This window comes from Phocoena phocoena, chromosome 2, assembly GCF_963924675.1.
Source record: "Phocoena phocoena chromosome 2, mPhoPho1.1, whole genome shotgun sequence".
Classification (NCBI taxonomy): Eukaryota; Metazoa; Chordata; class Mammalia; order Artiodactyla; family Phocoenidae; genus Phocoena; species Phocoena phocoena.
In genome coordinates this window covers 78796389-79084746 of record NC_089220.1, presented here as the reverse complement: position 1 = coordinate 79084746, position 288358 = coordinate 78796389, and the positions used below count along the sequence as shown (strand labels likewise).

General features: G+C 36.4%; 1 protein-coding gene and 2 pseudogenes across 2 annotated transcripts; all 3 read left to right on the top strand.

Moving 5' to 3' along the window:
- Window positions 1-58415: 58415 nt before the first annotated feature.
- Window positions 58416-58973, top strand: LOC136119347 (MARCKS-related protein-like; annotated as a pseudogene).
- Window positions 58974-101283: 42310 nt separating this feature from the next.
- Window positions 101284-273410, top strand: DPH6 (diphthamine biosynthesis 6). 2 transcript variants are annotated; one of them, XM_065870908.1, is made up of 9 exons: window positions 101284-101306; window positions 104512-104606; window positions 116917-117110; window positions 207492-207565; window positions 212195-212313; window positions 234567-234628; window positions 261369-261463; window positions 272086-272173; window positions 273357-273410. In XM_065870908.1, exons 1-9 carry the CDS (start codon window positions 101284-101286, stop codon window positions 273408-273410), a joined length of 804 nt encoding a protein of 267 aa, XP_065726980.1. The 2 variants fall into 2 exon arrangements, with proteins under 2 accessions (XP_065726980.1, XP_065726981.1); XM_065870909.1 differs by lacking the exons at window positions 207492-207565; window positions 212195-212313; window positions 234567-234628; ... (1 more) ...; window positions 272086-272173; window positions 273357-273410 and adding an exon at window positions 132108-132272.
- LOC136117910 (small ribosomal subunit protein uS2 pseudogene) lies at window positions 151834-152691 on the top strand (annotated as a pseudogene).
- Window positions 273411-288358: the final 14948 nt, after the last annotated feature.

Here is a 288358-nt window from a genome sequence, read left to right as displayed (position 1 = left end):
GATATACTAAAGTAGAAAGGATGTGAATTCCAGGTAGAATATAATAAAGATTTATAAGGTTTTTGCAAAACCCTTGCCCTTTACAAATATTAAGAGCTGAATTTACCTACTCTTCAGCCTAAGAGAAAATGGCACCTGAAGAGCCTCAGGAATTAACAGTTTTAAACTCTGGTTGAACCCCAGGTGCTAGCTCTACCACAGCACTATCTTTCTTTAATAGAAAGTTATAAGTTTCCAGAATTCACAGGAGTCTGGCTGGCTTCCATCCAGGACAAGAGTGTAGAGGAGAGGTAATCAATATGCCCTAGCCTATCCTGCAAGGTTTATTTTAAAGATTACCTTGAGTTATGGTAAGGTCTTTGTGAAATACATCATCCTTACAGAGTAAAGCAGATCCATGGAGGTGTCCTAGATGGGTCTTCAGGGAACCACAGCAAAATGTCAAAAAGCCCTCGAAATCTCTGTTTTTATTTTATGAGGAGCAGAGGATCGATAGTAGTGATTGGTAGAGCCCAGTTGATGAAAAGGTCCATAACTTGGGAGGATGCTTCCAGCTGTGATTGGCAGAGGGACCAGGTTGCAGCTTAGAGCCAAGAATTAAAGTTGCATAAGCAGCATGAACTAAATCCAAATGCTGGGTAATCTAGAAATAGCCTTGTCAGAAAAGCCATGCTAGAGAGAATAACAGAAATCAATTTTGGTTGCAAGCGAAGCCTTGTTTAAAATTTCAGCTTGCTAGATACTAACAACTATGAGACATTCTTCGATTCAAGAAAATTGGAGGTAAATGTTTTGGGATACGACTGTGTGATTGACATAGCTGAGTTCCAGGAGAGAATTGTGTTGTCTTTATAATGAGGCTTGGAAAAGCTTCACATACTGCTATACCATAATAGTAGTTTTATTATCACTGTAAATATTACTAGTAGGTGAAATAAAGATCTTTATGAAAGTCTTCATAAATTAAAGTGCTTACATTTGTAAATAGTTGCTATCAGTTTACTTCAATATTAATTCATTTGCTCAGAATTAGTAGAGTCCTCTTTTTCAATCGATCAGAGTTTGTGATAGATGAGAGTAAATTCTGTGACAACTGGAAAGCTTAAGTAACATAGCAATTGTAATAGGACTGCTTTTGGTAGTGATGAGAGAAGCAGATGAAAGCTATTGGCAGTCCATTTAGCCTGTGAACCTGATGAAATAAAATACACATAAAGGTAGTTTGACTAAAGTCGCTCCTCATAAGCTCTGGATTCTGAGGGAAATTTCTTGGCTCTGTTGTTTTTACTCATTACATCTCCTTCCTGCCTTCAATGCTTATGCTTATCACTCAACTTGTAAACCTTTGCCTTGGTCCTGCCATTCCTTCTAAATACGGGACCAATTCATAACCAATCTGCCTTAATTTCTTCTTCTTCACCTTCAGTGTAACCACTTAACTCCATTGCAATCTGGCCTTTATCCCCATAATTCCACTGCAAAAAAATTTCTCCAAGCTTATCAATAGTTTCTTCTACATCATACTCTTTCAAATTCTGTATGACATTTAATGTTTTGATCACCCACCTCCCTTTAAAAACATTGGTTCTCATCTAACCACTATAACTGCTCTTTCTCTGTTCCTCATTTAATAGTTCTAGAGGTCTCCCTTCCCTCCCCATCCCCCAGCTGTCATTCAAGTTTTAGTCTTTGACCCTATACTAACTGCCCTCTGCTTTCTCCACAGAGTTCTTGAGGCTTCAACCACCATTTTTGTCTTCCAAATGTTACATGCCAGGTAACACTTCTCATGTATCTCTGCTAATTAATCTTCAAAACCTATTGTTTTGTTCATGTTGCTCTCCATTTTGAGAGTAACAAAGATGCCTGGATTCTGAGACCCAATCTCCACGCTTGACATCTTCCATGAGACATATCCAGGCCAATTCTATTTCAATAATAATACTGCCTTAATGAAACTTTTCTACCTCTTTTCTATGTCACACAATCTACTTTCTGTTGCCTTTTATTATCTAGTCTATCTAGATCATCAGTCTCAAAAGATAACATACTGTATGATTCCATTCATATGGTATTTCCAAAAAGACAAACCTATAGTTATAGTAAACAGATCAGTGGCTGCTAAAGGAAGGGGAGGATGTGACTATAAAGGGATAGCACAGAGGGCTTTTGGTGGTGATGGTCCTGTTCTGTTTCCTAATAGTAGTGGTTGTTACATAAATCTATCTGTATGTTAAAATTCACAGAACTTCATATCGAAAAAAGTCAATTTTACTGTATGATCATTTGAAAAATAAAACTTAAAAAAGACTTAGGGATATGAGTAACTTTTCATTTCTTTTTCATTTTGAAAACTTCAGAATAGAAAAGCTATGAAAAGAGTAGAGCTGGTCTGTGGATAAAGCTTTCAAAAATCAGATTAATCTTCTGGGTTATGCATGCCTCCATGATGAGAGCATGGACACATGTGGATTAGCCATAAATATGAAAAGGAAGCACGAAGTAAATTAAGGTTTTACACTGTCACTCAGCCAATGTAGCAAATAAGCAAAGGCTAGGCATCCCAAAATATCTTCTCATGGATTGCAGCTATGAGTGAACATGACAGTAAAAAGCTAAGGTCTAAGACATAGGCACAAAGTATTAACTGTCAGGGTGATTGATAGAACTTAGAAGGCATCCAGGTCATAATTCTTTCCCTTAACCCTAGGTCATTAATAACTAGTAAAGGGTCCAATTTCATCTAGATTCCATAGCTTCTCTGTGTTTTCATTTCCTATCTTGATGGAAACAATTACATTTTTACACAACCGAAGAACAAATATGACCTGTTTCACAATTTATGCAGCTGACCTGCATGTATTTTTGACAAAATTATCAAGTTTCTTAGTTATAAATGTTTCTCCTTCTGAAATTTGGGATACCGTGGGGAGCAAGGGGGAATATATCATCTGTGACTCCCTTCTGATGCTACATTCATGGCTAACTTCTTGATTCTGGATGAGCCTTACCAACAATCTTCATTCTTTGGAAAGATTTCCCTAGTCTCTTATAATCTTCATCAATCAAAAGTTACAATCTGAGGGACCATGCTTTCTTTGCAGGTAGCTAAGACTTCCACACACTTCGTTAAGCAGAACTCTTGACTCCAGGCTTGATCGATATATCTTAAAGCTACAGGCAGTTCCTTTTGCTAAGGTTATCTACAGCAATTTCTTTTATTGCCATTCACAGCTGGAGACTTTCTTATTGAAATGTAATCAGCGCCATAATAGCCTTGGTACTTTCAATGCTCCCAGTGATCTCTTCAGAGGCCTTGAAATACTGCTCCTTTAGGAAGACTGGATCAAGCATAAGAGTTCATATAACATCTACTGTGATGGCCCCAGGTTCTCTGTGGGACATTTCAGATATTAAGTGATGGATACTTGCCCCTCCTGAAGCATCTCATCCAAGCATGCTATTCAAGGTTCAAATGCTTCCTTTCCAGAAGCGAAAAGAGGACTTGAGCATAAACTCCTTTATAGACACTGGGTTCAATAGGGGAGAGCTCTAACACTTATAGAATGCCTCATCCCAGGGCTTTGGGCTGGATCGCCATGATATCAAAGAGCACCAAAGAGGCCCACTATATCATCACTACCTGTCCCCTCTACTTCAAGCACTATTGCCACATTCATATGGGTACTATCTCAAAACCATTTTCTTAAAGAACTCTGTGTCACGTGAGGAAGGTTTACTTAGCTACCTTCAGGCACACCCTTTAGGGAGTTTAGCAGGTTCTGTTACCACTGGCAGGCTATATGACCCTTTTAAAGAATTGTTTTTGTATACATAGAGCAAAAAAACACTAAGCCAGAGAGCACAGGCTCTTGCACAACTTTGGGATTATTCTTAGAGCCCCACCACCCGTAGGAAAACGGACTCCTAAGTGGTCAGATAGCACCTCCCTGGCCCAGCTGTTAGAGAATAAGCACAAGTCATGGAAGAGAAAGGGTATTGAATAGACAAAATTAGGGTAAATGTAATGCTAAATATCACCAAAACAAGCTCTAACCAACAAAGGATGGTTCCTCGCCCTTCCCCATACTTCATAGGGAAAATTCTGAATCATATTTCACATCACCTCTCAGAGTTCCCCAGCAAGGCTAAGCCTAGTTGCCCACAGTGAAAACTCACTTATTAATATACAGGCCTCCCCACCTCCCACTCCCACCCTCCTACCCCGACTTTCTAAAAATTCGCGTTACACCGCTTCACTTTTACAAAAGACCTACATTAGTACATTTCTTTGCTAACTGAAAGAAATACGAAAAGGATTTTAACTTTTGCAAAAAAAGCAAAAAGTAAAAATAGCATTCAGCCTTTTTTAGCAGTGAGCCCTGATAGAGACATCAGGCTCCTTGAGCAGCAGTGAGAGTAGCACCCCCAAGCTCCTTCCCCGGGAATTACACTCAGCATCAGGCCACCATAGCTTTGAAATGTTTCTGTGAGCAATTCTGCTTTACCTGGATTTATTTTATACATCCACTAGCAAGATGTGTCCTAGGGTACTTGCATCTTCTTTGCCTTATGCCATTTCAGCTTAGAATGTTTCACAGGAATGCTCTACTTTCAAACATCAGGGGAAAACTGTACTCTTTATTGACTTCCCTTTCTTCCATCTCTCACTTCCTCACTCACAGTGCTTCCTAAGGTAACTTTCCCAAAAAAACTCCTTATACCCAATCATTGTCATAACATTTGCTTTGGGGTTGGGGGGAGGAGACCTAATTTAAGACCTTGTCTTTTACTCATACACAAAATTTCTGTGATTTCAACTGCCAGGCTTTCTGCCGATTGGATTCGATTTATTTTTACTCAGAGAATATTCATTGAATACCAGCAATTTTATATTACCATGGAATTCTTAGGTTAGAAAGAGAAATAAGAGCTGCAAGTAAAAAGTTGTACTAGAGTATATAAAATTGGAGTAATAAAAAAGTTACAAATGTGAGAGGCAAAAGAGGGAGCTCAGAGGACCAGGACAGAAGAACTGAAGAAGGTGACGTTGGAGCTGGACCTTGAAGTGCAACAGGATTTGGGCATACGAAAGCCCTGAAGAAGTGCCTGATGGGCAGAGGGAATGATGAGTGAAGACACTGAGTCAGGAACGTACAGGATGTATATGAGAAACAAGAGGTAGTTCCATCTGTTTCAAGTACAATATGTAATAAGGGCAAGTAGAGAAAGATAAAGATGGAAAAAAAGGATATTGTCAGATGGGACTTCCCTGGTGGTCCAGTGGTAAAGAATCTGCCTTCCAATGCCGGGGACATGGGTTCAATCCCTGGTCAGGGAACTAAGATCCCACATGCCGTGCGGCAACTAAGCCCACGTGCCACAACTACTGTGCTCGTGCGCCTCAACAAGAGAGCCTGTGTGCCACAAACTACAGAGCCCACGCTCCCTGGAGCCTGTGTGCCACTACTAGAGAGAGAAAACACGCAGGCCACAGCTAGAGAGAAGCCTGTGCACCACAATGAAGATCCCACATGCCGTAACCAAGACATAAGGCAGCCAATAAATAAATTAATTAATTAATTTAAAAAAGGATATTGTCAGATAATTGATTCTCAATCTAAGTAGTTTATAAAGAAAGCAATGGTAAGCCACTGAAAATATTTGAAAAAAAATAGTGATATCTTATCTTTCATGTCTCCGTTTGCTATCAGTTCAGGTACACTACTTTTACCCCCTTATACTACTGTCCCTATCCCTCTCTATCTAGGTTCTTTGCTTTTTTCCTTTATAACATTATTATAATACTATGTTGGTTTTATTAATTTCTGTACTTATTTTTTTCTCCCTCAGTAAAAAGTAAGCTGTCAGATAACCCATTTAATATTATGTATCCAGTGATTTTTACGGCATCCTGCAAAGAGTAGGTACTCAATTTAAGTTTTGTTGAATAAATGAATGAATGACGTGTTTTTTGATGGCTCTGATACTTTATCTGATATTTCTCTGACAAAAGACTCTTCACTTTCTCCTCTCCTCATAGAATCAGTGTATTCAAACACAAATCAAACCCATAACACCTAATGTATTCCATGGTTTCCAGACTCACACAAACAAGTTTAACTTGAACTATGGTTACATATGATTTGAGAGTGTACCAAAGACCCATCTCGCAGGCTCTAAAACTTTATTTAATCAAATCTGAACAGAGAACTTGACTGTTTACTCTTCTGTTACATCTGAAGCCCCAGACTTGAGGGCATTGCTGGTTGCAGTGCCGAGCTGGTCCTTCCACCAGGTAAGGTGTTCCTACCACATCACAGGTTAACCCAGGTGAGTACAAGAAAGCAGAGTGGCATGCTTTTGTTGTGACTGGCACAAGCTTTTGATTGTTCCATCCAGGCCTCCATCTTTATAAGTCTACACACCCCTTGGTGAGAACACAAATTCCTGTGTTTTAATGTTGACTTTTGATGTTAGGCGCTAACAAGAAGGCCATTAGACTGAGGTGGCCTGCTTAAGCAAACAAAATCTATGCCTGTAAATGTCTCAAGGTTATGAAAGCAAAACCCAAAGACAACAAATCACAAACAGACACCTATAGCCAATTAAATAATTTCTTCTCTTTGCTTCCATACCTTCTCTGTATAAATCCCCAGCTCCTGTCAATGAAGTGTCCTAATTGATTCTGCTTTGGCACTGCCTGATTTAGATTGATTTTTGCTTAAACTCTTAAAAATCTTTATATGTCTCAGTTTATCTTTTAATAAAACTGAGTGTGCTATGGGAACCCAAGTCTCCCATATTTAAAATTAAGAAAGGATGTATACCAACCCAGAGAAACAACTCCCCAGGATTTACCACAAAAGGAAGAAATTCTTGAGCAGACAGATGATATCTGTGACCACCTGACCTGAGCATAGGTCATTCCTCTATTGGTGCAGGAATGGCCTCAACACATTATTGCAATACTCTTGGGTAAAAGAATGCATAGAAGCTGATAGCCCCACTGATTTTTGGCTATAGACACATCAAAAACTAATCGGAGCAGATAAAGGAAGAGAATTCCTCTCCCTACCCAAAACACAGAGAGACACGTGCAGGAACTCAAAGAAAATCAGCATAGTTAGCCACTACGGTGATTAGCAATAGCAGTGATCATAATAGGAGGGAAAATTTAAACAACAACAGGAAACTTACTAGATAAAAGAGAAGACAGGTGGAGATAATCTTAATTTCGGTCTGAAAATGCTGGATTTTGAATCTTTCTGAAAGATTTTCCAACTTCCATCATCTGTGGCCTAATTTTTCAACTAGTTCCATCAGTACCTCTTATTTTCAATTTTCTAGCCCAAACTCCCAAATGCTTGCCTGTTTATCCATCCTTCTCTTCTCCCTTTCCAGATCCTCTTTCCTTTCATTTCTTTGTTCCTCCGTGTCACCCATACTTGTTAAAATTATTTGCATATAACATTCATAATAACTTCATACCCTAGCAAAGTGACTTGCATGGGGGAGGTTTTCAATAAATATTCATTTAAGATGACTTTTTTCCACTCTTCTTTTGTCATAGCTCCCCATCCCACGAGCCATGGAAACATTGGTCTTATTGTAGGTCACAAAATAATGAAGTACAAGGATTTCACTTTAGGAAGAAACAGGAATCAGGACTTTTGTCACTGACTTTCATGAACTGGGCTTCCAACTTTTAAATGTGGTGCATAATTGACACTTTGATACTTTTAGGCTATGGTGTATTCTCACACTCTCATGGGGAAAAAATACTTGCTGACACAATCAGGAAACAGATGGTGACAAAGATCTTATACTTTGGTGCCAATCAATATGTTTTACTTGCCACTACTAAAATCTCATTTGAGGGACCCAGGAATTTAAAGGAATTTTTCTGGCTTTTTTCTCTATCCTTTAAAGACTATTTTTAAGAATCTTCAGGGCTTAGAAGTTTTAATTCATTATTCCTTTTCAGTTTATTAAGTCAATTCTAGAAGGGTTTTGGCTTGTAGCTAAGAAAAAATAGTGAATTCAAGTATTTTGTTCTTTACCATCAGTGACAGAATAGTGTCTTAACTTTTGCCCCCTTCCATCCAGACACCACCCTTGAGTACACCTACCCTAACCTTGAAAAATTAATCTTCTGGAGAATGATGAGTCCTGTAATTGTGCATTGACATAACAACAAAAATGTTTCTCCCCATCCCTTCATTCCTGCTTCATTTACATAATAGCAACTGCTTGTCAAACAAGAAAATAAAAGGAGGGATTTCCCTGGTGTTGCAGTGGTTAAGAATCCACCTGCCAATGCAGGGCACACAGGTTTGGTCCAGGAAGAACCCACCTGCTGCAAAGCAACAAAGACTGTGCACCACAACTACTGAGCCTGTGCTCTAGAGCCCATGAGCCATAACTACTGAGGCTGCGTGCCACAACTTCTGAAGCCACACGCCTAGAACCCATGCTCCACAACAAGAGAAGCCACAGCAATGAGAAGCCCGCGCACCGCAACGAGTAGCCCCCACTCACTGCAACTAGAGAAAGCCCGCGTGCAGCAACAAAGACCCAACGCAGCCAAAAATAAATAAATACACAGACCCTTAAAAAAAAAAGGAATATTTCTGGAAGGAGTAAATGATAACATTATTATCCAGAATACAAAATATTAACGAGGTGAAACTCTATGTCTGAGGAGAAAGAATCAGATAATCACGTCCAACTAGGAACTTCTCCCCCAGACCAGAAACTTCTGAAGGGCAAGTACAATGTTTTATTCTACCTCAGAGCCCACATAGCCATTTTTAACAAATATTTGCTGAGTTGAATCTACAGCAGTCCATGAACTGGCCAGTTTTCTTCCACCAAAAGAAGCCCCCTTTGTTTATGTAGCTCTAGTATATTGGATTTGCATTGTGACTTTTAGAGTTTGGGATGCCTAAGAAATGTGTAGGTGATTGAACCTTTATGCATCACCTGCCTAGGCAACTATGGGAGCCTGATTTAATCAGGCATATTCTATTTCATTGTGCTTTTTCTCCCCACTGCTTAAATTGGTCACTAACATCTCTCAAATAATTTGAAAATATTTGTTGAGTATGACTTCCATAGAGGATACAGAGGAAGAAAACTACAATGTGTTGAACATACACAATACTTTATGCCAAGCACACATAGGATATATACTTTAACCCTCAAAACAATTGTGTGAGGGCACTGTTATCGATATTCCTATTTTATAATGAGGAGACACAGGTTCAAAGATATTAATTAAGTAGCCTAACATCACACAGATTGTAGCATAGCTGGGGTAGAAACCTAAGTCTGTCTAGTTGCAATGTCTATTGCACAGGAATGAATATTAATTTTACTTTAATTTTCTTGAATCTACACAAATTCTGTGCTCCTACTTCTAGGATCATAAATAGGTCATTACTTCTAATTTCTCAGTTAATTGTTCAGTAACTTACTCAGCAAGATTTTGGCGCTGACATCCTAACAGAGTTCTGATATGGGTTTGGTTTTCATCCTCATAGCAGTCCTTCATAGAAATCCACAAAAGGTCTAAAGTGTGCTGATCTTATTCTTCTTCATCTGCCAGGCTTCCTGAGAAATTCTACAAACTCCACACTGGTCACAATCTGAGCAAATATGTTTTTGTAGAAACAAATGTATGGCATACACATCATATAATTCCTCTGCTCAAAACTCTCTAATAAATCTCCATCTTGCTCAAAGTACAAAATTTTTGGCTTTCCAATAACCTAGAGGGCATTACATTACCTAGTCCACCTCCCTTACCTCACTGGTAGTCCCTTCTCCTGTTTTCTCCCTGGCTCATGTTCTCTGGCCACACTGCCCTTCATGCCTTCCAGTCTTGCATCCAAATCAGAGGCTTTGCATTGGCTGTTTCCTCTGCCTAGTTCCTTCTTCCCCAGATTTGCAGACAGTTTACTCCCTTACCTACTTCAAGTTTTTGTTCAAAAGTCACTTTCTCAATGATGTCTACCCTGATCTCCCTATTAAAAATTATAACCAAACAGTCAAGAATTCTCAGTCTTCTTTACACTACTCAGCATTTTTAGGTAACATTTATCACTTTCTAACAAACTATATTTCAACTGTTTTTTAGGCTCATTATTTACTGTCTGTATCCCTCCACTAGAATATAAGCTCCACAAGGACAGGGATTATTTTAAATTTCATGCATGGATGTATCCCAAGCACCTAGAAACAGTGTATATAAGAGATGCTCAATAAATGAATGAATATGCATGTAAACACACATATATTTGTGAACTCTTAAACACCTGAATCTCTCAGGAGTATCACACAATATTAAGAATTATAATAATTACCTGATTTATGAGTTTAGATTCAACCCACCCTACTTTATAGTTCTTTTTAATCAATAAATTCAACAAGAGTATGTTAGCAGTGAAAAAATAGATCCAGCTGCATACATTCCTTTAAAAGGCACTCAGGAACATTGAACATTTTCTTTTCAGTAGTAAAATGACTTATTTGAATCAGAGACCTTAAAGTCCATTTATAGGGAGGGAAATACTCTCACATAAGCTGAAAAGTATATATAGGTCAACATATAAAGACTGGTCAGGGCTTCCCTGGTGGCGCAGTGGTTGAGAGTCCGTCTGCTGATGCAGGGGACACGGGTTCGTGCCCTTATCCGGAAGGATCCCACGTGCCGTGGAGCGGCTGGGCCCGTGAGCCATGGCCGCTGAGCCTGCATGTCAGGAGCCTGTGCTCCGCAATGAGAGAGGCCACAACAGTGAGAGGCCCGCGTACCGCAAAAAAAAAAAAAAAAAGACTGGTCAGACTAGTTTGTATTTTCATCTCTCTCCGGCTGTCTGCGCATCGTTCAGCTTCCCGCTGCCTCTTTAAATCTATGCTCTTTTCTAAGGTGTAGTCCTCTAACTCTCCCAGCTCAAGAGGAAAACAGTCTTCCATCAAACATGGTGCTCAGGCTCAGACTTCCTTAAGCACAGCATCAGATTTATTGCTGGCTTCATCACTTATCAATAAAACCGGCTTACACACCTTGCTCTATCTTGACAGCCGTCTCTCCAGACATCAGGAACCAAGGTTTACATAGACTCTGGACTTTATCTGGGCCCTGTGATGTACAATATCATGGCAACAAGGCCTTTTCTCTTTGTTCTGGGGAAACTTGAGCCATAATGTGCCAGCCTGGTGTTCATGCTGATTGTGATAAAGAGCAGCACACAGCTTTTTCTCTCGCTCTTCTTTCTCTTCTCTCATTTTTTTCTCCTCTCTCTTTTAAAGAAACAGGTGTTGGCATGGATTAGAGAAAAATTACATCATCTTGAAGAGAAGAGGAGAAATGGAAAGGAGGGAAAAAAATAGGAAAAAAAAGTGGCAACCAGACCCAAATACATTTGCACATATAAAGCTGTTCTAATGAGAGCCAAATTGATTTGACATTCAGTGGCAGTTTGAAGCCAAGAAAAGCAAAGCAGCCTACAAAAGGCCTAGCTCATTGTTTATGGAGTGTCATACTCTATCATCTGTGAGACCAATAACAGGGATGGGGAGGCCTTTAAAGGCAGGGTGTGTGCTGGGAAGGGCTGTGTGGATACCACCAGTGTCAGATCTGATAGACTGATTGAACGTGGCTTCCTGAGCTGAGATGGGGTTTGTCAGATGAGGCGGATATTATCTGCAGATTACACATTAGCCAGCAAATTTATAAAGTATTAGCATTCCTTGAAGATGTGTACAATGCTTAGGGAGGCGCATTTTACACTGGTCTAGGGAGAAAAAATTCTCATAAAAATACTAACCAATGAAAGACAGTAATGAATTATATGTCATTCAAATGGAACTATATGCATAATATAATAGAAGCACCATTATCATCACAAAAAGAGTATGGTTCCCTCATAGCAAGCAACGTTCACTGCAGGTATGCACATGTATACAGTTGACAGAATGAAAAAAAATCATACTAAAATGGAAATTTTTTCCATTAACTTTATTTTTCAAGAAAGAATGTTTGGTCATTTCAGTATTTGTTAACTGGCCAGGGATTTAGCATTCTGCAGCTCACTGTTAAGAATACCTGGGGAGGAATGAGGTGTTTATTAAATGTCAGCACATGACAAGGTGGATTAAATAAGTCTTTCTAGAAATGTGAGAAATGCTAGAGTGTTACAGTCTGTGTACAAAGAAGAGTTCCTCTTTCTCCATCCCCTTCAGCCTCAAGCCCAGTCTAAGTATTATTTTGATATTAGATTCAGTAGAAGATTCAGATAGTAGTGTTTACTTTTGGGCTTCACAAAGGAAAGATGATTTTATTGCAGGGTATTGCTGAGTGATATCAAATCCAAAATTTCAGCCTCTCTCATCTCAATTTTCTAAACACTTATGGGGTTAAAAATAAAATTTGACCTTAAGTAATCTAGATTTCACTGTGTTTCTCTGGTATAGATTTTATGGCACCATAAAATACTGTGCATATGAGACAAAGATTAAATACCAAAATGGTGTCAAAGGAAGCATATTAATACACCATGAATAAATTCAGAACTCCTATTAATTTAAGCACATACATCTTTAATATAAATTCAAAAAGAGAAATGGAAAGTATTATTATTGATAGGAATAACAGTGCAGATTAGAATTTTGTTATGCACATTTATCTCATACAGCTATGAGATCCTTACTTGATATTCCTTGGGACTGGATAGGTCTTGATGCTTCTTTGCCCCATATTGCTGAAGGTCAGGAGGACTGGGGGTTCTGAGGAATTACATGTAAAGAACAACTGGAATTGTTTACCAAGCCCACTGCCCCCTAGTTACCTGCATTCAGATAGTGGGTTACAGGATTTTTATAGAAACCTTATGGAGCATAAACACCTCACTCTAAACCCAAACAGAATCCCTTAGCCTGCACCCTGTGCAGGATATAAGGATGAAAGCTGAGGCAGTGGCCAGGCTGGAACATGGTGTTCAACACACAGCTTCTCTCCCTCCCTGCCACAACCAGACCAATGGAGTCACAAGGAGTTCAATTCCACAGACATTTATGCTGGGAATACAAGTTAAATAAGATCCTAGTCTTTACTCTCAAGAAGTTTAACATAATTTACAGAGTTCCAGGCAAGCACAACTCTTACTTTCTCCAAATCTCAGGCCCTCACACCACCATCAGAGCTTATGCTATCTGGTGGCATATTGTATGCCTCACTGAACAGAGGGATAAACATTTCCTAATAGGGATTTGATGGACCTAGAGTCTCAGAGAGTCTAAGTGGACAGATATGGAAGCCTAAAATTAAAACGGTAACCCTTACCTATGGATTACATGGCTAAGGAAAATAGGGGTTCAAAATAAAAATATAACTAATTGTATAGTGGTTGTTTTCAAAATGCTTTCACATAGGTAATTTACTGTGATAATGTCAAAGAATTTGGCCATTTGATGGAACAGTTAGAATTAGGATCTGATAGATGGATTATAGTTATACTCAACTGTTATGGACTGAATATTTTTGTACCCCCCAAAAGTCATATGTTGAAACCTTACCCACCCCAAGTTGATGATATTAGGATGTGGTGCCTTTGGGAGATAATTAGAATTAGATGAAGTTATGAGGGTGGAGGCTTCATGAATGGGATTAGTGCAATTATAGGAGTCACCAGAGAGTTTGCTTCCCCTCTCTGCTCTCTGCCATGTGACGATACAATGGGAAGCTGGCAGTCTGCAGCCTGGAAGAGGGTCCTCACCAGAACCCAACCATGCTGGCACCCTGATCTCAGAATTCCAGACTACAGAACTGTGAGAAATGAGTATCTGTTGTTTATAAGACACTCAGTCTATGGTAGTTTATTATAGCAGCCTGAATAGACTAAGACATCAAACTAAAAGAAAGATCTGGCATGATTAGTGTAGACCCCACAGATTGCTCATTAAAAAAATGAAGATCTTCTGGAAGTTCTCTAGCTTTAGACAGGATTTGTTCTTATTTAGATCCAGGGGTATACTTTCTATGAATATCAATAACAATAAAAAATGATTTGAATTCTTCTATTTATAGGTATTAGATGACTTTATGAAATATTTTAAGGACAATTTGGGTAAAACCAATCAGTCTATGTGTTCTGTTAGGAAGAACAATTAATACAATGATGCTTCCAAGTCTTTGTCATATAAACTGATCCCTGCTGATTGTTTAAGCTAAAATAGCTATCAAAATCATTCTGCCCTCACTTGAAAATTAAGAGCAACCTGCCTGTGCACCCTTCTACACTATTGGTGAGAATGAAAATTGGTGCAGCCACTATGGAGAACAGTATGGATGTTCCTTAGAAAACTAAAAATAGTTATGATCCAGCAATTCCACTCCTGGGCATATATCTGGAAAAGAGGAAAACTCTAATTCAGAAAGACACATGCACCCCAATGTTCATAGCAGCACTATTTACAATAGCCAAGACTTGGAAGCAACCTAAACAGATGAATGGATAAAGAAGATGTGGTATATATGTACACTGGAATATTACTCAGCCATAAAAAAGGATGAAATAATGCCATTTGCAGCAACATGGATGGACCTAGAGATTATCATACTAAGTGAAGTAAGTCAGAAAGAGAAAGACAAATATCACATGATATCATTTACATGTGGAATCTAAAAAAATGATACAAATGAACTTATTTCCAAAACAGAAACAAACTCACAGACATAGAAAACAAACCTATGGTTACCAAAGGGGAAAGGGGGTGGGGAGGGATAAATTGGGAATCTGGGATTAACAGATACACACTACCGTACATAAAATAGATAAACAACAAGGACCTACTGTATAGCACAGGGAACTATATTCAATATTTTGTAATAACCTATAATGGAAAAGAATCTGAAAAATAATATATATATATGTGTGTATATATATATATATATATATATATATATATATATATAACTGAATCACTTTGCTGTCCACCTGAAACATTGTAAATCAACTATGCCTCAATAAAACACACATACACACACAAAGAGCAACCTGCCTGTGTTCAAATATTGCCTCTGTCTCTTTTTAGCTAGGTAACCTAACACAATTTAATAAGCCATTTTGTGCCTCAATTTCTTCATCTGTAAAATGGGGATACTAAAGGAGGTGCTGTAAAGATTAAACAAACAACACTTGTAGAAGGCACTGGACATATATTAAAATAACAATGATAATAAGTTTTAATTTAAGGAATATTCCAACAACATATCTAAAGCAATTCAATAATTGTTTCACTAGATTTGTAGTGAATTGTTTCTTTTTCAATTTTGGAAACTCTATTTCTTTAATGTTGATGGTAACGTTAGGGAAATATAAAGAATGATGGCAGAAAGTTTACTAAGCATTTCTACTAATCCAATAGTATTCCTTTTAAAAGTCCTGGATTCATTGTACTTACATTGTATCCATCCTTCTACATGTATCTTTTCTGGTACATGAATATGTAGTACTTCATATTGACCAAATTAATAGTCTTTCTTTCTGGTGTGAAATATCAGCTCTTTGCGGGGTTTCTCACTGTGTATGCTGTCACTGCTTTTCCTCATAAGCCATAGATGCCTTTCTGTAAAGCTGGGCCACCTTATCCTTGGTTGAATTACTTTAAAACCCAATATCAAATAAACCTGTATGTTGCTCTTTTTCAGGAGGAAAAACTATAGATAAAGATTCATGTTTTATTTTCTCAATTTTGTTTAAAAAGTGTCACTGGGCCAAAAGACAACAATAATAATAGCTACACTAACTTAGTCCAGGGAGTAGGTATTATTACCATCTCTACATCACAGATGAGTAGGGAGGAGTGTAGAATAGAAAGGAAGCATCATACAGCTGTTACACAGCCAAAACAAGATTAGCTCCAATCTCTCAAGCCCTTAACGCCAGTTGTACTGCCTCCTGGGATTATGTCTGAACTGTCACCTCAGAGGAATCAGAACCCTCAGTGGCTAAACAATAAATGGGCATCTCCTAGAGATAACAAACTGCCCTTTCAGACTCAACGATTAGTGACTGTAATTTGTGGCATGTGAAGCTCCAACAAGTTCAAGTGTTACAGAGAGAGATAAAGCAGAGCATTGGAACATTTTTTTGTACATGTTGCGAGTTAACCTTCAGTAGTTGAACCTATATTTTTGGTTATAAAGTTTAGATGAAATGCCTCAATAAACATATAATTAACAATAAAATATGATAAAATAGATAAAAATATCCATCCAAGACCACTGACCTAACCAGAAATCTGACTCTCTATTTTTAAATTTATTAATTCATGTTTAACATGGGTATTTTTTGTAATCCACATGGTTATGCTTAACAGAGTGCTATAGTCTAAATAAGTTTATAAAGTAACATTACTAAGCACTTGGCAAAGTTATTTTGTCATTATTTCCACTCCCATCCCCTTACTTTGCACAGACTGCCATGTTAAGAAATAGTGTGTGAAATAATGGAAGACACCTGAGTTCTAACTAAATTGATTCATGAGCTTGGTACTCTGGAAGAGATAGTTTAGTGTTGAATCTCAACAAGCTGAAAGCCTTATGCCTCTTCCCAATACAAAGAGATGAATTCCTGTTTGGCAAGCCAGAACAACAGGTCCATTATTCTGACTCTGTTATCACAGTGAAGTTTATCATATTTAGATCTCAGATATTTGAAACTTTAGTTATCAGGCAAACAATCTTAGGTCACAGCTTATAACATTGAAACCAAAAAACAAACCAAAACCAAAAAAAAAAAAAAAAATGCCCGTGATTAAACAAAATGTCCCCAAATCCATCATTGTAACTTATGCATAGATGAGAATCCTCAGAACATATTTACACTTGCTTTTTCTACAGTTCAAAAGAGCCTTTCTTTCCCCATTTCCAGTCCCACAGTCGATTAAATACAACAAATTAATGGGTGATGGTTGCTATCTGCAGACACATTGAAAGTACAAGAATGTGCTAGTTAGTGGTCTGATAACAAGAGGGAATGTAAAGAAATATAAAAACAACTTGAACCATATTCCCACCTGGGGCCATTTAATGTTGGAGAAAGCAGCTACTTGAAATTCAAACCCTACAGTATTATGTGGATCATTAATATATTATAGAAAACTATAATTTACATCCATGATGATTATCTTGTATAAATAGGATGTCACAAAAATTATGTTCAGTATATTCTTTAAAAGAAGGCAAAAAGTTTTTAATATATTTAAAGAAATATTTCCATACAAAATGCTTCACATATTGGCTTAGCTTTGATATTTAAAGGATAAACACTAAAATAACCAGAATACTCAAATGAAAAAAAATCATGCATTCCCTGAAGGCTCTAGACTATTGTGGTTTTATTAAATATAATTGTTTTTGAAGAATAATACTGGTATGTCTGAACTGGTTGGTGCCCTTAACAGCTCCCTCTCTACCCACAAACAAGGCCAAGTGCCTTCTATAACCACAATTCCAATACATGTTCCAAAAAATATTTCTAAGCTCTATTTCCTACCCACCCTTCCAAATCCACTAGCTCTGGCTTGGTGTCCCTAGTCACTACCCTGTTGCCTTGTTCCTGCTTTGTGTTTCAATTGCTTATTTAGTTTCCAACTCTGGCTTTAGCCCTGGATGTAATTCAGATATCCCATAGCTCTATGCCCCAGAATAGCACTGTCTAAGAGAAATACAATGTGAGCCACATACAAAATTTCCAATTTCCAGTCACTACATTTAAAAAGTAAAAAGAAACAGAGACAATTAACTTTGTAATGCATTGTATTTAGCCCAATACACTGAAAACAATCATCATAAAAATATTAATGAGATTTTTTTACCATTTTTCAATTCTAAGTTGGAAATCTTGTGCATCTTTTACACTTATAATATATCTCATTTTGGACTAGCTACACATTTCAAGTGTTCAATGGCTACCTGTGGCTAGGGGTTACCATATTGGACCAAGCAGCTATAGAGCACTTAGGTCATAATCACTCTCAGCTCCCAGAACTCCCACCCTGGCTGGAGCTTCAGATTACCTAATGGTCTCTGAGGGTAGTTCTTAAAGTATGCCACATTATTGGCTAGAGGTTCCATGTATGCATTGGTATGTACCTAATAATCTCATTTTAAACAACTTTGTCTTTTATAAGTTTCACACCAAAACACTTTCAAATCTTTTTCTCTTCCAATGGCACCCACATCAACTATGTGATGTAGATAAAGCAGGCATGAATATCCCCATTTTATAGGTAAGGAAACTGAGACTCAGAGAAACTTAGTGATTTATTTCAGGTAGCCCAGCAAAGATAACAATTCAAGGGGAAGTTTGTGATTTCTAGTTTACAGCTGTTTCTACAATTCCTTATTACTCCTTAAACAATTAGAGGATGAATCTATTTACTTTCTTGGATGCAAATTCCCAAATAATGCAGACATCTGGTCATCAGTAGCCTAACTCTCTCTCTTGAGCAATCATATCAAATATATATTGAAACATGCACAGTCAACCCAGAGATATCAGGGATAATAGAAGAAAGTCTGCATGAAATATGTGGGAAAGAGGTTTTCTTTTCATGTATAAGTAGAACTAACACTTGGGCAATGATTAAATCACATTGAGAAACCTCAAAGACACATAAAAAGGGAAATTCTTTGGGGGTTTGCTTATTGTTTATTTTTCAGAAATGAAGTGATCTAAAAAGAGAGGACAAGTTCATTCAGTTATAGCTTTCATATAATTACCACAAACTCTAATGCAATGTAGACTGTAGGTCTGCTCAATGTACATTTCTGTGCTTGCCAAATTATGTTTGGCAGTGTGGTCAAGCAAGAACAGATGCACACTGGGCCGAGTTTTCTTGGGCTGTTCAATAATTAGGAGGACCATGTATTATAATAAACCACATCCCCTTGGCTAAGATTTGGATGCAAATTGCACACTAATCCACTTCCAAGTTTTTTGGAAGCTCACCAAGAGAGATGAAAATCAGGGAAATATACTGTTTACTTCAGGAAATTTGTTTAAAAGTAAATATGGCTCATTTATAAGAGGTGTTGGGGAACTCCATAAGAAATGTAACAATAGCTTTTTTCAGGTTCCATTCAGCAGGAACAAAGAAATCCTAAGAGGCTCCTTTGAAGAGGTGTCCTGTGTTAAATGCCAGTCCTAACCATCTTCTTATGAACGCATTGGAAGAGTTCTAAGTGGATGATAAACACTCATATTTGTAAAGTATCATGTTGCTCAAATGGAGGGTGAAATAAGTTCACCCTCAGTGAATGAGGCCTTGTCAATATTTTATGCTACTAACTGATAGGTAGCAGGCTGCCTCAAATTTGGAAGTGGGTGGGTTGAAACTTTTTTTCTGCAAAGCCAAAATATCCATTATAATAAAAGCCCTTGCACCACTTCAACTGGTATTGCTTAGTAATCCAACAATTGCAAATACTATCTAGAAGGAGGTATTTTTAAAAAGGCAAGACCTAAAAGACCAAAGTCTATGCCATATTCCCTGCATATCTTTTTCAACTTGCAGAGAGAAGCCAATGCCTTTCAGCATCACTCTTGTTCTTAGATGAAATTACATCCAATCATGTTGTTAAGAAGAACTGCATGTGTGTTCTCAGTCTCATTCCCCAAATTACATTTTTTGACTACTTACTTAGTTGAATATTAGCTCAGTCACTGACCTGGGTCTTTGTATGCCAACTGTGTCAACACAGAGATACACTGCCTGAATCCTCCTTCCAGGCAGGACTTGCTGCCCAGCTGTGGGGAATGCAGTCAGCAGAGAGTCTGAAGCTGTCACCTTTTCAGGATCTGTCTCAGTTACAGAGAGCCACTTCACCTGAGGTCATGCCCTCTGAGGGTTGTCTACATTTGATGACTGAGTAAGGCCACTGGGTACAGCTCAGGATGACTCTGCAAAGCAATACTCCATCCAGAGCTTGAGTCTACTTAATCCTTCACTTTTCTTTCATAGGTGTCAATCCTTAACAAACACCCTAAATTCCATCTCATCATCTGCTTTCAGAAAGCCTAGCCTACAGTCAAGCTTCTGCTCATGTCAGTGCCCTTCTGCTCAACCTGGATCTATGACACAAATGCTACCACTTGATCATGTCCTCCAACTGAACTGAATATTCCAGCCTCTAATCTTGGCATCCATTCAGGATTCACAGTAAATCACTCCTTTCAGCAGAGTTCCCAACACTTTATGACCTGATCCAATCAGTCACTTGATATCATTCTCAGGCTAGTGTCTGCAGAAATGGTAATACAGACTCCTGTAGTGGATTCATAATGGTAGTGAATAATCATTTTCTAAGTTTTTATTTTGAGATAATTGTAGATTCACATGCACTTTTAAGAAGTAATTCAGAGAGGTCCCAAATACCCTTCAGCCAGTTTCCCTTAATGGTAACATCTTGCATAACTAGAGTACAATGTCACAACCACTAAATTAAGATTGATAAGATTCACTGACCTTGTTCAGATTTCATTAGTTTTATATGCATTCATCTGTGTCTGTGTATGTATGTAATTCTACACAATTTTATCACATATGTCGATTGGTGTGATCACCCTAACAGTGAAGATATAGAACAGTTCCATCCCAAGGCTTCCTGGTGCTACCATTTACAACCACAGCAGTGTTTCTTCCAATTCGCCTCCCTAAACCCGGAAACCACTAATATATTCTCCATTTCTATAATTTTGTCATTTCAAGACTGTTATATAAATGAAGTCATCCAGTATATAACCTTCTGAGAGTGACTTTTTTCACTCAGTATAACTCCCTTGAAATCCATCCAAAGGATGTAGCAATAGTTCTCTTTGATTGCTGAGCAGTGTTCCATAGGAAGCATGTACCAGTTTGTTTAACCATTCATCCACTGAAGAACATTTGGCTTATTTCTACTTTTTTGGTTATTAAGATAAATCTACTTTGAATATTCATGTATAGGTTTTTGTGTGAATGTACATTTTCATATCTCTTGGACAAATGCCCAAGAGTGCATTCACTTGGTCGTATGGTAAGCACACATTTAGCTTTGTAAGAAATTGCCACACTCTTTACCAGAGTGGCTGTACCATTTTAAATCTGCACCCGGAGTGAGTGAACCAGTTTCTCTACACCACTGCCAAGATTTGGTGTTATCATTATTTTTTATTGTAGCCATTCTGAAAGGGGTGCATGATATCTCATTGTGGTTTTAATTTGCCCTTCCCTAACAGCTAATAATGGTGAACATCTTTTCATGTGCTTATTTGCCCATCTGTTTATCCTCCTCAGTGAAATGTCTGCTTATGTATTTTGCCCATTTTCTAATGGGATTATTTGCATTATTACAGTTGAGTTTTGAAAGTTCCTTATAGATTCTGGATACAAGTTCTTTGTCATAAATGTAGTTTGCAGATATTTTCTCCTAGTCTAGAGTTTGTCTTTTCATTCTCTTAACAGAGTATTTGGCAGAGAAAAAGTTTTAAATTTTGATAAGGTCCAATTTATCAATTTTTGTTTTAATGGATTGTGCTTTTGGTGTCTGAGAAATCATTTTTCATTATGACTTTTTTTTCATTTTTGAATGTGTAATAAGAATTTTATTTTACCTTTTACAAGTTAGTATATGTACAAGGTAAAAATAAAATTCAAACAGTCCTGGAAGGTATAAAATCAACAATGTATGTGTTTTTATGGAGCATATACACATTATTTTTTAAATCAAAAAGCAGGAAGCTTTACAAAGTGAAAAAATTATAAAAGACAGCCAGCTTGTACAACAGTGAATATAATCCCATATTTTATTACAGAATATTTGCAGATGATCTATTTCTTTCCAATTCAATGAGATTCATGGTTAACTTATGAATGGGAATAGCTCACATTGCATTCAATATTTATTCATTCAACCAATATTTTGAACAATTACTACATGCTGGGCATAACCTGTCTCACTTTCATTCCAAAACCCTTAATGATGTAGTTTTACATCGATCTTAAACCAATCGTATTTTTTTTTTTTTTTTTTTTTTTTTTGTTGCGGTACGCGGGCCTCTCACTGCTGTGGCCTCTCCCGTTGCGGAGCGCAGGCTCCGACACGCAGGCTCAGCGGCCATGGCTCACGGGCCCAGCCGCTCCGCGGCATGTGGGATCTTCCCGGACCGGAGCATGAACCCGTGTCCCCTGCATTGGCAGGCGGACTCTCAACCACTGCGCCACCAGGGAAGCCCCAATGGTATTTCTTTTACATTGCAGTAAGTCCGCAGAAGATGTAAAGTTAAAAACTTTCCGTTTTGTTCTAAAGCAATTCGTAATTTGTTAGAGGTAAAGGAGCAGTATCTGTTTTGTGATGGAAAAAGGTCAGTAGTAGGTGTCAAGTGATGGCATAATTTACTACAAAGGCAATTGATATGTTATGTATTTAATAAACTGTTCAAATGTAAAAATTATTGACAGCACCAAGCAATTAAGTTGAGGCAAAGCTGAGAAGATATGATAGCTTCCAGAAAAGCCTTAATAATGTCAATTAGACAATGGAATGAAACAAAATTGAGACCAGATGAACATAAAGTGATACACAATGGCAGGAAATTTTAAATTATATCTGTACACATGTGGGTTCTAAATCAATTGTAATCATTCAAGAGCAAAGAGACATCATTAGAAGTCAATCAAGAAAACAATAATAACAGTGGTCTTTAAAAGTTAGTGGGACTTTAGATTGTGCAATGGTAAAAAAAAATAATGTGGAGAATATTTTGATACTAACTATATTGCCATATCAAATAGTGAATTCAAATTAGTATTCTTACCTATCAAGCACTATCTAAGTTCATCAAGATTTAATAGCATTAAGCATATTATTGAAAATAGGTAAAATAATATTGTTTCAATAATATTTAATAATATATTTTCTAGTAATCTCAAAGTGTTTTGCAAATAAATTCATTTTGTAAAGGAAAATACTACAGAAAAAAGAAGTTTCTACAAGTCAATGGAACAATAATATGTAAATCTAGCAACTGTGGAGTGGACACATTTAACCATACAGAATGGAGAAACAGAGAAAGCCAGTCCACAGAGATTGACAGAGAGATGCAGATATAAGAGATAGGGAAAGAAAGTATTGCCTGGGATGCTGAAGGTTATAAATTCCTTATTCCTAAATCTTGGTTGTATCCTTTTCCTTGAGTTTTTTATATATGCCCTTCTATACAATAAATTCCCCCCTCCCTTTTATTTTTCATTTAAAACATATTATGCCCAGCCATGATAAAATATTAGGTACTCGATTTACCCCATATCAGTAAGCAACTTAAAAAAAAAACAGACAAAAGAGACAGAAAAAAAAACCACACACACACACACACACACACACACACACACACACACACACACACTGAACAACAGGAAGCACTAGACAGTGATCCCTGAGAGAGTAGAAGCAAATATTTGATCCCAATAAATGCCTTAGCTCACTATTTGAAGAGATTTTCCAGGTCACCGCACAAGGAGGGGACACCAAAAAGAGACTGCAGTCTCGCTGAGTTTCAGAGAAATAATTCAGAGTTTGGGGAGGCCAAAGTGCGTATAATTTTCAGAGCAAAGACCCAAAGAAGGAGGAGGTTGCCACTAACAGGAAGAATGCAGGAGAGCTCCAGAAAAATTCCTCTTGTGTCATTGGCTGGGTACTGATCTGCACATGAGTGTGAGGCCAGGAAAGAAACCACCAGAAAAGAAGAAGCAAATCAAATCCTTGAAGGCTAAATTGGCCCAGAAATAGGTTCCATTCTCAGCATAGTAGAAAAACTTCCTAATACATAAAGGGGGTAGAGTCTTCAGAAGTATACTACCTAAATAATGATAGCAAATTAACCTAGACTAAAGAATGTCTGCACTCATGTTAACAAATCTTGAAAGGAAACCCCAAAGGATAAAATTGGATCCAAGTAACTTAACTTTATCCCAGAACCAACCTCCCAAATATTCAAAGTATTACCCCCCCAAAAAATCCACAAAACAACAACCTAAAATCCTAGCTAGCTTCCAATCAAAATTTACCAAACATGCAAAGAAGCAAGAAAATATGACCTAAAACCAAGAGAAAATTATTAGAAACATAACAAAAATTACACAAATAGAATTAGCTTAAAAAATAGAATGTTAAAACAGTTAAAATATATATACTCCATATGTTAAAAAAGCTATAGGAAATTATGAATATTTTGGAGAGGGAAATGGAAAATTAAAAAAAAATTAAATTTCTAGGGATGAGAAATAAAATACATGAAATAAAAACTACACCAAATGAGATTAAGAATAGAATAAGCTTTACAGAAGAAAAAGTCAGTGAACTTATAAACAGAGCAATGTAAATTACACAAAATGAAACACATAGAGAAGAAAAAAAGTGAAATTAAAATAAAAAAGAGCACCAATGGATTGTCGGAAAATAACAAGAAACTTAACATAAGGGTAATTGACATCCCAGAATGGGGTCTGGGAGGGGAGAAAAAATATTTGAAGTAATAATGGCTGAAAAAATCCAAATTCGATAAAAACTATAAATCCACAAATCCAATAAGCTCAGCAAAAGTCAAGCAGAAGAAGGGGGCTTCCCTGGTGGCGCAGTGGTTGAGAGTCCACCTGCCGATGCAGGGGACACAGGTTCGTACCCCGGTCCGGGAGGATTCCACATGCTGCGGAGCGGCTGGGCCCATGAGCCATGGCCGCTGAGCCTGCACGTCCAGAGCCTGTGCTCCGCAACGGGAGAGGCCACAACAGTGAGAGGCCCACATACCGCAAAAAGAAAAAAGAAAAAAAAAAAGTCAAGCTGAAGAAAAAAAGAAAACTATACAAAGGCATATCATAATAAAATTAATATAAACTTTAGGTGTGTGTGGGGGTCAGTCACAAAGGCAGCCAGAGGGAAAAAAAGACACATTGTGTACCAAGGGAAAAGAATGCACTTCTCATAAGAAACCATGCAAAGCAACATAGAAGACAATGGAATATCTTTAAAGTACCAAAAAAAACCCAAAAAAACAAAAACCACCTGTCAACCTAGAATTCTATACCCAGCAAAATATATTTTAAAATTGAGGATGAAATAAATAGCTATTAAGGCTTACCAAAGCTGAAAGAATTTATCCCCAGCAGACTAGAACTACAGAAAATACTGAAGGAAGTTCTTCAGGCAGAAGGAAAATAAATCTAGATGGAAATGTAGATCTACTCAAAGAAATGAAGATCACAGAAGAGGTAAGTATGTGACAAAATATAAAAGATTTTTTTTTCTCTCCTTAAAGCAAAAGTAATGATCACATATTGTGGGGCTGGTAGATCTGGAAGTACAACGTATTATAAATATAGCACAAAGGCTGGGAGGGACAAAATGAAAATACATGATTACAAGTTTCTTACATCATATACCAAATGATATGACATTATTTGAAAAGAGACTGTGATAAATTAAAAGTATATAATGTAAACTCTACACTGACCATAGAGAAAATGAAATAAAGACACATAGCTAACATGATAATAGTGGAATAAAATAGATTTATTAGAAAAAAAAAAGTAATCTGACTAGAAAAAGTAACATAGAAAAAAAGAAACAAAGAAAAGATAGGATAAATAAATCCTAAATAGCAAGGTGGCAGATTTAAACCTGACTGTACCAATACTCATATAATAGCTTATACTCATATAATACAATAGCTCAGTGATGGAAAATTTTATTATTTGACTGTTGTGATGTTTTCACGGGTGCATATATAAGTCAAAAGAGATCTAATTGTATACTTGAAATATGTACAGTTTATTGTGCTTCAATTATACCTCAATAAATTTGTAAAATAGGTAATGAGAGAAGATAGAAAAAGAAAGAAAATAATGCAATTTTTAAAAGTCTCAAAAATATAAAATACTCAGAAATAAATTTCCAAATATTCCAAGTAAAAGGCATACATTATTAAATTACATGAAAAAAAACAATGCCAACTTTATACTGTATTAAGGAAATTCACTTGATATATAAAGTTATAATATGTTAAAAGTAAAAGCATACCAAAAAGATATACCATGAAAACATTTGTCAAAGAAAGCAGAAGTGGCTATACTAATGTTAGACAGAGTGGACTTCAGAACAATGAATATTACCAGGAATAGAGAGGGAAATTCATGATGATGATTGAGTCAATTTTTCAAAAGGGATTAATTATTATGTTTTTGTACTTAATATCAGAGATACAAAGTACATGGAGCAAAATCTGATAAAACATAGACAAATCCATAATTATACTTAGAGATTTTAATACTCTCAATAATTGATAAACAAGTTAGAGAGAATATTAGTATGGCTATATAAGACTCGAACAACACTATCAACCAACTTAACCAAGTGTATGTTTATACAATACTCTAAAGCAAGAGTAAAATGCATATTTTTTTCAAGTGCACATAAATCATTTAGGAAGGACAGACCATTTTTTGTCTTCAAACAAGACTCAATAAAACTTAAAAGATTGAAAAAACACACAGTATGTTCTCTGATCACACTGATTTACATTAGAAATCAAAATTTAAAAATAATATCTGGACAATCCTAAAATAAGTTAAATGACACACAGCTAAGTAAATCCTAAGTCACAGAAGAAATCACAACATTAATTAGAAAATTTTTGTAACTATGAAAATTAATATACAATATAACAATATTTCTGAAGCAGTGCTTAGAGGAAAGTTTATAGCATTAAATACTTAGGTTGGGAAGAATCCAATCAACAATCTAAGCTTCCACCTTAAGTAATTGGGAAAAGAAGAGAAAATTAAAATGAAGTAAGGAGAAGAATTGATATCATAATGATCAGAGCAGAAGACAAAATATAAATGGAAAAACACTAGAGAAAATCAGAGCTGCTTCTTTGAAAAGAACAAGACAACTGATAAACCTTTAGTCATGCTTATCAGGAAAAAAAAGAGAAGACACAATTTACCATTATCATGAATGAGAAACAGGACATCACTACTGATTCTATAGTCATTAAGAGATTATTAAGGTAATTTTATGAACAACTATATGCTAAATAATTTGATAACAAAGATAAAATGGGCAGTTTCCTTGAATGACATGAACAACCAAAACCCACTGAAGTAGAAATAGATAAGCTGAATGTTCTTATATATCTATTAGAAAAATTAAATTATTACTTTAAAACATCCTACAAAGGAAACTCCAGGCCCAGATTACTTCACTGGTGAATTCTACAAAATATGTAAAAAGGAAATAAAACCAATTCTGCACAAACTCTTCCTAAAAGTAAAAGAGGAGAGAATTCTTTCTAACTCAGACAAAGAGACCATCCTACCTTGATACAAATACCAGAAAAATAAATTATAAGAATGACCACTCTTATCACTTTAATTCAGTAATATAGTGGAGATCCTAGCCAGGGCAATCAGGCCAGAAAAAGAAATAAAAGGCTTACAAATTGAAAATGAAGTAAAGCTGTCTATATTCGCTGACAGCACAATCATCTGAATTGAAAACCCTAAGGAAACTACCAAAAAAAGTTATGGAGTAAATAAGTGAGTATAGCAAAGCCATAGGATACAATGCAAAACAGTATTTCTACATACTAGTTGTATTTCTACATACTAGCAAATTGAAAAAGAAATCAATTGCATTTCTATACACTAGGATTGAGCAATCAGAATCTGAAATCACAAAAATGTTTCTTTAAAATTTGAACATTCACATGCCATACAACCAAGCCATTCCACTTCTAGGTACTTACCCAAGAGAAACAAAGGCATATGTCCTCACAGAGACTTGTACACCAGTGTAATTCACAGCTTTATTTGCAACCACTGGAAACTGGAAACAACCCAATGTCCATCAATGGGTGAAGAAAGAAACAAATCCTGGTGTAGCCTTACAATAGAATACTACTGAGCAATAAAATGAAATGAATTATTCACACTTGCAACAACATAGATAAATCTTGATATCATTATGTTTTGTGAAAGTAGCCAAAATTGATACTATTAGATGATTCAATTTACATAAAATTCTAGAGCATACAGACTAATCTACAATGACAGAAGGTAGGTTAGTGGTTGTCTGGGGCTATGGGTGGGGAAAAGGATCAAAGGGCATAAAGAAATTTTGAAAGGTGATGGTAATGTTTTTTGTCTTGATTGTGATGATAGTTTCGTAAGTGCATAAATAAGTCAAAACTGATAAAATTGCATACATTACATATGTGCATTTTGTTGTACTTCAATTATACCTCAATAAATGGGTGGAAAAAAATAACTAAAAGAGATATAAAAACACAGAAAATAATTCAATTTAAAGTAGCCTTTAAAATATGAAATACAAAAGGGACAAATTTTGTAAAAAAAATCCTAGAGTAATGGAAATAAAAATAAACAAATGGGACCTAATGAAACTTCAAAACTTTTGAACAGCAAAGGAAACCATAAAAAACACAAAAAGACAACCCTCAGAATGGGAGAAAATATTTGCAAATGAATCAAAGGACAACGGATTAATCTCCAAAATATATAAACAGCTCATGCAGCTCAATATTAAAAATACAAATGACCCAGTACCAAAATGGGCAGAAGACCTAAACAGGCATTTCTCCAAAGAAGACATACAGATGGCAAAGAAGCACATGAAAAGCTGCTCAACATCACTAATTATTAGAGAAATGCAAATCAAAACTACAATGTGGCATCACCTCACACCAGTTAGAATGGGCATCATCAGAAAATCTACAAACAACAAATGCTGGAGAGGGTGTGGAGAAAAGGGAGCCCTCTTGCACTGTTGGAGGGAATGTAAATTGATACAGCCACTATGGAGAACAGTATGGAGGTTCCTTAAAAAACTAAAAATAGAATTACCATATGATCCAGCAATCCCACTACTGGGCACATACCCAGAGAAAACCATAATTCAAAAAGACACATGCACCCCAATGTTCATTGCAGCACTGTTTACAACAGCCAGGTCATGGAAGCAACCTAAATGCCCATCGACAGATGAATGGATAAAGAAGATATGGTACATATATACAATGGAATATTACTCAGCCATAAAAAGGAATGAAATTTGGTCATTTGTAGAGACGTGGATGGATCTAGAGACTGTCATACAGAGTGAAGTAAATCAGAAAGAGAAGAACAAATATGGTATATTAACGCATATATGTGGAACCTAGAAAAATGGTACAGATGAACCGGTTTGCAGTGCAGAAATTGAGACACAGATGTAGAGAACAAACATATGGACACCAAGGAGGGAAAGCGATGGGGGTGGGGGTGGGGGTATGATGAATTGGGAGATTGGGATTGACATGTATACACTGATGTGTATAAAATTGATGACTGGGCCTCCCTGGTGGCGCAGTGGTTGAGAGTCCTCCTGCCGATGCAGGGGACACAGGTTCGTGCCCCGGTCCGGGAAGATTCCGCATGCCGCGGAGTGGCATGTTAATGTAATATTGAAGATCCCACATGCCGCAGAGAGGCATGTTAATGTAATATTGAAAAACTACAAAATGATAGTTTCCTCTTTGTCAGTCTACTTATAAGCAAAGAGTAGTGGGTAAGAAGGGAGATGAGGAAAAGTTGTTAAACTGTTTGAATTTATGTGTGTCAGAAACAAGATCCCTCCAGGTAGCAAGAGTATGTGCCAGGGTAAAATCTAGTTAATAATCAACCCTAGAAATCAGTGAGATAGCAAGAATGAAATAGCTGAGGGTTTGTTTTTATTGTATACCCTGATTTCCCCCAACTGAATGCTGGAAATCAGGATGTATTGCATCTGAAGGAAAATCACAAAGCAGGCACTTTGAAAATAACTCTTTTATTATTACAAAAGTAATGCATGTTCATTTTAGAAAAAAGAGTTAAACACACACACATACCCCAAAAGAAAATAAAAATTTTCATAGTTCCACCACCCAGAGATAATTACAGTTAATACTTGGGTATCAACCATCTATGTGCTGACTCATCCATAACACCAAAATGGAAGCAGGCAGTACATATTGTTTGTGATCTTGAGAAGTACATTCTCTTGGTAATATATGGATGCCTCTGCTGTTCCAGCTATTATGCAGGATGAAATTCAGCAAGCCTTAATTAAACATGTGGTCCCAAAGAAATGTAAGAGTAGATTCCTAGCCAAAAAGAGTTCATTACACCAAATATGTATGTTGAGAGTTTGGTAACCTGATTTATCTGATTACAACAACCACAACTGAACTGTGTCTTTTCCTCCTTGTCACCTTGTATTCTAAACATAGGGATACCATTTTTAATGGCAATGTCTTACTTTTTATTTATCTCCAATTCTCTCCATTGGAAACTACAATTTCCCACTTAGTTGCAAAATGGATATTAATTATCAGCAGAGATCAAAGGATCAAAATTTACCATCCTTACAGAAATTCAAGTTCCTTCTTACTTTTTCATGAGTCTTTGTCCCTAAACTGTAGCAGTAATGACTTTCTCATATTAAAAAAAAAATACTATACAAACAGAAATTATTATTGTTGCTCATTCTTACTGTCCTTTTTCCACAACCATAGGGAGCCAAATTACTAATTCTTTATTGGATTTGTCATTGGAAATGTTGCCAACGTGGAATTAGAAAGAGAAAACAATCGAGCTTCCTAAGAGCACAAATCCTCGAATTAACTCTAATAATTAAGGCATCTTGTGAAGGGCTTCAATGACAGGATAAACTCATCTGTCCCTAGCACAGGACCCATATCAATTACCCTGGGCATGAGGAGGCTGGTACACAACAAAAGGAATCAAAATACAGAGGCTGACAATCTAGACAAAGCCTGACTCTGGTCAAAGGCAGCCTCTCCAAGTGTTATCTTTAAGCCAAGTGGTTTTAAATAAGTTTAAATACCAATAGGGGGTTAATTTGGACCCAATTTGATTTTATTTCTGAATTAATGCTTTTAAAATCTGCTTTTATAATTTCTGCTTATCAAGGATTGCCCTTCTGGTATAAAAACTGAGCCAAGATTCAGTTATCAAATACTATGAAGGGTTCTGTTAATTAGATAGTTTATCTGTGATGAGTTGTTGACACTGAGATGATGTGTTAAATAATTTTAAAATATTCTGTGGGGCACTAACTTGGTGGCTCAAAGCACTGTTCTTCCATTTTTCAGACCCTGATTTGAGTCAAACTAGAAGCTCTTAGTAAAAATTAATGTGATGGTTGTAACACATTTCTTAAATATAGAATCATTCATATCTCAAAATTATACATATGAGAGAATAAATCTTCTGGCACTCTTTATTAGGCTGCTCTAGACCATCCTAATTCCGCCTCTCTCACGTGCTGGTTGGTCTTTAACTGCTCAGTACAGACTGCCAGGAAATTCATCCTTGCTGTTATTAAACACAATTCTCAGGATTTGCTCTTTTCATAGTGTTTCTTTTAAAAGCTTTTTTGGTGATTTTTCCTCTGGCTTCTCTTTCTACCTTCAAATCAAGCAACCCAGGAGAAATCTCAGAAAATGAAATATTTTTTCCCATGTAGGTAAATTAAAACTCCAGCTGTTAAGATTTTTTTCTTTCTGTCTGTCAATTTTCTTTTTCTAGTTATAGTCTGTGACAGCAGAGGCTAAGAACAGTCCACAGGGAATGGCTTGGAGCCTTAGAACAAGCTGGTATCTTTGTATTTTCCAGAAGAAAAAATATTGGACACTAGTCTTTAACATCAGGAAAGCTGCTAATTAATGAACCCATAATTGTTAAAAGCACAAATCACTATTATCTATGGAATTTCATTTTAAGTTCCATTTTAAATATTGATTTTTATTTATAATTTTGTTTAAATTTTTGCTATTTTCTTTCCTCACTAATTCTCTAAGACACATGGTATACTAGAACAGCTGTGTCTCATGGAATCTGGAGCCCTAAGCCTTCCTTGTCTTTAATTTAAATTAATGGCCATAATGTGTTCAACCATTATGCATGTGGCTCAGAAGAGATGGCTCTTCCAAGGTAGTGAAGATCTCTGCAAGTCACTAACCTCAGAGAAATGCTGAGTTCAGATCCCAGTGTTACCAATGTCTGTGTCGCCTCAGGCAAGTTGACTCCCTTGGCCTTGGTTTTTATATTTGTGAATAAGGAGATTAGAATCCATAAATACCCCTTTCAATTCTAATATTTTATGATTCTTTTCATCAGAGGAGCTTACTCTTGTGAAAGAATAAGAATGGAGCGCACATGAGAAAAAACTTGGCAAGCAGCCATTCTAAACTGGCTTTGTTCAGTTTCTTCAGAGGAGGTTTTGGAGAAAATTATCAGAAAAGAAAGGAGAACATTAGGCATCAGGTAAAAGGAAAGAACACTAGAAAACAAGGAGGTATCTTGTTCTAGTCACAGTTGTGCCATTAGCAACTTAGTAATCATGAACAAGTTATGGAATTGAAACATCTGAGGCCAAAGATTGGACTTGAAGAGTTTTGATTTTATTATCTCTTAGTCTCTTTCAGTACAAAACTTCTATGATTCTATAAAATGTCCCAAAAGTCATGGAGGAGGTGTACCTGAAAATGTTCTAACAACTATTGACAATGAACTCTGCTCTTTTGATCCAGGTTGGAGAATGTTGTTCAAAAGCATGCTGTCCCAGACTGTCAACTCAGAAGCAAAACATTAGCTTGGGGACCCTAAAGAAATGCTAAGGGTAAATTTCTGAATCTATAACATCTTAGTTATCATAATGGCAATTTCCCTCACACCCACTCCAAGAGTTAAGGATTATAAACAAAGCTGTTCCACGCATTTCTTTTATTCCACTTCGTGATTTCTTCTGTCCACTTCCTTACCCAGAATATAGCTGAAATAGCTAATAAAAATCAAGAAACAACTAAAAACATTAAGTCCTAGTGGTACATCACAGGACCTTAGGGCATGTGAAGTGCTTGCTCTTCCTGCAAACCTTCCTAGACTCACTAGGCACTCTACAAAACTGAATTTGGCAAAGCAACTATAATACTAATGCATCCTAGCCTTTTAGCAAGAGAAATATCATCATTAATATTTTTCAAGTTCTAGTCCAGTTAATAAATCTGAAAGAACCAAGTATCAAAGAGAAAAAAATGCCAAAATAATGGTAGTAGGAAGGATAACTTCCAGATTTCAATAATTTACCAAGTGAAAAATATAAAAGGTAGTGGGATTTTTTTCTCCTGAAACATCAAGTACTAGACACTGCCCAAGGTAAGACTATGAAGGCAGATGGTGTCATCATCCATTCCAGATAGTCAATTCTGCTTTTTTTTCTGATCGCCTCCTTGGAACCCAGCCAAATGCTTTCCTTTTTTCTTTGGGACATTGACCCTTCCTCTTAGTGTCTGGAACCTCCACTTTTTGCAAGCCCTACTTATAGGATAAGCAGCATCTTCCAATAGCCCATGCTTTGAATCACAGTAAAGAAGATGGAGATTCTGGTCCCAATTTTCTATGAGCCTTATATGCTACCTGGGCCAAATCCCTTTAACCAACTCCTAGTGTCATGCTTTGATTTTCCTTTCATTGGTAAGATAATAAGTGGCAACATTTGAATGCACTTAAATATGCATTAATGATTATAACACATTGTGCCCAGAACATGAAACTCACAGCTAAAACTTTCGTTAATGAATAAATAAGAAATCTGTACTTTAAATTTTGATCCATAGAGCTCTTGAACCACAGCAAACAACCAACTTATCTTAGCCTCCTACACAACTCTACCATTTCCCAAATGGGAAACTGGAACAGAGGTTAAGGGAATTTCCTTAGGCTACAGTTCAGGTTCAGGGAATAACTTCTTTGCTCAACGTAAGTAATTCACTTTAAATTTCCCCAAGTCAAAAGATTTCCGATATGAATCTCTAACGTATACAGAGCACCCACCATGCATGGGGAAAAAAATCTCAAAATACTCATTATTTGAAAATCAGCAATAACCTAAACTAGGTTATAATGCCAAAAACTGTTCCCTCAAAATAAGCTCTCATGTTGTACTCCCAGTGCTTGGTACATAGTATGGACTTTGCAAATGTATGCTGAATGGATGATGGATGGTGGTAGTCTTAAGTTAGCAAGAAGATGGGAATTGATGAAAGTGGATGGTCTATAGAACTATTATAAAGATTAAAATTTTTTAAGTTGGTAATTGGATGCAGAAAATATGTTGAAGAGGGGGGAGTAGAGGGATTTCCTGGTTTCTGACTTACGTGACCAGATAATGCCATTCAATAAGATAAGAAACACAGTTAAGGGGGAAGTAGGTGAGTTGGTGCATAATGAGTTCAAGGTTAGATGTGTTAAATCAAAAGGTTTGTGAACACCAAGGAGATTTATTCAGTAGGAATCTGGATATATAGATTTGAGCTTAATATAGACATTTTTTACTTGGAGCTCGCCATCATGTAAGTGATAACTGAAGTTATATCTATAAATGAAATGAACGAGGAATAACTGTAGAACAGTTTATCAATGTCCAGTACAATTTTAAATGGTTGGAAGGGAGAGCCAATAAATGGTTGTTAAATTTTTACTTTTTTAAGGACATTAAAAGTATACATAAGTAGCCATGTACTATCACTATTATTTCATAGAAGAAGTAGAAGACATTTCAGCTTTTAAAAATATGGATAACATAGTCTTAAAAAGAAGGATAATTTTTCTAATTAACCAATTAAGGCACATAAAATGCTCACTACATTGTCCTTTATCACAAAATGACTCTATCATGAAATGATATCATTTACAGGCCAGCATTTGGGAAACACTGATACTGGTGAAAAGGAACACCAAGGACAGATGCCCAGGGAACACTCATCTTTAAGGGTTCATCAGAGGAGAGGAACCCACAAAGGAGACTGCTTCTAATGGAGAATCAGGAAGCAAAGCCAGGGAAGTGTGGTGTCCTAGAAGGAGGGAGAGAAAATATTTCAAGGAATACATGGTCAACAGTTCAGATGCCACTGAAAGATCCAATAGATTTATTAACAAACAGTTTACTGATGTTCTGAGTAAGAGTGGTTTAACACTGAAATTACATGATATGAGGACTTCATCTCAGGGTTGACTCAGACAATACAGTCTTTTGTTATGACTCCTAAATTCAGGTCAATAAGTATCTGTTGAGCGCTCAGTGTGCCCAAATCAATTTAACAGGTCCCCTGAGAGATGAAAAGATTAATAACAATTCTATCCTGAAGAAATTGTAGTCTCAGAGGAGAGATAAGAAATGAACATAAAAGTCTATGGAATAACTCCAAAGATACACAAACGGCCAACAAGCACATGAAAAGATGCTCAACATCATTAGTCATTTGGGAAATGCAAATCAAACCCACAAGAGATGTTACTTCACGTCCACTAGAATGGCTACAATAAAACACACACACACACACACACACACACACATATATACACACAGAAAATAACAAATGTTGGTGAGGATGTAGAGAAATTGGAGCCCTCAAACACTGCTGGTGGGAGTGTAAAGTGGTGCAGCTGCTATGGAAAACAGTTTCACAGTTTCTCAAAATGTTAAACATAGAGTTACCATATGACCTAGCAATTACACTTCTAAGTATATGCCTAAGAGAACTGAAAACAGGTATTCAAATAAAAACTTGTACATGAAGGCTTATAGCAGTAGCATCATTCATCACAGCCAAAAAGTGGAATCAAGCCAAATGTCCACCAACTAATAAGTAGATAAACAAAATGTGGTATATCCATACAATGGAATATTATTCAGCCATATAAAGTATTGAGACAGGCTACAACTTGAATGAACATTGAAAACACGATGCTAACTGAAAGAATTCAGACAAAAGGCCACATGTTATATGATGCCATTTATATGAAATAACCAGAATAGGCAAATCCATAGAGATAGAAAAGAAAGCATGTTAGTGGTTGCTAGGAGCTGGGGGATAGGAGAATTGGGAATGACAGCTTAATGGGTACAGGGTTTTTTTCAGGGGGGATTGATGAAAATATTCTGGAATTTGAAAGTGGTGATAGTTACACATTCTGAATGTACTAAAGTCACTGAATTGTACACTTTAAAATGGTCAATTTTATGTTATGTTAATTTTACCTAAAAGAAGTGTGTGCAATACAATGTGATGAGCCAGAAGAAAGTTGCCAAGCACTGTGAGAATTAGAGCAATCAGAACACTAAAGAAGATAATGGTGTTTGATCTAGGTCTTAAGGGCAGACTAGAGGAAGAATAGCAGTAGAAGCAGAGAGAACACTTTCAGTGGGGCAAGAAAGGGCAGGAAAACGTAGGTCATGCGCAGATAGCAGTTGACAGCCCTGCTTAGCAATCATATGATAGGTAAAAGGTAGTAGTAAAAGAAAACATTGCGGGCTTCCCTGGTGGCTCAGTGGTTGAGAGTCCGCCTGCCAACGCAGGGGACGTGGGTTCATGCCCCGGTCCGGGAAGATCCCGCATGCTGTGGAGCAGCTGGGCCCGTGAGCCATGGCCGCTGAGCCTGCGTGTCCAGAGCCTGTGCTCCGCAACGGGAGAGGCCACAACAGTGAGAGGCCCACGTACCACAATAAAAGAAAACATTGGGGCCCACGTAGTTTGGAAAATCAGGTGCTGCTCTTTCCTCCTACAGGACACAGTTCCTCTTGGCAATGAGCTGTGACAGGACATTCTTTGAAGCAGATCTGAAACACAGATCCTTGAAACGATTCTCATACTAAATGTCTAAATTGGAAGTTTTTTCTGTGTCCTTCCTCCCCATATTTCTTTTTTATCTTGAATAGACTTAGGATAAACAAGACAATTAATCATGAAAAGTTCTTGATGCAGTGAAGAAACAACAGTCTGTCTTCTCAAGTGGTCCTTTGCTGGGTATAAAATTCTTAGATATTGACAAGCAGTGACAGCCTTCCTGTTGTAGCTTTGTTAGTTACAAAACCCCAAACAGCCACAAGTTACCAGAGTGATTATTTTCCTTTCCATCATTTCAGAACATAAAAAGGCCAAGATATTTTAACCATCTACTTTATATATCTAAATCACAGCAGAGGACATGGGGACACCTTAAGTCACCAAAACATTGTGGAGGGAATAAAATATTTAAAAACTGCAAGCTTGTGAGATGCATAGGATAGAAATTTAGCTCCTGGTTATAAAACATTTTATCAGGATACATGTCACCATTGCTGGAGAAGGTCTGTAACCTTAAGCTGTTCTTTATTCCTTAGAGCCCTTACACAAATCTCTGTTATCTGGCCCTGCATCTCCATGATCTTCATCATTATTAGAGTCATTGTCACTACATAGCCATGGAGAATCTACATGAGTCTAGACTGATTTGCACTTTGAATTTATATAAACAGCATTATACCTCTGGGGCAGAAAGATCCTAAGACAGCCCTCCAAGATCCTTGCCTCCTGGTATTCACATCTTTGTGTAATCTCCTCCCCTAGAGTATGGATAGGCCCTGTGACTTGTTTCTACCCCATGTACTATGGAAAAAGTGATGGAATGTATGTGATTACATACTAGCATAGCACCAACTTGCTCGAGTCTCTCTCTCTCTGTTGCAGATTTTGAAGAAACAAGCTGCCGTGAATCCTACCGCTGCTAGGAAATGAATCCACCAACAATCTAAGGAGTATGAAAATAGATCCTTCTCCAGTCAAGCCTCTGGTGAGAACCCAACCGTATCCAACATGTTGATTGCCGCCTCGTGAGAACCTAAACCAAGGACCCTGTTAAGTCATGTTCAGACTCTCAGCCCACAGAAACTGTGGGAGATAATAAATGTGTGTCACTTTAAACCATTAAGTTTGTGGTAATTTTTTATGCAGTAATAGAAAAATAATAAAACCTCCAAGAAGTACACTGTTTAAAACAGATAAGGGAAAACACGGTTATGCAAACAACAAAAACATGAATTAAGTAAGTATAGCTGTGGGCTTTTTTACTCTCTCTGCAGGGAAAAAGAAATAGCATGAAACTTATTTTATTATCAATTAGAGAAGTGAGGCTTAGAAATGTATATAAGTTCTCAATGTTAGGGAGCCAAATAAAAAAGAGTATCACATCATGACATCCAACAAAGTAATTTAAGCAGTATTAAGAAAGTTCCTATGGCACTAATTCTCCTCAACCCAATAACAGAAATACACCCTTCATCATTTTAGCCTAAGACTTCGGGTTCTAGGCATATGTATGTATATCTTCCTCAGAAGGAAAATATTTTAAACTATTGTCAACATTTTCACTTATTGAGAATGAAATTTTATATGAGTCAAGAAGTGCATAAGAACCTGTTAGTCAGCTCAGCTCTATCCTTTTAAGTCTATGCTCTTAACCTAGCAAAGCTTTCTAAGACCTGCATAAAAGCAACACCGCCAAAGATACTACAGGTTTTCAGAGCTGGTTATTGAATCATTCACTTCAACAGCTAGCACATTTCCCTGTCCTCTCTCTTCCTTATTGTGTTTTCCTGGTTAATGTCTCTGCCTTATCCTTCCAGTTGATGTGTTGTTTGATTACCTTCCAATTTCCCCACCTCCAAGCATGGATCCATTATTGCTCTTATTTTTCCTACCATTTATTCTGATACTCCAAGGGTGAATTTCCAGATAACATCCTCTAGGACTTTCCCTGGTAATACTGAAGCACTCTCCTAGCCAGCATCTCACCTGGGCAAAGTCCATCCCCCAAACAAGATCCAGATATAGGCACCTGAGTAGAGAGGGAAATCGTGCTCAGGAAGAAGGAAAGACCATGAAAACAACTTCACCTACTGCAGAATTTTGCATAATTCTGCAGTAGGGGTTGTTATTAAGTTATCTACACAAGCAGATATTTAGACTCAGTTGAACTTGGTCTTCTTCCTCTCCACTGTCCGGGACTCAGCAGTGGTATTTGTGGGAAATAATGAGAATAGAAAATTATCTTTCTCTTAATTTCTTCCAACATTTATGAAATGTAAAACAGTTATATGCAAGGCACTTTGTAAAGTGCTGTTAGTGACCTCAAAATGAATAAATCATGTCCCTTCTGCTGAGGTGCAAGAGGGGAGGACATAATTTATATAAGTATAATGCAAAGCAGAAAAATAATTCTATGATAGAGTCACAAAGAGATAGAAGGGAAAGATTATATAAGATTGAAGCAATCAGGAAAGTATTTTTGGAGAAAGGAAGTTAAAAGCAGTTGACCAGTGATCCATTTCTTTCTCAATTACCATAGGGATGCCTCTAGAAAAAGAAAGAAGGCAGTGACTCAGTCTAATATTCTTGCAAATATGATTACTGGAATTCTGGGGAAATAGATTAATGATGTAGGATGTTTCTGGTTTAGGACTGGTTAGGATGAAAAAGCCTATAATCTATGGATTTATCATGCTTGGTTCCCTGCAGAATGTGATATAAGCTAAACACGTCTCTGGAGCGTAACATGGAGATGTTTCCTAACTTAAATGCTTCCCACTGTGTGAGGTGACCTGCAGTCCGCATTAGAGACCTCATCTATTATTCTGGGCTGGAGAGCACATCTACCAAAAAAGGGACGTGGGGAATCTTGTGGGATGTCTCAAACTTCTCTCTGCCCTGCCTGTGTCTTTTGAGTGCTTTTATTCTTGAAACTGTATCAAAAGCTTGATACTGGGTAAGAGCTATGATTTGTGTGAGTTTTGTTTGACAATCTGATCCTTGGTGTTAACTCAGTCTTCATGGAAGAGGCAGAATTTGAAATGAGTTTAGAGAGGTGTTTATGATTTTAAAAGGCAGAAATGAAGCAAATGGCATTCCAAGCAGAGACACTGAGAAAAGAAAGTAGAAAAACATAGGATATATTCAGACTACAATACACATCCTAGTTTAGCTAGAGTATATGCTATATCTAAGGGAACAGTCATGAATATATAAAGCTTGAAAAGTAAGTGGAGGCTTTGAATTCCAGGCTGAGGACTTTATACTTAATTCTGTAGAAAATGAGGAGCCATTAAAGGATTTTTACAAAGAGAATAACAGTATCACAGCAGAGCTTCAGTAGATTTTTCCAGCAGATCTGTGCAGGTTGCTTTGGAAGGTGGAAAAATTTTCCAGATTGAAGCTTGAAATGGCTTAGCTCAATGATTCTCAAATGAGGTCTATGAACTCAGTTGGTGTCTAGGCACAATTTTAGGTTCTTTTTGATGATTTTGCTGTTGTTATTATTTGCTTTTTACCATTTAAAAATATTGAATATTTATTTATTTTGATTATAATTTTTTTTTTTTTTTTTTTTTTTTTTTTTTGCGGTACATGGGCCTCTCACTGCTGTGGCCTCTCCCGCCGCGGAGCACAGGTTCCGGCCGCGCAGGTCCAGCGGCCATGGCCTACGGGCCTAGCCGCTCCGCGGCATGCAGGATCCTCCCGGACCGGGGCACGAACCCGTGTCCCCTTCATCGGCAGGCGGACTCCCAACCACTGTGCCACCAGGGAAACCTGATTATAATTTTTTTGATTCATGTAATACTGCATGCCATGAAATGGCCTTTTTTTTAAATTGCAGTATAGTTGATTTACAATGTTGTGGCAATCTCTGCTGTAGAGCAAAGTGACTCAATTATACACATACAGACATTCTTTTTTAATATTCTTTTCCATTATGGTTTATTCCAGGAGATTGGATATAGTTCCTTGTGCTCTACAGTAGGACCTTGTTGTTTATCCATTCTAAATGTAACAGTTTGCATCTACCAACCCCAAACTCCCAGTCTCTCCCACTCTCCCCCTTGGCAACCACAAGTCTGATCTCTATGTCTGTGAGTCTGTTTCTGTTTTGTAAATAGGTTCATTTGTGCCATATTTTAGATTCTACATATAAGTGACACCATATGGTCTTTGTCTTTTTCTGACTTACTTCACTTGGTATGATAATCTCTAGTTGCATCCATGTTGCTGCAAATGGCATTATTTTGTTACTTTTTATGGCTGAGTAGTATTCCATTATATATATATGTACCACATCTTCTTTATCCATTCATCTGTCAATGGACATTTAGGTTGTTTCCATGTTTTGGCTATTGTGAATAATGCTATGGGTAAAAGCTATGATTTGTGTGAGTGAACATAGGGGTAAATGAACATAGGGGTGCATGTATCTTTTTGAATTATAGTTTTGTCCAGGTATATACCCAGGAGTGGTATTGCTGGATCATAGGGTAATTCTATTTTTAGTTTTCTGAGGAACCTCCATACTGTTTTCCATAGTGGCTGCACCAACTTACATTCCCACCAACAGTGTAGGAGGGTTCCCTTTTCTCCACTGATGATAATTTTAAAATACAATTTATGTTCAGCTAGATGAACATATCATAATTAAATATGCCACAAATTTCAGTGCTTATGTCTTCCTTCTGTTTATCATCATGTTGGCACTAATTACAATTTAAATTGTCATGGACTACTAAGAAAAAGAAACAGGACTTCAAAAGTAAATTTGTATTCATGCCAAGAGAAGACAAATATTTTTTATTCATTTGAATTTTTAAAAAAATATTAGACAGAACTATGTCATCACAAAGTACCTGATAGTACATACTGAACTTCAAAGAATTTGAATAAATATTTTTCTTTACCTCTCTAGACAACTCTCTCTACCCTTCTCCATTCTATTCTGTGCCCATAACCTTCATCAAGGGGTTTCCTTGATCTCTGGTTTCTGACTGGGCTCAGCAAATGGCAGTTAGTAGCAGGAGGCTGAAGAATGAGAAGGGTAAGATCAAGGTATTTATATTGATGTCTTCCTCCCTGCTGGATTCCTGCAGATTCACTGTATCCCTCTAACAAAGAGCATAGCTTCTCTACATTGTTCTCCTATAACTGCAGCCACTCTCTCCAAGCTGTGATGATCTCTTCTTCATTTGCCTTTACAGTCTCACAGTGTTAGTGGCTCTTCACCACTGAAATACTCAATACACTTTAGTTTCTTCTGAGCCTGTCTACACCTTTATATATATTTCTTTTATTAAATCCTCTTCAAATACAGCTAAAATAAATGCCTTTCATTTTCCACCATGCTTCATCTGATACAATGAATCTCAATGATCAGTACTCTGTTTGTATTACAAGCATCAATTTGGTTTCAGCAAAACAACATCTGTCACATTGAAATAAATATATTACTCTGAATTTGATTGGTTTTACAGTTTCATTTTATTTAATTTATAAAGTTATTTTTGTTTATGGTTGTATCTAAGCTCTAATCATAAGAAGTGTATACATAGTTTCATGTTTGTATGTTATTTAAGAAAACTAATAAATAATAATAATAATGTCAATAAACACTAAGGAGGTCCTTGAATTTTTTCTCCTTCAAAAGAAGGTCATATATCATTCAGATGTGAGACTCACTAGCCTAGCTCATTGCTTCTACCACAGCTTCCAAAACATCTCTTAAAAGCATCATAAAAATTGTCAGAGTGTGAAACGGACAATTGATAGTGAATGCATACCAAAAGCCAAGAACTTCATAAAGCCCATTATGACTCCAGAAGCCATAGCTGGAAACAACTGCACATTCTCCTACCCCCACAGCGCTCTGCGAAGGCCTACATGAACCACTATGGTTTTTCATGAATTCCAATCTTTAAACTCCAGATTGGAGAACTGTATTCAAACATTTTCTTAGTCAAGCTAGTAAATTCATGACTTGACACACCCCTCTACCACAAACATATAGCAAGTTTGAAAAGGAAAAAAAAATAGGCATTTTTTTTTTCAAAAGATAAGCATCTCTATGAACCAGAATTCATAGTGGTACATGGGGCTGAAGCTCCTGACTTGCTGGGTATCAGGTCCAGAAGAGATGGGCAGGAGGTAGTTCAGCCTCAGAAGCATAAGGTACTCTAGATGAAGAATAAGAGTCAGCTTCACAACTTGTAGCCAGAGGTTGGAGAACTTATGGTGATTGCTGCCTGGGACTAAAGAAGGCCTCAGGCCTATGGAATTGGGAGTATAGAGACCAGCCTTCTAATACAAACTGAAGCCTGCCTGCTGGCTTGGTGGATTAATCTTCAATATCTCAAATATCATAATAGGGTAGGACTTTGAACCATCATTTTATAACCTAGTTCTGGAATAGAGGTTGGGGAAAAGGGTAGGTTGGCATGTGTATATCAGCTAGGGCTAAGTTATGTTGCAGTAAAAAATTAAACCAAAATATAATCAGATTTAGATGACATGGAAAAATATTTATTCCATGTTCACATCACCATCCATGCAGGTCAGATGATTCTCCTTGACAGCTGTCCTCCAGCAGTGATATGGGAATCTGGGATGATTCCATCTAGTATCTCTGCCAATTCAGTGCTCTTTACACCCATCAATAAGATAGAAAATGTGGCTATCCCACATATGCAGACCAATGTTTCTAAACATATGAAGAAATTTACCAATAAGAAAAAAACATAAAACAACAATCAGAACATGAAGTTGCTTCATAGGAAATTAATTTCTTAGAAAAGATTGACAGACTTCAGAATAAGTATATTTTGAATGCTCATAGAGATATGTGAGTTAATAACTTCTACTTAGAAATTAATTATGTAAAAGGAAGAATTATTTATATCAAAAATGACCAATTAGAAACATCTGAAATATAGCCATTAAAATTAAAAATGCAATGGTTGGATTAAACTGAATTATATATAATTGAAGAGAGAATTAGTGACAGTAGGAAAAAGGAGCAAGGAAGCCACCCAGTATGCCAGAGACAATGAGCTTTTTTAAATAGGAAGAGCAATTTTGAGAATGTAAGACAAATTGAGAAACTCTCACATTCATCTAATAAAAGTCACAGAAGAATAATATAGACAGTATGAAAGAGAAGCAATATTTGAAGACATATGTGAAGGGAATTTTCCAGAATTGAAGACAGACATGAAATAGGGAATGTATCCAAAATAACAAGAAGATTAAGCCCACACCAAAACCTATATTAAATGTAAAATATCAAAAAATTTAAAAGCCATCTGAAAATCTACAAAGGAATGAAAATAGATTAACAATGATACCTCATCTAAGGTAACAGAAATCAGAAAACAATGGAACAACACCTTCAAAACGTTGAGGAAAAAAGTCGTTAATTTATAATTTTATATCTGCTTAAAGTGTTACTTCAGAATGAGGGCAAAGTAAACACATCATCAGACCTACAAAGACTTAGAGTTTGCCACCCACAGATCCTCATCATAAACGTTGATAAGACATGCACTTCAGCAAAAAGGAAAGTGAACCCCACAGGAATATATGTGCTACAAAATGTGTGAGGACAAAAACCAATAAAATTATAGTAACAAAAAGTAACTCTTGTCCATAGAAAAGTAACAATAACTAGAAATTTATATTTAAAAGGCAAAAATAAAAAATTTAAATGTCATAACAAAAAGGAGAGAATATCTAACAGTAATTAAAGAATGCTAAGACCCTTATCATGGTTGCCTTCTGTTGCTCGGGATTTCAGTATTAGAAAATATTCAGAGTGAAAAAGCATTCAAGAGTGATAGATCCATGCCTATCTCCAAGTAGATAGCTGTGGTTGTCTTTGACAAAATACAATTTTTTGTGTGCCTTGGTATATTCCCTCCATCCTATTTATTTTAAGTGTTGAAAGAGAATATGGTCTGATATGTTTTCCAATATTAGTCTTTTAAAATGTTTTATATCAATCCAAATAAGTGATTGTATTTTAATGATTCATAGAAAGTATGAGTATTCTTGAGATTGCAGACAGGTGTTATATTTCTGACTTTTGGTGGGGAGAAGTACATAGTATCTTTGTCCACTTCTCTCCATGGACCACAAAATTACACACACGCATGCACACACACACACACACACACACACACCCCACACACACTGAATTATAACGGGCTTTTACCTATGTTGCTAGGTTCTGTCGCTTAAAAACACACAAAACAACAACTGCATGAGGCTTTCCAATTGCTTCATAATGGCATCTTACTTGAAATTTAATTTGTCATCCACAGGTGATAAAGATGAAAAGAATCTGATAGGTTTCCTAGTGTGAGTTAGCTTGTGAGTTAAAAAAAAATGTTTTGTGGTCAGGGAAAGTGGGAGATGCTATGTTATATCCACCATTTTGAGCTTTAGTTACCATAATTGTTTGGGTTTAGTGATGGCCGCTATCAAACTTTAAATATTTGGGGTCTTTTTCTCTAGCTAAACTGGCTTTGGTAAGAAAGGAGTGAAAACTTCAGGAAAGGTGATGTGTAATTGGTGTTTGATGGAAGGATGAAGCAATTGAATTCATCCATAGCTCATTATTATAAGCAGCAAGTAAGTCTGTTGCTTAGTGACAGTGATTATGTAATAGAGATAAGCAGAATTTTATTGTAGAACAAGTATTCATTATATAAAATTTGTTATAACAAGATCATTCTTTTATAGAGAAGCTCATTGAATGGAATAAGCTCTGTTATACAGAACATCTTTTGTAAAGTAATTTGATACAATGACTATTTTTACTCTTTTTTTATCATATTTTAAGCCCAAATCATATGAAATGAATGGTCAGTTTCTTATAGCTCTTTGATCTGTGTCACAAGAAAAATGCAAAAGTAATAAATTATTGACTACATCAAAGGAACAGAGAATTCATGCAGTGACAATGTAAAACATGTGGGAAATGTGGTTCAAAGAAGACCATGACTTATAAAAGTTTGGAATTTCAGGACTAATTTCTTGAAGTAGGAAAAAATCTAATTTTAGCAGCTTTCTTTAGTAAGAAAGATTGGAACTGGATTTTCAAGAACTTATATAATTAATCATTGTTCTCAGAGGCATAGATGTGGCTTCCACTAGTTTACTATTTAAATTCAATACCTTTTGAGAACCAAAATTCCTAACCACGTAGGAAGTGGGAAAATATCAGATTTCAGTTACCATGAATCAACTCAAATCATTTGACAAAACTGAGCTACTTCTAGCCTGTTACTTCTAGACTCCTGACTCCTAGTAAAAGAAGCATGAGTGAGACTACCAGTATTTATCCCTAATCAATTAGCTACTAAATTGTTACTTGTTACTCCAAGGTATGGGGTGAGCAATACAATGCAAGTGAGGCTGAAACTAGGAGACAGGCTTGAGTACCAGAAGTTTAGCAAAGTTGTAAGGAGATATCACAAGTTTGCAGGAAGGAAAAATCAAGCATCCAAATATTGTATCAAGTTAAAAGTACAACACAGATAGGCAGAACAACACAAGAAAAGATTAATTTTGTAGTTTAGGGGATTTATCTTCCATATTCTTTACCTTTCTGATAAGATGCAAAGTGGTCACAGGGTAGAAATAGAAAAGAAATATAATAGAAAAGCTTTGCATATACATACATTTATACATATAAAGTTAAACAGAAAAACAAAACAGTTTGCAGTTAAATGCTAAATAATGATAACATATAAGACTGAGCCTAAATAATTTTCAAGAAAGGTCAAATGTTTGTTTACTTGGCTCATTTGAAGCTTACGTTTAAATATGCTGTTTGGCTATTGTTTCTTGGGAGGCAGGCATCATGTCTAGACCAAAATTACAATCAACAGACCCTTTAGCTCTTGTCTTTCCAAAGTCAATTTACCATAGCAGCTACTATAGTTTCATCTAGCATGTAAGTTTTTACATTTTACTGTGCTATTATAACCAATTACCTGTTATTTTAAAGATAGTCTAATAAAACTGAACACATAGCTCTAAATAAAGAATCATTAGCAGCTTTCACTGCAGAATGTAAGAACAATGGAGAGGCATGTTGATAATACTCAACAGTTTCACCTCTGAGATGTGATTTTCTGTCTGTGCCTGATCAAAAGCAAAACAAGCTTACTGATATTAATATAGCCCATTTTTCAAACTCTGCCTTAAGCTATTCAACTTCAAGCTTCCCATTTTCAAAGATGTTGGGTCTTAAGGGACATGTATTTTAAACTACTATGTCAAATTGATCAATTTAAAAATATATCTATGATGCACATCTCTAGCAAAATCCGTAAGAAAAAAATGGACAGTATTTGTTGGAATCTAGATAAATAACTCCACTAGGACAATATTTTGGCTTAAATTCAAAAGCATCCTAAAGACTTAAGTTTCCATGACATTTTTCTAACTTTCAAAAGTTCATAAACAGAAACAATATAAGATACTCTCCCTTTCTCTCTCTCTCTCTCTCTCTCTCTCTCGTCAACTCTAACTAGTATTTCCATTTTTAGCTCTGAAAAATTGATGTATCTGAAGTTGTACCATTTTCTTCTAATTCAAGGAAAGATTCAAAATAGTAGTGTCCATATTATTTAGTGTTAGGCAATACCTGGGCATTTTACTAACAAGACAGAGAATTTGTGCCCTCAAGCTCTTTAATTGCCTGTGAGTTAATAAGTATTCATAAATAGATTTGAGAAGGAAACACAAAATTCCTGCTGATTATTATGTGAGTGCTGGTGCTAAACCTGGTAAAACATAAAGCAAGTAAAGTTTGCTTTAGAAGTCCCATCTCCCCATCAGCTCCGTCACTCCAGTTCTCTTCACTCCACTCTCCTTCCTCTACCCATAATACTGACAAATTTAACTCACCTTCTGTAGAAGAAGATGTATACAAGACAAGTATTTTGAAGAGAGAAAGGATTTTCAGCAGATAGGACTCTATGGCAGTAACTCTGAAAACAAAACATCTATGTGATTGTGTTAGGATGCTTCAGGAATCCTTTCTGAAACATTTTGAATTATTGCCCTGATCTTTTCCAAAAAGCATTTAATAATTCAGTCAATGAATATCAATGGTATTAACTATGTTTACTAGTAAGAGGGTGTCTTTTTTATTCCCCTGATTCTATAAATTAATTACATTCAAACTATCATTTAATGATAATTCCCTGTTTTTAAGTGGTGTTCGACACTGAGTGCCAGAACTGGCATCTAAATACTCCACCTTCTAAGTTCAAAGGAATGCCAGTAATTGGAGCCAGCATCATCTTCCACATAGGGCCTGTAGAAAGGCACTCTTTCGACATAACCATAAAGATCACCTCCACCACCATCACTACCAATATAAGAGAAAGACTGGGTTTGGGAAATGAGGCATGGCTTTTATGGAGAGTGCAAGAGTTATAAATTTGAAAATCAAGGCTATTGCTTTCCCAAGGAAGAATAGAGATGGCATACTTCTTACAAAAACAGAGAGAGAAGGGCTCCAGGAGAATTACTCTCAGTGACTGTCTGAACATTCCTTATTTAAAAATTTCCAGGCTACTAGGCCGGCAGAATGTCTGATACTGAGTGTGGACAAAGGGCAAGAAGAAGATGGCATGTAAGAGATGTCAGTGAAACAGCCTGCATTCCACTGTTAAATGTGGACTACGATCCATGATTTCCTATGTAGACACTGAGTAGGATGGCTGGCTTGAGCTGACTTGCTGGTATTAACCCCAAGAAGGCTGTCTATTAACTAAGAGGATCCAAGCAGTAAAAAGATATAGAGTGGGTGGCTTGTGAGAAGGGTTGACCTGGGAGGAAAAGATTAAAGCCAACTTGGATCTCCCATTCCAGGAGATTATAGAGGGGGCATTCCTAGGGCCCTCCAAGAAACCAAAGGAGAATGATGGCCAATCAGCATTAGATGGAGATTAGCCTGTTGAAAAGAAACATATAAGAAACCATGTCCATCAGAATAGAAGTGCAGGAAAGAGGGAAGGGAAATGAGTCTTGTCTTGGTCATTTGAGGCTGCTATAACAGAATACTATAGATGGGTGGCTTAAACAACAAAAATTTATTCCTCATAGTTCTGAAGTGTGGGGAATCCAACTTCAAGGTGCAAGTATGGTTGGGTTCTGGTGAGCCCCCTTTTCCTGATTTACAGACAGCCACCTTCTCACCATATGTTTGCATGGACCAGGCCTCTTCTTGTAAGAGTACTAATCCCATCGTGAAGACTCCACCCTCATGACCTCATTTTAAACCTAATTACCTCTCAAAGGCTCCACCTCCAGATACCATTACATTGTGGGTTTGGGTTTCAGCACACGAATTCTGGTGAAGCACAAACATGCAGTCCATAGCAAGTCATAAATCTAACTAGAGCTGTGGGGGAAATGGGAAAGTTTTGAATTGAATGTGAGATTGAAGTTGCAAAACACACAGGACTGAGTTTTAAAAAACTAGAAAGACTGTTCTGATAACTGAAAAGACTGTTAAGTCATAGAATTGGAAGTAGTACCTCAGCAAAAAATAGAGAGGTCAGCATAGTACAGAGTTATCAGGGAAATAAATCTAATTCATGTTTACCCCTAACAAGTTGAAGTTCCTCAATAAACTCATTACAGATTTAAAATTTTATCATATTAAAACAAATTTTAGAATAAAAATAAATCCCTGAAAATCATACTACATTAATACATTGATACTATTTTATAAATATCCTTTTAGTGTTTACACATATAGTTACATATTTTACATAGCTATCTCCACAGTATAATTTAAATTTTGAATCTTTTTATTTCCTGTATCATATGCTAGCATTTTTTTTTTTTTTTTTTTTGCGGTACGCAGGCCTCTCACTGTTGTGGCCTCTGCCATTGCAGAGCACAGGCTCCGGATGCGCAGGCTCAGTGGCCATGGCTCACGGGCCCAGCCGCTCCGCGGCATGTGGGATCTTCCCGGACCAGGGCACGAACCCATGTCCCCTGCATCAGCAGGCGGACTCTCAACCACTGCGCCACCAGGGAAGCCCATGCTAGCATATTTTAATCATCCATTGTAAAAGACATATTACATTCCATTGAACTATTATTTAATAATTTGTAACTATTGTGCTTTTTTTCATATTTGCTTCTAAGTTTTGCTACTATAGAAAATATAGCAATTACTCTTAGTTCATGTAGCTTTTAAGATTTTATTTAGTTATTTCTTAGGATCACTGGTCATAAACCTGTCTCAAGACTTTTGATATAATAAAATGATCAAATTTGTTTCCAGAAGTTTTACATTGCAGCCAGCAGTAAATACAGATACTGGCTTCTCCACAATCTCACTAGCATTACATAATATCACTTTTTAAAGTTTTACTTACTTAATAGATATAAAATGAGCCTTTATTGCTGTTTTAATCTGCATGTTTTGGATTCCTCCTGAAGGTGAACATTTTCTTTATTTCCTGGTTTTATTTTCTCCTGAATAATTATCTCAGTAACTTTTGCTCATTTATCTATATGGGATCTTGATGTCATTCTATGTATTTAAATGAGCTTTTTATAGGTTGAAAATATCAACTCTGTTCCACTTTAAAGCTGGTTAAACTTCTCTAGTACTAGCCCTCCCTTACAGCATGCATATGCATGAGCATGACCACAAGCATCCCTAACTCTAAGGAGGGTCCCCTTATTTTTAATTGTTTTTTCCTTCTAAATTATTCAAGACTTCATGCCATTTGGGAGGAAAGGTTCATCATTAAGTATATGATTCCGACTCAAGTAATTACATTCTGCTAATTGGGGATGTTCTTGTGGCATTCCTGAGGGATGGGATTCTCTGAAACTGAGAGACTTATTTTGAACAGTCAGGGACAATATGCTCCATGTAGGGGCAAAGAAATTCTTCTCTAACGTTTCTTGTTCCTTGACAATTATTGGAAAAGATCCATTTACATTTATTCTACACATCCTCATCCCCCACTCCCACCCTAGGGCAGAAAGTTTGGGGCTATTACATAGTCCAACAGAGAGGAAGACCCCACACAGCCTCAGAAGGAGGGCTGCATGGGAGGTAATAGGAGAGAGACGAGAGGGTGTCCTAGAGCAAATAACAGAAGAGACAATGCCCATTCAGATGTCTCTTGTCCAGATACACCTAGAGCCCAAGTTCACATTCTCTAAGGGTAAGGTCTTCTAGCGATATGAGTAAGGAGAGGGTGGTGTGCATTTCTGTGAAACTTTAGAATGAGAGTTTCTGTTCATATTATTGAAGTATAAGGGTCCCTCAGAGCCCTTCTTGTAAAATCAAGGAAGTTGTTCTGGGATCTGTAGCTACATTCCTTGAGCCTGGCTCCCATGCAGAAACAACACTGCTTCAATAAGAAGTCAATGAATATTTCCCATAAGCCTTCTTCTTTGCCAAGAATGTTAAGTCTGCAGGCAAAAAAGGAAAATTACAGGACCAAGCGGGGTGGTGAGCAGTAAATACATAATAAGTCTGTGTGGTTTGTAGGTGAAGACAAATTGTGTTGAAGACTATAAAGACTTTCTGGGTGCACATACAACATTCATGAACACCTGCAACGACAGCCTAGACTGTTTTAGTCATGAACGACTTATTCCCTCCCCTCTTTCTAGTTTTCTTAAATTTACAAAGGATCAGCTTACATTATACCTTTCTGCCAAACATCTCCCTACATTATATTAATAAAAGGCTTGGCCGAATATAAAAGTAATGAAACCAAGGAAAGGGCCAGAACCTTAACAAAGATTTGAGCATCTCCAACTCCTAACAAGTATTAAATTGCTCATATTTCTATGAGCAAGGAGTCATAGAATTACACGATTCACGTAGGTCATCTGCTAAAGGAATCATTGTTCCATTGGCACATAGTCAAGTATTAAAGAGAGAAAGATTATTATGACCTTTATACCACTCTTGGTAAATAAAAACAAAGTTCAGTTCTTAGATAAGAAAGACAACTGCCCAGATGGGTGACTACATAACTAAGGTTAAGTTTCCTGAATTCAAAAATATCTCTCTTGGCCACTTTTTCTGAAATTAGAGCTAGACTTTTAGGCAATTATCCCATTAAACCTCAAATAGCCCCCATACAGGACAATATAGAAAGACACTATCAAACATTAACATTTGGGTATGAATTTCTTTATAATAATCCTTCTCAGAGAGCTATTTAGAGAAAATGGCTTTGAAAGGAGAAATAAGGAAGAAGTTGGTCCAGATAATAGAAGACTTTAAGTTCAGGGCAGTAGAAAGGAATTTTTTTTTCCCTAGGCCACAAATACAGGATGAAAATTCATCAAGAAATCATTACCTATTAAGCTATTTATGAAAACAACAAGGTCTGAATTAACTCAATCATGAAAAAATGTGCACTAAAACTGTTGCCCCATAGAACTACTTTAGTCTGAATTTACTTTAGAAGGGTGAAATCAGAGGAGCACTGTTCAGATTTTATGTTATGACAGACTAATTTCTTCACTTCAGTCCTGGGGCAGACATGGCTAGATGCCTACCCAATGTCTTTCCTCACTTCTGCTTTGTCTAATAGGACCTTGGCTTTTTGGAGATGTAACAAACTGTCTAGCTAAAATCATTTGCTTTCCCATACTCCATGGCAATCTAATCATGTGGCACAGTCCTGCTCTATGAAACGTAAGCAGACATCTGCTGGGATTGATGGGAAATCTGTTGCTTCTTGATGCAGTCACCATCCATGCCTGACTCCCTCTTCACTTTATCTTTCCTTTTTGTCTGATAAAATATTAGCATAAGATATGGCAGCAAGCATCTTTCTTGCAATCATAAGATGCCAAGCTTGAAAGCAAGAGCCTGCAAACCATGTTTGGCAGAACAAAAAGATGGAAAGAATTGAGGTTCCTAGTAGAATTACTGAGCTGCCACACCTACCCTGTACTACCTACTTCCAAACTTCTTGCTGCAGAAGACAAAACCTGGTCTCTTAGGGCCACTGTGGTAGTTTTCTGTTATTTGTAGCCAAATACATCTCTAACAGACCCCTTTGGCCCTTCTGACCATAGACAAATATCAGATCAGAACAGATATTAGTATACCCTTTATTAAAACTTGCTTCAAGTCTTCTCTGGATTTCTGAGCATACAAACATAGAGAAATAAACTCCACTGTGATAAACACATCACCTGTTCAGAGTTGTGTTCTCTCTCTGACATGTCACAAACCATTGATTTATTTCTCCCATTCAACAAATATGTATTGAATGCCTCCTATGGTCTAGTCACTAGCAATACAATAGTGAGCAAAATATATAAAGTCTGTGTGTTATTAGCGCATATATCTAGTTTCCATAAAAAATATCTTGTTTTCTAAGAAACATGCTCATTGATTGGAATAGCATTAATTGAATATTTCACTTTTTAACTGGTTAGCCTGGTAACATATAGAACTCAAAACATCCCTTCTATATAGGTTCAAGAATATAGTGTTTAAAGTGGAAAGTATTACTAATGTTATATTGAAATTTAAAAGCAGGGTATCCATAAATGAATGCTGCAATTTCCAAATTAAAAAAAAATCTTGTCTAAACAATGGACTTTTAGATACTTATGGTTTTACTTTTTTCCTGTCATTGGTCTTAATTCTTATATTAGTCTGAATGACTTAGTAGGGGTGGGTGAAAAACAACTTTTGCTGATGCTCAATAAAGTATGTTTGTGTGTTAGATACTGTGGGGAGTGTTTGGAGAAGCAATAGGCTTGCAAAAGATTTAACCAGCCAGGCTCCCCCACTTCGTGACAGCTTAAATTATCTACTCCAAACTGCCAGCCACACTCTTCTTGAGACCAGCTATTAGACTTTACTTAGGCGGGGTCTCAGGAGCACCTGATGTTTAGGAACCAGCATTTTCTTGTGCATTTACATAGGGACTAGTTTTTACTTTGACTTTTCCCCAATGGACAAAGCATTCTTGGACTGGTCCTGAGTGTTCCCCTGACTCCGTAATGCATGAGTCCCTTATGGAGACAGCTGATTTGGGAAGAGGCACAACATATAATAACCCAGTGTAAATTATAAGGAACTGGAGTGGAATCCAGGCATAGAGTAAGTCATTCATGAGTACAACTCAGAATGCTTAAGGCTGGATGCATTATATTTCCACCAGCTCGGCTCCCTGTTATGATTTAGATCTAATAGGATACACATGCTGTTTGTTTGTATTTCTATTGGCAATATGCTTATAATGAATTGTACAGCTTCCATGAGCATACTAAGGATTGAGTGAATTAATTTTCCTGTTTGGTGATACCAGCTTGTCCTATTCCAATGCAAAGTGTCAATGATGTCAGAATTGTGCTTGAGCATGAAGTATGAATATGTGTACTTACGTTTGAATATAGGTCTATGGGCTCTTTTTTACTAGACTATTAGACGTGTGTGTACATACACACACATCCTTACATCCAAATATGTAGCTTGTTCTTAGAGTGGTCCATTGAAATCCTACACATTAATGTAGTCGATATATTCCTTTACTTTCCCAGAATAACACATATCGATTTCAAAGGAAATTAATTTAGAGGTAAGCTACATGTTCATTCTCTAAAACTTCTTGTCTGAAAGTCTAGAGGTAAAAGTCCTACCCTGCATGACTTGGTCAGGGAGCCACACCTGAATAACCATGCCTGACCTGCAATCTTGAGGTAGCATGAGTTCATAAATATTCTTTAGACCATAGTGCTCTAGTTTTGACAAAAATTATTTTTAAATTTCTGTTTTTGATCTTTTTTCAATGATGTGATTAAAACACATTATGTTTAAAGGATTTTGCCATAAGTCCAAAGACAGAAGAGATATTAAAGTTGTGTGTGCCATCTTTCCCCAGATTTCACACTCGTATACCTGGAGATCCACTCTGACTGGTGAGACTATCTTTAAAAATTACAGACATATGAGGATTGGGGAAGAATTTAAGAACAATTTTCAAAATCAATATACAAAATAAAACAGTTAAAGAAAATAAACATATTTCTCTAGGCAATTCAGCTTTAATAGATTAACTGATGAATGGTCTTTTTTTTGGCTTAAAAAAGAAAAATAGTAAATTTTGCTTTATGACATTCAAGTGTTTTGTCAAAATATACCTGGCTGTACTTATTATCTTCCCTTCCAACACTACCAAACACACACATACTCTGTCAGAATAAACCTGGAGAAAACAGGTGCATGCATGAATGGCGTTCTGGTACACATTGTAATCATTTTAATATAGGTTATCCAGTCACAAATGATGCATAAAAATGGGAAAGAGATGAAACTCCTTCCCATCTTCTCTAAGAGATAAATAGAATCACAACAAGAGCAATAATAATTCTCAACTCAGAAGAAGAGGTCAAAGGGTGGGATGATCTCCAAAGCAGGAAAATATCAAATCTTAATTGAGGACCAGGTAATGCCACCATGTTGGAGAGCATATTCGTTCTCTAGGGAATATACATTATCATTGCTGTTGTTGAGTCTATTTGTATTATTGCAACTATTCCTGTCACTGATTGACATGAGGTTGTTTGGCATACTTCCTTATATGTGAATCTCTGTTCAGAATAAATAAGTATCTGGGACTATGTACGGGGCTTGATATAGTTTGAGCAAACCAAACTTCTAAATATATGTTCTTGGTTCTGATAAGAGATTAATCTGGTGAGCTCTCAGAGTCAGTTCCTAGGTTCCTTTGTTCCTCTTTACTTAATGTCAATATGTCTGAACAGCAGGTCTGATACAACTCACCATAACACTCAAAGTTGACATATGCAAATAAATATTACTTTTCAAGTCAAGTTCAATAGAGAGACAATGATAAGAATATGAAAAATATTGCTGGTAAATAGAAAAAATAGTAGCAACAATAGCAGTTTTTTACATTTTCAAATCATTTATAGATTAACAATTTCACGATTAAGTTCTTAAGTCAGAAAATATCTCCAGTCATTATAAAAGTTTATTATTAATTTACAATAGAAATGCCTTTGAAAGTTAGTCAGAAGGTAGCCAAAACCAAGCCTTTACTGTGGATTTAAAAACCTACCACCAAGTCCACTATGCATAGACTTTAAACTTTTATAGAGTTACTCCCCTCAGTTTTTCTAATATACCTGCTAAAATTTCATCCAATGAAAATCCTCTAAAATGTGGCTGTATTAATCTGCTGGGAGTGTGGCAACTCAAGCAGCAGTCCTGACATTAAACCTGCTGTTGCTGTTTTATCTTCCTTGCATCACTTACCCCAAACAGGCCTGATAGCTACTTGCCTGGAGCTAGGTCAGGGCAGAGAAGCCTTCTGAGCTGGCTCACTGAGGATGCTGCAAGCCCAGTTCCGACCTTTCTTCTCCAGCAGTAAGTGGGCTTCCTCTGCGCCATTTCCACACTTGTAAATATTTCAGATAGTAGGATCCCACAGGAGCAGAAAAAAATCTGACTCTTGCTTCTTGTTTCTTCTCACATCTTTTCCTCCTCAGAGTGGGGATGGGGAAGCTGGGGGAAGGGCTGGTTAGGCTTTGATTCTGAGAAAGGCCAGTGAGGCTTTAAAAACTTGGTACTTTTCAATAAACAATCAGATATTCCTTTCAGAAAGTTTCCTCTTAACATCGTTCATGGCAATGCCAATGTTAATGATAAAAATAAAAACTATTTATTAGTTGGTGCTATAGGTCAGGGATTTCTAGATTTTCAAATTTTGTGGACCTAAAAATTAATCAACAATAGAAAAAACTGGGAAAGTGGTATAAAGCTGCCAACTTTTCATTTCCTATGAAAGGTAATTTGAATAGATAAGTACTATCTTTTATCACCGTTGTATAAAGAAAAGACAATTTGATACCAAAATTGTAGGAAGAACCCCTGAATAAGATGCAGTTTCTTGGGGCTTCCCTGGTGGCGCAGTGGTTGAGAATCTGCCTGCTAATGCAGGGGACACGGGTTCGAGCCCTGGTCTGGGAGGATCCCACATGCCGCGGAGCAGCTAGGCCTATGAGCCACAACTACTGAGTCTGCGCGTCTGGAGCCTGTGCTCCGCAACAAGAGAGGCCGCGATAGTGAGAGGCCTGCGCACCGCGATGAAGAGTGGCCCCCGCTTGCCACAACTAGAGAAAGCCCTCGCACAGAAACGAAGACGCAACACAGCAAAAATAAATTAATTAATTAATAAACTCCTACCCCCAACATCAAAAATAAATAAAAGATGTAGTTTCTTATTAAACTAAATAAATTTGGCTAAACAAAATTCTCACTACTTTTTATTTTTGTTTTTGTTTTTGCCAGCCTAATAATATCATCACCCACTAACCCCAACTGATACGTATCCAAGATATAAGCATGTACACAACGAGGAAAGAGATGATATGCTGTCTCTTTAATTAGTGCTAAGTTTTCCATTTTTCTTTTTATATTTAACATTGTATCAGTGCTTTAGGGCCTAGAAAGAATTTGACTAGATGGTTGCTTCTCAGAAACTGAGACCATAAGAATTTCAGTGATCTTCCAAAATCTACCTGTTTTAAGGCCTTCATTTTGTAAGTAAAAAAATCAAGGACCAGCAGGGCCCAATTTCTAAATACCACACAACTTCCCTCAATAAAAGGTGTTAGCCTCCATCTGTCTATAGCAATATGGTCACCTTTCAAATTTATAGTCAACATTTGTCTAATAAGCATCAGATATGTCTACATGTTATTTCAGTTACGCTTATAGATTGGTTAACCTTTTTGGTAGAACTTAGCAATCCCGTTACATAGATAGGGAAAATAAAATCAATATGTAATTAACCCAAGTTCATACTGCTAGGAAGTGGTAGGGTTGCCATTTGGTGAGATCTTCTCCAAGCTAAATGTTTGTTATTCCTTACCATATAATTAGAAGGTATTAAGCGGCTCTATAGGCCCAGCACTCTGATTAGTGCTATATAGCATTTGCCAGCTAGGTTGAGAATCTTAGGGCTGTCATGAGAAGAAAAAGGGGTGCCTTGAGCTTCAGTTGCTCTCTTCTATTTATTAGGAGAAGAGAGAGTGAAAAAATCTATTTTAGTAAGAGTAATCCAGTGTGGTACATGTCTAGGAATATAGGGCAAGTCAGATAGATGCCCCTCCAGACGCCAGTACATTGGCTCAATACCTCTTGATTCCAGGCCATAATGATGGCTCCCTCTCCCCAGATTTTTATCATTTCCTGGTTAATTCTTCTGGTACTACCTGATGATATCCCTGTATTGTTAAATGAAATAATGATTTACTTTATGTCACTATATACATTTTCATATGCTTAAATGAAGTGCCCTACTCTCCTCATCCTAGTGCCAGCCCGGTGCTGAAATCTCATTTCCCTTTGAGGACAAAGAACAAGAATCACATTTTAGGCATTCTGGCGTGCAGCTAGCGGGTCTGGCGCTGAGCGGGGGTGGAGCTCGGTTCCCCCCACACACACCCCTCCCACTCAGGCGCGAGCCCCACCCCTCCGCCGGCCAGGCCCACCCCGACCGAACAATCCCTTGCGGCGCGAGCCCGGGGCGGCTGCGGGCGCCCCCCAGCACAACCCCCTCCATGGGCAGCCAGAGCTCCAAGTCTCCCCGGGCGACGTGAACGCGGAGGAGGCAGCAGGCGCTTCCCCCGCTAAGATCAACGGACAGGAGAACGACCACGTGAAAAGCATTGCAGACTTATTTCCCAAAGGTGAAGAGAGTCGCCGCCCCCCCACCACCGTGAACGGAACAGAGGAGGCAGCCGGGGCCACTGGCGATGTCATCGAGCCGGCACCCCCTAGCCAGGGCGCTGAGGGCAAAGGGGAGGTCTCCCCCAAGGAGACCCCCATGAGTGGCCTGTCCTTCAGGAGAAATCGGAAGGGGGGTTGGGGGATCCGTCTGCTTCCTCACCCACAGGAAGGGCAGGAGCAGGGTGGGTCGGTGCCTGCAGTGAGGAAGGCACTGCCCGGGAAGGGAAGGCATGCGCCACCCCTGAGAGCCAGGAGCCCCAGGCCACAGGGGCAGAGGCTGGTGCTGCCTCCAAGGGAGGAGACACAGAAGAGGCAGGGCCCCAGGCGCAGAGCCATCCACCCTCTGGGTGGAGAGGGGCCCTACACCAGCGGGTGGGCAGAATGAGTAGCTGGGTGGGGGCAGGTGGGTGATCTTAAGCTGCAAAAACTGTGCTGTCCTTGTGAGGTCACTGCCTGGACCTGATGCCCTGGCTGCCTTCCTGCGCCCAGAAAGGAAGGGGCTGTTGCCCCCTAGCCACGTTTCCTCTCATCCTCTTCCTCCTGTGGATTCTCCACTCATCCATCTGGTCTTCCTCTTAAGGCCAGTTGAAGATGGTCCCTTGCAGTTTCCCAAGTTAGGTTAGTGATGGGAAATGCTCCTGCCCCTGTCCCTACCTCCTTCCCTGTCCCCACCTGTGCAGAAGGCAATTGCTGGTTTTCTTCCCCAATTCTTTTCCAAGTAGGTTTTGTTTACTCCCCAAATCCCTGAGCCAGATCTGGGGGTGCTTACACTCCCAAACCCTGAGTGTCCAGCCTTCCCCTGTTGAGTTTTTAGTCTCTTGTGCTGTGCCTAGTGGCCCCTGGGCTAGGGAGGACACTGCTCCCGTTTAGGTTTTTATAAATGTCTTACTCGAGTTCAAACCTCCAGCTTGTGAATCAACTGTGTCTCTTTTTTGAGTTGGTAAGCAAGTATTAAGCTTTGGGGTGGGGGAGAGGTATGTAATGTGAAACAACTTCTTGCTGTTTTTTTCCCCTCCCATTGTTGTAAATAACTTTCAATGGCCAAACCCCAGATTTGTAATTTTTTTTTTCTAACTGCTAAAACCATTCTCTTCCACCTGGTTTAACTGTAACCCTTGGAAAAGGAATAAATGTCTCTTTAAAAAAAAAAAAAGAATCATATTTTGTTTGTTTGTTTGTTTTCTTGAATCATATTTTGAATGGCACAGTACTTTAATGTAGAGGCCCAGAAATTATTTATTAATTGCTTCTGTTTTGGTTGAAAGTACCAGGAGTAGGCAAATTGTGTAATAGATAATGTTTGTCTCTGGCTGTATTATCTCTTCTTTCCATACTTTTTCTTCTCTTTTGTGTTACTCTCTTCTACACCTACACCCCCCAGCCCAAAAGAAATTAGCCCCTTAATACTTCCTACTAGATAAAATTATGTAGCCCTTTCCAGAAAATTTGTCTTCCCTCTGATTAAAACTCACATTCCTTCTGTGCCCAGATCTCAGCTACATGTCACCTGTCCCAGAAGTTCAGCTGATAAGCCAATTAGCACTAAAGTATGATGACTACAAGAAGTAGTTCATTAACCTGTTAATAGAAGCATTAGATTATAACTGGGGATATTTGGAGACACAAAATTTGAACCTATTCACTCAACTTTTAATTAATATTTGAGTACACATTACGGTTCTCAAATTTTTCACCATTAAGTAAAGCTTTTTAATTCATTAGACTCCACAGTCCTTATGTTTTGATATACTTTGTTTAGCAAACAAAATTTATTTTAAGCAATATTTGGTTTCCTGTTTTATTACACATATCTGTTAATCAAAGCTTCTGGTCATCATGAAGTAACCAGGATATAATCTTAGTGAACTGGTAGAATCCTAGCCAACAGCCGAGAAACTCATCTCTTTAAACAGTCTGTGCAGTCTTATCATTGTAAATGGATCACTTTCTTTGACATTTTAGAATACTGACTGTAAAACACATGGATTCTCCAATATTATCATCACATCCCTGGTGGTCCAGCAAACCCAAGTTTAAAATCACTGGTGGAACACTCACTGTACACTGAGCTTGGTGCTAAGTGCTCAAAATATGAAACTAAATAAGCCAAGGGCCCTGCATTGATATTCTCAGGGTCTACTTTCCATTGTGGATAACTCTGGCTTTTGCGTGCACAACACCGGCCTGGATTTCTAACTTCCCCCATTTTTACTCTGCTTATCTCTTAAGCACCTAGGGCTCTCCTCAGGACAGAGCACTTAACACTTTTATCTTTTGTTATCTTAAGCACTATGCATAATTCAGGTACTTTTTGCATAGGAGGCAGTCTAGTAGCTGCTTCCAGGGAGAAACTAAACCAGAAGGCAGCAGAATGTGAGGTTAAGATCACTCACCTGAAGTGGACACTTCTCTGGATTTGAATCCCAGCTCTTCCACTTTTGAGCTAACGGAATTAGGGCAAGTTTCTAACCCTCTTTATGCCTCCCTTTTCTTATCTGAAAGACAGAAATAATAAGAGTACTTACCTCTTATTTTTTATGAGGATTAAATGATACAATGTATGTAAAGCATTTATCACAATATTAGCACATAGGAAGTGCTTAATGGATTCCCTCTATTATCATTATTAATACTACTATTACTAAAGGGGAAAAGAAGAGAAATAGAAATATTAGGATACTGAGGCTTTAAAAAAGGGATGCATTCTTAATGGATCTTTAGCCAGAGAAGTATCATGTTTGAGGAGATCATTGTTTTGAGAGTTAAACAAAGGACAGGTGAAGGAAGATGGGAAAGAAGAGGAGAGACAAAGAGCAAGGAAAGTGAAGTAACAGGGCAGAAAAGGTTAAATCGTAGACCATGGAACTTGGTGTCTCTCTTTTCCAGGTAATTTTGGGTGCCTATGTCTATAATTTTAACGATCATAATATACTTAAAATGGAATAAAAATAGACATTGCTTGTTTTAGAGAAAAAGTGTTCAGAAATTATAGATTATGTCGAGAGATTTTCCTCATACATAGTTCTAATGAAAATAAGACTAATAATGAATCTAAATCAGGCCGAGACTTCCAATTTTTGACTCTTGAAGTTATGTCAATAAACTCCAGCATTGGATTAGTGAGAAATCAAAATTCATTCTGTAATCTTGGAATTTGAAAGCTGTATCAGTCTCCTGTTTCTGCTGTACCAAATTACCACGAACCTAATGACTTCAAACAACATGAATTTATTACCCTACAGTTTTGGAGGTCAGAAGTCTAGAATGGGTCTCACTGTGTTAAAATCAAGGTATGGGCAGGGCCCAGAGGAAAGTCCATTTTCTTGCCTTTTCCCTCTTCTAGAGACTATATGCATTCCTTGGATCATGGTCCCCTTCCATCTTCAAAGATAATAATGGTGGTCAAGTCTTTCCCTCAGTGCATTCCTCTGACACTGACTCTTCTGCCTCTCTCTTCATATTTCTGTATTTTCTTGTGATTACATAGGACCCGCCTGATTAATCGAGGATAACCTCTCCCTAGATCCAGGTCATCTGATAGGCAACCATAATCCCATCTGCAACCTTAATTCCCTTTTGCCATGTAACTTAATATATTCAGGGGACCCAGGGATTTGGATATGGTAATTTTTGAAGTGTCCTATTCTGCCTACCACAAGAGTATACTGACTGCATTCTGCTTTAGCTTTTCATGCTTAAAGAAATAAAATAGAATAGATCCAAAGTTTAATATATATGGGTAATTAATACCATTAATGGAGGTTACTTCTGAAGTCCAATTAGAAAGAAGTTCTCCTCACTTACTAACAATTTGGGAAAACTGATTAACCTTTCTGTGCAACAACCCTCTCATTTTAAATGAGAATCATAATATCTACCTCATATTGTTGTTGTGAGAATTAAATGAGTTAATTAATGTAAAGAATTTAGGCTGACATAAAATGAGCAGTCCCTAAATTTAGTTGTTGTTATTATTATTAGCCAGCTTTATGATCTATTGAATCTCCTAAATGTATGTGTGGTTTTATACATTCATCAGTCATTATCAATTCATCCATGAATCTAGTCTGTCCATTGATCCACCAGCATTTATTAAACATCTATTGTGAAATGAGCAGCATACCACACATAATAGAAATAACAAAAATACCTTACAATTACATAGCACTTTACATTGTCACCTTTTTATCTTATCTGACCCTACTTAGAAGTTCCTGCCCTTAGAAGTTGTAGTCTCCTTGAGAAAACAACAGATTACATACAAATTTAGCCAAACACCCTAGACATAGTATTGAAGCTTTGCAACACTGGGAATGGGCACTCACTCAGGCCTGAGATTCATTAAGAGTAAGTCTATGGATTAGTGAGCACCACACGGGGGAATGACAATGTCCACCGTCTCAGTCTAGATTGGGCTCTTCTCTCACACAGGGCCGTGAAGTCTCGACTCATCAAGTTAATGAGGTCCTAACAGTTCAAAAGAAAGAGAACAACAAAAAAGTAGGCAAAGAAGAAAACCATCTACGGTGTGGTGGCTGTAATACCTCCATGAGTTCCTCCACTAAACAGTTAAATCTACACTACAAATTTCCAGTTTTATTCTTCTTCCAAATAAGGAGGGGTGGAAAACCCAAGACAAAATTATTTGCACAAAATTTCTCAGGTTGTGACCTGAGAAAATTTTATAGGGCAAGCACTGTGTCTCTTTCCCCAGAGTTGGTATTTTGTTGTATCCACTTGCTGTTTCGTAGGTTGATCGTTGATTCTGACAGTCACTTTGTACTATAGAGTATAGGGTAGGGGGAGTTTGAGTAGCATTCTCCAAGATGAAGAAAAGACCAATAAAAAATAGTTGGAATGGGAAACCCTCAAAAGAAACAGTAAATGAGGGCACAAGGTTAGAATTTCAGTTTGAGTGTTCCATTCCTTCCACTAACCTCTTGAGTCTGGCTGCCCAGCGGGAGCTTTGCTCCCAGGTGGATTTCTGGGACGAGAAGGCCACCATTTGCTCGCTTTACCCTGGGGCCACCCAGCTGCCAAGTGTCAGCTGAACAGAGGTGCATCAGAGGCCTGCAGTCAAAAGGCAGCAGGATGGCCAATTGCCATGAATTTCTGAAGCAAGTCTGGCATCTTGGCATCTTGCTGCTCTCCCCCTCCCCCAGGTTAATTGCTGAGAACCTCCGACTTGAAAGCTGCTTATCCTACCAACTTCAGCTGCTGCCCTCCTTTCCCTATGCCACTTCAATTCCTACCTCCTAACACTCTGGAAGTGAAATGAAGTCTCTCATACACCTGGCTCTACTCATCAGACCACCTAAGCTCTAATGTAAATACTTCTTTCCCCCTTTACACACTCCTATGGGTAAACGCAGAATTGCCACATCCCCCTTGGACCTGATTGCTAGGCAACACTCAGCCATGTGAATTTGTCACTTCTGTTTGGCGCAAGTTTCAATTTCACCTCCAACTGTAACACTGCTCGATATATTTTAGATGCCACTGTAGTTGGACGGCATCCCAGGAAAGATGTGAAGTGCTACTGCCAGGAATGAATGATTGGCATTGGGTAAAGCAATTCTCTGAACTCAGCCTTGGCATACCATTAATTGTTAAGTCTGTTCAGCTACCACCAACCTCTTGTCAGAATCATGTCTATTGTAAGTCTTTGCAGCAAGAGTCCAAATGGTAGAGCTCTCTCCCTCTGTAAGATCTGAAGAATTATGTCAATAATGAAAGCAGTGGATTTCTCAGCTCACGACATATTACTTCTTCCTACTTTCGTCTATTGGCTGCACTTTCATGTGCAAAGAAAAATAGTTCCACGTTTGAATATTACTGAGCTAAGAGCTGCCAATTCAGGTTCTAGCCCTGAATAAAAGATTTACCTTCCCTTCATTTCTTCATCACAATCTGCTTTCATTCATGGTAACAATTAAATGCTGCTACAAGGAAACATGTTATTAACGGAAAAAGATAAAATTAATACTAAACATACTCTGGTGACAATAAATATATAATATTTGACATGTAAAATTTACATACTGACATTGTCAGAAAATATGCAACACAAAAACAATTATAATTTTTGAATAAACGCGTACCATCACTGGCAAGATATAATGCTATAATTCCCAAAGCCTCCATCTAATGTGGGCTACCCAATGTTTATATATATGTATATAATATTATTTGTCCTTAATGATACATTCAATTGCCTAGCCACCTACATCGAATATGCTTAAATACTACACAATTGCTCTATTGACTCTAAGATGCTACAGTGTGGAATGCTTTCATTTCTGTGCACTGTGCTAATTAATGATAAAAATAGTAAATCTGTTTTGATTCCCCTTCCGTCCCTCCAGCCACCAACTTTTTAGTCAATTGATTATTTTTTTCCCTCAAATCTAAACATCCTCAGAAAGCTTGGAAATATTTCCCCAGAATGAGTCTAATTAAATAGAAGAAGTCAGTCAGCTATGAGTAAGAATAGTGTTTCAGACTTCACATGTATTCCCTGATTCACTGGAAACAAAAGGAGTTTCTGTAACAGTGTGAATGAACCATGAAGTGTGCATGTTCTTTTAAGAAAGGCCAAGGGTGCAGTTCTATTTTCTTAGCTCTGCTTTCATATTTATGTGTCTCATTTCCAGCTCATTGCTGATGCCTCAGTTGCGCTATCCATCACCACTTTTATCCTCCTTGTTCCTCAAAAAGAACATAAAATCCTTTTTTATGTGGTGGTAATATTATTGCAAATAAAAGCAAATACCAAAATCTTTATTAGTCTGCCAAAATAATAAACTATTTAATAAAAGCATGCTGTAAAAATAAGGTCATTTGCATCACTCAAGTTACTTGTAGGAAATACAGAGAATTATTGGTCAAAAAAGCACAAACTGACAGCAATTATTTCTGTTGTTCATCTGACGCACCATGCAATAGGGTCAAAATTTTGTTTATATTTTACATATTTTCTGGGTTCAAATGCCTTTAATATTACTTAAAACTGATTGCTCATTGGAAAATGAAAAAAAAAGATCCAATTCTCACAAAATACTGATTTCCTCTTTGTAAAAAAGACTTTTGGTAAGGGAGAAGGACTAAGTAGACTGTTCTCTTTTTGATGCCTTTTTCACAAATGTGGAAGTTGACCTACTGATAACCTTGATATTGTAAGATTTATTGCCTAAATATTTACCATTTTAATATACAATATTAATTTCATTTGCTTTGGATTTGTGTCCATGCTTCAGCTGTATAATTTTTACCTCTTTGTATTCACCTTTTGTCATTTCTGCATGCACATCAATATAAGATATTTTATTTGGGAAGTTTAGTTTAACAGTGAAAGTTAACAATAAGTGTACTATTTCTAAATAAATGTCTAATGTTTGCTCTTTTAGCCTATTGTAATATAAACCCACCAATACTTTCTCCCTTGCAATTTCCAACCTCAGCTGGCAGATTTGCAAATATATTATTGATATGTTTGTAACATAGCAAACTCAGTAGTGTGGTGAGAATTAAAATATAATTTGTATAGTCTTTCCGTTGCCAAGAATAACTTGTACACCAATTCTTCTACATTGAAAGCAAACATGACAATTAAACAAATATTATAAATCTTTTCAAAACTACATATTAATTATTTACATTACTTATTCCATGATGACATTTAAGACCAAGAAAAGCTCTTCAAACTACAGTTATTACTATTTTCTCTTTATAAAGCCTTTTGTCTGTGGTTGTTTTCTTTGGGCCACAAATTAACCATTGCCAGTTTTATTGACATCAGGTTAACATAAGAAAATGAGGTGCAATTTCTATACAATGTAATGTTTCTAAAGGATAATTCAAGTATGAAAATTTGGAATTTGAAATAACACTTTTAGGGGCAAATAAAGGCAAGTAAATTCATATACTACGTGTTACAGCCTGAACTATATCTCTCCCTAAATTCATATGTCGAAGCCCTACCTCCCCCATCCCCCCACCCCCCCATACCTAGGAATGTGACTGTATGGGAAATAGGGCCTTTAAAGAAGTCATAAAGATTAAATGAGGTCACATGGTGGATCCTAATCCAATCTGACTAGTGTCCTAAGAAGAAAAAATTTGGACGTATGAAAAGACACTAGGAGTGTGAACCCACAGAGGGACAATCATAAGAAGAGGCTACAAAAAGGCAGCTATCTGCAAACCAAAGAGAGACATCAGAAGAAACCAACCCTGCAGGCACCTTGATCTTGGACTTCCAGCCTCCATAACAGTGAGAAAATAAATTTCTGTTGTTTAAGCCACCCAGTCTGTGGTATTTTCTTAAGACAGCCCTAGACAACTAATATGCTATCCTATATAAACAGAAAATTTTAATAAAAATCTATTTGCAACACCAAATCAAATATATTTATTTTGTCCAATTCTACCACCCAAATGCATTAAAGACACACAATACAACTAATTATTATCAGCTCAGTGTTATGTTATCAACAAAAATCCTATTTGATGCCCTAAGCTCTGTGTTGTCACACAAATGTCTGAAAATCTTGCTTCATATTTGAAATTCTTTGTGTCTCAATAGTTTTTAACCTGGGGTCCACAGACCACAAAAGCCTCTTGATATTTCTTATACACCACATTTTGTGGGCTTTGCATACATTCACTGTCATGGGAAGGAGTGTGTCATCTCCAAAATTTAAGAACTGGGGTATTGTTTCTATTTGACCAATCAGTAGGCAATAGAGATGTTCTCTAATGGAAAAAAAAAATCTAATGCTGTATATTTTAATTAACAGGTTTAGATGGACAATCATTTACCATCAAATGAATGATTTGGCTGGTCCACAGTGAGATGCTTGACTCAGTGAATAAGTCATGTGCAAATTTTGTCACAGGTCAAGATAAACCATTGTTTTCTGGTAACCAAATGTTTTCTAAGACCGTTTACTGGTTTGTAGCTTCTGGGCTCATAAGGATGGCATGATTTCTAAAGAATCTGCAGTGTGGTAGGTTCTAAGGAAAACGTCTGTAAATTTGGTGAATTCTATTTTATGCTGAGAGGAGCATTGAGATTACATTTCTGATCTAGGCCAAGCGCTGTGTCTTAGTGACACTGTTGGATAGTTCTTAGAAGGTCACAGTTCTTTCTTGATATAATCTACAAGAGATTAAGAAGCTCTTCTAAATAGAGCTGACATCTCCCAATTAATACTTGGATTTGTCAACTGTGGGTTTATCTAAATTTTACTTGGCACTATCCTTCTGGATTCATCAAATTCAGTACTGGCGATAATGCCCAGGGGAAAATAATCGTGTGGGAGAATCAAACGAGCTTAAAAACATAAAATCTTCAGGATGCCTCTTTGTGGCCAGCTATCTGCTATGGAACACACCCTGACTAAGTGTAACATGGAAAGAAGGACATCTTTCACCTTCTGCCTGGCCATTCACCTCAAGAATCCATTCTTGTCATTTTTTTTTTCTTGAAGACCCAGTGTAGATATGCTCAGAGGGCACCAGAGCATGTTGCAGCCTGCCTCAGAAGTATTGCAGGCAGCGGAGATAGCACCAGGGCCTCTGGGACCAGCAGATACCAACATTTTATAAGGGGCCAGCAGTGTTGAAATCCAGCTAGAGGCACCATCTGATTTGCTGCTCCATTCTCAGGCAGTGAGTGGAGACAAATTCTCAGAAACATTTGATGAGGGGAGACTCTGGAAAAAGGACTAGAATTCCTGATTCTAAAGACAATGTGGACTTGGAGCACGTGGTTATAAATAAAATAAGACCATTTTTTATCACAAATGGCCCTTTTAAAAAATTCTTATTTTATGCCGGAGGAAATTGTAATCCAAAGAGGATAAAGGTCTCAAAGTTTATAGTAGATCTAGGATTCAAACTTGGATTTCCCTGGCTCCAAAGCCAGTATTTTTCCACAACACCAAGAGTTTCCCTGCCTGATCCATCCACTTTTTGCTTTGTAAAATGTGGCAGGTCTCTATGTTTGTATTTAAGACAGCTACCTAAAAAGTAGTATCATCTTACCTCAGCTTAGCAAATTAAAGTGTGCGTGTCTGAAGTGGTAAATTAAGCATAGAAAGAAAGCTAAAATGGTCTCCCACTAAATGCCCATAGCGCTGTCTGAATTCAAGTCTCCACTCACTGCCTGAGAATGGAGCAGTAAATCTGTTTTGAGCACTGGGATGGTGGAGAAACCTTATCAGTTTGTAAAATTTAAGCAAACAGATCCCTATTTTGACTACGTAAACCAGATAATAATACTTTCCCATAACCATTTCACGCCATAGCACATGGCTAATTTAATTAATTAACATGTGTGACATTACATTAGTTTCCTGTTGCTGATGTAACAAATTACCCCAAACTTAGTGACTTAATGGAAATTTATTCTTTTACAGTTCTAGAGTACAGATGTCTAAAATCAGTTTCACTGGGCTAAAATCAGGATGTCAGGAGGGACTTGCTCCTTCTGGAGACTCTAGGGGGGAATCTGTTTCCTTGCCTTTTCCTGCTTCAAGAGATGCATTCCTTACATTCCTTGGCTTGTGGCTCCTTCCTCTATCTTCGAAGCCAGCAAAGTAATCATTTTGCTATAGGCATCACATGGCCTTCTTCTGTATGCAGGTCTCCCTCTGCCTCTCTTTTATAAGGACACTTGTGGTTACATTTAAAGCCCACCCAGATAATTCAGGAAAGTCTCACTACCTCAAGATCCTTAATGTAATCATATCAGCAAAGATGCTTTTGCCATATAAAGTAACATTCACAGGTTCCAGAGATTAGGATTTACCTGGATCTCTTTGGGGGGATATTATTCAGCCTATTACAGGCATTCATACAAAACCTCTTTTTAAGGTATACTGGAGAACTGAAGTATTTTTTCAGATATTTTAACAAAAGTCTATGCTTTTAATAGCAGAGTAGTAATACTTACTGAGTGCTTACTTTGTGTCAGGCACAGCTCTAAATATTTTAAATATATTATATAGGTTAGTAGTAACAAAATAAATTATGAGATGGGTTCTTTGTTATTTCTATTTTAAGGATGGGGAAACTGAGGCACACAAAGAGAGATTATCAAATTTGCCCAAGGTCACAACTACTTCTTTAAATTATCCAGATTAAGTATCTGCATATATAAGCAAACTCCTTAAACTATCATTTCATATTGCCCATGTAGTTATCCTAGAACACTATGCAGTTTATAGACTTGCAGCCACAATGTGCTCTTTGTATCATTTTCAGACAAATGTTAATTTCCTTGCTTTGGTATTCTTTCTGAGAATGGTTTCTAAACAATAAACCCACTAGTCTCTCATTTTGCTACCAGCAATGATAATCCTAATTTTATTTCCTGAGTATCTTTCTTTCTTCTAAAGGTCATAAAGTTCAGGATAGGGTTACATAGTAAAGGGGAAAAAAGCAATTTCTCTCACCAAAGAGGCATGAGATAGGGGGCAGGCCTTGGCATATGCTCAATTCCTGTTGTTACCCACCTCATTAATTGCTTGTTTTCATTTGAAGCTCTTCTCTGAATGTGTTCCTTATAACTTTTAAAACTTCTTTTCATACTCTTGTTTTCAATGGCCCCTTATAGGCTTACAGATGGAAATCTGTTTCCCTTATCCTTATAGGTCACCCATGTTCTTGTTTTTCTTTGTAGCAAAGGACGGAGAGTGAACAAAAACAGCTCTGTCGTTCAAGATCTTTTACACACATTCCTCAACTTTTGGAGCTTTCTCTAAACCTTAGCTATGTAATAGTGTGTGGGGAAAAAGAAGATTCTTTTTTTTTTTTTTTTCTGGAGTTTTGAAGAATCCATCTTAAATCGTGGAAAACTTGTAGAATCTGAAGACTCAGTGAAAAGTTAAGTTTGGTCCCAAACCCACTGGCAAGGATTATGGGTTTTATTTTGTTTAGATAGGTTTCAAGTTACATCAAGCCTGTTATTGTTGTGATATTAGAGTACTTCCTTGTAACATTATTAGATTATATAATTGTCGTGACCTATTCAACTTAACTAAAAACAGTGACACTAATGGTGAGAGTTTCATACACCACACCATGTAGGAAGAAGAATGGTTTACAGTAGATTCTGGCCTTTTAGCATCTCTTAACCCATGATACTATTAGTGGTTTATTACATTTCTCTCTATTGCAAACAAAGGAACAAATATACCATGATACTATTATGCATGAAGACGTAGTGTCTTAATAAAATGGTGGACTAAATAGCTCTATAGTGATTGGTCAAGTCATACTCAAATGAAACCTATAGAAAAAGGTTGATTTAATTTTTAAAACTATGAACAATACTGAGAGCAGATGATACTGAGAGAAGGAACTGTATGGTCGACAGAGTCATGAAATTTAGAAGTTAATTAATACATTGGTAGATATCCATGAGATAATTAGAGAAATGAGACAGATGTTGCATTTGTAGCTTTATTTCGGCCTGTAGGACAGCACTTATTTTAATAAATCTGGAGAATTATAGACATATATACACACATAAGAGAGGGGGAAAATCTAAAAGCATTGCTCTTATGAATCTAAGTTTAGGGTTCTCTGTAAAGCTTTTTAATTAAAAAGTTACTGAAGAAGAAACATCTGAAATAGAACAGGGAGAAGGTTCCTCAAGTGACTTAGCAGTTTGCAGTAGCATCAACTGTTGCAGTGAAAACAAAGATTTCTAATCTTAGAACTTGGCAGGTGAGTGAGTAACAGATTTCTCAATATAATGTTTTGATTTTTAAGAAATAAATGGATTTGTCACTTTTTTCTTTGGCCTGCTTCACATTCAGTCACATGTTTTATTAACCACTTGGGAGGTTGATTACAAATATTTTTAGTTAAAAGAATTCTTGGTTCTCTATTAACTGAACAATTTCCTAGACCTTGCACCTCTCTGGGGATCTGTAAGGTAGTTCAAGCCTGAAAAAGTGAGTATATTTTTGAATATGCTGATATTAAGATATATGTAGGTCTGTGCATGTGTGTGCTTGAAATGGAAGAGAGGATATAATTAAGAAGTTGAGGCTTTTAGTGTTAGAGTTCCTTTTTGAACATGATTGGTTTCTGTCACTTTATTAATTTCTCTCAACTCTTTGATTATACTGATTGCAAATGTTGGGAAGAAGGTGCAGAGTTGTTTGAGATATTTTTACCCCCTGCAGCACACCATCTTAGGTTTCCTTAAGTGCGATGAATGTTGTATTAATGAGGACTGTTGTCAACGCTATGCCAATAAAAGTGCCAATTAAGACAAGAAAAGGTACGCCTAGAGATTTTTTAAAACATAAATTATATAGGTAGTTGGGCTGTATAAAAATACATTAAAAAATAAATTTCTCACTAATAAAATGCTTTTGAGTCGAATGGATTCTACCTATAAACTCTACTCTTCCTCATAGTCTCTATACCAGTCTTGCAAATATTCCCTTATTCACTTGTCCATTGCAAGTAACCATGGGGGCTTCAGAAGTAATAAAGACTATGAATTTACTGTTCAAATATATTTCTCCTGAGGTGAGGGCAGGTAGGGAAAACAATGAACAAGTCAATTTTTGAAAATTATTTGCAAGGCTGCTATAACACACTTTACAGAGAGAAAACAGATGGTCCTTAGAATTTGCCTTATACTGACAGGGCAATTCTAACCCAGAACACTAAGGTCATTTCTTACTATGGTGGCAAAATGATAGAAGACAAAATCTCAGAGAATATGGTACCTTGCCCTGACAAAGTAAATTGTGAAAATGCCATATTTCTACAATATTACATCTTGCAGAATGAAGTTATCTAACAGTAAATACTTTTAGTTGTCTTTCTTCAAAGGGTCAGAGTTCTTTACTAATTGTACATTAATATTTAGAACACAGTATGGTTTATTTTATGTGGAGCATTTTATGCCTAAAACTCAAATACTTTCAAACATCAGCTTAATTTCCCTTGATCATTAACATAAATTTAAACATCACTGACAAAAGTTTTTTCATGACACACATAGCTGGAACAAACTTAATTGTTTAGAGATGGTATAAAAATAACCACACCCTTTGGTTATGGCTATTTAATATTAAGCCAATTCAGTATGCATTTTGCTTTCATAAACTGGGTAACCCTCTGAAAAATCTCCTCTTACACTACTGTGGACTTGTTGGCTTGACTTAAATAAGTTTCTTTTTTCCCTTCTCTATCAAAAGAAAATTACTTCTTTAAAATTGCCATTTTTCACTAGAGATTTAATTCTTTTCTCTGTTTCGTCTCAGACAAAACATGTCTAATGCCTAATGTCTCTGTGTCAGTGAAGAATTTTTGTATAATTTATAATATTTTATCTTTCCTTTCTTTCGTATTACTCAAACTAGGTTCACCCATCTACCCACCCACCCATCCACTTAATCATCCAACACTGATTAAATGCTTACCATGTTAGGCATTAGGACTAAAGAAATAATAATACATAATCTCTTCCCTTAAGAAATGTGTATAATTCAAGGTGCTATTAGGGAAACCAAAGAATTTAATGCAAGAAACATTTGTAGATGTGTGTGAGGAATTAAAGAATCAGCAGGAGATGTTGAGGTATTCAGGGACTGGCAATTGCGGAAAGCCTAAATCATTCCTAAGCCTGAAGAGGGAAGAGGAGGAAATGGTGTTACCAGCACCTAGTGAAGTCTGGAGCTAGGCGAGCAGAATTATGAGGCAGAAGAGCACAGCTACTGCCAGAAACACAGCATGAAAGCAGAAAAAAAGCAGCAAAAGAAATATTTCTACTATATTTCTATTTCTCTTTCATCTTTTATTCTTCTGCCTGGACTTGCCATCGGTAAAACCCAACAGAAAGCCAGCGGGTATGAGCCTGAGTGATGCAGTCCAACTGAGATCCGTATCAGGGCAGAATCAGGCAGAGAATGAATTGAGGGTATGAGAAGCAGCCTCCAAGTGGCTCCCAATGATCATTGCCTCCTGGTATTCATTCCCTTGTGTATCCTCCCCCTGAAGTGAGGCTGGAAAAGTCGTATACTTCTGATGAATAGAATATGATAAAAGTGTTGAAAAGTCACTTCCATGATATGATTCCATCCTGGCTTCCATCATGGGCTTCCATATTAGACACCATTCCTTGCTTTCTCACTTCCTTACTCTATGGGAAGCCAGCTGCCATCTTATGAGCTGCCCTATAGAGAGTCCCACATGGCAAAAAAATGAGAAAAGTCTCCAGCCCAAAAAGGAACTGAGGCCCTCAGTTCAACAACCCTAAGGAACAGAATCCTGCCAATAGCCACGTGAGTGAGCTCGGAAGTAGATCCTTTACAAGACAAGTCTTTAGATGGGCTTCAGCCCTCCGAGAGAACCTGAGTCAGAGTATCTAGCTAAGCTATGTCTGGATTTCTGACCCACAGAAATTATGGGATAATAAAATATTGTTCTTTTAAGATGCTAGGTTTGAGGGCTTCCCTGGTGGCGCACTGGTTGAGAGTCCGCCTGCCGATGCAGGGGACACAGGTTCATGCCCTGGTCCGGGAAGATCGCACATGCCGTGGAGCGGCTAGGCCCGTGAGCCATGGCTGCTGAGCCTGCGCGTCCGGAACCTGTGCTCCGCAACGGGAGAGGCCACAACAGTGAGAGGCCCACGTACCGCAAAAACAACAACAACAACAAAAAATAGATGCTAGGTTTGGAAAGTAATTTGTTATGCCATAATAGATGGGAAGGGGGGCGGGACAGCGCATAAACAGCTTAGTTTACAATTTTTGCCTCATAGCATTAATTTTTGCCTCTCCATCACATGAAAAAACTCTTACCCCTCACACAAAAGTGACATCAGCTATTCCATAAATATGGAGTGATTTCAGTTCATTCATGCCCCTTCCTGAAACTTAAATTATAATTAACCTCCCATTAGAACTTTTTATATTCAGTAGCAGAAAAAGGGGGGAAATGAAATTAACATAAGATACAGCCACTATAATATCTGCTTTTGTAGCTGGTCATGAGACCTAAAATTATATCCATCACTTGTTCCATGTATTTTTCTGATTGGGGTTATTTACCTGGAAGGGTGACCTAAACCTTTATTTCCACAATTTAAAATTCTTAGTGGTGCTGACTTTATTGAGATTTCACAGTTTCCCACGGACCATTCTTATGGAACAGTAAGAAGTTCCTCAGTGAAACCCCCGAGTTCCACACGTGTTTTTCTTGCCTCTACTGTATCACAGTAACCCAATTTCCACATAGCAATTACCTTAGCCAATAGAGTAAGATCTTCCTGTTGGTTTTTCAGCATGTTTTTCAGCATGAGAAGCCCCAAAATAGCCAAAAGATTGACTCAGCTCTTAATTTAATGGAACAATGACTATGTTTCCTGGCAGAAATTGTTCTACCTTGGAAATTAGGATTTCTAAATCTTCTGAATATTTAATTGAAATATGAGATACTAAGACAGGTAACTCCCACCTCCATTCTTTGATTCTGGCATCTCTGCATTCTGGCTAAAAGGGCACTATATATCTAATGTTAGTTTAAGGCATATACTACATTCTATAGCATAGCAACCTAAACTCACCAGTTGTTGTTTCTAAGTTGATGCCTCAGCCGATAAAAATGTCTATTTTTTAATATATTCAGAAACTGTGGAAATAACTACAGGATGGGTCTGTGGACTTATTGAATCCATTGTCAGATTAAATGAAGTCAAGACTTCATTTATCACTTGACCTCTGTTAAGTCCATACTCTGACCACTGGGCCATAATAGTGTTTTGTCTCCTAAGGACTAGCATTATCTCAAATTCACTATCTAAAAACCCCTAGACGGACTGGGGATTTCCTTTCCCCAGTAAAAATCATCCTGGTAAATGACCATAGGTTAATCTGGAAAAGCCATGGATGCCATTTGTGGCCATATTTCAGGCTACATTCTTCCTCAAAGGGACCTGGTCTGCTCCTTAATTAAAGGACTTCAGATCTGTGAATTGGGAACTGGGTATGAGGCTAATTCTCACTGACAACTTAAATTGGTTTTTATTTTATATAAGTCAAGAAACACCTTACAAGATTGCCCATATATTTAATTGCCAGTGACCTTGTGATCAATTAGTCACTGGCACATGTCCATGTTGGTCAAAACACTCTGATTACCACTCTGTAAACTGTGTCTAATAAGATATTATTAATAATAATAAAATATATTATTCTTAATAATAAGGTATTATTATTAATCAGGATATTGGGATAATTGTGCCCACCTTGTCTCTGACAGTTAAGAGCAGCCACTTGGCCCTGCTACTCAGGGAGTTCATTTTCATGGCAACATTCTCATGTCCATCCTCAGAGGTTAGGGATGCCAGCACAGAGGTTTTCATTGCATTTTAGTATGTTTTGAATGAAGGAGGTGTCCTCCAGGATGTTCTGGAGTAAGGAAGGTGAGAGGGTGTGGAGCAAATTGCACATTTTAAATCTAACATTCTTATTTCTCTAAGCCATCAAGCTTCCTTTTCTACATTATGTCAAGGTAATTCTGTAATCTTAAACTCATTAACTACAGGAAACTGTTGAGTCCAGGCTTTCATTTACCAGCCAACTGTTTGACTCACTCCCAATTTTTCTACCTAAAATACTAAAATCTCATATTCTAGTAGAGGCCACATACATACATTTAGCATATTCCAATGGTTCTCAAATTTTAACATGTACCAGATCACCTGGATGATTTGTTAAAACAGATTTCCAGGCCCCATGCCCTAGTATTTCTGATTCATTAGGTCTAGGATGGAGTCTAGGAAATCTGCATTCCTACAAGTTCTCACGTGATGCTGATGCTGGCTGGTCCAATGACCACATTTTGAGAATCACTGGCCAATTAAATCTTACAATTCATTCACCTTGACCTAATCTCTTTAGCATTCAATCTAATTCATGCTTGCCAGATCCTTGTTTATATAAATTGGCAAGATGATCTCCCAGAGCAGACCTTGCAATTTTCTCTCAGAATTATGCTGGGTCTCATGGTTATGCTGGGATTTAATTCTCATTATGGTCCTGGAGGCAATAAAGCATGGTGAATGGGGCAGGAGTGTCTTGAGGAGAACAGGTACCCCCTTGAGAGGCAACTGCCCCAAGAGAAGTTATTGAAAAGTTCTTCTGGAAGGAAAGACTGGTTTCATTAGACAGTGGGAGAAAGCATCTTCCATTGTCAAGGCAGCTTCAAAGGAATTTGAGTTTCTAAGTTCTCAGCCTCATCTATGCCTACCCAAATGTCCCTATTTCAAATAATAGTTTTCACTTCTTCCCAACAAGTGTCCCTACCTTAGATAAGAAACATGAATTCTTAATGTGGATTCTAGGTTAGGAAATCTTGCTTAAAGCTTCCATAGAAGCTTTCTGATATTCTCTTGTCTTTGGTTTGAGTTCAAGCACTAAGCTTATTGTTTTCTTTTTTATAAGCTTTACAACACAGAGATAATCAGCCCATCCCACAGTCTCTTAATCATCATTGTTGCCATAGTGATCAAATGCCACAACCACATGATCTCCTAATGCCTTGCCCCAGCTGACACTCCACCAAATATCAATACCAGTGATAATTTGAGTAATTGTGTGTAACTGCATGCCATGAATTACATTTTCTGACTCACCTTCTTCACTTAATTATCTACTCAATAAACTTGTTCAAATTGAGTCACCTCAATTTTGCATACCAATACGATCTCTTTCACAATTCCTTCCCCAGTTACTTTACTTTTTAGTGTTCTTCATAGGAGTTCAAAATTTGGTTTAAAAGTATTTTATATCAATAGCTAAAACCCTCTCATGACAATATTCAGTGACAAGACAACTTATTGAAGTAAACTAATTTCCTAAAAAAGCCAAGAAATGCAGCCTGATCTTAGCATCCATATTAATTACTTTGCTTTTAATGTCTATGTTCTTCATTATTTCATCCATTAGATATCTTTAAGTATTCCCTATGCACTAGGCAAACAAACAGGAATTGGGAATATAGCAATAAGGAGGCGTATAGGTTCTTCTGTTTGCCCTTCCAAGACCAACCCTTCAACCTACTCCGCCTTCTCTGCCAACCCCAAAGGGCTGATCTCTGTGAACTGTATCCACATGCTTCCTTATCCTCTTCCTGTGAAATTCAGCCAGTGGAAGGCACTGGTAGGAGATGGCAAAGCAGATGCAAAAAGAGATCAGTGATTTCTCTTTCTTGGGGCACTATTATGGTAATGACCGGATTCCTCTATCACTACGGCTCCTATTGAGTGACTGACCCCTCTTCCATCACTCCAGTATCTAAAAAGATCCAATGACACCATTTTCTTCCTTTGCCTCTTTAGAGTTTGCTGCTCATGCAAATTGGCAGGATTATCTCCTCCCTGAGATAACATGGTGGACTTCGAATTTCAGTGACCTCTAAAATCTCAGTGGTTTGCAACAACAAAAGTTTACTTCTTAATCATTCTAAGTATCCATCCCAAGACAGCCAGGGGCTTTGTTTTAGGACTTAAGCTAGTAGAGCAATGAGCAGTCTGATTACCAATCCCTTGGCAGAAGAAAAAGAGAACCAGTGAACCATGTACTGGTTCTTAAAAGTTCTTGCCAGAAGCGACTTCTGTCACCTCTGCTCATTTAATTGGTCAAAACAAACCACATGATCTTTAGGCAGAGATTAATGGTCTCTCAGCAAGGGACTTCAAAGGGAAGAAAAACAGAATATTTGGTGAACAGTAATAAAAGCTACTACATTTACCAGATGGGATCTTGCCAATGGATGGGAAATCATCCATTGATGATTGAAAAGTCTTCATAAGTCTTAGGAAGCAAAAGTCTTTTCCATAAGATACAAAGTTAATGTTGAGTTTTTAACTAGGACTGATATGGGCAAAATGTTCCCAGCCATCCACACATCAGTGTTCTGCACTAATAGCATTAGAATATTTCAACTGATTGGACAACAATTATTGTGCATTTCGAAAGAAAGCAGAATTAAGGGTGTATAAATTTCCTTTTGCCTGAGAGAGAAAAAGGAGTCAGTGATGAAGAAAAACAAAGAAAATCCTATAAACAAATCAGGTAGGTTAATTATTTGTTCTTTATTGATTTATATCTCTACCTTTTATTTATTTATTTATTTATTTATTGCCATACACGGGCCTCTCACTGTTGTGGCCTCTCCCGTTGCGGAGCACAGGCGCCGGACGCGCAGGCTCAGCGGCCATGGCTCACGGGCCCAGCCGCTCCACGGCATGTGGGATCTTCCCGGGCCAGGGCACGAACCTGTGCCCCCTGCATCGACAGGCAGACTCTCAACCACTGTGCCACCAGGGAAGCCCCACCTTTTATTTTTAAAAAATTGGAGGATATTTTAGAAAACGATTCCTCATTATTTTTATTTTCAATATTTTAAAATATCAAATGAAATTAATATCCACTGCACTTTTTCAAAGAATTTCTTATCTATAAAAAGTATTCATTTTCCCAAGTCAGAACACAAAATTACATCCCCTCAAAATAACAATTATGTTAAAATTATGTTTGTATATAGGTACAAACAAAAATTAAATGTGGAAAATTAAAATTAATATTGGTAAGGAGATACAGAATTTTTTTAATTTCTAGAATTATAATACCAATTGTGTGATGAATAATTTAAAGTGTTCATTGCTTATTATTTATCATCAAAATCTCCCATTATTTTCATTACATTAATGCTTACATAGTATATTTTGCTTGCTTAAAAATCCTACCTATTTCATTTCTGTCATGTTTTTTACTGTAGATAAATTAAATCATGTCAACTATATGCTCTCCTTCCTCACAGCCAAATAGTTCTCAGATATCACTTATTCTCCAAGGATGTGCACATGCTCAGATACAGGGATGAGAAATGAAAAACAATATTAGAATTATGTACACAAATAATCCAAAACACACATTGCTAAATACAATAAAAATTCAATCTATTGAGTTCTACAAAAAGCAAAGCCAATGTACAGAAACCTATGAAATGAAAGCTCAAAGAAAATGACCATAATTAAAATGTTGTTCAATCAAATTCTAACATATTACTATAATTGCAATGAAAATTTTCCAAGTTTAAATTCTCTTTTTAGACTGTTTTTTTCAGTTTTTCTTGCAAATTGCTCTACTTCAGAGAAATACAGGTTTCCCATTTAAACAAACACGTTTATTCAACTATTCCTGTTGCCATTGAGTCACTGTTTAGAATTTTGTTTGCTGGATTATTTAATTCATCTAATTACTCAGAAATACACAGCTGGACAGAGAAGTTTATTCATAAGCTTTTACCAGAGTCATGAGATATTTCTATGAATGAGTACAGACTACATATGTTCCATGATGAAAGAGAAGTGAGAGATGGGCATGATGTTTATGATGCGCCCAATATTTTCAAAGCTGTAGTCGACCAGTTTCAAATGATTGATTTAGAGTTTAGGGCATTTATATGTTTGGACAATAATTTAGAAGAATGAAAATAGGTGTAACATTGAGCCTGATGTCATCACATTTTAAGCTCATTTTACAACAAAGTTCTTGATGAAGAGAATCAGTGGTTGAATACGTATTCTCTACATTTCTTGAGAAATGTTCTTTTCCAATGAGATTAGAAGGAAGATATTTTTTTAATGGATTATTATTAAGCTCTAGAAATTCAGAATGTGTGAGAGTATATGCTATTACTTTTGCAAAACTGCAGAGGTGACAGTTTTATGATTCTGAAACTTATAATCTGGCTTGAACGTGAGGAAGCCTGGGTTCTAGTCCCAGCTCTGTCACTAGCACACTTTGTAGGCAAACACTAATTACCTGATGTATCTATGTTTCTGTTCTTTCATTAATAAAGTGAAAAGACAATATTTTCTTCCTATTTCAAGGGGATATTATTAGGACATATGAAACAGAACTTGTTAAAGTACTTGGCACTTGTCAAAAGAAAGATGATCCACAAATCCCCATTATAGTTATACAACACTATATATTCCACCAGACCAGAAACATTTTCATAAATAAGAACAATGTATAAAATTATAAAGAAGGAATCTGGAAAGAAAGTTTTTGAATATGGAATATTAGAAATATCAATTTGTCACTAAATAACTCTAAGTTTCTTCTACGATGCAAGTTTACAGACAAAACGTCTGGCAATGGAGACTGAAATTGGATGCACATATTAGTCTTATTGGCAGTACATTGAATCACTAGCAATGAACTTCAAAAAGAATTTCATTATTTATCTCCAACTTACTGGGACATCTTGAGAGTGTAATCTATAAGACTTGATTACAGTTTGGGGAAGGATAAGGGAGAAGGAGAAGTTAAGAATTACCTTGGAGACTAAGTTGGTGGAAGCTTATGTCTTCAAAAAACAATAAATTGGTAGAAGTGTGAGTTGGTGTAATGGTGTAGGAGTGTGACATGTTAAGATATTGACCTTACTTTTGAATGTGCTGGAGATGCAGATGTCCAGCATTCTTTAAATTAGTTACATTCCAATCTTATTTTAGAGGGGCTTCACCTAGCCACATTAGCTAGAATTTGGACACCCTGGTTTTTTTTGATGGAGACCTTAAAAAAAGAATATTCTTGGTGGGAGGGAGAGGCAAGAGGGAGGGGATATTGGGATATATGTATATGTATAACTGATTCACTTTGTGATTCAGCAGAAACGAATACAACATTGTAAAGAAATTATACCCCAATAAAGATGTTAAAAATAAACTTTATTCTTTACTATGCAGTTGATAAAAAGAATGGGATAGATCTATATATAACAGTACAAGATAATGCCCTAGATATATATGGAAAAACAAAGTACACAATAGTGAATATAGTATGCTCCCTTGGGTGAAAAATAAAAGTGATATATGCTTATACATTCATAAACTCATTCTGGAGAGATACAGAACAGTGGGTAATGTGTTGCCTCACAGGAATGATCTGGAGGACTGAGGGTATGAAGAAGGAGACAGACTAATTTTATTCCTTGCTTTGAAATCTACATCGTCTGATACGTATATAGTCACCCCAGCTTTTTTTTGAATAGCGTTTGCATAGTACATATTTATATTTCTCACCCTTTTACTTTTACCCTGTCTGTGTCTTCATATTTAAAGTGAGTTTTTTGCAAACATGATATATTTGGGTCTTGCTTCCTTGTCTAATCTTTCAACCTGCATTTTAGGTATTTAAAAATTGATATTTAATGTGATTATTGATATTATTGGATTTAAACCTACCATCTTGATATTTGTTTTCTGTCTCATTTTCCCCCCCTTTCCTCTCTTTTTTTCCCTTCTTTTGGACTAATACAGTATTTTTATATGATTCCATCTTGACTCCTTTTTGGCTCTTTAGCTATAAATCTTTGCTTCATAATCTTTTAGTGTTTGCTTCAGGGTTTACCTGTGACAGATACTGTGACCACTGTGTGTGTGTATGTATATGTATAAAATCCTAACCTCATAAGGTAAACGTGAATATCTCTATTTCACAGATGAAGGAAAAACATATCGCTGAAATTACAAATGAATGCTTCAGAACCAGAATTCAAACCCAGGTTTTCCTGACTCCAAAACATACATTGTAATATAAGGAAAATTTTGTAATAACTTTCAACCTTGATATAATCAGAAGTCTATAAAAAAGACATAGGCTAAAAACTGAATTATTATTACATTTTTAATTATTGAATATATACGTGAAGATTGCAAAGAGATATAGGGTCTAAACATAATGGATTGCCAGAATTTGGAAATAAATTCAAGAATATGGTACTGTCATCTCTCTCTCTTTGAAGCTAACTATAGTAAAACAGCACAATGAAGAAATTAGCTATCTGCAGAAGTAAACCTTACCCTTAAGGCAAAGTTTTAAAATATGTCACTGATAATATTAATGTGTAGTGCAAATTTCCTTTCATATATTTATAACTGACTAGTGCCTGATTGAAATCACTATAGTATTTGAAAATGCAACTGCCACTAAAGATGGTTTTGGAGGCTTTAGCCCCCTTATAATATCTTGCCTCCATTTTTAACTGGATAGCCACTCCTAAAACAATTTTTATATAGAGATTCTAGAACTCCTATTGTTTGGGAAAAAGAATGAAAGGGAAAGGGAAAAGGATGCCCCACCAGTGAATGTAGATATTCCGGTCTCCTTCAAATTTTAATTCTTATGGTACGTATATACATATAATATATGTATATATAGAGATAGAGAGAAAGAGACTTAATGGAATGATACCATTTATCAGATAATAAAAACTGACTCCTTTCCAATAACTGTTTTGTTAATTAAGATATTAATTGCATACAATAAATATTACCAATTTTAAGTGTACAGTTTGATGAATTATGATAATTGCATATAATTGTGTAACCACATCTCCTATCAAGATGTATTAGAACAATTCCTTCATCCTAAAAAAGTCTCTTTCAGGCCTTTTGCCCTTGATGACCTCTCCTCATTGCTGACTCCAGGCAATGCTGATACTCTTTCTATTACTGGTAACTTTGCCTTTTCTAGCATTTCATAAAAATGGAGTTGCATGGGGCTTCCCTGGTGGTGCAGTGGTTGAGAGTCCTCCTGCCGATGCAGGGGACACGGGTTCGTGCCCCGGTCCGGGAGGATCCCACATGCCACGGAGCAGCTGGGCCCGTGAGCCATGGCTGCTGAACCTGCACGTCCGGAGCCTGTGCTCCACAACGGGAGAGGCCACAACAGTGAGAGGCCCGCGTACCGCAAAAAAAAAAAAAAAAAAAAATGGAGTTGCATGAAATATAGTCTTTTGTGTTTGACTTCTTACATCTTAACATGCTTTTAAAATTCATCCATGTTGCTGTGTGTGTTGCTGAGAAGTATTCTATGGTATGAATATACCATAATTTATTTATTCATTTGAAAATTGGGGTTGCTTTATGTTTTTAGCTGTTATAAATAATGCTGCTATGAATATTCAACTACGCATTTTTACATGGATATATGTGTTTATTTCTCTGAAGCAAATACAAGGAGTAGAATTGCTGAATCATAAGGTAAAATGTGTTCAATTTTATAAGACACTGCCAAACTGTTGTATAAAGAGGCTGTACCAGTTTTGCATTCCTACTAACAATGCACTAGATTTTAGTTGCTCCATAACCTTGTCAACACTTATTACTGTCAGTCTTTATTACATTAGCTATTTTAGTGGGTATGTGTTAGTATCTCATTGTGGTTTTGTTAGGCAATGTTTCAATGAAAGAGCTATATTTCCAATTTGTGCTTTCCTATTGGCTAAAAAACAACTGACTTACATATATTCTGGTTTATTATTGAGTCATCCATGAAGCTATGTAGCTTCTATCAGTTCCCTACAGTCTTACCTACACTGGATGAATGGTAAAGACTTTTTGAATCTATGGAGCTGAAAACTAGTTCCTATACTTTTCTATAATTTCATCAGAGTATTGCCTAACCCGTGAGACCTAGCCTGAAGCAGTCGGGTATCCTGCCTCTCTTCCTTCCTTCCTTCCTTCCACTCTCCCAATCATCCATTTTTCCAAATATCTCCTCTATTTACAAAGATAGGTGTTAGTTTTGGAAAATTAAAATTATATAGAAAGGTATATATAGGAAAGAAAAAAACTCCATTCAGTTTTACCACCCAAAGACTACCACCATCAACATGTTAATGAATTTTTTCCAGATCTCTCTTTATGTAAAATAAAAAGACTTTGTTATAATGAACTATTTAATTTAATTCTTACAACAACTATGTGTAGTAGATCATATTTTAACCCCACCATACAGATAATAAAACTAAAGAAAAAAAGGTTTCAGTACTTTGTCTCAAATTACAAAGCTTAGTAAGTGGCAGTACTGACATTCAAATTAAGGCAGTCTGAATCCAGACAGCAAGTACTTAACCATGCTTCTCCACTGTCTCTCATATATGTGCCTATGTATACGTGTGTGTATATTCTTTGTATGTTAATGCAATAATATTATATCTCATGGTTATATTTACATGGTACATTTATTTAACCAATCCCTAATTATCGATATTTAGTTGCTTTCTGTTTTTCAACATTATAAACAACATTGCAAAGAACATTCTCTGTACTATTGTCCAATTATCTCCTTAAGATAATTCCTACTGATGGGAATGCTTAGAGTGTATGCACATTAAAGATTTAATATGTAGTCCCAAATTGCCCTCCAGAAAAGTTGTACTTACTTCTCCAGCAACTGAGCATGAGATTTTCCCTTTCCCTGTATTCCTGCCAGCATTGATCTCTATCCTCACCAGTTTTGGCTTTTTTATAATCTCCACTAACCTGAAAGTTAAGAAATTATATCACATGTTATTTTATTTCATTTACTTGTTATTGGAGCTAAATTGTTAGTCTTTTAAAATATACAAGTAATACATACATATTCATCAAAAATAGTCAAACAATACAGACTTATATGAAGTGAAAGTAGAAGTCCCACCTCCCATTTTTCTCATAGAAGTATCATTGTAAGAGTTTAGTATATAACTTTGTAGAGCCTTTAATATTTACTTATATATTTATGCATATATATGCTTAATTTTCCTTTGATATAAATGAAAATATCTTATGCAACTTGCTTTTTACACTTGAAAATATGTCCTAAATAATTTTTCATTTTTCTTTAACTGTTACATATTATTTCACTGTGTGGAGATACCATAATTTATTTAACTAGTTCTGTTGATGAAATTTAGGTTAATTACATATATATGTATGCGAATAAACATATAGTAAGTACCAACTATATACAAGGACTGTTCAATAAATGAATAATAAATAATAATATCAATTAATAAATATAATAAATAATATTATATATAAATATATAATAATTTAAAAGTCCCTGTCCTGATGAGATTTCCATTTTGCCACAGTGGACATTCTTATACATTTTTGCACATATACAAGGGCAAAATATTTCTGTAGCCATGTAAACATCTAAAATTTTGATAAATAAACATATAATAGGCCATCAATAAATACTAGTTCAGTAAAGGAATAAAGATTATTCTCTAAAGGTAAATTAAAAAATTAATAATAAGCAGATAAGTTTTATTTGCTGTGCATAGTGATTAAAACTTTTAAAATTAGTTTCCAACACTGAAAAAAGGAGTTAACTAAAATGGAGATTTCTATCATCTCTTGGAAAATTGGAAGATCTGGTAACATTGGTTCACATTTGCACAGGGCAGCTACAGCAAAGTGATGAGTGAGTAGTGGTTTGCCACAGTCTTCACCATTCCAAATTTTCTTATACCAACATACTGCACTCATCTATGTTATCTGACTGGCTCCCATAGCTTCTGAATTTGCCATTCTCCATTATGGAATAAAGAAAAAAGATATCTAAACGAGACAGAATGAGTCTCAGGCCTTTAATGCTTACCCATGACTTCATGCAATATATTAATTCATGTAATACAATTTGTGTCTTTCAAACAATAGCAAACATCAATGAAACTGAAAGCTGGTTCTTTGAGAAGATAAACAAAATTGATAAATCTTTAGCCAGACACATCAAGAAAAAAAGGGAGAGGACTCAAATCAATAAAATTAGCAATGAAAAATGAGAAGTTACAACTGACACCACATATATACAAAGGATCATAAGAGACTACTACAAGCAACTATATGCCAATAAAATGCACAGCCTGGAAGAAATGGACAAATTCTTAGAAAGGTACAACCTTCTAAGACTGAACCAGGAAGAAATAAAAAATATGAACAGATCAATAACAAGTAATGAAATTGAAACTGTGATTAAAGATTTTCCAACAGGGCTTCCCTGGTGGTGCAGTGGTTGAGAGTCCATCTGCTGGTGTTGGGTACATGGGTTCGTGCCCCGGCCGGGGAGGACCCCACATGCCGCGGAGCAGCTGGGCCCGTGGGACATGGCCGCTGAGCCTGCGTGTCCGGAGCCTGTGCTCCCAAACGGGAGAGGCCACAACAGTGAGACGCCCGCATACCAAAAAAAAAAAAAAAAAAAATTTCCAACAAAGAAGAGTCCAGGACCAGATGGCCTCACAGGCGAATTCTATCAAACATTTAGAGAAAACCTAACACCTATCCTTCTCAAACTCTTCCAAAACATTGCAGAGGGAGGAACACTCCCAAGCTTATTCTAAGAGGCCACCATCACCCTGATACCAAACCAGACAAAGATATCACAGAAAAATAAATTACAGACTGATATCACTGATGAACATAGACACTAAAATCCTCAACAAAATACTAGCAAACAGAATCCAACAACACATTAACAGGATCATACACCACGATCAAGTGGGGTTTATCTCAGGGATGCAAGGATTTTTCCATATCTGCAAATCAATCAATGTGATACACCATATTAACAAACTGAAGAATAAAAACCATCTGATCTTCTCAATAAATGCAGAAAAAGCTTTTGACAAAACTCAACACCCATTTATATAAAAACTCGCCGGAAAGTGGACATAGAGGAAACCTACCTCAACAAAATAAAGGCCATATATGAGAAACCCACAGCCAGCATCATTCTCAATGGTGAAAAACTGAAAGCATTTCCTCTAAGAACAGGAAGGAGACAACGATGTCCACTCTCGCCACTATTATTCAACATAGTTTTGGAAGCACTAGCCACGGCGATCAGAGAAGAAAAATAAATGAAAGGAATCCAAATTGGAAAAGAAGAAGTAAAACTGTCACTGTTTGCAGATGACATGATACTATACATAGAAAATCCTAAACATGCCACCAGAAAACTACTAGAGCTCATCAATGAATTTGGTAAAGTTGCAGGATACAAAATTGATCACAGAAATTTCTTGCATTCCTATACACTAACAATGAAAGATCAGAAAGAGAAATGAAGGAAACAATCCCATTTACCACTGCAACAAAAAGAATAAAATACCTAGGAATAAACCTACCTAACGAAGCAAAAGACCTGTACTCAGAAAACTATAAGATACTGATTAAAGAAATCAAATACGACACAAACAGATGGAGAGATATACCACGTTCTTCGATTGGAAGAATCAATATTGTGAAAATGACTCTACTACTCAAAGCAATCTACAGATTCAATGCAATTTCTATCAAACTACCACTGGAATTTTCTGCAGAACTAGAGCAAAAAATCTCACCATTTGTATGGAAACACAAAAGACACCGAATAGCGAAAGCAATCTTGAGAAAAAAGGAGAAAGAGGAACCAGGCTCCCTGACTTCAGACTATACTACAAAGCTACAGTAATCAAGACAGTATGGTACTGGCACAAACACAGAAATATAGATCAATGGAACAGGATAGAAAGCCCAGAGAAAAACCCATGCATCTATGGTCACCTAATCTATGACAAAGGAGGCAAGAATATACAATGGAGAAAAGACAGTCTCTTCAATAAGTGGGAAAACTGGACAGCTACATGTGAAAGAATGAAATTAGAACACTCCCTAACACCATACACAAAAGTAAACTCAAAATGGATTAGAGACCTAAATGTAAGACCAGACACTATAAAACTCTTAGAGGAAAACATAGGAAGAAACTCTTTGACATAAATCACAGCAAGATCTTTTCTGACCCACCTCCTAGAGTAATGAAATAAAAACAAAAACAAACAAATGGGACCTAGTTAAACTTAAAAACCTTTGCACAGCAAAACAAACCATAAACAAGATGAAAAGACAACCCTCAGAATGGGAAAAAATATTTGCAAATGAAGCAACTGACAAGGGATTAGTCTCCAAAATATACAAACAGCTCATGCAGCTCAATATCAAAAAAACCAAACAACCCAATCAAAAGATGGGCAGAAGGCCTAAATAGACATTTCTCCAAAGAAGACATACAGATGGCCAATGAACACATGAAAAGATGCTCAACATCACTAATTATTTGAGAAAGGCAAATCAAAACTACAATGAGGTATCACCTCACACTGGTCAGAATGGCCATCATCAAAACAATCTACAAACAGGTTTCTGCAGAGCTGGAACTCCTGGCTTGGGGTCTCTCCCTCCCACGGAACTGCTCTGTAGCCCGAGGGGAGGTCGGCCTCCCTGAGGCTGCTGGGTCTGGAGGAGCCCCCGCAGCCGAAGCCACGACAGTCGTGGGGATGGTGTGCCGGGCTTCCAGGAAAATGGCGGAAGAGTAAGATGCGGAAATCACCTTCCTCCCCACAGATACACCAGAAATACATCTACACATGGAACAACTCCTATGGAACAACTACTGAACACTGGCAGAAGACCTCACACCTCCCAAAAGGCAAGAAACTCCTCACGAACCTGGGTAGGGCAAAAGAAAAAAGAATAAACAGAGACAAAAGGATAGGGATGGGACCTGCACCAGTAGGAGGGAGCTGTGAAGGAGGAAAGGTTTCCACACACTAGGAAGCCCCTTCGCAGGCAGAGACTGCGGGTGGTGGAGGGGGAAAGCTTCGGAGCCATGGAGGACAGCACAGCAATAGGGGTGCAGAGGGAAAGCAGAGAGATTCCCGCACAGAGGATCAGGGCCGACTGGCACTCACCAGCCTGAGAGGCTTGTCTGCTCACCCGCCGGGGCGGGCAGGTCTGGGAGTTGAGGCTCGGGCTTTGATCGGATCCCAGGGAGAGGACTGGGGTTGGCGGCGTGAACACAGCCTGAAGGGGTTAGTGCACCACGGCTAGCCGGAAGGGAGTCCGGGGAAAAGTCTGGACCTGCCCAAGAGGCAAGAGACTTTTTCTTCCCTCTTTATTTCCTGGTGCGCGAGGAGAGGGGATTAAGAGCGCTGCTTAAAGGAGCTCCAGAGATGCGCGCGAGCCACGGCTAAAAGCGCGGATCCCAGAGACGGACATGAGACGCTAAGGCTGCTGCTGCCGCCACCAAGAAGCCTGTGTGCGAGTACAGGTCACTACCCACACCCCACTTCTGGGGAGCCTGTGCAGCCCGCCACTGCCAGGGTCCCGGGATACAGGAACAACTCCCCGGGACGAAGGCAAGGCGCGCCTCAGGCTGGTGCAACGTCACGCCGTCACGCCGGCCTCTGCCGCCTCACGCTCGCCCTGCACTCTGTGCCCCTCCCTCCCCTCGGCCGGAGTGAGCCAGAGCCCCCGAATCAGCGGCTCGTTATTTTAACCCCGTGCTGTATGAGCGAAGAACAGACGCCCTCCAGCAACCTACACGCAGAGGCGGGGCCAAATCCAAAGCTGAGCTCCAGGGAGCTGTGAGAACAAAGAAAAGAAAGGGAAATCACTCCCAGCAGCCTCAGAAGCAGCGGATTAAAGCTCCGCAAACAACTTGATGTACCCTGCATCTGTGGAATACATGAATAGACAACGAATCATCCCAAATTGAGGAGGTGGACTTTGAGAGCTAGATTTATGATTTTTCCCCCTTTCCTCTTTTTGTGAGTGTGTATGTGTATGCTTCTGTGTGAGATTTGTCTGTATAGCTTTGTTTCCACCATTTGTCCTAGGGTTCTATCCAACCGTTTTTTTATTTTTTTGTTTTTTACTTTTTTTTCCATTTTTCCTTAGTAATTATTTTTTTATTTTAATAATTTTATTATATTTATCTAACTTTATTTTATTTTACTTTATCTTCCTTTTTCTTTTTTTCCTTCCTTCCCTCCTTTCTTCCCTCCTTCCTCTCTCCCTCCCTTTCTTTCTTTCTTGCTTTCTACTTCTACTAATTCTTTCTTTCTACTTTTTCTCCCTTTTATTCTGAGCCATGTGGATGAAAGGCTCTTGGTACTGCAGCCAGAAGTCAGTGTTGTGCCTCTGAGGAGGGAGACACAACTTCAGGACACTGGTCCACAAGAGCTCCAGCTCCAAATAATATCAAACGGCAAAATTCTCCCAGAGATCATCTCAACACCAGCACCCAGCTTCACTCAACGACCAGCAAGCTACAGTGCTGGACATCCTATGCCAAACAACTAGCAAGACAAGAACACAACCCCACCCATTAGCAGAGAGGCTGCCTAAAATCATAAGTCCACAGACACCCCAAAACACACCACCAGACGTGGACCTGCCCACCAGAAAGACAAGATCCAGCCTCATCCACCAGAACACAGGCACTAGTCCCCTCCACCAGGAAGCCTACACAACCCACTGAACCAACCTTAGCCACTGGGGACAGACACCAAAAACAACAGGAACTACAAACCTGCAGCCTGCAAAAAGGAGACCCCAAACACAGTAAGATAAGCAAAATGAGAACACAGAAAAACACACAGCAGATGAAGGAACAAGATGAAAACCCACCAGACCTAACAAATGAAGAGGAAATAGGCAGTCTACCTGAAAAAGAATTCAGAATAATGATAGTAAAGATGATCCAAAATCTTGGAAATAGAATAGAGAAAATGCAAGAAACATTTAACAAGGACCTAGAAGAACTAAAGATGAAACAAACAATGATCAATAATACAATAAATGAAATTAAAAATACTCTAGATGGGATCAATAGCAGAATAACTGAGGCAGAAGAACGGATAAGTGATCTGGAAGATAACATAGTGGAAATAATTACTGCAGAGCAGAATAAAGAAAAAAGAATGAAAAGGACTGAGGACAGTCTCAGAGACCTCTGGGACAACATTAAAAGCACCAACATTCGAATTATAGGGGTTCCAGAAGAAGAAGAGAAAAAGAAAGGGACTGAGAAAATATTTGAAGAGATTATAGTTGAAAACTTCCCTAATATGGGAAAGGAAATAGTTAATCAAGTCCAGGAAGCACAGAGAGTCCCATACAGGATAAATCCAAGGAGAAACACACCAAGACACATATTAATCAAGCTGTCAAAAATTAAATACAAAGAAAACATATTAAAAGCAGCAAGGGGAAAACAACAAATAACACACAAGGGAATCCCCATAAGGTTAACAGCTGATCTTTCAGCAGAAACTCTGCAAGCCAGAAGGGACTGGCAGGACATATTTAAAGTGATGAAGGTTAAAAACCTACAACCAAGATTACTCTACCCAGCAAGGATCTCATTCAGATTTGATGGAGAAATTAAAACCTTTACAGACAAGCAAGAGCTGAGAGAGTTCAGCACCACCAAATCAGCTTTACAAAAAATGCTAAAGCAACTTCTCTAGGCAAGAAAGACAAGAGAAGGAAAAGACCTACAATAACGAACCCCAAACAATTAAGAAAATGGGAAAAGGAACATACATATCGATCATTACCCTAAATATAAATGGACTACATGCTCCCACCAAAAGACACAGATTGGTTGAATGGATACAAAAAGCAAGACTCATATATTTGCTGTCTACAAGAGACCCACTTCAGACGTAGAGACACATACAGACTGAAAGTGAGGGGATGGAACAAGATATTCCATGCAAATGGAATCCAAACAAAAGCTGGAGTAGCAATTCTCATATCAGACAAAATAGACTTTAAAATAAAGATTATTACAAGAGACAAAGAGGGACCCTACATAATGATCAAGGCATTGACCCAAGAAGAAGATATAACAATTGTAAATATTTATGCACCCAACATAGGAGCACCTCAATATATAAGGCAAATACTAACAGCCATAAAAGGGGAAATCCACAGTAAGACATTCATAGTAGGGGACTTTAACACCCCACTTTCACCAATGGACAGATCATCCAAATGAAAATGAATAAGGAAACACAAGCTTTTAGTGATAACTTAAACAAGATTGACTTAATTGATATTTATAGGACATTCCATCCAAAAATAACAGAATACACATTTTTCTCAAGTGCTCATAGAATATTCTCCAGGATAGATCATATCTTGGGTCACACATCAAGCCTTGGTAAATTTAAGAAAACTGAAATTGTATCAAGTATCTTTTCCAACCACAATGCTATGAGACTAGAGATCAATTACAGGAAAAGATCTGTAAAAAATACAAACACATGGAGGCTAAACAATACACTACTTAATAACGAAGTGATGACTGAAGAAATCAAAGAGGAAATAAAAAAATACCAAGAAACAAATGACAATGGAGACACAACAACCCAAAATCTCTGGGATGCAGCAAAAGCAGTTCTAAGAGGGAAGTTTATAGCAATACAATCCTACCTTAAGAAACAGGAAACATCTCGAATAAAGAACCTAACCTTGCACCTAAAGCAATTAGAGAAAGAACAACAAAAAAACGCCAAAGTTAGCAGAAGGAAAGAAATCATAAAAATCAGATCAGAAATAAATGAAAAAGAACGGAAGGAAACGATAGCAAAGATCAATAAAACTAAAATCTGGTTCTTTGAGAAGATAACCAAAATTGATAAACCATTAGCCAGACTCATCAAGAAAAAAAGGGAGAAGACTCAAATCAATAGAATTAGAAATGAGAAAGGAGAAGTAACAACTGACACTGCAGAAATACAAAAGATCATGAGAGATTACTACAAGCAACTCTATGCCAATAAATTGGACAACCTGGAAGAAATGGACAAATTCTTAGAAACGCACAACCTGCCAAGAGTGAATCAGAAGATATAGAATATATGAACATACCAATCACAAGCACTGAAATTGAAACTGTGATTAAAAATCTTCCAAAAAACAAAAGCCAAGGACCAGATGGCTTCACAGGCAAATTCTGTCAAACATTAAGAGAAGAGATAACACCTATTCTTTTCAAACACTTCCAAAATATAGCAGAGGGAGGAACATTCCCAAACTTATTCTACAAGGCCACCATCACCTTGAAACCAAAACCAGACAAGGATGTCCCAAAGAAAGAAAACTACAGGCCAATATCACTCATGAACATAGATGCAAAAATCTTCAACAAAATACTAGCAAACAGAATCCAACAGCACATTAAAAGGATCATACACCATGATCAAGTGGGGTTTATTCCAGGAATGCAAGGATTCTTCAATATATACAAATCAATCAATGTGATACACCATATTAACAAATTGAAGGAGAAAAACCATATGGTCAGCTCAATAGATGCAGAGAAAGCTTTCGACAAAATTCAACACCCATTTATGATAAAAACCCTGCAGAAAGTAGGCATAGAGGGAACTTTCCTCAACATAATAAAGGCCATATATGACAAACCCACAGCCAACATCATCCTCAATGGTGAAAAATTGAAAGCATTTCCACTAAGATCAGGAACAAGACAAGGTTGCCCACTCTCACCACACTAATTCAACATAGTTTTGGAAGTTTTAGCCACAGCAATCAGAGGAGAAAAGGAAATAAAAGGAATCCAAATCGGAAAAGAAGAACTAAAGCTGTCACTGTTTGCAGATGACATGATACTATACATAGAGAATCCTAAAGATGCTACCAGAAAACTACTAGAGCTAATCAATGAATATGGTAAAGTAACAAGATACAAAATTAATGCACAGAAATCTCTGGCATTCCTATACACTAATGATGAAAAATCTGAAAGTGAAATCAAGAAAACACTCCCATTTACCATTGCAACAAAAAGAATAAAATATCTAGGAATAAACCTACCTAAGGAGGTAAAAGACCTGTATGCAGAAAATTATGACACTGATGAAAGTAATTAAAGATGACACAAATAGATGGAGAGATATACCATGCTCGTGGATTGGAAGAATCAACATTGTGAAAATGACTCTACTACCCAAAGCAATCTACAGATTCAATGCAATCCCTATCAAACTACCAGTGGTATTTTTCACAGAACTAGAATAAAAAGTTTCATAATTTTTATGGAAACACAAATGTCCCCGAATAGCCAAAGCAATCTTGAGAAAGAAAAACGGAGCTGGAGGAATCAGGCTCCCTGACTTCAGACTATATTACAAAGCTGCAGTAATCAAGAAGTATGGTACTGGCACAAAAAGAGAAATATAGATCAATGGAACAGGATAGAAAGCCCAGAGATAAACCCACGCACATATGGTCACCTTATCTTTGATAAAGGAGGCAGGAATGTATAGTGGAGAAAGGACAGCCTCTTCAATAAGTGGTGCTGGGAAAACTGGACAAGTACATGTAAAAGAATGAGATTAGAGCACTCCCTAACACCATACACAAAAATAAGCTAAAAATGGATTAAAGACCTAAATGTAAGGCCAGAAACTATCAAACTCTTAGAGGAAAACATAGGCAGAACACTCTATGATATAAATCACAGCAAGATCCTTTTTGACCCACCTCCTAGAGAAATGGAAATTAAAAACAAAAATAAACAAATGGCATCTAATGAAACTTCAAAGCTTTTGCACAGCAAAGGAAACCATAAACAAGACCAAAAGACAACCTTCAGAATGGGAGAAAATATTTACAAATGAAGCAACTGACAGAGGATCAATCTCCAAAATTTACAAGCAGCTCATGCAGCTCAATTACAAAAAAGCAAACAACCCAATCCAAAAATGGGCAGAAGACCTAAATAGACATTTCTCCAAAGAAGATATACAGATTGCCAACAAACACATGAAAGAATGCTCAACATCATTAATCATTAGAGAAATGCAAATCAAAACTACAATGAGATATCATCTCACACCAGTCAGAATGGCCATCATCAAAAAATCTAGAAACAATAAATGCTGGAGAGGGTGTGGAAGAAAGGGTACTCTCTTGCACTGTTGGTGGGAATGTAAATTGATACAGGTACTGTGGAGAACAGTATGGAGGTTCCTTAAAAAACTACAAATAGAACTACCATATGACCCAGCAATCCCACTACTGGGTATATACCCTGAGAAAACCAAAATTCAAAAAGAGTCATGTACCAAAATGTTCATTGCAGCTCTATTTACAATAGCCCAGAGATGGAAACAACCTAAGTGTCCATCATTGGATGAATGGATAAAGAAGACATGGCACATATATACAATGGGATATTACTCAGCCATAAAAAGAAACGAAATTGAGCTATTTGTAATGAGGTGGATAGACCTAGAGTCTGTCATACAGAGTGAAGTAAGTCAGAAATAGAAAGACAAATACCATATGCTAACACATATATATGGAATTTAAGGAAAAAAATGTCATGAAGAACCTAGGGGTAAGACAGGAATAAGGACACAGACTTACTAGAGAATGGACTTGAGGATATGGGGAGGGTGAAGGTTGAGCTGTGACAAAGCGAGAGAGAGGCATGGACATATATACACTACCAAACGTAAGGTAGATAGCTAGTGGGAAGCAACCGCATAGCACAAGGAGATCAGCTCGGTGCTTTGTGACCACCTGGAGGGGTGGGATAGGGAGGGTAGGAGCGAGGGAGATGCAAGAGGGAAGAGATATGGGAACATATGTATATGTATAACCGATTCACTTTGTTATAAAGCAGAAACTAACACACCAAAAAAAAAATGATTTTCTTTTAGGATATAAGATTATAATCAATGTGGGACGAATGATCTGATGGAAAATGTTTACTTTTAATTATAGAAAAATAAAATATTACAATAAAAAATCTACAAAGAATAAATGTTGGAGAGGCTGTGGAGAAAAGGGAACCCTCTTACACTGTTGGCGGAAATGTAAATTGATACAGTCACTATGGAGAACAGTATGGAGGGTCCTTAAAAAACTAAGAATAGAACTATCATATGATCCAGCAATCCCACTCTTGGGCATATACCCAGACAAAACCATAATACAAAAAGATACATGCACCCGAATGTTCACTGCAGCACTATTTACAATAACCAGGATATGGAAGCAATCTAAGTGTCCATCAACAGAGGAATGAATGAAGAAGATGTAGTACATATATGCAATGGAAAGGAACAAAATTGTGCCATTTGCAGAGACGTGGATGGATCTAGAGACTGTCATACAGAGTGAAGTAAGTCAGAAAGAGAAAAACAAATATCATATATTAATGCATATATATGGAATCTAGAAAAATGGTATAGATGAACTTATTTGCAAAGCAGCAATAAAGACACAGACATAGAGAACAAATGTATGAATACCAAGGGGGGAAGGGAGGAGATGGGATGGATTGGGAGATTGGGATTGACATATAGACATTATGTATAAAATAGATAACTAGTGAGAACTGACTGTATAGCACAGGGAACTCTACTCAATGCTCTGTGGTAACCAAAATGGGAAGGAAATCCAAAAAAGAGGGGATATATGTATGCATAAAGCTGATTCACTTTCTTGTACGGCAGAAACTAACACAACATTGTAAAGCAACTATACTCCAATTAAAAAAAAATTGTGTGTTTCAGAAAAAGTATTTGTCAGCTTGGAAGCATAGAAAAAGGAAATTCAGGAAGTGAATGATGGCAATGTCCTTCCAAATATATTTTGGAAATAGGATATATTTGCCAAAGTAACAAGCTGGCCTTTTCAGTTGCAGATATAGTACAGTGGTTAAGAGCATAGACTTTAGAGCTAGGCTGCCTGGGTTTGAATCTTGATTTTGCCACTTATTAGCTCTAGGATTCAAGGCAGTGCTGCAGACTGAATGTTTGAGTTACTCCCAAATTTGTATGTTAAAGCTCTAATCCCCAATATGACGTTGTTTGGAGGTAATTAAGTCATGACATTGGACCCTCGTGAATGGGATTGGTGCTCTTATAAGAAAAGGCTCTCTCCACCACGTGAAGGTACATCCATCCACAGACCAGGAAGAGAGCTCTCATCAGAACCAGACCACGCTGACATTCTGTCTCAGACTTCCCAGCCTCCGGAACTGTAAGAAAGTCTGTTATTTAAGCCACCTACACTATGGTATTTTGTTAAAGCAGTCCAAACTGACTAAAACAGGCAGCTTATTTAACTTCTTTGCGCTCAGTTTTCTCACCTGCGAATGGGAATAACAATGTATCCTACTTCATATATTTGCTGCGATAGTTACATCACTACACCTAAAACACTTAGGAGAGTGCCTGGCCCATATAAGTTGTCATTATTAATATAAATGCATCAGACACTCATGTAACGATGCCCTTAAATCTTCCAAATAATCACTTAATTCCTTTTTTCCTAAATCCTTACCAGGAAATCTTCCAATGATTCCCTGTATGGCATGACTTCAGAGAGATGCACTGGCTTGAGTTGTATTGATAAATCCTCTCAAGATCTCTGAGGACTATCTACCTATAGGGTTTTCGATTTGATTATCTAAATCTTTATCAATCAGTACATCCTTGAGATGTGCTGCCAAGGAAGCAGAATTCAGTGACAGCTTGCAACTTTTTATTACCAGCAACAGTATTTGGCTATGAAGAGTCTCCCCTAAGTAAACTGGCAAGGAACTGAGATTTTTTGAGGCTGATTTTCCATTCACCTATTTTGTTGGCTTTATAAACGATTACATAGTCATTCATAACAGTTTGAGATTGTAGGAAGTGAGCTCACAATGCCTTCGAAAGGCGAATCTTGGGCAAGTCTTTTCAATATATTATAAAAAGAATTACTTTAGCCTATGCTGGTATAAAATCTGTTATCTTGTTGACATTGTTTGGGCTGCAGCTACCTTTACACTATCCATGTAGAATGCTACGCATATAGGGGTCCTGCTAAGCCAACTTTTCTTGAAGTTTGGGCAAATTACTTATCAACAAATGGATTGACTACTTAAAAATGAGTTCTCCTTATTAACTTGTGAGTCTTTTTAAAAATACTTTGTGAAGTTTCAATATTAGTATGTTACTATGTTCAGATTAGTATATTTGTTTCAAAGTAAATTAAAGCATTTCTTTAAAAATACTGGTGTTGAAATTCCTCATTTTGGCTTTCCATGGCACTGGATAATCTGGCATTATTTTATCCATCCAACTTATTTTCCCTTCTCTCTTATATACTCTTACAACTTATCAGGCAGGTTTGCCCACTACTGCTGAACACACCATGCTCATTCCTGTAGGGGAGGAAAAATTCTCTTCTACTCTCTTAGGTTCTCTGGCTAAGAATTAAACTCGCCTATGGCAGGTTAACACATACAAGTTTTACTAAAATTTCTTACATGGACATGGGAGCCTTCACAACAGAATGAAGATCCTCCCCACCAGCCCCCAAAAGATGGCAGAACCAACATGCTTTTATAGTAGGTTGAACAAAGAGAGGTAATTGTAGAAAAGTAACTAAACTATATGGAGAGGCGAAAGGAAGATAAGAATCCATATTTTTAACAAGTTCTGTTTGCACAGATTTCTTTTGGCCTTGATTCCCCATTTCCCATCTCTGGCAATGAGAATATCTTTTTTTCTCCTAAGTACAGAGAAGGCACCTTTTACAATGGGCTTTTATCTCCTGCTTTCAGAAATAAAAAGGAGTTCAGAATGCCCTTATTGCATCTGCTATTTCTCAAGTGCCCTTAACTCAATCAATATGCCAAAGTGGCATTTTTGGAGTGACACGCTCTGAATTCCTTTATCTGTCTTTGTTTGTAAGGTCTACCTATTCCTCCTGTTCATTTTGGCCCATCATTCTAGTCCTGTTTTTTTTCTAGAATTTTTCCTGTGGATTCAACTCATGGGACTCTTGCCATATGCATTACATAACTTGTTACTTTCAAAATATGCCCTCTTGTATTGTGAATATTTGCTTCATGCAGTTGTCTTATCTCCCCAACTAGACTCTCATCAGGCCCAAATTGCCTGGGCTGTGGGCAAAGCCCTAGCACACAACACCTCAATTCAAGATGGGGACAACATACCCTGTGCAGAAATGCTGCACCCAACACTTAAGTCTAAAGTGCCCCCAGGAACACAGCTGTGCCCCACCCTATTGACAAGAACCTCATAAAGCTGCCCTGCCCATGGCCTGTTGGGGAGAGCTTGTCTTCTAGAGCGAGAACTCACACCTCTCCGTTCTTTGACCAAAGAATAAAGCTTTGCTTTGCTTCTGAACGAACCAGGCAGGAGGACCCTTGTTGGAGCCCAACTTGAAAGGGTTGGTAATAATAAGACAGGCTGGGACCTGGGACGTGGTACACTTTGCTGCAGTACTTTCACATGGACAAACAGCTCCTTGAGCCACAAAATACAAAGAAACTATAAGGGACTAAAAATAACTGTGTGCATGCTCAGTTGGGGCAAATTATACAAAACAAGATACAAAAAGACCAAAAAAAGAGCTGGGAGCAAAACCAGGGTGTCAGGAGCAAAAGCAGGGTGCTGTGCATGCCTCCTGCACGCAACATCACCAAAGGGGTGGGCAAACCACCTAAGCCACCACTCCCAGCCAACCCCTGGACACCCCCCTACCCTCACCCCATATAAGGAACCAGCTGCCCCCCCACCCCCTCGGGGAGTGAGCAAGGGAAACTGTTACTTGTTATCAAGCGAAACTATTACTTGTTTTTGTTCCTCCCTGCTTGCCTGAATTTCTTGTCTGGCCTCTTGTCACCTTCTGTTGATTTGGCAAGGTCAAGAACCATGGTTGGTATCAATAACACCTATATGATCTCCCTCCCTCCATCACTGGAACCTCATCTCCCACTACTCTGAGGCTTCAGCCATACTGGCCAAACTTGTTTTTCCACAAACACATGATGCATCTAGGGTCTTGGCTCTGGTTTTTTTCTTCTGCCTAGAGCAGCCGTCCCCAACCTTTTTGGCACCAGGGACTGGTTTTTGTGGAAGACAATTTTTCCACGGATTGGGGGTGGGGGATGGCTCAGGCGGTAATGGGAGCAACAGGGGAGCGGCAGATGGAGCTTTGCTCTGCTGGCTGGCTCTCCCACCCACTGCTCACCTCCTGCTGTACAGCCCAGTTCCCAACAGGCCGCGGACCAGTTGGGCCTGTTCCCAACAGGCCAACAACCTCCTTCCTGATTCCTCTCAAGCTCTATTCTTTTTCATAGCACTTAACATGTTTCAACATGCTATGTAACCTTTTGGCGGTATACTGTCTGCTTTCCCCACCCCCATGTAAACTCCAGGAGGGAGGTGATTGGTGGGTTTTTTTGTTTGATTTTGCCGCTCTATCCTTGCAAAGCACACCCGGCAATCTCCCACAGGAGGTGATTGTTTTATTCATGGACGTATCCCAAGAGCCTAAAACAGCGCCAGGTAAATAAAAGGCACTCAATAAATACTTGGTGAATAAATTTAGAAATTAGATTTTCTTTCTGCAAGGACACTGCTCTTTGGTGATGAGCCTTAATCAGCTTCTAAGCTTCTTTATTGTACAAAGGGCCCAAACCACAGGGAGCCTAGCAGTCCTAGGAGTGGCCCCAGAGGTAAGCTGGAAGCACTGAGGAGACGAAAGCTAAAAAACTAAAGGGTGCAGCTCTTTCTGGGGAAGGGGTGGGTGGCTGGCTGAGGAAGTAAAGACCAACTTGCTTTCCCTTTGCATGTCCACAAGTGTTTCAATGGGCGGCATAAAGGACTTTGAACATTCTCCTACCCAAACAAATCCAGGGCTCCGAGCCCGAGCGCGGCGACGCGGGCCTTGCCCTTCCCCAGGCAGCTTCAGTGCCCTCACTTAGGTGGTTAGGCCGCGCCTAAACAGCGTTCTTTTCCGAGCCGGGACCTCCGTGCCTCAGGGACTAGGCGCCAAGGTGGCGCGTACTCCTCGTCCAGGTGCCCCGTGGGCGGCCGCAGAGGCCGTAGCACCGGTCGCCTGACAGGCGGCGGAACGAACACCCGGGCGAGGACCTGCGCACGTCACGGAGGCGTCGGCCCGCGCCCGCCGCACGCATGCGCACTGCGCCCAGCATGAGGGTCGCGGCTCTGATCAGGTAACCGCCCCGGTGCCGCCTTCCTCCTTCCTTCCTGCTTCCAGTCCCTTTCTGCTGAGTGGCGGGAGCTGCTGCCGCCGCCGCCGAACTGACGGTGTCCCTGCAGAAGCCGTGTATCTGGAGCTCGGCGGCTCCTCCCGGTAGCAGGAAGAGGCGGAGCCTTCGGGCTACTGCCCGGCCTGGCTGGCCCCCGGTCCCGGGCTGGCGCTCCTCCTTTCTCTCCGTCGCCGCCTCCCTGGTCTTCTGGGCCCCAAACTTGGGTTCAGATTGGTTTCACTTTAAAACTACTTATGTCTGGGTCTCACCGCCCGAGGGCTGGTTAAATTACTCCGACCCGACTCGGGGTCGGATTCTCAAAAACTGTAATGGGCTGTGAAGTTTGAGGGGCACTGCTTGACGCCACTTACTGAGTCTCTCCCACCCTTTTCTCTCATTTTTCATCCTCTTTTATAGTTCCCTTCAGTCTTTCTGCCGGTCCTCCGGCCCTGCCTGGTTCCCTAGGTTGTTACCAGCCCCGCCCCCTCCCGCAAAAGACCACCTCTCCCTCGCCTGCCGTCCCATTAGTGACTGGACTGTTTATGGCATAGATGTGTTTTACTTTGGTGCTCAAGGAGAGAGATGGAATTATCCTGTTTTATCTTAGATCCAGTTGCCATTGCTTTGAACACTCATGATTGCTTTTAGAAAAGTGACCTTACGGTAACACACTCCATATTCCAAAAGGAGTTTGAAATTTAATAACCCATCATGTTTTTAGGTGTCTAAATTAAGTCCTATGACGACCAAAGATTGGTCAGCTTAAATGTCTCCATACTCAATCTGTAAACTGAAGCAAAAGGGAAAAATCAACAAAATGCAAAAGGGAGTTCAGACTACTTGAACATTTGTTTGATGAGTTTTGGATCTGTATAGAGTGAGATGAATAGAGGGCAACCATGCGAAGCCCATTGAAGATTTCATGAAAGTTTTTGTTCGGTGACCTACGAAATTAATACTGGCTGACAATAGTGTGACCTATTAAGGACTCGATATAACATCTTTTACTTCAATGCCATTGTTAGGATATTGGACTATAATGCCAAAATAATTTTTTTCCAATGAATTTCTTCTGTAAACAATGTGATTATTTGATCTAGATAAGTAAGAACAAAAAGCAGTCCAAGGAAATGAGTAATTCATATCCACATGCAGCTTACCAAAGTTTAACCATTAAAGTGAGACACTTAAGTCTCAGAAATGTTGAAGGGAAGGAGAGAAGATTGGTATAATCCATTACACTAGATATTCTGTAATGTGCATATGTTACTTTTATAATAACCAAATTACTTTTAAAAAAGGCAATGTTGGAAAATCGTTGCTAAAATGTAAGATCTGTGTAAATGTTGGAAGACATAAGTAGGAGTACAGAACATAATATGTACATACAAATATGAATGCATACATAATACATATATACATTTGTATGCATATACACTTGAATGTATTTGGATTTAAACTTAATACAGTGAATCTGCTTGCAATAAATATATTTAGTGTGTGCACTAAGAGATGGGATATGTGTGTGTGTTCTAGGGAATAAGTGAAACCAAGGTTCTTACATTATCTTTAGACCATGAAGAGCATATTTTCCTAATACACAAAAGATTGCATCATTGAATTTTACAGTTGAATGACACCTTGAGGATTAGTTAGACCATTCTCTAATTTTATAATGAAGCATGTGAACCCAAGCACGTTGAGTAACTTAGTTTGGTATTCCAGAATTGGGAACTGAAATTCTGATCTTGTGAAGGATGTCTTCCCTAACATATGCTGATGTACTTTGTGATGTTCTAAGAAGTGAGTAAGGTACTCAGCATTTTCCAAACTTAATTTGACCTTTAAAACCTTTTGTTCTTAGAGTATTTGTCGGACACTAGTGTTCCACAGAACACAATTTGGGAAATACTATTTTTAAATCATGTTTGAAATCTTAGCATATTTTAAAATAAAAGGACAAGTTCTGATTGTGGATGTATACCCTTTAATCTTTAATATTCTAAATATTCTAAAGAATTAGATCATCTTGTCCTGGGGAAATAAAACAGGTTCAATAGGAGAAGCTGTGAAAGTGGTACTTGGGGGAAACATCAGAAGCTGAGGGGAGAGAGCATGATGTGTAACTTCACTTTGCCCCTTGCAATCTCCCTCCCCTTGAGAAGTTCTGGAATGACAGTTGTTACTGATCAGAATTTGGTAGAGGCTGACAAATGCTGGGAACTAAAATAAAAGGCAAAAAGGCCAACTTCTAGGATAATCAGTCTCTTGGTTTCTTTGCTTATAAATAGGTCTAAACATTATCTGGGGGTACGTTTGCAGATTTTAGCAGAGATTAGAATGAAGGGAAACAGGAATAAAATGAAGAGAGACAAAGATAAAGGAAGAAACATGCAAGAGAGTACTAAACAAATAGTATAAAGGTTGCCATTCAACCTTGTTATAGATGAATGACTTTTGGTCTTGAATAAGTGATTTGCTAGGTAGGTAGATTTGGTACCAGAATTTAGAATTTCCTGTCAATCTGTTTATTAGATTTATGACTCAGGCCTTGTCCTGCCATCATATGTAGTGATGGCTGAAAGAAGAAGTACTGATAGTACTGCTGTTTAACTTTATCAGTGTAATTCAGCATTTTGCTTTCAACCTCTACAGAATTTGAACCCACCAAGTACATCAAACTTTGTCATTTGATTGCATCTCAGATCTTTAATTTGATCCTTTAATTGGTGATGGTGACCGTTGTTAGAGTTCTTAAAGTGGAACAGAACATGTTTTTTTCTGCTTTCTCATAGAAAATTTCATCTGAGAAGTATATATAATAGTTTAACTGAAATGTAAAATTAAATCATATTTTATTTGCAAAACACTTTATATTAAGCAAAGCCACTATCACAAACCAAAGAGTTGCCATTTTTTGTTTAGCATAGTCTTTGTTATAATGGCATATAATTTCATAAGCCCTTGTGAGTAGCAGCCTTAGATAATCAGATTCGTTTGATCAGTTGTGTATGCTATGGAAATTACATGTGTTTTTTGCATTCTAATGTAAAATAGTCCCTCAAATATTCTGAAAAGCTGAAAAAATGTGTTCTATTTCTATAATGAGTCTATGTCAGATAATGGTCAGTAACCTGATATTTGCCTCATCTATTTCTTTATTTTTTAGTGGTGGGAAGGACAGCTGTTATAATATGATGCAATGCATTGCTGCTGGGCATCAGATTGTTGCTTTAGCAAATCTAAGACCACCTGAAAACCAAGGTAAGTGTATAACTATCAGAAAATTCTCTAAATGACTGAAACTCCAACCTCATAATCGCATTCTATTGTATGCAGTATGCAAACAATAAAAGGAACTCATATATCTTTAGCACTGGTTATCTGCTATGTTCTATGCTAAGTGTTTTCAATTACATATCCTTTACTCCTCGTAAGAACTAGAAAGTTTTATTAGACAAAGATACTGAAGCTTAGAGTTTTATAAATTTGTCCAAGGTGAAATAGCTAGGATAAACTTGCAGAGCTGAGACTTGAATCCTCTTACTTCAGAGTGCACTGCTGTTCCACTACAACACTTTTCCAAGTGTTGTTGGCAATGCACAGCTAAATAAGATACAGCTTCTTGGAGCTTGGGAAGTAAGACATATATTAATAAATGATAATATATGAATTTTGTTATTAAAAGCATCTAGTTTAGCCACCTTAGATGTAAGCTAAATGTGTGAGACTTGAGAGAGCCGTAGAGCAATGTATTTCTACTTTTTATTTGTCTGTGGTAATAAGGACATCTACAAATAATCCATAGACCTTATTTTAGCTACTTTTTTTGGTTTTTCTCCAATGAAATTTCCCCATTTAGAACTGTTTTTTTCTCTGTGTCCATGTCAGTGTCCAGATTTCCTCTTTTAATAAGGACACCAATCATACTGGGTAAAGGCCTTACCCTAATGACCTCATCTTAACTAATTACATCTGCAATGACCCTATTCCCAAGTAAGGTCACATTTTGAGGTATTAGATGTTAGGACTTTAACACAAGAATTTGGGAACGACACAATTCAAACAGCAACAATATCTTTTTTTAATTGAGATATAATTGATGTATAACACTGTATTCATTTTAGGTATATAACATAATGATTTGGTGTATATATATATATGGTGAAATGATTACCACAATAAGTTTACTTAACATCCATCACCACACATAATTATAATTTTTTTTTCCCAATCAGACTTTTAAAAAAAGAAAAATATTCACTGATTTGCTTTTTATACTCTTTTATTATACTCATACAACCACAGATATTAACTGCTAAAATGTAATAGGGCGAGATTAACACTTGTCTAACTCTATTACTACTTTTATAGTAAGATCTTTTTATCATCCCCTTTACTCAACTTCTTTCAAGATTCCATGCTTTTGCTCTACTATTATTTTAGGGTGAATTATTAGTGAAAACCCTAATTATAGTTCCTGGCATGAAGTAGGCACCCACTAAATTTAGTTGAATCTGGATTTAGCACTAAATATTTCCTTCCTTCCTCCCTTCCTTCCTGCCTTCCTTCCTCCCTCCCTCCCTCCCTTCCTTCTTCCTTCCTTCCTTCCTTTCTTCCTCAGTGCTGCCAGTATATTGAATTTTTGTTTTTATATCATTTTACAGTTGTTTTCTATTTATTTTGTCTTTTTCTTTTTTTTTTTCTTTATGCCCAAATAGGTTGTTTGTAAGCTTCTTGAGAGGAGAGGTCGTATCTTTTGTGTTCCTTTAATTGTTCCTCAGCACTTGGGACAGCTCTGTGCCTCTGATAAGCATTCACTCAAGGTTTATTGATGGACAAATGAATAATGAACTAACTAGAATTAGCTCTGCAAGAGCAAGCAGTTATTTCAGTCAGATATTTGCATTTTCTTTCCTTCTCTGATTAAGACCCAAGTAATGCTGGAAGTGAAGTAGGGAAGATAGAGATTAGAAATATTTTATAGGAAGAAATAGAACAGGTCCTGTGGAGGTCCTGTAGAGGGTCAGGGATAAACATACACTTTAGGATTTTGTACTGGGCTTCTGATGATTAATGATAATAGCTTTTTCAATGTGATATGTTTAGAAAATAACCTCCTATTTCTGACTTTAAATAATAAAGAGAAAATTCTTTGACTAAGGGTGAGTGGGAACTACACTATAACTTCTATATTATAAAAGAAGAAGCAGAATTTCCTTGCAGGTTGTGTTCCGTTACCAAAGGAAAGAATTTTCTTATCCCTTGTGGCCAGTCAGGCAAGTGAGTTTTTTAAGCTTTCTATCTTTAGAGGTGTTGGTATTTAAAAAGCAGATTGTATTATATAATATATAATACGTACATGATATATTTTCATTCCCTGGAGTTTCTATCTTCAGCTTTTCTATATGAATTATTACAGTTACCTTGTACTGAATCATTAACGTACAGAGCTTCCTTTACTTTACAGTATGGTTATGTTGAAATACATAAGTTGAAAATATCCTGTCAAAAATTCATTTAATACACCTAACCTACTGATCATCATAGCTTAGTCTAGCCTACCTTAACTGTGCTTAGAACTACCACTGGGCAAAATCATCTAACACAAAGTGTATTTTATAATAAAGTGTTGAATATCTTATGTAGTTTATTGAATTCTGTAGTGTGTGGAAGTGAAAAACAATGGTTTTATGGGTACAGAATGGTTCTAAGTGTATTGGTTGTTAACCCTTGTGATCGTGTGACTGACTGGGGGCTGTGGCTCTCTGCTGGGCATCACACAGGGTATCGACCACATATCACTAGCCTGGGAAAAGATGAGAATTCAAAAGTCGAAGTACAGTTTTTACTGAATGCGTATAGCTTTTGTACCATCATAAAGTTGAAAAATCCTACATTTAACCATTTAACCAAAAATCCTAACCTTAACCAAGTTAAGGACTGTCTTTATAACCTTCCATGTGCTCGGGGTTCACTAGCAGAGTGGTAAGATGACATGCAAAGTATATGTTTAAATTACGCCTCATGTGGAATGGAGCTATTTATTTAGAATATTGTTAGAAAAAATTTAGTAGTAAATGGAATTGGAATATTACAAAGTAAAAGCTGGAAAAAATCAGCTGCAGCTCTCATTGTAATGGAAGAGAATAGATGGCTGTGGGTTGGTAGATGGAGAGGGTTTAGCTAATCGTGATTTAAAGTCAGCAGGAAGTTGGTGATTATTGAATGAATCATTGACTTTTTCCCCCAACCATGTAAAAGGAATCTTAATGAGGAATGACTGGTAGAGATGACTCCAGTACAAAGTTGGTTAAAGTAAATTCACAGCACTGAGTTTTCAGTGGGTAGTCTGGAAAAGACTTTATCCCCATCAATGGGGATAAATGTGAACTTGTCATAAAATTCACAAAGCCATCTCTTTAAATTTGTAGTAGGAACTTTTGTGGCTTATTAATTGAGGTGCTTCAGGCAACAGTGGAGCCTTTTGGTTTTATTTGCTCTCATACCATTGTTGCTATGTAGCTTCCATTAATAAAAGTTACATTGTGGTTGGGACTAAATGGAGCCTTAAAGGAAAATTGTCTTCTAGGTTTTTGAAGTCAGTAAAGTGTTTTAATTATTAGGCCAACATCAGGAAGTTTCTTGCTAAGTAGCTCAGAGTTATTTAAATATATTAATTCGACTGTATTAATTGCCTTTAAAACTAATACATTTAAAGATCTAGTTTAAACTTGAGATGAAGGTAATCTGAAAGGTTTTTAGGTAACTTTGGCTATATCTCTCCTTCCTACTGGGACCAGGACTAGACAGATTTATAATAATAATGTGAGTACATGGAAACCATTCTGTTCTGTGGGTTCAGAAATCTAGTGAGCCAAAATCTGGTAGCATATGATGGCAGTTTTGATTATTGAAGGGCCCTTACAATATCATTTTTCATGCCTTTTGATAGAATTCTTTCACATTCAGTGGAAATCCTAGACCTGCTTGGCATATATGCATGTAGAAACATATATGTCAAACATTGTTTTGTAACTTCTTGAAAACGTAATAATGTATTGTGAACATTTTCCCTGTCATTAAGTAGTATTCTACCATAGCATTTTCTAGATATTGTCTTTGGAACACAAATACCCTATGAAAATATAAGTGTTCTGTGGGTAGGTAACTTTGAGAGATAATTCATACACTCTCCCCTTGTTAGAGCACCTTAAAGCAGATTAGCCTAGGAAGAACTGCAGTTAAAACACCTGTTTAATATGGTTTATCCTCATTTTTTATAAATTGATTTGACCACAGAGTCCTTTTTTTTCATCCAATACCTATTAATATCTCACGGAATTTCTATTCTGCAGAACATACTTTAGAAAATACTCCTCTTCAAAATTATATTAATGGCTGCACAGTATTTTATTATGTGAATATACTATAATTTTAATCTGTTATAAACAATGCTGTGATGAACATCTTTGCAAATAATCTTTGTGTATATTCATGATTCTTTTTTCTAAAAAAAGTGTTAAGAAATCAGAAAGCATATTCCAATATATTTCTAAGCTTATTTATATCACCAAGAAGTCTGATGTGACTCATCTGTTTTGAATATTTTACTCATATTGATATTTTTGGAATCTTGTGACAACCAGTGATTGTGTTACTTATTAGCTTAAGTTATGTTTCTATACACATTTGTAACTGCTCTAACAATACTGAATTTATATATGTTTATATGTTTTATTGAAGTAAGAATATAGAATATATCAAGAGCATCTAAATCTTTTTCTTACAAATATTTGTCACTTATTAACTAAGTATGTTTTTTTTTTACATCTTTATTGGAGTATAATTGCTTTACAATGGTGTGTTAGTTTCTGCTTTATAACAAAGTGAATCAGTTATACATATACATATGTTCCCATATCTCTTCCCTCTTGCATCACCCTCCCTCCAACCCTCCTTATCCTACCTCTCTAGGTGGTCACAAAGCACCGAGCTGATCTCCCTGTGCTATGCGGCTGCTTCCCACTAGCTATCTATTTTACATCTGGTAGTGTATATATGTCCATGCCACTCTCTCGCTTTGTCACAGCTTACCATTCCCCCTCCCCATATCCTCAAGTCCATTCTCTAGTAGGTCTGTGTTTTTATTCCCGTCTTACCCCGAGGTTCTTCATGACATTTTTTTTTCTTAGATTCCATATATGTGTGTTAGCATACGGTACTTGTCTTTCTCTTTCTGACTTACTTTGCTCTGTATGACAGACTCTAAGTCCATCCACCTCACTACAAATAACTCGATTTTGTTTCTTTTTAAGGCTCAGTAATATTCCGTTGTATATATGTGCCATATCTTCTTTATCCATTCATCCGATGATGGACACGTAGGTTGTTTCCATCTCTTGGCTGTTGTAAATAGAGCTGCAGTGAACATTTTGGTACATGACTCTTTTTGAATTATGGTTTTCTCAGGGTATATACCCAGTAGTGGGATTGCTGGGTCATATGGTAGTTCTATTTGTAGTTTTTTAAGGAATCTCCATACTGTTCTCCACAGTGGCTGAACCAATTCACATTCCCACCAACAGTGCAAGAGTGTTCCCTTTTCTCCACACCCTCTCCAGCATTTATTGTTTCTAGATTTTTTGATGATGGCCATTCTGACTGGTGTGAGATGATATCTCATTGTAGTTTTGATTTGCATTTCTCTAATGATTAATGATGTTGAGCATTCTTTCATGTGTTTGTTGGCAATCTGTATATCTTCTTTGGAGAAATGTCTATTTAGGTCTTCTGCCCATTTTTGGATTGGGTTGTTTGTTCTTTTGTTATTGAGCTGCATGAGCTGCTTGTAAATCTTGGAGGTTAATCCTTTGTCAGTTGCTTCATTTGCAAATATTTTCTCCCATTCTGAGGGTTGTCTTTTGGTCTTGTTTATGGTTTCCTTTGCTGTGCAAAAGCTTTGAAGTTTCATTAGGTCCCATTTGTTTATGTTTTTATTTCCATTTCTCTAGGAGGCGGGTCAAAAAGGATCTTGCTGTGATTTATGTCATAGAAGGTTCTGCCTATGTTTTCCTCTAAGAGTTTGATAGTTTCTGGCCGTACAGTTAGGTCTTTAATCCATTTTGAGTTTATTTTTGTGTATGGTGTTAGGGAGTGTTCTAATCTCATTCTTTTACATGTACCTGTCCAGTTTTCCCAGCACCACTTATTGAAGAGGCTGTCCTTTCTCCACTGTACATTCCTGCCTCCTTTATCTAAGATGAGGTGACCATATGTGCATGGGTTTATCTCTGGGCTTTCTATCCTTTTCCATTGACCTATCTTTCTGTTTTTGTGCCAGTACCATACTGTCTTGACTACTGTGGCTTTGTAGTATAGTCTGAAGTCAGGAAGCCTGATTCCTCCAGCTCCGTTTTTCGTTCTCAAGATTGGTTTGGCTGTTCAGGGTCTTTTGTGTTTCCATACAAATTGTGAAATTTTTTGTTCCAGTTCTGTGAAAAATACCACTGGTAGTTTGATAGGGATTGCATTGAATCTGTAGATTGCTTTGGGTAGTAGAGTCATTTTCACAATGTTGATTCTTCCAATCCAAGGACATGGTATATCTCTCCATTTATTTGTATCATCTTTAATTTCTTTCATCAGTGTCTTATAATTTTCTGCATACAGGTCTTTTGCCTCCTTAGGTAGGTTTATTCCTAGATATTTTATTCTTTTTGTTGCAATGGTAAATGGGAGTGTTTTCTTGATTTCACTTTCAGATTTTTCATCATTAGTGTATAAGAATGCCAGAGATTTCTGTGCATTAATTTTGTATCCTGCTACTTTACCAAATTCACTGATGAGCTCTAGTAGTTTTCTGGTAGCATCTTTAGGATTCTCTATGTATAGTATCATGTCACCTGCAAACAGTGACAGCTTTACTTCTTTTCCAATTTGGATTCCTTTTATTTCCTTTTTTCCTCTGATTGCTGTGGCTAAAACTTCCAAAACTATGTTGAATAAGAGTGGTGAGAGTGGGCAACCTTGTCTTGTTTCTGATCTTAGTGGAAATGCTTTCAGTTTTTCACCATTGAGGATGATGTTGGCTGTGGGTTTGTCACATATGGCCTTTATTATGTTGAGGAAAGTTCCCTCTATGCCTACTTTCTGCAGGGTTTTTATCATAAATGGGTGTTGAATTTTGTCGAAAGTTTTCTCTGCATTTATTGAGATGATCATATGCTTTTTCTCCTTCAGTTTGTTAATATGGTGTATCACGTTGATTGATTTGCATATATTGAAGAATCCTTGCATTCCTGGAATAAACCCCACTTGATCATGGTGTATGATCCGTTTAGTTTGCTGTTGGATTCTGTTTGCTAATATTTTGTTGAAGATTTTTGCATCTATGTTCATCAGTGATATTGGCCTGTAGTTTTCTTTCTTTTTCACATCCTTGTCTGGTTTTGGTATCAGGGTGATGGTGGCCTCGTAGAATGAGTTTGGGAGTGTTCCTCCCTCTGCTGTATTTTCGAAGAGTTTGAGAAGGATGTTAGTTCTTCTCTAAATGTTTGATAGAATTCGCCTGTGAAGTCATCTGGCCTTGGGCTTTTGTTTTTTGGAAGGTTTTTAATCACAGTTTCAGTACTTGTGATTGGTCTGTTCATATTTTCTATTTTTTCCTGATTCACTCTTGGCAGGTTGTGCATTTCTAGGAATTTGTCCATTTCTTTCAGGTTGTCTATTATATTGGCATAGACTTGCTTGTAGTAATCTCTCATGATCTTTTGTATTTGTGCATTGTCAGTTGTTACTTCTCCTTTTTCATTTCTAATTCTATTGATTTGAGTCTTCTCCCTTTTATCTTTTTTTTTTTTTTTTTTTTGCAGTACACCGGCCTCTCACTGTTTTGGCCTCTCCCATTGTGGAGCAGAGGCTCAGCGGCATGACTCACGGGCCCAGCCGCTCTGTGGCATGTGGGATCTTCCCGGCCCAGGGCACAAACCCACATCCCCTGCATCAGCAGGTGGACTCTCAACCACTGTGCCACCAGGGAAGCCCCTCCCTTTTTTTCTTAATGAGTCTGGCTAATGGTTTATCAATTTTGGTTATCTTCTCAAAGAACCAGCTTTTAGTTTTATTGATCTTTGCTATTGTTTCCTTCATTTCTTTTTCATTTATTTCTGATCTGATCTTTATGATTTCTTTCCTTCTGCTAACTTTGGGGTTTTTTTGTTCTTCTTTCTCTAATTGCTTTAGGTGCAAGGTTAGGTTGTTTATTCTAGGTGTTTCCTGTTTCTTAAGGTAGGACTGTATTGCTATAAACTTCCCTCTTAGAACTGCTTTTGCTGCATCCCATAGGTTTTGGGTTGTCGTGCCTCCATTGTCATTTTTTTCTAGGTATTTTTTGTTTTCCTCTTTGATTTCTTCAGTGATCACTTCGTTATTAAGTAGTGTATTGTTTAGCCTCCATGTGTTTGTATTTTTTACAGATCTTTTCCTGTAATATCTAGTCTCATACGCTATGAGACTTTTCCACCACAACGCTGTGGTCGGAAAAGATACTTGATACAATTTCAATTTTCTTAAGTTTACCACGGCTTGATATGTGATCCAAAATATGATCTATCTTGGAGAATGTTCCATGAGCACTTGAGAAAAATGTGTTCTGTTGTTTTTGGATGGAATGTCCTATAAATATCAATTAAGTCAATCTTGTTTAATGTATCATTTAAAGCTTGTGTTTCCTTATTTATTTTCATTTTGGGTGATCTGTGCATTTGTGAAAGTGGGGTGTTAAAGTCCCCTACTATGAATGTGTGACTGTGGATTTCCCCTTTTATGGCTGTTAGTATTTGCCTTATGTATTGAGGTGCTCCTATGTTGGGTGCATAAATATTTACAATTGTTATATCTTCTTCTTGGATCGATCCCTTGATCATTATGTAGTGTCCTTCTTTGTCTCTTGTAATAGTCTTTATTTTAAAGTCTATTTTGTCTGATATGAGAATTGCTACTCCAGCTTTCTGTTGGTTTCCATTTGCATGGAATATCTTGTTCCATTCCCTTATTTTCAGTCTGTACGTGTCTGTAGGTCTGAAGTGGGTCTCTTGTAGACAGCATATATATGGGTCTTGTTTTTGTATCCATTCAGCCAGTCTGTGTCTTTTGGTGGGAGCATTTAATCCATTTACAATTAAGGTAATTATTGATATGTATGTTCCTATTCCCATTTTCTTAATTGTTTGGGGTTCGTTATTGTAGGTCTTTTCCTTCTCTTGTGTTTCTTGCCTAGAGAAGTTGCTTTAGCATTTTTTGTAAAGCTGATTTGGTGGTGCTGAACTCTCTCAGCTCTTGCTTGTCTGTAAAGGTTTTAATTTCTCCATCAAATCTGAATGAGATCCTTGCTGGGTAGAGTAATCTTGGTTGTAGGTTTTTAACCTTCATCACTTTAAATATGTCCTGCCACTCCCTTCTGGCTTGCAGAGTTTCTGCTGAAAGATCAGCTGTTAACCTTATGGGGATTCCCTTGTGTGTTATTTGTTGTTTTCCCCTTGCTGCTTTTAATATGTTTTCTTTGTATTTAATTTTTGACAGTTTGATTAATATGTGTCTTGGTGTGTTTCTCCTTGGATTTATCCTGTATGGGACTCTCTGTGCTTCCTGGACTTGATTAACTATTTCCTTTCCCATATTAGGGAAGTTTTCAACTATAATCTCTTCAAATATTTTCTCAGTCCCTTTCTTTTTCTCTTCTTCTCTGGAACCCCTATAATTCGAATGTTGGTGCTTTTAATGTTGTCCCAGAGGTCTCTGAGACTGTCCTCAGTCCTTTTCATTCTTTTTTTTTTATTCTTTATTCTGCTCTGCAGTAGTTATTTCCACTATTTTATCTTCCAGGTCACTTATCATTTCTTATGCCTCAGTTATTCTGCTATTGATCCCATCTAGAGTATTTTTAATTTCATTTATTGTGTTGTTGATCATTGTTTGTTTCATCTTTAGTTCTTCTAGGTCCTTGTTAAATGTTTCTTGCATTTTCTCTATTCTATTTCCAAGATTTTGGATCATCTTTACTATCATTATTCTGAATTCTTTTTCAGGTAGACTGCCTATTTCCTCTTCATTTGTTAGGTCTGGTGGGTTTTCGTCTTGCTCCTTCATCTGCTGTGTGTTTTTCTGTGTTCTCATTTTGCTTATCTTACTGTGTTTGTGGTCTCCTTTTTGCAGGCTGCAGGTTTGTAGTTCCTGTTGTTTTTGGTGTCTGTCCCCAGTGGCTAAGGTTGGTTCAGTGGGTTGTGTAGGCTTCCTGGTGGAGGGGACTAGTGCCTGTGTTCTGGTGGATGAGGCTGGATCTTGTCTTTCTGGTGGGCAGGTCCACGTCTGGTGGTGTGTTTTGGGGTGTCTGTGGACTTATGATTTTAGGCAGCCTCTCTGCTAATGGGTGGGGTTGTGTTCTTGTCTTGCTAGTTGTTTGGCATAGGATGTCCAGCACTGTAGCTTGCTGGTCGTTGAGTGAAGCTGGGTGCTGGTGTTGAGATGGAGATCTCTGGGAGATTTTCGCCATTTGATATTATGTGGAGCTGGGAGGTCTCTTGTGGACCAGTGTCCTGAAGTTGTGTCTCCCACCTCAGAGGCACAACACTGACTCCTGGCAGCAGCACCAAGACCCTTTCATCCACACGGCTCAGAATAAAAGGGAGCAAAAGTAGAAAGAAAATAAGAAAGAAAGAGGATCTAATAAAATAAAATAAAATAAAATAAAAAAATTTATTAAAATAAAAAATAATTATTAAGAAAAGAATTTTTTTAAAAGAAAAAAAAAAAAAAACGGATGGATAGAACCGTAGGACAAATGGTGGAAGCAAAGCTATACAGGCAAAATCTCACACAGAAGCATATACATACACACCCAGAAAAAGAGGAAAAGGGGAAAAAGTAATAAATCTTGCTCTCAAAGTCCACCTCCTTAATTTGGGATGATTCGTTGTCTATTCATGGATGCAGGGTACATCAAGTTGATTGTGGAGCTTTAATCTGCTGCTTCTGAGGCTGCTGGGAGAGATTTCCCTTTCTCTTCTTTGTTCTCACAGCTCCCAGGGGCTCAGCTTTGGATTTGGCCCTGCCTCTGCATGTAGGTTGGCGCAGGGCATGTGTTCTTCGCTCAGACATGACGGGATTAAAGGAGCAGCTGCTTCCGGGGCTCTGGCTCACTCAGGCCGGGGGGCAGGGAGGGGTGCGGATGCGGCGTGAGCCTGCGGCGCGGCGGCAGAGGCCAGCGGGACGTTGCACCAGCCTGAGGCGCACTGTGCGTTCTCCCGGGGAAGTTGTCCCTGGATCACGGGACCCTGGCAGTGGCGGGCTGCACAGGCTCCCTGGAAGGGAGGTGTGGATAGTGACCTGTGCTGGCACACAGGTTTCTTGGTGGCGGCAGCAGTAGCCTTAGCGTCTCATGCCCGTCTTTGGGGTCCGCGCTGTTAGCCGCAGCTCGCGCCCATCTCTGGAGCTCTTTGAAGCAGCGCTCTTAATCCCCTCTCCTCGCACACCAGGAAACAAAGAGGGAAGAAAAAGTCTCTTGCCTCTTGGGCAGGTCCAGACTTTTCCCCGGACTCCCTCCCGGCTAGCCGTGGTGTACTAACCTCCTGCAGGCTGTGTTCATGCTGCAAACCCCAGTGCTCTCCCTGCTCTCTGACTGAAGCCAGAGCCTCAGCTCCCAGCCCCGCCCTCCCCGGCGGGTGAGCAGACAAGCCTCTCGAGCTGTTTCGTGCTGGTTGTCACCGATCCGCTGTGCGGGAATCTCTCCGCTTTGCTCACCTCTTTGCCCTCCGCACCCCTGTTGCTGTGCTCTCCTCCACGGCTTCGAAGCTTAGCCCCCTCCGCCACCCACAGTCTCCGCCCGCAAAGGGGCTTCCTAGTGTGTGGAAACCTTTCCTCCTCCACAGCTCCCTCCCACTGGTGCAGGTCTCGTCTCTATTCTTTTGTCTCTGTTTTTCCTTTTTTCTTTTGCCCTACCCATGTACGTGGGCAGTTTCTTGCCTTTTGGGAGGTCTGAGATCTTCTGCCAGAGTTCAGTAGGTGTTCTGTAGGAGTTGTTCCATGTGTAGATGTATTTCTGGTGTATCTGTGGGGAGGAAGGTGATCTCCGCGTCTTACTCTTCCACCATCTTCCCCCTCTCCTAAGTACGTATTTAATTAAGAGTTTCTTCTACAACTCTAGGTGACTTCATGAATAACTTTGAATGATTTGAACATATATTTATGTAATAAAATCTTTAATCGAATAAACTATTCAAAATTTGCTTTATACATTATTCTTCTCTTTAAACGTTCTATATATAGTTTCAAAAATTTATGTGCACTTATATTTCTAATTGCAGTAGAAATGACCAGAGCTGATGTGAACTGGATGCAGCTTGAACAAATGTGCAACTCTTATATATTTTATTTCATTTAATAACTGAAGAGAGATATAGTGTAGTAAGCTTTTAAATTGTGCTGACTGCTCTCCAAGCAGTAAAACTTCGGTGGACTTTCAAATCCACTTTCTTTCACTGTGTTTGACTGATTATTTCCACTTTAATTGTTGCAGTGGGGTCAGATGAACTGGATAGCTACATGTATCAGACAGTGGGTCATCACGCCATTGATTTGTATGCAGAAGCCATGGCTCTTCCCCTCTATCGCCGCACCATAAGAGGAAAGAGCATGGATACAGGACGAGTGTACACCAAATGTGAAGGTGATGAGGTTGAAGATCTTTATGAGCTTTTGAAACTTGTTAAGGTATGCAGTGACTACTTACCTTTACTGAATTTAGTGTGTAATTTAGTAAATTACATTAACTGAATTATTTAGTAATAAATAATTTACAACTGCTAGTAGCCCAACTGTCCTTTGAAAGGATATTTTGTCTTTTTGGTTAGAAAACTATTACTATGCCTTTATATTACATAGTATTTAAAAATAGAACTTTTGGTGTAGTCTGGCACCCATAACTATCAAATGATATTTAATTAAGTTCTCCTTAGGATTTTGGAGCTGATGACCTTTCAGTCATGTTTTTAGCAAGTACTTTTTGAATGCCTACTATGTGCTTGTTATATATAGTTCTAGGCACTGAGAATAGGGCAATGAACAGATCAAACTAAGTCCTGTTTTGTTGGAGCTTACTTTCCAGTAGAAGGAGTCAGACAATAAGCAAACAAATTATATGCTTGGTGGTGAAGAGTCCTATGAAGAAGTATGAAGCAGAGTCAAGGTGATCACGAGTGATGGCAGGGTGTGGTTAAGCAAGACCTTTCTGATATGGTGAAATTCAAATAGACCTAAAGAAAGGGAGAGACTGAGCCTTACTTTAAGTTAGTAAGAGGTATGAATTAAATACTTAAGTCCCTATATATAAGAGTTTGGCAGTCAATGTGCATTCATTATTAATTTCTCTAGACAGAAAATTTAGGAGAGAAAGTATGGGACTCATATATCTAGTAAGTACTATACTTAGTAAATGTTAATTAATAGAGATCCTTTTATATTAAGCAGTTATCTTTTATCTTTTCATTCTCATTGATAGTCAATTACTTAAAAGAGAAACTGGTAGGGAAAACACTTAGAATTGTTACATAATTTACTGTCTAGTTATGGATGGCATAAGAAGTAGATACTTTTCAGAGGAAATCACAGGGACCTGATTTCTTCCCTCTGGGGATGTACATGCTAATAACAGCTATTTTGATTATCAAACAAAGGGGAAGGCATAAAAGAAGTTTTCACTTCTTCCCATGTGCACAACTAAAACCTTGACAGCATTCACTTTGAGGTGTGAAATACTGAGCGCAAATTTTGCATTTTCAAAATTTCTTTCTCAGGGTACAGAGAAACTGTGTATTAAGTTTTTAGCATAAACCAATATTATAGAATGGTGGGACTCAACACTAGAGGTAATTGGATTGCTTAAAAATCCCTGGTAACTGATAACTTTGGAGAAACTACATGATAATAACAGGCTTCCGAGAAAGGGAAAGATAATAAATTACTAATCAATTTAATTAAAAATGGGCTGATTAGTAGTAATTAAGAAGAAATTTCCCTTTCAATCCATGCTGTCTTTGGAGAAATGGATGCTTTGCCATTATCTTTATAGTAACCATCAGTTATGACATAAATTAATGCTAATGTTAAATCTTGACAGCTTCTGCTTTGGAAGTTCATACATTATGATTATAAGTATAGCTGAAAGAGATGTTATCAGGTTGTCAGGGACTAAATAGTTCCTTCTTTTCCTGTGCAAAAATATTAATTTTACTATAGGATACTTTAAGGACATAAATATTGGAAATATATTGCTTTTATGGAAGAGATTGTATAACCAGCCTTTTATAGTTAAATCCATTTATAAAACACGGTGCAAAGATTCCAATAGAGGTCTTACATATTCTAATGAATAATTGAGTAATTATGGAAAAAACGAATTGAGAGGAGCTATAATTCTTCAAGTTAGACTTCACTTGTTCTAAGGAAAAGATGGAATTGCATTTTTTTAATCCTTTGAATATTAATGAAGAATTGAAAGCATTTAGATTCATTTTAAGCATTCATTTATAACAGGTTGCAGTTTTGTGACTTTCATATGTATGTCAGTTTTTTGTTTTTGTAAAACTCTTTTTCCCCCCCAAATATTAGAGCTAATTTTTGAGTAGGAGGTACTTGTTTTTGCAAAGAGTTTAATTGACTAATTGCTGAAAATAAGTAGAAAGACTTGGAAGAATTTACAGAATTAAAAGTTTCCTAACTATTTTCTAGAAGTCATGAAAACTAATAGAAATACAATAAGCCTTTATGTCTCATAGATTGTCAGGTGATTATGACAGGTGTATATATATATATATATATATATTTATATCAAGCTGTTTTCAAAATATCTGGTTATCATATAGCTAGTCTTTTATTCTTTAGAATTTCTTCAATATTAAAATGTCATTTTGGTTCTCATCTGGATTAGTTTGATATATAGATAACTTGTATTATTTCCTGAAAATATAGTAATTTTCAAATTGTGTGGGTGTTTTCCTTTTAATTCAGATAAAGCAATGAAAGAGTTACTGAAGGATACATCTAAACATCATATCTCTATGGAGAATATGTTTAGGGATCATGTATTCTTTCTTTCTCCACCTGTTGGGAACCACTTCCTACTGGATCTCATATCGCCCTCTTTCTTGGTTTATTCCCTAATTTCAGTGGAATCCATCATTGAGACTTCCTTAGAGAAATTACTTTCAAATCCTTGTGTTTTGAAAATGTTCTTATTCTGCCCTCATATTTGATTGATAAATTGGTTGAATTTAATATTTTAGAATGAAGGTTATTTTTCCTCAAATCATTGAAGGCATTGCTCCATTGTCCCCTAGCATTTTGCCAGTGAGAAGTTGGATGCTAATATGATATTTGTTCCTTTTTAGCTGACTGTTTTTTAAAATTGATTAATTAATTTATTTTTGTCTGCGTTGTGTCTTCGTTGCTGCACGCAGGTTTTCTTTAGTTGCGTCGAGCAAGGGCTACTCTTCATTGTGGTACACGGGCTTCTCATTGTGGTGGCTTCTCCTGTTGCAGAGCACAGGCTCTAGGCATGCGGGCTTCAGTAGTTGTGGCACGGGGGCTCAATAGTTGTGGCGCACAGGCTCAGTTGCTCTGCGGCACGTGAGTTCTTCCCGGACCAGAACTCGAACCTGTGTCTCCTGCATTGGCAGGTGGATTCTTAACCACTGCACCACCAGGGAAGCCCCAGCTGACTTGTTTTTCTTCTCTGTTATCTTTTATGATTGTGTCTTTATGTTTGACATGCTGAAATGTCACAACAGTGCACTGGAAATTGAAGGTTGTTTCCCCTGTATCCCTTCTGCAACTTCCTATTGAGTAGCAGCATATCTCTGTCGTCTTTCTCTTAATGATGGTTTAGGGTGGCATTAATGCAGGTGAAAGCCAGTCACAACACGGCATTCTGGCTGTAGCCATTAGGTCAGGGATGGTTTTGTTAACCTGTATTGTACCAAATAGAATGAAGCCTAAGATGATGGATTGTTGGCAGAAGATAAGGTATTTCTCCTGTGCAGAGGGATGTGTGGATATAAGACCTAGAACTGTTGTGGCTTTTTTTGGGGGGTGGCAGGGAAGAGAATATGCTGTCAAATATGACACACAAAACATGGCAGAGTCAATAGAATTGCAGTGTGAGGATGGCTCTGCAAAATGCTCTTCCATTATTTGTTTGATGATTTACCCCCCTTGACTTTCTTTATTCCCTTTTGCTGGTACCCTCACTGGTCAGACTTTAAATCTCCCAGATTGAATTTTCATGTCTCTTGTCTTTTCTCACATACTTTCCATCTCTGTATCTTTTTGTTGTACATTCTGTGAGGTTTCCACTTTAAATGCCCTGCTTTCTTGTTGAAATTTTCTTTTTATTTTAGCAATCATATTTTCAGTAGCCAAGAACTTGTTTATTGGTTGTTCCTTTTTTAATAACAATCTGTTTTTTCTTCTATAGATATAACGTCCCTACATCCATTTTAAAATACAGATTAGAGATTTAAACATTATCTTTCATTCCCTAAAATATTCATGTTTTCTTTGGGTTTTTTTTTCTCATATTTGTTTCTCTTTCATGTTGTAGGCTTTCCTCAAATGTCTCGGTTGCTTGTTCATATCTAAGCATAAGGCAAGAGGAAAGCTGACTGTGAACGCTTTTGACATTAGAGTTTTTCCAGCCTCACATTTCATCCTTGTTATACCTAGAGTTCAGAATAATGTGGCCTCGTTTGGTTCCTTTCTTGGCTTTCTTCTCTTCCATACAAACAGTAGGTTACAGCTTCCTCTGTTGATTTATCAGTTGCTGTTCCTTATTCTTCTGCTTTCTGACTCAAGAAAACTAAATGAAATTCCTTTTCCATTGGTGTCTCCCCCCTGTTTTCTTTGTTTTTTGGAGATTGTAACTTTGTTTTCATTTTAATGGAATCTCTTGATCCAGAAATATGTCTTAATTTCATTACAATGGAATTCATTTAATATTCTTCCTTGAGTATTCAATTTCAGTCTTCCTCTTCTAATCTTTGGTAGTTTTCTTCTTTCATGTTCCTTTTTGCATTAGGCATTTTATCTTGGTATTGATGATGTTAAATATGATGTTAAGTTACCTAGTGGACACTTGTAATTTGAATACAACAATAAGTGAATAACGATCTTTTTTCTTTTTTAGATAGAATATTTACTATTGATAGACAGGCTTGTGAAAAACTTATTTTTTAAAACTGGATATTAATTTAAAATTTTTAGAAAACATCGATTGCTACTTTACTCTTGGTATTGGTCAGAACTCTTTTGATTATAAGGAGCAGAAAGTAATGTTCAAGCTAGTTTAAATAAAAAGAGAATTTACTGACAATGACCTAAAGATAAGTTTAGCTTCAAGTAGATTAGAAACAGGATACAAACTATGTGACCAACCTGTCTGCTGGGCTGTTTTTATCTCTTGCCTTTCTTTTCTTTTTATTCTATTCTCAGTCTGGACCCTTGTAGTTAGAAGATGGTTCACAGTTACATTCTTTCTAGTGCCTACCTAGTAGGAAAAGCTCTAATCTTAAATAGCTAGAGGGGAAATCCACTTACGTTTCATTGTCACTCAGTGGCCTGACATGTATCATCCATGAACGCATTGTTGTTGGGAGAAAATGATTTCATTTGATTGGACAGGCCTAGATCCTGTGCTGTTCGTGGAGCAAGAGACTGAGTCGTGATTGCTATAACCACATCTACTGTGGGTCTGTGGGAAGAACAGAACCCACTGTTGGAAGGGTAGGTCTCCAAATATAAAGCAGGCTGTGGCCGGTAGAAGGCTGAACTGTGGCAGGGGGTAAAGAGTAACAAGTTTCCTGAGAATAAATAGGTTCCAACTGCTTACAAACTTGAGAACCATTCTAAATGGTTCTTTCGAGATCTTCCTTCTTTTCTCCCCACCCCTCCCCCCTTCTTTTCTTTCCTCCCTCCCTCTCTTCCTTCCTTCTTGGCTTCTTTCAAAAATAGTTGACCACTGGAGCTACAACAGTAAGCTTATACTCTAGGACCTATATATTCAGTTGCTCATGATTTCTCCCCTTAATATCCTGTAGGCATGGTAAACTCAACAAGTTCAAAACTTATTCATTATCTTTCTGCACAAACTTGCTCCCTTTTCTGTATTTCCCTCTTCGTTGAAAACATCGTCATTTACTCCATCACCTAAGTCTAACCTGGGGCCTCACTACCAGACTTCCACTTTCTCTCAGTTGCCTCCCACCCCAACCATAACCATTTGATCTACAAGACCTTTTGATATTACTTCTATGACTTCTGAAGTTGACCCTTTGACTTCATTCCCACCATAAATGGTTTCTTTATCTATACTGTGCAAGTCTTCTAACTGGCCCACTTGCCTTCAAGATTGCCTTGTGCACCCTCCAGCCTTGCTACCACATTGTCATCAGCTGATCTGCATACATACTTAAATAACCCACCCTTAAGATAAAGTCCAGGCACATTAGCCTGGCAAAAAAAGACTCTTTAGGAAGAGGCCCTTGCAAGCCTACCTGTCTGATCCTGCCATTCCCACACAAGCTTCTGGGTTTGAGTTATAATGAACTAATTAGGTTTCCAGGAGATTGCTTTTTCATATCTGAGTCTTTGCCTATGCTTTTCTACACCTTTATCTGTTTGTTCTCCTGAAGAATCTCTTGTTGCTTCATACCCTTCTGTGGAATAGGCTCTAATTCACCTTCCTGTCTCTTCCTTGGCAGCTTGTCCATAACTCTACTGTGCTTCTTAGGATTTTATCAATACTAGGATTGTTTTTATGATTGTCTCTTGCTAGACTGTGAGGCCCTCAAAGACAATCTCAGTACTCTTCATTTTTATATCTCTAGTGTCCAGCTATGTTCCTGGCATATGGATGACTTTTAAAGGATAGTTGAACAAATTAGTCCAAAATTTAACAAATTATTTTTATATAATAATTTATCTAATGCAGGGGAGCCACAACATTGTTTAAAAATATGATGTAAAACCATTGGCAAATTCATTTTATTTTTGTTTTTTTCATTTAGAAGCTTAAATAGAAGTGAAACTTTTTTATCATAGTGAAACTTTTCCAAATAGGGTGTCCTATCAGATTTGGCAGTGTCACCACTAAGTGTACCAAGAATAATTTCCAGCTGCAGAATGTTTTATAAAAATGCTAAGCAGACACTTTTTCAAGTTATTTTTTGTATATATACCTTAGAAAACCTGCTTATTATGGTGGAAAATTACTTTGTGGATCTCTTTTCACTTTGAATCTCAGGGAAAAACCCTAGATAATTGGGTGGCTTGAGGCAAATCCAAAGGGTTTAGAGCGGGAGGCACATATAAGATGGCCTTAAGATTTTCAGGAAGAACCCATAGAGCTAATTAAACAGGCCCATAGTCCTGTACAGATTGCTTCTGGCTCTTCAACATTGCACAGCTTGCCTCAAGTCCTGTTGGTTCCCAAGATTTTGGACATTAAGCCTAGTCCCTTGGCACAAGAAATGCTTTGCTAGTATTGATTCTGGACTCCAAATAGGAAAACTCTGAATTAGCACAGGCCAGTGTCATTTTGACTCCCAGGTGTGGCTTTATTGAGGCTGTGCCATCTCTGGCCCTTTTAATGGTAAAGTCAACTATGCATGAGAAAGTACATGATGGATGATCTGTCTGGAAATAAAATGTTGGATCATACTCATCAATTATTACAGTTTGTAAACTTATCACAGGTCTAGAGTCTTCATCTATAGATTTCCCCTAAAGCCTGGAAAACATGACTCCTTCATTCTAACAAAACTATCGTTCTGTCTCCTCAACTTTGAACTTTCTCCACTTAGTATCAATGAATGTGTGTGTATATTACACATGCACTTATATACTCTTTCTTTTTATCTTTTGCCTGATTCATTGCCTCTCTATAAATTTACCAACTGACTAATTTTTATGTCCTTGTATTCCTTTCTTCTACGAATTATAGATTTCTTTCTATCTTATCATCTACTCTATATATTTTAAAGTATGTTGGGTATGTTTGTCTTGTCTTTCAAATTTCTTGCTTTTATGCTTTTCAACCTCTGATGTTTGTGTCCTATTAACTTTTTGGACTATGCTACTATTTATTTTTTAAGAAACCTTTTGTTGATATCTACTTCTGGAGTTGTGTTGTCTAAGATGCTACATGTATGTTTCTGTCCTACAGTCTATTATTTCATTTCTAGACCTGTTGTTTACCATGTCTTTGTTATGTTCTCTATTAAATGACTGAGAACACATTACAAAGATTTATAAGTATAAATTACTTTATTCCTTTATTGTTATCTTTACATTTTTTGTTACATAGGACTTTATTGGTGGTCACACAATAATATGATAGGTCTTGAACTGAACTTTTTATATCAACTTTCCCTTTTAAGTAAGGAATGTCTTCATTCAGCAAGTTTGTAGTGCCTTAATCATAAAGTAGCCATAAAATCAATGATAATATCAATAAATATTTAGAGCTTATCTTTTTTATTGGTAAGAAATGATTTAATAGGGGCTTGTTCTGTGACATGTGAGAAAAAAATGAGTGAATTAAAGGGATGTGTTAGTTGATCTTGACTTTTCCTGTTAACTTTAACCTATACTACTACCATTTAGAGACTTTTATGTCTTTCATTTTGCAAACATTAATTGGATGCTTATAATGTACCACTACTGTAGAGTAAAGAAATGTACAAGATATAGTCTCTGCCTTCACAGACCCTAATGAGGTAAGACACATACACAAAGAAACTAATATAATGTAGAGTTGCCATTAGAGTGTGCATTTAATAGGCTTGGGGATTCAGAGGAGAAAAAAGTCCCGTGTTGGGGAATCAGGAGAGGCTTTACAGGGGAAGTTACATTTGATATCCTTAAAGGTTGTTTCAATTTTGACAAAGGCAGGCATGGAAAATGACCAAGAGAATGTTGCAAATTAAGGGCATAGTTTAGCCACAGTCATGGAAGCAGGAAATCATGAGATATATTAGGGAAATAGTAGTTCAATTTGGCTAGAGCTCAAGAGTTCAAGGAGTAGTGGGAAATAAGTCTGAAAAGGTAGGTTGAAGCCACAAAAAAGACTGTCTTAAATTTTAGACCAAGTTCAGGCAGGGAAGAGTCCCTAAGGTGGTATTTTCCAAACTCAGTTTAGTGGTCATATTTTTTCCCTTTAAATGAAAGAGGCTAAAATAAAATAGAAAATATCAAAATGAATTGTATGTAGTAAGGTTAATTATTATTTTGGGAAACATGCACGTGTGTGTATGTGTGTGCATGCTAGGCTGTTAACATTACATGTATATATGTGTTTCTTACTGTTAAACAAATCGTCATGGTCAAACAAGTTTGAAAGCCACTACCTTGAAGGATTTTGCAAAAGAAATGACATAGAATTATATGATTGAAGGCCATTAGGTTGAACCACTAATAATGTAAGAAATGGATTAGGGAAGTGGAATTCTGGAGATGAGGAGTTCAAATTGAAAACTGAGATACTCGGCTAGCTGAAAGGTTCTGAGGACCTGAACTGGGGGAGTACCAGTGGAAAAGTTGAAGAGAGGACATTGAAGAGGTGGGTTAATAGGGCTTGATGGTAATATTTAAATAAAGAGTGACAAGGAGTCTATGTAAGGTACCTTGTAAACTGACAGTTCCATGGCTAATCTTCTCAGCTTTCACTGGGCACTGTTGATAATGAAATGAATTACAATAGCTATCTATTACAAATATTGTGATCCTCAATTTTGCAGCACCCTATCTTTGTCATCTCTTTAATCTGATAGGATGGTATAGAAGGTGCTTCATATCAATCTGGGTTCATTTAATCAAGATTAACTCTTAATAAATGTTTGTCTTGATGGTCCTTTTACATTTTCTTCATAGGGTTGTATGTAGTACACATCAGCTAAAATAGTCCATCATATTTCTTGACTCTAAATAAAAGCACCTACAGGGAAGTACAATGTATGATATTAATGCTTTTAACATAATAGTCATACATGTAGGTGGGATGCAAATTACCATGGTCTTTCTCCACTCTCTCACACTCTATAATGTATCCTGCAAACTCCTGCCAGGTTAGTCTTTCCAGAGTGTAGATCCAGTCACATTTGTCTCCTCATCAAAAACCTTTGCTGTTTACCATTGACCCCCTAGGTGCTCTGCAATATGACTTCATCTTATCTTTCACATTTTCCCAGTATTCCCCCACATAGAACCTGTGTTCCACCTGCACTAGACTATTGTCAGAACTCATTCTTCCCCGTATAGTCCTTGTCTTTCCTGCTGAGTGCTATGTTTTATTCAGTTTCCTGAATAAATTCAGGAATTTCCTCTCCAATTCCTTCTTTAACATGGCATCTCCTTCTTGATGTCTTCCTTGATATGCCCCCACTGAATGTAATATCTTCCTCTCTGGACCTTTCATGTAACATTGTATTTCTCTTATAGTACTTAATTTATCTTGATATCCAGAGCTACTGGCTCTGTTTTGTTGTGTAATTTGTTTTTGTTGTGGGTTTTTGTTTAAAGTTTATAATTACTTCAAGGGGCAAGGATTGTATTTCATTCTTTTTTATTTCTTACGGACTATACAGGCATTGTGTTCAACTGTTCTCCTCTGGAATTCAGTTTTTCCATCTGTAAAGTTTGGATATATCTTCCTTTTATCCTTTTTATCTGTTTTGAGAATAAATGAGAAAATATATGAGAGCCTCTTTAAGTTTCTAGAAAAAAAGATGCTGTATAAGTTAGTTTTTTTTTAAAGCCTGTCAACTTCATGTCAGTCTCAGATTTTCTTTCTCCTTTATTCCCTAGCTTCCAAAATAATCCAGTACAGCTAAATAAAGTCAATTTTTTCATCGCATACAAATTTCCATTAGTATATTAATATTAAGTAGTAGCTGCAAGTTGGCATGGAGATGAGTGTAATTCCTCTTGACTTTATTAGTACATTAATGCAGAGAAGAAAAAGAATGGTAATCGTTCAAATTGTGAAAGAGGTTTTAATGGGGGCAAATTTATATTATATATTGGATTGAATTTATTCTACTACATTTGTTGCCTTAATTTTTGGCCCTCTGAGTCTTTTTTAGACTCTTTCAGTCAGATAATTCAACCTTCCAAGAGATGTGTGGAAATAATGTTTTCTGTCTAGTTTCCTATATGAGTAAACTGAGGCATGGATTGTTTCAAAAGAAGATAAAGAAGTGAACCCAAAGATGACAAAGGTTCTTATTAATAGATGCTTTTTTTTCCATTAAAAATTATTTTGGCGTGTTCTTTTAGGGTTAAACTATGCTTATTTTTAAAATCAAAGCAGTATATTTCCTATTAACTCATTTGTAAAAAGCCTTAAACAAGGACTTTCATTGAGGGTTAATGAACTAAATTTAGAGAATTTTGACTTTTGAAATAGTATGTAAAGAATTAACAGTTTTAAAAAATGCCTCTTAGAATGTCCAGAGGCAGTAAAATGGGACAATTATGTGCACTCCTGTATGTAAGAGCAATTTACCTCTCAATGCCAGCAGAATTTTCCTACCCTTATTCATAGAATCTGTGGTGCTGAGGCATGTGGTCACTTTGTGTACTTGCACAGAGTAGGTGCTGAATGAGCAGTTGTTAAATTAGACTTACTAATCTGAGTCTATCTAACCTTCACAAAATTTAGCTAATATTGATCCCTATGGATTTCTATAAAAATAGAGACAAATCAGAAGAGGCAGAACTATTTATCAGACATTTATTTTCCCTTCCTTGTGCAAAATACTTTGCTGCCTACTATAAGATTAGTTCTAGAGCCATTGAAATGGTCTGTGGTCTCTTTTAAAACCAGTTCCCTTGTGAATTCTTTCCTACATACTAATTTTGCAAGGTGGTGAGGAGAGGAGGAAGAATCATCATCACTTGGTACATAACCCGTGGTCTTCCCCTTTGAGCCTTTCACAATTTCCCTCCTCTAATGATTTTTATTGGTTTCACAGTCATTTTTGTGACTTCTTAACCCTCACCCAAGTTGTACTGATTTTGAGTGGTCATATAACCTGGGCTTGATCACAGAAAGCTAGTAAGAATCAGGCTAGTGGACTTCAGTGCAAGATAACTTGATACTTTAAGACATGATTTCTTAATTTAGAGGGGAGAGGTGTTTTTGAACCCTGAAATTTTGTGCAAACTTTTTGTGAATGTAAATTTTTCTGGGGAGAGGTCCAAATTTTTATCATAGACTCACAGCGATCTGTTCTTTTCAAAAGTTTAAGAACTACTATTTTAACCATCAATTTCAGAAAGCCTTGTAGCCTAGGGGTACACATGACTGCTCAGGTTAGGAATCTATTGTCCACTGAGTTATTTGCTATGAGATCAGAGGGAGCTTCTGTGGCTTCCAAAGAGTGAAGAGGAAAGTACTATGGAGGTAGCATCTGAGAGCAGATGGGGATGTCAGGCATTTCTCAAGAAAAATATTAAGATCTCAAAAATAATAGAGTGAAAAGTAGCATCTTATAATTTCAGGTAGGAAATGATGACCAGAGAAGGGCCAACAGGCTTGGACCTTGTGTGTGTTCTGGATGGTCCTTAATAAGCCTTTGGATTTTATGTTCAAAGAGAAAAGGAGAGGGATACAAAAAGCAGTGTTCCTGATTTTCTCAAATGTATCTTTCTCTTTTTGAATTTCTTTTGTGTTTAGTTACTCTTTTGGGTTGTTATTACATTATGCCTTGTTTTACATCATTATTTGCATATGTATTATATCTTCCTTGTCAGTTTATAGCCTCTTGAAGGCACAACTTTGTGTTTTTCAACTTTGGATGCTCTGCAGTGTTCATCATGGTGCCTTGTCCATAAGAGGTGTGCAGAATTTGTCATTGTGTATTTGCCCTAGGGATGCTGTTGAAGATTTTCACCATATTACATGTTCAACTTTATAATGATCCAAGGGTGAAATTTCTCTCAGGACTTAGTCTTTATAATGGTTTGCCTTACTATAACTATTAAGACGGTTTTTATTCTATGAACACTAAATCACACAACTCATTTTAGTTTCCTCTTTATATTGATTGTTAGAAAGCCCAGAGCCATGTGATTTTTTTTCAATTATTTTTGTCTTATTGTAATTATAATTGCTATTGTTCATGTAGCACTACCTGCCAGGCACTGTTCTAATCTCTACACATTATATTCTAATTTATCCTTACCTCAACTCTGGTTTATTATCCCTGTGTTACAGATATGTCATTGAGATACAGAGGTTAAGTAACTTGTCCAAGGTTACACAGCTAGAAAGTAGAACATGTACTTTTAATCACTGTGTTCTGCTGTCTCCCAGCATTACATACGTGTTAATTCATGCAGATATTACCATATAACAATACATATATAATACATATATAGACCAATAAGGCATGTGTGAATTAGCAGTGAGACAGAGGGGCAGGTATGTGGTTTGATAAGGGGAGGTGGAGTTACTATGTCTTGGATTAAAATGATCTATCATCTGCGATCTCATCTCATTTCAAAGCTCTCAGAATAGTTTTAGATTATTGCTACCCAGAGTATGGTCTAGGGACTGGTGCTGGTCCAAGAAGTGTTTGCTGTTGGTGCAAGGTCAGCTATTTATAGAAATTGAAGATAAGTATTTAGAAACTTTTATAGTAATTTGAGAGTAATTTTATATTTGTTGAATCTAATAATAAAAATTTGGCCTTGTGTTTTTTATCTTTTTAATTTTTTCTTTTGTAATTCATTTTAATTGTATTTTACAAAAGTGTTGGTCTTTGTAGGTTTGGAAATCTTTTTTAAAAAAGTGATCCTTAACTTGGTTTGAGAAGCACTGGTTTAGGTAACAGCTTTTAAAGTTTTTAGGCTATTGTTTGAAAAAGAAAAGACATGATCTGTAGCTTGAAATTACATTCTAATCTAAACCTGGTTCTGAAGATGAATTAGGAATTGGTATATTTGGCTGCATTGTCAGTTTCTTGATTCTATGAGAAAAGGCCCTAAATTGAATGGACTTTTTAGGGAAGGAGGGCAGTTTTCATTTTTTTTCTTATATTTAGTACTTTTCTCAAGAAAGACACATTTTATTGATTACTTGATCCAGGATAATAGCATGAGGAACTTGTCTATCATTTATAGTTACAGCCTCCTTCCTTGACTTATCAAAGTAGCTAATAAGGTACTTCAAAGTTTTTTGTATTCAAATTTTTTCCTGGAATAACAGAAAAGCAAAAAGATAACAACAGCAACAGAACATTGCTGATGATGCCACCTTGGTGTGATAGCTTCTGCATTTATGGAAAGCAAAGATAGCTTCATTGAAATAATATTTGCAAAACCAGTTCAGTTTTTATTTTTTTGAATTTTATTCTATTTTTATACAGCAGGTTCTTATTAGTTATCTGTCAAACCAGTTCAGTTTTTAATTTTTCTTTTTCTTTTTAGGTGGGTTGGGAAGTCTTCTATAATATAATATGTTGTAAAATAACTACGTGTTCAGTTACCAATCCTAATAGGGTGTTTTAGTGTCCATACAATTGCCATCTTGTCTTTAAAATAATCTCTTTTTGGTGATCCCGTAAAGTAGCATTTGATGAGTTCTTTTCATCACTTTTTTTGGGGATGTTTAAAAGCTGGTCTGCAAATAGAGAAATGGGCTAAGGATATGAACAGGCATTTCACAGAGAAAGAAATTCAAATAGCCAAAAAATGTTCAACCTCACTAACTCAAAAATGCAGCTATCACTTGGGCAGGATTAAGAAATGATACTGGTTTTGGAGAAGTGAGTACTTTTATGTGCTGCCAAAAGCCCTAGAAATTGGTTCAGCCTTTCTGAGGGTAATTTGGCAGAACTCATCAGACAACAAAAAATGCACTGTCTCTTTATCCAGCCCTTCCACTTTGGGGGATATATTCTAAGGAAATAAAGTTGTACTGAAAGATTTAGAAATGACTGGCAAACTATATTATGGTGTATCCATACAGTGGAATACTGTATAGGATCAAAACTGAAGTTGCAGAAATATATCTATATATATATTATTAGGAGAAGGAAATGGAGTACCAAATACTCTGTATGGTATAATTACATTTTTGTAAAAGTATTTGTACAAATATATGCATAGAAAAAGATCTGAAGGATAAATTTTTAAGTCTGTCTATGGAAAGTATTAAGAGCATTGGTGTAATTTTTGCACATTGGAATTTTTGATTCTTTCCTCTAATGAGCATGCATTGCTTTTGAAGCTTCTTTGTTGAAGATTTGGCTTCCATCTTAAAATGCACAGAATGGTATAGGAGTCAAGGAAGCCTGATAATCAACAGGATGTTGCCATTCCCCAGGTCCTTTACTGAAGCTTCATCAGGAGCCTGTTTTTCTTTTCTTTTTAGAGCTGGTTCTTGAAAGCTGTGTTTGAGGGGTTTTTTTGTTTGTTTGTTTTTTTGTTTGTTTTTTCCTTCTGTGACAAATGCCTATCATTTTCTAAACAAGAAAGCCAATGTCCCACTTAGGTGTATGGGGTTCTTTTCATTCACTTGCAGCCCTGTTGTGTTAATACTGAATAGGCAGAGACAGCCTGACTGGTGGTGAAAGATGGTGAGCCAGCCTCAGGGCTTTTTCTGGTCAGCCCTAAACCTCTGATTGCCACGTTTTCCTAATTTCCCATTTCCAGGGCATCACTAGAGTGACCTTGCTTGCTGAATATGACGCTCTGAATCCCAAAGATTTTCACATGTATTTGGAAGTGGGCAGCCAGGCGATTGTTTACAGGACTCTGAATGAACTGTGCGCTCACAGCAAGTTTGATAAACACACCATTTCCTCCTTTTATCAGTGAGATTGCAGAATGTGAAGTATGAGTTTCCAGTTTTACTCATTCTCCTCAACCCTTTTCCTGTTTAAAACCTTAGACATACTAATTGGATGCTGATCTGTCCCTGTTTTTTATTTTGCTTACTGGTAGTTGACGGCTTATTCCACTACTTACCTAGGCAAGGTTTGGCAGTCCTTCAAAAATAAACTTTCCATGTATTCAACTTAAAGGAGATTCATCCCAAGGAATGTAATGTGAGCCCTAATTAACAGTAATGACTGCTAATCACTTTGCTTTTTATACTCCTTTAGGAGCACTGCTATTATCCAGTGTAGTTAAGTAAAATGCTTGTATATGAATCAACAGTGCTGCATCCTTTTAGCAGCTATTGCTCACAGTCAAGCTTTGCATAAATTAGAGTTAACCGAAATTGATTTTAGTATGCTACATTTCTTTTTGTAATAGGAAACTAAAATATCTACTTAAATATCCTGAATATTGAAGACATAACCTGTTTTTCTTTTTCTTTCTTTCTTTCTTTCTTTCTTTCTTTCTTTCTTTCTTTCTTCAATCATCCTTATGGTAGATGAAGAACAATATTGCAAATAAATTTTCTCATAGTTCACGACATTTCTCTTAGATTTCTTTGAAATTGCGTGTGACATACTCTTCATAGTCACAGCAGCACTTTGATTCTGCTGAATGCATTTTATCAGATCAGTGAAAAGCAATAGGCTTATGTTTAATTTTTCTGGTTTTGTGCATTTACTTCCTAGAGGATCTTACAGTTTCTTTAAATTACATGGCCCATTTATATAAACTTGTTTTATAGGATTGTGCATTCAATGTTCATTAAAAGAGGTTGTTTTATTATGTTTAGTGTATTATTAGACTATTATAAAAGCTTTCTGTTTATTTACATGCATTCAATATACCTACAAACTGCCTTGCCTCAGGAGGAGACAAAGCAAAACTCATAAATTAATAATTTAAGGGAGCAATACTCAAGTAGCATTTTGGTTAAGTTAATAAGTTAAAGCCTTAGAGTCACTGCTGGCCACTTCAACAATGCTTTACTTTTGACTTTTATTGGCTGAAAATAACTTGTTAAACTGGGGCTTTTGTAATAAAATGAAATCTACATACCATCTGAAGCCCCTTCCCCTTTTTTTGATTTATGAGTAGGTTGACATATTATTGAAGAATTTTTAACACTTTCACAGTTCTGCACTTTGATTTCAGAGAACGTGCTAATCTCTCTGGAAGTTTGAGAGTGACAAAATGAATTGTATACTGTTTTTCTAGGGAATTTGGGAGTCTTAATTAGAGGCCTTAGTTTTATTTTATTTATTTATTTATTTTTTGAGCTGCTCTGTGCAGCTTGTGGGATCTTAGTTCCCTGACCAAGGATTGAACCCAGGCCCTTGGCTTCGGCAGTAGAAAGCGCAGAGTCCTAACCACTGTACTGCCAGGGAATTCCCAAGGCCTTAGTTTTATGATGGTACCTTTATTAATGTTGATTCATCTAACTTTTAATGTGGTGTTATGATTTGATATATATTAATGTATTTCTCATTTTACATATTATCTCTAGTAGTCTGGTCATGATGTTTTAATTCTTATAGCTATATAGTGTTTCAGCAATTCAGGACATTATTTTTAAATTACCAAAATAAATAATTTAATTTTCCTTTCCCATTTTATTATTTGTGTCAAAAATTTTAATTTTTGGTGAATAAACAAGTGGAAAAAACTTAAGTGGTAGGGTAATAAGAAGCTTTGTATTTTATATACTAGCTTCATTGTAATACATTGCAAACATATATATTAAAAAAGATCTTTGGCACTGTACTTAATCGAATTTAGTTGCAAAGAATTGTAACAGGAATGATGTGAGAAGACAGAAAATACATGGAAAGCTTGAATGCTATCTGTATGTAATTATACGATTAGTGAATATTGTTGTATATAACTTATTTCTTTTATATCCCAGAACTGTTGCACAATAGCATAAAGTTCACATCTCTGAAGAAAAACTTGTTTTTTCTATTTTGCTTTGAGTTTGAGTTTTTACATGTAATAGAATTTCATTTAAAAATGGTGAGGATTTCAATTTTGATCCTTTTTTTGTTTTGTTTTTTTGCAGTTTGTTTACTTTCATGTGAGGGTGATGGATCTGTAGCTGTCATTTTTCCCAAAGAGGGGACAAATGGAATTGGCCTTTTAGACAAAAGTATGCAAACAGACTGCATTCTTTCTGTTGATAGAATTATGGAAGGATTGCATGAGGTGCCACATTCGTTTTCCTATTGATTGTGAAGAGGATTTTGCGGTGGGGTGCTGTTTCCATTGGATAAGGAGGTGCTATGATTAGTTACCTTTCTCATGAAAGCACTACAAAGGGAAATGCAAAATGTGTGCAATGCGGTGTTCTCAATTTGACAGTTGTTTTTGTTAAGTTTTTTGCCCCATTGAAGTTCAACCTATTTTAGAAAAACATACATTTTGGTTTTTTCCCTTTATTAGGCTTAGTAGATTACCATGCATTTGACTCTTTAAAGAAATTACACATTCTAGATGTTTTTCTCAGCTTCTATTGTAAAGCTTCAAAGCTAATGCAACAGTGCCCTCTATAGTCTTTTAGTGAACAGTAGATAAATGTAGATGATTTGGAATATTCAGGTAAGAAGCAGGATATTTAAATTTAAGTTTTGCTCAGACAAGAGACTCCTTTTTCCTAGCAGACATTCTTGTTTTTCACTAGCGGCTTTACTTTAAACAAAGGGAACAAAAGACCATTCTGAGTTTTCATTTAGAATTATTGGCTACCTCTTGTTATCCAGTGGTAAATCTCAATTTTATCAGACATTCATCAGAGTAATTTGAGATAGAAGGAATCTTACAAGCTTTACTGTCTCTTCATGAAATATCTTTTTGAAGTTGAGTTCCAATAGGAGTATTTCAAAAAATAATTTAGTTCCTTTGTACTCATTTCTTCTATTTAATTAGAGCCTGAGTGGGCTGCCTAGAACTTAACTTTTACTTGTCCCTGAATTGGGTAACCCAGGCTTTATACATGACATTATTTAAATTCAAACTAAGGGAGTTACACAATGACTAAAGTATTTGTCATTAATTAGCATTGATTTAAATTTTAGATTTTCCTTTCTCTTTTTTGGTAACCTATTTGATCATATATGTCGATAGCTAAATTTTTCATTGTAAAACAACTTTATGTACAGCTGTTAAATGATAGTAATAGAAGGCATCATATTTAGCTGTGATTAGAAGAGAAAAATTTCATGTGCTAAGTTTATTTTGCTTCTGAAAGTATTTTAGTAAAAAAAGCATGGGCCCAAATCCTAGCTTCTCCTTGTATTCACTATGTAATATTGAACACATTTCTTAACTTCTGAGCCTGCTTTCTCATCTGTCAAACGGGAGTGAAAATAGCTTATCTTTTGAGGTTTTGTAAGGGATGAGAGATAATGTGTATTAATTGGCCAAGTCATTATAGATGCTCACATGGTAACTTCAGTCCAAAACTCAGTGTGAAGGTAAGTGGTATTGTTTTACATGGGGAAGTTTTAATATAAATCTAGAACACATTTAATGCACTATAGATTTCTTTAAAAATTCTGATCTCATAACTTCTGATGATTTATGTGAATCTGAAAGCTGGCATGGCATTCCTTGGTAATGTGGACTGACAAAGTGAGATGGTGCATTAACTTTCAATTCCCTGCAGACCTCATCCCCAAACTTCTTAAATAGGCCATGTTTATTAACTTTACTTTAGTAGACATTTACCCACAAACCAATATTTGGCAACATGTGAAACTGATAATAAATGAAACTCAAAAAAAAGGGAGTCTTTTATTTTTTTCCCTCAGTATATCTGGGAACAGTTAGGATACTTTTCATTTACCTGTGTTCTTAGAGGTAGTCTAGAGCCCTTATTCTACTTTCTAGGTAAGCGGCTTTTGCTTTCTTCACCTGGCTGCAAAAAAGACGTGTAAAAATAGATGAAGGTGGAACTTTTCTGGTTGAAGTGGACTTGGGTCACTAAAGACCCTCCCCTTCAAAGGAACAAAGTTTAAAAATCACTTGGTACTGTACTGTAAATGTATATGTGTGTACACACACACACACACACACACACACAGACACCCTCTTTTGTGCAAAGGCTTTGTTCTACTTTGGTTTGAATACAAAGCACTTAATTCTTTACCTGGCACATAAAAGATGCTCAATTAATGTGTGCTGACTACAAAATTTTTTTAACATCAGGGCTTTTTTATTGATATGTAAGATTCAAGATATCATATGTATTAAAATTCACAATTTAATGCAGTGACGTAATATTACAGTAACTGTTTCTCTGTGAACCATTTAAAACAAGCACACCTTCAGAGTAATTCATATACTTATTCTGTAAAGTCAAATTGTTCTGACTACAAATAATAATGGGAAATGAATTTTTAAAAATTCAGAACTTGTCTTCAAAACGTAAAAGCTGCTTTATTCCACAGTGATGGATTTAGCTAAATATTCAGGCATTTCACATAACCCGATGATAAACATAATCTTTCTCTAAGAACTACTGAACTGAATTTTCTCAGCATTCTGTAAAGCATTGTTTTTCTTGTAAGGTTCTTACTGTGCTTCATATTGATTTTGAATAACCTTGAATTTAATATTATAATAAAGCACATATTGTTTTTAGTATATCACTTGGGTTAACATTGAGGACTGCAAAAGCATCTTTTTAAATCATTTTAAAGAAGCAACCAATGTTTAAGCCTTTACATTGAAAATGAACAAGCTCTTAATAAACCAAATATGGTAGTTCTTTTTAAAATAATGGCCAGTTGCAGTAGGAAACATGTTTAAAATTAAATTCTGGTTTACAAGACTGACAAGATGCTGTCTACCAAAAAAAAACTAATAAGGTATTTTTTCTTTGCAATGGAAGTACCAAATTAGGAATCTGCTTAATTAAAATAGTGATAAATGTAGATTACATTACTGAAGACAGTGAAATACAGCTGCTCTGTCTAGTTAGAGCCTGCATGATTTACTCAGACTGTACAAAGAAGCAATGGAGCAGCCACTGCAGACTGTTAGAGGAAATGTCCTGTTTATTCTACATACATGTCTTTTTTTAATTAAAATGTCAGTGATAATTTTATACCAGTCCTCTTAAAAAAAAAAATCCTTCTTTAAATTTCTTCAAGGTGGTAGAATGTGAGACAAGATCATTACCACTGCTGAATGAAGAAGAATGAAACCTGAGAAAAAAATAGCATTTTATTATTATTTTACTAATTCAGTTTTCTTTATTATAAGTTGATATTGAAATATGTGATGAAATTTTTTTATTGTGAGTCTTGCATGAGAGAAATGTGGCAAAAATCTTTGAATATACATTTTATTTAAAAATCTTTTGGAGCTACAAGCAAGGTTTGGGTGGAGCCATAAGTAGTATTGCTTACAAAAAAAGAAGTGTGTATGTATACTGTGGAATTCTCAAGGTGGGTATATCAGGATTAGCTGGGTGGTATTTCCTCCTCAGCTCCATCACCGGGTTGTGATGAGGAATAATATGTTGTCAGTGTTTGGAGACCAAAAAGATGTTGATAGCCCTTGTTACACTGTATATTTTCACCTTTTACTTTAATTATGACCAATGATATCTTCATAATTACATATAGTTCAGAAAACCAAGGTTTTATGTAACAAGAAATGTTGGGGATTTCTTTGTTTCCAAGGGCTGAGTGGGGACTCTGGAGTCAGACTTGTCTGTGTTCCAGGCTCTACCACATGCTAGCTGTATGACCTTGGTTTAGTTAATTTCTCTAGCTTTCACATTTATAAAGTGGGGCTTTCACATTTGTAAAGTAGGGCTAGTGATAGTACCTACATCATAGGATTGTCATGAGCATTAATGGGACAGTAAAATAGGTCATAAAGGAAGCCTCAATAAATGTTAACTATTACATTATTATCATTATTATTATTTTTATTCACTAAGTATTATGCTTCTTTTGCATTAGAGCGGTAGAGCATTGCTCATAGTTAACTAATTTAAGATCATTGTTATCTGTCCTGGTTTATCTGTTGATCTGGTCCTTAGAGCAGTTAACCATGCTCTTCTGTGTCTTCAGGCATAGTGTGGTAGAAATTCTGCTACTCCTTATTTTGTCTTTAATTGTCTTTCCTCTTTGTGCTTCAGATATCAGTTTCTTTGACGTTGGTGAATATGATGTCAAAGCTTATGCATTTCACTATGTGTGTTTTTGACTTTGCTTTAGCTTGATATTGCTGAAATTAATTGAATATTTTCCAGGGTTCAGTTTTTCTAAAGGGTCTTGCTGTTGCCACCTACTAAAATCTTATTAACTTGAAAAGCTTTGTAGACAGAAAATGGTCACATCAGTAGAATTTGAAAAGTTTATATGAGAAAACAATGTGAGGAGGAATTCTTCACATGATTTTATTCTGTATGCTTTTTTCTTTGAGCTTCAATAAGGTGATAAATGCAAGAGGTGCAAAGATAGGAAGTCACATACTATATAACCATTATTCATAATGTTTACACATGCTCTGTGAGTTGTAGAACATTAACATACATTTATTTTTTCTCTTGTTTTTTTTTCTAGGTTTTTTTTTTCTAGTTGCTAGAGATGTAGATGATTTAAGGCATAGTGCCTGTCTCAAGGACTTAGCACTTTGAGTTTTAAGGGAAAAAGTTACTGCTATGTATTCATCAGAATTATTATTTGTGATGAAATCTTTGCTCTTTTAAAAATATTCCATGTTTCTTGTAGTGTACCTTTGTTCCATGAGTTTGCATTCATCCTTCCTTGTCTGGCCATTGTCACTGAGTTTCTCCTAAGAGTCCTGTGGTCTTTAAAGCTCAGTATTGCTCCATCTGAGCCTGTTTGTGGATTATACTTACGAATCTTGATTTAGCTTATACTTTTGATTAATACCTTCAAACAACTTAGTAGTTTATTTTTAACCAATTTAGTCTTAGAGTCTCTAAGCTTCTTCCTTGTCCTGGTCCTCCACAATGGAGAGTGGATAATTACATGTTAACAGTTTTTCAGTGCTTCCACCACAGTACTAGTTTTGCCAAAGTGAAGTGTGATTTTGTACTAAATTAGGTCAGATTTCCAATTCAGTGTATCCTGAGGTCATTAATTAGACACTTCTTACTGTTTTAAATTAGTTGCTTTGGAAAGCCAGAAACCACCTCTCCGCTTTATTTATGGAAGCATCATCATATTAATTTCAGATATTCTTTAGGGTTGTCATAGACTAGTTTCTATCAAAGACTAGGTAATTTAAACATTAATTTTAGGTTAATATCAAGGGGCCTTATTTTCAGGTGGAGTTCTCGAACCTTTATACTCAGGTAGAAATTTTGTCTTCAGCTTTGAGTAGCTTGATTTCTCCTTCATGCTATTGAGCATATATAGTTTCTTCTCAGACTGTCACTTGTGTATATTTTAGACAAAACAGTGATGTATAATAGGTAAAACTAATCTAGTTTGTGAAGATTTCACAGAGTTATAAGATGCCAAACTTACGTTGATACTTTCTGTATACTTTATGGTTATTTGATAATTACTGATTCCCTACTGTGTATAAAATCAGTGCATTCACTGAATTCCCTGTTTTATATAATGGATTTAGTGTGACTACTCTTTACTCCATGTTTTTATTGATTTGGAATCAACAGATCAATCAAGCAATCTGAAATGAAAATGATTATGAAGCATTTACAGTCAAGAAAAGTTTAAGGGAAAACACAGTAAGTTACAACTTACTGTTACTAATTAACATAGTAGCTAAAATATTGTTTTATAAATGACATAGCTTGTGGATTGTACACATTTCAGTATATAATTTTTATCACCTGGACAGTTTAAAGTTGTGTTTTAACTGTGTTTTGTAAAAGAAATGAAAACAGCAGCCTTTGTATCTGTCAACTTCATAGAAAACAAAATGAGGTTCTAGAAATTTGTTTTGTTATTATTTAATAGTAACTAGTTTCTTTCCTTGTATTCAGTCCAAGACTTGGAATAAACATTCTAAAACTAAGTGTTGTTATAATTTATTTTCTTAATTTATTTACTTAAACTATTTGGTACTTTTGTAGAGTGAAAAATCACATTGGCATTGATGATATCCCCTTTGCTTTCTTTGTCCAATTATTAGATTCTAATAGATCTGACTTTTCTACATTCTTTTTTTCTATTTTTTATTGTTTTTTTGCTTAACTGTTTCATCTGTCTTTTACCTCTCATGTAGTCAGAAGAAAGAGCTTCTTTTTCTCTGACACTAGGTTCTTGGTATTCCTCTTGCAGACACACACACAATTTCTTTATTCAGTGGAATAACTTCAGTGTAACCTTGCAGTATCCTCACCCTTGTTCTTCATACCTTGTCTTTTATCTAAATTATTACTTAATTTTCTTTGATACTTAAAACAATTGATTCTTAAAGAAAATATATAAAAGTATAAGAAAAGATCTTGCTCAAAATTGTCATTCAGAGTTAACATTTTGACATATTTTCCACACCCATATATTTAACACACATACATAGATATACATACACACTTCGTGTGTATAACTTTATACACTGCTTTTTTTAGCTTAAAATATCAGTTTTTCATGTTTTTCATGTCACTAAAATATCTTTATGAATATAATTTAATGGCTACTTAATATTCCATCATGTGGCTGTATAATAATTTCCTTAATGATTCCCTAATTTTGTAAATTAGGTTGAATCTAATTTTTACTATAAATAATAGCACTTTGATGTGGGTACATCAATTATTGTCTACATTAAAAAAAATTAATTCCTTAGGATAGATTTTCAGACAAATCTATCCTAAGGAATTAATGGATCAAAGTGTATGATGATTTCTGAAGCCATTGATATATATTGCCTAGTTGACTTCCATAAATAATAAACCTGTTTATGCAAATATTATTTATATTTGGAAATTTTAAGTCTTTATTTAATAAGTATCTGAAAACTCAACTTGGAATCCTATTTTTACAGTTCCTGGCATTTGGTGAATACAAGCTGGGAGTAGCATTCTGCCCATCTTTGACTGCATTTTTTTCTTCGAGCAAAACCAGAGATATGTATTAGGGAAGCTCAGTCATGAAATGCAAGATGTAGGGTGATTTTTTTTTCCCCTATTATTGTGAGAAGTCAGTCTCCAGTGATTTAATGGAGCTACATTCCATAGATGGTCAGCTGCAAAGTGAGCTGAATCTTACTACACTGTATACTATTAATGTGCCATGTGGATGAATACAGATACCGATATGTATACAGATATATATGTATACACATATATATTATTTTTTAAACAGGTACAATATAACATTAATTATAATTCATTTTTCTCCAGTAAGTTCTGTTTTCTGATTAACCATTATGTTCTCCTGGATATCAACTGGTATATTTTCTATTGGTATCATTAAGTTTGCCAGTATTTATAAATGATTTCTAATTTTCTCTCGTTAAATAAATGATAAAATATTGGATTAATCATGGTAGATTAATCATTTTAGGTGTGTATATATATATATATATATATATTTAAAAGTCAAATGTAACATTTTAGCTAAACTTCACACTGCAAATTGTTACTGCAGGTTTAAGCCATTACTTTATGTCCAATAGAAAATATCTGTTTCTCTTTTTTTTTGAGCTTGTGTTATTAATGTTAGCTATTTTATGATGTCATTAAGAACAATCAAAACTATAGTGCTGCTATTTTGAATTTAGTCTCTTAGTATAGTAGTAATAACAGTAAGAATAGTACGTTCATTTGTAAGAATAAAACAAATAATGTTTATATTATGGTAACTATTTCTAAATTATTATTTAGACTTTGGAAAAAGAATATTAAATCACCTTTTTAGTGTTTTAATTACCTTGTGCTGTTGGTCTCTTTACTTTCTCAGAAGTAATCTTTCCATGTTTACTTGTATTGTTTAATACAATTAGGGAATACTGGTTTCTGTCACAAATTTTGCTTTTAATGCTTATTTCTTGGTAGTTTCTTGTTATTGAGATGAAAAGTATTCCCATCACACTGTCTTGGGCATGTAAAAGAGGGAGTGTGCGGAAATGTGGTTGAGAAGGGGCATTGCTGCTCTTCTCCAAGTTGCTGGGTTCTCACTTTGTTTCTTCTACTTTTTGGCCCTAAATACATCTACATATGCACCCTATGTACACTCTTACGGTTCCATTCTCTCCCTTTTATTTTTTTCTCTCACTCTTAATCTACCTTTCCTTTCTGTCTTCCTCTTTCACCTCTCACACATGTCTGTGCATGTACATACACACATTTAAGTGAATTTTCAAGTATTAAAAACAAAGATTGCAGGATCTAGATCTAATTGAATTACTTAAGTTTTGCTAACATTTCCTCCCTGTTTTTCATTATTTAAATTGTGGTCATCTGTAATATTATGTGTTTTTATGAGTACAGGCTGTTCTGTTCTTCACTGTTTTATGTCTCTCAATGAAGAATAAATGGTGGAACTAGAAAAACTTAGACCAGAGCTTCTCAGTGCAGATGAATCATCTGGGAGTCTTATTAAAAATTCACGTTCTGATTCAGTTGGCCTGGGTAGAGCCTGAGCTTTTTCTAACAAGTGCCCAGGTGATGCCATTGCTACTGGTCTGAGGCCACACTTAGAAATGTGAGGTTTTAGACGGGTTCTCTGCTGAGAGTACCATTCATTTAGAACAGGAATATTTGAGTTTAAAAGTCACTTTCTTCACACATTAGCTATAAAAGTCTAATATCTCCAAGGATAGGTAGGTACTTTCTTTTAAATCATAATTTGCCGTGTTTCTACAGTTGTTCTGTAATTTAGGCAATTGTAAAGCAGGTGATTTAAAATATCCATGAGTCTTGGATCTTCTGTGATGTTTCATATACAGCTTCCCTAGTTTAGTTTGCTACCTAGTGTAGACTAATGAAGATATGTATCAAGGTTTATTTTTGATTATTAGATTTACGGTATATCATCTCCCACTGATATCTGAAATTTTTTTCTGCTGGGAGGTTTGGGAGTGAAGGTTAGGGGTGGGGAATTGGGATCAGGCATGGAGGCTCTAGTGTAGATGAGAATTAGGTTACTGTAGGGAAATGCTTTTATTCTTTTTCATCCCTATGGTTATCACTAGGAGAATCACGGACAACTGGATTGAAATGAATTACCTGTTAAAAGTGAGAAAACCACCCAGTACATATGCAAGAGTTTTTTTCCCATTACACTTTTGAATAAGATGTCTTTTAACTAAAGAGATCCACACAGCTTCCTGTACAAAAGCCAGCAGCTTCTAGCAATAAAGATGTTTCAGAACTGATGGGCTGATCTTATAAAGGAGATGATATGGCCAAGTTTTTCAGATTGGCCCATTATTTGCAGTCCAGTAGTCAAATGTGGCTACCATCAAAACACCTGCATCTTTGAAGCTGGTAATTGTCGAGTATCTTGGTTTACAACACTGTTGAGGAAAATGATCAAATTACATAATGCGGTTGGTTTCTGAGGTGGCGGAAGCCATGTACTCTATTATGAACTCCAAGGAAGAAAGGTGGGAAGCCTTTCCCTTGCCAATAAGCACTGCACTTGAAATTAATTGTATTTTAATATATAACAAAAAAGATTTCATCCAGCATGGATTTTGCTTTTTCAGCCCTTTTCAAACATTATTTTAGAACTAGGTACAACATTTAAGTTATATTTTCAACCTTACTTGTCTGTGTACTTTCAGTGAATATAGACTGCCCTTTCTTTAGTCAGCCTACATTTAAAAAGCTTATGTTTTGCCATAATACAGTAGAATTATTTGTGGTAATGTTACAAGTCTCTAAACTGCATGAACATTATCCTGCTGTTTTATTGTTTTATAATGTAAAAGTAAATGCAAGCATTAAGAAATGTGCAGTGCTGTCAGGCTCCTTCAGAATTTAAGAAAATTGCCCCAACTATTGAAGAACTGAAAATAGTCTTTCAGGTTGCAAAGAGCAGTTGTTATAATATTGCCTAGCATTTTGCTTTCTTTTTACTCTAACCATGGTGGTGATTTGAGCCAATGCTGAAGAAACTCAGATTTTATTTGATTTCAGCAAACTGCTCTTGCCTTCTAAGAATTACCTATAAAATAGCATAGTTAAAAATAGGAAGAAAATACAGAACTCATTCTTAACTCTGCACAAGCCTAAACAGTAAATGTGTTTCTTGTAATAGTAAAAATTTTGCAACCCTACTTCTTCATCCAATTTGTGAATTTGATATAATAGCCACAAATAGTATGTGTTAATCACAAAACTGTGAAATTATGTTGCAGTGCAAACTCTTCATAAAAATGAAACAAACATACAAACAAAATCTTAAAGCCATACCGTACAGAAAAGTTCTTATGGATTTTTAAATTTTGGATTTTTAAAATGTAAGGATGGAGATATTCCTTATGGTTTTAGCCTTTTGTCCTATCTGTTTTAAAATATTTCCATTTAAATGCAGATTTTGATTTTCCATCTGGGAGTAGGTAGAAGCCATTCTATTACACTACTAAAAGAATAATCCACTTTAACACAACATTTCTCCCTAAAGGGATGGTCTTTTCTAGTCGTAAGGTATTATTTTTCTCAGAATGATATTAACATTCATGATGTAGTGATTTTATCTTGATTTGAAAGATGTTTTGTTCTGGCAGTGAAAGGGATTAGAATAATGTCCTTTGTATCCTGTTGCTAAAAAAATAGCCTTACCTTGCTCAAGATTCGATATTAGTGATTTTCAAAGTGTTTTGGGGTGGGTGTATGATTTATATTTTTATAACATAAAATAAGTCTAGTGAAATGGAAATCGCCAGCTTCATTTAATTGAATTCTTAAACGTTGGGTTGTACAAATATACATATTTTTAATAGATCAAGAAGCATGTTTGAAAATTTCTAAACCTGTTAGAACATTTTTTTGCTTTCATTTTCTTTATGCCTTGTGAAGAAGCCTTTGGGGTACATAAGAAAAGTGTTAGAGCAACTAGTTACAACATTCAGTGCCATAGATATGTTGGTTTTGCCTCACCTAAATTTATTAAACCTTTAAGATAAAGAGGGATTACATTAATTAAATGGAATGTCTCAGAAGAAGAAAGGCTCTGAAGGCCTCTCTGCTATTTGTTGGGTAAAGTCTTGGCGTGCAGAATGTAGCTATACAAGGCTTAAAGCATGTTGGGACCCTGTGTGGGATGCCAGTGCCATGCCCCTAGGCACGCTGTCATTCAGCCGCAGATTAATTAACCAGAGGCTGCAGAACCTCATGCTTTCAGTCAGCCCGTTCTTGAGGCAGAAAATACAAGGTTTTTAAAACCTTGAACATTCAAAAAAGTTTTTATTTCCTTAACAAAATCAGAGTGTATAGTGACAGTTTTTCTGGGAATAGTTTTATTATACATATATATATATATATATATATATATATGTGTGTGTATATATATATGTATGTATACATATTTATAATTTTTGTCTCTTTGCACCAATGAGTGATTTAAATGGATTAAAATTTTTTTAATCCATGCAGAGGATGACGTGTATAGCCTCCAAAGAGAGGATTTTTCTAGTGTCACTGTGCATCTTTAAAACTTCCTAATTAATGACTTATTAAATCACAGTGAGTAGTGAGCTCTTAATTATGATTAAGACTTATGAAGTTTCAATAGAGTCAACCTAAAAAAAATACATTTATATATCTGAGTGATCACAAACTATACATTCACATTTTCATTAAGACCATTTTTTATCTTCAGCAAGGACATTTCCATTCATACATGCATAGAAAGTACTTTGAGGTGAATGAAGATTTTTACACTGTAGAGTTTTGTTTATACAACACAGTTTTAAAAATAACTTTTAAAATAACAGTTTTAAAAATAACTTTTAACATCTTATCTGTATATTCATCTATAGAAATGAGTACATTAAATTTGAAATGAGCCTTTATTTCCCTTGTCCATTTAGCTTGTTTTATAATTATGTTAGGCATTATTAATAGCTTATGGGTAAAATATTAATAACTAATTATTTTCTAAATATAGAGCAAGGTCTGTGTTGATAAAATAATGTTTCATTTGTACCTTAAAGTTAGGAAAGAATAAGGCATGTTTTCATTTAGCAGTGAAGAATACGACTCCCTCTCCCGCCCTGCAACCTTTTTTCCCTGACACTGTCAATTTTTTAGCGTTCTCACTGGAATTTATTTTGTTTTAGTAAATAAAAGACAAGTCATTATTAAACAGATTTTTCTGTTAATTCAATGTATGATTACCCTTTGCCATAGGTACTTTTAAGGGCTTTTATCCAAAATAAAATTCATTAAAAATGCAATTAGAAAAATCTATTGTTAATGACTGCTTGAGTGACTGGCTCATAATTGGCTCATTACAATAAAAAAGCCACTGTTTAAAAATCTTGACAATGAGATACAGTACAGAGTGAACACTTCATTGTAAGGCCCTATGTGATTACAAGATCCTGAAGGTGAAGCAGAGAAACATACATATCTGAGACTCCAGCAGAACTTTCTCTTTTACACCAGTACAGTGAGTTTAGGTCGTGACCTAGCATGGGCTGTCAAAGTAGGAGCCCTTCTTATTTACAGTGTCCCACACTGAAGAGTAAACTTAGGTAATATATTCCACTTAAATGCTAGCATTCAGACTCCTCTTTGTTTCCCTTCCCCAGAAATCTTTTCAGTTGACTTAGATTACCAAGTCGTAATCAGGAAATCTTTAGTTCTGTTGGGGCTAAACTAACAAAGACAATATTGTCATACAAGCCATCATTATTACCTGCCCTTTTGTTAACGCAGGAAAGCTTGCAAATAGCTCTTTTTTAAGCTCCAGAATTTTTGTTGAAGCATTCCTAGAGATGTTTTTGTTCAAGTATTTTGGTGATTTAATATTTGCATTAGATTATTTTTAATTAATTAATTTTAATTCATTTAATTTTTAGGCCATAAATTGCAGGTAAGATAAAAATACAGACTTGGTGATGCAGGAAGGAAAGTAAACTGTACATGATAAGGTTTTTCCTTAACAAATTAGTTTTATTTCTCTTTTTGTGTCTTGGGCTTGACATACTATGGTTTTAATAATGAACTTGCAATGTCAAACATCAGCTGTTCTTTGTGGAGTATCAAATTTTAAAATACTGACAAGTATAAATAAGAATGATCATTAAATCTCTGCTTAGAGTTCCACCTATAAGGCAAAAATCGTAAGTTCCAACAGTAGTTTAAAGGGCTTCTTTAATGAGCCCTATATTTCCAAAATGCTCTTCCTGTTGGAGGCTAGAAAAACAGTAAAAGTTTTAAAGACTGCCGACTCCTGCTTTTGTTTAGTCTACAACAGCAATATTAATGTTGCTTTTGTGTTCTGGTGAGTGACTTAGGTGTAATTTTTCATTATATGTATTAAAAGTTGAATTATTTTGAACTTTGAACTTTAGTCCAGCCCATGTGTGAACCTTAGTGTATAAACAAGGCAGTAACTTCAGGATCAGAATCACTCAAGACCACTCATATTATTAAATGCAATCCAAGAATGTTGACGTTAGAATTTAATATAAATTAGGAAAAAACTCTCAGTGAGATACTCAATAGTTTTTAAAGAAATAAGACACATTTAATTGACTTCATTGTAGCTTAAGTAACTAAACTGCTCTGAGTATTTCATCATTGCTCTGTTTGTGCTACTTTGCATTTCTCTCATCACCTTATTTTGTAACCTTTGCATTTTTATTTTTCTTTTTCTCAATAGAATTAAGAGGAACCGCCTGCAGAGGAAACCACCGTTTAAAACATGGTGGAAACCACATTGCTTTCCGGTTGCATTTTTCTTTAAAGATCTACTTAAGGCAGTTTACCTCTACTCTTACAATCAAAAACTGTACCATGAATTTCCCCCACTTAAGGCTGAGTGAGACAGCTTCAATCTGCCTCACACTTATATGCAGTTGGGCATGTAAGCTGATGCCTTTGTGATTTATAAGTGTAATTTAGTAAACCATTTAGTAAATGCCATGGTGTGTCATACCAGTGCCAAAATATTTTATACATGTAGGAATTAGAGTAGCGGGAAGAACTATTGAGACTAAAACTTCAGTGTTTGTTTGGTTCATGTGGATATCTTGTAATATTTATAAGCTGATGGCTATTCATGATCAAGTTTTGTGGCTTGGAGACAGGCCTAACATTTCTGACTTCTTCTTGCCTTTATGTATTTTACTGTTTACTTAAAAGATTGCTTGTGTAGATGGTAGAGTTCTTTGTTCACTGGAACTTCAAGGAAGAGTCTATACTTGTATTACTATTTAAACAAAAATATTCTCTGCATATTGCTAGGTTTTTAGCCATTTTATAGGCAAATAATTACTAATTAAGATTATGATGTCTCTTATGATATATTCATTTATCTTCCCATGTCCAGAGCACATTGATTTTGAATAGTAAAGGCGAGCTACATCTATTCATTTATCAAATGTGTTCTGAGTGACTGCTGTGTTCTGGGTACTGGATACAAATATCAGTAAGAGAATGTCCCAGTTCTCTAAGAGCTCATAGTCTGTATTACTAATGACAGAACAATATTATATTGTGATGATAGAGTTGGGTTTTTTTAACAAATATTTTGGGAATGTAGAAGTAGGAGAGAGATTAGCTTTACCTGGGGAAGGTGCAGGATGGGTGGTTTGGAAAATACAGATGAGTAATGATTCATCAAGAGAGAATGAAAAGTGACTTCCCAAACTGAGAGAACATTCTATGTGCAGCAGAAGATGTGGCAAAGCATGGTACATACTTCTCAGAGTTTGATGATTAGAGGATATGTGTAAGTAATTGCAGGCGTAGAAGTGAGAAGGTAATTTTGGAGCAGGTTATGAAGAGTCTTGTGTGCCTTGCTGAAGAGTTTGGAGACCCTATTTTGTAGGTGATGGAGAGTCATTGAAGGTTTGTAAGTTAAAAACCATAATGGATAGATTTGTTTTTGTAGCAGTGTAGAGGAAGCGTAGGGAGAAAAGAGATGGAGGCTAGGTCTTTCGAATATATTGAAATCAAGGTATCTCAAAATAGGAAGTAATGAAACTAAATAGGGAAAAATCAAGACTGGATAGATTGATGGTAGTGATTATTAGTATATAATTAATAATCAAAGTCATGTGAGTAAATATCCTTACCCAGGGGATGAAGTGTTGCATAGTGGGAAAGAACTGGGCTCTGGTACCTGGTTTCTCAGTTCCTGCTTACTAGCTTTGTGACTTTGGGCAAGTCGCTTTGCCTCTTTGTGCCTCAGTTTACTTTTCCATAAAATGGAAATAAATACTGCCTACCTTATAGAGTTGTGATGAGGACTGAATAAGTTAATGTTGTGTTAATTATTATTATTAATGTTATGCTATTACTTAGAATTGAGAGTCGGGGTTTTTTTTTTTCCCATGAAGTGTTTTGATGAGGAGGAAAAAATGGCTAATCAGTAGAAGGAACGCATTTTATAAGATGAGAGAGATTGGGATGTGTTTATAAGTTAAGAAAAAGTAGTCAATAGAGAGGAAGTTATTGAAGACAAGTGACTCAATGAGATCCAGGAAGATACGGAGGTGATGGTGTGAAGAGCACAGGATCGTGGGTTAGCTCTGGACAGAAGAATATTGATATGTTTAGAAAGGAGAAATGGAATGATAAAGGACTATGTGTCCTTTGCTATTTTTTTTTCCTGTGGTCTTGGAGGCAAGACCATTTACCTCAAGTGGGTGGAGATGATGGAAGTAATTAAGGGATTTGAGGAGAATTTTAAACATTTGGAATGATCCCTTTGGAGAAAAGAAAAGGGGACTGATTGCCAAACTGCCCAGAGCCCATGTGTGGTTAGAAATCAGAGATTTGAAAAGGAGATAGTTTTTAAAATTTAACTTTCACTTAAGTTGAAAAGAATTAGGGATGTTTGGTAAGTAAGATCACTTTTAAGGAAGCAGATTACTTATGTACTTATATCAAAGGTAAGTAGTAAATATAATTTATTATGGAATATATAACTAAAGCATTCCAGAAACCATAGCAGATAGCAATTGCTAAGTAAAATTTCTATGAGAATAATCTTCCATACTTCAGAGGGGAGAATACAGCATTAGTATGAACTTAAATGAATACAGCTGCTGAAAGATTCTATTTTCTGGGCAACAAACAACAGATGATACAGTCACTTTATGATGGTCACTTAACTATGTCAGTGATGAAAGAATCACATACCAGGAAACAGTTCATAGATTCAAACAAATATAGTCCTCCCTTTCTAGTATTAATAATGATCCTAAATAGAAATAGGTGCCTAAACTGCCTTCTTAAGTGAATTAAAAACAAAATGAGGGACTTCCTGGTGGCGCAGTGGTTGAGAGTCTGCCTGCTGATGCAGGGGACACGGGTTTGTGCCCCGGTCCGGGAAGATCCCACATGCCGTGGAGCGGCTGAGTCTGTGAGCCATGGCCGCTGAGCCTGCGCGTCCAGAGCCTGTGCTCTGCAACGGGAGAGGCCACAACAGTGAGAGGCCCACGTACCACAAAAAAAAAAAAAAAACGAAACGAAAGAGAGATATCTACAAATAAGTTAAATAAATGTCTGCATAACCGTCTAGTGTTGCAATTTTTCTATATTATGTATAAATTGCTTCAAGAGTTATTCCAAGTAGCTTTTTTATTTTTCAAATATTCCTCTTTAAATGTTTATCCTATATTTAATTTATAAAACAGTAGTCTCATTTTTAATAATTGAGAATAATCTTTAAAATATTGTCACTTAGTTTATATTAATTTATACTACAAAGGATGAATAAATATCCCAATGTCAACTACTTACTGTTCTTTAACTGCTGAGAAATGGACAGCTTATAGTTTGGATTCACCAATAGAAAACAAACAAACTGAATGGGCAATTATTTGTCAATAGGAGAACAGTGGTTGGAAATAGTAATGTAGAGATTCTGGTGGTATTTTGTTTCCTATCACTCTGGTGGCTATTTAATGCTTAATTTTTCTTTTTCTTTTTTAACTTTAGAATGATGAAAATTTTAAGCATGTATAAAAGTAGAGAGAATAGCATTATGAATCCCCATATAGCTGTCTCCCCAATTCAATAATTTTCCACTCATGGAATGCTTCATATAAAGTATACAGATTCATATGATGTCTTGGCGCCAGTATAATTAGCTGTATCTTAATTATAAATATAGAAAACTGCAGAGTAGCATTTAAAATTGTCAATTTGCATAAAAAGACTTTGAAGGAGTAAGTTTTTCCTCTGAATGAGCATTTTAAAGCCATTGTTTTCCAGTTAGGAAAATTAAAGCATCATAGTTCTAGATTATTTATCAAATGAGAGATTGAAGTCAAGAATATTTGCCACCGCTTTCCACACCAGATAAGGGTCCATACGGCTTTGTTCTGGATTCGCATCACAACTTAAAGGGAAACTTTAACAATGTCCAGAGCCCTTGATGTCCTGAAAATGGAGGAGGATGTCCTCAAATTCCTTGCAGCAGGAACCCACTTAGGTGGCACCAACCTTGACTTCCAAATGGAACAGTACATCTACAAAAGGAAAAGTGATGGCATCTACATCATAAATCTGAAGAGAACCTGGGAGAAGCTTCTGTTGGCAGCTCGTGCCATTGTTGCCATTGAAAGCCCAGCTGATGTCAGTGTCATATCCTCCAGGAATACTGGCCAGTGAGCTGTGCTGAAGTTTGCTGCTGCCACTGGAGCCACTCCTACTGCTGGCCGCTTCACTCCTGGAACCTTCACGAACCAGATCCAGGCAGCCTTCTGGGAGCCAAGACTTCTGGTGGTTACTGATTCCAGGGCTGACCACCAGCCTCTCACAGAGGCCTCTTACGTTAACCTGCCTACCACTGCTCTGTGTAACAGAGACTCTCCTCTGCGGTATGTGGACATTGCCATCCCATGTAACAACAAGGGAGCTCACTCAGTGGGTCTGATGTGGTGGATGCTTGCCTGGGAAGTTCTGCGCATGCGTGGCACCATCTCCCGTGAACACCCATGGGAGGTCATGCCTGATCTCTACTTCTACAGAGATCCTGAAGAGATTGAAAAGGAAGAGCAGGCGGCAGCTGAGAAGGCTGTGGCCAAGGAGGAATTTCAGGGTGAATGGACTGCTCCAGCTCCTGAGTTCACTGCTACTCAGCCTGAGGTGGCGGACTGGTCTGAAGGTACGCAGGTGCCCTCTGTGCCTATTCAGCAGTTCACCACTGAAGACTGGTCTGCAGCTTCCACTGCTCAGGCCACTGAGTGGGTAGGAACAACCACTGAGTGGTCTTAAACTGTTCTTCACAAACTTTAAAATGGAAATAGGTTGATGGAAAATAAACAGTTTCTAAAAAAAAAAAAAAAAATATTTGCTACCTAGGTGTAAGGATTGAACTGACCTTGAGAATATTCCATGCTAAACTTAATTGGATGGGTTATGGTCTGGCTTAATGTCTTTGACCCATTGTGTAGTCCTTTTTACCTTGATTAGGAATTCTCTGAGAACTATTTTAAAATATAGCCACCCTTAAAAGAATATGAACAAAATTAAAATCAGAATGATTTCCTACTTTTTCTCTAGAAGATAAATGTAAAAACTTGAGTTTCGGAAGTTTCTTAATGAAGGAACAAAAGTATGATCAGGGGGGCTTCCCTGGTGGTGCAGTGGTTGAGAGTCCGCCTGCCGATGCAGGGGACACGGGTTCGTGCCCCGGTCGAAGATCCCACATGCCGCGGAGCGGCTAGGCCCATGAGCCATGGCTGCTGAGCCTGCGCGTCCGGAGCCTGTGCTCCGCAGCGGGAGAGGCCACAACAGCGAGAGGCCTGCGTACTGCAAAAAAAAAAAAAAAAAAAAAAAAAAAAGAAAGTATGATCAGAGTTTTATTTTAGGGTTAACTTTTCAGGAACATATTTACTCTATTTATTAAAACAACAAAGAAACAAACAACTAGACTGACTCTCCAGTACACAAATCAACTCAATGGTTCCTAAAATGTTTTCTCTGTGTATAACAGAGACCGAGCCTTTGTTTTTCACTAGGAAGTTGAAGAAAAGTTGTAATGTACAACTAACTTTTCTATGTTTTTTATCTTTTATGTGAAACATTATGAATATTTAGAGGAAGAATTACACTTGTTAGAAATTGACCCATGTTAGCAGTTTAGAGGACTAATTGAGTTTTTGACTAAGCTGAATACTCATGCTAACAGGAAGGCTGCTCTGGCATCCATGAGAGTCACTTTGCTGAAAAGTGAAAAAACAAGCTAAGAGGCCATGGTTTTCAACAGAAAGTGATATAACCATGAAAGGAAGCTTCTAATGTTTTTCCATATCTTAGGTTGTTATTATTATTGTCGTTGATTGTCATTATGAAATTAGGGGAAATATCTTTTGGAAGGAGGACGGGCAATGAGAGAGGGAAAAAAGGGAAGAAATACACGGACAGTCGTTTGAATGGAGAAATTCGTATAATGCATAAATCAAACTAAGCCCCATTTTATTTAACGTTAAAAATTATCATGAAAAGAGAGTACATGTTAAAATCTGCTGGCTTGCAGTTTATTCCTAGTAGAAACAAAATGCTGGACAATACCAGATTTGAGTAGGCATGGTGCCTTGTTCATATTTGGGTACCCCAGTTATTTGTTAAATGAATAAGTAAATGCCAATGAACAAAGCAGTGGAAGTTTAGCCTTCATGTGAACAAGTATGTAGTAAAATAACCTACACTGCTTGTAGAATGATAGGTTGAGTTATTATTTAAATCACAACAAGGACCCCCAAATCAGTATATGCTTGTTAATAAAAATAGCCCTAGCACTCTCATTCTCCTTGATCACTAGATTACATTGCCAGCAGATGCAGTTCTGAGAAAAGGTAGTGAATATCAAATTAAATTGACTTGGATCATATTGAGCTTCTTGTTAGTATGCTGAAAACATTTGCAAGGTGGAGAGTATAGCCATCAGTGATCTATTCATTGACTGTAGCAATATGATTTGACTCACAGAAGGTATAAGATTCAGGACTGAGAATAGGAAGCTTCTAATCAAGGGAGAGCCCATCACTGACTTCCTAACCATCAGCATTATATGGAGTGGTTGTGATACTGATTATGTTGTGGCATACACTGATACATTCATTATCCTGGAAAATAGAGGACTTACTTAAAGGATAGGACCAAAAACTGTCCTCATATTCATGATAGGGTGAACCTAGAAAAATATGACAACTTCCTTAAAATTATTAACTTTACCTCTTATCTCATCAACTTCTTAACCTCTTTGCCCAGTGGAAAACAAGCCGCATTACCGTCTGTGACCTTGTTGACATTCAGAAGACTGAATGGTTGCTTTAGCAAGCTGGTTGTTATGGGTATGTTATTGCAGGAACCTTATTCCTGCTTCTTTCTATTGACACTGCTGCAGCTGTTGGCAATGTACTTTCTGAGTTAAATGGGAAGCTCGCCATCATGACACCTCTGCACCTATGCCCACCAGGCACACCTGTCAAATACACAGTGGTCAGAAAGTAATGGAACAAGCATCTGCTAGACCCACAAACTTGTGATTTTCCTTTGCTGCTGTGACTAGTTATTCTCTTTAATACTTAAACAAGTTCAGTTACTGATAAAATGATTTTGGCTATGACAAACATGCTATTCACATTAGGACCCTGGGGCCTCTATCCCTATAGCAGTAGCCAGCAGACCATCTCTCTTAACTCTTCCCTCGTTATCTTCCCTTTCCTCCTAAAACACACAGTGGAAAAATTACTATTTCACATCTAAACCTTTTCCCAGATTTCCATGGACGTAGGTTCAGGGCCAGAGATATTCTTGTATTCTGTGTCATTAGTAAAATTTGATAGGTTGGAACAGAGGAGGTACACGTATCAGCCTAAAATGCATTTGTAATCAAAAGGTAAGTTAAGTCTTACAATCATCAGAAAAATAACTTGTGAGGGGAAAGGAAGGGAAGGGAGGGAGGGAAGGAGAGATGGGGAGAGAAAGAAGGAGACGGAGGAAGGGAGGAGGGGAGAGAGGATTCTGCCTTGGTGTAAGTTCTATAAGTCCTGCCCTTAGACTGTTTCACTTGGTTCTGGTTGTAGTATCTCAAGAGAAATTTTGTCAAGAGCAAAGGGAATTGGAAAGGAGTATGAGAAGGAAGAACAAGGTCATTCTATATTTAGTGTTCTAGAACTGGCAAGAGACAAATTTAGGAAAATAGAAAAGTATAGAGTGGCTTTCTCAGAGAAGAGCAAACTACTGGAACTTGCTACTCTGAGAGCTACAACATTGTGGGAATGGTTAAATAAGTTATTCCCATGGGATATCCCATTAAATATCCCAATGGGATAGTTCAGTGCTAAAGCCTATATATTAACACATAAAAATGCATATGATTTAACAAGATAGAAAATTACACGTATACTTTGACAACATCTATGTAAAAACAACTGTATGAATTGAGACTAAAAGGGAAGATCAAAAGATCAAATTGTATTGACTCCCACAGTAGGCTGGCCCATTCCTAGCAACAGCAAAGGCTGTACTTACCACTGGTGGCCATTTCTTAACTGTACTTCCTGGGAAGTGGGGAAATGTGGGGTGAGGTGAGGGGAATGAGTAGAAAATTTCTAAATAACTAACCTTATGCTTTGATAACCATGTGACAACCTGTGCAAAATATCTGTGTCTTACGGTAGACAAGGAATAAGAGGATTCTCTAATTTTCTCCCAAGAGGTGATTTTATTTTTAAAAGTGAGAGTTGGGAGAAAGGAGTGAATGAGGGATGGGGAAGAGAGACTCTAGTGCTCATATAAGCTCATGACTTTTCTGTTAAAAATGAGGGACCTGGGCTTCCCTGGTGGCTCAGTGGTTGAGAGTCCGCCTGCCGATGCAGGGGACACGGGTTCGTGCCCCAGTCCGGGAAGATCCCACATGCCGTGGAGCGGCTGGGCCCATGAGCCATGGCCGCTGAGCCTGCGCGTCCGGAGCCTGTGCTCCGCAACGGGAGAGGCCACAACAGTGAGAGGCCCGCGTACCGCAAAAAAAAAAAAAAAAAGAGGGACCTGAGACTGAAAGGGGATTTTTGTTGTTGTTCTTGTTTTGTATTATAAACATTTTATCATTCTAGATCTATTTGGGACAAGCCTGTGAACTTATAAACATCCAAGAGCGTGGTTAGAAAGACATTTGAGATAGTTATTAGGGGCAGGGGCTTTTAAACTTCTGAACTATCCAGAGAGAAAGTACTGACTATTAAACTATGACCTTGTGTGGTGCTGGGCTTAAGAGTCTTGTATCTGCTCAACCTATAGCAAGTGAAGAGGATGGTTTGCAGAGTGATGAACTCATGTTGCATAGGCTTCCTTCTAGTATTGAAAAAAGAATACAACTCTGTGCAGTCAACAATAATAGGCCATTTTAACAGATGGCAATCTTTTGTTCTGTGGTCTTCCATTCGTGTGGTATTTGGTGTTTCTAAACTGTTATATGATTTTTACACTATTGGGTAATGTTAGTAGAATAATAATTGTTTTTTTAAATACCTCATACTTTCAGTAATGGCTTTGGAATGACAGTGGATAATATTAACTAAATAAGTTTGAAGATCAGTTTTGTGTCTTGGTTTTGTTACTTTTAACTATGATTTTGAGTTATCTTTTTCTCTCCATTGTATTGAGAGTTGATTAAATTTTTGATAGATTGGCAGGGTTAGTATTCTTTTTCTTTTCTCTCCTCCCCCCGACCCCCACCCACAAAATATAGAGATTGATTAAAAAAGAGGTTTTTTGAGGGTTTTTTGGTTTTGGTTTTGGTTTTACTGTCAGTAGTTAACCATATTATTGAGCTCTACTTTCTCAACTTCTGACTATGGATATGGTTACAAAAAATTTAGGAGTACCCTTCCCAGGACAAGAAAACTTGCTATGTGAAAAAGGAATACATTTTAGAGAATAGAGTTGATTCCAACTCTACTAGACAACTTTGTATCTTGGTGTCATTGATGGTTTCCAAAATGTGTAAATATTTGTAAATTCACTCCTGAACAACAGCAAAAATAACAACTGCTGTATAAGGAAGAACTCACTAATACCTCTTTCTTGATTCCATAATATTTTATTTTTAGATTTCATTAAATTTCATTCATTTATTTAACAAATATTCATTGAGTACTTACTGTGTGACAGGCCCTATGCTTACTGCTAGGAGTATAATGGTGAGCATCTGCTTAGAGTCTAGTAATTAATGTCTATGTTAATTACTAATTAATTACATAATTAGTTGTTAGTGTCTACAGATATTAATCAAATAAACCATCTAAAACATAAAATTGCAGCTACGACAAGTACTACAAAGGAGAAGTACATGAGGCCATGAGGAGGAATTTAAACTGGTCAAAGATTATGAAAGGCTTTCTTGAAGTGAGGTTTGAGTGTAAGAAATTTCTCCAATTGAACAGTATCTGATTAAGTGCTGGGAAGGAAGAGTGTTTCCATCCCACCAATGGCTGTGAGCAAAGGCCTCTAGTAGGCAGGAGAGCAGCCTGGTGTATAGTATGAGGCTGAGAGAAAGCTAGTGTGGCTGCAGTGCTGAGAGTGAAAGTTGAGAGTGATATGTGAAGAGGCTGAAGTAGGTAGATTTGGGTAGAATTTACTTAGGTGGTTTTATTTGTAAGTACTCATCAAGGTGTACACTTTGATACACTTTTCTATATGTGCATTCTACCTCAATTAAAAAGTTTGCTTAAAATTTGTTTGGGTTCACTTCAGAGAATATTTTAGAAGGGTCCAAAGTTTTATACAAAAGAGCACCTTAGTAATTCTCTTATATCCACTCCTGGTTACCACTCTCCCTTCACTAAAGGCAGCCACTATCCTGGCTTCAATCACCATGGGTTATTTTTGTCTATTGTTAAACATAAAATAATTGGAATCATAATATTTATGAGTTTATATCTGGCTTCTGTTGATCCGTTTTATGTCTATGAGGTACTTCTGTGTTTGCACAGAGCAGTAACTTGGTGCACTTTTATTGTAGCATAGTATCCCAATGTATAAATATACCATATTTTGTTTATTCATTCTACTATGGATGGTCATTTGGGCTCTTTCTAGTTTGGGGCTGTTACAGAATATTTTGTACATATCTTTTGGTGTACTTGTAGACTCATTTCCGTTAGAAATGTGTATAGGAGTCAGATTGCTGGGTTATAGGGTATGCCTATATTCAGCTTTAGTAGATATTACCATATAGTTTTCCAAAATGGTTGTTCCAATTTATACTCCCACCAGTAATATATGAGAGGTCCAGTTGTTCTGCGTCCTTGTCAGCACATGGCATTGCCACTTTAAAAAAAAAAAAAAAGTTAGTCATTCTGGTGGTATTTAATTTGCATTTCTCTGCTGAGATTGAAAAGTTTTTATATGTCTTTCGGCCATTTCGATTTTTTTTTTAATTTATTTTCTTTTTGGCTACATTGGGCCTTCGTTGCTGCGCGTGGGCTTTCTCTAGTTGTGAGTGGGGGCCACTCTTCGTTGCGGTGCACGGGCTTCTCATTGCAGTGGCTTTTCTTGTTGCAGAGCACGGGCTCTAGGCGCACGGGCTTCAGTAGTTGTGGCTCATGGGCTCTAGAGCCCAGGCTCAGTAGTTGTGGCTTAGTTGCTCCATAGCATGTGGGATCTTCCCGGATCAGGGCTCAAACCCATGTCCCCTGCATTGGCAGGTGGATTCTTAACCACTGCGCCACCAGGGAAGGCACCATTTCGATATTCTTTTTTGGTAGTGCCCTGTCAAATCTATTGACAGTTTTTCTGTTTGATCCTCTCTTTCTCTCATATTGACTTAGGAGTTCTTTATATTTCTGATATTGTTAAGTCCTTTGTTAGATAAATGAGTTGCAAATATTTTTTATTCTGTGGTAGAAAAATATCTTCTACTCTGCTTAAAAATTTTAAATTATCAATTTTTTCCTTTATTATTAGATAAGGCATCTCTATACCTTGGTTTTGGAATCTTTACCTACCCAAAAGTCAGAAAAGTATTCTCCTATACAGTCTTTTAGAAGCTATTATTCACTTACACATTTAGATGTGCACTTGAAATTGATTTGAGTACAGTGTGAACTAGGGGTAAAGATTCATTATTTTTTGGCCCAAATGGATATCCATTTGTCCCAGTATTATATATTGAAAAGACCTCACTATATCACATTGTCATCTTTGATGTAAATTAAGTGATCTTATACATGTGGATCTGTTTCTGAATTCCCTATTTTCTTCTGTTGGTTCATTTGTTCCTTCTTGTGCCATTAGAACACTTTTTAAATTACTGCAGCTTTATAATAAGTTTACTATCTGGTAGTGTAATTTCTCCAACTTTTTTCTTTTTTAAGAGTGCTGTGCTTTTTTCCCAGCTATTTTAGATCAGGTTGCCAGTTTCTACAAAAATAATCCACTGGCATTTTGATTGGGATTATACTGAATCTATAAATTAATTAGAAGAGATCCGGCACCATTACAATATTGAATCTTTAATCCATGAATGTAGTATATCCCTCCATTTATTTGAGTCTTCTTTAATTCCTCTTAATGTTTTGAAGTTTTTTGTGTAGAAGTCATTCACATGTTTTTTTAGATTTATGTCTGAGTGTTTTTGATGCTAATGCCAATGTGTATTAGTTTGTTAGGGCAGCCATAACAAAGTACCACAGAGTGAGTGGCTTAAACAATAGAGATTTATTTCCTCACAGTTTAGAGGCTAGAAGTCCAAGATCAAGGTGTCAGTAGGATTGGTGTCATTCTGAGGCCTCTTTCATTGGCTTACAGATGACCTTCTCCCTATGTCTTCATGTGGTCTTCCTGTGTCTGTGAGTATATCTGTGACCTAATATAAGGTATAGAAGACCTACTCTTCTTATAAAGACATAGTCATAGTGGAGTAGGGCCCACGCATATGACCTCATTTTACTGTATTTACTTCTTTCAAGGACTCATCTCCAAATACAGTCACATTCTGAGGTACTGGAGGTTTAAGACTTCAACATTCGAATTTTGTGGAGACATAGTTCAGCCCATAATACAGTGATATCAAATTATTTGTTGCTGACATATAGACATACAATTTTAATTTTGCATATTGACTTTGTATTATATAGTGATCTGCTAAACTCACTTATTAATCTAAAAGTGTTTCTGTTAACTGTTTTGGATTTTTGTGCATAGTTACATCACCTGTGAATAATGGCAGTTTTATTCTTGATCTCAGAATGAAAGCCTTTAGTTATTTCACGGTTAAGAAGATACCTGCCATGGGCTTTTTGTAGACACTTTTATCAGATTACGGTAGCTTTCTTTCTATTGCTCATGTTTCTTGTTTGTTTGTTTTTTAATCATGAACTGACTTTGAAGCTCTTAGACTGTATGAATGTTAATTGTTGCTGTAATGGAGACAAGTTGGTAGAATTTATTGATGGATAATTTTGATATGGAGAATGGTGGAAAAGAAATTTCTTGTTTGAAGTGTGAAGTTTTGTTGAAAAAGTTAAGAATTCAGCCATCTAATATTTCTAAAGATACAGGTATTTATAATCATCAACAGTTGAGTATTTTAACATGATTTTTATTTTTTTAGTTCTTGCCAACTAATGTTGTTATCCAGTTTATCTTCAGTTAATAATGGAAATAACTGCTCTGGTTTCTTTGCTTTGGTATTTTGGAGTTTGGTGCTCCAAAATAGTGAGTATGTGCAGAAGTTAAACTGTGCATTGCACAAATAGCTATCATTTTAGAGAAATCTGAAAATCATTAAAAAGTCTGTCATTCAGAAATAGATGGATGACAAGTAGTAGTAATGATGGTAATAGTAATAATAATAATTGTTAGTAATAATAACTAAAGGCAGTAATAGTAATAATAACTAAAGGTAATATTTTTTGAGCAAATAAAAATTGCCTGCTTTTGAGCAGGCACTGTTCTAAGTGATTTACATGTATTAATATACTCCTTACATTAACTCTATACTACTGTTTTATCTTTCCTTTTTACAGATAAGGAGACTGAGTCACAGAAAGATAAGTAACTTTTGCCAGGCCGCACAGCTAATAAATGGTTGAATCATAATTTGAACCTAGGCAGTTGGCTCCAGAGCTTTCTCTGGAAGGCTATATTAGGCTGGGATAGAAATCTTCAATTTTAAAATAGAATCTTGAAATAGATAGGTAGTAGTACATTTTAATCTCAGATTCAAAAAATACAGCAGGAGCAATAAAAATGTTATTAAAATACCCTCATCTGAAATACAAGAGTTCTCCACATTATGACTTCATTATTTGTCCCTGTGCATTTACTAGGTACATGGTTCCTCTCCCTTCTGTTATTCTTAAGCCGTTTGTCTAACTCTCTGCCCAATTACTCCCCTTCTTACCTCAAGCCACTTCACATGTTTTATTTGTGACTACGGATGAGAGAACGTTGGTAGATCAGCATGAATCTACTACTTTTGAATAAAGAACTTAAAAGTTAGTGACCTTCCTAAGGTAGAAAATAGAACCATGTTAAAGATGACACTAAAAGTCAGATAAAAGTAGTTTACACATTTGGAACTATGTTTGTCAAGTTCTGTCTAGTGTCTAGTAATCCAAAATAGTGGACTTCATTATTCGTTTTTTTCTATACCTTTGCCCTGATGTTTCAGTGTAGTGGTTACAAGTCCAGACTCTGGAGCCAACCTGCCCTAGTAGTTGTATGTTCTTGAATAAGTTACTTAATCCCTCTGTGCTTCAGTTTTCTTATTAGTAAAATCAAAAGTAAAGGAACATACCTTATGAAGTTATAATGAAGATGGAATAAGATAATACATGTGAAACCCTTAGCAAAGAGCATGCACTTTTTTAACACTTCAGTGATTGTTAGCAATACTCTCAGACTTGAAAATCTCAGTCAGTGAAGGCCTTGGGAAATAATCCTTAGTGAGAAAATGTTTCTGAATCTTAGGAAATCTTATTCCTATAGATTACTATTACTGATAAGGAGGGAAATTTGTGGATTACCTTCTAGCACCCACATGATAAACAATTTTCATTTGTTAGTTGGCAAATATTCTTATTTCTGAGTGAAAAACTTGAATAACGTAATAGGTGAATTTAATTGTCTTCCTTCATTGGCCGCATGTTTGATATTTGACCATGGAAGTTCAGATGATTAATTGAAAATGCCACTGAGAAAGTGATTATAGGAAGAGCTTGAAAGAACTTGGTTTAGGACATTAATTTCAGTAACAGTCTACTTTGTAGAAAAATTTTCTTTATCTACAAATCCAGTCATTTCACTTTTGACCAAGCAAGGTAGTCAGCTAACCTTATGGCATTCTTGTTGACTCTGTGCCAGGCACTGTATATCGATATCCATTAATTTTCTCTTCCCTAATGTTGCACAGCCTTTTATCTGTCTTCATTTTTCTATTCTTTAAAAAAGAATATATATACATATATATGTATCTTTAAATTCCCAAAGCAAGCTGAGATGGCACAGTGTGTTTAAGCATTGTGGATTTCGTCAGACATCACATTCTTCCAGATATATTTTTCCAAATGGAAAGATGGCTCAACATTTTCTATTATTATTTTAGATGAAATGTTCTGCAATATGTTGTTGACATTGTACTGAAGTAAATACTGTATGCTCAAGTCTCTCAGGAACCCTCATGAAAATGAGATGCGTGTCCCAGGAGGCTATCTCAGAAAAGAAAAATTCTAAATAAAATAGCATGAATGAAGAGGCACACAAGAATTTATTATAAGAAAATATTCTTTTTGTACATTCCTGGACCTAAAGAAAGTGAAAGGTTGGCACAACAGATTGCTCTCATTATATGGCTCTATGTGGTCACGTACACATAATAATTGATAATAGTTTTCCTTTTCTAGTCAAATAGACTGAAGGTATTTTGTTTTACAATGATGGAACATAGTTAATTTATTAACTATATTCCACATTCACTTGATCCACTACAAATCTCTCTTTATAACTGACAATTCAGACTGCTTTCTTTTCTGGTTTTGGGGGATATATTTTCCTTTAAGAGGGACTAAATGGGAGCCACAGAAATCTCAGACTTCACTTAGTGAAGTGCAGATTCACCCAAGAATTGAGGTGCAGTTGAAAAAGGGCCAGGGATCCTAGAGTAGATTTAGTCCAAGTACAGAGATAAATGCTCAGTCTTCTTTTAGCCTTGGGTGTTTTAAGTTTAGGTGCACCTCCTGCATGAAGAGCATTGCTCCAGGGCTTATGCATTTTCAGTAATTTTGTCTAATTGTTTGCTTGCCAAAAATAGTTTATTGCTTTTTGCTACTTTTTAAAAGTAATCGTTATTAGGTTGTTAATTAAGAAAAATGTTTTTAAAATCTTGTAATCCCATACCCAGATAACCTTTGCTGACATTCTAAAAAATAGTGCATTATTAGACAAATAGAACTGCACATGAAGGTATAGAATTTGTTTTCCATCCCCCAAAGCAAAACATTTAATAGTTTTTATATATTGCACCAGAAAAAATGGTTTTTATATTTAATATTTCATTATGTAAATGAAAAGCATCTTATTCTGTGTACACTGTTAATATGAACATGAGAAAGATATGGACCCTTTCCTGCAAAAGTTTGGTGAATAAGTTTTGGTTGTAATTCTAGTTAATATTTATTAGTATGCATCTTATTCTATTTATGATGTATTAGTTGGGTCTTTTTTAATCTAGAAAAAACTGTTTTAAGGACAGAAGGGAAGCCAATGTCATAAAACTCTAGAGCAAGGGACTGGAGTACTTTCAAAACTCTTCTCTCTTATTTCTGCTCCTCTTTAAAAATCCACTCTATTTTCTCTGAAAAGGCTGGTTTTCTCAGATCCCCAGATTACGTGGTAGAAAACGTGGCTGCTCCTAGTTTTCAAGGTTATAACTCCCTTTTCAAGAGTCCGTCTTAGCCTGAGATTGAAATCTATTAGTTTCAATTTCAAATTTCTGAGAAACAACTGTTGGCCAGCTTGGAGTGCCCAGTTTTGAACCAATTAGTTATCTCCACAGGGACCAAATCATCTTGTAAAAAATAGTTGTGGTTACCACATGGATGGTAGGTGGGTGTTTTGCACAAAAGAGATGCTGGACAGACAACTAAGTATGTATTTACTGTATTCATTGACTGAAATTACAAGATGCTAGGTGATTTTATAGCTTGCTATGCACAAAGTTGCAGTATCAACCTTGTATTTTTAGGGAATTTAATATTAATAAAATTCAGAGTCTCATTTTTTCCTGAATTAAAATGTCTATGGCCCTCAACCAGATTTTTAAATTCCCTTTGCCTGATTATAATTTCCTTTCCTCATCATTTTTATCTTTTTCATAGCCCTGTAGAACTTTATTTTACATAATGTACAATTCTTTTTTTGTTCTTTTCAAACTAGTATTTAATTACTTAAACTAACTAGTGATTTTTGGTCTCCTAAACTCCAGAACCATTTAGGGAAGAATAGTGGGTGCTAGGAAGGGCCCTGGACTCAGAAGCAGGAGTTCCAGTGTGAGTTTTGAATTCCCCACTTACTTACCATACTACTATAATCCAAATAGAGCAATACTATAAACTGTCAATTTAATTACAGACTAGTGTGAGAAGGATCAAATAAGATAATATATGTGAAATTACTTCATAAATTCAGAAATATTCTATCCAAACAGTTTTTTGACATTTGACTTGGACAGAGGGAGAGTGAAGCATGAGAAAAGGAAGCCTTGCCCTGCCAACTGATCAGACTGATGAAGGCACGTGATTTGTTAGAAGAACAAAAGAGAGTTGAAAAGAACAGCTGGCCACATTTATGATATGTATAAATGAGAAATTACATTAGCTATTAAATATTGCTTACATCTAAAAATAATCCATGCTGATCTTTTGAGCAGAGTGTGAACCATAGAATAAACTTGTCTTTGTAATGACCTGATCCTGTAACGGGGTTGACAAGAGAGAATAAGACCATTTAGTTATTTTGACATAATAACATATCTTGACACCCGAACTGTGTAGTAATGATGTAAACATTAATCAGACAACACATGGCAACACAAAAAATCTTAATCCCCTTCTCCAAGAATTCCTAATTCTGAACTTTTGATGTGTTCCCCATGTGCCATTCAATCCCCATCCCCCTCCCTGCCACCCATGGAACTTTTGGCTCTACTACTTACTAGCTATGTGACCTTGGGCAAGTTATTTAACTTTTTTTTTTTGCGGTACACGGGCCTCTCACTGTTGTGGCCTCTCCCATTGCGGAGCACAGGCTCCGGACGCGCAGGCTCAGTGGCCATGGCTCACGGGCCTAGCTGCTCCGTGGCATGTGGGATCTTCCCGGACTGGGGCACGAACCCACGTCCCCTGCATCGGCAGGCAGACTTTCAAACACTGTGCCACCAGGGAAGCCCAGTTATTTAACTCTTTGTACCTTTGTTTTTTCATCTGAAGGATGTTAGTAATACCTACTGCAGAGGATTGTTGTGAAAATTAAATTACACTAATACATGTTAAATGTTTAGAACAGTATCTGGTATGTGGTAAGTGGTCAAAAAATGTTAAAATAATCATTTTATTATTTTTTCATTTAACAACATTTTCATTATTTTGCTACTTTGTAGAAACTTCTGAAATTTTGTTAAAAATAAATGTTTACTTGCATTTAGTTTCTGAAAATAATACTTTCTTGAAATTTTTATTAGGAAAAATTTCAAACATACACAAAAGTAGAAGGAATAGTGTAACTAACCCAATTACCCATTACATATTGCGTTTGACAGCCTCTAACATGGTCCCCAATATCTCTGCTATCTAGTGTTCCTGCCCTTTTGTAATCTCCCTTTGCATGTGGGCTGGACCTAATGACTTTGTTTTTAATTTTTAAAATTTGTTTATTGATATTTATTTATTTTTGTATTTTGGCTGCACTGCACGGCATGCAGGATGGTTCCACAACTAGGGAATTCCTTGTTAATTATTTGTATTTTATAGTTTTATTGAGGTATAAATGACAGTGTGCTATAAAATACTCATTGTAAGTGTACAATTCAGTGACTTTAGTAAATTTATAGAGTTGGACAATCAACCACCATCTAGCTTTAGAACATTTTTACCTCCACCAGTTTTCCTGTGCTATTTGTCCTTGTTCCCATACCCCAACCCAAGGCAACCATTAACCTGCTTTCTGTCTCTATGGATTTGCTTCTTCTAAACATTTAATGTAAATGAAATCATCTAATATGTAGTCTTCTGTATGTGATTTCTTTCTCTTAGCATAATGTGTTTTCTAGGTTTATCTATGTTGTACATGTATCAGTGTTTTATTCCTTTTCGTTGCTGAATAGTATTCCATTATATAGGTATCTCACATTTTGTTTATCCATTCACCAATTAATGGAAAATTAAATTGTTTTCAGTTTTTGGCTAGTATATGTAATGCTGCTATGAATATTCACATGTAAGTTGTGTGGACATGTGTTTTCATTTCTCATGCATAGGTACCAGGAATGAAATTGCTGGGTCATATGATAAATTTATCCTTAACTTTTAAAGAAGTTACCAAACTGTTTTCAGTATGACTACACAATTTAAAATCCCCATCTGCAGCGAGTGAAGGTTTCCCTTTCTCTACATTCTCACCTCACTTGTAGACATTTTGATTTAGATATCCTAGTGGGTGTGTATTGGAATTGCATTGTTTTAATTTTCATTTTGCTAATGACTAAAGATGCTAAGCATCTTTTATGTACTTATTAGCCATTCATGTTCTCTTTGATAATACTCACTTTTTAGTTATGTTGTTTGAATTCTTATTATTCAGTTGCAAGAATTCTTCGTATATTCTGTATACCAGTCTTTTAGCAGATATATTATTTGCAAATACTTTCTCTTAGTCCATGGCTTATCTTTTAATCTTCTTAATGGTATTTTTTGAAATGTGAATTTTTTAAGTTTTAAGAAGTCCAATTTGTCAATTTTTTCTTTTATGAACTGTGCTTTTGGTGGTGCTTTTAAGCTAAGGCCATTTGGGTATTCTTTTTCATTTTCTCTTAAGTGTTTTATAATTTCAGCTCTTACTTTAAGTCTGTGGTGTAATATATTTTTAGTCTTTTTTTGTTTGTGGTGTGAGGAAAGGATTTGAATTAATCATTTGCACATAGATAATCAATTATTTCAGTACCATTTGTTGAAAACTGTTCTTTCCTCCATTTAATTGCCTTGAAAACTTTGTCAAAATTCAATAAATGTGAAGGTTTATTTCTAGACTCTTAATTCTAAGTTTAAATGACCTATATGCCTATTCTTACTCCAGTACCATTATCTTGATTATTTGATTTTATAGTAAATATAACATGCTTAATAATCAGGTACTATTCTCTTTTGTGTCCTATCTGCATAGGCTTACCATTGTCAGGAATGTGTAGCTAGCTTGGGCCCTCTCTGGTGTCTCCTGAATATATATGTGTAGAATTTATCAATTGGTTCTATGCTGTTTCATTTTCTGGGTCTCCTGTTATATGTCTGGCTAGTCTGACAGTCCATTGCTTCACCCAACCAGGATTGCAGCCTCAGGCTGAGTCCCTGGCCTTCTCACTTCATTTGCCGGGGAAATCACAGTTGGTACTGACGATGCCACTGGATGTGGAGATTTTTCCATGGCTCATTCCAAATCTAGTCAGCCTCCTCTAGCAATAAAACTGGTGATTTTTTCAGCTTCCCCTGCCTTGATATGGGAGCAGCTCCTGGCAAGAATGCCACAGACTCCCAAAGTTCAGTAGTTTTTCATGTATTCAATGTAACCACTTCTTAATTTGGTACATACCTTTGATCAATTTCCAGATCCCGGAGGTAGTTGTTTCTGACAGTTTCTCCAGGTTTATCATTGCTTTTGTGGGGATAGGACTTGCTGAGAGTAAATCCACCAGGCCTTATTTTCTTTAACCTTTTTGTTATTTTTTTTTTTCAAAAAAATTTAAACATTTAAAAAGAAGGTAAAGGGGGGACGGAATCAAGATGGTGATGGGGGAAGACACTGAGTTAGCATCTCCCCACAGCTAGGGTGCCTGCTGGCTGACTCCCAAGGAGATGGAAGGAACCCCCAAGTGAACTGGTAGGATGTGGGGGGACTGAAGGGGGAGGAAAAGTGGAGGCCAGACAGGATTGGTGCCACTGAGGCCAGGAAAATCAGGAGAGACAGGTGGGAGGGACCCTCCAGGAGGAGCAGGAGAGGAGAAGAGGGTGATTGCCCCACCCCCTTGAGCCCCAGGGAGCAGGCTGAGCTCCCAGGCAGATCCCCTGCTCTGAAAAGCCCCTTCCAGGCCATGTAGGTCCATATAGGTCCTTGGAGGCATAGGAAGGAGGCCAAGGGGAAATCAGGAGAGGCAGGTGGGAGGGGCCCTGCGGGACCAGAGGAGCAGGAGAGGAGAGGAGGGCATTTGCTCTGCACACTCAAGCCCAGGAAGCCTGCTGCATTGCCAGGGGCAGTCCCCCACCCTCTGAGACCAGGGGTGGAGGGCATGCCTGGGCCCCTTTCTGTTCTGTTGAGCCTAAACCCCACTGCTGACAGCCCCCAGGGCCTTTTCCAGCCCTGTGGGTCCTAAGCATAGGCCACACCCACTGCCCATACCTCAACCTTGCTTAGACCCCGCCCTCCACAGCCAAGGCCTACCCCGCCCCCCTTTTTTTTCTCTTTTCCCTCCTCTTTTTTACTATTGTGGTATTATTGTACCTTCTGGTTGTTGATTCATAAATATTTTTATTTTTATATTCTTTCTAACATATCTGTTAGTTTCCTAGTCTAATTTTATGTTTTACTTTGTTATTGTTCTCTTTTTTTTTTTTTGCCACCCCATGTGGCTTGTGGGATCTTGGCTCATGAGCTGGGGGTTGAGCTGAAGTTCCTGCAGTGGGAGCTGTGTGTCAGAACCACTAGACTAACAGAGAACCTCAGACCCCAGGGAATATTCATTGAGGTGAGGTCTCATGGAAGTCCTCATCTCAGCATCAAGACCCAGCTCAGCCCAACAGCCTACAAACTCCAGTGTTGGAAGCCTCAGGCCAAACAACCAGTAAGACAGGAACACAATCCCACTCATAAAAAAAAAAGAGACGGCAAAACAATATGTCACAGATGAAGGAGCAAGGTAAAAACCTACAAGACCAAATAAATGAAGAGGAAAGAGGCAATCTTCCTGAAAAAGAATTCAGAGTAATGTTAATAAAGATGATGCAGAATCTCAGAAATAGAATGGAGGCATAGATTGAGAAAATGCAAGAAATGTTTAACAAAGATAAAGACCAAGCAAACAGAGATGAACAACACAATAACTGAAATGAAAAATACACTAGGGGAATCAATAACAGAACAACTGAGGCAGAAAAATGAATAAGTGAACTGGAAGACAAAATGGTGGAAATAACTTTCAAGGAGCAGAATAAAGAAAAATGAATGAAAAGAATTGAAGACAATCTCAGAGACCTCTGTGACAACACTAAACACACCAGCATTTGAATTATAGGGGTCCCAGAAGAAGAAGAAGAGAAAAAGAAAGGGTCTGCAAAAATATTTGAAGAGATTATAGTTCAAAACTTCCCTAACATGGGAAAGGAAATTGTTACCTAAATCCAGGAAGCACAGGGAGCCCCATACAGGATAAAACCTAGGAAAAACACACCAAGACACATATTAATCAAACTAACAAAAATTAAATTCAAAGAAAAAAGATTAAAAGCAGCAAGGGTAAAACAAACAAAAACATACAAAGGAATCCCCATAAGGTTGTCAGCTGATTTTTCAGCAGAAACTCTGCAGGCCAGAAGGGAGTGGCAGGATATACTTAAAGTGATGAAAGAGAAAAACCTACAATCAAGATTTCTCTACCCCGCAAGGATCTCATTCAGATTCAACAGAGAAATCAAAAGTATTCAGACAAGCAACAGCTAAGAGAATTCAGCACCAACAAATCAGCTTTACAACAAATGCTAAAGAAAGTTCTCTCGGCGGAAAACACGAGAGAAGAAAAAGACCCACAAAAACAAACCCAAAACAATTAAGAAAATGGTAATGGGAACATACATATCCATAATAACCTTGAATGCAAATGGATTAAATGCCCCAACCAAAAGACACAGACTGGCTGAATGGATACAAAAACAAGACCCATATATATGCTGTCTACAAGAGACCCACTTCAGACCTAGGGACACATACAAACTGAAAGTGAAGGAATGGGAAAAGATATTCCATGCAAATGGAAATCAGAAGAAAGCTGCAGTAGCAATACTCATATCAGATAAAATATACTTTAAAATAAAGACAGTTACAAGAGATGAGGAGGGACACTACATAATGATCAGAGTATCAATCCAAGAAGAAGATATAACAATTATAAATGTTTATGCACCCAGCATAGGAGCCCCTCAATACATGAGGCAAATGCTAACAACCATGAAAGGAGAAATCGACAGTAACACAATAATAGATGGAGACTTTAACACCCCACTTACACCAATGGACAGATCATACAAAGAGAAAATAAAAAGGAAACACAAGCTTTAAATGACACAACAGACCAGGTAGATTTAATTGATATTTATAGGACATTCCACCCAAAAGTGGCAGAATACTGTTCTCAAGCGCACACAGAACGTTCTCCAGGATAGATCACATGGTGGGTAACAAATCAAGCCTCAGAAAATTCAAGAAAATGGAATTTGTATCAAGCATCTTTTCTGACCACAGTGCTATGAGATTGGAAATCAATTACAGGAAAAAAACTGTAAAAAACACAAATGTATGGAGGCTAAACAGTGCACTACTAAATAACCAAGAGACCACTGAAGAAATCAAAGAAGAAATTAAATAATACATAGAAACAAATGACAATGAAAATACGATGACCCAAAACCTATGAGATGCAGCAAAAGCAGTTCTAAGAGGGAAGTTTATAGCAGTACAATCCTACCTCAAGAAACAAGAAACATCTCAAACAATCTAACTGTATGCTTAAAACAACTAGAGAAAGAAGAACAAAAAACCCCAAAGTCAGTAGAAGGAAAGAAATCATAAAAATCAGAGCAGAAATAAATGAAATAGAAAAGAAGAAAACAATAGCAAAGATCGGTAAAACTAAGATCTAGTTCTTTGAGAAGATAAACAAAATTGAGAAACCTTAGCTAGACTCATCAAGGAAAAAAGGGAGAGGGTGCAAATCAATAAAATTAGAAATGAAAAAGGGGAAGGCACAGCTGACATGGCAGAAATACAAAGGATTGTGAGAGACTACTACAAACAACTATATGCCAATAAAATAGACAACCACGAAGAGATGGACAAATTCTTGGAAAGGTACAGTTTTCCATGACTGAACCAGGAAGAAATAGAAAATATAAGCAGACCAATCACAAGTAATGAAATTGAAACTGTATTTAAAAGTCTTCCAACAAACAAAAGTCCAGGACCAGATGGCTTCACAGGCAAATTCTGTCAAACCAATGCTTCTTAAACTCTTCCAAAAAGTTGCAGAGGGAGAAACACTCCCAAATTCATTCTACGAAGCCACCATCACCCTGATACCAAAACCAGACAAAGGTATCACAAAAAAAGAAAATTATAGACCGATGTCACTGATGAACATAGATGCAAAAATCCTGAACAAAATACTAGCAAACAGAGTCCAACAACACATTAAAAGGATCATACACCATGATCAAGTGGGATTTATCCCAGGGATGCAAAGATTCTTCAATATATGCAAATCAAACAGTGTGATACACCACATTAACAAATTAAGGACTAAAAACCATATGGTCATCTCAATAGATACAGAAAAAGGTTTTGACAAAATTCAACACCCATTTATGATAAAATCTCTCCAGAAAATGGACATAGAGGGGAACCTACCACAACATAATAAAGACCATATATGACAAACCGACAGCAAGCTTCTTACTCAATGGTGAAAAACTGAGAACATTTACACTAAGATCAGGAACAAGACAAGGATGTCCACTCTCACCACTCTTATTCAACATAGTTTTGGAAGTTCTAGCCACAGCAGTCAGAGAAGAAGAAATAAAAGGAATACAGATTGGAAAAGAAGAAGTAAAGCTGTCACTGTTTGCAGATGACTTGATACTATACATAGAAAATCCTAAAGATGCCACCAAAACTACTAGAACTAATCAATGAATTTGGTAAGGTTGCAGGATACAAAATTAATGCACAGAAATCTCTGGCATTCCTATACCCCAACAACAAAAAATCAGAAAGAGAAATTAAGGAAACACTCCCATTTACCATCGCAACAAGAAGAATAAAACACCTAGGAATAAACCTGCCTAAGAAGGGCAAGACTTGTACTCAGAAAACTAAAACTGATGAAAGAAATCAAAGATGATATAAACAGATTGAGAAATATACCATGTTCTTGGGTTGGAAGAATCAATATTGTGAAAATGACTATACTGCCCAAAGCAATCTACAGAGTCAGTGCAATCCCTATGAAACTACCAATGACATTCTTCACAGAATTAGAACAAAAAATTTTATAATTCGTATAGAAACACAAAAGATCCCAAATAGCCAAAGCAATCTTGAGAAAGATAAACAGAGTTGGAGGAATCAGGCTCCCCGACTTCAAAGTATACCACAAAGTACAGTAATCAAGACAGTATGGTACTGGCACAAAAACAGAAATGTAGATCAGTGGTACAGGATAGAAGGCCCAGAGATAAACCCATGCACATATGGTCACCTAATTTACGACAAAGGAGACAAGAACATGCAATGGAGAAAAGACAGCCTCTTTAATACATGGCCCTGGGAAAACTGGACAGCTACATGTCAAAGAATGAAATTAGAATACTACCTAACACCATACACAAAAATAAACTCCAAATGGATTAAAGACCTAAATGTAAGACCATATACTATAAAACTCTTAGAGGAAAACATAGGAAAAACACTCTTTGGAATAAACCACAGCAAAATCTTTTTTGACCCACCTCTGAGAGAAACGGAAATAAAAACAAAAATTAAAAAATGGGACTTAATTAAACTTAAAAGCTTTTGCACAGCAAAGGAATCCATAAACAAGACAAAAAGACAACCCTCAGAATGGGAGAAAAAATTTGCAAATGAAACAACAAAGGATTAATCTCCAAAATACACAGGCAGCTCATGTAGCTCAGTATCAAAGAAACAAACAATCCAATTAAAAAATGGGTGGAAGACCTAAATAGACATTTCACCAAGGAAGACATACAGATGGCCAAGAGGCACATGAAAAGATGCTCAACATCACTAATTATTAGAGAAATGCAAATCAAAACTGCAGTGAGGTATCACCTCATGCCGGTCAGAATGGCCATTATCAAAAAATCTAGAAACAGCAAATGCTGGAAAGGGTGTGGTGAAAAGGAAATGCTCCTGCATTGTTGGTGGGAATGTAAATTGATACAACCACTATGGAAAACAGTATGGAGGTTCCTTAAAAAACTAAAAATACAACTACCATATGACCCAGCAATCCCACTAATGGGCATATACCCTGAGAAAAGCATAATTCAAAAAGAGACATGTACCACAATGTTCATTGCAGCACTATTTACAATAGCCAGGACATGGAGCCAACCTAGATGTCCATCAACAGTTGAATGGATAAAGAAGATGTGGCACATATATACAATTGAATATTACTCAGCCATGAAAAGAAATGAAACTGAGTTATTTGTACTGAGGTGGATGGACCTAGGGAAGTAGGTCCATCCACCTTACTTCATACAGAGTGAAGTAAGTCAGAAAGAGAAGAACAAATAACGTATGCTAATGCCTATCTATGTAATCTTAAAAAAAAAAAATAGTGATACTGATGAACCTAGTTGCAGGGCAGGAGTAAAGATGTCAACATAGAGAATGGACTTGAGGACATGGGGTGGGAGGGGGAAGCTTGGTGAAGTGAGAGTAGCATTGACATATATACAGTACCGAATGCAGTTTAGTTAGCTAGTGGGAAGCAGCAGCATAGCACAGGGAGATCAGTTTGGTGCTTTGCAATGACCTAGAGGGATGGGATAGGGAGGATGGGAGGAGGCTCAAGAGGGAGGGGATATGGGGAGATATGTATGCATATGGCTGATTCACTTGGGTGTACAACAGAAACTAACACAGTATTGTGAAGCAATTATGCTTCACAATAAAGACCTATCAAAGAAAAAAAAAGAAACGAAAAAAAAATTTCAGATAACAGCAAAAAAATAAGAAGACAGATATAAAGTAATAAATATGACGGCACCTATTAGAGAGCTTCAACAACAACGTAGCCAATAACCCATCTTCTTTCATCTATATACCTGCTTACTTACCTCTGTCAATTATTATTTTGAAGCAAACACCAGATATCATGTATCATTTGCAAATATTTCACCATCTATCACTAAGAGATAAGATTTTCCTTTTAGGTATAATGGTAATACCATTATCACAGATTAAAATAATGCATAGTAATTTCTTAATTCATTATATATCCGGTCAGTGTTCAAGTTTTCAGTTGTTTCATAAATGCCTTACATTGTTTTGTCTTGTTTAAATCAGGATCCAGATCAGTTTTATGCATTGTAATTGGTTGGTATATCTTTTAAGTCTCTTGTAATCTATATTTTCTCTCTCTTTTAACTTCTCTTTTGAAAAAACTAGGTTAGTTTTCCATTAGGGTTCCCACAGACTGGCAAAATCCCCACAGTGTAGTGCAGTATGTTTCTTTGTTCTCTGATTTCCTGTAAATTCATAGTTCAATCTAAAGCTTTGCTGTCCAATATGGTAGCTATGAGCTACGTGTCATTAAGTACATCAAATTTTTAATTAATTAAATCTAAGTAAAATTTAAAAATTACTTCCTCAGTCTCACTAGCCACATTTCAAATGCTCAATAGCCACATGTGGTTACCATATTGGATGGTACAGAAAGAACATTTCCATCATTGCTGAAAGCTCAGTTGAAAAGCACTAATCTAGAAGTTTCATTAAATTCAGGTTTGAATTTTTTTTTAATTATAACTCAAATGGTTTTATGTTCTTCCATTAGGAGACATAACATTTAATTCTCTTTTTTTATGATGCTAACATCATCAGCTGTTGATGATTGTTGTTTAGATTTATTATTTAAAAGGAGGTTGCAAAATGTTGATATTAATGATTCTACCATTCTTGCTTCATTTATTAGTTGGAATATTCTATAAAAAAAGACTTCCCCTCACCTATTATTTGGTTACTCAGCAGCTACCCAGTAATAGAGTTCATATAAGAAAGACAGGACAAATTCTTAATCCTTAACTTACTTGAAAATAATATTTTCTTAAAGATAATACCCAACCTTAAATATTAAAGTAGTTTAATTTCTCTTGTTAAATTATTTTAATGGAATTTTTAGGTTAAATGTCAGCATGCCGTATGTGAAATATTATAGTGCTTGCTTTAAATGTTAAGCATTTCATTTAAGGATAAAAACGTAAAACTGCTATAAGTTTTACAGGCATCCTATGTAAAATCCCACAAGTGTATTTGATATATATGTGGTTGGTATTGGATAGAAAACTACATAGCCTTTAGACTTAATTGTTGTGGTTGTTCACTGGCACTTCATCACTGCAGAATAACTTTAGTGTATTAAAGTTTGGGAAGCTTGTTTATGTCAAATTCAGTTTTAAATATAACTCATCATCAGGCTTCTAATGGTGGTCATTCTTATATGGAGGATTTCCTGAAGGAATTGTCTGTAGGAAAATGCTGTGTAAATATTTGAGCTTTTAAAGGGAGAAACCACAAAATTCATACATATTTCACTGCAAATAAGCATCTACCTAACATTAGCTTTTTTTTAGCTTATATTGTTATAAAGTCTTCTGGTTGACTTGAACTCATCCCAGGAGCAAAATTGGATTATTACTATAAATTTCTTTTTTAATTCAAGATTAATTTTTATTTTGTTTTCTTCAAAGTTTAATAGGTCTTCATATTTATATCTTACATATTTATATTTATATCAGGTCTATATCAGTAATCACATATCCAAATAAATTTTATCATTAGAATAATTTTTTCTTAACATCTTCATTGGAGTATAATTGCTTTACAATGGTGTGCTAGTTTCTGCTGTATAACAAAGTGAATCAGCTATACATAAACATATACCCATATATCTCCCCCCTCTTGCATCTCCCTCTCACCCTCCCTATCCCACCCCTCTAGGTGGACACAAAGCACTGAGCTGATCTCCCTGTGCTATGTGGCTGCTTCCCACTAGCTATCTCTTTTACATTTGGTAGTGTATATATGTCCATGCCACTCCCTCACTTCGTCCCAGCTTACCCTTCCCCTCCCCATCTCCTCAAGTCCATTCTCTATGTCTGTGTCTTATTCCTGTCCTGCTACTAGGTTCTTCAGAACCATGTTTTTTTTGTTATTTTTTAGATTCCATGTATATGTGTTAGCATATGGTATTTGTTTTTCTCTTTGTTTCTTCACTCTGTAGGACAGTCTCTAGGTCCACCACCTCACTACAAATAACTCAATTTTGTTTCTTTTTATGGCTGAGTAATATTCCATTGTATATATGTGCCACATCTTCTTTATCCATTCATCTGTCAATGGACACTTAGGTTGCTTCCATGTCCTGGCTATTGTAAATAGAGCGGCAATGAACATTGTGGTACATGACTCTTTTTGAACCCAGTAGTGGGATTGCTGGGTCGTATGGTAGTTTTATTTTTAGTTTTTTAAGGAACCTCCATACTATTCTTCATAGTGGCTGTATCAATTTACATTCCCACCAACAGTGCAAAAGGGTTTCCTTTTATCCAGCATTTATTGTTTGTAGATTTTTTGATTATGGCCACTCTCACTGGTGTGAGGTGTTACCTCATTGCAGTTTTTATTTCCATTTCTCTAATGATTAGTGATATTGAGCATTCTTTCATGTGTTGGTTGGCAATCTGTATATCTTCTTTGGAGGAATGTCTATTTAGATCTTCAGCCCATTTTTTGGATTGGGTTGTTTGTTTTTCTGATATTGAGCTGCAGGACCTGCCTCTATATTTTGGAGATAATCCTTTGTCAGTTGCTTTGTTTGAAAATATTTTCTCCCATTCTGAGGGTTGTCTTTTCATCTTGTTTATGGTTTACTTTGCTGTGCCAAGGCTTCTACGTTTCATTAGGTCCCATTTGTTTATTTTTCTTTTTATTTCCATTTCTCTAGGAGGTGGGTCAAAAAGGTTCTTGCTGTGATTTATGTCATGGAGTGTTCTGCCTATGTTTTCTTCCAAGAGTTTTATAGTGTCTGGCCTTACATTTAAGTCTTTAATCCATTTTGAGTTTATTTTGTGTATGGTGTTAGGGAGTGTTATATTTCATTCTTTTACATGTAGCTGTCCAGCTTTCCCAGCACCACTTATTGAAGAGGGTGACTTTTCTCCATTGTATATTCTTGCCTCCTTTATCAAAGATTAGGTGACCATATGTGTGTGTGTGTGCATGGGTTTATCACTGGGGTTTCTATCCTGTTCCATTGATCTGTATTTCTGTTTTTGTCTTAATTACTGTCTTAATTACTGTAGCTTTGTAGTATAGTCTGAAGTCAGGGAACTTGATTCCTCCAGCTCCGTTTTTCTTTCTCATGATTGCTTTGGTGTTTCAGGGTTTTTTGTGTTTCCATACAAATTGTGAAAATGTTTTTCTAGTTGTGTGAAAAAATGCCATTGGTAGTTTGATAGGGATTGCATTGAATCTGTAGATTGCTTTCGGTAATATAGTCATTTTCACAATGTTGATTCTTCCAATCCACGAGCATGGTATATCTTTCCATCTGTTTGTATCATCTTTAATTTCTTTCAGCAATGTCCTATAGTTTTCTGCATACAGGTCTTTTTTCTCCTTAGGTAGGATTATTCCTAGGTATTTTATTCTTTTTGTTGCAGTGGTAAATGGGAGTGTTTCCTTAACTTCTCTTTCAGAATTTTCATCATTATTGTATAACAATACAAGAGATTTCTGTGCATTATTTTTGTATCGTGCTACTTTACCAAATTCATTGATTAGCTCTAGTAGTTTTCTGGTCGCATCTTTAGGATTCTCTATGTATAGTATCATGTCATCTGCAAACAATGACAGTTTTACTTCTTCTTTTCTGATTTGGATGCCTTTTATTTCTTTTTCTTCTCTGATTGCTGTGGCTAAAACTTCCAAAATTATGTTTAATAATAGTGGTGAGAGTGGGCAACCTTGTCTTCTTCCTGGTCTTAGTGGAAATGGTTTCAGTTTTTCACCATTGAGGACGATGTTGGCTGTGGGTTTGTCATATATCGCCTTTATAATGTTGAGGTCATTTCCCTCTATGCCTACTTTCTGGAGAGTTTTTATCATAAATGGGTGTTGAATTTTGTCAAAAGCTTTTGCTGCATCTATTGAGATGATCATATGGTTTTTCTCCTTCAATTTTTTAATATGGTTTATCACATTGATTGATTTGCATATATTGAAGAATCCTTGCATTCTTGGGATAAATCCCACTTGATCATGGTGTATGATCCTTTTAATGTGCTGTTGGATTCTGTTTGCTAGTATTTTGTTGAGGATTTTTGCATCTATGTTGATCAGTAATATTGGTCTGTAGTTTTCTTTTTTTGTGACATCTTTGTCTGGTTTTGTTATCAGGGTGATGGTGGCCTCGTAGAATGAGTTTGGCAGTGTTCCTCCCTGTGCTGTATTTTGGAAGAGTTTGAGAAGGAAAGCTGTTAGCTCTTCTCTAAATGTTTGATAGACTTCACCTATAAATCCATCTCATCCTGGTCTTTTGTTTGTTGGAAGGTTTTTAATCATAGTTTCAGTTTTAGTGCTTGTGACTGGTCTGCTTATATTTTCTATTTCTTCCTGGTTCAGTCTCTGGAGGTTGTGCTTTTCTAAGAATTTGTCCATTTCTTCCACGTTGTCCATTTTATTGCATATAATTGCTTGTAGTAATCTCTCATTATCCTTTGTATATCTGCAGTGTCAGTTGTTACGTCTCCTTTTCCATTTCTAATTCTCTTAGCTTGAGTCTTCTCCCTTTTTTTCTTGATGAGTCTGGCTCATGGTTTATCAATTTTGTTTATCTTCTCAAACAGCTTTTAGATTTATTGATGTTAGCTGTTGTTTCCTTCATTTCAGTCCCTTCCTTTTTTTCTTCTTCTTCTGGGACCCCTGTAATTCAAATGTTGGTGCATTTAATGTTGTCCCAGAGGTCTCTGAGAGTGTCCTCAAATCTTTTCATTCTCTTTTCTTTATTCTGCTCTGCAGTAGTTACTTCCACTGTTTGATCTTCCAGGTCACTTATCTGTTCTTCTGCCTCAGTTATCGTGCTATTGATTCCTTCTAAAGAAATTTTAATTTCATTGATTGTGTTGTTCATCATTGTTTGTTTGCTCTTCAGTTCTTATAGGTCCTTGTTAAACATTTCTTGTATTTTCCTCATTCTATTTCCAAGATTTTTGATCATGTTTACACTCATTACTCTGAGTTCTTTTTCAGGTAGACTGCCTATTTCCTCTTCATTTGTTTGGTCTGGTGGGTTTTTAGCTTGCTTCTTCATCTGCTGTGTGTTTCTCTGTCTTCTCATTTTGCGTAACTTACTGTGGGTGGGGGTCTCTTTTTCACAGGATGCAGGTTCGTAGTTCCTGTTGTTTTTGGTGTGTGTCCCCAGTGGGTAAGGTTGGTTCAGAGTGTTGTGTAGGCTTCCTGGTGGAGGGGACTGGATCTTGTCTTTCTGGTTGACAGGACCGCATCTGGTGGTGTGTTTTGGGGTGTCTGTGACCTTATTATGATCTTAGGCAGCTTTCTGCTAATGGGCAGCATTGTGTTCCTATCTTGCTAGTTGTTTGGCATAGTGTGTCCATCACTGTACCTTGCTGGCTGTTGAGTGGAGCTGGGTCTTAGCATTGAGATGGAGATCTCTGAGAGAACTTCCACCATTTGATATTACATGGGGCCAGGAGGTCTCTGGTGGATCAATGTCTGAACTTGGCTCTCCCACCTCAGAGGCTCAGGCCTGACACCCGGCTGGAGTACCAAGACTCTGTCAGCCACCTGGTGTGTAGCACAGGGAAGTATACTCAATATCTTGTAATAACCTATGTAGATGCTGTTTCTGCTGTTTTCTTTTTCTTTGTGTCAATCCAGGTTTCCATGTTATATAATTTACCTCTGCTAGAATGATTTCTCTTAACATGTCTTACACTGCAGTTCTCTCTGTGAAGCATAATTTGCAACATGTGCATCTGCTTGTCTTGGAGACTCTCCTCGAGAGGCAGCAGGGACAGCTGTGGTCACCCTGGGGATATAATCACTGGCAGCAGCCATTCTTGGGAGCTCTTTCTACCATGTGGACACTGGTGCTGGTGCTAGAGTAATTTTTTAAAGAGTAACATTTTCACTGTTCTGGAAAATACATTTGAAAATATAGCAAATTGTGTTTAGAACCATAATAAATACATTATCTTAATAAATGATGTTATTCTTATTTTCCTTGCAATTACTTTTAGAGTATGGACCTAGTATTGTAATTGTAGTCTCAAATAAAACTGTGGATAATTTTCTTTAAAATTAGAATTTTTAATTCTTGTAAATCATTGCTCTTTTTATTTAAATAAGATGTTAAGTAATACTCTTGCATGGATTCGAAGTTGTGGAGCGTTCAGAGAGACAGTGTTGTGACCATTAATATGAGACTTGCAGAGGTCAGAGGGAGTGTGAATTAATTAAATCCTGTGGTATGAGAGGAGACCAAAAAGCCCTGGGGATTGCTTGAAGCAGCTAAATTGAGTCACCTCTTGGTGACCGGTTCGAATTTCATTCTATAACCCTAAGATAATTTTTCAGCTGCTCTTTGGTGAACTCTGAAATGTGTGGACGTCTTGGAGAAGCTTTAACCTGGTTTAAGCAGTGTTAGTCCTTGATGGACTTCCATCATCCCAAGTGTTTCCTGAAAGGTGTATATTGCTGCTTGTAGCAGTTAGGAAAGCAAAACCACTTCCTCTGCACTTCAGGTAATTCTTGACAGAAACAGTGATTTCAGAGAGTCTGTATTAAGCTTTTGAATGTATTGAGAAGTAAAACTTTAAGATACAGTGATCCTCTATCCATATGTGGGTAACAAGTTTGAAATTCTGTTGAATAACTTTAATTTGTACTATGGGCCTCTGATGTTCAGTGGTTTGTATTTGTGTAGAATTGGCCCAATTCTTCTCCTGTCAGTGGTCTACTTACTAAGAAGTTGCATTTGATAAAGAGTATGAGAACCTTGTTGAGGTTGAACATATTATCTGATCGCAGTAGAAGAGAAGAATAAAGATGATGGAGTATTAATTTGAAATTTTCTTTGTCAGAGGGTTAGGGACTCCTGCTCTGAATTACAAATGGATTTTTCATAACTACTGCCTATTATGTCTTTCAAAGATAATTTTCCATTCTTTTCAGATTTAGTTTCTTTCTGGCATTTGTTACTGATATATCAGTTTATAAGATAGCCCTCTTCTATAGTTAAAGCAATCTTAATTAGGAATCTGAGAATGCTTTGAAAGTCATAATATGCTCTGAAAGTGTAAAGGTTTGCCAGCCTCTGTATATAATAATAATTGTAGGATCTTTTAAATCCTCTTATTAATAACCAGGCCCCTGATGATATATATTATTTTAATTGGTAATACTGCAAATGACTGTTGGTGCTCATTGTTACAGGTAAAAATTGTCTGCTTTCTTAATTAATTTAGGATCTTGCTATAGTTTAATCTACCCCAGGTTTTTTAAAAAATTGGTGAAATTTGTATCATTTCAGGCACTAGGAAGAACTCTGTGGATGAATGATCTTGAATTTACGTACACTTTCCCTTAGCCATTAAATATTTGGTTTACTTAGTATAATTTTTCAAGTGTCCTAGAAGTAGTCTTGGTGATAATAAGCACTTTTTCAATAAAATCTCTCAGAGAATCTAGTTTTAAGAATACCATTTCCCTACTCCACTGCATGTTTTTAGTATCTTTTTGTGGGTTCATTTATATATAAGTGTGCATACGTTTGTTTTTATGTGTGGGTAAAATATCCCTAGTCTTTTCTCTAAATTACTTTTTTTTTCCTTAAAAACATTTAGAGTAATTTGAATGTTGACTATAACATTTCTTTCCGGACAGACATTGTTACAGTGGTAAGCAGTTCTGTTTACTTATAGGCTTATCAGTAACCTTTACACATAATGTGATATTGTCTGAATGTCTTATTTTGTTCAGCTTTCCCTGGCACTGATGAAGCCTAAGGCTGCTGTTTCTTTGAGTTACTGATAATTTTTTATCTGATTAGCTGACACATTTAGTTGAAATCAGACACAGCCCTTAGGCTGGGCATGGATTTAATTTAAAAAGTATCAAAGGTTTGCTCTGTGTGCTATTTAATCATCATGTTTATCAGGCAAAGAAAAATTACCGGAAGGACCATAGGGAGAGGGTTATCTTAAGGAGCAGTAGCTTGGGAAATTGATAATAGCTACAAGGTAATTTACTGCTAACTTTTACATTCATTAATATAACATTTCCTGCTAATAATTACAGTGCATGTAATATACTAATTAAATTGAAAGCATTATCACTAATTTTCTTTTTGCTGAGCCCTAAAATGGCTAGATAAGAAGTGAGAATGTGAAATTAAAGAAAACCCATATAGTCACACCAATTTAAACAATTGGTTAGTTGGCCAGTTAAAACATTTTGGAGATAGACAATGAAATTATCATGAATGTTCAGAAAACTCATTTTAGGCTGTGACAAGGAAATGAAATTTCTAAATGAGTGAAATCACTATGTACTGTAAGTCTATAAAATATTGCACTGGTCTAACCTGTAAGAGTAATACATTACCAGGAACAAGTGCATCACTACTATCCATGTGTATGATGGCACTACTCTAATGAATGAATATGCTGCACTGATGGAATACACTGATGCTATGGGGCCTTTGCAGTGCCTTTGTTTGTTGTATAGCTTTTAACACTTAATAATATGAGTCATTTTTTACTTGGAAAAACATCTCATGCTATATAACAAAGTACAGTAGCTCCACATTAATATTTAAGAGAAAATCTACCCCCCATCTAAGATCCCTTAACAAAAACAACAAAAAAAACTAAAAAAAGATTTATTTAAAATTTTGATATATAGTTATGGTATAATTGTACATTTTAATCTAGCAATAAGCCTCCAGGGTTTTTCCCCATTTTCATTAATGTTATGCATAGGGTATATTAAAAATGAAAATGACATAATCATTTCAGCTTGTATGAAAAATAAAACCTATAATTAAGAAGTCTTATCTTTGTAGCTATAATAAAGTATTATGCTACCTCTAAATGTCTTTTTTCACAATTCACAAATGTATTTGTTTTTATTTTGTTTGGTTTGGTTTGGTTTTTGAAAGTCTCACATTGTGTTCATTTTTAGAACAGAAAAGTTTAGTAGTTTCTGAGGAAAGAAAATGTTATAAAAACTGAAAAGCTTTGTTAAGTGGAAATCTGCAGTCTTTTGCTACCTATATTTCCTAGATTATTTTTCTTAACACTTAGTGTTCTATAACTGTTCTATAATGAATGCTCTGAAGGCTAAGTAATGCATTGGGATTTCTCTGTAATACACAATGTAACTAGTAAGTGGAACTCAATCTAAAGTCAGTCTCTCTTGTACCTGATTAATCACAGACTGTGTTTTAAAGAAAGTTCACCTTTAAGTGATACCATAGGATAGATCTTGAAAACTTTGTAATCACAAAGTTTTTATTTTTAATTTAGTTTATGTTTTATATTGGGGTACAGTTGATTTACAATGTTGTGTCGGTTTCTGTTACAGCAAAATGATTCAGTTATACATATACATATATCAATTTTTTTCAGTTTCTTTTCCCATATAGGTTATTACAGAATACTGAATAGAGTTCCCTGTGCTATACAGTAGGTTCTTGTTGATTATCTATTTTATATATAGTAGTGTGTATATGTTAATCCCAAACTTCTAATTCATCCCTCTCCCCCACCTTTCCCCTTTGGTAACCATAAATTTGTTTTCAAAGTTTGTGAGTCTCTTTCTGATTTGTGAATAAGTTCATTTGTTTCATCTTTTTAAATTCCACATGTAAGTGATATCGTATGATATTTGTCTTTCTCTGATTGACTTCACTTAGTATGATAATTTCTAGGTCCATCCATCTTGCTGCAAATGGCATTATTTCATTCTTGTTAATGACTGACTAATATTCCACTGTATATATGTACCACACCTTCTTTATCCATTCATCTGCCAATGGACATTTAGGCTGCATCCATGTCTTGGCTATATTGTAAATAATGCTGCAGTGAACATTGGGGATGCATGTATCTTTTCAAATTATGGTTTTCTCCAGATACATGCCCAGGATTGGGATTGCTGGATCATATGGTAGTTCTAGTTTTAGTTTTTTAAGGAACCTCCATACTGTTCTCCATAGTGGTTGTACCAATTTATATTCCCAACAACAGTGTAGGAGGGTTCCCTTTTCTTTACACCCTCTGCAGCATTTATTGTGTATAGACTTTTTTTTTTAACATCTTTATTGGGGTATAATTGCTTTACAATGGTATGTTAGTTTCTGATTTATAACAAAGTGAACCAGTTATACATATACATATGTTCCCATATGTCTTCCCTCTTGCGTCTCCCTCCCTCCCACCCTCCCTATCCCACCTCTCCAGGCTGTCACAAAGCACCCAGCCAATATCCCTGTGCCATGCGGCTGCTTCCCACTAGCTATCTACCTTACTACGTTTGTTAGTGTGTATATGTCCATGACTCTCTCTCGCCCTGACACAGCTCACCCTTCCCCCTCCCCATATCCTCAAGTCCGTTCTCCAGTAGGTCTGCGTCTTTATTCCTGTCTTACCCCTAGGTTCTTCATGACATTTTTTTTTTCTTAAATTCCATATATATGTGTTAGCATACGGTATTTGTCTTTTTCTTTCTGACTTACTTCACTCTGTATGACAGACTCTAGGTCTATCCACCTCATTACAAATAGCTCAATTTCATTTCTTTTTAAGGCTGAGTAATATTCCATTGTATATATGTGCCACATCTTCTTTATCCATTCATCCGATGATGGGCACTTAGGTTGTTTCCATCTCTGGGCTATTGTAAATAGAGCTGCAGTGAACATTTGGGTACATGACTCTTTTTGAATTTTGGTTTTCTCAGGGTATATGCCCAGTAGTGGGATTGCTGGGTCATATGGTAGTTCTATTTGTAGTTTTTTAAGGAACCTCCATACTGTTCTCCATAGTGGCTGAACCAATTCACATTCCCACCAGCAGTGCAAGAGTGTCCCCTTTTCTCCACACCCTCTCCAGCATTTATTGTTTCTAGATTTTTTGGTGATGGCCATTCTGACTGGTGTGAGATGATATCTCATTGTAGTTTTGATTTGCATTTCTCTAATGATTAATGATGTTGAGCATTCTTTCATGTGTTTGTTGGCAGTCTGTATATCTTCTTTGGAGAAATGTCTATTTAGGTCTTCTGCCCATTTTTGGATTGGGTTGTTTGTTTTTTGTTATTGAGCTGCATGAGCTGCTTGTAAATTTTGGAGATTAATCCTTTGTCAGTTGCTTCATTTGCAAATATTTTCTCCCATTCTGAGGGTTGTCTTTTGGTCTTGTGTATGGTTTCCTTTGCTGTGCAAAAGCTTTGAAGTTTCATTAGGTCCCATTTGTTTATTTTTGTTTTTATTTCCATTACTCTAGGAGGTGGGTCAGAAAGGATCTTGCTGTGATTTATGTCATAGGGTGTTCTGCCTATGTTTTCCTCTAAGAGTTTGATAGTTTCTGGCCTTACATTTAGGTCTTTAATCCATTTTGAGCTTATTTTTGTGTATGGTGTTATGGAGTGATCTAATCTCATACTTTTACATGTACCTGTCCAGTTTTCCCAGCACCACTTATTGAAGAGGCTGTCCTTTCTCCACTGTACATTCCTGCCACCTTTATCATGTTTGTAGACTTTTTGATGACGGCCATTCTGACTGGTATGAGGTGATACCTCATTGTAGTTTTGATTTGCATTTCTCTAATAAATAAAGATGTTGAGCATCTTTACATGTGTTTGTTGGCCATCTGTATGTCTCTGGAGAAAAGTCTGTTTAGATCTTCTGCGCATTTTTGATTGTGTTGTTTGTTTTTTTTGATATTGAGCTGCATGAGCTGTTTGTATATTCTGGAGATTAATCCCTTGTCTGTTGCTTCATTTGCAAATATTTTTTTCCCATTCTGAGGGTTGTCTTTTCATTTTGTTTGTGATTTCCTTTGCAGTGCAAAAGCTTTTAACTTTCATTAGGTCCCATTTGTTTATTTTTGTTTTCATTTCTCTTGGAGGTGGATCCAAAAAGATATTGCTGTGATTTATGTCAAAGAGTGTTCTGCCTATGTTTTCCTCTAAGAGTTTTATAGTATCCAGTCTTACATTTAGGTCTTTAATTCATTTTGAGTTTATTTTTGTGTATGGTGTTAGAGAATGTTCTAATTTCATTCTTTTACATGTAGCTGTCCAGTTTTCCCAGCACCACTTCTTAAAGAGACTGTATTTTCTGCACTGTATATTCTTTCCTCCTTTGTCATAGATTAGATGACCATAGGTGCATGGGTTTATTTCTGAGCTTTCTATCCTGTCCCATTTATCTATATTTCTGTTTTTGTGCCAGTGCCATACTGTTTTGATGACTGTAGATTCGTAATATAGTTTGAAGTCAGGAAGCTGATTCCTCCAGCTCTGTTTTTCTTTCTCAGGATTGCTTTGGCTATTTGGGGTCTTTTGTGTTTCCATACAAATTGTGCAATTTTTTGTTCTAGTTCTGTGAAAAATGACATTGATAATTTGACAGGGATTGCATTGAATCTGTAGATTGCCTTGGGTAGTATAGTCATTTTGACAGTATTGATTCTTCCAAACCAAGGACATGGTATATCTTTCCATCTGTATAATCTTCGATTTCTTTCATCAGCATCTTACAGTTTTCAGAGTACAGGTCTTTTGCCTTCTTAGGTAGGTTTATTCCTAGATATTTTATTCTTTTTGAAGTGATGGTAAATGGGATTGTTTCCTTTAATTCAGTTTTTCTTCTGTACATTGAATATAATATATTGGGTTGGCCAAAAGGTTCATTAAGTTTTTTACATAAGATGGTTCTAGTAGTGCTTACTTAGCTGTCTTTAACATCATTCAAAACAATTTTGTTAGATTGTATTATGACAGCTGTCATATCAGTGTGCATTTAAAAAAAAACTTATCAAAATTGGCGAATCTTTGTGCAACCATTTTAATATTGAAGATAGAAGAAAAACAACACTTTCAGCATATCATGCTGTATTATTTCAAGAGAGGTAAAAATGCAACTGAAACACAAAGATTTGTGCAGTGTACGGAGAAGGTGCTGTGACTCATCGAACATGTCAAAAGTGTTTTGTGAAGTTTCGTGCTGGAGATTTCTCGCTGGACGATGCTCCACGGTCGAGTAGACAAGTTGAAGTTGATAGCTATCAAATCGAGACATTGATTGAGAACAATCAACGTTATACCACGTGGGAGATAGCCGACATACTCAAAATATCCAAAGCAAGTGATGAAAATCATTTGCACCAGCTTGGTCATGTTAATCGCTTTGATGTTTGGGTTCCACGTAAGTTAAGCGAAAAAAACCTTGTTGACCATATTTCCATGCGTGATTCTCTACTGTAATGTAATGAAAATATTCCATTTTAAAAACAAATTGTACATGGTTGATGAAAAGTGGATACTGTACAATAATGTGGAACAGAAGAGATCGTGGGGCAAGCGAAATGAACCACCACCAACCACACCAAAGGCTGGTCTTCATCCAAAGAAGGTGATGTTGTGTATATGGTGGGATTGGAAGGGAGTCCTCTATTATAAGCTCCTTCTGGCAAACGAAATGATTAATTCCAACAAGTACTGCTCCCAGTTAGACCAACTGAAAACAGCACTCGATGAAAAGTGTCCAGAACTAGTCAACAGAAAACACATAATCTTCCATCAAGATAATGCAAGACTGCATATTTCTTTGATGACCAGGCAAAAACTGTTACAGCTTGGCTGGGAAGTTCTGAGTCATCTGCTGTATTTACCAGACATTGCACTTTGGATTTCCGTTTATTTCTGTCTTTACAAAATTCTCTTAATGGAAAAAATTTCAGTTCCCTGGAAGACTGTAAAAGGCACCTGGAACAGTTCTTCGCTCAAAAAGATAAAAAGTTTTGGGAATATGGAATTATGAAGTTGCCTGAAAAATGGCAGAAGGGGCTTCCCTGGTGGCGCAATGGTTGAGAGTCCTCCTGCCGATGCAGGGGACACAGGTTCGTGCCCCAGTCTGGGAAGATCCCAAATGCCACGGAGCAGCTGGGCCTGTGAGCCATGGCCGCTGAGCCTGCGCGTCCAGAGCCTGTGCTCCGCAACGGGAGAGGCCACAACGGTGAGAGGCCCGTGTACCGCAAAAAAAAAAAAAAGGCAGAAGGTAATAAAACAAAAGGGTGAATACGTTGTTCAATAAAGTTCTTGGCAAAAATGAAAAATGTGTCTTTTAGTTTTACTTTAAAACTGAAGGAACTTTTTGGCCAACCCAATAGTAGCAATAAACTAAAATCATCAAGTAGAAATAGCCCAATCTTTGTGCTTCTGTTGTAGACTTTTAAAAAACTAAGATTTTTAGGGACTTCCCTGGTGGCACAGTGGTTAAGAATCCGCCTGCCAATGCAGGGGACACGGGTTCGAGCCCTGGTCTGGAAAGATCCCACATGCCACGGAGCAACTAAGCCCGTGCGCCACAACTACTGAGCCTACGCCCTAGAGCCCGCGAGCCACAACTACTGAGCCCGTGTGCCACAACTACTGAAGCCTGCACGTCTAGAGCCCGTGCTTCGCAACAAGAGAAGCCACCGCAGTGAGAAGCTCGTGCACTGCAAAGAAGGGTAGCCCCCGCTCGCACCAACTAAAGAAAGCCCGCGCACAGCAACAAAGACCCAACGTAGCCAAAAATAAATAATAAATAAATAAAGTTATTTAAAAAAAAAAAAAAAAAAAACTAAGATTTTTAGATTGTGTGTACATTGATAGTGTTGTAGCTTTCTGGTATTTGAGAATTAAATATCTTTCCTAGCATTTATTTGTACTGATTTCTTTGATAACCTGCTTTGGAAAAATGAAACCGTGTTTCATTTATTTGATTTATTTGGTTTATTTATTTGATTCAACACAGCAGGACCAAGTTACATTCTATATTCTCAGATCATGTGTTATTCCATCATCCTAACTTTATGCACAACCATATTTATTAGTTCAGCTGCTCAGTATCAGGATAATAGACACACCAAGTCTAAACTTCTTATTTACCAATGACGGACCTGAGATCTAGAGAAATTAGGAATCTTGGCTAATGACCCATAGTTAGTGATTATCAAAAATATATACCTGGTAAGATACTATTTCTATCATAGGAACTCAACAGTTAGGAATATTTCTTACTTTTATAAATCATCTAATAATTTTTTAAATTAAAAAATGCCTTTTATTAAAAATTAGTAAGCCTTCTCTTGTCCCAAATCTTTTCTTTTCACGTCTTATGCACCCTTGGTTGCTATTTGCAACGATGTTTTGCTGTTTTGTTTTTATAAGCTTTTTTATTTTGTTCTTTTCGTTTACTGTTTTGTATTATTCATATATCTTTTTCTCCAGCTACGTGTAAGCTTCTTGAGGGCAGAGACTGTGGCTTACATTGCTTTTTAATATTCTTTCCAGGTTTCTTTTGGTTCATATTATAATTTATTATTATTTTTGCTCTGCCACTCTTACCCCTCTTCTTGACTGTCTTTTTTATCCAGTATTTTCTGTGTTAATTTCAGGTTACTCTGATGATTTATGTGCAGAAATTAACACTATTAAAATGTTAACGTCTGCAATTGTAGCAAAATACAAAATGCTTCAAAGCAACATTAAAATTCCGTTTTTCACCAAATGCATCAAAAAATTTTGGTTTTCTGTAATTGACCTCAGAATATCAAAGACTTGAACTAAGAAATATATAATTCAACTTAATCAACATGTCCCCAATAGCATTGCAGTCTCTTTAATTGTAACTGCGTGTCATGTTAGTCAATACTCGGTCTAGAAAGACCTTGACAGGTTTGGGATACTGGTTCTGATTAGGTTCTCCAGTTTTATGATTTCCAAGGGCCTTCGATTGCAGAGTTCAAGGAAACTAAATAAACATTGATGCTTATAGATTCTGAAACCTTTGCTGATCTTAAGGTTTATTTCCATGTCTGCCTTACAGCTGATACTGACTCTGAAACTAGAAAATCACACCACCAATTTCTTGGATGTATGTATGGAAAGAAGACTTATAAAAGACTGTTTCCATGTTTTGTTTAACTCTCATTCTCATCCTATCCCTATTCTATGCAATATTTAATGTTTGGCAGCTAGAACCAGGATAATATACTTTACTAAGTCTGTTGTTGCAGTACTTCATTATCTAGATGCAGGGATGAAGCTGGAAGGAGAGAGAAAATCAAGAATGGTGGTAGCTGTTTAAGTTTTTTTCTCCCAAGTGTGAGCAGGTAGCATGAGGGGCAGTATTCTAACTACTCCCCTCATAGGACTGGGCCTTGATGTCCCAACTCTTGATATCAAAGATCTTCTGAATGAAGACCTTTATTATTTTATTTTTGCATTTATTTTTTATTTATGCATTCTTTTCTGATGCAGTTATGGAGCTAATATTCATTAATTAGAGAATGCTGGCTTATTGATGACTAATAACATTGAAAAAAATCTTTAATTATTTAACTCTACATTTATATAGTATTCCAGTATGGTTTGAAAGAAACCCTGTTTGGCTGGTGGTCAGCATTCTTTTTCCTCAGGGATGCTAAAATGAATAACTAAAAGATGATCTACCAAGAAAAATTGGCAAATAGATCTGTGCTTTGACTTAATTAGCCTAACCATGTGCAGACCATTGGCGGGTTAACCTTAAAAGAATTCTGAAAACTATGGTCTCTGCCTTGAAACTTTAATGATATGTCTGTTGGTGGCTTTTTTTTTTTTTTTTTGAGTTTATCAAGGGCAAAGAAGAGTTAAGAATGTAACTGGTCTTCAGTATTTGCTTCTCCTTTGTGTAATTCCATATGTTTATGTGGCAACATTCTGTTAGAGTTTTAAACCTAGTGACTCTATAGTTGTAACAGCACTTCAGGCAATAATATGTAGATCAGGGCTAATTGGAATTTTTCCCTTGAATTTTTCTCTCTCTTAAAGAGGGGAAAAAATTAACTTGGTTTGGAAATCAGTTTCCTGCCAAATTTGCTAAGGGCAAAAAGATTCAGAGGATTTTGCTGTTGAAGTTGCTCTTAATCTTGTTTATTTATTGAATAGGCAATGCATTCACCTGGTTCAAAATTCAGAATGTTCAAAATGTTCATGGGGACCTCCGATTTGTAGCCAAATGGGACAGAAATTGTGAGTAACCTGGGGACCTACTACTTGCGATTGGCATCTGAAGGAGGTGTGGGGGCAGTCTTGTAGGACTGAGCCCTTAACCTGTGGGATCTAATGCTATTTCCAGGCAGATAGTGTCAGAGTTGAGTTAAATTGTAGGACACTCAGCAGATGTTGCAGAATTGCTTGATGTGGGACAACCCTCCCCTGACATTGGTGTCAGAAGTGTTGTGAGTGTGGTAGTAGTGTGAGAGTAAAGGAGAAACACAGGAGGAACTGGGTTTTTTGTAACATAATGATTATGTTATTACTGATCAAAGCTTTTATTTTCATTTCCTTAATGAAAAGAAAACATAACTGAATGTTGGGAGACCTGAGTCCTTTTCCTGATAATGATTTATTTGGTGAACCTTATGTAAATCAAAGCACTTGCTTCATTTTTAAAGCTGGCACCGTGAGTTTTCTTTCCCAGGATTGTTACCAAACTTTATGTAAAAATGAAACAACTCCTGTTTGCTGAGTGACCTACATGGTGTTTATTAATTAGCATATATAAACATGGATTCTCTTTCTATTCCTGACTTCTGGCAAAGTATTCTGTAGTTGAAATTGACCATCTTAAAGACCATTCCTCCTAAATTTCTATTTTGGGTATAGTCAGTTAAAGTTGCTTCTCTCAATTTCGGGATTAGTATCTAAGAGAATCAGAAGAAAAGAACATTTCAAATAGAGCTGGTAGCCCACCGTTCTTAACCATTTATTTGGTGATGCTGGAAACCACCAAAGTTTATGTTATATTACTATGTCTTATTTATTAAGGTTGGTTATTCTAGCAAGCCTTTGCTAGACAGTAAGGTCATTAAGGTAAAGATGATGTCTGTATAATGTTTTATCTGTAGTGTAGAGCATGTAGGAACTCGATTATTTGTTGAATAATCTGAGTGAAAAAAAATAGTGTGTTGGGATTTGTCTCTTGCTGATTTTTAGACATTTTACTTTCATAAGTAGTTTTTTTCTTTTTAAAAACATTTTCTTAAATGATTACATACTGTTAAGGTCATTTTACAGGTCCTGGGCCTCTGCCTTCATATCTGTTTTTTTTGCTCCTTCCAGACCCTGCTTGGTATCCCAAGGGGACTTAGTGGGCTTAGATTCCAGAGCTCCCAGTAGCTGGCATTCCCTTAGATAGGAGCCACTGGGGAGATTAAGGTCAGAAGTGAGAAACCCTGGTTCTTCCCTTTTTCTCTGCCTAGGTGGATTTTGTGCTATGGCTGGCTTGCCTCTTGCTTAGCTCTTATTGGACAGGCCCACTGAGGTTCCAGCTTCCACCAGGTACTTGGTTCCTGGGCTCTGGAAAAGTCCTCGCTTGTCCCTTCAGCCTAGGGATAGTAACTGTTTTCTGCTATTGATGGTTCCTGGGTTCTCTCGCAATGCTCTGTTTGGCTTCTCAGTTCTGTAACCTGTGTAATTAATTCCCTGTACCTTTCTTTAAATTCTCAGAGTGTTTTTTTTTTTCTACTTGTACTTTGACTGATACAGTCATCAAAGGCTAATTTTATAAAGTATAACTTTAATATTGCTAAATAAATTAGTCATCCTTTTACTTTTGTCATTGTAGGATCTATAGAAATGACTGAATTCTCATGTACTTTTTTGATGATTGAATGTAAGACACTATACTGGGTGCCTGTGGATGCCAACAGAATCAAACAGAGTTTGTTGTTATTTTATACATATATATAAATGACATATGTAAAATGCATCAAGAAGTGTACAGAGTAAGACGTATAAAGGGGTGAAAGGCAGAAGAGATCACCTCTGATCAGAGGGATCAGGCAAGGCTTCATGGTTTGTGAAGGATGAGTAGGATTTCATTTAGTGGAGATTGGGGCTAGAGGATTGGTAGAAAATTGCAAATGGAAAGAAGAGTAAGATAGGAAATTAGTACATTCAGTCTAAATAGAAGATACATAAAGGATTTATGTAAATAAGTGTAGATTAGAGAGAGAAATGTATTTGGCTGATAGGGAAGTGTGAAGGGATTGCTTTTAGGAAGATAAATCTGTAAGTTGGATCAACTGGAGGGAGAAGAAATTAGAGGTAGAGAGAGCAGTGATGGCTCCATTGCTCTTATTCTAGGGAGAGCTGAGAGAATCTGAACTAGTACTAACGCAGTGAAATGCCTAATTTGCCATACCTAGTGACTAGATATGGGGAGTCTTTCTAGTCTCAATGTCTGTCTGGCTCCAGGTAAGCACCCACAGAGGGTGGAGAGTCTAAGGTCACTTGTACATTTTGAAGCTGGGTGATGTTAGTGACAAATACAGAGAAATGAGAACATAAGGGAGGTTAATGAGGAAATATTTGTATTGCTCTATGATTATTTGAGCACTTTTCCATATGTTATACTAGTTGCCTCACACAACCCTATGAACTAGATTACCATCTTTATTTTATGAAGAAACTATGCGTTTAAGAGTTGAGATTTGTACAAGATTTTGTTATTTGGTATGTTGTAAAGCTGAGTATTTTAACTCAGGTCTTCTCTTTTCCTGTTTTCTTTTTTTAATAATGGACTTTATTAGCTTCCTTGATCACATTTAAAATCATATATTCTTTTGACCATAAATCACAGCTTCTATAGTAATTATAATAAGGTTAATTTTGGACATGTTTTTAAAGGAAAGTTAGAAACTTTTAAAAAAGTTTTTCTTCTGAGAGTACAATTATTGAGGTAAAAGTAAGTTTTCTCATTTTGTTTTACTTTTTGGAGGATACTCGTACTTTTAGAGATTATGAAGCTACATACATTTTCTTATGGTCGTGTCATTCTTGACCTGAATAGCATTTCTGTATGTTAGTAGAAGTAAGACTGAACTCGGAAATGTTATTTCAAATTCTGATTTTCATGGTGGTGCCACCACTATGTTTTGTGAACTTGTAATACTAAACATTATGTAGCCCTCCTTAATCCTACATTCTCTTCTAGCAATTGTACCATCTCTCTACAACAGATCTTTTTGGAATATTTATATATATTTATTTTCTTTTTCATTGCCCATTCTATTATGCTGCTTCAACTAAGTTCCCATCAACAGCAATGCATTAAAACTTCTCTTCTTAAGGTCAGTAAGAACTAAATCCAGTGGACACGTTTTATTCTTTTTCACTCCCAATCTTTGGGAACTTGTAAACTTTTCTTCTTTGACCTTGTCTTCTGTGATATCCTCCCCTCCTAGTTTTCCTTCTGTTTTTCTGTCCTTAGCTGTCTTTCAAGACCCTTCTTTTTCTACCCAATTTATAATGTTATAGTTCCTCGTGGTTCATTTTTCACCCTCTTTTAGTCTACACTTCCTTGCCTTTTGACCCCATCTCTTCTTATGGCTTCAGTTACCACCCAATTATATCTTTTTTTTTGAGCTCCATACTCAACTGTCTACTGGACAACTCTCGTTGAATGACCAAAGACACGTAAGGCTTAATGTCCAAAATAGTACTTACCATATTCCTCCCCAAATTTGTGTATTTCTTATAAAATTAACGTCATTGCTCTCCATCAAGTTACCAAGCCAAAAACTTGAGAGCATTCTGGATTTCTTTCTCAGCCACATGCCACCAAAATCTGTTGATCTTTTCTTGTATCACAAATCTGCCTTTTCCTTGTCATCATCATAACCACTGTCTTACTTTAGACCTTCATCGTTTCTTACTTAGATATCTTTTGGGTTCCCTAAGTAGTTATTCTGCTTCTGTACACTTTTCTGATCAATATTCCTATGTAATCATTTAAAAATGCAAAGCCAATTGCACAACAGTGTTAATGTACTTAACATTCAGTGCTCAATTGGAAAGGTAATATTGTTAAAATGACCATACTACTCAAAGCAATTTATAGATTCAGTGCAATCCTATCAAAATTCCAGTGACATTTTTTATAGAAGTAATAAAAAAAACTCCTAAAATTTTTATGGAACCACAAAAAATCCCCAATAGCCAAAGCAATCTTGAGAAAGAACAAAGATGGAGGCAAACTATATTACAAAGCTATAGTAATCAAAACAGTATGGTATTGACATAAAAATAGACACATGGATCAGTGGAACAGAATACAGAGCCCAGAAATAAACCCATGCATATATGGTCAATTAATTTCTGACAAAGGAGCCAAGAATATACAATGGGCAAAGAATAGTCTCTTCAGTAAATGGTGATGGGAAAACCAGTTAGCCACATACAAAAGAGTGAAACTGGATCCCTGTCTCACACCATAGATAAAAATCAACTCAAAATGGGTTAAAGGCCTGAATGTAAGATCTGAAACTTTTAAATTACTAGATGAAAACATAGGGGATAAACTCCTAGACATTGGTCTTGGCAATGATTTTTTGGAATTGACACTAAAAGCAAAGGCAACAAAAGCAAAAATAAACAAGTGGGACTACATAAAACTAAAAAGCTCTGTACAGCCTCAGAAGCTATCAAGAAAATAAAAAGGCATTCTATGAAATGGGAAAAAATATATGCAAACTGCATGTATGATAAGGGGTTAACATCCAAAATATACAAGGAATTCAGACAACTCAATAACCAGAAAAAAGAAAAGAAAAGAAAAGAAAAAAACCCAAGTAACCCAATTTAAAAAATGGGCAAAGGACCTGCATAGACATTTTTGCAAAGAAGACATATGAATGGTGAGTAGGTATGTGAAAAGATACCCAAAATAACTAATTATCAGAGAAATACGAACCAAAACCACTATGAAATATTACTTCACACCTGTTAGGATGTCTGTTATCAAAAAGACAAAAGATAACAAATGCTGGCAAGGATGTGGAGAATAGGGAAAACTTTTACAGTGTTTATGGGAATGTAAGTTGGACAGCCACTAGGAAAAACAGTATGGAGGTATCTCAAGAAATTAAATATATAACTACCATATGATCCAGCCATCCCACTTCTGGGCATATATCCAAAGGAAGTAAAATCATTATCTCTGAAAGATATCTGTACTCTCATGTTCATTGCAGCTTTATTCAGAATAACCAAGGTATGGAAACAACCTAAGTATTGTTGATAGATGAATGGATAAAGAAAGTATGATATATGTACATAATGGAATATTATTCAGCCTTAAAAAAGAAGGAAATCCTGACATTTTGCAACAACATGGATGAACTTGGAAGGCGTGCTAAATGCTAAATGAAATAAGCCAGATAAAGACAACAAGTACTGCATGGTATCACTTATATGTGGAATCTAAAAAACAAAGGTTTTTTTAAGATGAACTCATAGAAACAGAGAGTGGAAAGGTGGCTGCCAAAGGGTGGGTGATGTGGGAAACAGGGACAGGTTGGCAAAAGGGTGCAAACTTTCAGTTATAATATGAATAAGGTCAGAGGATTTAATATATAACATGGTGGCTATAGTTGATAATACTGTATTGTAAAGTTGAAGTTTGCTTTGAGAGTAGGCTCTAAATATTCTCACCAAAATGAAAAGAAAGAAAGAAAAAAGTTAAATATGTGAGGTGATAGATGTGTTAAGTCAGAATCCTTTCACAATAATATGGATCATCATGTTGAACATTTTAAGTATCTTACAATTTTACCTGTCAGTTATTCCTCAATAAAGCTGGTATAATTTAAAAACATGTAAAATATAATAATCCCCATTTATATAAGTTGCATTTTAAAAGTTATCTCTAATCACAGGAAGTTTTCTTAAGAGCATAGAAAATGAGTTCAGAAAGCAGCTTTTAAACAGATTAAACACCTCCTACCAAACTTGTTTGTTTAGAAATGAATACTTCTTGATTCTTTATTCTTCCAACAAAGATGAACAATTTAATCCTTTATTTATTTATTTATGTTGTTGTTAGAGTTTCACAGAAGTCCTCAAAATGTTACCTTTTCTTATTAGCAAGATGAATATTCTTGAGAAACTAAAGGAAAAATAATAAATAATTGTAGTTCTAGACTTCTGTTCAGTTTCATTTCAGGTTGAATTTGGTCTAGGATGACCAGCAATCTCTAAGTCCATTGAGGTTGGAACACACCACACTCTCTGTAGCAAACGACTGATTTATTACAAACTGGGAGTGTCATACTGTTGCAACTCAGATGGAGACTCAAAAGTAAAAGAACACACATTCATTTTAAAATGGAAATAAATGACAAATGATTATGATTTTCTGCAGTTTCTTTGTCATTTAATTTCCAGCCTTAACAAATTTTTCCCTATTTAACTGAGAAAGTTCACCGAGGGAAACAGTAATGCTACAAATTAGTGACCTAATACTCTGTCATGAGCTCACTGTTTAATGGAAGAACTCCAGATGGTGATCGTTTCCCATTTTGGAAATATTTTATGTTGATGATGCTAAGAAAAACAATAACAAGTCAAACAAAAATTTTAGTCAGACGCCTGAATATATCCCTTGGAAATTCTCAGTGTTACTTTCAGAATTATTTCATATAAAAGAATATTCATTTCTGTGGTTAGTTTTACTAACCTGGACTGGTCTAATTCTACTAAAGTGAAGAATTAGAAGTTTAAGGAAAAATCATCTAGTGCTTACTGGCCACATAAATTTCTTGTTTAGTTATCCAGTCCCCAGAATATCATTGACATTCACAAATGTTTCTTATTTAATAATGTCATGCTGCCATAAGTCCAAGTATCGCCACTCAGAGCTATAATGCAAGTGTGCTTCTTTAATGAATGGTTCATATTAAAAATGTTAGAATGCCTTTCAGATGAAAAAAACATTTTGAATTCAGCAGTTCATTTTTTTCTCAACAGGCAGGAACTCATTAACAGAATAATACTGGTAACTGAGGCATTTTTCAAAGAAAATAATATCCCCAATAAATGCAAGCTGCATATCTTCTCATCTTTGGAATAAGTAGGCCTAGTTTTCATCTGTAAAAAGGGACAGCTTGTTTTCATCACGTTGCACATTTTAAACATCTTACAATTTTATTTGTCGATTATACTCAATAGAGCTGGAATTGTTTAAAAAACATAAAAAATAATAATCCTCATTTATATAAGTTGCAATTTAAAAGTTGTTTAAAAAGTTTATGTTGTTGGCTTTGTGAATCAACTTTTCATTATGAAAATAAGTGAATATTGAGTGAATAATTCTAATTTAGGTCTAAATTTCTACCTTTAAAACTTGTAATTATCGCTATTACCATATGACTGAATGTCTTCATCATCCCAATCTCTATATTGGGTGCCCTTTAACTGTTATATGGTAGAATTTTGCGTGAGGACACATCAAGTACATTTCAGAGTGGAAGCCTGTTTCTTTCCTTGTGTTCCTGATACCTTAGGGTATTGATTTTAAGAGAAGTCAATAAGATTTAGTAGTTAATAAGGCTTTAGGACTAGGTTATAAACTTATATGGGCAGGTCCTCATAATTTGATGCAGCTCCCTGCCTGGTGCAAAGGCTTGGACTTCTAGGGCCAGGCCTGGGCTGGGCTCACAGGAGCTTCGTGGAGCCCTCAGGGCAGCTGTCCACCCAGCAGAGGACTCTGGCTTTCTGAGGATCTAGGCCCAGGCCAAAAGCAGTGAGCATCCCAGGAGCCACAGAAGAAAGGTGCCAGGCTGGCACAGGACCCGCCCCGCGGCCTTGACAGATAGACATGGTCATATTTTTTTGATGATTATTGATTGCTGTTTTCTATGGAAGATGGAACCACACAATCGGGTACCAAATGGAGATAAACGATTAGTATTATGTAGATTGGTTAGCTGATAAATTGTATGTATTTCTTTTTAGATCCAAATTTATTTCTTTGAAGAAAAAATACTTGGTGGATTTTGTACGTAAATGCAATATGAAGGAGGGTAGAGGAAGACAGTAGAAGGAGCTGTTATCTATTTTCTTATGGTCAAGAAGGACAAAGAATCAACATTTTTGACTGTTGAGTATTTGCAGTATAATTTTTTTTTAAGAAGTATTTTCTAATATCATTCCCCCAGCAAGAATTCTTTCCTTTGTGGTCCATTATGCTCTATATGGACTCATGTCACTTATTTTACTTAATTTCTTAATGTGTCCATTCTGCCACATCCCTCACCACTAGATTTTAACTTCTTAAGGTTAGCAACTGTGCTGTTTTCAAATGTGTTTCATCCTTCCTAGTATAGGACCTGTCACAATAGGCCTTTATAAATCACTGTATAATAAATACATGAATAATTTTGTCTGCTAGCTTACCAGCACATAGGATAAGAGATGAGTATGTGCAATGCATATGTGGATTTTAATAACTTTCCCCCTAATTGAAAAGTAGTACACATGTTGTAAAAATATTTGAGGAAGTATAAAGTTGGAAATGAAATAGGAAAAATGAATTACTATTCAGAAGTAAGCATTATACGATTTGGTCTATTTCTGGTCTCCAGAAGTTAAAATGTATTCTGAGAAGCATGGTTGATCATCTGTATTCAGACCTTGGATTCTTAAATAGAGTGTTGATATATTTGCTCTTTCTGAATAAATCCTTGGTATAACTGCCCTTTTGCATACAAGTAGGTGTAGAAATAGTAATAATGAAGTTATGTTTTGTACCAGTTTATGAGTATGTGTCTGTTTTTGCAAGTGAACTCTCTATTGTTATGATTGGTGAGGTAGGTCAGTAGCTGCCTGGACTAGCTCCCCAGCAGTCTTGCAGGTGTGTTTCACATTGACAGAATTGGGAAAAAAGAGTGATCTAAGCAACAAATAAACTTGTGATGTCTGCTTAGCTTATCTGATGATTGTATTTACAACTATTACATAGCATTTACATTGTATTAGGTATTTTCAGTAATCTAGAGAAGATTTAAAGTATGTGAGAGAATGTGCATATGTTATGTGCAAATACTACACCATTTTATGTAAAAGGCTTGAGCATCCTTGGATTCTGGCATCCACAGTGGGATCCTGGAACCAATCCCTGTGGATACCAAGGGACAACTGTACTCTGATGCTCAAGAGAGAATAGAGAAAGATGGGGGTGCTGTCAGCATGTAGGAGAACTTGAAGCCACAGGAGCAAACAAGAACCTCAAGAAGCAGGACATAAAGTGAGAAGAGGGCTCAGTATATGACCCTGAGGGTTCAGTGACTTGTAAGAAGAGAGGGGAAGAGAAGGAAAATTCAGTAAAGATGTTGAGAAAGAGTGGTGGTGATAATGAGACACAACAATGGTGTGTGCACAGAAACAGAATTTTGATGAAAAAGTAAGATAAAGTAACAATATTACCAAGTTCCTATTATATACCAAGATTTGTGCTAGGGGCTTTGTATATATTATCTCAGTTATTCCTTATAACAACCCAAAATATTATTAACCTTATTTAATATGTGAGAACACAGACATTAACCTATTCAGGTTGTCATAGCTGGTAAGTAGAATAACCAGCCTTTAAGGCCTGTCTGCCAACCATACTTGTGTTCTTTCTTGTATACATAGTACCAAATTCTGTAGAAAGTTCAACAGAACCACTGTATTTTACAATGTTTTACAATTAGGAAATTGGTTATGACCACTGAGGGGAAAGTTGTCGATGTTTAATGAAAGCAAGAACACAACACTTGACACATATTATTGCCAAATTCTTCAAAGAATAAATTTCAGACCCTCAGTAAAATAAATATGGTTAATCAATTAATGAGTATCTATTGCTAAATTCAACACAATTCAGAGAATTTGGAGAGTTGAACATGTATTAAATTATATTCCTGTCATAAAGTAGTTAAGAATAAAGAAGGCAAAAATAAAAATAAAAATTAGTAATGTCAGTAATAGAGAAGTTAGAGACAAGGGCCTGGGCCCTAAATAGTCTGGCACATTACTAAGCCACAGGGACTCCCAGACACAACTGGAAACTGTTTAGCTGAGGCCATTATCACTATCGATGATGGATGTGTAAGTTCAACTCAGGAAATAATAAAATCAACAGTAGCATCACTGAGTACCAGAAACAGCAGTACATAATGTCATTAATCATTTATATTCGTTACTACCCTCAACCCTGCTCCAAGGTAGATAAACATTATAAGGGTTGCTAAGAAATTTTAACAAAATTCAGTGCACACACCATTACTCTTTCCCGGTGGTGTCTCTTATTATCCTGGCCACTTTTTCTCAGTGTCTTCACTGAATTTTCCTTCTTCTTCTTTTCTTACAAGTCACTGCACCCTCAGGGTCATACATTGAGCCCTCTTCTCACCCTCTTCTCACTCTTATGTCCTGCTTCTTGAGGTTCTTGTTTGCTCCTGTGGCTTCAAGTTCTCTTACATGCTGACAGCACCCCCATCTTTCTCTATACTCTCTTGAGCACCAGAGTATAGTCATCCCTCGGTATCCACAGGGGACTGGTTCCAGGACCCCATTGTGGATACCAAAATCTGAGGATGCCCAAGTCTCTTATATAAAATGGCACAGTACTTGCGTATAACCTATGCACATTCTACCATACTTTAAATCCTTTCTAGATTACTTATAATACCTAATACAATGTAAATGCTGTATAAATAGTTGCCAGTGTGCGACAAATTCAAGTTTTGCTTTTTGAAACTTTCTAGAAAACTTTAAAAAAATATTTTTGATCCACTGTTGGTTGAATCCATGAATGCAGAACCCATGGATATGGAGGGATGACTGTACTCAATATACCTAATGGTCTTATCTACTTTGGATACCTAGCAAACAAATTGAACACAACACGTACGTTGCTAAATAAACTTAGTATTTTCTTTTAAGACCTATATTTCCTTTCTCAGTTAATAGTCACTTAAATTACAGTCATTGACCCCATGCTTCATGTGTGCTTCTTGTCACTGTTCACAAGTCCTACTAATTTTGTCTCTAAATCATTTTTGGAGTTTGTCCTCTTATCTCCATTCTTCAGTTCTTTCAGATTAGGCTCCTTCTTCTATTTCTCTACTCTGTAGTCAATCCATCACACTGTCGCCACGTTTATCTCTTTATTTATAACTATCATATCTCACTTGTTAAATTCTTTAGTGACTCAAGAAAAGTGAAAACATACATTAACACAAAGCCATAAAGTAACATTCATAGCTTTATTCATAAGAACCTTAAACTCAAATATCCGTCAACAAGTGAATGGATAAACAAACATGACATATCCATACAATGGATTAAAATGGAATCGAAGGAATGAACTATGGGTACACATACAACATGGATGAACCTCAAAATCACACTGAGTGAAAGAAGCTAGAAACAAAGAATACGTATTGTAGGATGCTATTTATGTAACATTACAGAAAATGTAAACTAATGTATACTGACATAAAACAGATCAGTAATTGTATAAAGCCAGGCGTAAAGGGGAAGGGTTGGGCTGCAAAGAGGCACAAGGTATCTTTTGGGAGTAATCAGTAATCTTGATTGTGGTGGCAGTTTCACTGGTGTATGGGTTTGTCAAAACTCATTGAATTGTGCACTTTAATAGATGCAGTTTATTGTATGTGAATTGTACCGCAGGAGTTGGTCAGAAAAAATGTTCTACAGGGAAGGGTTTCTCTGTTACCTTCAGGATGCAAGCCATATTTCTGACCAATCTGATCCCAATTTGCTTTTCCATCCTTTTTTCCTTCCACTTCTTGATGTGTGCTTTCAGCTCCAGCTACCCCACACTGCTGACCACCTCCTAATATGCCAAACACTTTATTTTGTTGCCTTGGTTCATATTCTTCACTCTGTCTGAATTGTTCCCTACTACCTTTCTTTCCTTTCTCAACAAAATCAAATATATCCTTGATGAGTAGGCCCTGAAGTCTACTTCTGTGAAACCTTCCCCAACTTTTTGCTTTCATATCACTTTCTTTATTACTTAGTTTTGGTGCCTTAATCTCCCAACAGTAGAGCTAATCTTATTTATTAAACTGGTACATAGTATGGACATATAAAACATTTTTGGTTACATGTTTTAATATTAGGTGAACCATTAAAGAATGATGACATGACAATTAGCATTATTGTTAGAAGAGGTTACGTGGCTGGTTAAGCTTGGGAATATTACTTTGGTGAGTACTGTGGTATAGCTCTGCAGACTAGAGACTTGATTTTGACAATGTACCAAGAAGTTATCAGTCTCTTTGGTATAGACGAATACAGACCAAATTCATTTAAGACTAATGTATAGGCTTGAATGCCAATTTGTTGATTTATAATGTAGACCATTTTTGTTAAGTGGATGAGAATGCTTGTTTTTATGGATTAGCATAGTCTTTCTGGGTTTGACAGTAACAAGGCAACCTAAGGTTGCTTAGTGGGCATGGGATTGATCATGGGAAGTTGGTTCGTATCTGGTCAAATTTCTGGGTCTCAGATTCTATATTAACTGTTTTCTGCAGCACATTTATTTATTTATTTGTTTGTTTTAAAATATTTATTTATTTGTTTTGGCTGCACAGGGTCTTAGTTGTGGCACATGGGATCTTCACTGTGGCATGCCTGTGGGATCTAGTTCCTTAACTAAGGATTGAACCTGGGCACCCTGCTTGGGAGCGTGGAGTCTTACCCACTGGACCACCAAGGAAGTCCCTGCAGCACATTTATTTTTATTTCAGTTATGTCACAGGGTGATTTATTTGGCTATGTCTTTATGCTGCCTCGGTATAACACCTTTTATTCTGGTAGTCTGGTAGCTCAGGTGGGACCTGAGCTTAGCTTTGTATTTTCTGCAGAGTAGATTGACTGTGTGATAGATTTTTATCTTTTATAGGTCTCACTTCAAAATTAGTAGTATGTTCTGAATGATTAAGGATTCAACAGAAGTCTTACTTATCCTTGGATTATTCAGGGCTCACTAGGTTGGAAACATTTGTGACTGGACTGTAGAGTCGGTTGTCAAGGGTTATGTATTAGTCAGGGTTCTCCAGAGAAACAGGACCAATAGGATATATAAAGATATATAGAAAGAGATTTATTTTGAGGGATTAACTTATCTGATTATGGAAGCTAAGAAGTCCCACGCTCTCCATTTGCAGGCTGGACACCTAAAAAGCTGGTAGTATATAGTTCCAGTCTAAACCCAAAAGCCTGAGAATAAGGGGGCCAGTGTTGTAAATTCCACTCTGAGTCCAAAGGCCCAAGAACCAGGAACACTGTTGTCTGAGGACAGAAGAAAATGGATGTCCCAGCTCAAGCAGAGAGTAAATGTGCCCCTCCTCTACCTTTTTGTTCTATTCAGGTCCTCAACAGGTTGGATGATGCTCACCTGCGTTGGTTAGGGCAATCTTTTTTACCCAGTCTACGAATTCAAATCATAATCTCTTCCAGTAACTTCCTCAGAGAAAGAATGTTTTACCAGCAATGGGTACCCCTTAGCCTAGTCAAGTTGACATAAAATTAACTATCATGGGTTAGTAAGCTAGTTAAAAAGTGATAATGAGCAAGAGATTAAAGCCCAGGAATGAAGGGCTTTGTTGGTCAAGTTAGGCCTTTATCTAGTTGTAGTGGTGGTGGTGGTCAGTAGTAGTAATAGTAGAAGTAGTAACAGAAGTAGTTATAAAAGTAGTATTATTGATAACAAAGGTTATGATAATGACAGAAGAAAATATTTACTGAGTACGCACTAGATGCTAGTCACTGTTACTTATCTGTATTATATTACTCAATGTTCACAATGCATGTAGACTAAGAAGAATTAAATAATTATTTTAGGGTCGTAGTGAACATTAAATGAGAATTATAGAACATTAACACATTTTAAGTGGAGAGTAAATGCCAATTATTATTTTAACAGTGGCTTGACTTAGTTTAGAAAGAAAAACACCAATGACTTGTGTTTGTTTTCATGATCTATAGAGAAACACACACACACACACACACACACACACACACACATACACACATACTATTCAGTACCTTATACTTTCTTTTGGCAGTTAAACAATATATGGTAAAAGAATATAACTAAAATTTTGATTTTTGATAACATTATTCACTACTCTATGATCCTATGCCATATTTGCATTTAATGAGGATCACTATGCCATGCTTTTTTCTAGTAATACAATGACTTTTATGAAAAGAAAATGGCTAGGAAGGTTAGAGAAAGGTTACAAGCAAATGTTCTCACAAAGTTGCTGGAATAGGAAAGCAAAGGAAATAGCTCTTTTCCTGGAATCCTTATCTAATAGAAAGAATCATTTTATTTTGGGGAGGTTTGGGAAGATGTTTCTCTATCATTTTAGAGGGGAAATTTTAAATTGGCTTTATCTTCAAAGACATGAGAGATTCCTGTTGTGCATTTTTGTTTATTTATTATGGCATCATTTTAGGACATTTCGGGGTTATTTTAGAATGTCTCCAAGTATTACATTTATTTTTATGTGAAACACTATTGTTCTTTTTTGTAGGTTTCCAAGTTTGGAAAGACCAGTGTTAATAATGAAGTCATCCCTCTGAAGTAGTTTTCTTCTGTACTCCATAGGCTAGGATGACTTTTCTTTTATGCCTATTCAGAGAATTTCTATTCAGTTTGTTATTAGTAATCACCCCCCAGTCACTTTCTTCATATCTGTTTTCTAGATAACATTTCCCTAGTTTATATCTGTGTTGTGTGTGATTCTTCTTTAAGGGTATTATTTTATACTTCTTTACATTAAATCTCATCTTAGACCTATCCTTTCAAATCCCCAAGTTGTCCATATCCATGCAGGTACTTGATTGATTTTCTTTTCTTTTTAATCCATCCTAGCTTTGTATCATCTTTAAACTTGATCATATTTGAATTTACATTCTCCTCCATGTCATTAATGGCTATGTTGGATAGACTAGTCCTCATCCCTGGGGGACTCTGCTGGATATACTGCTAGATGTTCTCAGCTCTACTGATAATAATTCATTGCTTCCTTCTCATCCTAGATTTCTTTATCCACTATTCTGTACTGTTATACAGGCAATGCCTCTATCATCTCTGCTTCCTGGATGCTCCTATGTCAATCATTTTAAGATATGGATTAAAATCATTGTATTCCTTTGTCTACTTATACCGTTGCTTAATTTTTTTAAAAAAAGTTACTCAACCTGGGAATACATTGTCCCTAAATAGAAATTTCTTGGAAATTTCTATCAAACATCAGTGAATCTTTAAAAATATATCAAGTGAGAAAACATTTTGGAAGTGCTGCCTTTATCTTCTCCATGGAAAATGGTCTCCAGTTATTTGGATTTTAGGTAAAAAGAATAATTATTTCCCCCCAGAGCTGAGAGGGTGACTTAAATATATATTTTTTTAATATACTTTCTTTTTCTCTGAATGTGGATTGCATTTCCAGTAAGTTATTCTGTTTCAAGGTGGTCTTCTAAATGAAACACGTTTCATTTATAATTTTTAAAAAATGATACAGAGCCACATGTTATTTATTTTTTAATCATATTTTTTTCTTTATTTTCAGGAAAAAGAAGAAGTAGAGGGAATATCAGTAGGTGCTATACTCTCTGACTATCAGCATGTTCGAGTAGAAAATGTGTAAGAAAACTTTAATTTGTCCTATATTTTTAAAGTTTATGTATTTTAAGAATGTGAATAAATAAAAAATCAATATGGGATTGACATATATACACTAATATGTATAAAATAGATAAATAATGAGAACCTGCTGTATAGCCCAGGGAATTCCATTTTGCTGTACAGTAGAAACTAATACAACATTGTAAAACAACTATACCCCAATAATAAATAAATAGATAATTGTATCCAAATAATAAATAGATACGGTGTTCTACATGCCCCATGAAACTAAATGTATTGCCCCAAATAACAAAAGTTGCACTTTCACTTTTTTTCTATCCTTATATCAACACATGAGAAAACTTACTTACCATAAGGAAAAATAAATTATTTATAATAAAAAACTGAAACAAAGATTTTTTTGAAGTCAAAGTATTATTTTCAATTTTTCCTTATTTGAATTAGTACACCCTTTTAATATCTTATCACCATTTGTAATAAAAGTGCAGTAATATATTTTTTAAAATGTATTAAGAAATCTCTTCTTTGGTCCTTAGAATTCAGTTCTTGACTAAAAATATTCATGAGATTGAAATACTTCTATAAAAAGCCATTCAACTTTAAAGGAATTTTTAGATTGTTGCTCCTCCCATCTCCCCCACCTCCCAAGCAATGTAGTACTAGTAAAACATTGTCTGTACAGGTACCAAAATAGTCAACTCCTTTGAATGATTGAACGGATGTACAATTCCTTACTCAAAAAACATAAGGTCAGATGAAAATAATGATTATAAGGGCTCCCCTGGTGGCACAGTGTTTGAGAATCTGCCTGCTAATGCAGGGAACACGGGTTCGAGCCCTGGTCTGGGAGGATCCCACATGCCACAGAGCAGCTAGGCCCGTGAGCCACAACTACTGAGCCTGCGCGTCTGGAGCCTGTGCTCCGCAACAAGAGAGGCCGCGATAGTAAGAGGCCGGCGCACCGTGATGAAGAGTGGCCCCCGCTTGCCACAACTAGAGAAAGCCCTCGCACAGAAACAAAGACCCAACACAGCAAAAATTAATTAATTAATTAATAAACTCCTACCCCCAACATCTTTAAAAAATAATAATGATAATGATTATTAAACGTTGGCTTGGCAAAACACCCACAAATGAATTTCATTTTCATTTTTAATTTATTCGGATAAATAAAATATTGTGTAGAGACTTTACATGTCATTATATTATCAAAACAGAAAATAAGGACTTCACTATTAATCTTGAGCACAATTCGACGTAGAAATAAATGATTTTGCCATTTAAAAGGGTAAATGAAAATGAGATAAGGGCTGTATTTATGTAATAGTTTCATGTTCTTGACAAAGAAACATTCATATTGACTATCTCATTAAAAACTTTCATATTAATAGACTTGAAAACTTGTTTTATTTTTTATTTTATTTATTTTCTCTCTAATTACACAATGAATTTAAGGCAGTTAAATATATAGAATTTTAAAAGTAAGTGAAGGGAAAGCAGGGCAAAGAATAAATAAACAAAAAGAAGTATGATGATCTCATATTTGGGGGACTATCAGAATCTCTGGAGAATGGAGAGCGGAGGTGGAAGTGGGGGAGGAGGTCAAACGTGTATTTGGAAAAAGTTTTCCTTACATTCTGTCTGCCTACATTTGAGAACAGCTGATTTATAGATGGAGATGGATTGCATATCCCTTAGCCATATGTTAAAAATAATATTCTCATCAAGTTTTAAGTCATGTTCTCTGAGAATTATTTTGTTTAAAAATCTTTGTTTTTGAATAAGTTCAAACCTACATGGTTCACTGGGTAGCCAAGCTGCAAATAGGGCTGACATCTATTTATGAAAGCTTTAAGGAGCTGAATGAAAATGTGCTCCTGAGGTGAAGCTGCCTTATAGCAATATCTAAATGGGAGAAGGGCCCATTGATTACTCATAGGTAGAGGCAAGCTATTTCTCAAAATGCAGTCTCAGGTGCACTTCAACACATGGTTTAAGATACCCAGATTATATACCATAAAGCACATCTGTAATAATCCTTGAAAATTGTAAAGCAGTGTTATTGGGAGTCTGTTGGTCTACAAACTCAGTTTTGAATTAGCTGATCTTCAATTTGTAGTTAGTGTTGCATCATTATATTTTCAAGGTATGAAGCACTTAATAGATGTCACAAGTTCAAATACAACAGTGATTTACAGAGGAAGCTTATTTCAGCCATGATTTTTTTTTTTTTTTTGCGGTACGCGGGCCTCTCACTGTTGTGGCCTCTCCCGCTGCGGAGCACAGGCTCCGGACACGCAGGCTCAGCGGCCATGGCTCACGGGCCTAGCCGCTCCATGGCATGTGGGATCTTCCCAGACCGGGGCACGAACCCATGTCCCCTGCATCGGCAGGCGGATTTTCAACCACTGCACCTCCAGGGAAGCCCCAGCCATATTTTAAACTGTTAAAGAATTTAAATAGGTAAAGAAGTATGACTTAAGTCTAAAAAAGCCAAAAGATCAGGGATACCGAAGAAACAATCAAGAATTTTGCAATAAGGTCTGGAAGGAATAAAATTTTTTTCAAAACAAACAAAAAAAAACCTTTTAGCCGAAAAAGGTGGAGAGAAGTTTGATTAGTAGGCATTAAAGATTGGTGATAGGACAACAAAAACTGTAATGATTGTGTTACATGGAGAGTTACAGTTTTATTATTTTTGTATTTATTAACTGCCTCCACATTGCTTTAGATGCTCAGTACATTTTACAAAGGTAAATTATATACTGATAAAAGTCTCTACATTCAGGAAGATTTTGATTTCTTTGAAGGTCAGGGTATATGTGCATGAAAAAAAGAGTGATATTTCTAAGACCATATATGAGTAAATGACTAAACGTGTGGTACATTTAATAGGTACTGGGATTATCTGAGAAAGAGTTCAGTGTGTGCTGGAGTAGTCAGCCAGGAAACCTTACTGACACTAGGGATGATGGGGTTTAGAGATATGTTTTTTTAATTTGAAATCTGATCTCAGCCACTTACTCTGTGACTTGAGCAAGGCACTTGGCTGTGACTACCATTTACTGAAGACCTATTTTATCCAGGTATTGTACTACATTTTTTATCTACATTACTTTTAATCGATTAATCAATTTATCTACATGAATTTTAATCAATGGGTCCTCCCTGAGAAAGTGACATTTAAGCAAAGGCATAAAGCAAGTGAGGAAGGTAGGGAACATGACAAGTGTGTTAGGCAAGAGTGAGCAGGCCAGGGGTGGCAGGTTGGAGTGAGAGGAGAGTAGTGGGAGATGAGGTATGAGAGCCAACCAGGGTGAGATCCATGTAGGTCTCATTTACTAGGAGTAATGGGGAGAGTTCTGAGCAGAGAAATCCCATGATCCGTTTATGTTTTAAAAGGGTCACACTGGCTACTATATTGAAAACTGATTTTAAAAGGGCAAGAATGGAAATGGGAAGAAGTTAGGAGAGTGGCTCAGACCAGCATGTTAGCAGTGGTATTGGTGAGGAGTGGTCATATTCTGCATTGTGGTAGATTGGATGTGGAATGTGAAGAAAAGAGGAATAATGAATGACTTCAGTTTCTAATATTTTAATCTTCTCAAGAACTTTGGAAGGAAATATCTTTGTCCGTATGTATGAACTGGGAAACTAAAGGCCTGGAGCTTAGCTCTGACTTTTCAAAGTCATGTAGCTAGTGAGTGTAGAAGGAGGTTTCAAACTCAGATTTGTCTGGAATCCAAAATCTGCATTCTTTCTACAGCAACATAATGTAAAATATGTAGTACAATACCTGCAGCATACTAGGTATTCAATGAATGTACTTTTGTTCTTACTATTTTCTTTTCACTGAGTCGAATTCTTTTTTTTTTTTTTTTGCTGTCATGATTATGCTTTTTCTTAATTCTTTTTGTTTGTATTAACATATCTTTATTTTACCTTCTCTTTTTTTATTGAAGTATAGTTGATTTACAATATTATGTTAGTTTCAGGTGTACAGCAAAGTGATTCAGGTATATATTTTTTTCAGATTCTTTTCCATTATAGGTTATTACAAGATATTGAATATATCTGTGCTATACAGTAAACCCTTGTTTATCTATTTTATGTATAGTAATTTTTATCTGTTAACTCCCGTACTTCTAATTTATCCCTCCCCCTCTCAGAGTCAAATTCTTAAAAAATAATTTCAGAGTTATTAGATAAGAATAATTCATATAACCATAGGTATTATAAATGTAATCAATATATAATTATTTTATTAGGATAAATGTATTTGCCTGTGCTTCACAATTTTGATACCCAAGAAAGTTCTAAAACAAGAATAATCATCCATTAGCATTTGGAAGCTTTTTTGCATAGATTTCTAAACTTAGAGTCTTACTAAAATTAATATTTCTAATCTGCCTGGAGATTTCATTTTTATCTCTTTATGCATAGCCCATGGAAATTAAATATATTTATGTTGTATATATAAACTTCATTATGCAAAACGTGTTTTTAAAAGTATTTTATATGCTAAAATCCTTGAGAGAAACAGTATGTTTAAAATCAAAGTAATTGCTATGGATCCAAGTATAGAACATTAAGATATCATCTGATTTTTTAAAAATTATGTTATAGGTGTAAAAGGCTAAATCTCCAGCCTTTAGCTTACCTTTGGCAAAGAAACCAGGAAGATTTGCTCCGAGAGATGATATCATCTAACGTTCAAGCAATCATCATCAAAGTAGCAGCTCTAGGTATGTAACCAGAATTCCAAGGGAGCTGTCTGTTACCACACAGATAATCTGAGTTCACTAATAAGCAATTACAAGTAAAAAGGAAGAATGACTTAGAATATAAAAATGTGGAGTCACATGCTGAAGAAATTGAGTAAGGGGAAGTTTTAAAATGGGCTTTTGATTATTAACCAAAGTGATTAATAGTGAGCCTCTTTTTTTTTAGTATATAACTACCTCTAAAACTGGTATTATATTGTGGTCCTTCAATTTAAGTTCTTTTTATAAGATACGGAATTCATATTCATAGGAAACAGAAAATATAGTTTGATTTTTTTGAAGCTTTTTAAAATCTGTATTTGGTACAACACATGATATTTTCCTTGTATTTTTTTTAACGTACTTTGAATAATGCTGAAATAGAAGGGTTGTCTTTGTTTGTGGTATCAGAAATAAGCCGCGTAGTGGGTTTTTGTTGAGGATGATGAGAAATTCATGTTTGAGAAAATGTCGTTTGATCAGTTAGCATAGACACAACAGGCAAGGTGGTAATCTGATTCAAAAATGGATATTACATACGAACACATTTAATTTGTTGCTTTGAATTTTTATAATTACATTCATTTTCAAGAAACCATGGGATTTGAGCCCAATTCATTTATTTCGTGAACCTATTACAGTAAATGCCCTGGAGCCTCAGGGTTCTCAAAGCCTAAAACATGTACCTCATTTGAGAGTGTTCACCTTGCTGATCTCTAAAATAACAAGGTCCAAAGCTGTGGAAGATTTCACAGATAATTTCACATTTTAAACAGCATTAAAAGAAAGATTCCATAATATTTCTTCCTGGTAAACACAAAGCTACTCTCTTCTTGTGGAAGTTGAGGTGTTATCTTCAGTGGAAAGCCTTATTTAGAGAACATGCAGTTGATCTCCTTAGCTGTTAAAAAGAAAAACATTGAGATGGTGTTGTGTTCTCATTTCTGAGAAAATGTTGCTCAATAACTCTTATGATTGAAGTTCTCACTACGCATCTATTTGTCATATGAGTTTCTATATGAATGTATACAGAATATGCTCTCTCACTTTCTTTGTCGCTCACTCACTTTTGGATTTTCTCAGATTGCATAGTTCTGTAATGAAGTTCATGTGACACCTCACTGGACAGTACATATTCTGTCCCTTTTACTACTAGAAAATGGAATGTATTAGAACCCTGAGAGATCTTGCCCCGTCAGAAAGACAGAGCAATAGAATATGACCTTACTGCCACCTTTATTATAGTACGTGGCTGATATTGCTTGTCTTTTCATTTGTGTGTGTGGATGTGTGTGCGCCTCTCTGTAAAGGTTGGGGATGGTGATTAACTGTATTAAACTTTTGGGTAAAATATAAAACTGAGATAATTTGTCCTTGACATCCCAATGACAAAAGTATAGATCCGATTTGAACACTTACAGCACATAGTTTCTATTGATTGCCTATCGGTGTGCAAAGATGAAAGTTATTCTCAAGAACACTATTGAAGAAAGATTTGTTGAGTGGCACATTCCTTCTAAAGACACAAACATAAATGATGCAATATAGGTTTCCAAGCTTACACACACACACACTTTAAAATTTTCAGAAAAAGTTTTAAACAAAAAATGGGACAATAGGACCTTTCCATTCACAGAGGGGGTCAGCAAAGTTTTGTGGCCCGTGAGATTATGGAATGGTCTTATAAAAGGGTTGATTCTATATGGACGTATAAAAAACAAATTTCAAATAATTGTGTTACACAACCTTGGTGTCTTGAGCCTATTTCACAAATTTTTTCTTTTGTTTTGCCTGATCTATACTGGTCCCAGGCCTGAGTTTAAAGTTACATGTACCAAAATAAAGTGTTATCAATGCACAAAACACAATATTAATACTACTAAATTTGACAGTGCATATTCTTAAAGACTGTTAGGGGTATGTCATAGCTTCACCCGTAGAGATAAATTAAGGCCTATCTCTAAACACAGGGCCATGTGTCCTGTGATTCTTTATCTGCCAAATCCTGTAATATCAGCCTGTGAGTCAGTCCAAGGAGAAGTGCTAACAAGGCTGCTGTTTTTACTGCCCCTGTGGGTTTATAGTACGTCTACTGAGCCAGAAAAGCCAATCATAGGGGAAAGGGTATGGATCAAAACAGGTAGTAAATGGAAATGGAGGGAATCAGAGGAGATGGAAAAGCACTTACAAGTAGATTACAGTTCTGTGGCAGAGTACAGTCATGTGACCTCTGTGCCAGAGCCTCTGAGCTAGAGAATAACACTCTTAGGCATCCCTCTCAGATCTGATGCTGACTACTTAACTTATGTTGAGAGAAAACTCTGGACCTCTTTTCTGTAGAGAAGGGAAGTTGCTGATATATGAGCTCTACGTGAAGATTTTACCTAGATAATTTGAAGCAACAGAATGACAGTGTTCCAACTGATGGTTCAGAGTAGGGGTAGTTTACTACAGTTACCATTCAGTTATTGGTTTATTGTCTATAGCTACCATTCTGATCATTTTTCTGATGATTATTGCTAATGAATTATGTAGGTGGAGGATTCTGAACTGTAGAGCTTTTGCACTCTTTGTGGGCATAAAGCAAAACAATATGTTGCTAAGACATCTACCTAGATATAATGGAGAGCAGATTTTTACTGCCTGCCGTAGCTTGATCTAGTCCTTCAAATACAGAGTATGTGAATGTAATGGACTTCATTTAAGGAAATTGGAACACGACCCTTGAAGGAGATGGATTTGGTAGAGATATAGTGAATTGATATTACTTATAACTCCTCTCTGGAGTTATGCAAAGTACATTTATGGAAAACCTGTGACACCCAGGCAGAGGTGTATTTGGTATAATACACCAATTGATAATCTTATGGGGCTTAACGTTATTTTTGTGTACAAGCCATTTTCCTAAATTGTACAAATGCCACTAATGTACCATGGTCATAACACATGTTGTGGGTTGATTACTATTGCCTGTGCTGTGAAAGATGTTCTGTAGGGATTTTTGATCCTGGTCTTGCGGTACTACATCAGACCAAAATATGGAATGTTCCTGGAAGTTCTTCATGTTGAAAAGAGCCTGCTAGTCCAAATATAGACACTAGAGGGAGCTCTTTTCCAGGAGACTGACTACATCTAGAAAGGGCCCTGAAGGGAGAGCAAAGCTTTAAATGACTGGACTAATGGAATATTTACTTTCATGGAACATTGTGTCAGTCAACAGTATAGGAAGAGGGCCTGAACACTTACCCAGAAAAGACTATTGAATATTCTACTCATTATGGAAGTTGCTATTTTTTCAAAAATTTACTTAATTTTATTTTATTTTTGGCTGCGTTGGGTGTCCGTTGCTGCGCGCAGGCTTTCTCTAGTTGCAGTGAGCGGGAGCTACTCTTTGTTGCGGTGTGCGGGCTTCTCATTGGGTGACTTCTCTTGCTGCAGAACACGGGCTCTAGGCGCGCGGGCTTCAGTAGTTGTGTAGTGTGGGCTCAGTAGTTGTGGCTCGCGGGCTCTAGAGCGCAGCCTCAGTAGTTGTGGCCCACGGGCTTGCTTACTCCGTGGCATGTGGGATCTTCCTGGACCAGGGCTCAAACCCGTGTCCCCTACATTGGCAGGCGGATTCTTAGCCACGGCGCCACCAGGGAAGCCCCGGAAGTTGCTAATTTTAAAGATCAAAGGAGTATCAGAAGCCAAGCTAAGGATGCCAGTATACAGGAATACTACCATTAGCCTAGATTGTGGTAGGACATTACTAGACAGTGTGACCCCTATATTTGTTTTCTAATGGCCCAGGTACCACAGATAGATATAAAGGGGATTATCTTTCCATGGTGCATTGATTCAGATTGGCCAGATAAAGGAGTAACACTGTGTTGACCTGAAGAGAGCGTTTTGAACAATGATATCTGGAAGCCAATGACTGTTAAAACCTACACTGTGATATCTGGGATATAGTTAAATTCTCAAACCAGATGGAATCCACAACTTAATTGAACAGTAATCTCTGATCACTACCCTGGTCACTGAATGTGAATGTGCATGAGAAAAAGTTGGTTTTGTTGGGCAAGAAATGGAGAATGGTGCTATAATTCTAATTGACCCTTTATGCCAACCTGGGCCAGAGCATAACCAGTGTGACAGTGAAGGACTTGGAAAGATGTTCTGATAGTCCTGGACCTCTCCCTGATTTGCTGTGTTGTTTATTTCTGTTCTTTGGGTTATCAGTAAAGATTGATGCTGAATAAGGTCTTGGATTTGTTTGAGTCTGACTTGACAGCCCAGTCTTTTGGTTTAACTCAATTTCTCATTTATTTTATACCACATTGTATATGTAGGGTTGTAGAGAAAATAGGCTTATGTTTCTACATAATTAGGGCTTTCTGAGCAAATTCTGCAGAAACTTGGGACCTCAGCTAAAAGACAAGCATTAGAATTTAATGTATGTTGGAGTAGACAGAGCAGACTGCAGAGAGATTTACTTCTCTGGAGGTCTGTGTTTACATTTCAGGGGTGGGGGTTGAGACCAGGACCTTAAGAGACATCTCCTGGGTTGTAAAGCTGCAGACACTAGTTTATTCCTCCCCAGAGAGATTTTTTTTTATGTTCCAAAATGAAGACACAAGTCTTTCCCTTTACTTTTCCAAAGAAGCTCTCAGAAGGAGAAGGAAAACAACTGTCTCTTTTTTCCTAAGTAAATATACAGATTTATACCTTACCTACAGAAGATGGAATTACTTGAAAAATTTCATCTCATTCTCATCACCTTGCTCCTGGGATAAGACCTGGGGCCCAGAAGAGCCAGAATGGTATTACCTACTTACCGTATGTAAGTAGTAATAATAATCTGTTCTGCTCCAAGAGACTCATGTTGGCACTCGGCATTAGTAATAAATATAGGTATTAAAATTTTAACAATGTATGGTACAGTCTCAGAATAACCATGCTAATACCACCACCATTAATGTGATTGTTGAGAACAGTTAAAAATAATTTTTTACACGTCGTTTCCTGCATTTCACTTCCCATTTCTTATGAGTTCTACATCTGTTTTGTCTGAGCATATAACTATTATATACTGTGCACTGTTTTTTAACAGTTTTATGGAGATACAATTAACATGCCATACAATTCACCCATTTAACGTATACAATTCAATGTTTATTAGTATATTCACAGAGTTGTGCAGCAATCATCATAATCAAATTTTAGAACATTTTTGTACCCACTCCCCCGTAAGAAACCCGTACCCATTAGCAGTCAGTCATTCCCCATTTCCTCCCAGCCTTCTCCTACTCCAAGTCCTAAGCCCCACAAAGCTGCTTTGCATCTTTATGTCTTTATATATTTGCTGTTCTGGATATTTCCTGTGAATGGAATACTATAATATGTGGTCATTCATGACTGGCTTCTTTCATTTGGAATAGTGTTTTCAAGGTTTATCTATATTATAGCCTGGATCAGTATTTATTTATATATATTGCTGTGTAACATTGCATAGTGAATTGTTCCTTTTTTTAACTGCTTGATTCAGTTTGCTCATACTCTGTTTAGGAATTTTGCATGTATGTTCATAAGAAGGATTGACCCATAATTTTCTTTCCTAGTAATGACAGATGAGGGTGATAAGGTTACCCTGGCCTCATAAAGCTTAGAAGTGTTTCCTCTTTTTCTGTCTTCTGAACGATTTTCTGTAAGATTGGTATTAATTCTTTCTTCAGCGTTTTAAAGCATTATTGCTTAAGCCACCTGGACATGGAGATTTCTTTTGGGGACAGTTTTCCATTAGTGATTCCATTGCTTTGTTAGGTTAAGACTATTCAAATTTTCTATTTCTTATTTCAGTTTGGTAAGTTGTGTTTTTCTCTGAATTTGTCCAAAGTTTTGAAAATTATAAATATAAAGCCTTTAATGCTTCTTATTGTCTTCTTATCATCTGTGAGATTAGTAGTGATGTCATATTTTTCATTCCAATTGGTAATTTGTTCTTTTCCTTACTCTATCAGTCTTGTAGGGGTTTATTGATTATATTACTGACAAGCTTTGATTTTCTAAATTACATGTTGGTTTCTTTAGTTCCTTAATTTCTGCTGCTGTCTTTATTATTCCTTCCCTTATATTTTCTTTGGGTTTAATTTGCTGTTTAATATAATTGACATATAAAATTATATTAGTTTCAGGTATATAACATAATGATTATATATTTGTATATATTGTGAAGTGTTTTCTAATTTCTTGATATATACATATACACTAAATTTCACCCTTGTTTTCTAATATATATATATTTATGCTATAATTTTTCCTGTAATGTAGCTCTAGTTGTATTTTCATTATCAGTTAGTTCAAACTGCTTTCCAGTTTTCACTGAAATTCCTTCTCTATTCCATTGGTTATTTAGAAATGTGTTATTTAGTTTCAAGTATTGCTTAGTTTCCAAACATGATGGCTTCCTATTTGTCTTTATATTATTGATTTCTGACTCAATCACATTTTGGTCAGAGATAACATACTCAGGATTATATCAATTTTTTAAAAATTTAAGGGGATGCTTTATAACCTAGCATAAAGTGTAATCAATAAGTTATTTCTTAATTTTTCTTCTTATTTCATCCATTTGATGTTATCTATTTTTCATGATTTATTGTGTTTTCCTTTATTTCCTGCCTTTTGCTGTGTGTGATATTTTAATGTTCTCTGTTGCTCTGGGAGGGATTCATTCCATTAGTAGTTAGCTTTAATCTTTTCAAAGTTATATTTTTCAACTTAAAAATTTTTAAATATTAATATCAAAAATGCAATATCATCTTTATAATACTTCCTAATCAATATAAGGAATTTAAGGGGCTAGCCCATAGGCAGGACAGACATATAGTCCTGCCACGTAGCACAGGGAGATCAGCTCGGTGCTTTGTGACCACGTAGAGGGGTGGGATAGGGAGGGTGGGAGGGAGACGCAAGAGGGAGGAGATGTGGGGATATATGTATACATTTAGCTGATTCACTTTGTTATACAGCAGAAACTAACACACCATTGTAAAGCAATTATACTCCAATAAAGATGTTAAAAAAAAAAAAAGGAAAAGAAACATAGTCCTATTTGGGATCCTTATATCCCAGTGATACAAAGGATTGACCTTTGATTCAAAATGGCTTGCTGTATTTTTTCAGAAGTGTGCTTAACATGTTGGGCCTCATATGTGCTAGTTTGTAAGCTAATAATAAAGATAAATAGAAACATTTTCAGTGCAAGATGCTCTGGTATCCTGACAGTTAATTTATATATTATACAGGACAGCCGGGTGCAGTACATTTGGGAATGTTACAGCCAAATAAAGACATCTTTACCCCTCTTCTTTTTTCCTCTCCATAGACACATATATCAGGGACCCAGGTCAAATTTCTAGAACAATTGTTTTCAGCCTCGGCTGCACATCAGAGTCACCTGTTGGGCTTTTAGAAATCCCTTTGCCCAAGCTTCACCCCAGAGGAATTAAATCAGAATGTCTAGAGATGACACCGAGGCTCACGGGCTCTAGAGTGCAGGCTCAGTAGTTGTGGTGCACGGGCTTAGTTGCTCCACAGCATGTGGGATCTTCCTGGACCAGGGCTTGAACCTGTGTCCCCTGCATTGGCAGGTGGATTCTTAACCACTGCACCACCAGGGAAGTTGCAGAAATTGCTTCTTTAATCGGGGGGAAGACTGGATGAAGATGGGACACAGAAACAGCTATAATTCAGCGAGTGGCGAGTGACCAGAACATTGAAAGGACGAGAAATGGTGCCATAGGAGGACTATATAATGGAGCTATATATTTAGCCTGAAGTGAAGGCAGCAGGTTACTGGGTCAAGGAAAATGGGGATTTTTACAGCAATCCACAGTATTTGAAAGGCTGCTGGTACTTTTGTGACTTCAGAGAACAATTCTAAGAGGAAGTGGAAGTTATGTAGTGAAACAAGTCTTGATTTGGTATCAGAACTTTCCTACATTTGGAGCTCTCAAATAGTTTCATAGGAGGTTGCCACAGGCCCTTGTGTGGATTTCTTCAAGCTCCTACTGCATGCCCTTGCCCTTTCCAATATAATACTGCTCCTTCATGCTGAAACAGAAGTCATCTGAGGCTGTAGAATGGGGCTAGCTAAGGTTGCTTTGGGGAGGAAATTCCATCCTACTCTAATGGCTTCTGGCTCCACTCTTGAAGGGTGGAGGTTTGCCACCATTGGATATCTTCAGAACAATATGCCACTGGCTCTGAGGGCAGTTCTATAGAGAGAATTTTGGAAATGGATTGATTAAGGGCAAATATATACTACCGGAATAAGCATACGTCGTGTACAAAGGTGACCGCTTTGAAGGTACAGCCCTCATTTGACTACGTAAAAATCAGTCTCATTACTTTATTCTTAGTTTTCGTTAAAATCTGATGCTTACACAGAGCACAGTGATGAGAAATTTAAATTCAGTTATGGCATTCAGATTCCATTTGCTAGGTAAAAATTTTGTTACATGCTTATTTTGCCATTGCATGTTGGTCTCTTACTGTTTTTTTCTTGATTTGGAAGCACATCTTCCTTCCCTACTGTTACTCTGCATCTTGTGTATAGTGAAATTCTTTTTTTTTTTAAATTGAAGGTGATCTATGTGTGTCTGGAAAAGGTAACACGGTGTTAAGGAAGAAAATTGTCCCTGAAATTTTGTTTTCATTACTTAGCAGGTTTTACAGTTAATGACAGAAGTTTCTCTTGTGGCCTCTCCTCCCAAAGACTGTGCTTATTTTTCTCCAGTAGTTTCATGTGACCTTGTTAAAAGCTTCATGTAATTCCCAAATAAATTACATTTACTGGTTTACTTCTATCTAGTATTTTATTGACATTTCCAGATAAGTTTAATAGGATGGAGAGAAACAGTGTTCTCTTTATAGACTCAGTGGGTGATTTGACCTTAGCAGGTTAACCTTATCCTGATGTTGAAGGAAGCTATTCTTAATTAGACTCTATCAGTTTCTCCATTATCACCAAGTGAGCCACTGGTCTGTAATTCTATAAATCTTAATTTGATTGTTTTTCTTTCTTACAGAAGAGCTACCATATTAGAAAAATTGCAATATTTGGAAACAGTTGCTGGTTTTCTGAATACATTGCATATCCTCATCTGTAGCTGAGCCATTTCACACTTTATTTCCTTCAGAAACTCTCAGTTGAATACCATCTGGTCATGGTAATTTATTACTGTGGAATTTCTCAAGTTGCTCTATTATTTCCTCCTAAGAGATTGCTCTCTGCTACTGCCCCACTGATTTTCTCAGAAAGTGCCCTTGGAATAGTCGTTTCCCCACTATCCTGTACAGCAAAGGTCACTGCCAAATAAAACTGAATTAAACTTCTCTGCTGCTTCTCATCCTTTTGTTTGTCCTCATTTCAAGTCCTCACTGATGGGGAGAAACTCAACAGTTAGTCCAACCACTCATGTTGTCTGCTTAGTCCTCATGGTACCTTTTGTCCTGTTAATTTTCAAATTCTTTTTTTTCCCTGACAGTGTATTTTTGGTATTTAATTCAGAAAAAAAAGGCAAGTGTTAAAAAAGATATTCTAGATACTCTCATTGTATTCATAAGTGACTCTGGAATTGTTTCCAGTTTTTGTTTTTTTTTCCCAAACTATCCACAGATTTCTCTTTTGACCTGTCGAATAATGAGCCTCTGTATATGTCTCTCATTGCCACTGTCCTTTTCTGTCTTCCAAGCAGCCTGGATAGTTTTTAAAATCCCTTACTTGCCTCTCAGAGGGATGCCAACCATTTTTTTTCTTCAGATTTTTAACATATACTTTTTAAAGTTTCACCCTTTGGGTTAACATTAAGAGATGCCCATGCTAATTAGAAAACAGCTTTAGTTGTGCCGACATCCCAATTGCTGAGTTCCACTCCTACACATACTCACCTGCGGTAATTCCTATATGTTATATTAATCTGTTTCTTCTTTTATAACTGCCCAAATAAGCCAAGGTATGGCATAGTAATTATTGCTTCCCCACCTTGCACTCTTCTGTCATTCATTTGGATAATAATGGACATAATTAAAATCATTCATTGCAGTAGCCTTCCTAGAAAAGATTGCTGAACAGTAAAGGTTAAAAGCAATTTGCATTATTCTTTCATATTCTATGGTTAACATAACTTTTTTTTTTACACCTGAACTTTGTTCAAATAATTATTTTATTTATAAAAGGTTACTTAATGTGCATTCAAGTGTAAATTGCTACTAGAAATATATTTTTACCTTTATACAAAGTACTGTAGCACAGAATTTTTAAACTCAGGTGTTGAAACATCAAAAGTTGAAACTTTTAACATCTCCCAAGTGTGTTGTAAATATTTACCATTTTAAATTGAAGGAAAAAAAATCAAGTCTTAAATATCACATTCTGAGTATATGCAATGTAATCTTTCCTTAAGGTTCAAATACAAATACTACCAGTCCCACAGCTACCCATCTCTGAATAGAGTGCCTTTTGCTCAGTCTGTAAAGTGAAGTAACAGATTATAACAGCAGAGGAAATAAATGCTGATTTTGTTCATTTTATGGCTAGCACATCTTTTCTTTTGCCAGGTAAGGCAGGCTGTTCTAAAAATAAGTTAGGCATATAACTATTTGGTGCTAGTATGGATATGTTCTTTGAATTTTTGAATACATTAAGATTCTGTCCATCCCAAGCTACTTTGTATGTATATGTATATGTATATGTATATGTATGTGTGTGTGTGTGTATGTGTGTATTTGTGTATGTGTATATATATATATGGCCTTCCAAGAAATATCTACCATGTTATAATTCTAAAACCTGTCTTTCTACCTTCATCCCTACCAATTCCCTTTGTTCTTTAACATATACAAAATGTAATATTCACAAATAAATAAGATCTTGTTTTAGTGCCTGCTATTATAAAAGTTATCCCTCTGTAGTAAGTAACCTTTATGGCTGTGTCAGGCAGTTTACACTAAAACAACTTTCATGATAATATGTAACAATTCACTGAAAATTCCTTCTGGAAAGGTAAGTCTGAGTCTTTTTCTGTTTATCCATTTAGTAGTAAGACTATTTAATAACTATATTGCCCAAGCAGATATTTGTGTGTAGAAAATACCAGTATCATTCTATATTTGCCATGGTTGGAAAGTGGGATTTTCCTGTCTTAGCTGAAGTCCCAACATTTACGTATTAAAACTGCTTGGAACAAGAATATGTTATAAAGTTTGTAGGGCTTGTCTTCTGACAAAATCTCTTTCAGAAAGTTAATATTGTATTGGTTGATGTCTCAAACATATGTAGGTAAATATGTAGAAATATTCATAGGTCACAGTTTAAAGTTACATAAAAACCAGGTGAGGTAGGCATCTCACAGTGCAAGACCTAAGGTATGGACAATAATCAGCGTTCTCTGAAGTCGCCTGTACTTCTTTTTCTAGAAAGTTATTCTTTCACTGGAAAAGTCGTAGGATAGACTTTCTTATGAATTTGATTCCAACTTCACTCAAGCAAGCAAACTTTAGTTCAAGTTTTGGGCAGTTTCAGTCCTGATATTTTCCTCTTCCTTTATTCAGTGGTCTTTTCAGTGGAGTTTGGAATGGAGAGGGTGCATGTGTTAATAAGCAGTGTTCTCCAGAAAAACAGAACCAACATGATAGAAAAGAAGTGTATTATGAGGAGCTGGTTCACATGATTATGGAGGCTAAGAAGTCCCACAATCTTCTGTCTGTAAATTGGAGACCCAGGAAAGCCAGTAGTGTATTTCAGTCCAAGTTCAAAGGCTTCAGAACCAGGGGAGCCAATGACGTACATCCCAGTCCAAAAGCAGGAGAAGATGAGGTGAGATGTCACAGTCAAGCAATGAGGCAAGAAAAAAGGGGCCTCTTTCCTCTGCACTTTGTTCTGTTCAGGCCCTTAACAGACTGAGTAATGCCCACCTACATTGGAGAGGGCAATTTAGTTTACTGAGACCACTGATTGAAATACCAGTGTCATCCACAAACACTCTTACAGACACACTCAGAAACAGTGTTTCATCTGGGCATCCCATGGCCCACTCAGGTTAACACATAAAATTAACCATCACAGGAAGAAAAGGAAAGAATTGGATGCCAGTGCTTATGTAACCATCTTGCCCAGAAGTATAAAGGAAGGATTTAAAAATGAAGATGACGAGATCAGATTTCCATTTTGGACAGCTCTCTGACTGTAGTGCCCATTAAAGTTTGATATTCCTCAAAGCTCTTGCCTGTATTTTATCTTCTCACTTTACAAGTTCTCCTTGAGTGTTCATCTTGTGGCTTCTATTTCTATATCAGTATCCCCAGCTCAAACTTCCATGCTGGGCTCTAACCCCATATACCTAATTGCCAATTAAATATCTCTTCTTGGGTGATTCCCTGAAACGTCAAACACATGTCTAAAATTGAATTTGCCCTTTATTTCCTTCCCAAACTTTCTTGTGTTCTGTTCTATATCTGAAGTAAATGGTGTTTGGTGCCACCATCTTTTAATTTGACCAAATCAGAAACCTGCAAATCATCCTTGCCTTTTCTTTTTCTTGTATTCACGATACCTAATTTATCAGCAAGTACTATATATCCTACCTACTGTATGTTGCTCTCAAATCTGTTCTCTTTCTTCCATACCTATTGCTTTTGTCTGTTATATCCTGTCTCACTAATTATTGCAGCAATCCCTTTATTTGCCTTCTTACCATCAGTCTTGTTTCCTGCCAAGGAATTCAACTGAAGCTAGAGTGATCCTTTCTAAAGAAAGATCACTAATTGGATCACCAAAGATCTAATTGGATCGTGTCATCCTCTGCTTAGAATTTCTCCATGACCTTGCATTCAAGTACAAACTCCCTAAAATGAAACACAAGGCCCTACAGGATTTGGCTTTTGTCTACTTTTTTTTTTTAATTTATCTACTTATTTTTGGCTGTGTTGGGTCTTTGTTGCTGCACGTGGGCTTCTCTCTAGTTGTGGCGAGTGGGGGCTACCCTTCGTTGTGGTGTGCGGTCTTCTCATTGCGGTGGCTTCTCTTGTTGCGGAGCACGGGCTGTAGGCATGCGGGCTTCAGTAGTTGTGGCTCGCAGGCTCTAGAGAGCAGGCTCAGTAGTGTGGCGCACGAGCTTAGCTGCTCCACGGCATGTGGGATCTTCCCGGACCAGGGCTCAAACCCGTGTCCCCTGCCTTGGTAGGCGGATTCTTAACCACTGCGCCACCCCTTGTCTACTTTTTTTAACCTCAACTTTCACCCCTCTAAATGCTCCCTACTCATATCAAGCTTCTTTCACTTTCCAGTCCTCATTATGTTGAAAACTAATATGAAAAATTAGGAAGATATTTCTATAATAAATATTTCAAGTCCCCCTTTTAAAAATTTCTTTGACTCGCATATCTTCCACTTTTTATTCATTTTTTTCATATTAAAACTGTGTAGTATTTCAAAGGTAGAAGAAGGACCATTTGAGCTATCATCAGCAAGTATTGATTATCATTAACTGCATAATTATATTTAATATGATTTATTGGTCATTCACTTCATGGGTGCCATGGATCTCAAAAGTGAATCCATGAAGTGTCTGAGTCTCCTTCATGTTACATACACTGAAGTACAATACCAGTTCATAGATTTTAGAAAGAAGTTACATGTTGAGATGAGTCCTAACACAACCTCTAAGATAGCTAAGCTTTTAGTGATCTAATTGTAGAAATGGAAAATCTGGAAATTCAAATAAGATCCTTCCCCCAATAGTCAACTTTCAAAACATGTGAGCTAATTTTTACCTTAGAGATCACATAATCAGTCTTTTTTGTTCTTTTGACACAAATATAGTGGTTATATTTATAAAGTGCTCAATTGTAGAATAGTGGTGTGCTCGGTTGAAGTATGGAAACAAAAAGGTTATATTTACCAACAAAAACATTAGAGCTTTTTGAATGAAATTCACTTGTTTTGATGGCGAGTGAGCCTGGTAAAAATAGGAAGAGATAATTGGGGGCGGGGAGGGGTTGTGTTGAACTTTTAAAGATACACACAATGCTCCATTCCTGTCTGCACTGAAATTTATCAAGATTTATAGGCAGACTAGAAATTGCTTCTCAGAGTGATTATACCTTTTTGAATATCACCTACTGATTTTACAGTGAAAGTCTAGGCTACAAAAGTTGAGAACACAATTCATTTTACTTGACTCTGTTAAAAGTAGCATTATCAAACATTTCGTGATGTTTCTCTCATATCATATTTTGGGCTGTCGTGAAGAAATAAACCTCCACTTGCTTTCATGATAGTAGACAATAAATTGACTGATATAATTCAGTTGAGAAGTTGAAAAATGCATTGAAAATAATGGGGCATAACATTGTAGGGTTAACATTTATTCATAGATGATACAATTAAATAGAACAGGCATTAACTTCAAGGTCAGTCAGTAAAGTAATAAAATTGAATATTTTAATTGAATTGTAATTGCTTCCCATTGATACATGCAAGTAAAGTAAAATAGATGTCAGCTCTGCAAATTATGGTTCTTCCTCCTAATTAATTTCTTAATTCTGCATGGAGTTATCCAGTGCCTAGGTCTTGTTGTGGGTTTATTCATCCACCCAGCTTCCATCAAGGAATGTCTATAAGTCATGATTAAATGATTAGGTGTCAGGATTTATAGTAAATTTTTCTGCACTTTGAAGAAAATTTTGTTAGTAACTTAAAGTAGCTTATTTAGGTATTTGAATTAAATATACTTTAAATATACTTTATATTTATATAAACATTATTAAATGTTACCATCTCAATGATTATAAAGGTTTTCATAAGGGAGCTAGACACATTGAGACTCATATTCCACACCTGACTGATTCAGGAGGTAAACTGAACAGACTGTTAGGGTTTTGGTGAAGCACAGTTTATGTCCATTCATGACCCAGGCTTCACTAGAGAAGAGACACCTAAATTGAATGAATCTAAAAAAGAAACATCTTTTTCAAGGACTAGGATAAATTGAAGTTTTAGATAAAGTTGAATTGCATGGAGAAAGCCCATGAACCATTGTGGCTTTTTCATAGGCTTTTCACAGCCTCTCAAAAGGTTTTTACATAATATAGTTTTATATAAAATAAAATGGGAATGAAGACATTACAGAGATTAGGATAGAGGTTTTCAAATTGTATTGAAATTGTATTGGGTCTAGATACTAGCATTTATTCAAAGAAAGAGAAGATTATGCCTTTGGACTGGCTGCATTTACCAGTTAAATAGCTACTGTTTAAAAATTGAAAATAAAATGAATATGTAAGATGGCTTTTAAAATTACTGAGTTGTGTTATATATTCATGTACTCTAAAGTGGTTCCATATAGTAGAATCATTTGAGAGCAAATATATTGGTATATTAGCATCTCTCTTTAGTTGAGTTTAAAAATATAATTGGGGCTTCCCTGGTGGCACAGTGGTTGAGAGTCCGCCTGCCGATGCAGGGGACAACGGGTTCGTGCCCCGGTCCGGGAAGATCCCACATGCCGCGGAGCGGCTGGTCCGGAGCCTGTGCTCCGCAACGGGAGAGGCCACAACAGTGAGAGAGGCCCGCATACTGAAAAAAAAAAAAATATATATATATATATATTATTGGATACTTGTTGATAAAACAAGTAAATTAAACTGAGAAGTTATTTATTTTGTCTAAGCTTTGTGTTAAATTTTAACTCAGGCATTGACTTTATTATGTAAAATATTTCTCTCTAAAGCACTTAAAGCGTAAATCCAATGATAAATATATTTTATTGATAGTAATCTGACCCTGACTTTCCATTCTCAATTATGAAGAATCTGCAGTGTCAGAATTCTCTGTGCATATCATCTAGTTAGAAAATACCAAAACCAAAATACATGAGGTAAAGATTAACATCTTTGGGCTTCATAATTATAGATAAGCTAACAGGTTGGTTTTTTTTTTTTATGTTAAACTAATCTGTTTCTCCAGGTGCTTGTTTTAAAATTATCTTAATAATTGTCTTATTCCATTTAGAGAAATTAAATATCATACAGATTGTACATACAATGCTAAGATGTTTCTAAATGAAGAAACGTGAAAAAATGTGTAAGTGTAATAAAATTAAATATTCAATCATCCATTATATTTATAAAAATAAGTTACAAAGAGTTTTCATTTGCATATAGTCTAATATTTATGGAAACATCAGTGTTTTAGGCAGTAAAAAATTTCTTGAGAAAAGTTCCATATCTGAGTGTATTCTAGGGTAGGATGAATAATCTTCCTACCGCATCGCTGACTAATATCATCCCACGTGTAATAGTATACCAATTTAGAAGAGATCTCGGAGATCAGGGTGGCTTCAGGCCATTGATTTCTCAAGGACAGGAACTTGAATTGCTAGGAGTCTCTGGATCTTATCCAAGGAAATATTTTATAAAAACAATTTGAAATGCACGTCTTATGGGCAGTGATCGTGAGGTCCCAATGACTTGTCACTTTCTAATGAACAGAAAAATGGAAGCAAAGACAGATTGCACTTGCACAGGGTAACCAGCATCAGGAGAAAGTCATTACCAACTACAGTAGAACATGTTAGCCTGACTCAAATATGTATTATATACAGTGTTGATTTAAAGTACAAAGATTCATTCAGAACAATATGTACATTATTGTATGGAATCTAGACAAGCAGTTTCATTATTAAAACTTAGACATTTTTTGGAAAAGAATTATAGTCTATTTAAATAGTATCATCTCATGAGATAAGAACTCCTGAATCATTGTTTATGCGAAGATGCCCACCAAAATCACCAGACATAACCTCTGATAAATTTACAATGTGTCAAAATTGTTTATTTCTCAGTTCCCGCATTTCCTTGGTTTTACACGTCCATTGGAATCATCTATTGATGTGTGTATGTGAAATATCCTTACTGATTGGCCTGCCCTGTGTGAAAGATCTAAATCGTCAGACCATGACTCGTAACAGCATCTCATCCTCACCAAACATGGTGCAGACCGTATTACCAAACTATAATGACTCATACATGCAGCTTATTTCATTATTAACTCTGAGAAAAAAATGTAACTTTATTTTAGCTATTTTATACTTTTACAATAATCTCCTAGTGAAATGGTCTATAATGTGTTTCAGAAAAATATTTGAAAATCTTCCTTAAAGTTTTAAATTTCTGTTTATTCTAATTGTTTTAGCTCCATAGAATTTTCAGTGCTTATCCTAGGAATAAATAAATTGAAAATATTTCTATGAATACACAAAAATCTTGAAATAATTTTACCAGGGTGTACTTCTGTGATGAATACAGATTCATGTGGAAAAAATGTGCCCAATGTGACTTATGTTTACATATTTTACTGACTGTCTTATCTAAAGGCAAGCCAAATTACTTTACTACTACATCATGGAATGCAGCCATCTTTGAAATGAGATATTACAGCTATTTCTCTACTTTAACAGTTTAGAACTGGGGCATGATGATTTTGCAATGAAATAAAAGGCTGTAAGGAAAATGGGAAGATTGTTGGCTTGATCTTTCATTGCCCACCTGTATAAAATCACATGCTCTTAAATTCCTTTTCATGCCTTTTAGATAGGCATTTATTTACTCCCAAACCCTTATAGAGAACACAAAACATAAATTCTTAGGTTCAATCATGAGAGACTTTTTAAGTGATTTTAATGATGTGTAGCCTGATGCTAAGTGCTAAGGTGATATGTATGTGCTATGTGACCAGTATATATGAGAATCAAGGAATTGGAAGGGCGGCTAAAAAATGACTTTCTGCCATGCTGGCCTTGTACATTCTTGCTTTGAGTTTTCCAAATTTCCACCCCAAACCATGGCAGTAATAGATGAATATATGAAGGAAAAGTATGAAACAGCTGTGCTGGAAAGCATTATAAACATCTCTGTGAATTAAGAATGAATAGACATACAAAATAATTCAGAAATGAAGCTGTGGGGCTGTAATACAAAGGGTCAGGAAATAAGCAAAAGCAACTGGGAGATCACAGTCCTGTGGGGAAACAGACTGAAAGTGCCCCCTCTGAGGGAGAACCTCAAAGAGATAAAAATAAAACATCCACTAAAGAAAAAGCAGTCAATTAGAAAAATAAATCACTCAAAATGAAATAGCAGTAGTATGATGTGAAAAGTAAACAATTAGAAATTTGGGGTGAAACACAGAATAGTGGGCAGAATAAACTCTAGATGAACCAAGTCAAAGACAGAATGAGTGAAGCAGAAAAAAATAATTCACCCAGAAGACAACATTGAAAGAGCAACTTAAAAATATGGAGGATAGGGCTTCCCTGGTGGCGCAGTGGTTGAGAGTCCGCCTGCCGATGCAGGGGACACGGGTTCGTGCCCCGGTCCGGGAAGTTCCCACATGCCGCGGAGCGGCTGGGCCTGTGAGCCATGGCCGCTGAGCCTGCGCGTCCGGAGCCTGTGCTCCGCAAGGGGAGAGGCCACAACAGTGAGAGGCCCGCGTACTGCAAAAAAAAAAAAAATATGGAGGATAGATAGATAGGAAAATAGCAATATTTGTGTAATAGATGTTTCAGAAAAAAAATAGAAGGCAGAAGAACAGTATTTACAGATATAATGGCTGAAAACTTAGGTTGGAAGAAAGATGAGTTTTGGAATTGAAAGTGCATAGTAGGTTCAGTGCAGTGTAAATAAAAATAGATACCTTGTGATAAAATTATAGAATGTCATAGGTAAACTGAAAATTGTACTGTCTAGCACAGAGATAATGAAGATTCCTTATATGGGAACCACTGTTTGACAGCGTAAATCTCATTAAGAACAACTAAAGCCTGAAGAAGTAATAATATATTACAACTAAACTGTTATGTGGTGGAGATAGAAAAATAGGACATTATCAGACAGGTAAAAACTAGGAGAGTTTACCACTCACAGATCTTCAGTGAAAAAATAAAGAATGGACTTAAGTCAGAAATAAATTGAATTCCAGGGGAAATGAATGACAAACAATGGTGAGCACAGACACTGTAAAATGTGTTCATAAGCTTACATTTTCTTGCCCAAAATGATGGAACTAAAATTTAACACAGTGATAACAACTTAAATGGTAAAACTTATTTAGTGTCTAGTTAAAAACATGCTAACTTGTTTTGGTCAAAAAGTTGCTAAATGGAATTCCCTGGCAGTCCAGTGGTCAGGCCGCTGGGCTTTCACTGCTGGGGGTGTGGGTTCAATCCCTGATGGGGGAACAAAGATCTTGTAAGCTGCATGGCGTGGCTAAAAAAAAAAAGAAAGATGCTAAACATAAATTCTTAGATTAAAAAAATTAAAAATAAATTCTTAGATTTATATTATAAGGTTCATAAATTCTTAGATATTTAATACTTTAGACTTAAATACTGTGGTTTTGAATGAATGTTAAAAATTACAAGTGATTACTGGAAGAGTAGAAATTCAGTCTACAGCTTTCTTTTTTTTATTTTTCAGATTAACATGCATTTATTCACTAAATATTTCTTGAAAGCTTACACTTGAAAGTGTTCCAGGCACTGTACTAAGATGAGACCAATGAAAAGGATCACATTTTAAAAAAAGTTTTTATTGGAGTATAGTTGCTTTACAATGTTGTATTAGTTTCTGCTGTACAGCAAAGTGAATCAGCTATATGTATACATATATCCCCTCTTTTTTGGATTTCCTTCTCCTTTAGGTCACCACAGAGCACTGAGTAGAGTTCCCTGTGCTGTACAGTAGGTTCTCATTAGTTATCTATTTTATGCATAGTATCAATAGTATATATATATTGGGAGATTGGGATTGACGTATATAGTCTACAGCTTTCTAATCAGCAGAGAAAACAGACAAAATATCCTTTTTGATCCAGTATAAGGCAGAAAGTGGCAAAGGAAAAAATATATATGTAAAGTTTAATGTAACAAAAAGTACACAATAAGGTGATGGAAACAGGTCCAGCCAAAAATAAAATTGTAAAATATAAAAAATTTAAAATCAGTTCTTTGAATTTGTATTTATAAGATAGGATAAAAAATTTCAAAACCCAGTTATATGTATATCAGAAAAGCGTTAACAAAAGAAAGCTGGCATTGTAATGTTGATAAATAGAATATATGATAAAAGTCATATGTGGAGATAAAAAGCTCACTACTTCTTGATAAAGGAATAATCCTCCCAAGAAGTTTTAGAAATTATGAATTTGTGTCCATAACAACACACCTCTCAAATGTATAAAACAAAACTTTCAATTATAAGAAATTATTAAAACCAAAATCATAATGGGAGGTTTTAACCACCCCTTTATTTGAAATTGATGGTTCATGGAAACCAAATATTAGTAAGGTCATAGAAATATGAACAGCAGAATTAACAAGATCATAATTTTTTATGTTTAGGTATAAAATCTTACTTTGCTTTCAGCAAATCCACTTTCCAAGCACAAATGGGGCATTTATAAAATTTAATCATTTATAAGTGACAAACGAGCTTCACCAAATTTTGAAGAATTATCATATAAAGACTACAGTCTTGACCATATGCAATTAAGTTAGAAGACAACAAAAAGTAGTGAAAGTAAACAAACATGTTTTGACACTTAAAAGAGTGTCAAAAATGGATGGACCAGAGCCATAGTAATTACTATAAGTAAATCTCATTAACAATGTGAACTGAAAAAAACAAGTAAAAAGTTATCATTCGTGTTAAAATTTGATATACATGAACAATAATAAATATTGTTTTGGATATGTACATTTGTAGTAAAATCATAAAAACATAGTTGGGAAATAACATACCAACTTCAAAAGACTGAAGGCTAGGGAAAATAGGTTGATTAAGGGTAGATATACTGTGAGATTCTATTATGTTGGTGGTGTTTAAAGAAAAGTTATGGAGGAAATAGGGCAAGATGTTAATGCTTATTAAATCTGGGTGGTGATTACATAGATGCTTGTCTCAAATATTTTATTTACCTACTCATTTTAAACATTGAATTGCAAAGGTTGCAAGGGTTGACAGGAATAAAGGAACTGGACAAAGTCAACAATTAGTTCATCAAGTGTTTACCCAGCCAATTGAAATTTTGATTTTAATGAATGCATCTTGAGAATAAGATTGCTGTGAAAGGAGTCAAATAATCCATCTAGTGCTAGTAGTCTGAGTTGTTTCCTTTGGGATTAATGTAATTTAATATCAGTAGGAGAAGAATCCTTAATCTTCATCTGACTTCCCTTTTATTATTCTGTATGTGATTATAAGAAATACCATGTTACAAAGAAGGCATTTGCCTAGAAAAAGAAAATTATTACTCAGTTTGTATAATTAATAAGCTGATTGGTTTAAACCAATAATCAATAAAAATAGCCTATTTAAATGAACCTAAGCCTAATACATGTATTATGGATGTAAATAGCTAAAATGAATTCATTCCTTTCATAGCTGACTTGTGGCATGTGATTTTTTTCCTGGCAGGTTAGTTTTGGAATGTGGGAAGTGTTCCTGTTGTCCACAGTAGTCTACCTATACCCCATCACCCACATAAACTCTGCTATTATATCATTTGAACATCTTTATCAGAGATTATGCAAATGCTATTGGTACTATGATGATTTTTCAGAGTGTTTCTGTTTTTTCTTGGAAAACACTGTCACACAAGTGGTCATTGAAATGAGCTGTCATTTAATTTGGTAATAGTTATTTGTGTCCATATGCTACTAAGTGAATTAATTATATAGGCATACAGTTTACAACTCTTTTATTTTCTACTTTTATTCTCCAAATAAGAAGTTTGAAACAGATAAAATAGAAATGTCAGAAAATTCTCGCTGTTGTCCATGAGTAAAAAATAATAATAATAATTAAAATACCAAGGATTTAAATTTCATATCTTTGAAATGATACTTTTTTTTTCCATCCTAATTACAATTCCTCAAAAATGAAAAAGGGATTGAAACAATGTGTCTTGTAGTTGATGAAGTGCAATTGAAATGAATTGGAATGAAACTTATTTTTCAGGAGCAAGAAAACCAGTTACCCAAGGGCAATAGAAAAATAAATACTAGTAAGGTACATTTTGCCTTAAAATAGACATACACTAGTTTCCTAGGCAAGGAGGAGCCAAGGGAAGGGAAACTGTCTTTAAACCTCCATTTTAATCGTTATCTAAAAAAAAATTTAACCTTTCTTGGCAGGTTTAGATCCAGATAAGCATCTTGGAAAAACCCTGGACCAAATGGAGCCTTATCTCTTAGAGGTAAGAATTTATACTATTTCTCAAAATATAGGCATCTAAAGCAGGAAAATAAATAATGCCGTGATATAATGATTATACAATCAATTTTTAGAAAAACTCAGATACATTGATGATGCAGTTTTATGAAAAAATTAAACCTCTAGTGGATATGAAAGTATGTTTTAAATTAATTACAAAAGTTATGTCAGCTCGTTGAGCTCACTGAAAGAGTAAGTAAGCTATACCTAAAAGGAAATTGTTCTGTCAAGAAGTTTACTTTTGGGCTTCCCTGGTGGTGCAGTGGTTGAGAGTCCACCTGCTGATGCAGGGGACACGGGTTTGTGCCCCGGTCCGGGAAAATCCCACATGCCGCGGAGCGGCTGGGCCCATGAGCCATGGCCGCTGAGCCTGCGCATCCAGTGCTGGTGCTCCGCAACGGGAGAGGCCACAACAGTGAGAGGCCCGCGTACTGCCAAATAAATAAATAAATAAGTTTACTTTTATTAAAATCGACATTGTTAAGTACTATACAGTACCTGATAGTCTCCATCAGTACCTAATCAGGTGCATTTCCATCAGAAATGTGAGTGGAAACTTCCTTTAGAGATTATCTAATCTAACCTCTTCTTTTTTACCAATTAGGAAATTAATTTGCAGAGTAGTAAATAAATTATCCCAAGGCTTCAAGTTACAATTATTTAACCCTTATCATTGTTAAATCCTGAATGTGTTCTAAATATTAAAGGTTCTGTTATTTTTACTCTTTTCTATTAATTGTATTATATTTTATTAGAATTGTGGTCAAATGTTATGATTAGTATGACAATGCTAAATTAGCTAGAATAGTGTAATTATTAGAATTTTTTTTAATTTTACAATCATGGTAGAAAAATCACCCTACTTCTGTGACAGAAGTGAACTCCTCTATTATCATTTTTCCCTCCCATGTTCTTCATCAAAATTGTCTCTGGACATTGTTAATACCATTGCTGTGATATAAACTGTTAGCGGGTGTACTCTTCACTAACTGTATAGATTTCACATCTTCTTTCAGACTTATTTGTATTTGATTATTTTATGGCTTATCAATATGTACCAAATGCTTAGAAATCCCTAAAATGCTAATTCCTTCTTTTATTAAGCATTATTAAGCATCTGATATGTGCCATGGAAATAGTAATGATTAAAATTAAAAATGCAATGCTTATATAATTGTGACAAATTATATTTGATTTCTAGATAATTTGGTGTCATTTATTTAAGTCTATCTGATGGACATGATTGCTTTCCATGCCCTTCTGATAGGACTCTTCTCACAGCAGTTTGTTCTGTGGCCAACATATCTATGTTCACATCTATTCACTACCATCAGACTAAATTTTGTTTCTGCAAAAACAATGTATAGATAAATACTGAAATTAAATTTATGAGGGTGAAAGAAAGAGAACTTCGGAAATGGGAGACTGGAGCTTTGGCAAAAGAGCTTTTGTAAGCTGCTTCTAAAATTTGAAGTGAGTTCAGGTTTCAAGCATGTAGGGGTTCTTTGTAGAAAAGGTTAAGTAAAGTTTTAGGATTGCCATGATGTTGATTGTGAATTAACCTGTATGTTATCATATATGTTTAAACACAAAAATGCAGAAATTATTTTATTCAACTTCAGCAAGTTCCTCACATGACCTGGAAATCTTACATTTCATTAGAAAAATAATCTACCCATTCTCTATAATGGTAATTTTATTCCTTCTCCACTCCTTAAATTTCAAATCCCTTCATATTTTCTCCTCACAACGAGAGGATGACTTGGTTCTTCCTTCACAGAAAAAATAGAAATCATCATCCTGGGAATCCCTCCACCTCTTAGCACCACTCCTTCTAACTGATGCACACTTACACCTATCCTTGCTTGCTGTGTTGGGGAGAAGTGTCCTTCATCCTGTCTATGGCTAATCCACTCTCTGTGCTCTAGATCCCATTAGCATCTGCCTTAGAGACCTTGCAATCAACCCTCCCCCTCCAGTATCTTCCTCCTCTCTCTCTTTATGGTCTCCTTCACATCACTGTTGAAACATTCCACCATCTCTCCCATCCTAAAGATTCCCTCCCTCTACTCTAGGTATTTCTCTAGCGACCTCTCTTTATTCTTTGCTTCAAAACCAAAAATTTCAGAAGTGTTATCTGTATTCATAGTACTTCTTCACATCTCAGACACCTCATATACCTAGCATCTTACTTATTTTTCCACCTCTAAATGGGTACAGCTCTAATCAAGATCACCCATGATCTCCAGTTTTACCAAACCCAACAGACACTTCTCAGTCCTTATTTGACAGTTATAAACATTTCTTCTTGAAATGCTTATACCGGCATTCGTGATGCCACACTTTCCTAGGTTTTCTCCTTTGCTTCTGGACACTCTTAGTCTCTTTTGCTAGTTCCTATTCTCGTCTCCATTTTCAGTCTACAGACTTCCTGGGTGATCTCAGTCACTCACATGGCTTTCATTACTAGCTCTATTCTGATAACTCCCAAATATTTCTAGCCTAGATTTCTCTGCTAAATTCTAGTGCCCAAAGGCACTGCAAATTAAATCTCTCCAAACTTGATTGTGGGCTTTATATCTATCACTTTTTGCCATTCCCTTTGTCATCGCCTTAATTCAGATGCCTGTCACTTCAAGCCTAGAGTATTACTGATACCTCCAAATTTGCCTCTATTTTCCATTTTATTTCTCAAAGAATTTATTTTGCTACTGCCTCAAGATCATTGTTCAAATATATTCTACTGTAATTGTGTCACTCACTTCAAAACTTTACATGAGTCCCCATTGCCTACAGGCTAAAATCCAAATTCTTTACACTCACCTACTCTATCCAACCCATTAACATGATCTTGTCTATTCTATCTCCAGAATATATTCCAAATCCAAGCACTTCTCACTGCCTCTGCTCCTACTACCAGACCATAATCATCTCTTATCTGGAATACTCCATCAACCCCCAATTGGTCTGCTTACTTCTGTCATTGCCCTGCTATGAGCCATTATTCATACAGATGCCAGAGTGATTTTTTTTAAAGTGTAAATCAGATATATCACTATTTTGTTTAAAGTTTCAGTGGTTTTTCATTTCAATTAGAATAACAGCCAAACTCCTGTGAGATCACAACCACTGAGACCCTGTATGATGAGCATTTTATCAATCTTTTGTCTCGTTTTCTCCCAGTCTAACTCACTCACTGAGCCATAGCCACATATGCCTCTTTTATTACTTAAGCACACTTTATTTACCCTTTTTCTCCTTAAGACTTTCCTCTGCTTGAGGGTTTTTTTTCCTCAGACCATCACATGGTTAATGCTTTCTCATAATGTGACAGCTCAAATGCTACTTTCTCAGTTCAAAAGCTCTCCCTGACTACCCCAGCTAACGTAGGTCTCCTCAAATTATTTTATTTGTTTCTCTGTCTACATGTATATTTTCTGTTGCCTCTCCTCTTACTCCACTAGAATGTAAGCTCCAATAATATTATCAAGATTTTGGCAAAAACATGAGTTCTTTAGTTCTTTCATTCATTTGTTTGTTCTGTCTGTCCATTCATCGCTCTCATCTTTAAATTATTTAACATTTATTGAGGACCTGTTATGTGACAGATGCTGTGGTGAGCACTAAATATACATGACGAATTAAGTAAACAAGATCCTTGTTCTTGAGGAGTTTACAATCTGCTACTGTTGTTTTCAGACCTGAGAGGAAAACTGGGGACCTTGTTAAAAATGCCTATACTCTTTTCCCATTCCAAGAAATTTCAGTTCTGAAGGACCAGGAATTTGACCTTTAAATAAGCACAAGGTAATTTTGACATAATGATCAAATGTATAATCTTCTAGTTCCTCAGTACCAACAACATACTTCAAGTCCTATCTTTCTAGATTTCTCTGAAAGAGTGTATGCTAGCAAACAGAATCCAACAACACATTAAAAGGATCATACACCATGATCAAGTGGGGTTTATTCCAGGAATGCAAGGATTCTTCAATATACGCAAATCAATCAACGTGATACACCATATTAACAAATTGAAGGAGAGAAACCATATGATCATCTCAATAGATGCAGAGAAAGCTTTCGACAAAATTCAACACCATTTATGATAAAAACCCTGCAGAAAGTAGGCATAGAGGGAACTTTCCTCAACATAATAAAGGCTGTATATGACAAACCCACAGCCAACATCATCCTCAATGGTGAAAAACTGAAAGCATTTCCACTAAGATCAGGAACAAGACAAGGTTGCCCACTCTCATCACTCTTATTCAACATAGTTTTGGAAGTTTTAGCCACAGCCATCAGAGAAGAAAAGGAAATAAAAGGAATCCAAATCGGAAAAGAAGAAGTAAAGCTGTCACTGTGTGCAGATGACATAACACTATACTTAGAGAATCCCAAAGATGCTACCAGAAAACTACTAGAGCTAATCAATGAATTTGGTAAAATAGCAGGATACAAAATCAATGCACAGAAATCTCTCGCATTCCTATACACTAATGATGAAAAATCTGAAAGTGAAATCAAGAAAACACTCCCATTTACCATTGCAACAAAAAGAATAAAATATCTAGGAGTAAACCTACCTAAGGAGACAAAAGACCTGCATGCAGAAAATTATAAGACACTGATGAAAGAAATTAAAGATGATACAAATAGATGGAGAGATATACCATGTTCTTGGATTGGAAGAATCAACATTCTGAAAATGACTCTACTACCCAAAGCAATCTACAGATTCAATGCAATCCCTATCAAACTACCACTGGTATTTTTCACAGAACTAGAACAAAAAATTTCACGATTTGTAAGGAAACACAAAAGACCCCGAATAGCCAAAGCAATCCTGAGAATGAAAAATGGAGCTGGAGGAATCAGCCTCCCAGACTTCAGATTCTACTACAAAGCTACAGTAATCAAGACAGTATGGTACTGGCACAAAAACAGAAAGATAGATCAATGGAACAGGATAGAAAGCCCAGAGATAAACCCACGCACATATGGTCACCTTATCTTTGATAAAGGAGGCAGGAATGTACAATGGAGAAAGGACAGCCTCATCAATAAGTGGTGCTGGGAAAGCTGGACAGGTACATGTAAACGTAGGAGATTAGGTCACTCCCTAACACCATACACAAAAATAAGTTCAAAATGCATTAAAGACCTAAATGTAAGGCCAGAAACTATCAAACTCTTAGAGGAAAACATAGGCAGAACACTCTATGACATAAATCACAGCAAGATCCTTTTTGACCCACCTCCTAGAGAAATGGAAATAAAAACAAAAATAAACAAATGAGACCTAATGAAACTTCAAAGCTTTTGTACAGCAAAGGAAACCATAAACAAGACCAAAAGACAACCCTCAGAATGGGAGAAAATATTTGCAAATGAAGCAACTGACAAAGGATTAATCTCCAAAATTTACAAGCAGCTCATGCAGCTCAATAACACCCAATCCAAAAATGAGCAGAAGACCTAAATAGACATTTCTCCAAAGAAGATACACAGACTGCCAACAAACACATGAAAGAATGCTCAACATCGTTAATCATTAGAGGAATGCAAATCAAAACTACAATGAAATATCATCTCACACCAGTCAGAATGGCCATCATCAAAAAATCTAGAAACAATAAATGCTGGTGGGAATGTGAATTGGTACAGCCACTATGGAGAACAGTATGGAGGTTCCTTAAAAAACTACAAATAGAACTACCATATGACCCAGCAGTCCCACTACTGGGCATATACCCTGAGAAAACCAAAATTCAAAAAGAGTCATGTACCCAAATGTTCATTGCAGCTCTATTTACAATAGCCCAGAGATGGAAACAACCTAAGTGTCCATCATCGGATGAATGGATAAAGAAGATGTGGCACATATATACAATGGAATATTACTCAGCCATAAAAAGAAACGAAATTGAGCTATTTGTAATGAGGTGGATAGACCTAGAGTCTGTCATACAGAGTGAAGTAAGTCAGAAAGAGAAAGACAAATAACGTATGCTAACATATATATATGGAATTTAAGATAAAAATAATGTCATGAAGAACGTAGGGGTAAGACAGGAATAAAGACAGACCTACTAGAGCGTGGACTTGAGGATATGGGGAAGGGGAAGGGGAAGCTGTAACAAAGTGAGAGAGTGGCATGGACATATATACACTACCAAACTTAAAATACATAGCTAGTGGGAAATAGCCGCATAGCACAGGGAGATCAGCTCGGTGCTTTGTGACCACTTAGAGGGGTGGGATAGGGAGGGTGGATGGGAGGGAGACGCAAGAGGGAAGAGATATGGGAACATACGTATATGTATAACTGATTCACTTTGTTATAAAGAAGAAACTAACACACACCATTGTAAAGCAATTATACTCCAATAAAGATGTAAAAAAAAAAAAAGTATATGCCTTGTTTATGTGTTGGGAGTGAGAGATATAAAGCAGAATTTTATTTATTTTAGGCAAATCAAACATTCATTTATGGAAATGAAACATTAGCATATGACTTACTTATGAACCTGTCACTCCTTGCTCTACAGCTTTTGATGACTCCTATTCGCTATAGAACAAAGTCCAAACTGCTTAGTATATACTTTAAGGCCCTCTTTTATCTGATTTTAACCTACTTCCCTAGGCTGATATTTACCACCCACTCCTCCCATGTCCAGGAATCTTATGCTCTGGTCTCTTGGACTGATTTCTACTCCTGTTCCCTTGGACCTCCTGATATTTCTTACTCCACTGGGACCTTACTCCTTTCCACTTTCTCTATCCTTTGACTATTAGTCTCAGATGCTCACCAGTCTTCCCATAAAGTTTTCTCCATTTTACCCGAAGGAATTAATCTCTTGGAGTGTATGCCTTCCACTCACTCCTGAATTTCTGGATACTTCCTTAGCTTCCTCTTGGGGCTTCCGCTTATATTCCACCCCTTATATATTGTGGCTCCATCCATAGCCATCCTCCTATGGTGATATTAAATACCTACATGACTTCAAGTACCAATTTTTTTTTTTTTTTTTTTTTTTTCGGTACGCGGGCCTCTCACTGTTGTGGCCTCTCCCGTTGTGGAGCACAGGCTCCGGACGTGCAGGCTCAGCGGCCATGGCTCACGGGCCCAGTAGCTCCGTGGCATGTGGGATCTTCCCAGACCAGGGCACGAACCCGTGTCCCCTGCATCGGCAGGCGGACTCTCAACCACTGCGCCACTAGGGAAGCCTTTCAACTACCAATTTTATTCTTATGACAGTTAAGGCTATTTCTCCATCATCTTTCTATGCCTAAGATATGTGTTTTTTCTTTTTTTTTTTGTTTTTTTTTTTTGCCATGCCATGTGGCATGGGGATCTTGTTCTCTGACCAGAGATCAAACCCGTTCCCCCTGCAGTGGGAGTGCGGAGTCTTAACCTCTGGACCACCAGGGAATAGATACATGTATATGCATAACTGAATCACTATGATGTATACCTGCAACTAATGCAACATTGTTAATCAACTATACTCCAATACAAAATAAAAAGGTTAAAAAAAAGACGTATTCAGCTGCCAACTGGGCACCTTTCTCTCTTAGGTATCTTCAAGCACCTCAGCCTCAACTGTGAAGAACCGAACATTTCTTTCCTGACATCTATGCCATATTTATGTTTCCTGACAGTGAAAGGCCCCATTGTTTCCTCGGGTATCCAAGCCCCCCCAAAAAATAAAAATTAAAAACGAATTGTAATAAATCATTTCACATAATCCATTATTCATAAATAAGGCCTCAAGTCCTTTTCATTCTACCTTCCTAATATCATATTATCTGTTCCTTTTTGTTCTCATGTCACCACATTAGAGTCTTCCCTATCTTCTTTTTTTTTAAATTAATTTTCATTGGAGTATAGTTGCTTTACAATGTTGTGTTAGTTTCTACTGTATAGCAAAGTGCTTCCCTATCTTCTTTTTCAAGTCTGTCTCCTCCCTGTCTTGCCCCTTGTCCCTCCATTGTCCATATATTGCCATCATGATATATATGAATTCAAATCTGATCATATCACACTTTCATTTCAAAAAGCAAACTTTTGAGTTGCTCCCCATTGGCTTAAAATAAAATTTAAACTTCTAACACAGCACAGTCTGTCCGTGGGGAAGAGTGAAGCTTGTAAGGTATACAATCTCCAGCATCTACCCTATCCTTCATCAACTCTGAATAGTTGATGATTTCCCTAGAGTGAGCATCCCCTCATACCTCCATGTTCTACTCGCCTTCTACTCGCCTTCTCTGCATGTTTTCTCTCTCCTTCACTCTACTAAATCCAATTTGTCCTTAAAGTCTAAATTCAGAGTTTAGTACTGTGAGGTTGTCTTGCTTAAATAAGCCTTTTTTGAGCCTGCCATTTTCCTCTTTGCCTCCTGGTATGTAGCACTTCTCATGCTATATAATATTTTTCTCTTAAGGTTTATTATAAAGTTAAGGCATATAATATGTAAAAACATAAATTCAAATAGTATAAAATATAGTGAAAAATATTCCACTGACTCCAAGCTCCAGTTTTTCTGTCCTTTCCCAGAGCAACAACTCTTTTCTGATCTAGGGTATCTTATCAAAAACATTTTTGCATATGTAAAAAATGTATGCATGTGTTTATCCACTTTAACCTAAATTGGAGTATACTATGCACATTAGTCTCCATCTTCCATTTTAACACATGAAAATTCAGGTCATTTTTTTCCACATCATTGTGTTCTATTACATGCACACAAAACCTGTTCTTTATTGATAGATTTTATTCTTTATTGATCCCTTTCATGTCTTTTTCTGTTACAAATAATGCTAGAATGAACATTACATATAATTTTGGGCATGTATGAGATTATCTATAGGATAAAATTCTAGAATGGACATGCTAGGTCAAATGTATATATGTTTTTAATTTTAATAGATACTTAAGAAATCCATTTCCAGTTATGGTGGAATAACTTGCATGAGATCAACTCTCCCAGTTCAAATAACTAGAAAAGTGGTATGAAATTAAAACAAATTAATGTTGGAAGGCATTAGAGAATTACAAAAACTGAAATAATTTAAGGGGCCAGAATTCTAGAGAGGATGGAAGCCCTGAACGTTGCCTCTTCTTCTAATTCAAAAATGCTACAGAAGTGCCAAGAAGCTGAGGAGAAAACTCCAGCTGAGAAGCTGACTTGGACTTTCAGCAGCTTCATAGGGCTAGGGAGACAAAAATTAGAATTCAGGGCAAACCAAAGTGGAATGGACCTGCTTAACCCTCCAAGTTTTCAGCTGGATTTATACATGGACTCTAACTTAGGAATAAAGGCAAACCAGAAATAGTGCAGCCCTTGCAAATGCTTATATCCAACTTTGAATCATATCAATCCTAGAGTGAATTAAAGTGATCTGATCCTACTCTTATTGCCTATTTCTCTCTGGAGAAAAATAACGCTATTCAGAGCCTTAGATTTAAAATATCTCACATACAGTTTTCAGCAGGCAATCAAAAATTACCAAGCATATCAGAAGACCTGAGAAGATAACTGAAACTAAGAAAAAAACACAAAATAGAAACAGTCCCAGAGGATATCTATTTAATCAGATTATCAGATGTAGACTTTAAAATGACTATGGTAGGGCTTCCCTGGTGGCGCAGTGGTTGAGAGTCCACCTCTCACGGGTTCGTGCCCCAGTCCGGGAAGATCCCACATGCCGCGGAGCGACTGGGCCCGTGAGCTGTGGCTGCTGAGCCTGTGCGTCCGGAGCCTGTGCTCCGCAACGGGAGAGGCCACAACAGTGAGAGGCCCACATACCGCAAAAAAAAAAAAAAAAAAAAGACTATGGCATTGGGTGAAAAGATGAAATATTTTAGGGGATATTTGAAAGCTATATAAAATAATCAAATAGAATTCTGGAACTTAAAAATACAATACCTAAAACTAAGAACACAATACATGAGTTTACCCGTAGATTAGATACAGTTGTATAGACAATTAAAGAACTGGAAGATAGGGCAATATAAAATATCCAACCTGAAGCACAGAGAGAATAGAATGGAAATAGAGACAAGAATATGAGATGTAAGGAAGAGAAGTTTATCATACATGTAATTGGAGTTGCAGGAGTGGAAGAGAAAAAGGAAAGAACAGAAGCAGCGTTTGAAGAGATTTTAGGGCTTTGCTGTGATTATTTTTGCTGATTTTGACAAGTAGCTTCTCAGGATGGTTTAAAATTGCTCTAAAAGGGAGGGGTGAATATAAATGGATAGTTGTACATTTTGAACAGGAATTCTTTTCCCTGATAGTTATAGAAAATTATGCAAAGCAATCTGAGTGTCTTTTTCTCTGGCTTCTGTGTAGTCTAATCTGTGTATGTGGATTTTCTGTAAAGTGAGTACTTAATATTTATACAGTTAAAAATTTGTTTCTCAGCTTATTCACAACAGTTATCTGACACAATCCACATTTTAATTCAGACTGCCCAGGTTTTTTGCTCTCTTTTTGTTTCCTTTCATTTTTGCATATGCTCATAAAGGAGACTCAATCAGTTGCCTGATGTACACATAGTACAGTGATTCTAATATAAAAGTGAATGAGTCATCTGTCAGACTCTATCTTCTTTCTGAATTTAGAAAGTATTTTTTTAACCTATTTTCTAGGACTCTGGTCTTCTGCATCATTGTCTAAGACAAATCAGATTTTAAGGAATGCCTGTATCTCCTTATCTTTATGAATAATGTGATTAACCTCATTAAGTGATTTTAAAGATCAACCACATGTTCATTTTTCAACTTGTTGGCACAACTCTCTTGAATAGTCAAGGAGTCCAAAAGGGGAGAAAACAGACAACCTTTGAACTTCCAGGGGTGGGAGAGAAAGAGGTTAGGTAGAGGAACCCAATGTGTTTACCTGCCTCAGATCCCCTGAAACACTTTTTATGTACTGTGTAATGTGGGTTGACATGACTTATTAACTGTAATGTCAATTTTGCTAATATATTAATCTTTGAATATATTGCTATATTCAAGGGTTCATATTTTTAAGTTAGGGAATTTTTGCAAATTATAATGATTTCCCATGCAGGAATTAATATTGTGAGAATTACAGAGAAGTTGGTGGCGGGAGTTGTGGAGAGAAGATGGTACGTTTGGGCAAGAGTCCTTTCATAGTTCCTTCAGATCCCATAGGGTAAGAGGCAGTGTGGGATAGCAATCAGCAAGTTACCTCTGTACCTAGGAGCCCAGGTGTGAATCCTACCCCTGACTCTACTGCTTACCTGAAACGTTGATCTAGTTAGTTTCCCATATATAAAATGGAAGTAATAACAATGAAATGATATATAAATTGCTTAGCTCAGCATCTGGCAATGTTAAATGTTAACAATGTTTACTATGATGAGTAAAATTTATAATGTTAAGTGTTAGCAATGTTAGCAGCGTTTACTATTACGAGTAAACTTTGCCATTACTAAAGAATGTTAACAATGTTTATTATTAAATGTTGGCAGTGTTTACTATTATGAGTAAAATTTGCCATTACTAAAGAATAATTTGGAAACTTTTCTGCCTTACAAAATACACAGAGAACTGGGTAGACACTATAATTGGGGTCATATTTAAAACTCTCAAGGGATTTTTAACTGGCGTATATCAACATGTGAGGCAGCAGTCCTAACAGAAAAATGGCAGAAGCTATGGAGAGCCACTATACAGAAAATGTCTTAAAACCTAATACAGACCGAAGAGATGCTCAAACTGATTTAGTATCAGAGAAATACAAATTAAAGCAACAGTGGGATGTTACTTGTACCAGTTTGGCAAAAATGCGAAAGCTGGATAATGCCAGTTATTGACAGGTGGGGATTTATAGAACCCCTCTAAGAATGTGGACAGGTACTTCCATTCTAGAGGGCAATATTGTAATACCTAGATTAAATGTCCCTATACTCCTTGATGAAGCAATTCTCCTATCAGTCCCTAAGGGGACGTGAGTGAAACTAGTCCTTTGCAGGGTTAGTTTTGATGGTGTTGGGTTGGGGTTGCTGGAGGCAACATGGATGTCCATTCCTGGGAGAACTTTTAGTTAAAACGTGGTAGGCACACCTTACAAACTACAGATTTACAGTTAAACAGATATATTCAATGTGCGAATGGCAGCAAAGTGCTGAATGAATAAAAGCAACATTGAGATAAATTTAAAATATAGTATACATTTAAATAATACATTTGCAAGGACATAGACAAGAGATACACATGGAATACTTTAAAATATTTGCCTGTGATAAGGATAAAAATGGGGATAAAGAATAGAGATAAACAGGAATTTTTATTTTTTATTTCTTATTGAAGTATAGTTGATGTACAATATTAAGTTACAGGTATGCAGTATAGTTATTCACAGTTTTTAAAGGTTATACTCCATTTATAGTTATTATGAAATATTGGCTATATTTCCTATGCTGTACAATATATCCCCATAACTTAGTTATACGTAATAGTTTGTAGCTCTTAATTCCCCACCCCTATGTTGCCCCTCCCCCTGTCCCTCTTCCCACTGGTAAATAAATGGAAATTTTAAAAAAAAACAATAAAAGAATACCTGACTATTGCTGAAAATTTGAGATATGATAAAGTATAGGGTAGCAAATAAAAAGCATAGGTCTTCTGCCCCATGATGCACACTGCTAACATGTCGGTGGATTCCATGTTGTTTTATTGTACACACAGTGTTCATTGTACACACAAGCTCATGTCATTAAATACTTGTACATATTGTATTTACATAATTTGGTACAACTATACATACAGTTTGTTTCCTGTTTTTCTCCTAATATGCTGTGTTTATTTTCCCACATAATTAAATCTATTCGAAAATACATTAATTAATGGCTGTGTAGATTCCATTATATTTATATTCTACATATGAATATAGCATAGTGAATTTAACAAGTTATCTCTTGGGAATATTTCTTTCTAAATTATTATAAATAATGTTATTTGTTTTAAAATTATTATAAATAATTTTGTGATTATTATCTTTCCTAATAAATCTTCATGTACGTTTCTGATTGTTACTTTCTTTAGATAAATCCCTAGGAATGTAATTTCTGGGTCAAAAAATACAACAACTTCAAGGCTTATACATTTATTACTCTAAATTAACTGTGGAATCATTTTAGTCATTGACTCTTAAATTTCTATAGGTTCCTAAAATTATCATCTGAACAATGGAGTCAAAAATCATTTTATCTTTTGTGCTTTTTTCCCCAAGGATTATTTTCTCACTGTTCAAAAAAAGAAGATGAATTTTAATATGAAAATTACATCAAATTTTAAAGGTTTTGGGCCGTTATTTAAATGTTTGTTAAGAGTATTCCTATTTTGTGATATTTTACAATGTTTGTCAAAGTTAATACTCTCAAATGGTCCTTCAAACTTTGCTATGGGAAGCAACCTCTGAGTCTTTCCTGCCTCTCACTCATATCACCATCTTACTTTCATCTCTTATAGTTGATTTTTACCTCCATGTCTATGTATTACTTCATGATTTCCCCCAATTCTAGAACTATTTGTTGACTGCTCACTCTAGATTATACAGATTTATCTATCTTTACTCCCTTTGCCTCCATCACATATGTGTACTCTTTCCCTCATTCCATCTTCCCATACAGTTATATTGCAATTCCAGTTGGATGAATAGTCAGTGTTTAAATTACGATAACTATGAAAATTCAAAACACAGCTGAGTTAGATAATAAACTCTGGTAATAAACCTTTCCTGTACAACTTTTTATTTTTTCATTTGAATTAATAATTGTCTTGTTTTATTCACTTATTTAGTATTCCGTGTACCAATCACTAATTCAGTGCTGTACTCACAGCCAATTTTCTAGTCTCTTAGCCAGATGTTCAGACATGTTAAGTAGTTTCTCAGTTTCCTCCTCCTGAAGTCGTTTCCAGGGCCCTCTGACCTGTATGTAATCTGGGCCAGTTTCCTTCTATGTTATGAGACTGTCATCCTATCATCTCCTCATAATCCTGGAGAACCCTTTACCTTTCTTCTTTGTTGAAGCCCTCATTTCCTGGATCCAGCATCTTCCTTTTTCTTTGTTTTATTCTCATTTTTGTGAAGCACATTCTCTATAAGATTTTAATAAATGGTCCACAGGAGGTAAGTGTTTTGAGACACTGCATATCTATAAATGTCTTCATTCTTTCCTTGAATTTGATTGGTTCTTCAGCAGGTCATAAATTCTATTTTTGGAATATTTTCCCTTCTGGATCTTGATAGTATTGCTTCATTCCCTTGCAGTTGGTATATGCTGTTGAGAAGCCTAAAGTCATTCTAATTCCTGACTATTTGTATGCAACCTTATTTATTTCTCTCTCCATCTCTCTGTAAGAGTATATAAGATATTTCTATTGCCCCAAGAATTGTAAAGTCTTATGTGCTGTGTCTTGGGTGTGCATATTTTTATCCATCGTGCTGAGACAGGTAGAATTTTCAGCTTGAAAATTTCAGTTCTGGGAAATTTCCTTGAATTACTTCACTGGTGTTTACCTCCCCTTTGATTTTGCTTCTTTGAATTCTATTATTTAGATGTCTTTTAATTTTTACCTAGATTTTTTCCCCTTTCTGGGAGGCTTTCTCAATTTTACCTTCAAGAATTTTAATTGAGTTTTTTCATATCTTATTTTTAATTTCTAAAAACTTATTTTTGTTCTCTGAATGTTCTTTTTTTAATCTATAATACTTTATCCTTATTAGAATTTTTCTTCTCTCCTGCATAGTCCTTTTTCTCCATTGTTTACTTTGGTGTCTCTAACTTTCATTTTAGAGATGTTTCTGCTAATCTTCAGTGTTCCACTCATATTTAAGAGTAGGGACCTAAAATTTTTGTGGTAAGCACTAAGTGTGTGGATGGAGCTTTGTGACCTTGAGTTTCACTACAGGGAAGTATATCTAGGTCATTTAATCTGAGCTAGTTAGATTTCAAAGAAAAGGATTCTCCAGTCTGCTCTTGAAGTGAATGCATGCTGCAGGGTTTTTTTGTTTGTTTTGTTTTCTGGGAGTTGAACAAGGAAAATGCTAGAGGTCTCCGAATCTTGTGTGCATACATTAACTGAATCCCTCTGTTTTTATTATAGTACCTCTGCCCTCAGCTGTGTCTCTTTTCTCCCAGGCTAGTTCCTCTGTCTCACCCTCTGCTGAGAATAAACCTTCAATGTTCTGCCATGGTGGAGGAGAGGCAGTTGCCAGCCTAGAGTGAAAGGATCTGGGGATCTGACTGCTTGTTAAACACACTGCCAATCAACCCTTCTTATTTTGGTGTCCTTCTCACATTTTCCCTTTACTTCCAGAGGTACCCAGTGCCACCAACTCATTACCTTATTGTTTTAGAGGAAGGAGTTATTTTACTGTGTAAATTGGTTTGGTCCTCTGCATTCTCCACTGTCGGTCGGCCTAGGACCCAGTGTTCTTGGTTCTATTAAATTTGTTGATCCTGTCACTTGCTCTCTGCTTTTCTGCATCTTTTTGAGTTTATGCCATTTTATGAAATACCTCCCATGAAGGTTTTAGAAGGGGGTGAGAGTAGATGCATGGATTCAATCCACTGTCTTTACCAGAAGCAGTTACTCTTTAATCAAGAGATTTCTTAAGATCATCCAAGTAAAAGTTGTCTGCTAAATGGAAGAATGAAACCATATTATATAAAAATTGTGAATATATAGAATTGGTTGCTTTTTCCAGAACTATTCACATAGAATTGGGAAATTGGACTTCTAGCCTTGAGTTAAAGGTAAGTAGATATGTACTAAGGAGTATACCACTCAGCTGGGTGCTATAAGAGCTAAAGCCAGATATGTGCAATGCTGATTTCAAGCTTAAAGCTGTATTTCAAGTTCTGTTTTATATGAGTTAGCTTGTCTTCCTTATGGGTTTGACAAAAGAACAATTTACAATCCAAGCTACCTCTCACTTAAAAAGCAAAAATAAAGAGAATTTCACTAAAGTTGATTTGATAGTGTGGGTGAGAGAGACAGAATTTTAAGCCTTGTTCCCTGTACTGCTAACTTTATAGGAAAGAATACCTTTAACTGACCTTGAAAGTCAAGAGGAGGTAGAACTTCCTTGAGGGGAGATTTTGAACATAACTGAGTTGGAAGGATATGTGGAATTTTATGGTTGAGTCCAGTGACTATTATAAATATAAATTACTAGGTGTATTAAAATGTATTCTTAAAAAAAGTAAAAAATATGTACCATAGAATTTCAAAGAAAATTATATGTTGTTGAGAGAATTCTGAGTAAATTCAGAGATAAATTGACAGCCATACTGGACTTTAAGAATGGATAGGATTTTTGACTGGCTGAACTGTTTGGAGTATATTTTGAGTACTGGGAGAGGAAGCTGAAAAAAGAAGTCAAAGCCATATCGTGAGAGATTTTGAATACTGAAGTGCGGATTTAATTATCTAAACAATGAGGACTAACTGCAGGATTTAGAGAAAGGGACTAAAGTTCTGAAAGGTGTAGTTTAAGGAATTTGACCTGGCAGTAAGTAGTGCCCATTAATAGCTGTAGTTAAAGAGAAGAGATGAAAGTCCTCCATACTTAGTGGCTGTTCTAATATATGACCTTGAACCTGTCCCTCACATTTCTCTGATTGTGTTTTATAGAAGAACTCTTAACTGCCAGTGTCATGTGGTACTAATAGAACTGAGTGATAAGTATTTGTAAGGACTTCTTATGTGCTCAGTTCTATGCTGGCTTCTATAAGGGGTACAAAGTAAGTCAAAGAGTTATTTTTCATGGAACTTAGAGTTTTGTAAATGAGGGGAGGACTCTAATAACTTGGATCATATAAAGCCAAATTGGTATTTGCTATAAATGTAATTGGGACCTAAGACACGGAAGATGACCACATGACCTAGAGTAGCTGAAGGCGATGTCATGGAAGCCTCAGCACTTAAACTGGTCTGAAGGATGGATGAAATTTACATGGGTGGTGGCAACAAAGTGAATCAATATGAAGAAGATTCCTTGGCAAGAAGACATGCAGGGACAATGAGGAACTTGTTTTGGATGAAATTTACATGGGTGGTGGCAACAAAGTGAATCAATATGAAGAAGATTCCTTGGCAAGAAGACATGCAGGGACAATGAGGAACTTGTTTTAAATGAAACTAAGAGCTGGTATTGGTAGATTAATAAGAAAAAGGTGAGGTGGGAATTTAGGACCCAATCATAAAGGGCCCTGAGAGATGGACCAAGCGATTTGGGATAAGAAATAGCAAGATATAGAAGGCTCATCAACAAGGATTTATATTATTAAAATATATCTCAGGAAATTTAGTCTGGCAGTAGTATTCTTGGATTGGGAGTAGAAGAAATTGGAAATGAAAAAGAGTCTAAGGTGCTCTTATAGGAAACAGGTGTGAGGGCTTAGAGCATGAAACTGCTGACAGTAGGATGGAGAGAGAGAACAAAACTAAAAGAAAGATTTTGATGGAAGAATGAAAAAGAAACTAGCACCAAATGGCCAGAAGCTGGAAAAGGAAGAATCAAAGATTAATCCACACGTAATGATTGGGGAAATTAGAAGCACACATTTTTGCAGAAGAGAACAGGGTTGAGAAAGAACATGATAAGCTTGGTCTTAAACATACTGAGTTTTAAATTATAACATATAAACCAAAGGCATATGTTTTTAAACTATGAGGTTGGCACACAATTGAGATGTTCAGGCTAAAGACTAAGGTTTGTTATTTATCAGAGTCAGGACACAACTTTAAATTCTGGGTTTGTTTAGTTCTAAACTACATAACCTTTGCAAATCAACCTAGTTTTCACCTCTGGAAAAGGGAAAAAATAAAATTAGTAGCCATTTCATTGAGTATATATTATATGCTGTGTAGTATATTAGACTTTTTTTTCACATGGTTTTATTACTGAAAACAGCACTCCTGTGAGGTAGATGCTGTTGTCATCTCCATTGTACAGATCAGTAATCTGAGGCTCCGAGAGTTTGCATGACCTAGGATCATGTAGCTACAAAGTGACAGAGCTAGGATTTGAACCAAGGGCAGTGTGTCTCCAAAGCTACTGCTTTTAATCAGTTATGCAATGCTGCTTTCACTGTGCCTCACTACAGTATGTGCTTTACCTACTTTTATAGTTAAGCTGTGTATTTACTAAGTGCTTACTAAGTGCCATACTCTGTGCTAAGTGCTTTTTATGCATTATTTTATTTAACCATCTAACAAGCCTATGACGTTGCTACTACTGTTTACATTTTACAGATGAGGAATCACTTAGAGGGTGAGTTACTTTTCCAGAGTCACAGAGCTGGGAAGTTGCAGAACCGGAATTTATGCTTTAAGTCTATCTGATTTCAGAGCAGATGCTCTTTTTTATTCTTAAAAGTTATTTTGAAGATTAAATAAGATAATTTCATCATTTTCTTAACTTTAAGGCATAAAGCAAATTGTCTTTAATTAGTAGTGACAGTGTTCCTATTTGCAGCAGCAGAATAACAAAGGTGATGGTTGAACCCATGGACTGCATAAGCTATCTAAGGGAATAAATTGATAAAGAAGACTATAGAGAGAATCATGAGGGCTATTTATAATTTAGGAGCAGCAGGAGGGAAAGGAGTTGGAGAAGCCCAGCAATAACTTAGTAAATACAGTAACATGGAAGCCTAAGGAAAATAATCACAAAGATTTGAGACATCAGTTGTATCGCATGCTACATAAAATTTGAAAAAGATAAGGTCATTAGACAGTGTCCCAGCACATTGCTACTTACACTAAAAACCAGTAAACAGGACCACCATCCATCCAGTTTCCCAATGCAGAAAGCTGGGAATTTTTCTTACTTTTTTTAAACTTTCTTCACTTCTCCAGTCACTTATTTCAGCCTAGAAAATCTCTCTCAAAATACTTGCCCTCTCCTCTCCATCCTCACTGCTACTTCTCCAGTTCAGGAAAGCTTTACCTCCTGCCTAGATTCCTCCAGCAACTTCTCAGTTCTTTCTGCTTCTTGACTTACTGCCCTCCAGCCCATTCTCCACTGTGCAGCCAGAATGATGTTTCTAAAAGACAAATGAGATCAGGTCAGTTTTCTGTTTAAAACATCCTCATGGGTTCTCAATGATCTGAGGATAATAACTTAGTATGGCATATGAAGCCCCATAACATCTGTCCTCTTTCTAGTTTTTCAGCCTCACCTCTCCACTATTACTCGTCTAGTTGTTTCAGCTATGCCAAACTTACTTCAATTTCTAGTACCCATCGTGTGCTCTGGGACTTAACACATGCTGTTCCTTCTGGAACAGTTTTCTTCTCTCCTGCCTTCTCTCTCTCTCTCCCCTCTCCCTCTCCCTCTCCCTCTTTCTCTTTCTCTTTCCCTCTCTCTCTCCCCAGACTTTCCTGGTTAACTCATCCTTCAGATTCTTTGAGAAGCCTTTTGAGTTCCTTCCAGTTAGGTCCCCTGCTTTATACTCCCACCGCATCTCATGCATCCACCAAAGCAATCCCTACCCTTTATTGTAATTGCTTATTTAACTTTATGTCTGTACCTCCAGACAGTAAGCTGTTTTATGCAGAATTTATGTGTGCTCCTATTGTTATCCCCAGCACTTAAAACAATGCCAGACCTACCATAGACATTCAATAAATACTTCTTTAATAAGTGCTATGAATGAATATATGCAGCATGAAATTATTTTGTATGTTAAATACATCATTTATAAAATGAAATTGTGAGTTTTTTAAACCTCATGGTTTTCTCTAGGTGGTAGGAGGGATGAGGGAAGTGCAATTTCATTTGGCCTTTTCTTTTTTTTGTCAGTTTTAAGATTAGTAACAGCAAGTGAGGTAGGTTTAAAAGAAAAAATATCTTGATTTAATAAGAAATTCTCACAATTACGGTATTACAGTCTTTTAAAAGGATAAAAAAATTAAACAGGGAAATCATGATGCCCATAACCTTTTCAGTTCAATAATTAGTAGAGCTCAAATGGAGTTATTATGAATATGAATATTTATCTGTATGAATAAATGTGCCAGAAAAAATAGAATCATATAAGTAATTTCCTTTTCATTTACTAGGAATTCACTTTTTAAATGCTCAGACTCCAAGGCATTCTTATAAGCCATGAAATGACCCAAGTTGGCCACATCTGTTCAAAATGTGTTTTAGAAAGCTTATCTTAACAATAGTTAGTTGGAAAATTAATGTTCACCTTCCATAAAAATTTTATCCAAAAGAGAACACAGCACAATTTAGATATATGTGAAGCAAGGAATATACTTGTATACAATGGAAATTATAATGTGAAATAAGTAAAAAATGATCTTATTATTTTGTCAAAAATAATTTAACTGGTTAGAAAACAGCAACATATTTCTTTTCAGCTGGTCAAGATCCTTTTGAAATTTTATTTTATTTTATTGATGTGTTAGCTTTATACCTTTGTATTTATACAAAGGATGGGACCAGTTTGACTGATGTCAGACAGAATAACAGCTGTATTAATCATATCCAGTGGCCATCTGATCTGAATCTTTTTCTATATAACATTCCCCAAATGGTTAAAAACAGGGGGAAAAATAGTGACATCCCTGATTCAGTGGGTAATCAGATAAGAAAAACATTGACAACCATGTGTAAATTTTATTCAGTTTTAGAGTTCCAAAAGTAGAAAATTTTTGTCCTATTTCTAACGATATAGAAAAAGCAATTAGTAACTTTCTCCTGATGCCGAAAGCTCAGCTTCTCCGTACACTGGTGCCGAATCAAATCTCGGAGACAGAGATTTGGGTGAAGTAGAAAAGGATAGCTTTATTACTTTGCCAGACAAAGGGAGACACAGCGGGCTCCTGCCTCGAAAAGCTATGTGTCCCAACTTGGAGAGGATAGTGAGAAGTTTTATAGTAATGGTTCAAAGAGGGTGTGATCAGCTCGTGGACATTCTTCTGATGGGTTGGTGGTAAGGTAAGTAGGAGTCAGCCTCATCAACCTTCAGGTTCCAACTGGTCTGGGGTCTGCATGCTTGTGGGCAGCATACCATCGTTAACCGTTAACTTCTCCCACCTGGAGGGGATTTCAGTATCTGCAAAACAGCTCAAAGATATTATTGTGTGTATCCTTTGATGGGGAACCAGGACCTTGTGCCAAGGCTGCACTATTGTTTCTCTTGACTGTTTTGTTTCTCCCTTGTCTCATATCCCCTCCCTTCCCTAATTAACAACTGCTTGAATCTGCATGTTGGAACTCAGGGAAGGTCATGGAGGCTGAATGAAGGCTATTTCCTGTAATCACAGAAATGGGAGACACAGAAAGGCTTTGTGCCCAGAAGGCCCACAGGGCCCTGCTCTGTATCACTCCTCCCTTTTACTTGATAATTCTGTTTGGGATTGTGTCTGAAACTATACCTGTCAGTACATGCCAATTGGACCCTTTTCTGGGAGTATACAGGGTATCTGAACCATGGAGAAGACAGCCATTTGGTCATTGTGTACTATGTACTGCACACTGCTAGGAAAAAATTATGAGAGGGTTTAAGAAATTTAGAAACTTATAGTCTCATGAGAAACATTTAAATTCAAGGGGTACATAGTAATGCAATACAGAAATACGTCACAAGGCAGCATAGGACAATCCCACAGGCAATAATAAGAGTGATTTCTATAAGTTGAAGAGAAGGAAATTGCCTGTTGGGGTTTATGTTTATCACATTATATTTCACTTTTTAAGATTTAATCTTTTGGGGTTTTTTTTCAGCCAGTCAAGATTCTTTTGAATCTCTATTTTACTTTATTTTCCCATTCAGTGTATTAGCTTTATGTCTTGGTATTCTTGTGAATGATGGGACCAAATGGCTGAAGTCTTTGACTCTCAGTTTACGGAGCTTGATTTCCATTGAATAGGCAATGGTCAAACACCAAAAGTTTTTGAGTGGATGAATGCCATCTCATATTGTCAAGGAAAGTTAGTGTGTTGACAACATGTAGGGTAGATTGGGAGGGGTGAATATAAAGCAGGAAGACAAGAGATTATTGTAATAGTTCAAGTGCAAAGTGATCAGTAAGGATGTTAGAATGGAAGGGAGTGCGTACATTTTCTCATTCACTGCCATATGCCTAGTGTATAGAAGAGCATCTGGCACGTAATAAGTACTGAGTGAATATTTGTAGATTCAATAAATGAATTCATGAAAATTTTAAAATGTAGGCTGTGTGGCAGAAGGAAAGGAAGGAATTAAGTTCTACTCCAGTATTTTAAGCTTGATTGAACAGAAATTGAGCAGGCAGAGAAGGTTTTGAGGAAAAAATAAAGAACTGTGTTTTATTCACGTTGAAGTAAGACAACAATGCCCCCAAGTAAAACACTCAATAAACGTTTGTTATGGGGGGAGCGAATACATGGGAGAGAGATTGATGGCTAGGGTTTTCACTTCGAGAGCCATATGCAGTAGAGGTAATAGATATAGTAGGGGTCATGGTCGTCAAAGATGGGAGTATATAGATAAAGAGCAGAAGGTCCAAGGGAATAGCAAATTAATAGAGAAAAGATAACATATGTCGACTGCTTCCTGTGCACTAGGCACTGGGTTAAAAGCTTTGTATGTATTATATCTTCTAATACAACATCCCCCGAAGGGCAGGTATTACCTAGGGAAATGGAAATTCAGAGAACTTAATCAATTCATCCCGGGTCCAGTACTCAGTAAGTGCTGGAGCTAGAATATGAACCTACAGCTGTCTATTCCTAGTTTTCCAACTGTGCTAAAATTACTCTCTGTTCATAAATTTTGTCTATCTTTTCCAGTAAATCTTTAATGTATTTATAGTCGTTATGTTTAAAGTCATTATCTACTGGGTTCAATATTTGGTTAATGTGTGGGTCTGTTTCTGTTTTGTTTGTTTTTCTCTTGATTACAGGTCACATTTTTAACTTTTTCACTGTTCATCTAATTTGTTTTATATATATTGTGGTAGATATTGAATAAAAAAGAACAGTAGAGAGTGAAGTAAATATTCACTCCAGAAAAGTCACACCCCTTCCTCTGTCTGACAGCTAGTTTGTGGTGTTTATTCTCTTTAGTCTGATCTCCAGTTGAGCTGGGTCTGGTTTGAGTTGTTTCAGTTTGCTACGTGTTTGAAATGTTTTGAAAGCAGGATAAGGTCTCTCCCTTTATCAGGGCATGTGATCTGTGCTCCAGTGAGTCTAGAGATCTCTCTCTCCTTCTCCCCCCTACCCTGTCCCCCTGCTTTAAAGTCCTACCAGTTTTTTGGGGGTTTTTTTTTTTTTTTTGCCTTTTCAAGGGCTTACTGCTGTTGGCCTTTCCCTGCCTCCTCTCTGGCTTTCCAAGTCTTGGCTGAAATCTCTCTGTCTTCCTGCCCTGTCACCAGTCCTTGGTACAGTGAAAGTTCAGTAGAAAAGACTTGATGGGCAGGTGTTCTCAAAGGGATCTCTCTCCCCTTTTCTGCCCTGGCCCTAACTCTCTGCATGTAGCTACTGTGTACACTTAGTTAAGACTGTGAAAAAGAACTGGCAGGCTATACACACTCCCTGGGTCTCCTCAGGACTCTTAATAGTCCATCACAGAGGTCCACAGATGGCCATAAGAGTTTGGCTTTTTGTATACGCTGATAGACGTCCCTCATCTATGGAGATTTGCTTCTACTCTGTCTGTTCCCCCATTAGGAAAGTGACCATGGATCTTCACTCATCTAGGAAAGGCTTACCCTGATCTGCAGTTAGTTCATCCAGACTTCTTTGCATTCTCGGATCTCTGTAGGTAAAACACAAAGGCATGGCTCTGTAGCCTATCTGGCATGTTTTTGGTGTTACGGTGATAACAACTGTCTACTTCCACTTTTTACATACTAACTGAAACTATTTAACAATGTTTTAATAATTAATGGACATTAGACCTTAATGGTCAAATAGCAATATGAAAAATATTTTTTATTTTTCAATATAGATTGCTATCGTTTGTACTTAAATTATGGAAAGAATCATGATAATTCAGTGAGAAACTAAACCTTAGAAAAACTGTTACCTATTTAGTATTTTCAATTACAATGAAATCGACAGAGAAACTTATCAAAGTGAACTGCAAAAACTGTATTTGGAGTGATTAAGTGCTGGCATACAGTAATGCTAATTTGGAGTTGAAACCCAAACACAGACCTGAAACATGTTAGAATAAAGTTGCTACTTTCTGTGAATAGTGTAGATATGAGTAACACTGTCCTACATGTTTTAGAAAAGTAAATTGAATGTTGTGTACCACAAATATGTCTCTGGAATGTACACAACTGAATTCTCTACTACCTAAACTGACCCTTTTTTTATCACATGCATACATCATGCTTTTGTGCTACCTGGATGTTGCTTTCTAACAGGGTGCTATGTCTTAGATAAAGAAAATGGCTTAAAGAAAGTGGCTAGCATAAACTTTGCTTCTTGAGGTCTCTCAGGACATCAAAGGGACTTGGAACTGGCTAAAAGTCAGCCAATAAAGATCGAATTTTCTAGATACTTGCGTCTACTAGAGCTTGAAGCTAGTAGAGTTTAGAGGGGCTGCAAAAGACATCCTAAGGATTCACAGACTACTTCTTGGTTCATCAGCCATAAAAACCACTGGGCTCTTTACCCAAATTTCTTTACTTGGAATCTGTGTCCATGCTGGTAAACCAGTAGTAGTGGGGAGAAGAGATTGTACATATTATTTATAGAAGCGACATCACTGTTTCATCATATTGTGGTATTAAAATATAAGGTGCAGTATATTTAGGAAGCTTCCGGAGACCAGGGACATTGTCTTGTTTACTTTTGGATCTTTTTCATCTAGCAAGGCCTGCCAAATAATCACTGTTAAATAAATATTTGTTGAAGAACTGATTGGATGAATATTATGGAAATATTTTACATGAACTGGAAATATCACTGGATGCATCCATATTTTAGATTTCCTAGTACTACGTTGGATTAACATAGCATCTCGCATTACTTTTACTAGGGACTAATAGAAGGATATCAGTAGGATAACAGCCATGCCAACTTTAATTTTTAAAAATCCAGTTATTCTTTGGTGGTAGATTATAAAAGTTTTGCAAAGCTTCAGTGAAACATTTTCTAATAAAAGGAAGCCAGTGATTGTTAAGGTATACTCCCACATAAGAAGACTGTCCATAAAGGTGAGAGTAGAAGGTTCACTTGGTAGACAGTTGCTAGAATGGGAAGGCCAGTGAAGGGAGATCAGCACAGAAGGGGTCAGGCGCCAGCTGACAGAACGAGGAAACACCCCTGAAATCCACATCCCATTATTATTCCTACATTTTTTATTGCAAAGCAGACATTAATTTAATTTGGTTTACCATGGTAATGTATTCCTGTTATCCACTCATAGGGACCAGCTGCCGTACTTTTGCCTTGCTGATTCCCTACTTCATTTATCCACTTTGCTCATGTGAGTTCTTATAGAAAATGCCACCCCATTTTCTTTCCTTCACTTTTCTTGCTGTTTGCCTTTACAGGTCATCCACATTACTATTGATGCTTAGAGGGAGTAGTAGAATTTTCATAGATGTATGCTTTAAATCCCGAAGGGCATGTAGTCAATAGTTGAAATGTAATGGATTTGGAATGGTAGCACAACCACAAAAATAACCAAATAAATAAATGTGTAACTGTGCAGGTAAAACCAAAGACTTAGGCCACAGTCCCAGCACTGGCAGTAACAGAGAACATCAATGGAGTCACTCTTCCTTTGGGCTGGGAGAGACTGTAAGCAGGGAAAGCTATGAAATTCAGAATGAAGGAGATGGGATCATAGTGCTAAAGCCTCCACACAAGAGCAGAAAGATTCTGTGGCACAGCCAGTGAGAGTGCTCCCCAGCACTGACTCCAGCCATGTACCAACCAGATAAGAGATGATTTTACTCTCAGTATCATTTAAATAACACAGCTTATATTCAATGCAAAGCACAGGGAATTTTTTTGTTTCTTTGCTTATTTATTTGTGTGTTTTAATTTCAGGTTTAATCAGACAACATTATAAGCTATCCCAACCTTTCTGGGAGTTATACTTTCCTAGGGCTTGTCTGCAGCGTTGGAACTTCATTAGTTCTTGATACCCTTGGAACTTTACTATTAGTAATAACCTTAAGCATAATAACCATGTTTATGGCTTCTTTGTGTGCGCAGGCCCAAGGAAAGGCCTTAGATTACATTCTCTGTGTCTCTGAGAAATGCTCTAAACACATTTTTTCCCCTTCTACATATAGGTCAAAGGGCAGGGGAAAGCACAGTTTGGCTGCATATATCCTCATTTACTACATAATTACTTAGTATCTTTCCCCCTTAGCCTCCCTTTGAAGCTAAAGCTAGTGGCATTCCTAAACTTTATAGTAATCTTTAAGCTTTCTCATTATACACAAAAATGTTGGTCCCTTACATCTTTTTATAAGGGTTTGGTGATTATTAAAAATGCCATGCTTTATGATAACATTTTTCATATGGTTTTAAACACATATTTTAAGCAGAAATATACAGTTATTTTCCTGTAGCTCACCATCTATTTTGGAATTAAAGTTTCTGGCATGGATATTTTTTAGGACAAAATAAGTTAGGTGAGCATTTTTGCTAACTAATTTTAAGATTCCTGTTACTTTCCTTCTTTTTCTTTTTTTCCCCTATTTTCAGCTTTCTAAGAAGTACGGAGTCCATGTTTGTGGAGAAGGTGGAGAGTATGAAACGTTCACTTTGGACTGCCCTCTATTTAAGAAGAAAATAATTGTGTAAGATATCATTTCAGCATTTTCTTCCCCTTCCTCAAATTTAAGTGGTGGAAGCAACGTAACATTAAGCTGGAGGCAACTTTTGTTAAGAGAAATAGAACATGTCCTCCAAGTTCACAAACACTCAATTTGTTTAATACCAGTGAAGTCGTCTGAATACCTAAATCAATACATGACAAGACGAGGCCTTCATAGAAGCCTATAAACTTTTTAGACATTGCACTTTCATTTACTTGCTGATTATGGCCTGCAGTAAAACTGGTACCTACACACTGACACTTTTATCCTTTCATGAAGTGTGAATTGCCTGTGTTATTTATTTTTCATTACAGCTACATTTGATAAACTGCCACATCAGTAGCCTGTGGGTTCCATTAACTCCGTTCTCTTTTTCCTTTTTCTTGGCTTTAATAACTTAGAATGGTAATACTAAACATTTCTCTTCAATTATTTGGGGTTATTTTTACATATAAACTTTGTTTTTGAATGAATTCTGTTTTATGGTGAATAGTGTGATTTCTTTGCCATAAATTGTTAAAATTCGTGTAGCAAAAAATAGGAACTTTCTTCAGTTTGTTAACATTATTATCCATACTCTAATTTATATCACTCCTCTCATATGCTAAGAGAGCACTTTATTTGCTTTTACTAAGCTCTTCAGCTTCTTGAAAAGGTTGTCAGAATTATGCTTGATTTCAGAAACCTCAACTGATGAAAGACTAGAATCTTGTATCGAATGGACAGCTTTAATATTTTCAACACTGAAAGGTGACTTCTTTGTACATATTAATAATGAGGGAAAGAATGTTCTAAGAAGTTAAGACAACTCCAGGTGAATTTTCTAAAAGTTACATTTATCTTGGGAAACATAGCCAAGACCTTTTCATTACCCTGTGCAATATTCACCCACTCTTGCTTCTCTCATCTCTTCTAACTTGTTTTCCATTAATAATCATCGAACATAATAATAATATATTTGGCAAATATATATCAAGTACCTATTATGTCTAAAGCATTCTACTGGGCACCACTGATGTTGAAACATAGTTCCTGTCTCCAGAAGGGTAGGAGGAAGACACATCTGCATAAAATTGTGACACAAAATGATAGAGGATAAGAGTCAGAAGAATAAGTTCATAAACGAGAGGTATTTCTTCTGGCTTCAGTGATCACAAAACAATTCATTGAATGAACTGTGCCTTAGGTATTACTTCTATGAAATAATAGTGTTTGGTTACTTAAGAAAAACATTTCCATGCTAGGGTGAAATTATAGTATAATAGGAAACTTGCAATATACTTATTAGACTAACCAAATTAGAAAAAAATAAAAAGCTCAATAAGAGAAAGAAGGCCAAAGAATAATCCTCTTCCTGTTTATTGGACAACTTGAGGTCCTGGAGCACCCAGAACTCTTTATGGACAACATAGAATTATAAGAAATGTGCTGCTTTACACTACATAACCATAAGGTTTATTTTTCATAGTACTTTAGACCTGAAAAATGAATCTTTCACCTCATCATTGTGCAGATAGAGAAACCTCAACCTGACTGAGGCAATGACATGATGGGAGTTAATCATGCTGTTGAAGAGAAGGATGTCAGGGAAGGTGTATTAGAACCCTCTAGTGCCAAAATGAGCCGTTCAATTGAACTGGATAATCATTTGTTGAGGATAATTATGTGGGTGGAAGTCTGCAAGCTGCCACCCTACTCTGTAAAAGTTCTTCAGTAAGAATGGAGAGGCAGGGCTTCCCTGGTGGCGCAGTGGTTGGGAGTCCGCCTGCCGATGCAGGGGACGCGGGTTTGTGCCCCGGTCCGGGAGGATCCCACGTGCCGCGGAGCGGCTGGGCCCGTGAGCCGTGGCTGCTGAGCCTGCGCGTGTGGAGCCTGTGCTCCGCAACGGGAGAGGCCGCAACGGTGAGAGGCCCACGTACCGCAAAAAAACAAAACAAAACAAAACAAAACAAAAAAAGAATGGAGAGGCAAATCAGCAATACTGGAAGTGCTAACATACGAGTGCGTACCTTGAGAACAGAAGGGGAAGAACTGACATTTCTTTCTTACTCAGTTATCAGCTACTCACTAATCTGATTCTGATGCTTAAGCGTGTTCTTTGATTTTTTTTCTTCATAGGCTCTGCCTCACCTCAGCTTCATAACTTTCTTATTCGATTTCTTTTCGCTAGATTGCCTTCCCATTTATCCCCACTTTGCTAAATCCTTCCAATTTTAAAGGCTTTGGTTGTTACTACTTCCAGTGCTTGTCCTCATATCTGAACTCTCAGAACACACAGTAGTAGGCACTGATAAATGTTAAATATCGTGGAATTAATTTTTCATTTATTGTTTAGTTTTAAATATCCTATTTCACTTTTATGTATTCCTTTCTTAGGTTATAACTAGAGCTTGTAGTAGTTGAATGGAAAAAGAATGTCACCTACTATATACAAAATCTTTCCTTCTCTTTAAAATAGAAAATGTCCTTATCATACCTATCTGATAAGCACTAAATGTGATGATGTGAATGAATATGCATTGCACATTCTAAAACTGTATATAAATTAAAGTTATTTTATTTAGAGATAGTTTTCCATGTGACACAATTAAAAGATAAGTTTAGACCAGGTAACTACTTGTTAACAATTGACAGTTAATCATACTGGATCCTGTCAGTTAGAATGTGTTTGGGGGGACAAAGTTAATAATTTCTCCTGTTATATTTGACATAGTAGTGATCTTCCACAGTTAGCATACAACTAGTTGATTATTAGGAATCCCCTTTTAAATGTCTAATTCAAATTTTATGTTAGAAAAGGAGACTATGAGGAGAAAAAAAAAACTTTTGCATGCAAAATGATTTGATTATAATTAGGTGTGTTTTTTTTTTTTAAAAAACACAGATAGAATCTCTTGCATAATGAAATAATTTAGACAAATTAGGGTGGTTCTAGAAGTTTATTATGAGATACATTTTGCCCCAAATTCCAGCTAACATTTTTTAAATCTTGTAGGAAACACTGGTATAACAGTCTTTGTGTGGAAGTAATCTTTTAAATTTTTGACTAGAACATTTTACAGTTTACTTTTCACATCAATTAGGATGTGACTACTCACCTCTAGATGCAAATTTTTAGATCAGAAAATGAGGGGTTTTTCCTGAGGAGCCTTGACAAAAAGAATTGCAGCCTAGTCTTTAAGAAAAGAGGACAACTGTAGGTCCTCAAATAAAAAACCTACTTTCTCGGTGTCCCTGGTGGCGCAGTGGTTAAGAATCCACCTGCCAATGCAGGGTACATGGGTTCGAGCCCTGGTCTAGGAAGATCCCACATGCCGCGGAGCAACTAAGCCCGTGAGCCACAACTGCTGAGCCTGCGCTCTAGAGTCCGTGAGCCACGACTACTGAGCCTGCGCACCTAGGACCTATGCTATGCAACAAGTCACCGCAGTGAGAAGCTCGCGCACCACAACAGAGTGCCACCCCCTGCTCGCCGCAACTAGAGAGAAGCCCGCGCGCAGCAATGAAGACCCAACGCAGCCTAAAAGAAATAATTTTTTTTTAGAAAACCTACTTTCTTTTTATTTCTTACTTTGAAATATATGTGTATGCATATCAAAAGTAAGAACTAAAACATGGGGAATATAGCCAGTATTTTGAAAATAAAGTAAGAACTAAAATCCCAATGTATTAATGAAGGTGATAATTTTCTTCTCACTGTTAATGAACACAATTTTAATGTCAATCTTTGATACAACCCCATATTTCCATTTGAATTGTCAATATTAATGTACTACTGCTACAGAGTTGCTGTGTATGGGATGGATGGATGGATAGAAGAAACAATGAGAAGGAAGGAGGGATGAAAAGAAGAACTAAATTCTGTGATTAAAACACTATGCTCTCATTTTCCCCACTTACTCCTCGTTTCTACCTATTCAAGACAGAACTCGGCCCAGAGCATCGTAATATGGCATTTAGCCGTGAGGATGAATCAAGTACTTATCTGCCTTCTCATATCTATTCTGTATCACTTGGGAATTTATTAGAATTTATGAACCATTTTCCTTGTATTTAAATTTATATAATTATTTTTATTATGCTAGAGATAACCATATATTGTTATTGGTATACATGTATGCTTATGTTCATGTATCCATATATATACAGTATGCATGTATGAAAATGTACGTATTCGTGTGAAGATTGGTAATTGAAAAATCAGTGTGGGTTTTTGATAGTGTCAGTAGTTACTGTGTAAATGTAAAGATACTTAACAAAGTTAAACTATACAGTTATTCAACAAATGGGGATGAAAATAAGGCAGTGTATTCTGCACTGAGCCAGAGGTGGAGTGTGGGGAGACAGGCAGACAAAGATGAACAAAACCTGGTCCCTCTCTAAGAAGGAAGACAAGCACACAGACACATAATTATAATACAGTGGATGTGTTATGAACGGTCTGTAAATGCATTACCAAAGCACATAAAGCAGAAAACTAGCACTGTCTGAAGATGTCAGGCAAGCCTTCACGGAAATGATGTTGGAAATGTCTTGTGAGGATAAGTGTGAGCCCACGGGGAATACCTGCGTGCAGTTGACTTTTCAGAGGGGAAGTAGGAACTAAGACCATGGCTGAGCCTCAAGAGAAAATTCAGTGTTTTGAAGTGAGAGGGTTAGGGCCTGATCTCTTAACTTGAGAGAGAGCCTATAGTCAGGGAAGAGAGACTCAGACCTGACTCAGCTAGCTGCCCTTTTGAAGTCATAACTAGGGATAAGCCTAACGCAGCAGTGAAAGGGAGCATGGGATCCAGCTCTTGGCTACTGAGAAACCTCAGTTGTGTAAGAGGAAGGGGCTGCACTGATTACTTGTATTAATAGGGAAAGAGGAGGAGGGTAGCCAACTGGAAAGCATTTTTGCTGTTGTAGAGTTTTTCTTAATTTTCTGGGTCTCTTTGAGGGTATTCCAGCAGATTCTGCTCTAGGTTTCAGAGAAATCCATGAAGCAGACAGAAACCAGACTCTTGAAAGTTGAGTTTCAAGTGAGTTTATGAAAGAAAAGCAGAGCAGTCGTGGCATTATTCTGTTTGAAGCTAAAAGCCATTTATTTGAATCTATTATCTGTCTCCCAGTTGATTCTGGCTTTGTATAACTGAATGAAATGACGTTAGTCAGTTAGAGATTATGGAATTAATAGAATCCATAAAAACCATATTCCTCTTCACTTAGTGTTCAGAATGTTATATATTTTCTCTGGATAACAATCTTGGTTCAGAATGCAGTAATTGTATCAGTTAAGTGAGCTATTTGCTGTCAATCTTCTGTTTCTAGTGGGAATAACTGTCAAGAGAAAGGAGGGCCTGAAACCCTTTCCACTGACACATCACTGGTTCAGGTTAATCATGGTTTTGGTGTACCCATTGTCAAGGATATCAAGACCAAGCTGCCTACATCAGGCATTATTGAGGCTCAGGATCAGTTTCCAAAGCTGGGATTGGGAACATAGAGATTGAAATTTAATGTAAGAATGAGGTCATACACAGGAACTAGAATTTGAATCTATTGAGGAACCAAGATAGGACCAGAACAGACAACTCTGGAGTAAATAGACAAGACGACTAGACTAGAGTTAACAAGGCAGAAAGACAGGTGGTAGAAAGCAAGAGGGTCTCCTCTTTTCTTTCTCTTTCTCCTCTTGCTCATTATACATTGAGACATTTTTCGGTTAGGTAGTCTGTGAAGGCAGGTTATTACTTTCTTTCATGATCCCGATTATAATGTTTTTCTTTTAAAGTCATAGAAGCCTGTTTTAATGTAATTTTTTAAAACACTAACAAGATACGTATTTGATACTAACGGTTCATGAATAGTAGTTGATTTTTTTTTTAACCATCAAACTTTTTTCTCTATCTGATCTTTCAAGTGAAAAGTAGGCATATTTTGCTCATGAAAATTTAATATATCGGATCCTAGTCTTTTGAGATTTCTTCTATTGTCCCTAAATAATTTTGCATTACAAAAGTTAATTCAAAAATATTTTACATTAGTGGAAAAGAATCAAAGTAAGAATTTATTTTGCTGAACAACAATGGTTAAAGTGCTAACAATGTACTAATATAAACATTGGAACTAGTTCCTAAGGCATTAAAGAGATATGAGAAATTTCTGCTTTTAGAATTTGAGTTAATGGACTTAATTGATATTTATAGGACACTCCATTCAAAAACAACAGAATACACATTTTTCTCAAGTGCTCATGGAACGTTCTCCAGGATAGATCATATCTTGGGTCACAAATCAAGCCTTGGTAAATTTAAGAAAATTGAAATTGTATCAATTATCTTTTCTGACCACAACGCCATGAGACTAGATATCAATTACAGGAAAAGATCTGTAAAATATACAAACACATGGAGGCTAAACAATACACTACTTAATAATGAAGTGATCACTGAAGAAATCAAAGAGGAAATAAAAAAATACCTAGAAACAAATGACAATGGAGACACAACGACCCAAAACCTATGGGATGCAGCAAAAGCAGTTCTAAGGGGGAAGTTTATAGCAATACAAGCCCACCTTAAGAAGCAGGAAACATCTCGAATAAACAACCTAACCTTGCACCTCAAGCAATTAGAGAAAGAAGAACAAGAAAACCCCAAAGCTAGCAGAAGGAAAGAAATCATAAAAATCAGATCAGAAATAAATGAAAAAGAAATGAAGGAAACGATAGCAAAGATCAATAAAACTAAAAGCTGGTTCTTTGAGAAGATAAACAAAATAGATAAACCACTAGCCAGACTCATCAAGAAAAAAAGGGAGAAGACTCAAATCAATAGAATTAGAAATGAGAAAGGAGAAATAACAACTGACACTGCAGAAATAAAAAAAATCATGAGAGATTACTACAAGCAACTCTATGCCAATAAAATGGACAATCTGGAAGAAATGGACAAATTCTTAGAAATGCACAACCTGCCAAGACTGAATCAGGAAGAAATAGAAAATATGAACAGACCAATCACAAGCACTGAAATTGAAACTGTGATTAAAAATCTTCCAACAAACAAAAGCCCAGGACCAGATGGCTTCACAGGTGAATTCTATCAAACGTTTAGAGAAGAGCTAACACCTATCCTTCTCGAACTCTTCCAAAATATAGCAGAGGGAGGAACACTCCCAAATTCCTTCTACGAGGCCACCATCACCTTGATACCAAAACCAGACAAGGATGTCACAAAGAAAGAAAACTACAGGCCAATATCACTGATGAACATAGATGCAAAAATCCTCAACAAAATACTAGCAAACAGAATCCAACAGCACATTAAAAAGATCATACACCATGATCAAGTGGGGTTTATTCCAGGAATGCAAGGATTCTTCAATATATGCAAATTAATCAATGTGATACACCACATTAACAAACTGAAGGAGAAAAACCATATGATCATCTCAATAGATGCAGAGAAAGCTTTCAACAAAATTCAACACCCATTTATGATAAAAAACCTGCAGAAAGTAGGCATAGAGGGAACTTTCCCCAACATAATAAAGGCCATATATGACAAGCCCACAGCAAACATCATCCTCAATGGTGAAAAACTGAAAGCATTTCCACTAAGATCAGGAACAAGACAAGGTTGCCCACTCTCACCACTCTTATTCAACATAGTTTTGGAAGTTTTAGCCACAGCAATCAGAGAAGAAAAGGAAATAAAAGGAATCCAAATCAGAAAAGAAGAAGTAAAGCTGTCACTGTTTGCAGATGACATGATACTATACATAGAGAATCCTAAAGATGCTACCAGAAAACTACTAGAGCTAATCAATGAATTTGGTAAAGTAGCAGGATACAAAATTAATGCACAGAAATCTCTGGCATTCCTATATACTAATGATGAAAAATCTGAAAGTGAAATCAAGAAAACACTCCCATTTACCATTGCAACAAAAAGAATAAAATATCTAGGAATAAACCTACCTAAGGATATGAAAGACCTGTATGCAGAAAATTATAAGACACTGATGAAAGAAATTAAAGATGATACAAATAGATGGAGAGATATACCATGTTCTTGGATGGGAAGAATCAACATTGTGAAAATGACTCTACTACCCAAAGCAATCTACAGATTCAATGCAATCCCTATCAAACTACCACTGGCATTTTTCACAGAACTAGAACAAAAAATTTCACAATTTGTATGGAAACACAAAAGACCCCGAATAGCCAAAGCAATCTTGAGAACGAAAAAAGGAGCTGGAGGAATCAGGCTCCCTGACTTCAGACTATACTACAAAGCAACAGTAATCAAGACAGTATGGTACTGGCACAAAAACAGAAAGATAGTTCAGTGGAACAGGATAGAAAGCCCAGAGATAAACCCACGCACATATGGACACCTTATCTTTGATAAAGGAGGCAGGAATGTACAGTGGAGAAAGGACAGCCTCTTCAATAAATGGTGCTGGGAAAACTGGACAGGTACATGTAAAAGTATGAGATTAGATCACTCCATAACACCATACACAAAAATAAGCTCAAAATGGATTAAAGACCTAAATGTAAGGCCAGAAACTATCAAACTCTTAGAGGAAAACATAGGAAGAACACTCTATGACATAAATCACAGCAAGATCCTTTTTGACCCACCTCCTAGAGTAATGGAAATAAAAACAAAAATAAACAAATGGGACCTAATGAAACTTCAAAGCTTTTGCACAGCAAAGGAAACCATAAACAAGACCAAAAGACAACCCTCAGAATGGGAGAAAACATTTGCAAATGAAGCAACTGACAAAGGATTAATCTCCAAAATTTACAAGCAGCTCATGCAGCTCAATAACAAAAAAACAAACAACCCCATCCAAAAATGGGCAGAAGACCTAAACAGACATTTCTCCAAAGAAGATGTACAGAATGCCAACAAACACATGAAAGAATGCTCAACATCATTAATCATTAGAGAAATGCAAATCAAAACTACAATGAGATATCATCTCACACCAGTCAGAATGGCCATCATCAAAAAATCTAGAAACAATAAATGCTGGAGAGGGTGTGGAGAAAAGGGGACACTCTTGCACTGCTGGTGGGAATGTGAATTGGTTCAGCCACTATGGAGAACAGTATGGAGGTTCCTTAAAAAACTACAAATAGAATTACCATATGACCCAGCAATCCCACTACTGGGCATATACCCTGAGAAAACCAAAATTCAAAAAGAGTCATGTACCAAAATGTTCATTGCAGCTGTATTTACAATAGCCCGGAGATGGAAAGAACCTAAGCGCCCATCATCGGACGAATGGATAAAGAAGATGTGGCACATATACACAATGGAATATTACTCAGCCTTAAAAAGAAATGAAATTGAGTTATTTGTAATGAGATGGATAGACCTAGAGTCTGTCATACAGAGTGAAGTAAGTCAGAAAGAAAAAGACAAATACCGTATGCTAACACATATATATGGAATTTAAGGGAAAAAAATGTCAGGAAGAACCTAGGGGTAAGACAGGAATAAAGACGCAGACCTACTGGAGAACGGACTTGAGGATATGGGGAGGGGGAAGGGTGAGTTTTGACAGGGCGAGAGAGAGTCATGGACATATACACACTAACAAACGTAGTAAGGTAGATAGCTAGGGGGAAGCAGCCGCAAGGCACAGGGATATTAGCTCGGGGCTTTGGGACAGCCTGGAGGGGTGGGATGGGGAGAGTGGGAGGGAGGGAGACGCAAGAGGGAAGACACATGGGAGCATATGTATATGTATAGCTGATTCACTTTGTTATAAAGCAGAAGCTGACACACTATTGTAAAGCAATTATACCTTAATAAAGATGTTAAAAAAAAAAAAAAAAGAATATCTAGTGGATTGAAAAAAAAAAAAAAGAATTTGAGTTAAAATACAAAAACACTATTGCTTTCTTAATAAACAACAATAAAAAATAATTAGTTATTAGAACTTCACACATAATCTTAGTTATTCATATGTGCTTTACAGGGTATTTTTGATAAAAGTTGAGTTAATTTACATGTATCCATATGGTGCCAGCAAGCAGTTCATACTGTTTTACCTGGATGTGGTAATTGCTATGTCAGACAATCAATTTTAATAACAATGATATTGCAGTGTGAAGAGTTCATCTAGAGCTTAAAACCATCACCAGTACTGCCTTTGTGAAGGATAATTGAGATTTTGTGTGAAACACTGGATGAATTACCTCTTGAAAATGAAAAGAATAATGAAGATAAAGCACTACTGTTTAATGGTAGCCCATACCAACCAAATTTGTGAAAATGAAATTGAAGTTTCAAGTTGTAAAACTGTTCGGAGATCTTTGAGTGAACCTGAAAGTTGAACTGTGTGTCCTCATAAAGATTAAAAGGTCTTTACTTATTTTTGAAAGTTTAATATTCTCAATCTTTTCCCCAATTAAATATTGGATTATTAAAAGTAGATGTTAATCATTAATCATGTAGTAAATATGTATACAATAGTATACTAGTGGAAATAAATGAGGATTTTTGGTCTTTCCTAGTCACTGGTAGGAGCAACTTGCCACAAAACAGATTTTGCATAGTAGATAAATGTATTATAACATTTTTTTATTTCAGGGATTCATCAGAAGTAGTCACACATTCAGCTGATGCATTTGCACCTGTGGCTTACCTACGCTTTTTAGAATTGCACTTGGAGGATAAGGCAAGTAAATCTAATTCACAGTGATTTAAAGAGAAAATTGAGATATGTGCATTGTCTCTATAGATGTAATTCTATAACAACAAATGAAAGGGTAAAAAAAGTGATTTTTTTCAAATTCTCAATCAGTAACTAAGAATTCTGCAGATGTTTATAGTTTTAAGAGCTGTATATTATATAAAAGATATTACATTGCTGAAGAGTTTGCAGTTCATTTGAAAAGGGAATCATATATACATTAATCAAGGAGAAGACAGGACGGTGTATAACCAAATATTAAATCATCTAGAAAATTAAGAATTAGGTTATTGAGCATCAGCCTTAGGGGAAAGGTTTGAGGATAAATTGGATCTTCATTATACAAAGTTTAAGAGGAGAAGAAAAGGACAAATTAAACCTTTTCCAAAAATATACAGGGGAACAGTCGTACAAATGAAAGATGGAAAATGAAGCAAAAAGTGTGATGGTTTTATTTTAAATACATTGATTGTCAAAACACAGCAGAAGTCAATTTTAAAATGTTTTGTGGAATAGTTAAGGTCTAGATTAGACCCTGTGATTAGAAGCTCTGCTCCTTGAGGCATAAATGATTGGAAGAAGTCTGCATCTTTCGTGTTCTGTCATCAAGTGTCTTGAGGCACACCCACAATCATATATATGATAGAGAATCTGAAGAACCAAGAGAATCAATGATTGGCAAAGGAAGGAGAAAAATGAGAACCCCAGTAATCTCTCAATCAGCAAGAATTTCCAAAAGTAGAGAATAATATTTGGTGCCATTTCTCTAGAAAAACTAGAAAAGACAAGGTTGAAAAGAGGTGATTGAATTGGGCTGAAAGATGACTATTGGTGACCTTTTACCAAAAAACTGGTAAACCTCAAGAGAATGAAGCTAAACTATCCAGACATCTTTCAGACCCACTGAAAGGAGCCTCTTCTAGGTCTCTGCTACTTTTGCTGCCATGGGCACACACAAAAAAATCAAACCCACCAAATTCTGGTTTAAATACATTAGCCATTGTATGTTCATCTCTACCTAAATAGCTCAGTATTCACACTATTTTGGTATTGCTTTGGTCTTCTCTATCCATTTGCCCTCTTGCAGAAAAGAATATTACTTCTTTAAGGTGCAGTACTCACTGACACGGAATAAATAAGGTGCATTTCCTTTTTTTTTTTTCCTTAGGTGTCCCCAGTACCTGACAACTGCAGAACATCTAATTATATACATAACTCTTGAAAAGCATTTTTGTTACTAAGCTGGTATTTTTATATTTTAAAAATCACATAGCATTTTCTCAATTATTATGTCCCACTTTTTTCATTACATTTTTTTATTCTTAGAAATATTTATCTTTATCAGAAGTTGATAGAACCATTGATTAATTGGTTAACACATCCAATCCATGATCTCTGTGATTGGTACCTTCTTTTTTCCCCTTTTACTTCATCTGAAATCCTCATTTCTGTAGCATTTCTTTGCTTTCATCACACTGGTTTATTTTCCTCTTTCTTGTTCCTCCTTTCATCTCTGCCTATAGTATCCTAATGCAAAGGCAATTGAAAATGAGGATGAAAAAGTAGTCACTGTATTTAGCTAATCAAGTTTATTCTACTGGGCATCACCGTTTTTGTTTTGAATATATTCATTGTTTCAACATTATTGGACAATCAAGAAGAATACCATTAACTCTTACTGGTTGTTTTATAACTGATTAAAAAATGTAGTTTTTCGGTATTACCTATGCTGACTTCAGACTACTTTTAGAGTTTGCAGCAAAATTGAGCGGAATGTACAGAGAGTTCCCACACATGCACAGCCCCCCCAGCTGTCAACATCCCACACCGCAACAGTACATTTGTTACAATGAAGGAATTTACACGGACACATCAGTTATTATCCAAAGACCATAGTTACATGATGAGTCACTCTTGGTGTTGTACGTTCTGTGGGTTTGGACAAATGCATAATGACTTGTATCTACCATTATAGTATAATACAGAATAGCTCTGCCTATTCATCCTTACGTTTCCTCTAACCCCTGGTAACCTCTGATGTGTTTACTCTTGCCATAGTTTTGCCTTTTCCACAACATCATGTAGTTGGAATCATTTAGTATGTTGCCATCTCATATTGGCTTCTTTCACTTACTAATATGCATTTGGATTCCATTGTGTCTTTTCATGGTTTAACAGCTCATTTCTTTTTCTTTTTTTCTTAAGACTTTTTTTAGAGCAGTTTTCGGTTCACAGAAAAATTGGAAGGCAAGTACAGAATTTCCCATTTACCCCCTGCACCCACATATGCATAGTCTTCCTCATTATCAACATCCCTCCCCAGAGGGGTACATTTGTTACAATTAATGAACCTACATTGCACATCGTAATCACTCAAAGTTCATAGTTTACATTACAGTTCACTCTTGGCTTTGTACATTCTATAGATTACATGTATCCATCATTATGGTATCATACAGAATATTTTTACTGCCCTAAAAATCCTTCATGCTCCACCTTTCATCACTTAACTACCTCCAACCCCTGCAACCACTGATCTTTTTATTATCTCCATAGTTTTGCCTTTTCCAGAACATCATATAGTTAGAATAATATCGTATGTGCCATTTTTAGATTGGCTTCTTTGACTTAGTAATATGCATTTAAGGTTCCTGCATGTCTTTTCGTAAGTTTTTAAATGCTTAATAATATTCCGTTGTCTGGACATACCATAATGTATTTATCCTTTCACCTACTGAAGGATATCTTGGTTGCTTAAAGTTCTGGCAATTGTGAATAAAGCTTTTATAAAACATCCATGTGCAAGTTTTTGTGTGGACATAAGTTTTCAACTCTATTGGGTAAATACCAAGGAGCATGATTGCTGGATTATATGGTAAGAGTATATTTAATTTTGCAAGAAACCACCAAACTGTCTTCCAAAGTGGCTGTAATATTTTGCATTCCCACCAGCAGTGAATGAGAGTTCCTCTTGCTCCACATCCTTGCCAGCTTTTGGTGCTGTCAGTGTTTTGGACTTTCATCATTCTAATAGGTATGTAATGGTATCTCATTGCTGTTTTATTTTATTTTTTTAAATATTTATTTATTTATTTGGCACTCAGGATCTTTGTTGCCGCCTGCGGGATCTTTTAGTTGCAGTGCTCAGGATCTTGAGTTGTAGCATGTGAGCTCTTAGTTGTGACATGTGGGATCTAGTTCCCTGACCAGGGATCAGACCCAGCCCCCCCTGCTTTGGGAGTGTGGAGTCTTAACCACTGGACCACCAGGGAAATCCCCTCATTGCTGTTTTAATTTGCATTTCCCTCATGACGTATGACATGGACCATCTTTTCATGTATTTATTTGCTATCTCTGTATCATATTTGATGAGATGTCTGTTTAGATCTTTTGCCAATTTTTTATTCAAACTCTCTGTTTTTTATTGAGTTTTTAACAGTTCTCTATATATTTTGGAAATAGTTCTTTATCAGCTATGTCTTTTGCAAATATTTTCTCCGAGTCTATGACTTGTCTACTAATTCTTTTTCCAGTGTCTTTCACAGAGCAGAAGTTTTTAATTTTAATGAAGCCCAGCTTATTAATTATTTTTTTCCTGGATCATGCCTTTGGTGTTGTATCTAAAAGTCATCACCAAACCCAAGGTCATCTAGGTTTTCTCCTATTTTATCTTCTAGGATTTTTATGGCTTTGCATTTTACAATTGGGTCTGTTATCCATTTTGACTTAATTTTTGTGAAGGGGTATTAGGTTTGTGTCTGCATTCATTTTTTGAATGTGTGCGTATCTAATGGTTCTAGCACCATTTGTTGAAAAGACTATATTTTCTCCATTATATTGCCTTGCTCCTTTGTCTGTATTTGTGTGGACCTATTTTTGAGCTCTCTATTCTGTTCCATTGATTTGTTTGCCTATTCTCTTGCCAATACCGCAAAGTCTTAATTACTGTAGCTTTATAGTATGTCTTCAAGTCAGATAATGTCAGATTCTGACTTTGTTCTTCTCCTTCAATACTGTGGTGACTATTCTAGGTCTTTTACCTTTCCATATAAACATTAGAGTCAATTTTTTGATATCCACAAAATAACTTGCTAAGATTTTGAATGGGACCACATTGAATCTATAGATCAAGTTGGAAAGAACTGACATCTTAACAATATTGAATCCTACTATCCAAGACCATGGAATATCTATTTATTACATTCTTCTTTGATTTCTTTCATCAGAGTTTTATGTATATATGTATATGTATATGTGCTTAAGACATCCTTTTTAATGTTCATCGTTCTAACTTAATCAGTTAAATGTTGCCTCCTTTAGGACTTTTTTTTTTCTTTTTAATATCAGGCTTTGAGACAACATTCTGAGAGTGAATCAGGAAATAAATAAGAGTTCCTTTCCCAGAAATTTTATTACATCTCAATGGATTGGGTAAAGCATTGGCCAAGTCACCAGCTTTACTCCTGAGCCCACGCAGGTAGTAGAGAAAGGGATTCTATAGAGGGAAAACAAAGTATAATTAACAAAAGAAAGATGAATAAATGCTAGAGGGCAAAAATGATAGATACTCTTCCACATGTTTTATCAAATTCACATTGTTATCTTAAACTCATATTAACAAAGTAATTAACACTCTACCCCAAATAATAGTGAGACCTCAAATGTATACTTTGAATACCACTCTGAAAATCCGTCTGTATCCATTCCCTAAATTCCTTTAGTTTCTACTCACTTTATAACACATTTGCAATCTAGCTTGACCTCAATTACTTTGATGTTGGTCTTTTCTGTCTTCATAATTGTTAATCATTTTTCCTGATAATATTGACTACCATCTCCTCAAAATTTTTTCCTATAATGTGTATATGTCATTGTACTATTCTGACTTTCCTTCCACTCTCTCAAGATTTCTTGTCTTCTTCAATAGCTTCTTTGCTTCTTACCTTCAATATATATATATATATATATATATGCCTCAAGTTCTTTTCATGGCTCCATTTTATTCTTTGTCAGTATTTTCTCTGACAAAGATTGTGTCTTCTCCCACAAGTTTACTTTTAACCTCTATGCAGATAATTCTCAAGCACTCTCTTTCTGGACTTTCTACTACTATCTTTTTTTTCCCCTTAACTCTACATCCTTATTTCTGACTGCCTGCTGGATATGACTGCCAATAAATATCAAGCTCATTATGTACAAACTTTGAAATCATTTTCCCCTCCAAGTGCACCTTTTCCTTGTTTGTTGTTATTTAACACAACTCTTTTCCCCCTAGTAACTCAGGCACAGAAAAAAACAAATCATCTCTTCTTTACCATGGACATTCAATTGGTTATCTAATCCTTTATAAGTTAGTTTTAATGTCTTGTACACCAGCGGCCCCCAACCTTTTTGGCACCAAGGGCCATTTTCGTGGAAGACAGTTTTTCCACAGTTGGGAGTGTGGGTGATGGTTCAGGCAGTAATGTGAGCGATGGGAAGCAGTGGGGAGAGGCAGATGAAGCTTCACTCACTCGCACACCGCTCACCTACTCTGTGGCCCAGTTCCTAACAGGCCACGGACTGGTGCTGGTCCATGGCCCAGGGGTTGGGGATCCCTATTGTACACTATTCCATCTCCATGCCCATCTCTCTAGTTAAAGTTGTATCTTGCCCAAACTCTTGGACAAGATAGAACTTCTTTAAGTGGACTCCTTGCTTTTATTCTTCCCATATTCTACTTCATTGCCATATTAGATTTTTCTTTCTAGTTTTTGTTTCTATGCACAAAAATCCATAATGGCACTACATGGTTTTCTCAATAAGTAAGATGTTTAGCTATGACATGTTGCCATAACATCCTTTTTCAGTCTTTCTCCCAGGATTCCCCCATGTGTACCTTTGCTCTTGTAATACAGAACCATTGGAAAAGTCCCTTACCATGCCTTCTGCTTCTTTCCTCCCTTGCCTTTGCTTATTCTATCTGTCTTTTTTAACTGTTTACATCCTGTCCATGATGTATGACTGAATTCAAATACTCTTATACACTTAGCCACACCAGATGAACTGCCCTAATACTTTGTTTGTTCCTCTCTTGTGACCATTAATTTAAGCAGCTTATGTTATAGTTGTTTAAGGACTTATTATTTCTACTAGACTGTAAATTTCTTAAGGACTGTTCTTTTTTCATCTTCACACCCCCTACAACAGCAGCTAGTTCTGCAATAAGAATTTTTTAATTTAACTGATTTAAATTTTAACTGATTTAAATTAAATACTGAAGTATTTTCATACTTCATTTTTTTTCTTACAAAATTTTATAGACGTGCTTCCATTTCATGTTGCATACCATTTAATGAAAGTCACGTTCTTGTTTATTTTTCTTTTATTCTGTTAGAGAAAAATGCTCCAAGCAAACTGAAACATAAAATACAGCCTTTAGAGAGGTTGTTAGTGTAAAATTTATCACTAAGATTTGCACTTTATATATAATGACCCTTAAACTTTTCTATTGAATAATTAACCTATTTAAATGTTACCTTTAAGTTAAAATATTTATTTATGTGAGTGTAAAAATTATATCAACTAAACATGGGATCCCAAACAAAATAACTGAATAATGAAAAGCTCCAGGTTAAAAATGGGGAAATATATTAAAATTTCTTTTGGGAGCTCTGACTTTATTACTTATGGCAAACTTGATGCTAAAATGAACCATACATACATCACTACTCTGACAGGCTTGAGAAAATGAAAAATACAAAGCTTTACATAAATCAGCCAACAGATCATATTAAAATGCATAATCTTTAACAGAAGAATAAAGACTTTTAACAGTTCAGAAGCTCTTCCTTCCTTATGTAGTTGTCTTAGATTTTTCAAACAGCTTTATGAGAAATAATATTTCAAATTAATTATTGGCAAAGCCATTGCATTCATTAAGAGACAAGGTTCACGGAAATTTAGCTCCAATTTTACTAACGTACCCTACTATCACTTAGTACTTAATTTTGTTTTTTGTTGAAATAACCCATGGGACAATTATATATTTTATATAATTATAAAAGCTCATATTCGTACTAGTTGTAACTTTTAAAGACATCATAATTTCATGGACCATTCTTGGTCTTTCATTTTAATTTGCTTTTTTTCAGAAACCTCATCAAATATCTTGAAAAAATTTATAACATTAAATCATCTCTCTGCTTTTATTTTTCTCTTCAATCCAACAAATATCTGTGAGCACCTACTCTATTTAAAAAACTGTTAGGCCTACATGGAATTGACTATAATTATGGGCAGAATACAGCATAATTCTAATTCTGATTTTAAATTGAAGTTATTATGAGTAATCATTATTCCCAGCATTATGATTACAATAACAGTTCACTAGCTTGGCTAATCTGAACTGAAGTTATGGCCATAATATATTGTTGATTCAAGGTGAAAAGTAATGTGTGGGATATGATCTTGTTTTTCTAAAATATAGTGGTGGAGACAAGGAGCTTATATATTTAATTATATTTGATTAAGGATAGTAAGATGTAAGCAAATAATAACCAGACTGATCATATTGGTTTCTTTGGGGAAAGGGAGCATGAAGGGGAAAAACAGAGAGAAGCTTAATTCTTTATATATCTGTAAATGTGACTTCTTACAATGAGCATATATTTTTAAATTTAAAAATATTTGATTAAGAAAATGAGGCAAATGAGTTCATCAGTGCTAAATGAGTATTTAAATGTTATTCTACAGCGTTTTAGTAGTCTCGGTAGAAAGAGATGCACTAGAGCCCTTTAAAACTTTCCATATAACTTAAGTGAAAACAGTACCCACGATGTGGGTTGAAATCTAGTTGATCCTATAGTAAAGTCTAAGCAGTGAATCTTGGGGCAATAAATAAATAAATAAAGACTAAAAGTATTTGGGTGGTTGGCCTTTTGATTATGTTGTGCATGGGAATTTACTCTCACAGCTCATAGACGCATGTATAAATTTGAAGATCCCTGCCATGGAGATATGCTGCCAAAGTCTCTATACCACCTCAAAAATATTTCCTTACAGAGGGACGAAAGGAGAAAGATAAAGGATGACTTTTATTCGTGAACATTTGGTTCAGCACAAATTTCCTACCACACCCCACCCTTTCCCCATCTTTTGCCCTCAAGCTAAACAGCAGAAAACTGATCTGGTAGGAGGGAGCAAGGCATTCAGCAGGTTTTAAAACCTTATTCTATAAACCTTATTGATATAACTTGGGATTCATGTAGATTTTGGCCTTAGGTACCGCTGTGCCATTGCTGCCATAAATGATCATTGGAGCAGATTAATAAATCAAGCGTCAGATTCACCCAAGTTTAGAGAGCTACTTAACTCATTTCTGTCCCTAATGCATAGATTTCAGTAGTACCAACAATTTATCAGTGTGTCAGGAAGTCATGAATCACACTGGGCAGTAGAAGAGATTTTGAACCCAAACCTTGATAGATTTAATCAGTTTGGGGCAGGATCATAAAAATAACCAAACAGTTGATTTCCTTCTCTTCCTTCAAATTCTAATTGACTGACTTTTTTTCTTTAATATTTACTTAGTTGTTGTGTTCTCCCGTGTAGCTTTTTGTTCTTGGTGTTGTTTTAAAAAATAAAGTTTCTGATTGGTGTTTTCATAAAGTTTCACTTTGATGATTTCTCATAAAAGAGGTGTGACATACCACTTATTCATTTAATATATTTATTTGGTGCTTACATTTATATGCCTGACACTGTTCATTCAGTGGGGATACAATAGCGAATTGAACAACCAAAAATCATTTCCTTCGTGGAGCTTTTATCCTATGGAATGAGACAGATAAACAAATCAAATATATAAAATAGAGGGGATGGGGGAAGTTGCCTCATTGCCCATAGAAATGAAGACTGGAGTTTGTGGAATAAACATGATCTGAGAATCTTAGGCTGCTCTGGTGACAGGTTTAAACCCAGATTTAGGGTAGCAAGACTGGTTCTTTTGGTCATATACCAGAGAGTGGTGGTGAGCTGTGAGTGGTTGGATTTGGGTAGGGAAAGGCTAAGAGTCTTGCCGGAAGCCTGTAGATACATACAAAGAGTGATTCAGTGAATTAGAAGTCAAAAGAAAATATTCAGAATGAAGCATGGAGAGAAACAAAGAAAAATACACATTAGAGGTTGAGAAATAAAAATAGTGGAAAGGTCTAAAATGTAAAGTGTCAAAGAGGAGAGGTATAAGGGTAAAGTGCACAAATTGAGAAGATAATGGTTCAGAACTTTCCAAAATTAATTAAACACACTAAGGTACAGATTCAAGAAGTCTTATGAACCGCAGATGGAATAAAGAGAGATTCATATTTAGGTGTGTGATAATAAAACTGCTGGAAACAAAAATCAAAGAAAAAAATTGAAAATAATCAAAATGCATTTTTTTAAAAGGCTACATTCAAAGAAGCAACTATTAGAATGAAACCTAACTTTTAAACAGAAAAAAAGGGAATCCAAAACAATGGAGTCATATTCTTGGTAGTGCTAAATGAAAATAACCATCATCCTAGAATCTGTAGCCAGCAAAAAATATCCTTCAAAAATTAAAGTGAAGGTACTTTCAGGATGATGGATATGCATTTGCCAGAACTCATTGGTAGAGCACTTATGGTTCATCCATTTCACTGTAATTTTTATCCTTAAGATATAAATATTTTAACTCTAGTTAAAAATATTTGTGTTAAAACCTTAACATACTTTATTATGCTTTGTTGTGTCTGCTTAATAATTTTTCTAAGTTTTTGTTTTTAAATTTCTTAACTTTATTTTTATTTTACTCCAACATTTTATTAAGGAAAATTTTAAACATACAGAAAAGTCTAAAGGAAGAAGAAATAAAAACCTTCCCAGTTAAAGAAAAACTGAGAGAGTTCTAGACTTGCCTTTCTTATGAGTATTGCTAAAGGGAGTTCTTCAAGTTGAAAAAAAAAAAAAGACACTAGACAGCAACACTAAAGCATTTGAAAATGTAAAGCTCTCAAATAAAAGGTAAATATATAGATGTATACAAAGTTTTATAATATTGTAATGGTGGTGTGTAAATTATTTCTAATTCTGGCATAGAATATTATAAGTAAAATCATGAAAAGTAACTATAACTATAAAACTATGTTAGAGGATACAGAATATACAAAGATATAAGTTGTGACATCAGTAACATACGGTAAGAGAGAGGAAGTATAAAGGAATAGAGTTTTATATGTGATTAATGTTAAGTTGTTATCAGTTTAAAGTAGATTGTTATAGATGTTTGATGCAGTCCCCATAGTAACCACAAAGAAAATTATAGAGAATGCACAAAAGAAATGGAGAAAGGAATCAAAGTGTGTCACTACAAAAAAAAAAAAAAAAAAAAAAAACACAAAAGACAACTGCAAAAGAGGAAAGGGTGACAAAATAACTAGAAGACTAGAAGACAAACAATTAACAAGATGACAATAGTGAATCCTCTCTACCACTAACTGCCTTAAATATAAATAGATTAAACTCCAAATCAAATGACATTGGGGAGGGTGGAGATCAAGATGGTGGAGTAGGAGGATGTGGAGCTCACCATCTACAAAACACTAAAAATTACATCTACATGTGGAACAATTCTCATGGAAAACCAAATGACATAGAGTGGTTAAATGTATTGAAAACAACAACAACAACAATATGCCCTTTATAAGAGATACACTTTAAATCTAAGGTTATCCGTAGGCTGAATGTGCAAGGATGAAAAAAGGTATTCAATGAAAATGATAACTAAAAGAGAGCAGGAGTGGCCATACTTATATCAGATAAATAGATTTTTAAGTCAAAAACTGTCAAAAGAGACAAAGAAGAACATTTTATAATGATAGAACAGCAGCTCACCAGGACATTATAACAACTATAAATATATATACACCTAACAGCAGAGCACCCAAATACATGAAGCAAACAGTGACAGAATTGAAATGAGAAATAGACAGTAACACAATGATGGTAGAGATTTCAGTCTCTCACTTTCAATAATGTAGAAATCAACCAGATTAAAGGTCTTGACCTATACTGTAGGAAACAGAGGACTTGACCTATACTGTAGACTAATTGGACCTAATAGACATTAAAATAACACTCCACCCAACAACAATAAATTATACATTCTTCTCAAACATACAAGGAACATTCTCCAGGATAGATCACTTGTTAGGCCACAAAACACTTCTTAACAAATTTAAGAAGATTGAAATCATACCAAATATCTTTTCCAACCAGAATGGTATGAAACTTGAGATCAATAACAAAACTGGAAAATTCACAAACATGTTGAAATTAAACAATACACTCTTGAACAACCCATGGGTTAAAACATACACACATACACACACACACACACACTCAAGAGAAATCAGAAAATATCTTGCGACAAATGAGAGTGAAAACAGAACGTACCAAAAATTATGAAATGCAACAAAAGCAGTACCAAGAGGGAAATGTATAGTGGTAAACACATACATTAAAAACAAAGACAGGGCTTCCCTGGTGGCGCAGTGGTTGAGAGTCCGCCTGCCGATGCAGGGGACACGGGTTCGTGCCCCGGTCTGGGAAGATCCCACGTGCCGCGGAGCGGCTGGGCCCGTGAGCCATGGCCGCTGAGCCTGCGCGTCCGGAGCCTGTCCTCCGCAACGGGAGAGGCCACAACAGTGAGAGGCCCGCGTAACGCATAAAAAAAAAAAAAAAAAAAAAAAAAAAAAAAAAAAAAAAAAAAAAACAAAGACAGAGTGATGTTAGCATCATGGCCGGGTGAGACACCCCCTTTGTTGCTCCCCTTTAATCTGCAACCAGTAAAACATCCACAAGTCAGCAAAGGTGGTTCTGCCAAACACACCAGAACACTGCAGAATTTTCACACATCTGTACATTTAAAGGTGGGTGGACTCCAGTACATTGGGGAGGCAAAACCAAGGGAACAGCAGAGGCAATGCCTCTTATCCTGGATCCTCAGCCACTATAGCTGAACCTGCAGCCCTAGCGAACCCAGTAGCAACAGAGGAGTAGCACACACAACTCTGTCCTCCTGGCCACAGCAGTACTTGTGGCCACAGGTAATTGGGCAAAAGTGGTTCAGGGCCTGTGACTCCATCTCTCCAGCCGATACAACCATGACTTAGGCCTTCCTGCTCCCCACCTTCAACAGTGGCAGCCACAAACTCAGAAACTCAAGACACAACAGAGGCACTGACAACCCCAGCAACCCCCATCTAACCCCTTCCCTCTGCAGCAGTGGAGTCTGTGACTCAGGAGATCCCCAACACAGGAGTAGCACCTGCCATCCCAGTGCCATAGATGCTGGCGCCAACAACAAGCAGTAACAAAGGGCACTAAGCTACACCGCTGAATGACGGAGGCAGTGGAGGGTGGAGAGTGACATCTCTAAAACGCAACCAGAGGCGGCCCAAGTAAGGAAGACCAAAACTTGTGCTATAGCACTGCCTACCGAGGAAAGAAAGACCTGTAATATCCAACCTGTTGAATCTGTTATTGGAAAAAAAAGCAAAAAAGCTTTATTTAAAGAAGAAAAGTATTCACTACTTAAAGTGAGTAACAAATCATCAAGCATCATAAAGCATCACAGTAACACTGTATCACAAAAAGAAAATGACACTTCTCCAGAAACCAAAAGTAAAGTCATGGAATATTACAAGCTAACTGATAGAGAATGCAAAATAGCTGTCATGAAGAAACTCAACAAGCTATAAGAAAACTCAGAAAGGCAGTTCCATGAGTTTAGGAGTAAAATTAATGAACGGAAGAAATAGTTTACCGAAGAGATTGAAAGTCTAAAAAAGAACCAAAACGAAAGTCTGGAGCTGGAAAACTCAATAAACAAGATGAAGAATGCATTAGAAAGCATTAGAAGTAGAGCAGGCCATGCAAGTGAGAATTAGTGAGCTCAGTGGCAGAACTACAGAAATGATACAAGTAGAAGAGGAAAGACAATTAAGATCTTTTAAAAAGTGAGGAAATTCTACAAAAGCTATCTGACTCTTCTAGGAAGGGCACCATAAGGTCATAGGCATCCCAGAAGGATAAGACAGTTTTTGTTGTTGCTGTTTTTTAATAACTGAGAAATTCCCAAACCTGGAAAAGGAACTGGATATAAAAGTCCATGAAACTAAGAAAATACCTAGCTACCTCAACACAAAAAGACATTCTCTAAGATACAGTATATTAACATTGTCAGAAGTCAATGAGAAAGAATTTTAAAGGCAGCCAAGGGGAAAAAAGATGGTAACTTAAAAAGGAACCCTTGTAAGGTTAGCACATATGTCAGCAGAAACTCTACAGGCCAGGAGGGAGTGGAATGACATTCTCAAAATACTGAAAAATAAAAATTGGTCCACCAGGAATCCTCTATCTTGCAGTTTTAATTCAGATATGAAGAAGAAATAGTCTTTCTCAGACAAATAAAAGCTGAGGAAGTTCATCAACACTAGATCTGCCTTACAAGAAATGTTGGAAGAAGCTCTTCTACCAGAAACAAAAAGGCAAAAGTACACAAAACTTTGAGTAAAGTGATAGAGTCAGAAAATTGCGACTCTGTATCAGAATAGGTTTTTAAACACTTTAATATAGCATAAAGGTTGAAGGGGGAAGCAAGCAGTAAAAATAACTATAACTACTTAAATTTGGTAACAAATTCACAACATAAAAAGGGATAATTGAGACAAAAAAAACATAAGAACACTAAGATATATAAAGCAATTATTAACAGACCTAAAGGGAGAACTTGACATCAGAATAATAGTATGGGATATTAACACCCCACATACATCAATGGATAGATCATCCAGAAAGAAAGTCAACAAGGAAACAATGGCCTTAAATGAAACATTAGGCTGGATAGATTTGATAGATTTGTACAGAACATTGGATCTAAATGCAGCAAAATACACATTCCTAAGTGCACATGGAACGTTCTCAAGAATAGACCATATGTTCGACATGAAACAAGTCTCAATACATTAAAGGCTGAAGTCATATCAAGCATCTTTTTTGGTCACAATGATATGAAACTGAAATCAACCTCAAGAAGAGAGCTGGAATAATCACAACAATATGAAGACTAAACAATATACTACTGAACAACTATTGGGTCAATGAAGAAATCAAAGGAGAATTTTTAAAAAAAATCTGAAGACAAATGAAAATAAAAATACAACATGCTACTTACATGGTATGCAGCAATAACAGTTGTAAGAGGGAAGTTTTTAGCAATACAAGCCTACCTCAAAAAACAAGAAAAATCTCAAATAAAATAATCTAATCTTACATCTAAAGGAAATAGAAAAAGAAGAACAAATGAAGCCCAAATTCAGTAGAAGGAAGGAAATAATAAAGATTAGAGTGAAAATAAATGAAATAGGGACTAAAAAGACAATAGAAAAGAGAAATGAAACTGAGCTTGTTCTTTGAAAAAATAAAAATAATTGACAACCTTTAGCTAGACTCACTAAGAAAAAAAGACAGGAGTCTCTGATAAATAAAATCAGAAAGGGGGGAAATAGCAATGGATACTCAAATACAAAGTAATAAAAGAGAATATTATGAACAGCTATATGTCAACAAATTGGACAACATAAAAGAAATGGACAAATTCTTGGAATCATATAACCTTCCAAGATAAATCATGAAGAAATAGAAAATCTGAATAGTCTGATCACTAGTAAAGAGATTGAAATAGTAATCAAAAACCCCTCAGAAAAAAGTACAAGGCCAGATAGCTTTACAGGTAAATTCTACCAAACATTCAAAGATGTAATACCTATCCTTCTCAAACTCTTCCATAAAGTTGAATAGGAGGGAATGCTTTCTAACACATCTTAAGAGAACAACATTACTTTGATACCAAAACTAGGCAAGCACAACACAAAAAAAGAAAATTACAAGCCAATATCTCTGCTGAACATAGATGCAAAAACCCTCAACTAGCAAACTGAATACACCAATACATTAAAAGGGTCATACACCATGAACAAGTGTGATTTATCCGAGGAATGCAAGGATTTTTCAATATCCACAAGTCAATCAATGGGATATACTACATTAACAAATTGAAGAATAAAAACCATATGATCACCTCAGTAGATGCAGAAAAAGTATTTGACAAGATTCAACATCAATTTATATAAAAACTCTCAAGAAAATGGGTATAGAAGGACCCTACCTCAACATAATAAAGGCCATCTATGACAAATCCACAGCTAATATCATACTTAATGATGCAAAACTGCAAGCTGTCCCTCTAAGATCAAGAATAAAACAAGGATGCCCACTCTCACCACTCTTATTCAACATAGTATTGGAAGTCTTAACTAGAGCAATTAGATGGGAAAAAGAAATGAAAGTCATCTAAATTGAAAAGGAAGAAGCAAAACTGTCACTATTTGTGGATAGCATGATCTTTATATATAGAAAATTCTATACCAAACAACTATTAGAAATAGTAACAGATACAGTAAAGCTGCAGGATACAAATTAACGTGCAAAGTCCATTGTTTCTATATGCTAACAGTGAGCTAGCAGAAAGAGAATTTATGAAAATCTCATTTAGAATTGCAACAAAAAGAATAAAGTACATAGGAATAAATTTAATCAGGGAGGTGAAAGACCTGCACACTGCAAACTGTAAGACATTGTTGAAAGAAACTGAAGAAGACATAAAGAAATGGAACAATATTCCATGTTCATGGTGTGGAAGAATTAACTTCTTAAAATGTCTATATTACTTAAAATGGTATACAGATTCAGTGCAATCCCTATCAAAATCCCAAGGACATTTTTCACAAAAACAGAACAAAAAATTCTAAAATTTGAATGGAACCACAAAAGACTCTGAATAGCCAAAGCAATACTGAGAAAAAAGAACAAAGCTGAAGGTATCACATGCCCTGTCTTCAAACTATATTACAAAGTTGTAGTAATCAAAACAGCATGGGATTAGCAGAAAAAAACAGATATATAGATCAGTGGAACAGAATTGAGAACCCAGAAATAAAGTCCACATGTATATGGACAATTAATTTATGACAAAGAAGCAAAGAACAATGTAGAAAGTATAGTCTTTTTAATAAATGGTGTTGGGAAAATTGGACAGCCACATGCAAA

Bases quoted from the DNA above. Each gene is read 5' to 3' on its own strand.
- DPH6 (XM_065870908.1), top strand. From the start codon at position 101,284: ATGAGGGTCGCGGCTCTGATCAG. The intron at 117,111-207,491 runs GTATGCAGTGAC...CTTTATTTTCAG, and splicing joins AGCTTTTGAAACTTGTTAAG to GAAAAAGAAGAAGTAGAGGG. The intron at 261,464-272,085 runs GTAAGATATCAT...TTTTTATTTCAG, and splicing joins TTTAAGAAGAAAATAATTGT to GGATTCATCAGAAGTAGTCA.